This window comes from Phacochoerus africanus, chromosome 2, assembly GCF_016906955.1.
Source record: "Phacochoerus africanus isolate WHEZ1 chromosome 2, ROS_Pafr_v1, whole genome shotgun sequence".
In the NCBI taxonomy this organism is placed as follows: Eukaryota; Metazoa; Chordata; class Mammalia; order Artiodactyla; family Suidae; genus Phacochoerus; species Phacochoerus africanus.
Genome location: NC_062545.1, coordinates 276563394 through 276832884, shown reverse-complemented (window position 1 = coordinate 276832884; position 269491 = coordinate 276563394). Strand labels below are relative to the sequence as shown.

At 60.1% G+C, this 269491-nt stretch overlaps 15 protein-coding genes, 1 long non-coding RNA gene and 5 other non-coding genes across 36 annotated transcripts in view; 8 read left to right on the top strand and 13 right to left on the bottom strand.

The window, feature by feature from the left end:
- Positions 1-8171, bottom strand: part of DBH (dopamine beta-hydroxylase) — a 21829-nt gene extending 13658 nt beyond the window's left edge. The window contains exons 1-5 of the mRNA XM_047768845.1: positions 7616-8171; positions 4983-5129; positions 2924-3181; positions 1812-1988; positions 1136-1238 (exon numbers count right to left, since the gene is read on the bottom strand). Coding sequence (XP_047624801.1) covers positions 1136-1238; positions 1812-1988; positions 2924-3181; positions 4983-5129; positions 7616-7966 — 1036 coding nt within the window. The 5' untranslated portion in view covers positions 7967-8171. The remainder of the gene's footprint in view (positions 1-1135; positions 1239-1811; positions 1989-2923; positions 3182-4982; positions 5130-7615) is intronic.
- A 17536-nt stretch (positions 8172-25707) lies between these two features.
- Positions 25708-55542, top strand: FAM163B (family with sequence similarity 163 member B). The gene is made up of 3 exons (XM_047768844.1): positions 25708-25896; positions 52898-53013; positions 53723-55542. The coding sequence occupies exons 2-3, from the start codon at positions 52921-52923 to the stop codon at positions 54125-54127; spliced, it is 498 nt and encodes a 165-aa protein (XP_047624800.1). The 5' UTR covers positions 25708-25896; positions 52898-52920; the 3' UTR covers positions 54128-55542.
- A 1585-nt stretch (positions 55543-57127) lies between these two features.
- On the bottom strand, positions 57128-92663 carry ADAMTSL2 (ADAMTS like 2). 2 transcript variants are annotated; one of them, XM_047768842.1, is made up of 19 exons: positions 92414-92663; positions 90622-90712; positions 89949-90091; positions 89084-89159; positions 87896-87998; positions 87288-87433; positions 87030-87153; positions 84279-84359; positions 82160-82335; positions 75009-75366; positions 73379-73751; positions 68480-68577; positions 64053-64179; positions 62652-62865; positions 62327-62482; positions 61721-61891; positions 60849-61025; positions 58505-58649; positions 57128-57749 (listed from the first exon to the last, which is right to left on the bottom strand). In XM_047768842.1, exons 2-19 carry the CDS (start codon positions 90709-90711, stop codon positions 57631-57633), a joined length of 2877 nt encoding a protein of 958 aa, XP_047624798.1. In that variant the 5' UTR covers position 90712; positions 92414-92663; the 3' UTR covers positions 57128-57630. The 2 variants fall into 2 exon arrangements, with proteins under 2 accessions (XP_047624798.1, XP_047624799.1); XM_047768843.1 differs by having other exon boundaries at positions 73379-73677; positions 75070-75366.
- Positions 92664-100823: 8160 nt separating this feature from the next.
- Positions 100824-110130, top strand: MYMK (myomaker, myoblast fusion factor). The gene is made up of 5 exons (XM_047769643.1): positions 100824-101049; positions 104211-104325; positions 106201-106349; positions 109237-109353; positions 109967-110130. Exons 1-5 carry the CDS (start codon positions 100915-100917, stop codon positions 110114-110116), a joined length of 666 nt encoding a protein of 221 aa, XP_047625599.1. The 5' UTR covers positions 100824-100914; the 3' UTR covers positions 110117-110130.
- Positions 110131-131189: 21059 nt separating this feature from the next.
- On the bottom strand, positions 131190-132307 carry LOC125121418 (uncharacterized). The gene is made up of 2 exons (XR_007133455.1): positions 132023-132307; positions 131190-131759 (listed from the first exon to the last, which is right to left on the bottom strand). It is a non-coding gene; the product is annotated as an uncharacterized LOC125121418 (long non-coding RNA).
- A 3993-nt stretch (positions 132308-136300) lies between these two features.
- Positions 136301-144482, top strand: SLC2A6 (solute carrier family 2 member 6). Of its 2 annotated transcripts, XM_047768837.1 has the most exons (10): positions 136303-136482; positions 137011-137173; positions 138194-138400; positions 139029-139128; positions 139883-140094; positions 140500-140652; positions 141544-141652; positions 142281-142466; positions 142667-142812; positions 143728-144482. In XM_047768837.1, exons 1-10 carry the CDS (start codon positions 136391-136393, stop codon positions 143878-143880), a joined length of 1521 nt encoding a protein of 506 aa, XP_047624793.1. In that variant the 5' UTR covers positions 136303-136390; the 3' UTR covers positions 143881-144482. The 2 variants fall into 2 exon arrangements, with proteins under 2 accessions (XP_047624794.1, XP_047624793.1); XM_047768838.1 differs by lacking the exon at positions 142281-142466 and having other exon boundaries at positions 136301-136482.
- A 355-nt stretch (positions 144483-144837) lies between these two features.
- Positions 144838-155105, bottom strand: CACFD1 (calcium channel flower domain containing 1). The gene is made up of 5 exons (XM_047768840.1): positions 154894-155105; positions 152012-152084; positions 150953-151078; positions 147011-147118; positions 144838-146478 (listed from the first exon to the last, which is right to left on the bottom strand). The coding sequence occupies exons 1-5, from the start codon at positions 155012-155014 to the stop codon at positions 146388-146390; spliced, it is 519 nt and encodes a 172-aa protein (XP_047624796.1). The 5' UTR covers positions 155015-155105; the 3' UTR covers positions 144838-146387.
- A 477-nt stretch (positions 155106-155582) lies between these two features.
- On the bottom strand, positions 155583-189876 carry ADAMTS13 (ADAM metallopeptidase with thrombospondin type 1 motif 13). Of its 4 annotated transcripts, XM_047768825.1 has the most exons (32): positions 189788-189853; positions 189349-189414; positions 187554-187870; positions 187161-187227; positions 185322-185497; positions 183271-183354; positions 182885-183009; positions 182617-182763; positions 180448-180588; positions 179649-179811; positions 178481-178585; positions 177636-177787; positions 177478-177541; positions 175226-175352; positions 174616-174764; positions 174320-174440; positions 173153-173233; positions 172013-172194; positions 169830-169965; positions 169620-169749; positions 168727-168909; positions 167594-167774; positions 166820-166940; positions 165906-166035; positions 165614-165793; positions 164723-164905; positions 160542-160746; positions 159497-159788; positions 158846-158992; positions 158375-158551; positions 156674-156858; positions 155583-156043 (listed from the first exon to the last, which is right to left on the bottom strand). In XM_047768825.1, exons 3-32 carry the CDS (start codon positions 187650-187652, stop codon positions 155879-155881), a joined length of 4398 nt encoding a protein of 1465 aa, XP_047624781.1. In that variant the 5' UTR covers positions 187653-187870; positions 189349-189414; positions 189788-189853; the 3' UTR covers positions 155583-155878. The 4 variants fall into 4 exon arrangements, with proteins under 4 accessions (XP_047624781.1, XP_047624782.1, XP_047624783.1 ...); XM_047768826.1 differs by lacking the exon at positions 189349-189414 and having other exon boundaries at positions 189788-189851; XM_047768827.1 differs by lacking the exon at positions 189788-189853 and having other exon boundaries at positions 189349-189632.
- A 71-nt stretch (positions 189877-189947) lies between these two features.
- On the top strand, positions 189948-200443 carry REXO4 (REX4 homolog, 3'-5' exonuclease). Its single transcript, XM_047768839.1, has 8 exons — positions 189948-190332; positions 192176-192540; positions 195488-195625; positions 195759-195952; positions 197252-197340; positions 198105-198179; positions 198912-198986; positions 199448-200443. Exons 1-8 carry the CDS (start codon positions 190108-190110, stop codon positions 199565-199567), a joined length of 1281 nt encoding a protein of 426 aa, XP_047624795.1. The 5' UTR covers positions 189948-190107; the 3' UTR covers positions 199568-200443.
- STKLD1 (serine/threonine kinase like domain containing 1) lies at positions 199797-223760 on the bottom strand. 7 transcript variants are annotated; one of them, XM_047768836.1, is made up of 19 exons: positions 223513-223760; positions 221496-221582; positions 217790-217834; positions 215932-216006; positions 215013-215114; positions 212421-212491; positions 211443-211558; positions 209898-210016; positions 208848-209011; positions 207548-207678; positions 206403-206486; positions 204721-204837; positions 203572-203712; positions 202693-202821; positions 202032-202160; positions 201819-201947; positions 201058-201198; positions 200892-200971; positions 200212-200388 (listed from the first exon to the last, which is right to left on the bottom strand). In XM_047768836.1, the coding sequence occupies exons 1-19, from the start codon at positions 223525-223527 to the stop codon at positions 200212-200214; spliced, it is 2052 nt and encodes a 683-aa protein (XP_047624792.1). In that variant the 5' UTR covers positions 223528-223760. The 7 variants fall into 7 exon arrangements, with proteins under 7 accessions (XP_047624785.1, XP_047624787.1, XP_047624786.1 ...); XM_047768829.1 differs by having other exon boundaries at positions 199797-200388; positions 200892-201198; XM_047768831.1 differs by lacking the exons at positions 215013-215114; positions 215932-216006 and having other exon boundaries at positions 199797-200388; positions 200892-201198.
- A 146-nt stretch (positions 223761-223906) lies between these two features.
- SURF4 (surfeit 4) lies at positions 223907-236567 on the top strand. Its single transcript, XM_047768823.1, has 6 exons — positions 223907-224101; positions 232256-232442; positions 232979-233055; positions 233863-233906; positions 234333-234519; positions 235245-236567. The coding sequence occupies exons 1-6, from the start codon at positions 224054-224056 to the stop codon at positions 235509-235511; spliced, it is 810 nt and encodes a 269-aa protein (XP_047624779.1). The 5' UTR covers positions 223907-224053; the 3' UTR covers positions 235512-236567.
- Positions 236568-237416: 849 nt separating this feature from the next.
- Positions 237417-242132, bottom strand: SURF2 (surfeit 2). Its single transcript, XM_047768824.1, has 6 exons — positions 242002-242132; positions 241761-241915; positions 240845-240948; positions 238612-238800; positions 238336-238502; positions 237417-237881 (listed from the first exon to the last, which is right to left on the bottom strand). The coding sequence occupies exons 1-6, from the start codon at positions 242077-242079 to the stop codon at positions 237798-237800; spliced, it is 777 nt and encodes a 258-aa protein (XP_047624780.1). The 5' UTR covers positions 242080-242132; the 3' UTR covers positions 237417-237797.
- A 61-nt stretch (positions 242133-242193) lies between these two features.
- LOC125120492 (surfeit locus protein 1) lies at positions 242194-247064 on the top strand. The gene is made up of 9 exons (XM_047768815.1): positions 242194-242271; positions 242364-242415; positions 243276-243409; positions 243494-243576; positions 244749-244940; positions 245936-246008; positions 246093-246255; positions 246516-246597; positions 246673-247064. Exons 1-9 carry the CDS (start codon positions 242200-242202, stop codon positions 246740-246742), a joined length of 921 nt encoding a protein of 306 aa, XP_047624771.1. The 5' UTR covers positions 242194-242199; the 3' UTR covers positions 246743-247064.
- RPL7A (ribosomal protein L7a) lies at positions 247065-251012 on the bottom strand. Its single transcript, XM_047768816.1, has 8 exons — positions 250956-251012; positions 250301-250421; positions 248864-249013; positions 248304-248444; positions 248030-248109; positions 247670-247800; positions 247333-247402; positions 247065-247235 (listed from the first exon to the last, which is right to left on the bottom strand). The coding sequence occupies exons 1-8, from the start codon at positions 250956-250958 to the stop codon at positions 247131-247133; spliced, it is 801 nt and encodes a 266-aa protein (XP_047624772.1). The 5' UTR covers positions 250959-251012; the 3' UTR covers positions 247065-247130.
- Positions 247492-247558, bottom strand: LOC125121702 (small nucleolar RNA SNORD36). Its single transcript, XR_007133571.1, has one exon. It is a non-coding gene; the product is annotated as a small nucleolar RNA SNORD36 (small nucleolar RNA).
- Positions 247876-247946, bottom strand: LOC125121701 (small nucleolar RNA SNORD36). The gene has a single exon (XR_007133570.1). It is a non-coding gene; the product is annotated as a small nucleolar RNA SNORD36 (small nucleolar RNA).
- LOC125121700 (small nucleolar RNA SNORD36) lies at positions 248182-248257 on the bottom strand. Its single transcript, XR_007133569.1, has one exon. It is a non-coding gene; the product is annotated as a small nucleolar RNA SNORD36 (small nucleolar RNA).
- On the bottom strand, positions 249092-249166 carry LOC125121705 (small nucleolar RNA SNORD24). The gene has a single exon (XR_007133573.1). It is a non-coding gene; the product is annotated as a small nucleolar RNA SNORD24 (small nucleolar RNA).
- Positions 250531-250605, bottom strand: LOC125121706 (small nucleolar RNA SNORD24). The gene has a single exon (XR_007133574.1). It is a non-coding gene; the product is annotated as a small nucleolar RNA SNORD24 (small nucleolar RNA).
- A 61-nt stretch (positions 251013-251073) lies between the features above and the next one.
- MED22 (mediator complex subunit 22) lies at positions 251074-257335 on the top strand. 5 transcript variants are annotated; one of them, XM_047768821.1, is made up of 5 exons: positions 251074-251234; positions 251751-251900; positions 252444-252524; positions 253302-253510; positions 257270-257335. In XM_047768821.1, exons 2-5 carry the CDS (start codon positions 251778-251780, stop codon positions 257274-257276), a joined length of 420 nt encoding a protein of 139 aa, XP_047624777.1. In that variant the 5' UTR covers positions 251074-251234; positions 251751-251777; the 3' UTR covers positions 257277-257335. The 5 variants fall into 5 exon arrangements, with proteins under 5 accessions (XP_047624777.1, XP_047624773.1, XP_047624776.1 ...); XM_047768817.1 differs by lacking the exon at positions 257270-257335 and adding an exon at positions 255792-256517; XM_047768818.1 differs by lacking the exons at positions 251074-251234; positions 257270-257335 and adding exons at positions 251293-251513; positions 255792-256517.
- On the top strand, positions 257318-262976 carry SURF6 (surfeit 6). The gene is made up of 6 exons (XM_047768814.1): positions 257318-257464; positions 257591-257712; positions 260137-260325; positions 260731-260819; positions 261574-261777; positions 261851-262976. Exons 1-6 carry the CDS (start codon positions 257436-257438, stop codon positions 262328-262330), a joined length of 1113 nt encoding a protein of 370 aa, XP_047624770.1. The 5' UTR covers positions 257318-257435; the 3' UTR covers positions 262331-262976.
- Positions 262977-269491: the final 6515 nt, after the last annotated feature.

Sequence of the window (269491 nt, the reverse complement as noted above, 5' to 3'; positions counted from 1 at the left end):
TCAGATGCCTTTCCAGCAGGGAGGGGCAGCCACCACTAAGGGTCAGTTAGAGGGGCCCTCTTGCCAGGAGAACCTGTCTGCCGCCCTGACACAGAACATGTAATGCAGTCCCATTGGCACGCTCACACGCCAGACACACATTTGCCCTGTTGTGACATGTCTTGAGAAGCAGGAGGGACGCTCATAGCCAGAAACATTCCCTTACTGAGCCAGACACTCCCCCTGCCCGGACGACCCTCCCGGGGCCATGGCCACCAGCGGTCAGGCCATTGGAGGCTGGATCGTGGGCAGGGACCACGCAGCCAGGGTGTGCCCTGTCCTGGCCCAGCCCGTTCAGGGGACAGCAGAGCTACCTCCTGTGGGTGCTGGAGGGTCACCCCATCAGGACGGGGGGATGGGGGATGGGAATCCGCACAGCCTCATGGAGGTTAGATTTCTGGGGAAACGACACGCAGGACCGCTCCAGCCTGTGACCTCTCTCCTTTGTCTGTGACCTTGTTGGTTGGCGCACCCCGAGACAGCTTCCTGCTCTGGCTGGTGCCAGTGAGGGAGGGGTGTGGGGAGGAGGGCCGAGCCGTGTTGACTCAGATGGATCCGACACCTGAGTAACTGCTTACAGCCTCGGAGTCACACCAAGCTTGGCAGGTGCAAGTGTGGGCTCGGCCAGAGCAAGGCTGCACCCCAACAGCTTAGACAGACTCCCGGCTCTAAATCCCTACTCCCTTCATGGCTCTGGTGGCAACCTTTTACCGCTGGGCCTTAACTTCCTCATCTGCAAAATGGGCACCCAAGAAACCTCTGCCTGCCGTTCCCAGGTGGTACCCAGAACAGCGCCGTGTTTGTGAAGGAGGAGGAGTGAAGGGGCTAGGCCTCCCAGCATGTGGCTTCGCAGATGAGCCGGTCGATGAGGCCCTGCCTGGGGGGAAGCCCACCGCAGTCACGAGAGGTGGACGGTGCGGAGAGACACGAGAGGGATGCTGGCTGCCATGGGTCATGTGACAAGGAGGCCGGACTTGGGGGAGGGGATGCGGGGCTGACCTCTGCCAGCACAGCTGTCTTCCTGGCTGGCCGAGCCGAGCCCACGGGTCCCAGGGGAGGACGGGGGTGGGATGGAAATGCCTTGGGGGGTCCCTACCTGTTATCATCAGCGGGTTGTGGTAGTGAACTTCCAGGCGGAGAAATCGGGAGGACCCGGGGCCCCCAAAAGCAAGGCCAGCTTCCTCTGGGTAGTAGAAGGCCTGTCAGGAATGAGGTGGGGGCATTTAAGTACCACAGCCCAGGTAGATAGACTGGGGTGTCTTGAGAGGGTTCCAGGCCAGGGTCAGGGCAAACCCACCCAAGTGCCGGGGCCTGAGCTGCAGTGGGTGGAGCTGGCGGGGCGGTCGGTTTAGACAACGCTCTCCTGCTTACAGGAAGCTCATCCCCAGCCCAGCAGGGTCCCTATCAGGGCCAGGGATTGGAGAGGCGAGCCCACCGCCCAAGCCCCTCCTCTGAGCTGCTGGAAGACCCTGGACGCCGCCCGTGGAGGCCAGCCCCGGGACCACCCTGGGCACAAACCCCCCCAAGTCCAGCAGGCCTTGATCCGGGAAACAAGGTGGATGCCCACAAGTGACGTTAGCTTGTGGGGCTTTTGCATTTTTAGGGGAACATAAAGGAGGCTGGAGAAAGCCCTGGTGGCTCAAAAGATGCTTGGGATTGCAAGAGGTGCAGGCTGTCGGGGGAATTATTCGAGGCCGGCCTGGGGGCCTCATGAGCTCCCTCGGGTACCCCCTTCTCGGAGGCTCTGGTGCAGAAGTGGGGCACGCACGCACCTTGGCGCCCAGGGCCCAGGCGGCGAGCACGTGGCGGCAGTAGTTGAGGCGCTCCGGCTTCATCTTGGAGTCGCAGGGCCCGCTGAAGGCGGGGAAGCTCTCGAACTCCGCGGCGCACTGGAAGACCTCCATGTGATGCACCAGGGCCTCGTTGCCCGTGGTGACAATGGGCTCGTACTGTGGGGGAGGGGCGCCCGCTGAGCCTGGGGCAGCCGGCCACACCTACCCACCTGCCCACCCCCACTGGTGGGGCTCTGACCCAGCAGCTCCCCTCCGTGGGCCTCTGCTTGCCCATCTGTAAAATGGGAGTGTTGAGCCAGACAATTTCCAGGGAAGCTTCTGGGGTTCCGGGCTTTGGGTGGGGAGCCACCAACCTGGAGCCAGGCAGCATCTGCCGGAAGCTCAGGATGGGCTCTGAAGCAAAGGGAAGGGGACCCAGGCTAGTCGTCTCCCCATAAGGTGGGGCCAGGAAGACAGCAGTCCTCGTGTGAACGTGGCAGTGGCCAAACAAGGACAGGGAGGCTGCCCGCCCAAGGCTAAGCCTGAACCCAGGGCCAGGTGCAGCTGAGAGCCAGGCCCACTGCTTCCTGCTGTGTGACTTTGGGAACTCACACAACCTCTCTGGGCTGCACTTCCTTTACTGGAAACACTGATGATAGCATCTAGTACTGAGTGAGTATTGGAGGGGGGCGCCCACCGCTGCTTCCCCAGGGCCAGCTCTTGTCATGACCGTAACATCCCCGGGCTGGCGTTCAGAGCACGTGAACTCTGAGCTGAGCTGCTATTTCACAAAGGGAGAGAGACAGACAGACACACAGGTGGACAGCCTTCCTGTCCCAGGGGAAGATGTACAAACCAAGACATCAGGTGCCTTTGCTCCAGGCTGGGCAGCTGGGGCCCCACAGCCCAAGAAGGTGGGGAGTCAGCAGGTGACCGGGGACCAGAGCACACATGTGGCTGCAGGACGTCCAGGCGGTAGAGGTCACCTGGTCCAAGCAGGCCCACGGACAGCTCTCCAGGCCCCCGGGGGGGAAGCAGAGCTGGGAGGAGGACCTGGCCTGGAGCCGCACCCCTCCACCCACCCCCCACACCCCCGCTCCCACCGCACCTACCATGACGATGTGGTGCCGGGAGAAGCCCTCCGGGAGCTCGGTGATGTAGCACCAGTACGTGGTCTCCTGGCCGGGGACCAGGATGTCCGGGGCGCGGATCTCCATGGTCTGCAGGTCTGCGGGCAGCGCCGGGACAGAGATGTTGGGTTTCAGCAGCTGCACCCTCTGCAGCCCCGTCTGCAGGCCCGAGGCGTTGATGGCCTCCAGGGACCGGACCGGCTCCTCCAGGATCCCGTACACCAAGTGGACTGTGCCGTCCTGCAGCCAAGACAGGGCCCCAGGAGTTCCCACTGTGGCTCAGCAGTAATGAACCCAACTCGTATCCATGAGGATGTGGGTTCGATCCCTGGCCTCGCTCGGTGGGTTAAGGATCTGGGGTTGCCATGAGCGGCAGTGTAGGTGGCACACGCAGCTTGGCTCTGGCCTTGCTGTGGCTATGGGGTAGGCTGGGAGCTGCATCTCCAATTGGACCCCTCGCCTGGGAACCTCCGTATGCTGTGGGTGCAGCCCTGGAAAAAAAAAAAAAAAAGGAAAAAAAGGCAGGGCCTGATCATACCCCCAGAGCTGGGCTCCTGGTTCTCTCGGTGAAGGGTGGACCCAGCTGGGGTTAAATCCAAGGGTAACCACCCCCAGAGCCCATGGTTGGCACCAGACATTGATATATTTTGTCTTTCCGAACGCTTTCTTTTTTTTTTTCTTATAAATAAGTATCTCTGTTTTTATTTTTATTTTTATTTTGTTGTTGTTGTTGTTGTTGTTGCTATTTCTTGGGCCGCTCCTGCGGCATATGGAGGTTCCCAGGCTAGCGGTCGAATCGGAGCTGTAGCCACCGGCCTACGCCAGAGACACAGCAACGCGGGATCCAAGCCGCGTCTGCAACCTACACCACAGCTCACGGCAACGCCGGATCGTTAACCCACTGAGCAAGGGCAGGGACCGAACCCGCAACCTCATGGTTCCTAGTCGGATTCGTTAACCACTGCGCCACGATGGGAACTCCCCGAACGCTTTCTATCTGCATTCGTTTAGTGTCCATTCAACGGACCATGTCTGAGTCGCTGTGAACAAGGCTGGTGGGCCCACCCGAGGCCTTTTCTCCCTCCACCTCCCCCAGGTCACTGGGGGCAGCACTGTTCCCTGCACAGGTGTCTTCAAGCTCCCGACAGGAGTGTTCCCCCCCGCCCCACTCCCCCGCTGCCAGCCCGGAGGCTCGGAGCGGAGCGCACGTGGGCACCAGATGCCCTGCAATGTTCCGGGCAAGGGTCTTCCGCTTGCCTTTGCCTGATCCCTGGGGAACAGGGGCCAGGAGGGCGAACACTGAGATGGCCTTCGGGAAGGACACTTCTTCTGGCTCCAGTTCTGTCCCCACCGTGCCGCATGTCCCTGGGCAGGTCCCTCCCCCGACTCTGTCTGGCCTCAGGTTCCTCATTGGGCACACCACCAGCCCATGTCGCCGCCGTACCGTAAGGATTACGCAAAATGACAGGTATCAGAGTGCGCCGAGAAGTTCTAAGGATTTTGTCTTAAGAAAAAACTGGGTTTTTCCAGGTACGGGTCCTGCAGTGGCGTGAGAAGCCTCTGGATTTTTGGATCCTTGGTGGCTACGCATTCCTAGACAGAGCGAGTTGCGTCTTACAGGAGTTCTAGTTCCCTCTCTCCCTTTACAGACAGAGAAGCCGGGGTCCAGGGGAGGAGGGACCTGCTCGGAGCCTCACAGTGTGTTGGCCACAGGGCCGGGTTGGGACACCGGGTCTCCGAGCTCTTTCTGGTACCCGTGGAAGATGATGGACCAGGAGGAGAGAAACAGTCAGGAGCAAAGATCACTCAGACCCCCGTTTGAGAGGCTTTGGGGCGAGACCCACATCTAGAAACAAGTGGGCTCCATGTCAGCCAAGATCTGCTTATGGGCAGGATCGGAGGCTGGGAGCAGAGCTGCCTTCTCCGCGCCCAACTGCCTCTGGAATCCCTTCTGTCTGCATAACTGGCCCCGGGGACCGCCCCTCGGATGCAAGAGGGCTCCCCGCAGCCCAGGCTCCTGGGTGCACGGGCTGCCACCCACCTCGATGAAGTAATCCTTGGGGTCACAGGTGCCAAAGGGCCTCTTGAAAAGCAGGGACAGGCCTTCCGGGGTCCTCTGTGCCCGCAGCAGCTGGTAATCCTGCTGGGAATCCAGGTGGATCTGGCCTTTCTGGTCACTCCAGGCATCCTGCAGAGACAGCTGGGGCTCAGAGCACCAGGGCCGAGTCGGAAGCCGGAGCTCAGGGTTGGCCCCCTGCAGCGCAGCCCCTGGACACACCCCGCCCTGGGGTTCCCAGGGGTCCGCGCCCATGGGGCTCAGGCCCGCTTTCGGTGTCTGTCTCAGCTACCCTACTCTCTTCCTCTGCGGCCTTGACACCCGGCTTCAAACGCCAGCCGGAACACTCACAGGGGCTGGTTAGCCGTGCGGGTTCCACACTCCTGGGTGGGACCCAGGAACCCATTTTGCTAAGAAGGTACCAAGATTGGGAATGTGGAGGGAGGGGCTGTGACAGTAGGCGGAGCCTTGGAGGGGGAAACGCAGAAGACAGACAGAAAGAAGCCGGAGGTCCACCCTGAACCTGCACCCCCAACCCCACCCCACTCCCACGGAGAGTGAAACTGCCTGAAACGCTGCACGCTCAGCATCTTGCTCGCCTCACTGGTTCCCAGCCTTGCTTGGAGAGGGCTCACTGAGGCCCAGGAGGAAACAGACCCACCTCATTTCCCCAGGATGCTCTTGGCAGCGCTGGCCCCCCCTCCCTGCCAGCTGCTCTCCCTGTACCAGGCTCTAGGGCTCAGCCACCCAGGGGCTCCAGGCCAGAGCTGGAAAGACATTTGCCTGGCAAGGCAGGTGGGAGGGAAGACCTTGCCCACAAGCAGACCTCTGTTCTGGTTCGGGAACAGCACAGAACCACCGGTTCCTGGCCTTAGGATGTTTTTGTTTTGCCTTTTATTTTTAGCTACTCCTGCGGCACAAGGAAGGTCTCTGGCCAGGGATCAAATCCATGCCACAGCAGTGAATGGAGCCACCGCAGTGACAATACCAGATCCTTAAGTCACTAGGCCATCAGAGAACACTGGACTTAGCATTTTTTAAACCCTGCATTCAGGGCTAAAGCTTGTTTCCTTTATTTCCTTGCAAAAACAAATCAACGAAAAGAAACCTGCAAACGATTTTGCAAAATTTTCCCTAGAGAAAAGCACCTCCAGTGAAGCTCGTGCTGGGGGACACTGCTGATTTGCAGAAGGGCTAATTTTATATTTTTAATTTTTTTATTATCGTGATTATAATGTTCTGTCAATTTCTGCTGTACAGCAAAATGACCCAGTCATGCATACATATGTATACATACATTTTTTTCTCATATTACCTTCCATCCATTCCATCACGAGTGATTGGATATAAGATGGACTGGGAGTTGGGGGTTCGGGGTAAGTAGGTGCCAATTATTGCCTTTGGACTGGATAAGCAATGGGGTCCTGCTGTCTAGCAGAAGGACTAATTTTAAACAGAAGCTTAAGTTAGCATGTGCTCCTTCGGCTGGAAATCTGGAATACCTTTGTTGAACATATTTGCCAAAGGAGGGAAAACAAGTCTGACATTTGTTTGCACAGGAATTTGTTGGGCAAATGAATCCTCTGTGTGCAGGAGAGCGAAGTCACCCCAGCTCTCTTGGCAGCCTGGGAAAGCTGGTCCCGGGCCCTGGCTGCTCGTTTGCAGGGCCCTAACCAGGTGCCCACCCCCTGATCCTGCTGGTGGTTGGGCTCCCTCCCACCTGACCTGGGAAGTGGGTGAGGGTCCTGCCTGCAGAGTTATGATGGGGTCTGGACAGAGAACCATCAGGCTCCAGAAAGACCAGCCACCACTAGCTCAGGTGAAGTCCCGCAACCCTAGCAGGTGGGGAGGGGTTATTGTGCCCACTCTGCAGATGAGGAGATCGAGGCCCGGGGCCTCTCTTCATCCTGGCTTGGTGCTGCTGCCTGTTCCCACATTAACCTGGAGTAAGAGCCCTCTGCTCACAGATAAAGTGCCTCCTGGCTTCCAAGCTGTTTTAACCCTCCCGGGTCTGTTTCCGGGCGAGAACTGGATTTTGTCCTCAGGTGGGCCATGGTGGAGGAAGGTGGGCGGGTGGCTCAGGGTAGGGCGGCTGGGCTCCCCCCACCCCGGGGCCCTCCCTTCAGCTTGTCGAGGGCCCCTCGAACCTCTCTAGTTTGAAGGGCGAACTCCCCGCATCTCCACCCTTTCTGGCAAGAATGGGGTGAATTTGGGGTGTGGGTGAAGAGCTCGCCCTCGGCGTTTGGACTCAGCTCCACGGCTTCCTTCACTCCCGGGGTGGGGCTCGGGGTCTGCACCTGCCTCGTTTGTGTGGGTGGGGACGAGGGGGCTGCCCTCACGGGGGCGCGGGTGGTGGAGCTCGTGCCTTCTTCGCGCCGGGCTCTGCTCCTTGATGTGCTGGGCTGCTACTTGGGGCGTGCGGTCAGGGACCACAGAAGCCATCTAGTTCCCATCTGCTCCTCACACTGGCATCCCCACGATGCCCCAGCGTGGGATACAGGGATGCTCAGAGCAAACAGGACCAGAGAGACGAGAGGGAAACTGCCTCCTCGTGCGAAGGAGATCGAGTGCAGACGGAGCGGAAAGGTCAGGAACACTGGGGCGGGGGCAAGACTTACCCCAAAATAGGCGCTGTCCCCATCGGTCCAGAGCACGGCCAGGTCTGCGTTCTCCAGCTCGCCGCGGTCCGACATCCCGAACAGGATGCCGGCCTTGAGCTCCCGCACCAGGAGCTGGAAGTGGACCACCTCCTGCACGTAGCTAACATTCCAGGACAGCTCCAGGGTCCCCTCGGGGTCCAGGGGGATGTGGTAGGGGAAGGGGCTCTCGGGGGGTGTCGAGCCCTGCAGCGCGGCCACCAGGATGACCAGGAAGACGGCCACGGCCGTGCCGTACATGGAGGCTGCCTCGCGCAGGCTGGGGCCGGGGACCTGCATGGCTGCGTGAGCCTGGCCGCCCCACCTGGCCATTTATGTCCCAGCCCCTCAAGGGGTGGACCCAGGCTCCAGCCATAATCACATTTGTCTGGTGGGGAATTCAATTGTCCGGGTGACCCTCCCACCAGCCCAGGCCCCAGGCCACACGCTGTGTTGCCCTGGCTTCTCCTCCTTGGCGCTAACGACACGTGGACCTCATCAGCAGGAATTGAAGCAGACAGGCCAGTTTCACCCCCTCTGAACAGTCTCGAGAGCTGTCCGGAAAGACACTCCTCCCTGCAGCCAGGAGGCCATTCAGATGCCCTCCGGCCAGGCACCGCGCTGACCGCCAGCTGATGGATCAGGCCCCCGCCACCCCCTCCCTCGATGGGCAGCCTGAGGCCCCGAGGGGCTATTTCCAAGGTGACTAGTGAGTAATGAGACCTCAGGGGGCCGTTGCTGTAATGCTGGAGGGTGGACCGATTTCAAACTAAAAATAAAAGACAATCCCCAAATAGTCCCTGTGTTTAGACACTCTCTCCATGGCCTGCTGTTCCCACTTTTGTCTCCTCTCTGTTTCCCACAGGCTCCAGCTGGTGCCACAGCTGCTCCAGAAAGAGTGGGTGCCCTGCTGGGGGGCAGGGCAGATGGCACGGGGTGCACAGCTATGGGGGGGCGTAGGCTGCAGGTGGATTTCTGGGGGGCCAGGGCAGCGGGTACAGTGCTGGGGAGCAGACGTCTCGATGCCTTGCTGAGGAGGAGAGGCAGCGTGCCTTGTTTGGGGGGAAACAGACTTGGCAGAAGGCGGTAAGGAGGGTGGGGCTGCTTCGCTGTCTCCAAAGCTCCAAAATGTCTGCTGTCCTTTAGCCTGGAAGGGACCCGGCCTATTGCACTGTTTCTCCCACACACGCCACAGGGCCTTTGCACAGACCCACTGGGACTCACAGCCCTGCCAGCCTCACGTGTCAGTCCCTCTGCACCCCAGCTCACTCCTGTCCTTCTCCATGCAGAGTGGACTCGACCCGTGCTTCCACCTCCAGGAAGTTCTCCCCGATTGCCTTCTGGTCTGAATTCTGTTCCTTAGGAAGGAATGACCATGTCTTTGCACAAAGATGAAATTTGGAGCAAGTTCCCCGCCCTGGCACTGGCGGCCGGGCCACCCTGCAAAACCAATCAAGGCAGAAGAAGGAAAGATGCCCGTGAGGGGCAGGGGGAGGGGCTTACCAGGCGTGTCACTGTCGTGGAGCTGATACAATGGCTCCACTGCTGGGGCCTGTTCCCAAGGGCAGCACAGAGCTGGAGCAAGACGAAGAGCTGCTGAGGGAACCGGTGAATGAGCGAACGAATACAGGAATGAGGGGGTGCCACCCTGGGCACCATCCTGGGCCTGGAAGATGGAGCAGCATAAGGGGCCACCTGAGCAGACCTTCTCGGGACAGGGAGGCCGCAAACCTCTGCGCAAGTGATGACACGGAGCCCAGGGAGGCGCCAAGGTCCCAGGCTGCCAGTGCGCTTCCCAGGGGCTGGTCAGGGACTCGGGAAGCACGGGAAAGGATGGGCTTCCCGCGGTTGGGGACACCAGGGCTGTCAGGATACAGGCTCAATCCCAAAGGCCTTACATGGAAGACAGGAGGCCACAGGCCGGGGAGACCCCAGACCAGGCTCCAGAGCCCTCACCCCAATTCTCTGAAGTTTGCCAAACCCCCCTCATCTCTGCCGTGTAAGCAGGTGTATAGCATCTGAGATATGACACATCCTGGATATTAACTCCTGCACACGCGCACACACGCACACACACGCCCCACCCTGGGATCAGGGAGTAGCTACGGGGAGGGGGTGAGACAGGCCACTTGGGCAGCTGCCTGTTCCTGGAGGGTGCAATGACAAAAGCCAGCAGGTACAAGGAGAGGGTGACTCGGCTCCACAGCCTCTCCGGCTCCAGGGACCCTCCCGGCCAATCAGACGTGGCTCCAGCTCCAAGAAAGGCAGGTTGAATACCAGCTTTGCGCCTGGGCTGGCAGGACCCCAAGGACTCAGGCGACACCCCCCCAGGGGGCGGGCTCCAGGTCTGAATCCAGCTGGTGCCTGTCGGTCCCAGCTGGGCCTCCCTGCAGAGGCGTTTCCCCTCCCAGACCCCCACCCATCTGGAGAGACCAGGAGTTGATGGCACGGGTAATGTATCCTCCGTCTGCCTTCAACCCAGCAGTTCTGGGGATGGAGGGATGGGAGGCCTGGGGCCGGGGGCCCAGGATCGGGGTCCTGGGGTGGACCTCGGGCCTCCGTTCCTCTCTGGACGCGTGAGGTCAACAGATGCTCCGAGAGCCGAGGCGGGAAGGCCTGCGTGGCTCTTAGTAAACAGCAGAGTGCCACGTACACGTGGTGATTTTTAACAGGATTCAAAAGACGAGCTCTCTCTCCAGCTCAGAACCGGGCTGGAAGGCCGGCATCCGACAGCGCAGACTCTGCCGATTTCAGAAATGAAACTCGCCCCTTGCTTGTGCTAGAAACGGCATCTGCGCCCACTGCTTCACCTGCTGGCTTCCTGTCAGCACCCCCAGCCTTGGGTGCGGGGCTGTGACTGTCCCTCTGAGGACATGAAGCTTCCCGGGGGAAGTGATGCGCCATCAGGAGCAGGGCCACCCTGGCACCCAGGGCAAGGACCCCGAAGGGCACTCTCAGCCGGGGGGGCTGCCCTCGAAGGCAGCCAAGGTCAGGGAAAGTGCACTGGCATCAGGAGGAAGGGATGCTGGGAGGAGAAATGCAAGCAGGGAGAAAAGCTTCAGAGGTGGCTCTGGGCCCGGCCTGGGGGTGGGAGGGCGCCGGGCCAATCAAATGGCCTCTGCCACGATGTGGCATTCCTTGCATTAATGGATTTTTTAAAAAACAAGAAATCCGACCCCGGAATAAGGAAGCCGTGCTCAGCGGTCCTGCCCTGGACTGTGTCAGAGAGACCTGCCCACCCAGTGCCCTCGGGACACCCTGCTCTGTGTCGCCAGCCCCCACCGTGTGCTCTCGGGGTTTGGGGTTGGCATGCTGCCCCCCGGCCTCCCCCTCCCCCACCCGGCTCTGCTCTGGTGTTCGGGTGCAATTTGCCCTCCAGAAGCAGGGGGTGGTGGGTGGGGCGGCACCCGGGGCGTCACCATCACCCTGTCAGGAAATAAACGCTGTTCGCTGCTCAGCACCTGGCTTCCCTCCAAGGAGCTTCGACGGCTGACCTCATTTGCAACCAATTTCAGCGTTTTAATAAGCCCTTTGCTCTGCCGCTTCTCCCTGACACTGTCAGCCTTCGCTCGCTCTAATCCCCCATCCACTCTGCCACGTGAGGTCCCCCCCGGCCGGCTCCCCCCGAGCCGGATGCCAACAAGCGGGGTCACTGAGGCCAGGGGGGACACGAGCCAGACAGGCCAGGCCAGGCCGCTCCCCAGTGCCCCCCAGACCCAGCTTATCTCCGGATGGCAGCATAGGAACGTGGCTGAGAAGGGCTCACTGGGGGCTGCCAGAGACCCCCCCCCCCAGGGGGCTTGTCCTGAGCAGCGTCGGTGGTGATGTGCCCTGAGCTCGGGATCACACATCCAAGGCTCAAGGTACCACACCAAGGGGCCTGGGGCAGGCCCACCAGAGCTCGAGACCCCGGAGCCCACAGGCGCCCATGTGTCTCAGCTCCTCCCTCGCTGGCTACTGGGCCAGGGTCCCCAGGGTCTCTGCTTCCTCCACAGGGATGGCACAAGGTCCTCTTTCCTGGGTTTGGGACCCTGAGGGCAAGAGAAAGAACCCAATGTTTTTAGCTTTTCCCAAGGGGTCACTACCAGAAAGGTGGCCAGTCCTCAGGTGGTACCCAGACCACGCCCACCCCGGAGGGGCCTGTGCCCCGACTCTGCAGCTGCGTGACCAGGACAGGGCTGTGAGCGCTGAACCTCACTTCCCTCATCTGTACCATGGGGGGCGTCCCAGGCACAGGTGCTGACACTCAGGTGTGACACAGGAAGGGGGCCTGAGCCCGGCGCCAGCTCTGTGGCCCCTCTCGCCTCGGTCAGCCCGGCCCAGTCCTCTCCCATGTTGGCGAGCCCGGTCACCTCTGAGGACAGCCAACATGTCACCCGGAGGTCAGTCCACCTGCTGCTGACCCCAATCGGCCAACCCAGTTAGGTGACCACAGTTGTGCTGCTGCTAGAGTCTGGGTCCTGAGCTCCGTGCTTGGGCCCAGCCCGCCTGGCTCTGTGGCGTGTGCTGGGCCATTCTGAGCACTCGGCGCTCCCCCACGGCCCCTGCCCGACCACATGATGGCCTCAGCAAGGAGTCGGCACACAGCAGTGAACTCAGCTGCCTGGACAAGCTGCTCCTGGGATGACCAGCCTCCATGCCTGCCTCAGAGCTCAGGGACCACACTGTCCCACAGCCCAGAAGCTTGGGGATGCCACACCCCCGTGACACCATGACATGTGACAGCTCCTGCCAGATGCTGCCCAGCACTGAGGATCAGCTCGTGCCTCCCCGCCTGGGCCCCTCTGACCTGCCCCCACTCCTTAAGCAGCAGCCAAGAGATGGTAACTGGGTCCTGAAGGTCAGAGGGCCCCAGACCCCCGCCCTCCACGCCTTGAACCAGGCAGACTTGGAGGCCAGATCTGGGAGATGCTGCTGGCGAGGGGCTGGCCAGCCCGGAGGCCCCACTCGGGGCACAGACTGCAGAGAGAGACTAGGTCTGCCCCCGAGGGTGCTGGGCACACAGGCGGGAACGTCCTGCCACACCCTGGCATGCCGACCCTCGCAGACCCTTGCAGACCCGGATGCGGTTTTGAACGGTTTTGCCTCCGTGAGGGTGACAGCGGTGAAAACGGGGGTGGGGGAGGGTCACACACCTTCTCCTCTCTCTGTACCTGTTTTCGCATCTCCGAGGGGGGAGCAAGAGCAGGGGCTGGCGGCTGTGTTCCTTACCTCTGAGCCACAACGGGAATTCCTCAAGTCCCTATTTTCAGTTCTTGTGGGTTTGTCCCCAGAAGCGGCATTGCCAGATCATGTGGTAAGTCAGTGTTGAATTTCTAGAGGACCCATGCCTAGTGTTTAAATGGCTCACCTTATTTTCCCGCTTGCCTTTCCCCTTCTGTGGCTGACGCACGCTGGTGGCCGGCACACCCAGCGCTGCCCGGCCCCTCTCCTTTCCATAATTCTCCGCATTCCCTCCTCTGACTCTGCTGTCACTCACCAAACCCAGTCCCCAGTGGTAACTATTTGGACTATTTGTTTTTTCATTTAAATCCATCCTCCGGCACTTGAGCCTGCACTGTCTTTAGGGTCAGCCCCCCCAGAACGGGAACCGTGGGGCCCAAGTCGGCGGGGAGTCCTCGTGGGAATCTTTCCAAGGCTCCAAAGGCGTCTATCAAAGAGGACAGCCAGCCACCGGCTATTCACCATCCACCGGAGACACAACCCCGGCCCTGGAACAAATAGTTTCTTGCAGGGAAGTAGGTTTCAACCTTGTTGATGGGCCAGATTCGCTATTGGACAAGGCAGCCACCCTCCGGCTATAGTCAAATGCATCCCATATATATAAGCGCAAATTCAATAAAGCCCTTGGCTCGCCATCTGCTTTTCAAAGATGAGACTTTGGAAAGAGCAGGTCCCTGTGCCCGGGGGGCCTCTGCCATTCGCACGATGAGAGGGGGACAGCGATCGGCACACCCTGATCCAATTGTCCCTTAGCTGATCAAGTTACGGAGAGTCTTGCCCAATAACAGGACGGTGACAAGGCAAATTAAACGTCCAGGACAGAGGTAATTGCCACACGTAGGAGGGGAGGAGGTGGCGTGAGCCAGCATGGGTGCGGATGGGGACATCTTTCCAGGGGAGCGTGGCGGTTAATAGCTAGGATGACAGGATGTCTCGGTGGGGCTGGCTCCGTGCAGGTGTCACCCGCTCTGGACAGCTGGTCTGCCTTTGACAGTCCCTGCATGGTGGGACCAATGAGGTCACTACGTGGTCCCTCCTGGGGGTTCTACTTCCGCTCCTGGGACCTGCAGGGGAACTCGTCCTGCGGAGTCCCTGCTGCCAACGCCCTTTCCTGTCTGGGTGATATTCCTGCCTCCCTGGCTGAGATACTATGTCGCCGTGAACACCATCTCGGCACAGAGGGGAGCCTTTTCTTTTTTTTAAAAAAAAAAAAAAGGGTTTTATCATAGTTGATTTGCAATGTTCTGTCAATTTCTGCGGAACAGCAAAGTGGCCCAGTTATACATACACACATTCTTTGTCTCGGAGTATCTTGCATCATGTTCCATCACAAGTGATTGGATGCAGCGCGGCACAGAGGACAGCATTTTCAAAGCAAAACATCCACAGCCTTCCTTACACTCGGACAAACAGAAGCTCCAGGACGGCACCTTCAGAGGCAGTGGGGACCCCGGGGAAGCTAGCGTCTCCGCTGGAGATAGAGGTCACTGTCCCCAGCTTGGAGAAAGGCCCTGGAAGTCCTCAATTCTTTCGTGGTTTCAGCGTTTGTGTTATTTTCTGCCGTATGGTCTCAGGATGGCCAGCAGACCCCGTTTCTTTTCATTCCAAAACAAAAGGGAAGCTGCGGAACCTGGGAGTCGTGCCCGGTGCCCGGGACCTGCTGGAGCCTTGCCCACCCCGGAGGGAGGCCGTGGGGTCCGGGGGCAGACTTGCTCTCAGGCTTCAGTCAAACGGGAAACTCTGCATACTAACCTCCCAGCCCCCAAATCCTGCCAGGTGGCAGAGAGATGTTTTTAAACAAAAACATTTCGTAACAGAATTTTTTTTCAAATGAAGCCTTTTCGGAGGATTAGAATATTGTAGGAATCACAGAAAGACACAAAGACATAAAATTAGATGAAACCACATCCCCAAAATGTGCTCCAAGAAGATGACTGGAGCCGCTGAGGCCCCATATCCAAGAGCCATGGAGACAGGACACTGGGTTGGGGTGGGGAGGGGCCGATGGTCAGCAAGGTCCCTTGAGCCGTTGCCTGGGGACCAGCCACTTGCGGTGACCGGCAGAGAGCCCCTGCGTCCCCAGATTAAGGCAGAGAGTGGTCATCACTGCAGGACGGTGGCTGGGGAACTACTGTCCCCAGCGAAATACATGGACCCCTGCCTCCAAGGGAACGAATCCCCCCCCCACACCTGGAGGAACGTACTTCCCCCACCTTCCATCAGAGGCTCAGAAACAGATGCAGCAGCGGCAGAAAGAGGCCCAGGGAAGCCCGTGCAAAAGCAGGCATGTTGGCACAGGGACCTGCTGTAGAGCACAGCAGACTCTACCCAGTGTTCTGTGAGCCTCTACGTGGGAAAAGAATCGGAAGGAGAGCGGATGCGTTTACGTGAATAACTGAATCACTCTTGCAGACCGCAGAAAGGACCACAGCATTGTCAATCGCCTCGACTTCCATAAAGTGCTTTTTGAAATAAAACCAACCCAAACCCCCAAATAGCCCTGCTGCCCACGAGACTGAGCGTGTGGGGAAAAGCCCCCCCATAAAAGAGCCACCATCTCGGAAACAGCAGCTTCAACCCCCAGGGAAGTGCCACCGATTGAGTCAGCAGAGAGAGACTTTACAATAAGCATAATTACTATCTTCAGAGAGATAAGAGGGGTTATCGTCGTCATGAAACAAGAATGGGCTTTGGTAAAAAGAACTAATTAGAGGCCTTGGAAATTTAAAATAGACGGGCTGAAGCAGAAAGGAGACTTCTGAGCTGGAAGACCAGGCCAGGCGTCGTTCGTTCGAGGAATTAAAGGGCAGAGGGATGACAAAGGGCGGGGGGGGGGTGGAGCTGGGGCACCGCTTCGGATGCCCCAGCATCAGCTCACAGACATCCCAAAGTGGAGGAGCAAAGGCGGAAGGAAGAAAAGGCCAAGGGACCCAGAGCCTCAGAAAGTCATCCATCTTTGGGCTCAGAGCAAAAAGAACCCAGGCCTGCAGACACGGGGCTGGGGGGGGTGGGGGCAGGTGGGGGGGCGGGATGGGGAGCAGAGGTGGGGGGTGCGGAGGCATTTCCAGATTATCAGAAATAGATGGACGTTTCCTACACGTCCACAGAGAGCACGAAAGAGAGTGAGCCTCCTGCTTGAGAGTAAAAGTGAGAGGAAGAGCCAGGAGGGGATTCTTAGCTGTGGAGGCACCTGCTAGATGGCAATCAGGTTCCTAAGAGCAACACAAAGGGACAGGGACCCAGATCCCTCCTCCAAAGTTCTGAGAGACGTTATGACGTCCACGCTTACAGACACAGCACTCTGGGTTCAGGGCAAAATCAAAACATTCCAGCTTGCATGGACTCATACATTTTGCCACCACCCTCCTTCCTGAGAGAATTACTTAAGGGTATATTCTGACAAAACAAAAATATGAACCTAAGACAAAGGAGAACAGGGGACAGAAGCAAAGACAGGGAGATAAAAATCAGCACAGGGGAGTTCCCGTTGTGGCTCAGTGGTTAACGAATCCAACTAGACACTATGAGGTTGCAGGTTCGATCCCTGGCCTCACTCAGTGGGTTAAGGATCCAGCATTGCCGTGAGCTGTGGTGTAGGTGGCAGACGTGGCTCAGACTCCACGTTGCTGCGGCTATGGTGTAGGCCAGCGGGTACAGCTCCAATTAGACCCCTAGCCTGGGAACCTACGTATGCCATGGGTGCAGCCCTAAAAAAAGACAAAAGACAAAAAAAAAAAAAGCAATCAGCCTAGAGTGAAATATGGGGAATTCTGTTGCTGTCAGGAATGGGACCTGCTGTCATCTTTGTCTTCTGAAATATTTCAGACATAAGAAAAATACAGAGAAAGATCTTACAAATATTGGCACCTTACCACGCGGATCTTCTCTGTGCCTATCACGCGGTGTTTGCTTTATTTTTACAAACTAAAGAGATTCCACAGGTTCCGTTAAGCCCCTTGTACCTCTCCTCCGAATGAATCCATTTTTGATTACCTATCTACGTAATTTCTTTTTTAAATGTTTATTTTGTACCCGGCCCACTGGCTGAACGTGCAATTGCCCTGATCAGTCTTCATTGGGTTCCCTTGAATTTGTCAAGTGGAATTTTCCAGTGTCTGTGGGTAGTCACAGCTCAGCCTCTCCTGGTCCAATATTTGTGCCTTTTATTTCCGTCGGTCATGCAGACTCTCCGGGCCTCCGTGGCCACGGAGATGCAGAAGCTCCAGGTTCACAGCTCAGCTGTGTTCCCCGGAGCACTTCCTGCGTTTTCCTGTGTGCGGGATGCCTGCTGTGGATCGCTGGCAAACGCCCTGTCCCAGGGAGCGAGTTCCTCTCCGTTTCTTTCGAACCGCAGTGGGTGCGGCCTGGATGTGCTGCTTGGCCAGCATCTGTTAAGACGATCCTACCGTCCCTCTGCCCTTCGGTCAAGGCAGACCCGTGGTACCCAAAGCTTTTGGCTTCTGGGCCCCTTCACCCTCCTAAAAACGTCACAGCGTTCATCAGTCTATCAGTTTCCTCTGATAGAAGAGGAAGCGCTCAGTAAGTTCGGATCAGAACCAGGCTCCTGGACGGGAAGGCCAAGTGCAAAGACACCTACCCCTCGCCCGTCTGCCTCACTCACCTGCTGAGCCCCCACCCCAGCCCACACTGGGGGGAGACTGGAAGATGCCTGTCAGGGGCGTCCACACGGGCAGTGGCCGCAATCACTAGACACACACACACACACACACACACACACACGCCTTTCTCACCCACCCTCACAAGCAGCTCGTCACTGTCTGTAAAAGAGAGGGAACTGACCCACACGCCAAGCAGGGCCATCTCAGCCCCTGATGCCAGGCACACGGTGAGACACTCCCCCGCCGAGGGAGGGGCAGGCTCGGTGGCATCAGAGCATGCCCCCAGCTCCTCCAAGGGGAAACACGCATCTTACAAGTGAGGCAGCGTCTCGGGGCACAGGAGACCACCTGTGGGACACCAGAGCCACTGTCCTGTCTTCTGGGTGTGACCTCCGCAAACCTCTCTTTGGGACACGAAGGGCAGAGCAAGTAAGAGCAGGTCAGCTGTGGTGGGAGGGCAGCCGGTTCCTCATGGGGGACGAGGTGATCGTACTTTTATGACAAGGACCGTTTTACTGCAGGGTCCCTCCCCCCGCGGGGGCCACACTGTACCCCGCCTTTGAGAAGGGGGGCCTGGAGGGCATGTGGAAGCAGGAACCACCAACAGAGAGGGCTCCCTGCCCCAGACTGGCCCCATTTTGGGGTGACAGCAGGTCGGGGGGGACACCAAGGATGGGGTGGAGGCACGCGGAGGTCAGGGGCCTTGGGGGACCTTCCCTCCCGGCCGAGTCCTCTGCTGGCGCACCCCCTGCTAATGCGCGCTGGTGTTCACCCACTGCTCTCCGCCCGCAGCCTCCTGGCTGTGCCATCCTTGCTGAGGGGCAGACCAAGAATGTGAAGGCCTTTTCATGGCCTGGAGGAGGAGGGGAGGCCTGCAGGGGGCGCTGTGGAGGGGAGTACCCCCTTCCCAGGGAGGCCAGTGTCCAGGGCCACGGTCAGAAGACCAGAGGGGAACGCCAGCCCACCACCCCTAGTCGCCATCAGAGGCAAGGAAGCCGCCTGGCCCAGCCCACCCCTTACCAGGGTGGGAGAAGCCAACAGGTCAGAGGCTCCAGAGACCAACACCCGGGCCCAGGCCTGAACCCCGGGAGGAAGAGGTGGGATTTCATGCCCAGTGCTGCTCGGATGGCCACACCCTTTCCCTCCAGCTCCTGCTCACAGAGCACCTGTGCCAAACATGTCACCGCCCTGTCACCTGGCAGGTGAACAGATCCACGTGGCTCAGAACCACACATGGGGAAACCGAGGCTCAGAGAGCAAAGGGCCTGCATTCACCCACCTGGGAAGCAGGGGCCAGGAACAAGCCCAGCTCTGTCCACCCCAGGCCCTCGTCTTCCCCCGGCGCGGCCCCCAGGGAAGTGAGTGTGGGGTTTTGCTCTGTGGCCATATCTACATGTCCAGACTCAAATTTTGATGCAGCCCAGACTGCGAGTCAGACCCTGGGGGAGATTGTGAGAGGGCAAGGCTGGGCCTGCCCTGCTCACCCTGCATCCTAGCACCCAGCCCTTTGCCTGCACACAGTAGGTACTCAATAAAAGAGTCAGTCCGACTAGGCAAAGGTGCTCAAAACAGGGTTAACCAACTGCAGAAAAAGTGAAGATAGAATTCCGATCAAAGCATCACACGAGCACAGAAGGAATAAGGACTTTGACTTTCCTGGTATCCCAGTCGCTGCATCCTTCAAGTGGGGCCTTGCAGGGTGCATAGGAGTTTGTCAGCCAGTGATGAGTAAAGGAGCATCTGAGACAGAGGCACCAGCTTGGGCAATGGCTGTGAGGCATGAATACAAACAGTGCACTTGGGAACAGCCAAGCCTGAGGGTGGTGCTGGGCTGAAGGTTTGGGGTCGGCGGGGGGTGGTAGGGGGGCCGGCGTGCAACCCTGGGGTTTAGGGAAATAGCCTGGGACTTCCAGCTGGGGAGGGGCTCTGGATGTGTGTGGGATGGGTTGGGGGAGGAGGCTCCACTGAGGGGCCTCACAGGGGTCCGGTGTCCCTGGGAAGGCTAGTCGGGGAGGGGCTCAGGGCTGGGAGTCGCCCCCAAGCTCTGCGCATCAACCCTGATTGCAGCCTGTCGCTTGCCCTTCGCTGCCTGGGTTTCCCCTCAGTCCAACAGGAAGAATCATGATGGCCGGTGGTCTCAGTGGGGCAGCGGGAGCGAGGGGAGCTCTGCTTTGGGCCACACCTAGTCGGCATGGCTGAGAATCCAGAATCCAGGACCAGCACAGAGTCTCAGGCACACACTTCCTCACGCCAGTCTTTCATTCATTCAACAAACAGCTGCTGTGGCTGCTGCTGGGAGTCAGAGAACAGGAAAACAAGGCCCTCCTGGACCTTCCATCCCAGCACAGAGAGGAAGAGGGTGCAGGAACCACACAGGACACGGTGCCTGAGACTCGGGCCACGAAGAAAGCGAGTGGGCCCCAGGCAGAGGGACGGGCAGGTGAAATCTTCTCCAGGCTTCTTCGGTGGGATTCAAAAAGCCACGCATGCCTCCCCACTTGCCTGCGTGCACCCTGGCTCAGGCAGCAGTTTGCTTAAGCACAGAGCTGTAGCCGATGCTCTCTCAGCTGCTCCCAGCCACCCAGACGGTGGGGGGGTAGGGGCTGGGCCAGGGCAGGAGGGAGCCTGGGCTGGCACCGCCCAGCCTCAGCCTGCCCCCAGCGGAACCCGTGCTCGGCTCCGCCTCCCCACGTTTAACCCCGACGCTCCCCGCGGCACACGCACCCCTCCCCGTCGCCCCCCAGTCCTAATCCGCCATCGGGGGCCGGTGGCAGTGATGGATTCTGACGGGAGAACCAGGGCCAGGTCCCTGTTCTCAGCCTTCGTGCCCCAGAGAAGGTCAAGGGCTGCAGGGCTCGGGCGGTGCAGCTGCACGTGGCGCCTCGCAGAAGGTCCTGAGGAAGGGACACTCTCAAGCCACTGCAATTGAAGGCCTCCAACCCCACACGGAGCTCACTGTCACGTCATGGAGTTTTCAAGTGTCGCGCACAGAGGGGCCTCCGTCTCTTTCATGAGCATGAGTAGGGGTGGGCATCCTCTAATAGAGGCAGGCAGGTTACAGGAGACGGCTCTCCTTTTAGGTCCACATAGTGCAAACAGCCAATCTCTTGTTTTTAACCTTTTTTTTTCTTTTTTTTGGTCTTTTTGCCATTTCTTGGGCTGCTCCTGCGGCATATGGAGGTTCCCAGGCTAGGGGTCTAATTGGAGCTGTAGCCATCAAACTACGCCAGAGCCACAGCAATACGGGATCCGAGCTGCGTCTGCAACCGACACCATTGCTCACGGCAACGCTGGATCCTTAACCCACTGAGCCAGGCCAGGGATCGAACCCGCAATTTCATGGCTCCTAGTCGGATTCGTTAACCACTGTGCCACGAAGGGAAGTCCTTTTTTCTTTTTTTAAAGCAGGATAGACTAGGGCCCTGTGGTGGCATGGGGCATAGGCTCCGAGTGGACTTCGGAGCCAGCGGGGTCCTGGCTGCGTTGCAGCTGGACAGGCATTCCCTTCTCCAAGCGTCAGGCTCTTGACTGTCAAATGCATCAAATAAAAGGAGAGAGAGGTTTCACCTCCCGGGACTGTCAGGAGGGTTCACTGAGTGTGTTCGCCCACCGTAGGACGGCCCCAGGTCACGCTCCCCCTCAACCCCGGGACATGCTGGGATGCTCACCCGCCTCTGAGCTCCCAGACAACAGGCTTTCGCCCTTGACCCTGCGCCCCCAGGGTGCTGCATGTGAACGGATGGATTTATGAATGAACCCGCTGCCTGGATTTGCTCTTGCTGTGGGAAGCGGTTGGGCTGGGAACCTGGGGATCAAATCACAGGACCTCTCCTGAAGGCTTCTCAGCAAGGAAGAGATCCCTGCAGTGGAGGAAACACGAATTCTCCAGGGCCCCCCCTCACTCCCCCACCCTGGGCAGGACGTGACCTGTGATTCATACAAGGGACCCTGAGAGGCCCTGGCCTGTTCTAAGCACCTCACTCAGCACCATGGCTTCCTACCCAACAAGCTCGAAGATTCCTAAAGAATGAACGTATGCACTGCCCCGTCATCACATTTAAAAATGTTGCAGTAATTAAAAACCAGTCAGACAGACGAGGCTGTCTATTCCAGCCAGCACAAGTGGCATCACCCCACAAGCCACACGTGCCCGAACCCTACACGCACACCCCTGCCCGCCCACTCCCGGCCCCAGCTCGCCTGTGATCTAACCCTCTCACTCACACGCCTGCCTGCCTCGTTAGTCTTCCGGTCACGTCCAGAGGACACCCCGTCCAAAGCCCTTGATCGAGGACATGAGTGCGCTCTGCCAACATCACGCAATAATCACAGTGTCATGGTGTTGCCCAGCTTGCAATATTTTTTTTAAAAAATTCATCTCTTCTCTGAATGGGCTTGACCTGGAGACACAGATTTAGAGACATAAATGGTTCTTGCCACCAGCCCATTCAACCAGGCAGAACCCCTCAGGAGGGCCCACTGGGAAAAGGAAGCAATTCACAGACCCAACAAAGGTTAATTTAGCAATTGCCAGAAGGCACGGGCCCAACCCCTGTCAACATGGGGCCCCTTTGGCACCCTGAGCTCCACCAGGCAGCTGAAATGGAGGCTGGGGAAAGGGGGCGCCCCCTCTGAGCGGCCATCAGCTGCCCCTTCTGACAGCTCATGGTCTTCCAAGGCTGGAAGCGTCCCTTGGGATCAGCTTGGCCAGCCTGTCTCTGCTCTAAGTGATGGCCAGCCGTGTCTGGAGATGGCAAACTCACCTGCTCCTGAAGGTTCTCAGAAAGGAAGTCGGAAAGGCTCTCAGCCATTATTCTCTCTTCCTGCAGAAACTTCACACCCGAGCACTTCCCTCCTCTGCCTCTCTACAGGACAGCGCTCAGGTCAGGAGCAGCAGCTGGGGGAGTTCCCGTCATGGCTCAGCTGTTAATGAATCCGACTAGGATCCATGAGGACACAGGTTCGATCCCTGGCCTCGCTCAGTGGGTTAAGGATCCGGCATTGCCATGAGCTGTGGTGTAGGTCACAGATGCGGCTCAGATCCCACGTTGCTGAGGCTGTGGTGTAGGCCGGCGGCTACAGCTCCGATTCAACCGCTAGCCTGGAAACTTCCATATGCCGCAGGTGCAGCCCTAAAAAGACAAAAATAAATAAATAAATAAATAAATAAAAGAAGAGGCAGAAGCAGCTGGATAAATATTCTTTGCACCCAAGAACTTAATTGACTCCAACTGAACTTATATGTATGTGACCTTGTGCTGAGTGGCTGTGATGAGAAGGCTGAGTCCCCACAGCCTCTGGCTCAATGCGTGTGTATTGAGTACACACATCGGCGGAGCCCTAGAGAGACACAGAGGCCGGTCAGACATTGGTCCCGCGCCCTGCAGGCTTCCCACACTTGTCCCCGAGAATCATGCGGCCATAAAGGTCCCGCCTTTTTTGCATCGGGCTGATCTTACGAAAGCCCCGCTTGCTCTCAGTGGAAAACGAACCTTTGTAAATTGCCACGCCGTGCTGGGATTTTGTTCAAGCCACTTGGCCATCTGTTGGATCTGAGTTACATCCCTGAAGCGCCACACTGTGGAAAGACTCTGGTGCTGGGGACAGCGTAGCTGCCGCAGACTGAAGTTGCCACGCAACTGAAAAGGGGATTGCAGCGGAAGGCAAGCCAGTGGGGCGGCGCCACACCGTTCCTCCCGCCCCCAGGCCTGTTTTTGGCCAACGTGAAAGAACTGCGTGTAGCTCAAATCCTTTCTCTCATGCACAGGAGAGACTGCTCTTTAAAGAAAGCTGGTGGTGAATTGTTGCTATAAAGCCAGACCAGCAACTCCCCCTTCCCCCCACTTTTATTTTTGGAAACGGGGTTTCTGCTTAAAAATCAAACCATGTTTGGGTCATACAAGAACACTTAAGGTTAGGGTTAGGGTGGGTGGTAACCTTGGGGCATCATTATCCAAATGCAGGCCATTCGGTGCAGCCAACTCCTTGCTGGTTGTGTGGCCACTTCACCCCTGCACAGAGTCTAAGCTGTGGGGAATATCGAGTCTGATTTAAATAAATAAATCAGGCTCAGGCGACATCATCGCATGAACCCTGAGCCCCCCTCTCTGCACAGAAGAGGCAAGGAACCCGAGCTTCACAAGGTCAAGAGCACCAGCCCCACCCAGCTCCAGGGGTCTGCAGCTGCCCAGACCCGCGGCCACGAAATCCTGCAGAGCGTGAATGAAAGGCAGACATGGGAAGAAGTGGAAAAGCCGGGAAGCTGGTTGGTAAAGAGGGTTTGGCAGTGAAGTTCCTTTTAAAATTCTTGGCACACAATTGCTAGGATCCAAGAAATCTTGAAAAAAAAAAAACAAAAAACGTAGCTCCGTTGTCATAATGAGGATTTTGACTGGAAATGCAGATTTAAAGGATTCCTAAGCTGACACTTGGGGCGTCGATTGGCTGGCTGGTCTACGTCTCTCTCCTGGCTTTCTCCCTCCCTCTCTCTCTCCCTGACTCCTTATATGGAAGTTCTATTAATGTTTCCATCTTTCTTCCCAGTTTGGGGCCAACGTGGAAAATCTGGAAGGAGTGTATTAAGAGCACGGGCTTGAGAAGTGGTCCAGCTCAACTCGAGCCGGCTGCTCTTAAGCCCAAAGTCTTCAGCTGCAAGCCCAGGGTAACCAGAGCGTCTGTCTCATCAGATGCTGAGAGGACTAAATGACACCGTACAGGACAAGGGCTTAGCCTTGTGTCTGCAACATATTAAGCACATAACGAGTGATGTTTATCATGAGATAATTGCCTGGTGGAAGCAGGTACTACGCACAGTTAATTCATGAATCAAACACAGCCACTTGTCCCCTAGGAAATGAGGCAAGTGACACTTAATTATCCTGCTTGGAAGGGACAGAGAGGCAGGGACAGGCACCAGCTCTTCCCACTAGTTAAGAAGAATGAGGCGCTTGACTGGTTTGTTACAAGGAAATTCTCCAGGGTCGAAATGGGTTGAACAGCTCTGGGAAATTGGGCAGTGACCCTTGCCAGGGGACCTGGCAGGAGAAGCAGCAGCGTGCACATTCGCAATCTGTCTGGTGTGTAAGTACGCAGCTCTCGGCGCTGAGCGTGGTCTGAGCAATCGTTTACCCTCTGTCCTCAGCCCATCTGTGTGGTGGGAACCGACTCCCAACAGGTCGCTGTACCCCTTCTGTCTGTTGTCAGTATTCTCATCACTAGAATGGGCATGAAGTAACCAGTTCTTCCTACCAGGTTTAGTCTCTTAGAAAGAAATTAGGGTTCAGTTAAGCAAACATCTGTACAGCGCGTCTACTGTGTCTAATGTAAAGCCTTGCAAATTTCGGATCTTTCTCTGCTCAGGGTCCCCCGTGGCTGCAGCCTCTTCTTGAGTGTCTGAAGGGACAGAGGTCACTCGCGCCTCTTGCAGCACTCATTTCAGGTGGAAGGACCTTCTGTCAGAAAGTTCTGCCGGGTACCCAGCCCAACCCTGCCTCTCTTTAACTTCTGGCCCTTGGTCCTACCTCTGGGCTTTGAGGTCCCAAGGAAGAGGTCAACCCCTTTTCCCCAGTGGATGCCCTAAGAGGTCCAAAGGCCGCGACCACGCCTCCCAGAACCAGCAATGCCCTCTTCTCTCACTTGCTCCAGGGCTGCAATCCAAGAGAACGGACAAGATCACGATAAACGCAAGTGTTTACGGAGCGCTCACTGTGTGCCAGGCCCCTAGACGTCACTGAGTTTCATTCTCAGACCAGCCTCGCAGGCATTGCTATCAGGCCCATTCTGAAGATGGAGAACCCGGAGACTCCCTGAGGAAGGGACTTGTCCCAAGGTCGCACCGTTAGTAAACAGCAGCTTCGCCCTGACTCCAAATCCCAACCAACGCTGTGGAAACGGGGAGCGCCAGGAAAGCAGGCGAAGAGCCACTGGAGCCCCGCACGGTGCGGGGCGGGGCTGGGGTCGCCCCCAGGCCTCGGCCCCGAGCGGACAAGCCGTCAGCACCAGGGACAGCTCCCGGACCGCTCCCCGCAGCCCCCGACGGCGGCGCGCGCCGAGCCGGCGGCGCGCTCTCCGCCGGGTTCGGGCGCGCGCCCTCCCCGCCTGCGCGCGCCCCGCGCCCGGGACTGGGCTGGAGCCGCGCGCGTGCCGGGAGCCGGGAGCCGCCAGCCTGGGCGTCCGTCCGGAGCCGCGGCGCAGCGGCGCGGGCAGGGGGTCCCCGCCAGGGCACGCAGTCGCCTTCCGCGGGCCTCCCGGTCCTCTCCGGCGCCCTCCTTGCCGGCTGGGCCCCAGCAGGCGCCGCAGCCGTGGCCTGAGCCTGAGCAGCCGCTGCGAGCTGCGCCTGGCCTGGGACGGACACCGGACCGCCCCGTCACGTGCGCCCAAGTCCTCGGCCGGCCCGGGGCAGCGCGCTTCCCATGGTTCAAGGTAAGGGCCGAGCGGGCGCGCGGGTCACAGGGCGTGGGGACAGAGGATGCCGGCGGGGAACCCCGGCTCAGTGCCCACCTTGTCTGGAACCCCTACCGCAGCCTTCCTCTGGCTGCCTGGCTGCCAGGTCCCTGTCCCACGCAGCTGTTGGGGTTGGTGACACCCGTCTGATCTCCAGCAGTCCTCAAAGTACGTCTCTGTCGAGGAGGCTGCGGACAGAGAGGGAGGTGGGCAGGAGAGCCTGAGAGAGAAGCAGGGGCACCCCTGTGCCAAGGGGTGCCTCCTTTCTCTCCCTACCTGGGAAGGAGGGATATTGCAGAGGGAAAGTTTCCAAGAGGAGTCTGGCCCCCATTCTCTCTGCTACCAGGGGCCGAGACCTTTCTTAAGTGAAATTTGCCGTCTGCAAGACACCACGCTGGAACGGGCCCTGTGTTTTCTCCCCTTCAATTCGCCCAGCACCCAGGAGAAAGGGGGTATTGGCCCTGTTTGACTGAGGAGGAAACTGAGGCTCAGGGAAGTTTAGTCACTTGCCCAAGGTCACACAGCCAGGAAGTGGCAGAGCTGGCCTCAGACAAACCAGCCTCTGCCCCCTGCCACCCCCCTCCCACTCACCTTTGTCTAAAATCTCGGCTTGAGTGGGGGAGGAGGGAGGGTCACGTGGACGTGAATAATCCTGCCAGGGTGCAGCCCCCTGCAGCTCTGAGTCTAGAAGCTTGACGGTCAAGTTCCCTGACCCTGCTCGAGGGTGGAGGGGTGTCCCGGAGGCCATCGCCCTAGCATGCCCCCTTGCACGCTCCCCAGAAAGCTGGCTTTGGAAAGCAGGAAGGGGCAACCTGCCAGGCTTCCTCCAAGGTTCCCCTCCACCCAGGCCAGACTCTTGGGGGGCCTCAAGGAGCAATGAGAACTTGCAACCCCCCTCCCCAAAGTTTCGGCTTGCTGGGAAAGCACACACGTCCATCTTCCCACCCTCTTACCTAGGCAGATGGGTGCAAGCACCTGGGGGAGAGGCTGTTTAATCCTACGTGCACTGAATCTGAGATTTCTAAAGAGCTTGGGGGCTGGAAACTTGTGAAAACCCCGTCTCCCTCCTGACACTGGGGCTCCGGCCATGTGGGGTTTTCTTCATTCATTCTTTTATTTAGCAGTGGTTTGTTAAGTGCCTGCGGACAGGGTGATCCTTGAGCCCGGGGTCCTGCTGCATTCCGGTCTCCTATTGACTGCATTTCCGGGGGGATGCCTGGCCCCGATTCGCTTGGAAAGCCTGGCCATGGCCTCCCGAAAGGTTGGGGGTCTGGGAAGGACCCTCAGGTTCTCCCAGACTCAGTTCCCCCAGGATGCTTGAGGCTGGCGGGGAGAGCTCTGGGGAGCCTTGCTGGCCCTTCAGGAGCAAGCCGATGCTCTGCTCCAGGGGCTGACACGTGGAAGGGTCACCGCTTCTCCACCTTTGCCTCTTCTGTGGGGGGTGGGGAGAACCCCCACCCCGGGGCCCCCCCCTCCAGCCCCTGAGGCTTTGCATCCCCAGACACGCATTGTTTTTGCCTGCGCGACTGTCAAACATGAAAAAAGGGCCCTCGGGGAAAAGGTAGGCACAGCGGGAGGAGCCAGGACTCATCTGCCAGCTCTGTCCATCTTCCTGGGTGACCTCGGACAAGTCACTGTCCCTCTCTAGACCTCGGTTTCCCATCTGCGAAGTGATGGGTTGAGTCCCGTCATGTCCCCGTGGGCCACCGCAGCTCTGCTTGTCTAAGCCCCGTATGGAGCGGGTAAGGCTGGGAGGAACCACAACCCTGGGGAGGTTCGGAGGGATTTTGAAATCTCAGGGCTGACCTAGGCCCAAGCCCCCAATCCCACCAACCCCCCTAGTACCCCAGTCTTGCGTGTTTAAGGGCTGGTGCTAAGTCGCTGACTCCTGGCACGGGTTCTGGGGGAGTCCCACGGCCCGGCCGGCCTGGAGGCTACACAGCACTGGGACCCACTCTGGCAAAGAGGCCTCTGGGCTCCTGCCAGGTGGGCCTGTTCTACGAAGTGATGGCAGCGGGATGCGCGAGGAATAATTACAGCGCTCAGGAGGGGCGAGGGGGCCGGCGGAGCTGTCCAGAGATTTATTACATCTCAGTAAATCACATCTGACCCCCGGCTGGCCGGGCAGGTGGCAGCCGACCCTTGTCCTGTGCTCTGTGCAGCTCCCAGCCCTGCCACTCTCTCCAAAGTAGCAAGCCTATGTTTGTGCATCAGTAAAAAGGCATTTGCGGGGCAGAGAGCGTGGATTCCCAGCTTCCATGCGGCAGAGAGCGTGGATTCCGGACTACCATGGCAGATCACTCGGCCACCTTGTGTGCAAAAAGGGGGATGCTTCTGCTTTCCCCACGGGCCTTTGGGGGACAAGCAAGACCCCGGCCCTGGCCTTGGCACCCAGCATCCGTTCCCGGGTGTGCTCCACCGAGGCCACTGCTGCTGGGCTTCTCGGACCTGCTCTACTGCTCTTCTCAGCCTTGCCTTTCCTTGCAGCGCCTTCATCCCTTTGGACTTGCTCCAGAGGGGATTTGACAAGGCCGGCCTCCTCGGCTTTTGCCAGCTTCTTTCTTTCCACCGTGGAGCAGAGAGGCGCCTGGGTATGGGCCTGCTTGTTCCTCTTTGCAAAGCTCTTTGTTCCCTTTGGAAGCGGGTCCCCTCCCGAACAAACAGGATGGAGTTGGAGAGCCCTCCCCCAGGCCTTGGCCCCTCCCCATTGCTGGGGGCTTCCCGAGGATGGAGGGCCCTGCAAGGGGCAAGCTGAGTAGATGGACCAGCTTGTCCTGGGGTGGGCGGGGGTGGTAGCAAGAGCCCCAAACTCAGACTGAGGCTTGGCTTCCAAGCCTGGTGGTACCGCTTCCTGGCTGTGGGACCCTGGTCCTGGGCCATGAAGTGGACATCGTGGCCCTTACTTCCCTGGTGGCCTTGGAGGGGGGTTAAATAAACAATCCTCATGACAGCCCTGGCACCTTGGATGTGGGCAGCAAAGGGGGGTCAGATCAGGCAAGCCCGGCTCTGTGGGCGGGCTCTCTCCAAGGTCCACCAGAGCCACAGGCAGCGAGAACCTGGGAGGACCATGGCCAGATCTGGCCTTTCGAGAATGTTTTCAGGCTGTGGTGTGGGAGATACCTTGGAGAGGGTGAGGCTGGAGGCAGGGAGGCCTGAGAGGAGACCATCGCATCCAGCCGGATGGGAGACAGCGGAGGCTCAGCAAGGAGAGCAAGAAGTGGGCAGATGCCAGGCTCGGCTTTCCTGGGTGGCAGAGGTGGGAGTGGGCTGCACCAGTTGGGGGCCCAGGTGGAGACTGGCTGGGGGCCTGGGCAGTGGCCCCAGAACAAGCCAGGCTCCCGGAGCTGCAGCCTCACCTGACACATATCCTCCGACCACTGAAGACAGGTTGGCAGTATAGCCGGGTGGATAAGAGCACAGCCTTTGGGGCTGACCCGAGCTATGTTTGTGTCCTAGCTGTGTGTCCTTAGGGAGGTTACTCAGCCTCTCTGGACCTCAGGTTCTTCATTCTTAAAATGACAAGAATAACACCTACCTCACTGGATGTTCCAGCTGACCGGGGAGGCGAGTCCAGGCACTGCTGAGCTCTAACCTCTCTTCCGGGTCAGGTCGACCCCGGGGCAGCCTCCATGGTGCCCGCTTCCCGGCTCAGCCACAGGCTGGCCTCGGGACAGGCTGGCCTGGGTCTGCCCCGGACAAGCGGCAGGGCACTGCCCCTTGTCATTAGGTACCCCTCACGGGGACCACACTGGCTCCCTGACTGCTATTTGCATCTCAATTCTCCTGACCAAGTGCACCGATTCTGCACACAACAGCAGGGGCAGAGGTGGCCCCTCGGGACGCTGCCAGAGCTGGTCTTGTCTGGCGGCTGGGCCTGTGCTCAGGCCCCAGTTCCCTGGAAAACATCTTCTCTCTCATTGTTGTCGTTATTGGCCGTGTTTAATTGCACATCCATGCAAACCTCACCCTGGAGCAGTGGTCCTGCACAGGCCAGCAGCATCCACATCCCTGGGGGCGTAATGCAGATTCTCAGGCCCCCGCCTGACCGGCTTCAGAAGCACCCTGGGGGGCTCCCTGGTGGCACAGCAGGTTAAGGCTCCGGCGTTGTTGCTGCTGTGGTGTGGGTGTGATCCCTGTCCTGGGAACTGTCACATGTCGCGGGCGCACGGCCAAAAACACAAAAGCAAAACAAAGCAAAGCTAAGTGAAAAAATCCTCCCTAGGTAATTCTCGCGCTCAGGGACATTTGAGACACACTGTTCTCGAAAACACCTTGACCCTGCACCAAAGTAAGAAGAGGGCTCTACCCGCAGAAAGGGGACTCTCTCCATGCTGCTCACACTTTTAATTAATAGATATTCGTTTTACTCTACATTAAAGGGTTTTTATAAAACACAATGAATGCATGCTTGCTGTAAAAAAGAATAACCAACCAGAGTTCCCGTCGCGGTTCAGCGGTAATGAACCCAGCGAGCATCCATGAGGACGCAGGTTCAATCCCTGGCCGTGCTCAGTGGGTTAAAGGATCCAGCGTTGCCATGAGCTGCAGTGTAGGTCACAGATTCAGCTCGGATCTGGTGTTGCTGTGGCTGTGGTGTAGGCTGGCAGCAAAAAGAATAATCAAGCCACCCAGCTCTGCTGGTTTGTCACAAGGGAAGCGCCCCAGCTCCTGGCTGCAGCCCAGCCCGGTATTAGCTCTGGGTCATCCACTGTGGCCACACCGCGTGCCACTCAGGGCTTGTCTCTGTGTCATTGTCCCTTGTCCTTTTTTCAGCCAAAGTGGAGCATCCTTCCCCACCAGCACCCCACTTCCTCATTTCCCCAGACCCGAGTTAGTAAACAGGTGTGCCGGTCACCCCAGTTTTCATCTGTGTTGTGTAGTGTTCAGCAGCCTGACCCCCATGGGGAAGGATCTCATGGCTGGGGGCGGGGGTGGCAGCGGAGGGACAGACAGTTGTGAATAGAACAAAATCGCAGGGCAAGGGCAGTTCTGGGTAGATTGTAACTGGGGTGTGAGCTGGCAGGTGTCCCAGATTCAGAGGAAGGTACCCCATGGGCCGGAGCAGTCAGGGGCGGCTTCCTGGAGGTGGAAGCGAAGCCCTAAAGGATGAGGAAGGAGCAGGGGGCAGGGGTGGGGGAGAGCTGGGGCATTTCTGCCACCATGGGGATGCAGGGGCACCGTCTGCTGACGTTGGCTGGTATCAGCAGCCCAGGGAAGATGCCAGACTCCCCCTGCCACGCCCCCGCCCAGGGTGGAAGAGAGCCTGCTGGACCACTTCCCAGTGCTCATGTTGGCTTTGAGTGGTCAGACCTGCGCTGTGATGGAAGTCGGTGTCCCCAGTGTGGCCTCTGGTCTCTTTGCCAGGCTTAAAAAGGCTCCCCCCCGCCCCCACCCCCGCCCCCTGCGCTGGGAGGATTTTGCTGCCGAGCAGTGAGAGACCCCCTGCAAAGCCTCGCCCCTGCCTCTTGGCCCTGCTGAGCCAGATCGGCTTGTTGTTGCTATTGAAGCATCGCCTAGTATCAGCGGGACGACCTTGCCAAGCATGTGAGGGGCGGCCGTGGGGGCTGCGGGGGTGGGGGCTGCGTTTGACCCCTGCGGTGGGACGGGAAGCTTGGGGAGCTCACCAGTTCATCCGTAACACTGCTGAGGGCCTCTCCCGGACCTTGGAAAGGCGCTCAGCACACCTCATCTTCCCCTTGGCTTCGACAGAAGGCCCCCTCCCTCTGTACATTCCAGGGCTTTCCAAGACCAAATGAAAATGCTCATTTTTTCTGACCCAGACACCGTTTCGCCACGGGGGTCCTCCCTCCCCACCGGCCACTGCCCCAGAGCCCAGCAGAGCCGCTGGCTTAGGGGAGGACCCACGTTTAGAGTCCTGAGTCCTTTCCAGCCAGGGTCTCCCCTCAAAATGTTGGAGAACCTGCAGGGGCTTTGAGAGGGCTGATCCCGGCACGGGAGCATCCAATTCTGATTCGAAGGAAGACACTGAAAAACGTCTCCACGTTGCGCCAGAAAAGCAGCCGCCATCTCTTTTGTCAACGTGTGAGCTTCTGGTATTTACCTGTGTTGAGGGTTTGTTTGGTTAAAACACTCATTATGCAAAAGGCTCCGGGCTCTGTGCGAACCCATTTACAGAATTAAAAATACAGTCAGCTTCAATCTTACCTTCGCGGAACTTCCCACACGAGAGTTTCCTCTAATCACCAGATTTCCAGTTCCAAAAAATATTTTGTTTTAAGACACGGTGTCTTGAATAATCGCTTTGGCAATGGTGTTTATCACCCCTGGGCTGTGGCTTGGTTTTTGTCGTCTGCCCTTTTCTTCTGGGGATTATCCACATCGGAGACCCGGGCCGGAGGGGGGGGTGGGTGGCGCGGAGGCGTGGGGAGAGGAGGAGGGCGTCGGGGAGGTGGACTGGGGGCTGGCGGGGCTGCAGATGCAGCAGAAGGTCCTGAGCAGGCGAAAGGGTGAGGACAGGCAGCTCAGCCCCACCCCCGGCACCGCGACCTCAGGCTCAGGATTAAACCTCTCCGTGCCCTAGTTTCCGTACAAACAAGGATGGGTGCGCTCCCCTCACAGGGTGGTGGTGAGAATGCTTCGTGCCCCTTGGAAGAGCCCGCACACCCATGACAAAGGCAGCCTGGTGCTAGATGCTAGGGTCTCTGGGCATGGCGGGGAGGGGCTGTGGGCTGGCACTCGTGCTGGACTCAGGGTCCCCGCTTAAAAGCCATCTGCCTTGTGGCTACATCCCAGAGCCCTGGTAGGGTCCAGGGGACCCTGCGGGGAACAGACCCCGTGAGCCCCCACCCTCATCCTATGGTTTGCTTCTCTCTCCCCTGCCGTGCTTACTCCCCATTCTGGAACACTCGAGACCCTTCACTGCCACCCCCCCGGCAGGAGGGCCCCCTGTCTCCTTGCCTCCCAGCTTGAAAGACCCTTCCTGGCGGGTATAGGTCCCAGCTGCTTCCACATCCGCCCTTCGAGAAAGCACCCCTGCGCTCGCACCACGTCTCGGGGAGGTCAGGCCCAGGACAGGCTCTCTGCCTCATTAGCACTCAGCTCTGTGGCTTGTCATCCCCCCCACCCCCGCCACCCCCGCTGGCTTCCCTCTGCCCATGGCCTGGGAGCCAGTCGAGGATGGGGCATCTGTGGGTCTGGCTCATCCCTGAGCCCAGACCTGGCTCAGGGCCGCATGCGGGTCCAGGCGCTTGTAGATTTTTGCCGGGTGGCCGGATGCTTGCGTGTTGTTCTGAGGCCCGTGAGGCCCATCTCTTCCGCCGGGGAGGCTGGGTGGTCCCTGCCCGACCTCTTCCTGGACGGAGACACCCCCTAGTTCAAGCTGCAGGAGGCATCGGTTTTCCCGTTCGGGTCTCCCTTCCAAACCTGTTCAGGGAAAGAGCGGCTCGGAGTTCGCCAGAGACGGGGAGCCAGCCAGCATGGCAGGAGCGCAGCCCGAGCGGGGGTCCGGGCGTCCGCAGGGCCTGGTCCCCCTCGCGGCTGCAGGAATCTCCTCATCAGACAGGACGGTCGGTGGTCCCAGGGCAGGCGACCTCCCCTGGGGGGGCCTCGGCTCTTGGCCAGGCCTCGGGGGTTAATGCTGCCTTTCTTCACTGACAACGGCTAAGGGTTTAGAAAAAAAAATCGTTTAATCTGCAAGACGGGCCCTTTCGACAACACGCCCACATTCACCTAAAAATGGCTGAGCCCGATTTTTTTTCTGAAGGAAAATTGATGTAAACAGATGGCTTCGGGCAGGGTCTTTGCTGAAGCCTGGACCCCCAAAGGCTGCCCAGGGCAGCTGCGTGGCCCCCAGAGGTTTACGAGGGAGTGGCCGAGTCCGCCTGGCCGAGGGGCTGGAGGTGTGGGAGGAGGGCTGGATGCAGGTTTGCAGCCCCGGTGCCTGCAGGTCCAGCAGGGGGTCGAGCCCCACTAACTGTCCAATGAATGAAGAGGTGGTGAGTGGATGCGGGGTGAGCAATGGACCAGGGGGCCGCCGCTGCCCTTGGGGACCCCTGTCCCCAGGATGGCAGTGTGCGGGTTCCTCCTGGCTCGTTCTTGGAGAGGACCTGAGGGAGGAGGGAAAAGCTTGACGTGTGGCCAAGAGGCAGAGAAGGTTCCGCCCTCCCGAGTTCCCGAGGGAGACCAGGTCTTCTGAGCGCTGCGGTTGGCACTCTCGGGTGAATTGTGATGTCAGGAAGAAAGCAGGTCCCTTGCTGTTCACTGAGCAGGTGACTGGGTCAGGTAACAAAGTCTCTTCTGAATCTAAGAGAAAAGGTTTTGCGGGGGGCGGGGGGTTCGGATTCTAAGCATCTGTCACTCGGATGCTCTGATTTTCCCGACTTGAGGACATGGATGCTTAGATTCTGCGAGTCCCTGGTTCCACCCTCTTCCACTGACCTCGCCGCCCCCTCCAGCTCCATGGGTTCTCTCTCTGCATGCCCCCTCTCACCCCCCTCCCCCGCCTTCATCTGGCCTCACCCCCCACTATGGACCCTCCCACAGGGCAGAAGCTGGGTCTGCTTTGAAGGAGCCACACTGATCTCAGACAAAGGCAGGGGTCCTGGGGGAGAGAGGACGGCTCCCTGGCAGGTGCCAGGTCCTCTGGGGGCATCTGAATTTAAAGGCATGTCCAGACAGGGTGATGCTAGCAGAGCCCCCCCCCCCACCACGGTCCAGCCAGTGTCTTTGAAACAAACAGGCAGCTTGATTCACCTTTGCCCCCGATCACCTGCTCTCTAGTCACCATTAGCACCACACACAGACACACACACGCCTTTACACACACACATGACCCCACATACATATATACACATATGCATACGCAGATAGACACACAGACACACAAGAACACACATAGACACATGCGTATACACAGACAGGTACACACACACACACACACACACACACACACACAGCTCCGGGGCAGGGGCCGGCCCTGGCCCCTCCACCTGCCCTGGGCTGCCTCCAGCCAGGGTGGGAATTTCAGGGCCACCCAGCCTGTGCTGGGTGGGGTGTGCTGGGAGTTTTCAAGTTAACCAGCAGCCTGGGTGTTCGTTTCGAGGCCAGCTGTTTCCTGGGTGATCCCGGGTCCTGGTCCACAGTGGCCGTCCTCCTCACGCACAGAGCTGCAAGTGCCCGGAAGATGCTATGCCTGGAGACTCGGCCTACACGGTAGAGAACCACAAAGGGTCATTCTAATCAGGCCTGAAATCAGTGTTGGGGGGCCAGGGGGCGGGCAGCGACGCTCTGCTGCTCCCTGCCTCCCTTCCTCCAGTCCAGCAGCCAGGCGCCCAGTTCTTGGGCGGAAATTGTGCGGGTGCCCTCATCTGCTGGGTTAAAAGGAGTCCCACCTTCTCACCTCCGTGCACCCAGCTTACAGCTGTCTCCATGGAAACCGCTGTAACCCTGTGAACAGCGAACATTTATTTTTTTTGCGGTTTGTTGTTTTTAAAAAACATTATACGTTCTTTTGTCCTTTCACCCTCCTGGGGGGTTGAGTGGTGAATACCAAGCACAGGGGTTTTGCATGGAACGTGCCTCTCCCCCCTCCTCCTGTGTTCACTTGGCAGGGCCTGGGTCCAAGACATTGGGGTCCCCGGTGGGGAGGGCCCCTTAGGGTCCACAGCCTCCTCTACCTGGGCCTCCCTCAAGACAAGCCAGATTCCACCTAGTCCCCCACGAGAGGAGAACTTCCCCCAACTGCTCAGGTAGGACCATGGGAACCCAAACCCAATGAGAAAATAAGAATTCTCCATCATGGGTACCCTAGCAAGGAGCTGAGCTGTGGACCCCACCCTCCAGGAATTCATAGCTGGGAAGAAGGGACAGGCCCTAATACTGTTTTTATTTCACCTTAATTACAGAGAGGTTTTTGGTTTGGGGGGGTTGTTTTTGTTTGTTTGTTTTTGTTTGTTTTTGTTTTCGTTTTTTGCGGGAAGAACATTCTAGGTTGATGTGCTTTCAGGATTTTAAAAACGCTGCCCACTGTCTCCTGGCTTTCATTGCCACCCGTGCAAGTCAGCTGTCATTCTTTGTTCCTCTCCAGGGCATGTGCTTTTTTTCCTCTAAGATTCTCTCCTTACCCCTGGTTTTAAGGAATTTGATTGTAATGTTCCTGGGTGTTGTTTTCTTCATACGTTGTGTTTGTGCTTCCTTGAGCGTTTGGCTCTGTAAGCCCATACGTTTTCACCCACTCGGGAAATGTTTCACCCAGGACGTCGTCTCATAATTTTCCTGCATCCCCCTGCCTTTGTGGGCTCCAGTTCCACATGTATCGGGTCACGTAAGGTTTCTCGCCTCTCCCCAAAGCACTGTTCGCTTTTCTGTTTAGTCTTGGATTTCTGTGTGTTCACTCTGGGTCGTTTCTGTGGCTGTCTTTCGGTTCACCTGTCTTTGCATCTGCAATCTCTCATTTTACGTGACCCCCCCTCTGGTGCATTTTTCATCTTATACCTGCTTTTATCTCTGGAAGTTTGGTTTTGTTGTTTTTAACCTCTTCTATGTTTGTATTTAATGTGTCCCATTTTCTCTCTAGTGTTTGGAACATGTGGGTGACAGTTATAACTATTTTAATGTCCTTGTCTCCTAATTCTATCATCCGTGCCTTTTCTGGGTTAGTTTCAATGGATTTTTCTCTTCGTAGTGGATTGCGTTTGTTTGCGTCTTTGCATGCCAAGTAATTTTTTTTTACTGGATGCCATTGTGAGTCTTACCTTGTTGGGTGCTAGACCTCTCTACGTACGAGTGAGCTTTATTCTTGGATGTGGTTGCTACTTGTAAAGTTTCTTTTGAGCCCTACCTGTTATGTTTTAGGAGGCAAGACCAGGCACATTTAGCCAAAACCCTTCTAAGTGCTGTACCTAGTGCTCCAGGAATTATGGCATTTTCCTTGCTGATAGGAACAGGAACCATTCACAGACTGTGTGGGCTTTGAGTATAATTTCCTAGAATTCTTTCAAACTGTTCTTTCTCTGACCTCAGGGAGTTTCACTCACAGGCGTGTGCTGATCAGTACTCAGCCAATGACTCAAGGGGACCCTCTGCGGAGATTCATAGGTCTTTCTGTGCAGCTCCCCTCTCCAGGACCCTGCCCTGCAACCCCTGGCCACGTAGCATCCTTGGATCCTCCTCGACTCAAGGGGAGCAGCAGGGCTCACCTGGATTCCCCTGCCCCACAGACTGGAGACTCTCACCAGGCACAGAGCTGGGACAGTCCTGGACTCTCCTCATTCCTTGCCCATCTCTTGAGGACGGTCCTTCCTCATCTGATGTCAGTTTCATAGATTTCATCCTAAATTCTTAATCGTTTTAGGCTGTAGGGTAACTCTGGACCCTGCTCCTCCATCTTGGCCGGGACTCTGGTTAGCTTATGCTGCTCCTCCTGATGTGGGTTCGTGGTCCCAGTTAGGAGAGGCATCCCAGCCCCATTTTGTCAGTGAGCACACCGAGACACCGAGGAGCTAAGCGACCTATGCAGGGCGACCCAGAGCCTGGAGGCACAGGTGGTACTCCACTGCCCTGCCCCTCACAGGCAGGAGTATCGCTAACTCAGGGGCTCCGGTCACACAGCGGCCAGGACTCATCCTTGTCCCCCTCCCCATCCTGCCTTCACAGTCCTGCTCATGCTCCCTTCCGTCGCCCCCTCCCCTACCTTTCTCTCTGGCCCCACCCTCTCCTCTCACGGCCCTCAACAGCCTCTGGATGGCCGCTGCCCTCGCCATGCCTACCCATCCACCCCGCAGCCACAGAGGTGTTTTCGAAAAGCAGAACTGGTCCGATTACTGTCCTTATCACCCCCTCCCAGGCCTGCCCACTGGGCTCACTTATTCTCTCATCCCTCATCTGAGCGTTACTAGGTGCCTACTGTGGGTGCCTACTGTGGGCTGCCAGGATACAGCAAGGAGCAAAACAGATGGAGCCCCTGTCCTCGGGGACTCAAATGTTTGGCGGTGGGGGCGGGGAGAGACAATAAACAGCTGTGTAGTCTGTGAAAGGAGGAAGCCCGGAAGGATGAGCCCAGCCAGGAAAAGGGCAACCATGGCGGGGAAGGGGCTTATTTTGGACACTCGGTCAGAGCCGAGGGCCCGGAACCCCAGATGTTTGAGACCCGGCCTAGGAGAGTTGAGCTCAGCACCGTGTTCCAGAGGATGTGGAAAGCACTGCTGGGCTGTCTGCAGGGAGAGCCGTGGCCCAGACTGGCTGATGACGTGCAAGGAAGACAGACCTCAGCACAGCCTCCATGAAGTCGTCTTGTTTTGTTTAAAAAAAAAAAAAAAAAAAAAGGACTTCCCATTTTGGCGCAGTGGAAACGAATCCGACTAGGAACCATGAGGTTGCAGGTTCGATCCCTGGCCTCGCTCAGTGGGTTAGGGATCTGGCATTGCTGTGAGCTGTGGTGTAAGTCACAGATGCGGCTCAGATCTGGCGTTGCTGTGGCTGTGGTGTAGGCTGGCGGCTACAGCTCCGATTCGACCCCTAGCCTGGGAACCTCCATATGCCGTGGGTAAGGCCCTAAAAAGACCAAAGACGAAAATAGAGAGAAAAATCAAAATACGAAGAAGAGGAAGCCACAAGGGCTCTGTCAAGGCCACTGGTATGTCCAGGCCAGGCTCCCAGCAGGGTGTGCATCCAGGATGCCCTCAGTCCTCCCCGAAGGCCACGAGGAGGCAGGGACCCTGCTCCTGTTCATCACGGTGTCTGCCACAGGGCACAGTGCTGGCACACTGCCCATGCTCCACAGGCGCTCTTGGAAAAGGGGAAGGGGGCTGGGGAGTGACGTTAGCATCGCGTTCTAAAGATGAGAATGCCCATGGCCGGGGCCCCCCTGGCCCTAGGAGGAGAGCCTGGATTCACACCCAAGGCTCTCTGACTCCAAGGCAGGCCAGGGCTGGGAAGGAGAGCCGCACCCACAGGCACGAGCCCAGGCTGCCTGGAGGAGGAGGCATCGGAGCCAAACCTCTCGGTGGCAGGAATCCCTCGGGGGCTGCAGTGAAGGTCTCGCAAGAGCACGTATATAACAAACCACAGCTGCCCAGATGAGGTGGTTGAGGATGGCCTGAGCCGGGGGGTGGCATAGGGCATGAATGAGGTGGCCAGTTTCCTGGAGCTTGGCTGCAGCACCCTGCCTGGACTGCTGAGCGGGGCGAGCCTGAAATGGGAACCCTGCCCCCTGCCCCCTGCTCCCTGCTGGGCTCCCGCAAGGTGCATCCTGCTGCAGCCTCAACTGCAGACACGGGACAATCCCCCGGGGCTCCAAGGAGTCGCGAGGGCTAGAGGGTGACATCTGCATCAGGTCCCAACCCCCCCCCGCCCCGAGCCCTGTGAGGACTCACGGGGCCGCTCTGTGCTACCTGCCAGCACCGCCTCCACAGGCGTCTGTGTCCCCAACTCAGCGGCCTCAGCGGAGCCACCTGGGCCCCCTAGAGTCTCATGTACCTGTCCTGGGGTGGGCTGGGGTGGGGGGCGATGCTGAAGGGCAGCGGGGGCTCACAGGTGGGCCTTGCCAAAGCACAGCTGGCTGGGCCACTCCCAGGTTTCTGACTTGGTGGCTCTCTAACATAGAGTCCGCAGCTCATCAACTCTCTAGGTGTCTCTGTGGATGCTCTGAGCAAAGAAGCTGCAGGTGATTGTGGGCAATTGTGGGCGAGGCTGCCAAGTGGAGAGAGAGGTGGGCAGAGGCAGGTCCTGAGGCCAAAGAGGGGGCGTCTATGCTCTCGTAGGGCATTCCCTCCCCTACGTCCAGCCTTGCTCCTGCTCCAGGCTCTGAAGCCCCACTCCCTCCCCAAAGCCTGCGCTGGCTGTGCCCCCTGCCCTGAACCTCTGTCTCCCCAGCCCCATCCAGGTCTTGGAATGGAACTCAGCATGATGACTGGCCAACAGCCCCTGGCTGGGCAGTTGTCCAATTGCCGGGCACTGCCAGAGAAAGCGGCGTTTCTGAAGAAGGCCCCTGAGCCCCAGCCTGGCCCCAGTTCGGCCCCTCACTGACTGCGTGCCCTTGGGCACATGCCATTATCTCCTTGAGGCTCCATCTTCGCATCCATAAAATGGGATCAATAATTCCCACTCACAGGATGATGGTGAGGCTTAAAGGGGGGGACGGACGTGCTCTCGCCAGAGCAGCACCGGTGCAGACACAGTGCCCATCCGCTTTCCCGGCCGGTAGCCGGAGGTCCCCAGGGACAGTGGGGTTTGCCCAGGATCGCAGCAGGCAAGGAGCAGAAGCAGATGTGATCACGGGCTCCTGGGCTGCCGCCCCCTCCTCCTTCACTCTTCTCGCACGAGCCATCGCACGGCTCGATCTTCCCCTAAAGTCCTCAATGGCTCCACTGGGGTTAGTAGAGGCAAACTATTGCATTTGGAGTGGATTAGCCATGAGGCCTGCTGTACAGCACAGGGAGCTATGTCTCATCACTTATGATGGAACGTGATGGAGGATAATGTGAAAAAAAATGTATATAAATGTGTGACTGGGTCACCGTGCTGTACAGCAGAAATTGACAGAACATTGTAAATCAACTATAATAAAGACACATTTGGGGGGCATTCCTGTCGTGGCGCAGCAGTTAACGAACCCAACTAGTATCCATGAGGACGTTGGTTCGATCCCTGGCCTCGCTCAGTGGGTTAAGGATCTGGTGTTGCCGTGAGCCGTGGTGTAGGTCGCAAGACGCGGCTCGGATCCTGCGTTGCTACTGCGGTGAGGCCGGCAGCCGCAGCTCTGATTCGACGCCTAGCCTGGGAACCTCCACATGCCACAAATGCGGCCCTAAAAAGAAAAAAAAAATTTTTTTTAAGTGGTTCCAAAGCTCCCCCTTCCCCTCCCCCAGCGCTCAGCTCCCAGGGGCTCTGCTTTGGCCGCTGACTCAGTCCACGAGCATGTAGAGAGCGCCTGTTGTTTACTAGGGCCTGCGTGTCAAGGTGAGGCCAATGGTGGAGCCCGTGGGGCTCCCAGTCCAGAGGGGGAGGAGGCGGCTCCGGATGAACCTCAGGTGTGGAGCGACAGAGGGAGCCGTCTTCCTGCAGAGGAAGGACCCGAAGGAAGCAGCCACCAGAAGGCAGGGGCAGGGGTCCCCCCAAGCCAGGGCATGAGGGGACGTGGGGCGAGGACAGGCCTGAGGCCAGCGTGCGCATCCGCAGCTCAGACCCTACCTGAAGCAGAGGTGGGCGTCTGGGCAGGTCCAGAGGTGTGGACCTTCCTCAGAGCCAAATGGGAGCCCCTGCTGGTCAGGACTGCTGGAGGGCAGGGGGCGGGCATCCTTTAGGGCAATAGTTCTTCCAGCGAGGGCCGCGGTCCAGCAGATCAGAGACCCCAGGAAGTTGTGAGGTGGGTGTGTTCTCAGCCCACCTGGATCTCTGAGCAGAAACTTCCAGTGGGTCCCAGCCGCCCAGAGCCCCCAGAGGAGCCAGGGCAGCCCAGGTGAGACCTCCAATCTGATGCCCCCCACCCAGGGAGCTGGCCGATGGCTGGGGTGCCAACCCGGCCCAGGCCCCTGCAGGGAGGCAGGCCAGGAGTGAGGCAGGACAAGGTGGCAGTGCCATGGTGGTTTTGGTGGTTACTGCCCCCGACACACCCCCAGGTGGACAGCTCCCTGAGGTTAGGCCCGGGGGTCTCCCCAGCCCAGACCGGGACTGCGCTGCTGACCCTTCGGCACCATGGCCCTCACACGGGGAGGAGTTCTCAAAAGTTGGGGTCAGCACGAGGAGGACAATAGACGTGTCAGAGTGATGGGCAGGCAAGTGGCCAGGACAGGTGGCAGAATGGATGGGAGTGGCTGACCCACTGGGATGCTTTAGTATCTCGGGGCGGGGGGGGGTGTCACTGCTGTTCCCTCGGGCCTGAGCAGTGGCCAGTGCTCTGTGGACACAGGAAGGACCCCCAGCAGGCAGGCCCACCCATCTTGGACCCATGGTTATGCCTGGCCGGCCTGGAAAGCCTGCTCTCCCTGCTCGGGGCAGCCGTGCTGCTGAGGGATCCGGAGCATAGCCGCACTGGCCTGCAGGCTGTCGCCTGGAACGGGCGTGTCCCTGCTGAGTCTCTGAGCCGCCACCTGTCCCTCTAGGTCTGGCTCCGTCATAAGGGTTTTGCTAAACGTTGTTAGGCTTCCGTGGAGCTCAAGGCTGAGCCACAGTGATGGGCAGAGGCCAACTGAGGTCCTGACTATGCTTCCTCCCTCCTGCCCCGCCACACTGGACACCCTCCCACTCCACGCCTGATCCCCCGCCTTCGAGGAGAGCCTGTGTGAGCGCCAAGGGAGGAGCAGAGGGTGGAGCCCTGGCCCCGCGCAGGGACATAGTAGGTGCTTCATAAACGGAGCGCTGATGGCCCCAGCAGACCCTGGCCCGGAGCTCCCTCCTATGGACCTGCCACAATCTGAGCCGGTACCAGGGGCTGTGCCCAGGTCTTGGAAGAGGACATTAAAAAGAAAAAAGAAAAAAGTCAAGCAGCAAACAGGGTTTTGCAAACCCGGCTTCTTGCACATGGTTATTTTAAGGGAGAGGAAGTGCCAGCAGCGCTTGCAGCTGAGCTGGGGCTTCCTCGGGGTCTCAAACCCGCCCTCCCGTCCCCACTCCCTGACATGCTGCTTGGGGGGGGCACAGACAGCACAGCCCCAGAAAGGCCCTGAGTGGTACATCCCAGCTGCCCTTCGCCAGGAAACACAGGGGGGCAGGCCGTGTGGCAGGTGGGGAGCCACGGGGGCAAAACCCCGTCCCTCGCCTTCCCTATCCGGTGAGGGCTTCCTGCAGGGACCCCAACTCAGTTCAGAGCCCCTGAGCTTTGGAGTCAGGCCTGTGTCCTTGCGCTGCACTGCCCCCTGGTGGCAGACGACTATAAAAACGTGGCAAAGCAGGTCCTTGCCTTCACCGGGCTTACAGTCTGCTGAGGACAAGGAGACGCCTGCACCCCTGCCCTCCCCCCATGGGCAAGCCAGGGTGGGGCAGAAGTGGGGGGGGAGCATACAAGACCCTGGCTGGGTGGCGGCCCCAAGTCCAGCCCCTGCTCCCACCCCTAGTCGGTGGTCCGCGTGCCACTCTCTGGCCATCGCCCTGTCGGTGAAAGGGAGTCCTGAGGACCCTGCTCCGACTCTCGGGGTTAAGGGTGCTGGTGAAGGGGGTTGTGTCCTGCCCGGCCCAGAGGAGCGCTCAGGACAGGATGGTGTACTTATGCCTGTGGGGAGGCCCTGGGGAGCCATCCAGGGTGACCTGTCCAGCCGTCGGTTCGGGAGGCCCTGCGTGGCAGGAGGGCGGGGCATGAACCCCAGGTCCTGAGCTTCCTGTGGGCTGAAGGTCGGATTTCCCTGCCGTGTTGGGTCACCGGCGTCCATGGCCAGAGGGCCTGCCGGAGCCCCGGGGTGGACCAGGAGCTGCTCCCCAGCCGAGCCTGCTTTTTCCGACCACGGGGAGGCAGTCGGCAGAGGTCTGGGGGCTGCTGAGCCCCACGCCTGGCAGCTGGGGCCTCGCCCTCCTCCCACCACCACTGTGGGGCCCAGGGAGGCGGTTCAGGGTCTCTGGCCTGTGCCCAGCCCTCACTCTGAGGCAGATATTGGGGTGACCCTGAGCAAGACTCCATCTCTGGGGCCACAGCCTCCCGTACCACCCACCCGGCCCTGTGGAGCCAGGGACACAGCCTTGTGTGACCACACACCCCAGAGCAGCCGAGTTTCACTCCTCTGGGCAAATGGGCAGTAAGCAGAGGCGGGGGCTCCGGGGGGGACACACTTCGGAGCGGGTTCCAAGGGCCCACCTCAGAAGGGGCTCCCCGGGCCAGGCCTCCCCTGGGGTGACCCGGGGCCTCCCGGGTGCTGCCTGCTGCCCCAAGGACCAGGGAGAACCCGGGCGGCTGCAGCACAGCTCCCCGATGGAGGCCAGGCTGGGGACAGGAGGGGACAGAAAGGCCACCCTCCCTCTTTCCCCAGGGAGCAGGGAGGCTGAGCCCCCAGCCAGCCCAGTGGGGCAAAGCCCCACTCCCTCCAGCCTCCTGGCCGCAGTCCAGGTCCTGGGTCCTCTCTCTTTCTCAGCTCCGGCCGCACCCAGAGCAGGCTGAGCCGGGCCACCAAGACCTGACATCCATCCTACCCGGTTTTCCGCACGTTCGGTGGGTTGACTCACTCCTCCAGCCCATTCACCCCTAGGAACCATGAGTGGGTAACCTTGCAATGCTTCTGGGCACTGCTTCCCACGCGGCCTGGGAGCGTGGTGTGTCCACGCCAGGGGGACCCGGGGGGGGGGGGCATTGAGATCGAGGCGTCGGGCGCTGTCATCCTCTTGGTGTCATTAACCCTGACGCTGCTGAAGCGAGGCCCAGAGAAAGGAGGGACCCGCCACTCCCCGTGGCACCCCCAGATCTGCTGGGCTCCACAGAAGAAATTCCAGTACATTCTTCAGGAGCTCAAGGACCCCCTCAGGTCACTCCTTCACAGCTGGCACCGAGTCCCTACTGTGTACCCTGCTCTGGGGTGGACAGCAGGTGCCAAGCAGTGGGCCCCGGGCAGGACCTGCTGTTACCTGGCTGACTGTTACCTGCTGTTACCTCAGCAGAGCTCTGGGGAGAGCTTCTGGAAGTCTGAGAACCCCAGAGACACAGCCGCTGTGCTCTTTCTGGGGGTCCCTCAGGGGATCCTGGTCGCAAAACCGGCCAGCGTTTCCCGAGCACCAGCAGCCCAGCCCCAGCCCACCTGGCAGCACCAACCCACTGCTGCAGGCAGCCACCGGCCTTGGAGCCCAAAGTGGGCATGGGCCCCACCCACTCAGTCCCTGACACCTGGTCGGCCTGGGCGCTCTCAGGACCGGGCTGACCTGGACCGAGGATGGAGCTTAGAACAGGGTGGGGGTGTGGGGGTCCCTCCAGGTGCTATTGGGGGCTGCCTCTCCCGGCCCCAGGCCCCCACACCAGCACCACCACCGCCCCTGCCCCCACCCCAGCCAGGCTCTGGATAGTATCAGACAAGGCTCTGGATAAGACCAGCCGCCGCACTGGAATTTATCTAGTTATTATTACCAAACGCAGGAATCTGGGAGCCCGCGGAGCGTGAAATTAGGACCAAATGTGAAGGAGGCCCAGACGGGGCCTCTGCCGCTCCCGCTCAAGGCTGCGGGGGCCCTGGGGCTCCCAGGTAGCAGCCGTGCTCGGGTAACCAGACAGATGTTTGTGGAAGCAGAGTGCACTGGTGCTCCATCCGCTCCCGACGCCAGGGTGAGGAACGGCCGGGCGGGAGGGCAGGCCCAGCCCTGCCTGCTGCGCCCAGCCTCTGATTCCCCATCGCCGCTCGGTTGAAAGGGCTGCGTGTGAAGCAAGCCGATTCCAGGGGCCCCGCTCAGACCCACTGAGGCCTGGGCCTCTGCATGTTTTCCAACGCCTGGCGGGTTTAGAAATGGCTGGACTGGTTGAGCCGGAGGCCCAGCCAGTGTGGAGGGTGCAGGGCTGGGCTTCTCCTTGGCTCCTGAGCGGAGCACTGGGCATCTCAGGTGAAGGCGGCGGACAGAAGCCTTCATTCAGCACCGCTGTGCACCCTGCGCCCCACGCGGCCTGGGCGGGGCAGTGGGGACAAGATGAACCCAGGAGACCACAGAGGCTCAGTCCTGAGTCTTCAAGGCCGGAGCAGGGGAGATGGAGCAAGAGGAAAGAGAAAAATGGGAGAGACTGAAACGAAGAGCCTGACACGTGGTCCAGATGGCAGCCACGTGGGGGTCTTCTGCCGGGGGAGGGGCTGGAGGGGAAGGCAGGTGGGCCGGCGTCTGGCTCTGCTGCCAGGTGCTTCCTGACCACCCCCCACACACACACACACACACTTGGTCCTCACGCCGCAGAAGACAACTGCAACTAGTAAAGCAGTAGCTGCCCCGCAGACGTGGGGCTATCAGAAGGGGCTGGTGCCTGCCCAGCCCCTCCCCCACAGACCCTGGGCGGGGCGCACAGAGGGGCCCCATCCCACAGCCTGTCTCTGGAAGAGTCAGGGGTGGGGACAGGGAAGCAAAGCTGTTTATAAAGCTTTAAACCCTTTTATGGTCCCAGGGGGCAGATTAACAATTCAGCGCAGTCTTCCATGGCCAGATTGTCTTGGCTGGCAGTGGGGCAGCGGAGGCTTCGGGGAGCAGGAGAAGGGAGTCTCCCCCAGGCTGTCCCTGTGCCTGCCGGCACCTCTCTGCCTCCCGCCTCTTCTCCCCACAGCCCTCCCTGTCGCCGTCCTTCTCCCCACAGCCCTCCCTGTCCGCTCCCAGCCCAGCCTGTCAGTTGGCCCTCCTTCCAGGACGGCTCAGAGCCCTCTCCTCCAGGAAGCCCCCTGTGGTTCCTCCCATGCAGTGCCGCCCCCTGAGCCCCACTGCCTGACATTGTTCTCCAGGGGACGTGGGTCAGCCCGATTTCCCTCCAAACTCCCAGGCGAGCGGGCATCAGCGTGTTTGCAGCCCTTTCCCGCTCTGTCCCCGTGGGGACGCCATCCTGATGTATTGCTCGGACCAGTAGCCGGCACTTTTTGACATTCGTGATTCTGAAGCTTTGTCATGCATCTCAGTTATCTGGACCCGTCACAGGCAAGGCTGGTGAAAGAAACAAATTTAGACCCTTCAAGCCCAGAGCTGGCAGGAATTGGTTTTCTAAATCCTAGCATACCCATGTCACAGAGAGGGAAACTGAGGCCCAGAAAGTGGCCATGACCCAGGGTTACCAGCAAGTGTATGGCAGGAGCCCCCCACACACACCTGCCCGTCCTCACAGGCAGGACAAGGGCCCCTTGAGTTTGTCACCGTGGTGTCCAGCTGGGCAGGGTCCCCAGGCACGGGAGGGTCTGAAGAGTGACAGGTTGGCGAGGGCAGCAAGGGATGGGACTTGCAAGGGGCCTCTGGCTGCTGTTCTTGCTGTTCCTGAGGTCTTGAATGCCCCCGCCCCCCGCCCCCGACTGCTTTAGCCTCTCCCACGCACCGCACCCCCAGCGCTGGCACTTCAGGGTTCTGCGGGGTGCTTCACTACGTCCAGGAGGGCTTCTTGGAGGGGAAGCTCTGTTCTGGGCACTGATGGCCGGGTAACCTCTGGAGAGGCAGAGGGAAGGGCACAGTGAGAGCAGAGGGGTGGCTGGAGGGCGGTGGTGAGCGACAGATACATGGCACTCTCAGGGGCTGTTCGGAATTAACCGTGGACTGGTGTCAGGCTGGGGCGCAAGCAGAGCTGCCAGCGGTGTGTGTGTCTGCTGGCCGGGCCTGGCCCTGGGACCAGCGCCCGGTGCGGGCGTTGCCGCCCCTCGGCGTGCATGTATCTGCACGGTGTGAGGTGCAGCCGCTCCAGCTGGATGGGGCAAGGGTGTTGGAGCCACGGCTGCTGACAGCCCTGGGCGCCTGGCCTGTGCCTGCACCCCTCCCATCACGCCGCCAGGCTGCCTGCCGCTGGGGTCCCCCCCGCCACCCCGAGCCAGGCAGAGCCAGGAGCCATCTGCATCTCAGAGCGGGGAGGGGGCTCTGCAGCCACATCCTTGGAGGGCCTGCGAAGGATCTAGACCCAGAGAGGGAAACAAATATTAACAACAGCAATGGAAGCACAGCACACCTGCAGTCTGGTGGGGAACTCCGCCTCCTCCCATTTTCCAGAGAAGGAAACGGAGGCAGAGAAAAACAGAGGCGTTTGAAGGCCCACTCTCACAGCTAACGGGAGACAGAGCCTGGCTGGCTCTCAGGGGGTCTAAGTGGGATATTTCGGGGCGGGGGGGCATCGAGTTTCATTTCTGCATGTCTTCCTTGGCCTTGCCCAGGCTTCGTGATGTCCTTCACTGATGAGTAAGACGGCGATGATGTTTTGGGGTGCAAACGGCAGACGCACGCTGCAGGTGACATGCTCACAGGAGTCACTCTGTGGTTCTCAGGGAGGGAGTTGAGATGCTGTCAACTTGGACCGCGGCCTGGCTTTCCCTGGGCCCCTGTGTCCTTCCTCTCCTCCCCCTGGACCGGCCCGTCTGGCGCTACACACGTGCCACCCTGGCTGCAGCCTGTGCTCCCACGGCTCCACCCAAGGTCAAGGGAGAGCAGGGACCGGCCAGTGTCCACGTCCCACCTGCACTTCCTGGGAGAAGAGAAGAGCGCTGGCCCAGCTGGGGGGCCCTCCCTCCCGACCTCAGCAAGCTGTGGCCAGAGGGGCAGCAGCAGGGGGCACAAACCGGTGCAAACCAGCTCCTCCAGACCAGTAGCTTGGGGGCAGGGTGTCACCCCCAAACCTGACCAGTAGCTTGGGGCCAGGGTGGCAACCCCCCAAACCTGACCAATAGCTTGGGGGCAGGGCGGCACCCCAAAACCTGTCGTCCTGTTGCCGTGTCCTCAGAAAGAGGACAATGAGACCTGGGACTCCGCCGGGGGCAGGGGAGGTGGGGGCACATCTCGCCCTGGAACAGGATGGTCACAGCAGATCTGGCCTGGTACGGACCCCAAAACCACTGGTGCACGTGGCCTCTGCTGGCCTCAGGTGGCTCGTCTCCCGAAGTGGGGGAGACACTCTGTGGTTAGCGTGGGGTCTCAGAGAGGGGGTCGGGGGGCCAGGACAGGATGGGAGGGGCTGTCCGGGAGGCCCAGGACCCCCCGGGACAGGCAGTGGCCCACACATGGCTTTTGACTGCGATGGGCCCGTTGGCAGGAATGACACACGTGGACCAGTGGCCCTGACGCTGTAGCGGGATGACCAGAGTGACCCTGGCCTTCTCTGAACCTTGGTCTCATCACCTGCAAATTTGGGGTCCCCGTGCCTGCTCTGCCCTCCCACGGCCGCTGTGAAGACCGGGGGCGCTGCCAGAGGGCCATCCCACCGCCTGCTTTCTGGCCACTCCAGGGCCCAGGCTGAGACAAGCCGGGGTGTCCCCGTGAGGCCCCAGGAGGGAAGGGTGTGGGGGCGTCGGGCCCGGCACTCCGTCAGCAGCTGCCTGCTCTGCTTTGCCTCACCTCCGCGAAGAGCGTGAAATGCATCTGGACAGCAGGCCTGGCCCCTGCCCAGCAATCCCCCGCTGGCCGCCTCCTCTGCACAGCCAGCTCCCTGGATCCGGCCCCAGTCGGCCTGCACCCTCGGCAGGGCTGGCGGGCCAGCTGGCCTCAGCCACCCCAGGGGCTGAGGAAGGCCGGGGCTGCCCGGCAGGGTGCCCAGAAATGCTGGGGTCCCTGGGAGCTCTGGCTCTGTCTGTGTGGCCTGGGCTGCGTCTTCCTGACCGGGCCCTGTTGGTCCAGCTGTCTGGATCTGCTTGTCTGCACCTCTGTCTGAATTTGGAGCCGTCTGTGAGTCTGTGTCTGGCTGTCTCGTTGCTTTGGGCCTGTCTGGAGGGACCTTTCCGTCCATCTAGCTCTCTGCTCGGGGCCTGAGCTCCCTTCACAGTTTGCCTCTGATGCACATGCGGCCTGGGCGAGCCCCTCCTGGTCACATCCGTGTCCTCCTCCATCTGTGGACTGGCGTCCCCAGCGTCCCTGCCCAGACGCTCCCTCCCAGGCCACATGCCCCTGCAGACAAGCCTCCGGGGAACCACTGAGCCTCCAACCTCGCCACGCGGGACTCAGCTCCCTCGCTTCTGCCTCAGCAACCTCCCAGACCCCGCGTCTCCACGTGCAAAGCCCGTCTCTCACTTATTCTCACCCATTCCTGGAAGAGGAAACATCGGGCCCAGTTCCAGCAAGTCTTTGGCAAGAGGCTTATCAAAATCTTTAGAAACGTGCACGCCGCAAATCTCCTCACTGCACAGTCCTGTAATTGCAGAACGTGGGAACTGGTGCAAGCCCCTCGGTGCAGTGGGGTGTGGTGCAGCTGTGAAAAGGAGCCGCGAGCTCTGGGGTTCCCTGGAAGAATCAGGCATCCAGGGAAACGTGGGATTTCTGGGGATACTCAGTGAAAAGGGAAGTTGCAGAGGGTAAACGCGGCTCACCGCTTGGCTTAGACGTTTAGAAGGAAGCTGTGGAAGAATAAACCCGGAACTAAGTGAAATTGCCCTTCTGGGCAGAGCAGGGCACAGACGGGAGGGGGAGCAAAACCTCTCTGAACGCACCTGATTCTGTGCTTTAGACTTTGGAACCAGATGGTTTCTGCAATTAAAAAGCAAAGGTAGGCGTTCCCGTCATGGTGCAGTGGAAATGAACCTGACTAGGAACCATGAGGTTGTGGGTTCGATCCCTGGCCTCGCTCAGTGGGTTAAGGATCTGGCGTTGCCATGAGCTGTGGTGCAGGTCAAAGATGCGGCTCGGATCTGGCGTTGCTGTGGCTGTGGTGGAGGCCAGCAGCTGTAGCTCCCATTCAACCCCTAGCCTGGGAACCTCCATATGCCGCAGGTGCAGCCATAAAAAGCAAAAAAAAAAAAAAAAACTAAGAATTATCTCAGTTGAAACAGTTGTTTTACTACACATCCCTAAGGGCACAAGAACAAGAAGAATAACACATATCGAATGCCCTTCAGTAGACTTGTTAGTAAAAATGCTGGTAATGCTGCTTTTAAATTATCGTGTCTAATGGGGAAAGCAAATTAGTAATGACGTGTATGTGATTAGAAAGTAAAATTTTCATTGTAAAGACGTACAGACGTCACATTTTCATGAGCAAAAACCCTCTCATCTCCAACATTAGGTGGAAATATCAGGACAAACTCATCTTCATTTTTTTTTGTCTTTTTTCTTTTTTGTCTTTTTGTCTTTTAGAGCCACAGCCTGTGGCATATGGAGGTTCCCAGGCTAGGGGTCCAATCGGAGCTGTAGCTGCCGGCCTCCACCACAGCCACAGCAACACGGGATCCGAGCCACATCTGTGACCTACACCACAGCTCACGGCAATGCCGGATCCTGAACCCCCTGAGCAAAGCCAGGAGTCAAACCCGCGTCGTCAGGATGCTAGTCAGGTTTGCTCGCCACTGAGCCACAACGGGAACTCCCCATTTTTTTCTTAAAAACAAAAACAAAATGTTTAAAAAGGTTTCCTAGCTCTGGTCACTGAAACAGCCTGGGAACAAGGGACCCCGGGAGCAGCCAGCACCCCTCGTGCCCAGACTGAGTCCTCTAAAACCACGTCCCACCAAGAGAACCAGGGTGTCCCAGAGAACCCTGCAGCAAGAAGAGCTGGGCAATCTCAGCCTAAAAGCAACATGCCTCGAAGGACTACTGGAGTCTCCTCAAAATGACGCCAGCGTCACCTTGGCATGGGGGTGGGGGGAGCTCTAAACCCACGGACCCAGAAAGAATAATGACTGCAGTGGCTGGAAACACACTGGCGATACAAAAATCAGTGAGATCACGGAGTTCCTGTCATGGCTCAGCGGAAACGAATCCAACTAGTATCCACGAGGATGTGGGTTTGATCCCTGGCCTCGCTCAGTGGGTCGGGGATCTGGCGTTGCCCTGAGCTGTGGTCTAGGTCGCAGCCGTGGCTCGGATCCCGCGTTGGCTGTGGCTGTGGTGGAGGCCGGCAGCTGTAGCTCCAACTCGACCCCCAGCCTGGGAACGTCCATAGGCCGCAGGTGCAGCCCTAAAAAGAAAAAGCAAAAAAAATCAGTTTGATCACAGAGATACTCTAGAACCACCACCAACCTCCTGGGTGCCAACTTATTTTGAAAATCGAAGAGATTAAGCACTGAGCAGCTACGCCTTTCCTCTGCAGACTGCTTCATATTACGGTAGAGGTAATAGGGAAAGTTCTTGAGAAAAGAACCAGAGCACATACAGGCAGAGGAATGATGGCTTTGGAAAAGTCGCTGGTCGCAACCCCGATGCAATAAGAGATCTCGGCAGCAACTCCCAGGAGCTGCTGCGAGGCTGAGCGGGAAGGCAGATGGGGAGCTTTTTTAGTGGGAGGATTGGGGTGACAGCAGCTGAACCCGCTGGTTAATCCCAACGTCACGATGAGACAGACAGCCGTCTCGGGGCCCTGAGAGTGATGTGACAGGAAGCCAGCTTAGAGGACAAACGGTGACCGGGGAACACTGGAAATGCAGCTGGAGGAAAAGCAGCCAGTGCTGGTACATGGAAAATTCTGTGAGATAGATGACCCACTTTCTCCTGTAAACAGCGTGGGGCAGGGAGGGGCGAAGTCTGAACGGGAACCGAACCTTTCTGCCGTCAAAGGAGCCAAACACAACTGCATCCTGATTGGAACCATCCAACAGTAAAAAGACATTCTGGAAATGATGAGAGGTTTTCTTTTTTTTAAGAAAAAAGATCCTCACGGTCAGATTCTGCACTGAAGCATTTATGAATAAACTGATATGCTCTGGGTTCCTGTTTCGGCTCAGCGGTAACAAACCCGACTAGTATCCACGAGGATGCAGGTTCAAACCCTGGCCGCGGTCAGTGGGTTAAGGATCCAGTGTTGCCGTGAGCTGTGGTGGAGGTCGCAGATGCAGCTGGGCTCCCGTGTTGTAGTGGCCGTGGTGCAGACCGGCAGCTATTGCTCCGAATGGACCCCTAGCCTGGGAATTCCCATATGCTGCAGATGCGGCTCTAAAAAGACAAAAAAAAAAAAAAAAAAAAAGATGGCGAATTTTATGTGATGTGTATTTTACTGACAATTAACATTGTTCAAGAAAGGTATCCGTTATGCTATAAAAGGGACTATGGTTCAAAATTACATTGCAGAAGAAGGTTTAATAAGGAAAAATCAGGATGATACTGTTAGTTGAAAAAGCAGGTTTCAAAACCGTAAGTTCAGGCTGACTGCACTGGGGTACATTTTAAAATGCGTGAGCTTGTCGCCCAGGCTGAAAGTGTGCTGGGCTGAGGCCCTCCCTTACAGGCTCATGAACCCTTCACAGGGCCCCGGGGGAAGGGGTCTGTGCCTTGGCGTCTCCTCCTGCAGATGTGGAAAAGTGCTGGGGGAGGCAGAGCCTGCGGGGCTTGATCTCCTGCCGCATCTGCGGGCCCAGCCCCTGCCTCCAGCATCCGGGCCCCGGGAATTTTGTTTTCCTTTCCCCCCACTTTCCTCGACTTCCTAAACGAGAAGCGCTCCCTCTTGCAATGGGAGGAGATGCGGAGAAGCTGGTGGCGTGTGTTGCAGGCTGTTGATGGAGAAGGGGGCGGATGACAGCCGGGACAGTGGTTATCACCGGGGGCATCTTGGCGACAGTGATTCTGCTCTGCATCATCGCGGTTCTGTGCTACTGCCGCCTCCAGGTACTCGGGGGGCTGAGGGAGCCCAGGGAGGGGAGCCCAGGGTGGGCCCTGCAGGGCCGGGGCGGGGGAGCCCCCCAGAGGGCTGGGGCCCAGCTGCAGGAAGAGTCAGGTCCCGAAGAAGGGGCAAACAGGCAGCCCCGCCCCCTGGACTCCACCTGTGATGACAGTTTCCCAGACACCCTGCGAGGTGAGGCCGCTGAGGCTCAGAGAGGGTGAGGGTCTTAGCCAATGGCACACAGCTGCCAAGCAGGGAGCGAGGGAGCTCTTGAGCTGTGCACTCCCTGCCCCACCCCCCGGGCTCCAGGGCTGTCCTAGGCTCCCCGAGAGAGGATGGGGGAAGCCTTGGGTGCTGAGCAACGTAGCACAGCCTGGTGCCCTTGAACTAGACCGGGGCCAGACTGCCTGGGCTCGAATCCCAGCTCTGCTGCCTCCAGGCTGCCTGACTGCCCCCCAGCCCCCACCCCACCGGTGCCTCCGTTTCCCCACCTGCAGAACGGAGGGGAACCAGTCATGGCACCTGCCTTGAGTTGCTGTGGTTGGAAATGAGCACAGCCCTCATTTAGGGGTCCCAGGAATCCAGGGTGCCTGGCCCGAGCGAGCTCCCGCAAGTGCCAGCGGCGCCAGGGACTCGGGTGTTTGAGCTGGGTGCCGCGTGCCCGTGCAGAGGGTGGGCGGGGGGCTGGGGGTCACAGCGGCTCTCTGCCCACAGTACTACTGCTGCAAGAAGGACGAGTCGGAGGAGGACGAGGAGGAGCCCGACTTCGCCGTGCACGCGCACGTGCCCCCGCTGCACTCCAATCGCAACCTCGTGCTGACCAACGGCCCGGCGCTCTACCCGGCCGCCTCCACCTCCTTCAGCCAGAAGTCCCCGCAGGCCCGCACCCTCTGCCGCAGCTGCTCCCACTACGAGCCGCCCACCTTCTTCCTGCAGGAGCCCGAGGACGAGGGCGTGCGCAACGGCGGGGAGCGCGTGGCTTACAGGAGCATCAGCCAGGAGGACGTGGAGCTGGCACCGCCCGGGAGCTTCGGGGCCCTGCAGGCGCTCAACCCCAACCGCCTCTCAGCCATGCGGGAGGCCTTCTCCCGGAGCCGCAGCATCAGCACCGACGTCTGACCGCGCCCCCCGCCGCCCACTGGTCCTGAGACCATGGGAGGGTCCCCGCGGCACACGGGCCTGGCCCCAGGCCCGGACCGGGGCTTGGCCCAGCCTTCCTCGCATCCTCATCAGCAGGGGGGCCGGTCGGGCAGCTCGGGGGCTCAGTGCAGGGATCAGAGCCGGTGAGCGCTAGAGTGGCCGCATCGGGGGCGTAGGGGTCGCTGGGGCCTGGGCGGGGAAGGGAGGCGGGCATGACGCAGGCTCAGGTGAGCAGTGGCCTCCAGGTGACAGGCTGCAGAGCAAGGTAGGGCTCTGGAGCATTGACGCCAAGCTCCTGATACCAACGCTGCCATTCGGTAGGGGTATGTAACGTGGCTGCCATCCCAGCCCCAGGAACGTGGCCATCACTGCCGGCATGGCCCGGCTGTGCCACTCCCTCCCTGGGCCTTTGTCTACCTACTTGCTCCAGGAGGGGTGGCAGCTGCCATGCTAGGGGCCCTGCAGCACAGGCCTTGCCTGGTGACTGGGGATCAAGGATTCTGTTCCAGGATGGGACCTCTGAACCCCCCCCCCCGACCCCCCCCCCCGCCACACACACACACAGAGACACTGGGCGAGCCGGCCTCCCTGCAGTCCCCTGGGATGCCAGCCCCAACTGGCTTCTTGGTGAAAATTGAGGGGGGAGGGGCCCAATGCCGAGGTCCCCCTGCCTTGGGAGTGTCCACGTTAAATACACAGCCCAGTGCTCAGCCCTGGCGGGGACCCAGAGCCGTGGACCCCGGGCTAAAAGGCCCATTGACTCCCATGAGCCTCCAGGAATCCTGGTCTGGGTCCCACCTGCCCGGATTCTCAGGAGGATCTGAGAGCAAGGCCTTAGGCCGCCCCTTCCCAGCTCCAGCGCCGTGTGAAGCCCTCAGCTGAGCCCACGTGCCACCAAGCTTCCCACAGGGCCAGAGGCTCCTCCATCCGGCCAGAGGCATGCCCCAAACCCGGGAACAAAGCTCCCCTCCCCGACTCAGAGGCACTGTTTCCCCCAGAGCCCCCTGCCTTCTCCCAGGCTCTCTCTGCCTCTGGACCCAGCCATGGAGCCCCCCACCCGTACAGGGTGGCCCCCAGCTGCTCAGGAAGATGGACCAGGCCCCCCAGCTAAGCCACCTTCCTGAAAGACAAACCTTTGGGGCAGGTGGCCATCCCCAAACCGTGGGCAGCACGAGCGCCACGCGTCTTGCTGTTTCTCAAACGTGCTCCTGAGCTGTGGCTCTGGACGTGAGTAGAATTAGCAAGACTTACTATTTTGGGCATTCTCGAATTTTCTTTCCCCTCTTTTTCCTTGCTCCTCCTGCTTCAGTTTGGACTTGCTCATGGAATTGAACCCCAAACCCCAGCATCCCCTTTCTTTGTCAAACCCCAGGAGTTCGTTTCTGATGCATCAGCTTGGGGGGTGGGCGGGGGCGGGGGTGGGGGGCGAGGGCCAGGAGGTGGCACGTCCTCTGGCTGTTCTGTCCGATGTCCTCTTTCCTTTTCTGGTCTCCAGCCTCTGTCTAGATTCCTGGGTCATTTTGACACGAACACGCACCCGTCCATCAAGTTCACTCAGCTCCCCGGTGGGGACCTGCGGGGAGCTGCCCTCTCCCTGACAAAAATCAAGAGCCAATAAAACTCCTCTCCAACCGCCCGAGCTGTCTTCCCTCTGCCTGGGATTCCGGGCCAGCCCAGCCCCCTCTCGGGAACTTGCTGGGAGGGGCTCTGTCCAGCCCCAGCACCAGGCAGAGCTGGCCTGTCCTGTCGCATCCCGCAGCCACATGAGGTTTTGAGTTTCCCAGGATAGCCTGTCGATCTTCCAAGATTGCAAATCGCCAGCCTCAACCCTGAGCTCCTGGGGAGCGGGCTGGGGGTGACGACAGGCTGATCCACCTGGGGCACATGACTGACCTCTCTGGGCCTCAGTCTTAGCATCAACACAGTGGGCGACAGAGATACCGAGCTCATAGGGCTCTTAGGGAGACCAGCGGAGGCAGTGCTGATAAAGCACCGGACCCGGGTCCAGCACGCAGTGTCTGCACAGTCAGCGCCAGTGGAAAGAAGGATGCGAGGAAGGTCAGGGGCAGAGGAGGTGGGGGAGGGGACGGGAGAGGAGCAGGGGGGATGACAGAACAGGGCCCAATGGTGGGGGGTCAGGGAGCCCCCGACCCCTGCCCCACCCTCGAGGGTGCCCCTTCCACAGGCCTCCATGAACCCTCAGTGCCACTCACCCGCCACAGCCACACACCCCCATGCCATCCTAAACACTGGCGAACCCTGTCTTGGTCTCAGCTGGGGACAGGCTGGCCCTGCATCCCGAGGAAGCAGCCACTCGCCTCCCTGCTCCCTGTCCCCAAAGGAGACCCTCCCCATGGCGTCCCCAGCCCTGCACGCTCGCTGTCCCATGGTGGGTGGACAGCCACACTCTCTTTCCTGGAGCAGCCTAAACGTCACCTCCCCCAGGAAGCCCTCCTGGTCCTTACACACACAGGTCCAGATCAAGAAGCCCTTCGAAGAGGCCCAGGGAGCGGGGCGATGGGTGTTTCCTGAGCACCAATGTGGGTCCCCCTCCATGCCCCCCACCCAGCCGGCCCCACCTCTTCTGTGCCTCCCACCACGCCCCGAGGTAGGAGCTCTTCTCTGCCGAGGTTCAGCGGACGGAGCTGGCTCAGGCCCCACCATGTTCTGCCAGGTCCCCCAGCCACCCCGCTGCCCGCGTTGAGAGGTGGGAGATTGGCTCCGTTCTGATGGCAGCACCCGAGTCCGGATGTCCCCGAGCCCCCTCACCGCAGGCTGCCCACTCCTTCTGTCGCCTTCTGCCTGCTCTCCCATGACTGTCATTTCCTCAGGAGATGCTGCAGCCCGGCCCCCAGCCCCACGCAGCCCTGGACCCGACGCCGCAGCAAGTCCTCCCGAGTGGGTGAGTGGCACCGGCACCCTGGCTCTCGCAGCCCCACAGCCACCCTGCCCCTCCTGGCAGGGCTCTAGTGCCCAGGATGCCGCCAGAAGTACAACCACTTTATTAACATACAGAGCTGACGGCTCCACGCAGCCACGGGCCGTAAGAAAGACGCCTCTTCCGGGCGTAAAGTGCGGTGGGCCCCTCCGTGCCAAGAGCTTCAAATCCGTATCAGGGAGGCCAAGGAGGCCAAGTTGTGAGATTAAAATCCCTCCGGAAGGAGACACCAAAACAGGATCAGGATCCCAGGCTGCCGCAGCCCCTCTCCTCCAACCCCGCAGCCCCGGAGGGACAGAGGACGTCCCAGGCCCCCGGGTGGGGCTGGGTGCCAGGCTGGGGACCGCAAATGCACCGTCCTTGAGGCTCTATCCCGGGAGGGCCGACGGGCGCTGGGGGGGGCTCTCCGGCCCCGGGACAGCAGGGGCTCAGTGTCATGTCTTCACAGCCGGGTGCCCTGCACGAAGGGTGTCCGTGGAGCGGCCCCAGAAGTGGCTGTGGCCCCCAGGATGGGGTGCTCGGTCTCTGGGGGCGGCCGCCGGGCCTAGGAGTGGGGGGGCCTGCAGGAGCGGCAGCACGCCTTACTGTAATACCAGTGGCCGCAGAGGTTCACCTTGATGGCCAGGGCGCAGTTGGTGCCCGGCTGGTCCTGGCAGCTGTCATCTGGGGAAGGGACGCGGTGGGCAGCACAGGGGATCAGGAGTCGGTCATGGGGTAACAACTTGACAGGACGCACCCCCCACCACCACCACTGGAGAGGAGGCTGGAGCTCTACCTCCTTTCCTGCCCCCTCCCTCTCCAGGGATGGCACAGACCCCACCACGGGGTATGAAGGGTGCCCAGGGAAGGGTATATGCCCAGAGCCCGGGATTTAGAGGAGACACTGATCTCAACCCTGGGAGGCCCACAGGTGCCCCCTACACCCAGCGGGTCCAAAGCAGAGCTCATCACCTACCCCCAGTGCCCCTCAGAGCTGAGGACCCGCGCGCATCTTCCAGGTGCCCGGGAGACCTGGCTGCAGCCCCCCGCCTCCCTGCCTCCCACAGGCCAGCTCCAAGACGCTCAGGTGGACGTCCTGGATCCCCGGTCTCCTGCCCCGCAGAGGCCCCCCCACCTCTGGAAAAGATGCTCTTTCCAAAGTGCGGGTCTCAGGGTGGCTCCCAGGGCCCCCCAGCCCCAGGCAGACCCCACCTGCTGCCCTTCCCGCCCTCCCCACCCCGCCCGGCCAGGTTCAGCCATCAGCCCTTCCAGGAGGGAGCCTGCGCTCCGCCCCAGGCCTTGGTCTCTGTGGCCGTCAGAGCCTCCCGGTTCTCTCACCCCCCCCTCCCCGTGCCTTCTTGTCCTTCCGGCCCTGGCTCAGCCTCAGGCTCTGTTCTCCCTGGAAAGCCCCTCCCTGCCCCCAGGCCCTCGCTTCTCACCTGGGGGCTCCGTGGGGCAAGGCTGCAGGTCGCAGGCCTGTCTGCCAACCGGCTTCACCAGTGGGTCGCAGCCCCGGACGATGTCGGTGCCCTGGTAGCACTTCACGTCTCGCATCCGCACGCCCACCCCGCAGGTCTTGGTGCACTGACGGGGGAGAGACGGCGTGGCCGAAGCCCTGCTGGCACGGCAGGGGTTCTGGCCACGGAAGCAAACCCCCCCCGCCCCCGCCTGGCGGCTGAGTCCCCACCGACAGGGGACACACGGGAGCTGGAGGTGACGAGCAGAGGAAGAGCACCGGCTGGCAACCAGGAGACACCGATACTGGTCCCGCCCAGAGCCGCCCGGTCTCCCCATCTGCAGTGGGGGGTGGCTCTCCTCTCTGCACTCTTGCGCCCCCCTCCAGCCGTGGGTCCTTCGACTCCAGCTTTCCTGGGGCCTGGATCGCTGAGGACACACAGGGCCATGGCCAAGGGAGCACGCCAGTTCCCCACGCCAGTGAAAAGCTACTTGCTGTGGGCCAATGTAATGCATCTTCCAAAGCCACCCCACCCCCACGGCGCCCTGTTCCAGATGTTCCCCTTGGAAAGCCCCACTGGACTGCCAGACCACCAGGGACATCTGCTGACCCCAAGTACCCCGCCGTCCTCCCGCCAGCATCGTACAGGCGGTGGCTCCCTCTGTCTCCGCTCCCCCCCCCCCCCGCCCCAGTGTGGGTGACCCCACATCACCCAGGCACAGCTGGGACTTGAGCTCTCGGTTTCCTTGCCAGGGGGAGGGGAGCTGCCCCAGGCCCCCCCTCCAGGTCTCTGTGCAGAGCCACAGTGAGAACGATCCAGGCTTGGCAGGAAGGGCCAGCCTGATGCCTACGCCCAGTGGGGCAGGGGGCGGCAGGGGGTGCTGGCTGGGCACCCAGCACGGATGACAATCAGTCTTGGTGGATGTGCCCCGAGGAGCCTCCCAGAAAGAACGCACATCAGGGAGCCCTGGCCTCCACCCCTCTGCCCCCAGGGGGATGGGAGCTGAGAGGAAGCACTCTCACTGAGCCCCCACCCTGGAAAGTGGCAGCCACAGGGGAAAAAGACACCATCCAACCACGGTCCCCCGTCATCCCTGGCCCACGCACCGTCTGGGGCAGCACGGGGGATGCCCTTCCCCACCCCAACCAGGCTCCTGCGCAAAGACCCCTCTGAGCCTCCCCCCCCACCTCCACCCTGCATCGTGCTCCCTCCTGGAAGCCATGGCATCGCTACGGGGAGGGGTCCCTCAGGCGCAGGAGTGGCGATGCTGCAAAGGAGATGCCGAGGAGTCGGTGTGAATCAGTAAAAACCGGAGTCTAGACGTGACCCCGCCCCCCAGGCTGTAAGAAAGGCTGGGGTGGGTGCGAACAAGCCCCCCGGGGCCTTCCACGGGATCTCACCAGGAGGCCTCCACAGGAAAGGCCCCGGAAGAGAAAAACAGCAGAAGTTAAACTCAGCCCCTTGGCTGGGCCAGTGGATCCCCCTCCACGGGCCGACCCCACGCACCCACCCTAGCCTCCTTGGGATGTTCATTGCAGATCCCTTGCCCCCCCGCCCCAGACAGACTGACCTCTGCCACATCCCCCACTAGCCATGGGTAAGCTCGTTCTGACCTTGGGGGCTCCTCCCCTGCGGGATGGGAAGGGGACCCCTCTCTCCACTGGTGCTGCCTGGAAGAGCAGCGGTGGGGGGGGGGGTCAAAGGGCTGGGCCCCGCCCACCCACAGTGGTTTGGCCAGAAGGTGGGAGCCCTGCTCTCTGCTAGAGAGGCCAGATCTCGGCTCCACGCCACCTGCCAGCCTGAGGCCAAGGAGCCCACAGAACCGTGGAGGGACCAGGCCTGTTTCAGGACAGGGGCTGCCATTCCTCCTGGCTTCCCTCTGCCCACGCCGGCACATGCCTTGTCTTCTCTGTGCATCTCTAATCCCGTGTCTCTGCCTTGACTCTGGCTCCCAGGGCCTAAGCTGTATCTGAGTCAGCCCCCCACACCCCCAGTACCCACCTGGCATCTGTCTACCCCATGGTGGGTGTCAAATGTACGACTGAAAGGCTACAATGCAAGGCCAGAAGTGACCTGGGCCAATGAAGGCCCAGGATAAGCACCGCAGGGATCCCAGAGGCGAGATCCCAGGGGGGCTTCCTGGAGGAGGTGGCTCTCACACCAGCTGACTTAATAGAGCTGAAACTCTTTCCAGGGACGGAAAGCCCTGACGGAGGCTGAGAGGGAAGATGCGAGGGGCCCTGGGGTCGGGGAGGAGGTACTCCAGCAGGAGGAGAACTCAGGCCTGGCCTCAGGGGGCCTCAGAGGCAGCCAGCGAGGCGCTTACCTCAGACCAGGGGCTGGTGTACCACTTGAAGCAGGGCCTCTCGAAGCAGGTGCTCTCCTCGGCGGGCTTCTTGGCCAGGCCGCACTCGGGGCCGCTGCGGGTCTGCGGCTTCCCATTGGCCAGCTCCATGCACAGCACCAGCCTCTTTTTCACCCCTCGGCCGCAGGTGGTATTGCACTGGGGCCAGGGGACAGAGGGGCACGGTCAGAGGTCAGGACAGCCAGAGCGCAGAGCCCACAGTCCCTCCGGGGACAAAGGCTTGGTCACTAGCAAGTGGGTGAAAATGCTTAGATCGATGGCAAACCGGCTGAGAATCTTGGTGGCTATAACCATTCAGCCTCAGGTTGGACCCAAGCAGTTTAGCAGAACACCAGCTGCTCTGAAACCAAATGGTTAATGACAATTTGAGTCAAGATGACTTAGCTAAGAGTGATCTGCCTGGAACAAATGGATGAAAGCAATGTGGCTGAGAACAACTTGCCTTAAAGCTTGACAGGTGACCTTGACAGGTCGGGTGGTCATGAGAACAAAAGAATGCACAGCCCCCGGGCCAGCCCGCAAGCCTGGGTGTCCACCCATTGGGAGTGCGGGGTTGGGGGGAATAATACTGGCCTCGCATGCCTCACTGAACATCCGCTATTTCGATTTGGGAAGATTTTCACAGTTTTCTCACCTGTGGGGGTTTCTGCTATTTCAAATTAATGTTTAGTGAATGGTACCATCATAATTTCCAATTCAATCCCTGTTGGACCCATCTGCCATTCTGGCCACTTGGCTCTCAGCCAAAGGCTGGCTCTCCCAGAGCATCGGCCAAATTGGGGGTGGAGGGGCGGTGGTGGGGGGGGGACTGCTGCCGGGCTTGGGGCACTCACCCGCTCCCAGTCCTGGGCCAGCCAGTGGGCAGGGCAGTTCTTGTCCCCACAGGGGTGGATGGCCAGAGGCTTGGTCTCCATCTGGCACTGAGACTCAGGCACCACCCGCCCGTCGCTGGTCTTGCAGTACACGTGTCTGATCATGCGGCCCTGCCCACAGCTTCCACTGCACTGCAGGGGGACACCCGGGTTAGAGGCAGAGCCCCCTCCCCAGTCCCCCAGATGTGTCATTCCCAAGAGAGAACAGTGGGGGGAGGGGAAGGGGTCGCTATGGTCACCACTTTTAAAAGAACATTTTCTGTTCTAATTACAGAAATACTGCACAGCCGGTGAGGAGCACAGAGCAAAGCACACCTAAAACACCAGAAAAGGTCACCTGTGCGCCCAGCACCCAGGGGGACCCCAGTGAGCCCCTGAATGTCTCATGCAGAGGAGAGAGGAGAGAGACAGAAACAGGGAGCTTATCAGAGGGGTTCCGGACATGGCCAGTGTTTGGGGATCAAACTTTTGATTCCTTCTAATAACGCGGGGGAAGGCCAGTGAGGTGCTCGCCAGAAAAATAGGGAAACCGAGGCACCGCCAAGCGAAACCAGGACCCGCCCTCACCGGCCCCCAGTCGGAGACGGTCCACTGGCGGTCGCAGGGGGGCCCTGTGCAGTCTTTCTCCCCCACTGGCCTGGTGTTGGGGTCACACAGCTTCTCGTCCTCCGAGCAGCGGATGTCCCTGGTCACCACGCTGCGCTCTCCACACTTGGCGGTGCACTGAGAGGGAGGCAGGGTGAGGGTGGGGCCGCGACTGCCCCAGATGTGCGCAGAGGCTGCGCACACGGGGCGTGCACACGTGGTGCACGTAGGACCGCCCCCCCCCACACCCCGGCCCGGCCCGGCCCGGCCCGTCCAGTCCCAACCGGCTCGCTCTGCGCAAGCGCACCTCGGACCACTCCGACATCTCCCACTGCGGCCCGCAGGCCGGGTTCCGGCACGTCTTGCGCTCCTCCGGCCGCACGGCCTCTGCCGCCTCGCACAGGTCGCTGTACACGGAGCTGTCGAAGCCGGGCGAGAGCATCTTCCAGCAGCGCACGATGCGGAACTGGTAGCCCTCGCCGCAGGTGCGCGAGCACTCGCTCCAGCTGCTCGTCTCCCACCTGCCTCGGGAGGGGGCACGGCCTTCAGTGACCCCCACCCTCCACCCCGCTGGGACCCCGGTCCCCAGCTCCTCCTTCCCCCGGGGTCCCAGAGTCACAACAGGCAGGAAGCTCGTCAGGCCCCATGGCGGAAGCTGTTGCCGTGACGACCCCCAATGCCCTAGGAAACATCCCGGAGGGTGGTGAGTGGGCTCCTGGAAAATGCCCTCGGCTGGCAGCCTGCCCAGGAGCCCACATAACCCCCACCTGCTCTCACCTCCAGGCCACCCACCTGGCTGTCAAGCCACTGCACTGAGCCAGGTCCCTGCCTTGTTTCTTGGCTGAGGCTGTTCCCTCCTCCCAGAGTGCTTTCCCCTCCTGCTCCTGCCCCCCTTCTTCCTCCAACGGGGTGCACGCGTCAGTGTCCTGGACCCATGAGCCCCACTGTGTGGGTTCTGAGCTCACAAGCAGACCCCCATGGCCACACCCTGCTTCTCACAAGGTGCAGGTGCACAGGAAGTAGAAGCCTGGGTTAGAGCGGAGGCCGGGGTTGGAGCAGAGGCCCCAGTTTGGGGTGGAGGCCCGGGTGGAGGAGAGGCTGCAGGATGAAGGAGAGGCCTCAGAAGGGGGGGAGGCCCCAGATGGAGCACAGGCCCTGGTGGAGCAGAGGCCCCCCCAGTGGAACAAACCAGAAGAAAAGAGGTGTGCAGAACATGCTCAGCCTCCAAGGAGGGTTTGCTTTTCCTCTGGAGACACGGCCACAATCATGACCAGAAAGAGGACACGTCTAGGGCTTAGTCTCTGACCATCGGGGAGGCAGGACGGGAGGCCTGGGGATAGAGAATGGTCCCGGTCCCTCCACCCACGTCCCAGGGACACTCATCCACTTGGGATTTCAGAAATAATCCCTTTTAGCTTTTTAAAATTCTAGCTGTCCCCTGGGGGCAGCAGGGACAAAGCGTCGGGCTCCGAGGGGTTCTCAGTCTGCAGTGGAAGACATTGACTGAGCACCTGCTGTGTGCAAGGTGCAGCGACAGGCTGTCCTAAGAGACCCGGGAAGTCACAGAAGGACCTGACAGGCAGGTTGGGGTTGAACGGCCCACCTGGTTGAAGGAGCAGGATGCAAACCCCTGCTGCTCCCCCGTGCGGGGGTAAAGCAGAGCCCCCGCTCCCCACACACCCTGCCCCGCGCACGGGGCGACAGTTACCTGGGCTGGCACTCCCTCCCTGCACAGAACTCCTGGACGGGCTCCGGCCGGGTCAGGGCATCACAGTAGCTGTCGTCCACCTCGATGCCATCGTAGCGGACGCACATGGCATAGGTTGACATGACCCCTGGGTTCGGGACAAGGGAAGGGCCTGGTGAGCCAACTGTGAGCGCCCTGGAGCGCAGCCGGCCGGCAGGGTGACCGTAACTAAGTCAGCTGACCTCGCAGCCCTTCCAGGTTTCAATGGAAGATAATGGCAGTGCCCGGCTTGTGGAGCTGCGGGCGGAGTCCGGGGAGGACGTCTTTGGGGATCTGAACTCTCTCCTCGCCCGGGTCCCCGGTCCGACCTCTTCTCTTTGTACCCCACCCCAACACCATCCAGTCCAGGCTGGGCACCCAGTTAATACGTCCCAAACCCTGGGCTTCAAATAAACTCAGATTGGCCCGTACAGAGGCACAGAGGCAAATCCAGGCAGGCACCACTCATTTTCATTCTTTCAACAGCCACCCATCTCTGGGTGGGCGGACAGGAGGGAAGGTAGATGGCTGGATGGGTACATGGATGGGTTGGTGGGTGCATGGATGGGTTGGTGGGTGGGGGGATGGGTTGGTGGGTGGGGGGATGGGTTGGTGGGTGTGTGGATGGGTTGGTGGGTGTGTGGATATGGGTTGGTGGGTGTGTGGATATGGGTTGGTGGGTGGGTGGATGGGTTGGTGGGTGTGTGGATGGGTTGGTGGGTGGGGGGATGGGTTGGTGGGTGGGGGGATGGGTTGGTCGGTGTGTGGATATGGTTTGGTGGGTGTGTGGATATGGGTTGGTGGGTGGGTGGATGGGTTGGTGGGGGTGTGGATATGGGTTGGTGGGTGGGTGGATGGGTTGGTGGGTGGGGGATGGGTTGGTGGGTGGGGGGATGGGTTGGTGGGTGGGGGGATGGGTTGGTATGGAAGGAAAATCTAACCATTCCAACCCTTTCCAGACCCCCTGATGTTATAGCAAATTTTCAGATCCTCCCACCCTCCCATGACATGCCCTAGTCCTTATCCAACTGCCTCTGGAACTTTCTTTAATATTGTGATTAAATACCCAATACTCTAAATCCCATCAAGGGACAGTATATCAAGGGCCAGCCCTCAACTAAAAGCGTTAATGCCTTGACCTGCACCTCCACCTTCTAGTTCTCAGCTCGTTTTTCCTCTGCGGCCCTGTGCCTGGCACCAAGCTGGCACATGGGCCAAACTCACCACGCAGTGGGTGGGTCCCTGCCAAGGAGCCAGGCTGACTCAGGGAGAGTGTTAACGCTGGTGAAGAGTGTAACCCATCAGGGTTAGGGTCGTTGCTGTTGTTATTGGGTGTGGGGGGGGTGTATGAGAGAGACAGACAGAGAGACAGAAAGGGGTGGGGGGAACCCATCCTTCTTGAATGATGGAGAGAATGGACCCTCCTCATTGGAGCTGCCCTTCCCCCAGGAGGAAATCAATTTCTCTGCAAAGGAAGAGCCCCACCACCTCAAGCTCCCTTCCCAGCGGTGCACGTCTGAGATAGGGTGCCTCCTCCTACCCCTCCGAGCCCCAGCCCCGGGTTGGAGTGAAACAGCCTGGGAAGCAGCCACACGGGGATTTTTCCCTTTTTCCAGAAGGGATGAGCCAGGCTGCAATCACTGGTTCCTCTCTGCCAGTGCTGGGCCGCCTCTTGGGAGGGGGGTGGGGGGTGGGGCTGGCTTCCTGGCCAGGTCTGCTCAGAATGTTCCAGGCCTCAGAGACACCAGCTCAGGGGCCCAGGGAGGTCCAAGTTTGGGGACTCGCAGACCCCACCAAATGCCCGATTATTCATTCTCTTCTCGTCATCAAGTGGAAACACAGCAGGTCCTGATCAAGAGAGACAGGAATGCTGGTCCCAGCCCAGCCTCGCCTCTCGCTGCCAGGGTGACCTGAGGACTGTCAGCCTCCCCGGGTCTCGCGCTCACTCATCCCCAAGGTGGGAAGCCCGCCCCCAGGGATGCTGCAGAGTCAGAGCACCAGTTTTCCGGACACCCATTTCATTATATCAGTCTTGAATGTGGCGCTTTTCCAACTTTCTTGGACACAGAGGTGTCCTCTAAATAAAAGGAGCAGGAAGCTCTGATACTGGAGTAGCTGGGCTCTGCCTGCAGTGCGCCACTCCTCACCCTGTGCCCAGGAGCTGCCAAGAACAGCTGGAAATCATGGCCTCAGGCTCCAGCTAAGAGTCCGAACCAGGGAGTTCCCTGGTGGTCCAGTGGTTAGGACTCAGTGCTTTCGCCGCTGTGGCCCGAGTTCAATCCCTGATCTGGGAACTGAGATCCTGTGTTAAGCCGTTGCACACCGTGGCCGAAAAGAGAAGAGCCCAAATCAGTGCACCTGCATTTCTACTGCTCTCAGAAGCATCTTTAAGGAAAAGAAAGGATGCTTGCTGTACCTGCTGAGGCTCAGGAGGCCTGCCACGTTGAACCCATAGCCCTTCACGCGAGTTCTCTGCAAGGCCCGGGGCAGGGAGGGGGCCCTGGCAGCAGCATGCCATGACACTGCAGACGTTGGCACAGATAGCGTCTGCCACTTAAGGTCTGTGACTGAGCCCCCCTCCAATGCTGGCCTGGCCTCAGCGCCCCGTCTAACGGGATTCTGAGAGGAGCTGGCCACAGAGGGTTCAGAGGTGGCCACAGGGAGCCATCCAATAAGAACCAGACTCCACCACTTCTGCTGAGTGCTGTGCGGGCCCAGCTTGGTGCCTCTGCAGTGACGGGGAGCTCACTCTCTCTCGTTCTAGCCCTGAGTGGGCTCTTCTTTTTAGCAGAGCTCGAATTGGCCTTCCTCCCTTCCTTCGTCTCGTCTGTTCTACTCTGCACCTTGGGCCACCCGGGGAAGGTCAGCCCACCCCCCTGCCCGACCCCTCTGTGGGTGTCAAGAAATGATGCTGTGACCTCCCTGGGGACCGCCTTCCACCCAGGGCCAGGCACAGGCCCCCCCGCCTGGAGGGATCTCAAGTGACGTCATCTCCCAAGGCAGGGATGTGTCTCACGTGTTCTGGGACAGTCCTGGCGCGCATGGAGCCCCAGCGAGGACATCAGGGCTCCGGATTCAGGACAGGTCTGCGCCCCTCAAGAACAGGCTCTCGCTCACAGCAGGCCACGCCAGCACCCACCCCGGGGCCCAGCCTGCAGCCACCCCCGAGCCCAGTGGCTTAGCTGCTCCTGGGCAGCAGCCATCCTGGTAACAGTGGCCCCTTCTTGAGCTTTGGCCATATTTCTCAGTCCGCATCCACCCCATAACCACGTTTGCATAGGCGCATTCCCATTTTACAGCTAGAAAGTTGAGGCTTGGAGAGATGAAGCCGTTTGCCAAGGGCACACGGGGCAGCCAAGCAAATAGTGTATCCCAGGCACTCACCATGCACCCACTAAGCCCAGCTCCTGCCCCGCCAGAACATCGGAGGCAAGTTCAGCCTGCCCCGTGCCCTGCCCAGGGGAGGGGGCATGTGACAGGAGGGGCCCCAGCTGCCTGCCCGAGACAGAGAGCCCATGGTCCACTCAGAGCCCTGCAGGCCCACCTTCCCAGCTCCTCCCTCCTGCCCATCTCCTGAGATGCCAACCAGGGCTGCAGGAGGTGTGACCACGTCCAGACTGCCAGCTGCCCAGGGCCTAGTCTGTGGTTTGCTCCATCCTCCACACTGGCCAAGCACACAGGGGGCATCCAGAACTCTGGCCGGTTGGGATGGGAGGACAGGGCATCCTACATTTTGAGTGGCAGCAACCTGCATCCTACCCAAACCCAAGCATGAACCCCCAGTATAGATAAGCTGGCATTCAGGGTCTCGCTACGTTTTGCCACAGGTCCTGGACCTGAGTCTGACATCTGACCTTGCTGCAGCCCCCAGAGGGGGGGACCAGGGCTGGCAGCAGATGGAACCCCGGTCCTGGGCTGCAAGCCAGCATCCTGGGGCACTGGTGGCTGGCCACATGAGCAGACATAGGTTCGAATTCCCACTCGCCCCACGGGGCTGTCTAGCCAGGGCGCCCCCAGGGGGTCTCGTTTCCCCTCCCGCTTCCTCCCCAACAATCTGACCCATTTCCTCTGTCAGAGGCCACGTGGGTCTGATTCCCTCTCCTGTGTCGGCTGCAAAACTAAAATCACCACCACCTGGGATCCCTTCCTTTGACCCTCAAGGACACCTGCTCGAACAAGACAGGAAATGAAGACTGAGAGACACGGGAGCGGTTAGGGCTGCCTAACGCCCGGGCGGCCAGACCTTACTGGAGTCCAACACGAGGACCCCCAAACTCCTGCCGCATCGCACTGCCTCGAGGGTCAGGAAACACCAGACCCGCTCCCCTGGGCGGTGGGCAACCGTGGACGTGCACGCACCACGGGGGCGGGCTTGGCAGGTGCCGCCGCGGGCAGCCTGTCACGGGTACCTGTGGTACAGGTGGCGCTGCAGGGCTCGTGGGACGAGAGTTTCCATCGGTACATGTCCGCGGGGCTCACGCCTGGCTTGCGTGCCTTGGGCCTGGTCCTGAAAGCGGGTCAAGCAGAGAAGGGGTGAGTATTCGTGGGAGGGTGTGTTCTCATCCACAGAGGGAAGTCATGCTTTTGGCAAAACTGCTCACCTATCCTGGGTCCCAGGCAGAATCCCCACCTGTTAGGGCCCCGGCGCCCAGTGGGAGAACAGAGAGAAGGGGAGGAGCCCCCTAGCCCCAGAGGCAGGTTTTCAGATGGAATGGACTTTGCATGTTCCATCTCGAGGACTCAGTCTAAACAGGCGTTGCAGCCGTCCAAGCGCCTGGAGGGGAGTTCCCGCTGCAGCTCAATGGGATTGGCAGCATCTTGGGAGCCCTGGGATGCAGGTTCGATCCCTGGCCCAGCACTGTGGGTTAAGGGTCTGGCGTGTCCGCAGCTGTGACATAGGCGGCAACTGCAGCTCAGATCTGATCCCTGGCCTGGGAACTCCGTATGCCGTGGGGCAGGCAAAAAAGAAAAACAAAACATCTCGAGGGGCTGGGGTGAAGAATTTGGAGTTCAGCAACAAGAAAGCTTCTCCTGACACACACACACACACACACACACACAGCCTCTCGCCATCCCCTTCTCGCAGCAGCACGTAGATTCCACCTCCCCCTCCCCAGGAAGGGGCCTCCAAAGGCCCCTCGTGTGCTGAGAACCTGCCAGAATTCTCTCCCCTGCCCTCCCTCAGCCAGGACTGCGACTGAATGGGGACACTGGCCACTGGGCCTCCAGTGACCAAAATAGAAAGACTCTCCCGCAGACGGGGGCGTGGCCGCATCCCCTCCAGACGCCTCTGCCCAGGTCTGCGATGGCTGCCGTTCGAGGAAAGCCATGCTGGGTCCCCGCCAGCGACAGGCTATGATTCTTGGCTGGAACTCCGGCGGCCGGGCCAACTATTGTTAGGATCGCTCGCTTCTTTGAACCGGGCGGTGCGCTGGGGCCCAGCCTCGTCTCGGTGTGCAGGCTGGTCTGGGACTCGGCAGGGACAGAGGGACGCGCAGCAGCTCCCAGAGCCAGGCATCGGCCCTGAGATGCAGCCCACGGGGTCAGCAAAAGGGACTCACTGGAGTGGCCTGGAGGCCCCCACATCATTCAGGCCTCACCACCCAGCTCCACTTGCCTTCGTACCCAGAGCAGCTGGCTGAAGGCCACCTGGAGCCACCCCTCTCCTGGGCACAGGTGGACATCTCTTCCTTGGGACCTTCTGTGTCCCCCCCCCCCAGGTCAGGCTTAGATGAGGGTTGCAAGGTGTGCATTCTAAAAGGCTTTCCAGTAGATTCTGTGATAGAGACACTGGTTTGGATTTGACTGGGAGTTGACCGTTTGCCTTCCAACTTCTGGAATTTCACAAAAGGGTGAGAACAGCTCGTGTCCTGAAGGCACATCATGCTCTGAGGTCCAGGACCTCATCTACCCATGGACCTTGAGTGATGAGTTTACTGATGTGGCCACAGATGCCCGGGGAGAGGGGACAGAGGCAAGGAGACAAGAGAAAGCCCAGGGCAGCCACCTTGTGAGCCGCTGGCTGGTTCACAGCCACCGGGAACCCCCCACCCCCACCTGGTGGCTTCAAAACCATAGCCTGGCCCCGCCTTCCCACAGGTGCAGAGGGAAGGGGAAGGTGCCCCCCCCCCCCGCTTTAAACGTCAGCCGGCACTTAAAACCCACCACCCACCCGAGACCCAAGCATCTCAGAACAAAGATCCTCCTTTGGGGAGGAAAAGCGGGACTACCCCTCCATAACGCCCAATTCTCTACACCCTGAGACGTGCAGGGGGGTGCGTCCCCACCCTCCTTTCAACGGCTTTGAATTCACCCCAAGAGCCCAAAGGGATGAAAAGATGCAACCCCTGCCTGGCCACCCCACCCACGGAGAAGCCCCGCCATCTCTATCTAATTACACACTCCGCCCGCGGGCCAGCCGCATGCGTGACTCATTCTGGAGCGAGAGCAGCGGTTCAAAATAACCCTTCGTGTTTGAAGCACCCAGGGTATTTCTGGAGGGGCCGCCCACACAGCAGTGTCGGTAGGAGCATAGCCCCGGAGCCTCTCAGACAGCCCTGCATGTGTCTGCACAACCACGCGACACCTAACAGGCTCTGATCTCAGAAGTCACGTCCTGGGGGGCAGAGCACCCAGGAAGTCGCTGAACCACCTTCAGTGCTGAATGCTTCGCCACCTCCATCTGGAAGGAAGTCAGCTCCCTCAGATCCCAGTACATCAGAACCGCCTGGAGCCCGGGGGCCTGGGAGCTGGGACGGCCCCCACCCCACGTCCTGGGTGCCTTCTCCAGGGAGCTCAGGCCGTCCAGGCCGTGACAGCCACGCTTGTTTAGAAAAGACGCAGAGAAGCGCTTTGCTTTTCTTCCGTCCAGGCTGGGAGAGGAGCCCTGTGTCTCAGACGCTTGTTCCCAACGTCTGTGTCTGGGGACGGGGCCTCCCTTGATTGTTTGGGGCTGTTCTGGAAGGTGACAATAACCTTTCCTTTCCGGCCGCCTGGGCTTTGATTTCGCCTCTGGAGCAGACGCGACTTCCTGTGTTTGGACAGCTCGCCCGCCGCAGGGGATATTTTGGCCGGCGGTTCCCCCCAGGCCTCTCGCAGTCCTTTATCTCCAAAAACCATCTTTGGTCCCTGCTCCCGAGGGGTCCTTTGATGCCGCAGGGTTGGGGGGGCGCGCCCCCTCTTACCAGCCGGGACTTGCTAAGTGTTGACAGGCTTTGTATTGGTCCCCGTCCCTGACAGGCCCTGGAAACCCAGGAAGTCCCTTAAGGCTGACAGAGGGGGCGGGGGTGGGGGGGGGGGGGATGATCCAGCTGGAGCTGGACAGGAGAGAGTCTCCAACACGTGGCTCAGGGATCCAACTGCTGGTGCCAGGCCCTGGCCTAGGAATCCTTGAATGCCTGAGCCGGGGACCCTGTGGTGCCCTGCGATAAGCCCCTCAACTCAGGACGGCAATCCGAGGGCCAGAGAGGGGGGGGGACCCGTCCGGATGCTGTGGGGAAGCCGGGGGCAGGGTGGGGATGGGGACAAGCTATCCACGGCCACTTTCCACGCCTAAGGCAAGTTAAACAGCAGCCTGCCGGCCCCCTAGAGAAAGCCATTCTGAGAGGGACTCTGACGGCCTTTACCCGGGGTCAGCATCCTGGCCGGGCCCTCCCCCACCCGGGAGGCCCAGTGTGTTAATGACCCTTTCTGTTTGCTGGGTCCTCACAAGGTGCTTTGGTGCTTCCCAGACAGGGTAGAATTAGATCCTCTGGCCACCCCCCCACCCCCCACTGGGCTGAAAGACCCCCCACCCAAGGCTCAGAGCCCTCACTGGCCCTGGGTCACATGGGCAGGTGCTGGCTGATTCTGAACCCCCTCTCAGGCTCAGAGCCTGTCTCACCCTCCTGGCGGCCGGATCGCACGCGCACACAGCCCGAGGCCCCCCTCCCTGCACACTTCCAAACCCGGGTTGGCCTCCACGGGCCCCCGTGGGGCAGCACAGAAGCCCTGGAACCCCCTCAGTCCGCATTTGCCAAGGATTGCACCCAGAGCCTCAGAAGAGCCCCGGATGTGCCCCAGAGATCTCCTGGGGATGGGGGTGTCAGAGAGCAGCTTGAGAAGGGGGAAGACCCCTCCGGCGGGTCCCTGGGGGCCAGCTTCCCTGCTCTTGCCCCCTGGGGAAGGTGAGAGAGTCACGTCCAACCGCCTTGCCTCAAGCATATGCCCCAGATCTTCCGTCACACCGGCCCCCCTAGGCTCCCACGGACGCCCACCTCTGCACCCTCAGCCCCACCAGGCCTCCCTGGGCTTGGTCCTCAAGTCAAGGGGGTTGGGGGGGGTCCTCTGATAACAGGACAAAACAACACCCTCTGGGCCGGCCCCTGCCTCTGTCCCCGCCACCACCAGTGGCTGCCAGCTCCACCCAGGCTGTGTCAACCAGCCTTTCTGTCCCACAACCTTCTGGAGAACAGCACTGGGACCTTTCAGCGTGGTCCTTATCAGCCACAGGGCTCGTCACCCGATTGTCCTCTAGTAGGGACAGTGGCTGGCCTTGAGCCACCCTGCTCCCAGCTGCCCCACACCCAGGGAAGCTCCTGGCCTCAGACACCTCCAGGACCAGCCAGGACCAAGTGTCCCCAGGTGTAACTGTCCAGGCACCCCCAGTATGTCACTGGCTCTGGGGGCCTGGCCCCCTGCGGACTCTCTCACATGGCACATTCCAGAAGCAGCTCCAGCCCCCACAGCAGAAGGCCTTGTTCCCAGTGCCCCGGAGGCTCTGGGCCCTGGCCGAGGACCCCACAGGAGCCTCCTCAGGCTCCTCCCTGGCCCGCAAGGAGGGCTGTACTGAGCCACCCCTCATTCGGGGAGCACCCGCCTCACGCCCGACGGCCGCGTGTGTGTGCAATGACCGGCCGGCCGAGACCCTGAGCGTGCCTCGCCTGCAGGCTGAGACCCGAGGGCATTCCTTAACCTGCCACTCTGAGCCCAGCAGCAGGACCCACAGCTACGGACGGCTGTGACAAGTACATGTCTCTGTGCACACGCTTAGCCCCGAGCTGGGCTTGTGACAAGCAAGCACTGGAACCCTCGGCCTCCTCCCCCTCGGCTCCCCTCCGCCCACCCCACATGACCCGTGGGTGCCCCACACGGGGCCCTGACCCATGCGCCTGCATGGGAAGGATGCAGAAGCCCAGGCCTCTGACCTCCTGCTCAGATCTGCAGCGCGGGCAGGGGTCCCTGATGGGGGGGTGGGGGCGGGCGGCTCTCTCTCCTGCTCACCTCAGGCACCCCCCCACCCCCAGCCCAGGCAGGGAGGCGCTTCTTACCTGGCCTTCTGCGTCCTGTTCCCCGCTAAGGCCGGGAGGCTGGCGCTGGCGTTGGGGAACGGGGCCTCGGCGGACGTGTTGGTCACTCTGTCGCTGCTCAGCTGCAGGTAGGACCCATTGAGCAGGTAAGTCCCGGCTCCCTCGTTCTCCTCGTAGTCCAGGTAGAGGCTCTCGGCTGGGGAGCTCCTGGGGCCGCCCTGGGCAAAGATGCTGTTGACCGTCTCATTGGGGGCGAGCTCCTTGGAGGCCGAGCCTGTGCCCAGGAGCTGGTCGGAGATGGCGTTGGCCGAGAGGCGCTCCTGAGAGGCAAAACGGGCGTCGGCCTCTGGGTCGTGCTGGTCTCCCTCGAGAGCCGTCCCGGTGGTGTTGCTGTCTACGGGGGGAGACGGGAGGCTCGACCTCAGGCGCCCCCTCGTGTGGGGCCAGGGCTGCCCTGGGGGTGAGGGTGGGCCGAGGGAGGGGCGCTGCGGCGAAGACGCGAACCGGGAAGCCATCCGGTGGCCAACCTCTAGCTGGGCAACCTGCTCGACCTCTGCAGTGGGTTGAATACAGCCTTCCCCAAATTCAGGTCGGCCCCGAGCCTCAGGAGGGGAGCTTATTTGGAACTAGGCTCTTCAGAGACAGCCAGATCTCGGATGAGATGGTGGTGGGTTTAGAGCAGGCCCTGATCTCAGTGCCCGCCGTCCTGATGAGAAGGAAATTCCCCGAGACGCAGAGATAGGAGGCCTGAGAAGGCAGAGCAGAGACTGCCCCAGCCGAGGCCGGAGGGGCCCTCCCAGAGGGAGCACAGCCCCGGGATGCCTTGATCTCAGACCGCTGGCCTCCAGAACAGGGACAGAATAGTTTCTGGGTGTTAAGGTCCCCAGGGCAGGGCTACAGCAGAGCAAGGGAACTAATGCAGCCTCTGACTTGGACTTGAAGACTCTGAGACTCCGGGAACTTGCCCCTTACCCCCGGCAAGTTATCGAGGGGTTTCTTCCCAAGTCTGGTCCACCCTCCAGCCCTCACCGCCTCCAAGGCCCTCAGGCGCGCGGCCACCCTGCCAGCCTTGGGGCTCAGGGGTCCTGGCCCTCCCACTGCGCCTCCAGCTCCCCCTCCAGCCCCTCCCCTGGGAGCCCGCCCCGTGCGGGTCCCCCACCCACCCCACCAGGCTGGCCCTCCCCGGTCCTCTCCCCCCTCCCAACCCCTTTCCCACGCCCTCCCTGTCTAACCCATCCTTGGCTCTGAGCCCTCAGGTCAGGGGTCACCCTCTCCAGGAACACTAAGTCCTTCCTGTGGCCCTTGGCTTCTGGGGACGCCCTGCCGGACATGTGCCATCTGTCTGTCTGTCTCTCTGTCTGTCTGTCCCCAATGAACAAGGAAGGGCTCAGGCTCCAGGGTCAGACCGTGCTGGATTTGACCCCAGCTCCTCCTCAGTGGTGTGGCTCGGGCCAGACCTCTCTGTCTGAGCCTCAGTCTCCCCATCCGTCCAGTGGGAGACTCAGAGAAGGGATCTGAAGAGTCTGCAAAGGGCCGGCCCTGAGCCTGCCCGCCAGCCTGCCCGTAACCCGCACCTCTGTCTACCTCTTCCGCAGGCTGCCGGGGACCCCCGCCCCAGGACCCCCGCCCACCCGCCCCCCCTCCTGGTTACCTCGGAAGCCCTTGCCCCTGGGGGGCCCCTCGCAGGCCCTGCCGCTGGCCTGCACGCACACCTCGTTGGTCTCCTGGCCTTTGCTCAGACCCAGCTCGATCCCCGGGCCCCGGTGGCCGAACAGACGGTTGTCCAGGCCCAGCCGCTCCGAGGAGGCCTGGCCATAGAGGGAGCCGTTGTGCCGCAGGAAGCCCAGCAGCCCGGCCCCGTCCAGCTCTGCGCTGTCCATGCTCTCGGCGCTCTGGGCCACTGGCTCCGAGAAGCTGTAGTAAAGCGGCTGGAGGCGATGGGCGTGTGGCGGCTGCAGCAACGTGTACTCAAAGGTGATGGAGGGACTCTTGCCATTCTGGTTCCACACCTGGGGGAGGAGGAGACATGGGACCCCCGGCCCTCCTCCCCCCAGCGCCTCCCCCACAGCCTGCAGCGGGCCCTGCAGCACAGAAGACTCTTGGACCCCAGCTGCAGGAGGCCTCCGAGCGGCGGCCCGCAGCCAGACTCGCCCTTGACCGGAAGGCATGGCCTTGGCCGAGCGGGGTTCGCCCGGGGAGAGGCAGGGGGCGGCCCACCCTGGCAGAGGCAGTGCCCCGGGTGGAGAGAACTCTTTCAAGCTGTCAAAGCCTGACCTGCTTTTTGCTGTCACCGCTCACCAGCAATCTCAAACAATAAGAGTGTACCGGTGGCCCCCAGCCACCACCACCCCCCCGCCCCCCGCTGTGGCCATCCGCGTGGAAACCTCCCTGAGGGCCATCCCAGCATCGGGGCTGGCCGTGGGCCAGCCGCGGCCTCTGCCGAGACTGCATTCTGCCCAGCTTCTCCCCCGCCGTCCGCCCCCAGCCCCGAGTGCTTGCGGGCTCTCTCCAGGGACTCCAGCCTGGGTCCAGCAGACTCTCAAATGGGGGTTCAGAGCAGGACCCCCCCAGCAGCAAGGCTGATGCAAGCCCTCCCTGGTGGGGCCGAGACCACGGGGCTCCCCCCTTGCGGCGGCGGGATGGGATCTGGTGGAAGAAAGCGTGCTTTGGGTGCATGTCCTGAGGGTGGGGTCGGCTGGGGCTGGAGGGGCCTTAAGAGAGGATAAGCGTCCGGGACCTTGGAGAGGGACAGCGAAAGGCTAGGGCAGGCCACCACCTAACCTCCTGTTCACGGCCAAGCCGGAGGGTCTCCTTAGTGTTACATAGAGATGCTCACGTGTCCTCGAGCGGGCCCCGGGAAGGCCCTGGAGCACGAGGGAACTGGGGAAGGTCGGCCTCTCTGCCCCGCCAGGAGCCCCCCTGGGGACGGGGCCTGGTGGTCCGAGTCACTCTGGCTCGGCGGCTGGTCACTGCAGCGGCCCGGATCGCTGCTGTGGCGTGGGTTCCATCCCTGGCCCCGGGAACTTCCCCACACCTTGGGCACAGCCAAAAAAATTTTTTTCAAAATCTCAGATTCCCCTGAATGTTGGGCCTGAAGCGTGGCCATGCCTCCCTGTCAGGGCCAGCACCTGAGCCTTCCCTGAAGATGGTACGGAGACCTCTGCCTCCGAGGCACCGCCGGCCTCCCTCAGGACCTCGCCCAGCTGGTGGCTCTCATCAAGTCCCATCATCACCTAGTCGGGGGGAGCCCTGGCGCTGCCCAGGGGAGAAGGACAAGCCACGACGGACCCGCGGTGCCAGCAAAAGAGGAGCCTGCAAGAGGGAGGGGGTGTCCCGGGGGAGCCCTGGCTCAGAACGGGGGACGGACACCACCTGCAGACGCTCTGGGAGAAAGCGAAGCCGGTGGTAAGGAGGGATCGGTGCCGGCACCGCCACAGCCGATGCCAGAAGCGGGAGGGAAAAGCTGGAGAAGCCTGGAGAACGTTCTGCTCGCCAGAGAAAAAAGAAACCTCACCTAGAGGGATGCCTAGGGGGCACTGTTGAGTGTCCTCAAAGGCCAGGGCTGGTAGCAGGAGAGGCTATCACAGAGCTGGGCGCTCCGCGGTCCTCAGAACAGGAGGCTCAAATGTTGTAATTAGCAACAAGCTGCCATGGAAGCCAGGGGCCCTGACCCACAGAGACCACGGGACCCAGGAGATAGAACACAGGACTCCCAGGGGACAGACGGACGGGGCCCAGGAGAGGAACTTCTCCTTCTGCGCCACCAGAAGACATCAAGGCTGGAGACCAAGCAGAGGCCGGCCGCCATACATATCATGGTCCCTGCCCCACGTCCCGGGCCAGTTTTTCAGCCCAGAATCCAAGGGAGGATGGAAGAGCCAGGTCCCTGGGAAGAAGGATCCCCGCCTGGAATACACGGCAAGGATTCCCCCCAGTTCTCCTCCCAAAGAGCCCCCCGCTTTTTACTGGGTAGCTGTTCAGTGGAGAAATGGGCAGACGTTCTGGAACCTGGGTCCAAGCTGTCACTGTTACACAGGGACCCAAAGCATCAAGACCGCCCCCGTTACTGGCAGAGTACATGGGTGACAAGTAGGGGCCCAGACGTGGCCCAGGTCTGGCTCACCATCTATCCACTGGAGGCAAGGCTTGCCCCGTCCCCAGACTATGCCTCACCGGGAGTTGGCAGAGCTCTCACACTGGCTCCTTCACCTGCAGGGTCAGGGCTATACCATCGTTGCGAAGTCTGTGAACCTGAGCCCCACACACCTCCAAGAGAGAAAATCAGAAACCCTGCATCCTGGGGGCAAACACAGAGATCCCTGGCACCCTGAGAGACCCGAAGGACGCACGGGTGGTCATCCCATCACAGCCCCCATTTAATTCAACAGTCTGGCCCCTGCAAAACCCAGCTAGATCCAGGAGGGTGGCAGCGGGCTCCAAACTCAACCAAGCCATCATCCCAGTGGCAGCTTTGGGACCGATGTGTCTTTTCAGAGCAGATCGACACAGCCTCAAGTGATCACGTGTGGCCAACCACCTGCCAACATGTTTTATCCTACCCCTGGGGGAGGGGGAAGAGAAGCAGATCTGTTGCCCTCGGATGGACAAGAAGACGCATTTATAGCTGTGACCCAGGACTCTGGCGACGCTCTCCCTCCCGGTCACGGGGCAGGCAAAGGGGTCCGGACCTTCCCACACGTCCGCCACGTGGCTGACATCATGGCTTCAGACCAGATGAGGCCTCCGGACTGGAGGCCTCGGTAAAACGTACGTGTTCCAGAAGGATCGGAGAGGGACCCCCGGGAAGGCTCGGGGGCCCCACATCAGCGAGAAACCTCAGGGTCCAGGACGGAACCTCTCCTCGGACATAAAGGGGAAATGACTGCGTCTCGCACCCTCCCCCACCCCATCGGGAAGAATTTTAGACGTGACACATGCAGAGCTGGGGATATTGGTCTAATCCATATCCTGGGGTTTTGCTTAGAGGCAGGGCAGGGGGGGGGTTCCTGAGGGAAACGGGCTCTGCCCGAGGTCCAGGATGTGGTGCAAGCAGCCTGCCGCCTGGACCCCGATACCTGGCAGCCCCTGCAGGAGTAGAGGTACCTGTGGTGGGGACGATTGCGGCGTGGGGGTTCTGGCAAGATTTGAGAGGCAAATGCTAACAGAGAGTCCTAGCGCCTGGAGTAAGGCCAGACCACCTAAAATAAATACACACTAATTGAAAAAACTCCTGGGAGTTCCCGTCATGGCTTGGCCGTTAACGAACCTAACTAGGATCCATGAAGATGCAGGTTTAATCCCTGGCCTCGCTCAGTGGGTTAAGGATCCAGTGTTGCCATGAGCTGTGGTGTAGGTCACAGATGCGGCTCGGACCTGGCGTTGCTGTGGCTGTGGTGTAGGCTGGCGGCTACAGCTCCGATAGGACCCTTAGCCCGGGAACCTCCATATGCTGCGAATGCGGCCCCCCAAAAAACGAAAAAAAAGACAAGAAAAAAGCTCCTGACATGCTACCAGGCCCTACTGGGAATGACCCTTTGCGCTCAGGACACCAAGTGACCCATGTAATCAGAGCTGAACGTTATACCATGAGGCCTCTCAGCTCCACTCAGTGATGGGGTTGGGAGGTCCCAGCAGGAATCCAGGGCCAGAGGGCCAGGAAGCAAGTCAGCAGGTGTCCCCAACTCCCACCTTCCAAGAGTCTTGTGCCAGCACCCCTCTCTCAGCTCCCGCTACAGTTGCGTGGGGTAGCTCGTGGTGACATCACAGAGGAGGAAAACGGCCAACCCCGACTCCGAGCTGGGTCGGCTTGATCTGGGGGGTGTAAGCTGAAAACGTGACCTGCTTCAGCGTGGCCCCAGAAGGTTGCTGGGAAGGAAAATCCTTCCCATGGGCTTCAGGCAGTGCATGTACGGGAGTTTGTACACAGAGCAGAGCGGCCCTAGGTCAGTATAAATACGGACTCGGGAGTTCCCGTCGTGGCGCAGTGGTTAACGAATCCGACTAGGAACCATGAGGTTGCGGGTTCGGTCCCTGCCCTTGCTCAGGGGGTTAACGATCCAGCGTTGCTGTGAGCTGTGGCGTGGGTTGCAGACGCGGCTCGGATCCCGCGTTGCTGTGGCTCTGGCATAGGCCGGTGGCTACAGCTCCGATTGGACCCCTATACTGGGAGAATCCATATGTCTCAGGAGTGGCCCAAGAAATAGCAAAAAGACACACACACACACACACAAAAAAAAAAAAAAAAAAAGCACGGACTCGTGGGCAGCCCCACTGGTTTGGCTGCTTGGTCAGGAGCCTGGATGGAGCAGAATTTAAGATCAGGCATGAGGAGTTCCCGTTGTGGCTCAGTGCTTAATGAACCCTACTAGTATCCATGAGGATGCAGGTTTGATCCCTGACCTCGCTCATTGGGTTAAGGATCCAGTGTTGCCATGAGCCGTGGTGTAGGTCGCAGACACAGCTCGGATCCTGTGTTGCTGAGGCTGTGGCGTAAGCAGGCAGCTACAGCTCCAATTCGACCCCTAGCCTGGGAACCCCTGTATGCCGTGGGTATGGCTCTAAAAAGACAACCGAAAAAAAAAAAAAAAAGACTGGGCAGGAGGAGGGCTGGGAAAATTATGTGCATGGATTAGCAGAGTAGGCATAAAACCTGAAGGTCCCTAGATCATTTGCTCATACCCGCTAGGGAGCACCCACCAGTAGGGTAAAAAACAACCTGGGTTCAGATGGACCAGCTTTGCCAGTTGACATGAGCCAGCCTCTGGGTTGCTCGACCCCCTGAGGGCACAACAGGTGCGAATGGAATCGCAGGGTGGCAGGGAGGGAAATTACGCATCAGCATAAGAACTCCGGTTCTCACTCAGCCAGGCTGCTCGGGCAACTTCCACCCCTGACAGACAGCCTTCCAGGATGAGCATGGAGCCTGGGACACAGCACCTTCCCTCGCAGGGACTGTCAGCTGCTTCACAACAGTGGGTTACAATCCGACCCCTTCTAGAACAGACGTGACTCACCTTGTTCTGTCTTTGTGTTTTGCTTTTTAGGGCCTCACCTGCAATGTATGGAGGTTCCCAGGCTAGGGGTTGATTGGAGCTGCAGCTGCTGGCCTCCACCACAGCCACCGCAACACCAGATCTGTGCCGCATCTGCCACCTACACCACAGCTCATAGTAACGTCAGATCCTTAACCCACTGAGGGAGGCCAGGCATCGAACCCAAATCCTCATGGATTCTAGTTGGATTCGTTACCACTGCACCACAACGGGAACTCCAATTCACCTTATTCTGGATACGAGGATGCCTTTCCAGCCCCCAGGGCCCCCACCATCCTGATACCCAAGAGCGCACTGAGCAGTTGAGCCACGGAGACAGGACACCACATGACACTGCACTGGACAAAGGGGCTCGCTTTCTAGCAACAGAGGTGCCACAGCGGGCACACAACCACGAGATCCCCTGGGCCTATCAGATGCCATGTCACAGAGACTGCCGGCCTAAGTGAGCATGGGAGGTGAAGCCAGATGCAGCTTAGAAACGACAGGACCCTGTGAACATGGGGCCTGGGTGCCTCCCCAGTGCGACACACACCCGAAATCAATGCCCGTGCTGTGTCCCCAGTGGGTGGACCACATGGATCTGGGAGCCAAGAGATGCCCTGCGGTCGTCCCCAGGGACCCCCTTGGGGGTGGGGTTTCCTGTGCCTGCAGCTCTTGGGACCCCAAAAGGAAAACACTTCCTCCAGGAGACACAGCAAGAGTTTCCTTAAACAGCAAGCTACCTTGTGCTGGAGGGCAGGGCAGGAAAGGAGTCGCCACCCTGGCAGTGTAACTGAAATGACCCCCAGGGCGGGGGTGGGGAGTTTTGACTCTGGGGGCAGAGAATACATTTGGTCCCCTGCTGGTCCCCTGGCCAGCTCCTGGCCACCCCCTGCCCAGTTTTGATGGCAACAGGCAAGAGCAGCCACCTTTGATGCAAAAGGGCCTGGAGCCTGGAAGCCCAGACCCCACAGGAAGACGGACTGGGACACCTGGCCAGGTGTGCCACCCAGACTGGCTGAGGTGCTGGCAGGGGATCAGAGGAAACTAGGAGGGGTAGTAGACGAGGAAGGGGAGGGGATTCCGGTGCGGCCCCCAGACTTGCTACCGTTACTCCCCCTTCCCCTGCGGCTCCCCGGGAAAGAAACCAAGAGGAATTCAGAGCAGCCGTTCCTGCCAGAGGCCGAGAGCATCCTGGGGGCAGCATGGGGTGGGGAGCAGGCGGCATGATGAGCACGGGCCGCAGCCCCTCGGCAAGAGGACCTGGTGTGAACGCCACCGTGTCCATGGCGCCAGAGGGCAGGGAACTCCCCCGGGCGCTCAGACTCCCCACTGTGGAGTTGGGGTGGGTCCTGTGTCCCCATCCCCATCCCCCCACCCAGCCTTCTGTCCTCATCTCCCCGGGCCATTCTGATGCCCCGCATAGAACCTGCGTGTCCATCCTCTGGGGTGAGGACAGCAGGAAGAGGGAGGAGCCTCAGCAGGGGGTGGGATGGACAGAGGAGGGAGGGGAGGAAGGATGGAAGGAAGGAAAGAGGGGAGGCGGGGGGCGCAGGAGGGGGAGGGACAGATGGCCGGGTGACACTGAGCAGATGAACAGGTAGACAAGTTCAGGCGTGAGCGGAGGACCCAGCAGAGGAGTTACAGTCTGAGGGAGGGCTGGGAGGAGGGGGTGGAGCCGAGAAGGGGAGAGGGAGGGAGGGCGACCTGGAAGCCCCGCCCCGGAAGCAGCGCCCGCCGCCCCCAGCCGAGAGCCCAACCCACGCACCATGACGTTGAGGCCCTGGTTGGTGGGCCCCTGAGCCACGATGTACTCGATGCCCGTCTCGAACACGTCCATGGGCCGCCGGTACTTGACCACCGTGCCGGCGATGTTGAAGTTCTTGGGGCTGTCCACCTTGAAGTTGCCGTTGAAGAAGAAGTAGCCCGCCTCGTCTGCAAGAGCTGAAAGGGCCCCGCGGCCCTGTCACGTGAGCTGGATCGGCCAGAGGGGGACGGCGGGGCCGGTGGGGACCCCAGCCAGCCTGTCTCTGTGACCGTCCCCAAACACCCAGGACAGGAACTCCGCGTCCCCGTCCCCGGGGAGCGGATGGCTCTGTCTGCACACAGCACGTGCCCTGGCCGGTGGGGGGACGTGAGTTCTCTTTCCCATCAGCCTAAAATAAACCCAGGCTTGTCTAGACAACCGAAGGTGTCTGGCCCGCGGCCACTTGGTCCTGTCATTCCAGCCGCCTGGAGGGGCGGAGCCTCGAGGTGATAAGGAGCAGTGGGCCAGACGCAGCTGGACAAGAGGTGTCGGCCAGGTTGGGGCTGGGCCACCCAGCCTGGCTCTGCTGCAGCCTCCCTGTGCCACCCTGGGTGGCCCACACAAGGGACCACAGCGCCCGCCCCTCCAGGGCCCACACGCAGCGACGCTGCAGCCCCCACCCCAGCAGCCCCAGCAGGCCCTGCCGGCCACCCCGGGCTGACGGGTCCCACGCTCTCACTGGGAGCGTGACACACTGCTGCCCAGACTAGGGGACCCCACTGACTAGTGGCCTGATGGGCCCCTTCTCCCGGGCGTGGCTCCCAGGCCCCCTGTCTCTGAGGCAGATGCACGGGGACACGTGGAGCCAAGGGCCTCCGCTCGTCCACACCCAGCGCTGGTGTCTGATGATGCCCAGATGGGGGAACGGACGCACCGCCCAGAGGGGGGTCTCGAGGGAGCCTTGGGGACCCGGGCGGGCGTCAGGGAGGCTCCACCTCAGGGATAGTGTGTCTTCAGAGGGGGTCCTGAGAGCCCGAGCAGGACGCGCCTGCTGGAAAAATACCCGCCGCGCCGCGATGTTGAAAACAAGGGGAACGAGCGAGCGAGCTGGGCGAGGCGGCCGCGTGCGGGCGCGTTTGTGCACTGGGTTAGATCCCCGGCCCGCGTCCAAAACCTGTTTCCTGACAGTAATGACCTTCCTTCCTGCGGCTTTCCCCGTGCTCCCAGGCCGCCCTTGGAATTTCCACGCGGCTGTTTCAAGAACGACGGCTTTGCAGCCAGCTCTGGGAACACGGTGTTTCCTGGCCTCACCGCCCTCCCAGGGGGCCACAGAGCAGCTGGCCTGGCAGAGGCCTGGCTCCCGCACCCCGGCCGCGGAGCTGGAGCCTGGAGCATGCGGGCCTGCTGGGTGGGGGGGCTGGGGCCCCAGGGCCTGAAGGGAGCCCCAGCCGGTCATCCTTGAGGGCCTTTAGCGAAGACGCCGTCCCCAGCCCAGCGGCCCCTTAGAAGGGTGGTTTTCACCCCGGCAGCCCTGGTCCCTGAGACGCTGCCCACGGAGGCAGGGAGGGGGGCCAGATGATGGGAACAGCTCCCTACCTGGGTCCCCCGCCCGCCCTGCTGCCCACCTCGGCCAGGGAGGCTTCAGGCCTCTCGTCCAGCAGCAAGAATGCCACTCGAGGGCCCCAGACCTGAGTCTGAATTCCACGCCTGCTTCTCAGCCCTGGCCTCGGACTGGCCACCCACTTCCTCTCGATCTGCTTCACTGACTCAGAGTCTCCCTCCTTATACCTGGGGGATGGGGCGGGGGAGGCAGAGGTTCTGACTCCAGCACCTCCAGCTTCCGCCTGGCCTGGCTCTCCAGGGACGGGGAGCTCACTACCTGAGTCGTGACACCTCTGGTGTCCAGCAGCTCTGAGTACAAAAGGCTTTCCACACATGGGGGTGTGATCGGCTTCCCTGTGACCACACACACACACACCCACACACACACACACCCGGGTCACGTCCTGGGCCCTGGGGCCATCCCTCTCCTGCCAGAAGGGACCCAGGATCAAGCGCACCTGTCCACCCAAGACCAATACGTTTCCCCGCCTGCAAGGCACCAGCCCCAAGAGGCCCAGCCCGGGGCCCACCTACACACCCAGGACGTCAGCCGACTTCTTCCGCTCCACAATCTGGATGTCTCGGGCGCCGGCTGGGATGTGGGTCACCAGAGAGTAACCTGGGGGAGAGGGGACCACGGTGGAGCAGCGGGTCTGGCTGTGGCCACCGCCTCCGACTGGAAAGGCAGCTCTGGAGAGCGGCCACTGCCCTCCCACCCTCCTGGTGGGTGAGGGGCACTTGTCTAAGGACCGCCCCTCCCAGCCGCTGCACCCAGGCCCAAGAGGCAAGTCCAAGGCCCTGCCGGACCCCCTCCCACACACCCCGTGCCATCAGAGGGCTGACCCGCCACCCAGGCACCGGATCAGCATCGCCAGCTCTGGAGCCATGTGCCTCCCAGGGCCGTGGGTGATGCCCCTGGTACCTGCCCTGCTCTTCCCGAGAGCCACCACGGGCCACAGTGACCATAAATCTGCTGAAGTCAAACAGACGGGTCCTGCTCTGCCCCTGCCACCAAAGTGACCGTGAGCAGACCGCTGGAGCCTTGGGCCTCAGTTTTCTGTCTCTGCACAGGGACGACAGGCCTGCTCCAAGGGGTGGGAAGATTCTGCAAAGCACCGCACACTGCCCTGCCTGAGCATGTTGTCACTGTCATTTTAAAACCCCACATTGTCGCAATATCATGTGGATTTTAAAGGCTCAATACGTTCAAAGATGAGGATGAGAGGAGTTCCCACCATGGCGCAGCGGAAACGAATCCCACTAGGAACCATGAGGTTGCAGGTTCGATCCCTGGCTTCACTCAGGGGGTTAAGGATCCGGCGTTGCCATGAGCTGTGGTGAAGGTTGCAGATGCAGCTCAGATCTGGCGTTGCTGTGGCTGTGGTGCAGGCCACAGCTCATGGCAACACCAGATCCTTAACCCACTAGGCGAGGCCAGGGATCGAACCCGGGACCTCACGGTTCCTTGTTGGATTCGCCATCGCTGCGCCATGACGGGAACTCCAACTTTCAAAATTATCCGCCAGCTCACGAGATTTTTCACTGTGGCAACCACACACATCTACCAGGGAACCGTGTGGGTAAGTGGGTAGGACCTCAGACCCGGGAGCAGGCTGTCTAGGTTCAGACCCAGCTCTGCCTCATCTGGCTGTGTGACCTCAAACTAGTTTCTTTTCTTTCTTTCTTTCTTTCTTTTTTTTTTTTTTTCTCGGTCTTTTTAGGGCCGCACTCGCAGCATATGGAAGTTCCCAGGCTAGGGATCCAATCGGAGCTGCAGCTGCCAGCCTATACTACAGCCACAGCAACGCAGGATCCCAGCCTCGCCTGCAACCTACACCCACAGCTCACCGCAATGCCAGATCCTTAACCCACTGAGTTAAGCCAGGGACCAAACCTTCGTCCTCATGGATGCCAGTCAGGTTCGTTAACCGCTGAGCCACAACTAGTTTGAACTCCTCAAACTAGTTTCTTAACCTCTCTGTTTTCACAACTGAAAAATGACAATAGCGGTAGCACCAGCCTGACCGTGCTGCACGTGGCCGTGGCCGTGCAGAGAAAGAACGTGGACGGTCAGATGGGACCATTCAAGCATCAGCCTCCCGCAGCCCCTCGCAAGCGAGAGTCCCATGAGGACACACGCCCTGTCTGTCACTGCTTACTGCAGCCTCCAGGCCCTGGCACACAGGGTTGCTCAGAAAGAGACACACCGCCTGAGCGCCGGCTCTGCCTTCTTCATGCCCAGGGATCTGGCAGAAGGTCCAGCAAGCAGGTTTGTGTGAGCGGGGGAGGAAATGAGACACTTTGCCTGCCCCCTCCCGTAGCGAGGCCCCCCAAGGAAGCAGCCTCTGGCCCTGTACCCGCCATGCCTTATTCAGACCCTTGTCCAGCTCTGCCCTGGGCCTCCCTCCGCTAAAGACGGCCCTCCCTGCCCCTCCCAGGCGGCAGATCCATCCCTGGGTCCCATGTCCAAGCCCGAACCCTAACTCTGAAGTTATCTGTGCCTTCCGCCTCCAGGACTCCCAGGGTCCCGACAGCCAGGTCCTCGGGGGTTCTCAAGGGGTGGCTTCTAGTCCAGACACACCTGGCCTCGCTGAGGGACCTGGCGCCAGCAGCTCCCACTCCAGGCCTCAGTTTCCCCATCTGAGAAGCAGATTTCAAGCTGCCCTACCTTTCCCAGTCCAGAGGCTGGGATAACCCCGTTTAACCCCACAAGCATTTACTGAGAGCCAGGAAGGCCTTCAGTTCAGCGCTGTTAAAGGCGACATCCTTCTTACAACACAAAGTCCTGTCTCATGCACAGACCCCCACCCACCCCTCCTCCAGCCCCCGGGAGCGTGGGTCAGAGCCAGACCCAGACATGAGGCTGAACGGGCACGGCCGTAAAAATGGACAAGCCGCTGCCCAGGGGGAGAGAGGGCCTGGCGGGAGCCTCTGCACCCTTCAGCCCTTGAGACTCTGGTTCCAGACCTTAGGCCCCGGAATCCGTGGATGCCCAGACTCCAATCTCACATCAGGGGTGAGGGCAGAAGCTGCGGCTCACTTTCCCCCTTTTAAAGAGAGCCTGAGCATCTCCCTGCAGGCTGCACAAAGGTTAAGGTGGACGCCGAGCCACGTGCACCCTGGGAAACCTCGCATCCAGCAGGTGCTCAGGGAAGAGCTGGTCCTTACCCCAGCTAGAGGGGCCTTACAGAGCCGCCGGCTGCTCTCCCGGCGGGAGCGGAGGATCAGGGCCCAGGAGGGGAAGGGTAGTCCTCAGTGGACGCTGGACCGGAGCCAAGGGGGCGCTTACCCAGGTGGGCGTTCCCCTTGCGGTAGTTGCCTGTCACGTGGGTGCAGCTGCTACCATCGCCCCGGCAGACGCCGCACTTGTCCAGCGTGTGGGTGGAGAAGAGCACGCCGTCACAGCCGATGGGCTGCAGGGAGGGAGGCGGAGAGGCTGCTGGGAGGGCGCCGAGGCCCGGGCCCCGGGGGCCCCCACCGCCTGGGTGCACCGGTGGGCGGCCGGCGCAAGGACGCCCGCGGGACCTCTGCTACAACGTTTAACAACCTCACATTTTCCAGACACGCAGACCCCTCGCAGGTCGGCGAGCTTGCAGGACGTGCCGTCGTGGGCGGGGACCATGAGCTGCCGCTGGCCGTCCACGGTGGTGCAGTGCAGGTCACACGGCTTGCTGGAGATGTGCACGTAGTCGTCTGCAGGGCAGACGGGGCCTCAGGGCGGTGGGCAGGGGGCAGCGTCGGGGACACCGCTCTCCTCTCACTGCGCAGATGGGGACACTGAGGCTTGGTGAGGAAAGGGCCTTGGCCGGGGTCTCGGTGGCCAAAACAGACCAAGACGCAGGTGGACTGGCCTGGCCCGGGCTCTGTGAGTTCCCGCCTCTGCCGCCCCGTGAAGGTCCCAGCGACCTGACGGCCCTGGGCTGCACGTTCTAGAGACCCTGCCCTTTGCCCGAGAGCCGGGAGAAGCCACGTCACATACACTGACGCCAGAACTGTTCGTGACCTGGGACAAGACCCCTCCCTCTGGGCCTTTTTTCCCATCTGCCCGCCCCCCGCCCCGGGTGTGGACATTCCCTCCCCTGCCCCCAGGAGGTGATTCATCAGGTAGGGATCCTTCCAGAGTGTTCCCCGCTGGGTGGCCCAGGGCCGCAGTACCGGGATACAGCGGCTTCCACTGGTGCGTCCGCCCGTTGTACACGCGGGAATTGAAGGAGATGCACTGCTCCTCGCGGAAGCTCCTCCCGTCCGCCGGGCACTCCTGGGACGCGGGAAGATGGGAGGGACGCTGCTGGAGGAACTCGGCCCGACAAAGGCATTTTTGTGCCGGCTGAGCAGGAAGTGGCTGCAGCCGGCCGGCAGCGCCGGGGCCGCGGCCCACAGGGTGGCCTCTGCTCGCTCAGTCCCTCGGGCTCTCCGGAAGGAGGGACAGGACCCTGCCTCCAACGCCCACGTGGGTGGCCTGCCTCGTGCTCTGGGCGGGGTCCTTCCCCCCCCCACCCCCCTCACCCACCCGCCTGCTCCCCAGCTGCACGTGGAGGGGCGGGGATGCTGGCCTTGGCTCCCCGCTCGGCCTGCATCCTCGGGCAGAAGCCTGTCTGCGTGTCCGCGGCTGTAGCCACAGTGCCTGGGACCCGTGCATGGACTGAATGGGCTCCACTTCGTGGAAGAGGAGCCCACGGTGGGAGGGGCCCGTGCGGGGCCGGGCCGGGCCGGTCATCCCCCGGCTCCCAGCAGCGGGCAGGTCTCCCTCTGGAGCTCCCCTCGGGAGAGCAGCTGACCCGTGAGGCCAACACAGAAGCCCTCAGCTCCCTCCAGCCCCTAACTCCCCACACGGGCATGCACAGAGACACACGGACACCGGGTCGTGGGGACCCACACCACCAGGAGGTCCGGTTCAGACTGGTTTCGGCCCCATTGAGAGTGGGCACCTGTGGCCCAGCCCGGCCACCTCCGTGCAGCGTGGGGTTAACAGGAGGCTTAGCTGCTGAGGGCGGGGAGGGCTGAGGCGGGTGCATGGTGGCTGCAGCTGGGACGGGGACCCCAGCGGACTTCAGTCTCCTGGCGAGCACCTGGCTCAGACCCATCGTGAGCACCAGGGGCCACAGCCTGAGACCCCAAACTTGAGGCTGGGTTCGAGTCCCCCAGCCAGAGTGGGTGCTTCTCCCTGGGGTGCCTGTAGCCCACAGCGGGCACCCAGATTGGATCTGAGGCAGGAGAGGGGGTTCTGAGCCCAGGAGCCTCACCACTCTCTCTCCATCAGGATGTGAGGAGCAGGCCCAGGATGGCGTGTCCACCAAGACGGCACCCTGAGCCCTGCCTGGGGTAGGGGGCCTGGGGCCTCACCTGCACTCTGCACAGCTGGTACCGCTTGGAAGTGCCCGTGCAGGTCCTGTTCCCGGCACCTGTGACAGACGTCCTCCTGGTGCGAGGACGTGGGCTCTGAGCTCGGGCCAGGAGGGGCCAGCTGCAGTCCGGACCCTGCTCCTGCTCCGGGGTGACCTCTGGGCTGCCCCCCAACCCCGAGCCCCCTCCAACTCCTCTGACCACCACCCGCCCACCCACCACGCCATCGGAGCCCTCCTGCCGGCTCCAGAGTCCAGGTAGTTTGAGGATGTTTCTTAGCCCTTTTCTCCCGGAGGGACGAGATCCCGCTTGTCTCCATGTCCCCGGCACACAGCACAGGGTCTTGGGGCACAAAATTAGTAACAATACAACCTCTGCCATGGGCCAGGCCCTGTGCCGAATGGCCACACAGCGTCTCTTGCATTCTCAGAAATGTCAGGTGGGCTCTAGCATGATCTGCATTCCAGAGATAAGGAAACAGATGTCCAGAGAGGTGAAGTGACTGGCCCGAGGTCACACAGCTAGGAAGTAGCAGGGGGAAGATTTGAACCCACATCTGGCCAACGGTAACCGCTGCACCGTACGATTTCCTCATGTTTATTCAACTCAGGTCTTCAGAAGCGAAGGCCAGGGAGGGCCTGACCCCTCACTGAATGAGCCTCGGAAATGGATCCCTCTCTGCCCAGCGTCCTAGAGCAGGATGGACCCCAGGAGACCCCTGCCTGGAACCCCGCAGGAGCGACGTTCCCCGCCTCATCAGCCGCTGCCCTGGGTGGAAGGCCGTGCACCTCCCAGGCCTTCCTTCCGTGTCCAGGCGGCCCCACTCTCACGCCAGGCCCGCGGGGCCGCACGCTCAACCCCGCACCTCTGCTGCAGGCAGTGCCGCTCCTGCGACGTCACGCCGGCCCCACAGCTGCGGGAGCACGCGGTCCACTTGGTCCACTCTCCCCACCAGGAGGCCGTGGCGTCGGCGCCCGCCTCCAGGCTGTTGGATGTTGGGCTGTTGTCCTGGGTGAGAGGCCCCACGGCGGTTAGAAGGAGGCTGGAGCACCTGGCCGGACGGGCCTGCCGTCCCCGTGCCCTGCACAGGAGGACAGAGCCCCCTGGGTGGGTTGCTCCAAGCCCGGCTCAGATCTCCAGCGTGGCCTCTGAGGGGGCTCCCACGGAGCTGTGGGCCTCAGGTCCTGCCTGACCCCGAGCTCTGGGACGTCCTGAGAGCCGGGTGGGATCCTGAGGCCAAACCTGACGGCCCTTTCTTCCCCCGATCAGCCTGCTGCTGGCCTGGGCTCTGCAGGACACACACCCACCCCGTCCACACACCACACTCCGGGCCTTCGCTCAGAAGGGGAGCCCAAGGCCCCTGAGGCCCCTGTCCTGTCAGACTGGCCAGTGGCCAGAAGCCCCTGCTCACGGGCTGGTCTGATTGGCTGAGGGGGCTCTGGGAAGGTGCCCCGGGACCCAGGGACACATGCCCCGCCTCTGTCACCCAGCCCCTCTCCATCAGCCCATCTGGGTGAGAGACCACGTCCCCCACTCACCGTGGCCCCCGTGGATGACGCACCCCCAGCCACAAGTGCCATAGTCAGCAGGGACCAGGCCCAGCGTGAAGGCTGCCATCTGCCATCCATCCTAGGAAGCAAGACCACTGTCACTGCCATGCCAGGCCCAGCTCCTCTTCCAGCTGGTGAGGGTCTGCTTTGGGGAAAAGCTCCGGGCGCCCACCCATTGCTGAGGCCTGAGGTTATCTGGGATCGATTAGTAGTGGCTGCCTGGAGGCCCTGGCAGCAGGGCCCGGTGAGCGATTAGAGATGCCTGCTGCAAGCCTGAGACCCTAGGGTGGTGGTGTGCGTGCTAAGCCTGTACCACCTGATCTGAGGGCATTTGGGGACATCGGCCCTACTTTGCCTCTAAATACCTGAGCTCCCTGAAGAATGCCTGGGGAGAGACCCAGGGCCACCTAGAGACCCAGGCTGCATCCATTGGACGAAGGAGCTGGGGTTCAGTCCTTCACACTGGCCCGCAGAAAGAGCACCTTGGGATGGCTATCTGCCCAGCACTGCCTGGCCGCTGGGAGAATGACCCTCCCACCGGCCATGTGGCGTTGCTGGGGGTCTGTGGATGCCATGGGCTCTGCCAAGCCCTTCCCCCCGAGCCACAGCTCCCCCTGCCCCTGAGGGACAGACAGCATCTGCACCCCTTCTCTCCCGAGAAAAGATGCACAGCCTCCATCTCCAGAGTGCTGGATGGTGGGGGCCCAGGACCACAGGGCTGTCTTCTTCCCGAGAAGTCAGCACCCCTGGCCCAAACACCACTTGACCTCCCTGCCAGGGGTCCCATCAAGGGGTGCCTCCAGCCTCCCAGGCCGTCAGCCTCCCCTCTCTGCCCCTGAAAAAGGAAGAGCCTATGGTGGCCTCTGTCCAGGGTTTATGTCCGCTGCCAAGTGTCACATGCCAGCGGGTCGAAAAAGGATTTCAGAAACCACCCACGCCATCCCCTTATAGCCTGGAACCAGAGAGGGCAGTCATTTTGCCCAAAGCCACCCAGCCAGGTGGTCGACTGTCCCCCAGCCCACAGAGTGAACTGGGGGACTAGTCCCCTGCACCCAGCTAACTCCAGGGAAAGAAGGACAGGAGTCCCCACAAGCCCACGTCTGCCAGCCCTGAAACCAACTCCACATCTGTCCTCCTCCTTCCTCCACCAAACCCTCATTTCCTCACAGCTCAACCTCCTGCAAATTTTCAGGAGGTACCCCAAGGACCCCCCTTGCACCCCAAAAATGAGGGAGGTGAGGGAGCAGTGCACTGTGATCCCCACCTCCCCCCAGTGCCTGCCAGCCACCACCCCACCTGGAGGCTGCCCCTCCCCCACAGGCCTCCATCTGCACCCCCCCACCAGCCTCCCGAGAGCACGGAGCCCCCTCGGCGGTCCCATTGGCTAGCTGGTGCCCCGGCTCCTGCCTGCAGGCTGAAGACAGGTGCTGAGCCGGCCGCACACTTGGTTTTCATTAAGGCTCCCAGACGCCGCTGGCGGCAGGCCAGGCGCGGCTCACGCGGGATCCATCCCTCCCTGGGGTCCAAAAACAGCCACCAGCCAGCAGGAGAGGCTTGCCGCGCAAACGAGGGCTGCAGGCACCCCACGGGCTGGGAGCCGAGGGGCCCCGCCCTCACGGTGCCCGGAGGGTCTGGACCCCTTCGGCGAGCCCTGCTCTTGTTACATAACGGCTCCCCCCCCCCCAGGGGGCCGGGGGATCCTCGGCCCGCCCTTGGGACTGCAGCCCCGGGGGCCCTGGGAGCGCTGCGGCGGGAGGCGGGATGGGTGGAGGTGGCCTACCTGGCCCGAAGCGAGATGGGTCGGCAGGTGGTCCTCCCGGAGCTGGGGCCGAGCGGCGGCGCCAGGTGCGCGCGGGGCAGGGGGAGGCTCGGCGGAGCGCAGAGAGCTGCGGGCGCTGCTTCTCTCCCTTCCTCCTCCTCCCCTCGCCGCCTCCCTCCTCCACTTCAAAGAGCACCCACGAGAGGGGGTTCCCAGGGAGGCGCGCAGCCCAGTGGCGGCTCTGCCGCGCGGCGGCCTTTATAGCTGTCAGGCAGACAGGGAGGAACTCACACTTCCCACCAGGCGGCTCCCCCGCCCGCCGCCGGCCGGCCTGGCGCGCACGTTAACCCGCTCCGCGCCTCTGGAGCCCGGCCAGGCCGGCCCAGCTGCCTGCTGACGGCCGCCGCGGCGGCGAGCGGGGAGGCCGCCTTCCCGGGTCCAGACCTCGCGGCCGCATGTCCAGGAGTCCAGGCGGAGCAGCCGCTGGCCTGGGGGAGCCCCGGGCTTGGTCTGTTGGACGTCTGCCTCCGGAGGGGGCCCAGGCTCGGACGCTCCCCAGAATGGAGTCCGAGACGGATGAGGCATCCAACAGGGCAGGTCCGTTGCACAGATGGAAAGCCTGAGGCTGAGAGGCGAGGCGGCGCTCTGAGCCAGCCTGGGAAAAGCTCTCCCGGGCAGCGGGGGCCTAAGCAGGCGGAGGGGCTGAGGGAGACACAGCAGGGCTCGGCCAAGGGTTCCGGGGGAGAGACACAAGGGCCCAGGGCCTGCTGACCAGACAGCCAGAATGGCCAGAGCCAGCGGAGGGGGAGGCGCAGGCAACTCTGCAGAGGTTCAGCACCAGCTTGGCAGGGCACAGCGGCCCAGCAGGGCCTGAGCCAGCTGGGCAGCCCCTGGCAGGCCGGCGTGGGGCTCCAGGCCTGTGTTCCCGCTGGGTCAGAGCGTGGAGCCGAGCACGGAGCAAGCAGCACGTGCTCAGGGCCCCCCCAGCAGACCCCCAGACTTTGCAAGCTGCACGCGAAGCGAGGCCAGGCACCCAGGCCCACACGGCAGGCTCCCCGGACGCACAGAGGCACCTCCAAACGGTGGGCCATTTCATCCATTCCCCTGCCTCCGCGCTGCAGATGTCGGAGGCTCCCAGTGGTGCCCGGAAAGCCCTCCCCCTGCCTGCATCCTCCCTGCCGGAAGGAACTGGGGCGAGCTCCTTCGGTTGCTTCCTTGGGCGGCTGAGAATCACTCCACCCCTGGGGAAACTCTGCCACCAGCAGGAAAAGTTCTGGCAGAAAGAGAAAAGCTAACGCCTGCTGCCCTGTACCCAGCTCCTCCTCGGTGCCTTCAGCTACGGGGCAGCATCCTCGCTGTCCCCATGCTGCAGACAAAGGCTCTGCGACCACTGAGTGACACCTGAGGTCACACATCCAGTAAGCAGCACATCAGGGACCCCAGAGCCCTGATCAATTGCACCGTCTCCACCTGGCGGGTCCTTCCATCACGTTCATCCTCCACGGAACCCTCTGGGGTGGCGCGGAGTCTTCTCCACCTCGGTTTCCCCCTGGGGCCTCTGGGACGTCCAGCGGCACCAAGACTCGAACCCGGGTCCACGCTGCCCCCTGCGGTTGGCGTGGTGAAGCGCAGGCATGATGGAGCCTGGCATGCTGCACTGGTACACACTCTCCCAGGCACACTGACCCACCGACCCCCTCACGGGCACACACTCACTCTGGGGGCCAGCGCCAGGGCCCAGCATCCCTGGCATGGCCTCCAGCTCTCCCAGCAGCGCTGGCTCCACGTCCAGCCAGCGCCAGGGTGGCTCACGGTTTCCCCAGCCAGCCGACGCAAACACTCCAGCGCCTTCGCTTAGCTCGGCAGGACAGTGCACAGGCCCTGGCACCTCCAGGAGTGGGTGACCCGGACCCGCCACCCATCCACCCCACCTGCTACCTCCAGGAGTCGGCTGGGGCTTCCCCTCCCCGACGGACACCAGCAAGCCCCCAAACTGCAAAGCCATAGGGAGCTGTGACACTGCTGGGTCCACTGGTGGCGGCAGGCTTCAGAGGCAGCCAGTGGGAGACAGGGAGGGGTCTCTGAGGCCCCTGGAGACCCTAGGAATCGGGCCCAGGCAGGAGGCACCCCTAAGACCCCGTCGCATGCCAAGGCCAGAGCTGCTGTCCCTTCCGGAGACCTGGTCAGGGTGGGCCCCCTGGGGGAGGCTTAGAGGCCACGGGGACCCACTCACGGGGTCGCCGCCAGGCCTGGAGGTCAGAACCCAGAGCACATAAGGGGCCTCCAGCCGGCTGCCCAGTGAGTGACCCGAACAGCAGCCCAGGACCACTCGGAAGAGGCCATGCCTGGGCCAGGCTCTGCCGTCACCACGTTGAAGGTCTGATCATGTTATCTTGGAATTCGCGTTCTGGAGGCGACGTGAGATGGGGCTTCTGCTGGAGGACTCCCAGCCCCCTCACCTCTCAGGACTGCCCTCTGCACGCCTGGGGACCCGGGGTCAGCATCTCAGGTGGGACCCCGGGCACTCACCCCAAGACCTGCTGCACCCAAGCAAGCACAACGGTAAGAGTGACTAAAAACGCGCCTGTTGTTCGGGAGGTGTCCCGGAGGAAGGAGAGAGCTCTGTCCTGCTTGTAAACAAGGAGCTCCCCATTTTGCACTGAGCCCCACAGGTCACCCGGGGACACTGGGAATTGCCACCTCCCAACCCCGACAATGCCCGGGGCTCCCTGGAGAAGTCCCTAAAAGAAATGGTTGGAGCCCGCATTTTGTTCCTGTTCCCCCCTCTCTGCAGTCTTTCTCTCACAGCCATCTGGACATGCATAGGCCTCCAGATGCTCTTCTGAGGCCGCCACCTCCAGGAAGCCCGCCAGGAGACCCAGCACGTTGATTTGGCTTCTCACACTGGGTGGCCTCTCCAAGGGCCGCTGCAGGTTCTCCCTGCATCCTCAGCACCTGCCAGGGCCCAGCACCGAGAAGGCAATCAGTACACGGCCGGGTGGATCTGTCTGGCTGCTCCTTGTCCTTCAGGATGAGGGTGAGGTGTCCCCTCTACCATCTGTGCGGTCCCGACAGGGCGCACAGAAGACCCCTGGGATTTGTAGGAGACTGTCTTTCCACCGGCGCTTTCCGGGTGTCCGAGGAGGAGCTCGGAATCAGGAAAACGGGAACAGTTCTTCAGACAGGTGGGGAGAGGCGTGGGAAACGGGGTGGGGGAGGGAGCCAGCTTGGGGAAGGGAAGATAGCTGTGCGGGGGAGGGGCACGGTGGGCCATGGGACGACCGGTGTGGAGGATAGCAACGGACGGCCCAGTGTCCGAAACGGAGCTCAGAAGGACGGGGACCATAGCCAGAGCCCATGTGAGGTGGGTCCTCAGCCATGGCACCCAGAGGCTAACCACCTGGACCCGGAGAGCAGCACACGTCTCCCCTCTCCCTGATGACCTGCTGCCCACCCAGAGCCTCGGGCATCCTGGGCAATGACAGCACAGCCTTCGCCCCTAACAGGGACAGGACCACCGAGGGACTTTGTGGCCAGTCTGGAGGCGGTAGGCCAGGACTGCAGGAAGGCCAGGCCCCAGAGGGGGGCCCAGCAGCCCATCTGCCCCCAGGAGCTCCCTGCCCAGCTTTCTTGACTCTGGGCCCAGGCTGGCCATTCAGAAAAACCCTCCCCCACAGAGCCCTGGGGGTCAGCAGGCTGGAGGCTGGACCACAAAACAGAGTTCTCTCCCTCCCTCTTTCTGAGCAGCGGCTTTTATCTATTAGGGAAAAAAAGCCAAGTCTTCCAGTTCAAAGGGGGGACTTGTGGGGGTTAAGCCTCTTTGCTCTCAAAATCCGTAAGAGAGAGGCCCCTTTGTCCCCAGATCAGGAGCAAGGACAGGCCCTGGGAAGCCGTGGCATGGCCAGGAAGTGAGCGCCAGTGACAGACCGCGGTGGGACAAGGGGCAGGGGGGCAGAGCTGGTGGGGGCTGTGTCCTTAAGCGCCTGGATTTCCCTGCCTGCCCAGGTGCTCAGGCCAAGCGCAGGGGAAGAGGGTCAGCCCCTGCAGGGACGGCGGATGTTGGTACCTACCCAGCAGCCCCTCCGCTGCCACAGGGCCTGTGCCCGAGGAAGACCGGGTGCCCAGGAGCCTGGTCCCCTCTCGGCTTCACTCTCCCCTCTGCGCAGAGAGGTGGGCTCGGTGAACAGCAGCACAGTGGCAGCAGTAGGAGAGCAGGGGAGAGCCCGGCTCTGCGATGCAAGCAAGCCTGGCTTCCCTCCCAGCCCCACGCCCAGCTCCTGGTCCTTCAGGCGGCCATCGCTCCGGGAATGGATGGCAAGGCCCACCTTTCAGGGGCTAATTGCCCCGGGCTCCCCAGGTTTGCTTTATTCCAGACACACCGCGCTTCCTGGGCCGGCCCCTCTCACGGCTCCATGCGCCCGCCGGCGCTCGCAGCCACCCTATGAGACAGACACAGGGAGCCCCACTTTGCAGATGAGGGGATGGGCTCACGAGGGCCAAGGACTCGCCAGGGACCCCACGCTGGGGAGGGGCAGAGCCCTCGCCCGGCTCAGGCAGGTGTTCAGGAGCCGGGGGTAGCCTGAGATGCCACTTTTCAGCCATTAGCTGAAGACACACGAATGTTGTCACAGAGGCCACAGATGGTTCTCTGGCCATGGGACCCCAAGGGAGAAGTCAGGAGCATCAGTATCCAGCCCCCCTCCCACCAGGTACAGGGGCCAAGGCGCGAGGGCTGCTGTGCTCTGGTCTGACCTGGAGCTGTGGGTCGGGTGTTCAAAACTTGGAGGCTGCGAAGCAGCAGCTGGCCCTGCTATCCTGGGCCACTGAGCAGACAGACAGCTGTCCGGGAGGCGGGAGCTGTGTGGCATTCCAGGCATTTCAGCACCTCTATAAAACCGGCCTGCTCCTGGCCGGCCAGGGGAGGGGGGCGAGGGAAGGGGTGGGCAGGGAAGTCAGCTCCCCCTCCCGCTCCCCAGGCTGGGGCTGTCCTGCCAGGGCCACCCCCGACCCCCAGGAACCGGCCCCTCCCGGGTGTCATTGGGACCAGCGCCATCTGCTGGGAGAGGAGAGATGCCGCCTGGGGCTGGGAGGGGCGGCCAGGGCGGCCTGCGAGGCTGGCCAGCGCAGGGGGTCCTGCGCTAGGAGCACGTGCCAGGAACCCATCTCCACGCCCCTCGGGGCCTCAGTGCCCCCCTCCATAAAATGGACAGAGAGACGTCTATCCCCTGTGCAGCTGCTGACAGGGCCCAAAGGGACAAAGTGGAAGAGCGCTTGGCACAGGCTGGCACCGAGTGGATATCTGTGTGCACAAGTGGTTTTCAAGACACTCGGGTGTGGTGGGGGTTAGAAGGGAGAGGCCACACCCCACCAGGCCAAGGGCTATAATACCGCCAGGGCGTCCTGGCCCAAGGAGGGAGGGCGGGCTGCCTGGGGGGTCTGGTTTGGCCCAAGCACCAGCAGGTGAGGGGTGCGGGGTGGGGAGTGCTGGAGGCGGGCTGGCAGGCGGAGGCCACCGGAGGCGGGAAGGCTCGGGGACGCCAGCGCACGTCTCTGCTGGCTCAGAGCCCGCCCGGCCTGATCCTGTCCCCCCCAGCCCTGTACCTCCAGAGGCAGCAACACCCCCAAAGCAACTAGCCTGTTTCTCCTCTGCCTCCCCGCTCCCAGCTTCTCGGGCCAATGGCTTCCCTGGCTGCAGTGAGAACCGAGGGTCATTTCAGTCCTGTTCAGAGCTGGACGCCTTCCCCTGAGCCAGCTGGTCTGTCTCCAGGCGGCCAGGTCTGGGACGGGAGCCACACGCAGGCTGTACCCCCACCTCCAGCCTGCACTCCACCCCCGGCCTCAGAGGGCCGCTCGAGTTCCAGCCTTTCTGCAGGGGGCTCCTCGGGCGGCCCCCCGGCCTGGCCACCTGTCTCCAGGCTTTGGGGCAGCCCCTCCTCGGCCCCCCTCCTCCTTAATTGCTATCACACATGTGTGCCTCCTCTCCTGTCTTCCCTGTCACCCCTCCCCCTTTTCCCTTCCCCAAGCTTGCAGCCCTGGCCCTGGGAGTTTACGGCTGCGCGCACACACACACACACACACACACACACACACACACACAAAACCAACTGTGGAATGTTTGCCTGCTCCTGAGTGGGGTTTATGGCTCCAAAGAGTTCTCTCCTAGCACCTGATATCAAGTCCATTTCCTCAATATACAATCTCCACTCCTCCTGGAAGCTGGGGCTGGGGACCCAAGGGGCTGGGGCTGGGCAGGAGCTGAAAAGGAGAGGTGGGCTGGTATGGCCAGGGCGCCTGCGACCAGCTGGCAGGGGGTCGCCTGCCTCTTTCCCGAAGCCGCACACACAGCAGGATCTGGTTTTCCCATTTGGAGAGGGACTGGGGCTCCCGACGCCAGACCGAAGTGCGCCACGGCCACGCCTCCTGCACGCTCATTCATTCTTTAACAAAGTCATTCATTCAGCCAGTGTCTGCAGAATGCCCCCCACGTGCCAGGCTCTGGCCCTGGGTATGGGCAGCGAGCCGGCCAGCCAAGCGGAGGGCACATCACCCAAGCAGCCCCAGGCCCAAGGCACCGCAGAGATGCGGGGACAGGAATGGGGGGCGTATTGGGGCCCAGGGCAGAGCCACAGGTGTCAGAGGAGGAGACTGTGTGTTCTTTGAAGAGGAGGCGGGGAGGCTGGGCTGTGCAGTGTGCAGGGGGCCGGGCAGGGATGGGCAGTGGTCTCCCCGAGAGCTTGGGCATCACACTGAGAGCTGTGGGTACCTCGGAAGGCGCTTGGGCAGAAGAACGAGGCGCCCAAATATACAGAGTAGGACCTTTCACTGCAGACAGCAGAGTTGGGCTCTGGCCAACACTGGACAAAAAAGAGAGTTCTGGAAAGGTGTGAGGGGGGTTCCGCACCAAAGGAAGGTAGAGCAGCGGGCCCAGGGCGGGAACAAGCCAGCAGCCTCGCCTTGAGGCTCCGACAGGCATGGGCGGCCCTTGCTGTTGCTCCAGATCCCAAATGCCAGAGCAGAAGTCCGGCCTAGCCGTACAGTGGACGACCTCCCCACGGAGACCAAAAGGACAAGCCACTTGTCACAATGTGGGCGTATCTCAGGAACATTCCAGGGCAGGGAAAGAAGCCGGCCCCTAAAGGATGCAGAGCACATGAGTCCGTGTCTGCTGTACAAGTAAAGTCAGGTACGAGAACCACGAACCATGAACCATGAACCATGGCTGCCTCTGCTGGGGGCTCGCGGCCAAGGGCACGGGGCACCCCCAGGAGAGATCACAGAGCATGCGTCAAAAACTCATCTGACCATGGAGTTCCCATCATGGCTCAGCTGTTAATGAACCCAACTGGCATCCATGAGGATGTGGGCTCCATCCCTGGCCTCACTCAGTGGTGCAGGCCGTGAGCTGTGGTGTAGGTCACAGACGCGGCTCGGACCCTGCCTTTGCTGTGGCTGTGGTGTAGGCCGGCGGCCACAGTTCCGATGAGACCCCTCGCCTGGGAACCTCCATGTGCCACAGGTGCAGCCCTAAAAGACAAAAAAAGACGAGACAAGACAAGAAAAAAGAAAAGAAAGAGCTCATCCCACCGTACGTTTTAAATCCGTGCCTTTTATCGTGGGCGGCATCATTCGATCACGATGAAAAACACAACGGGAGAAATGCTGTTCTTTTACTGACAGCAAATCAAGGGATGAACTCATGAAGCCAGCAATGATTCCGTCAGTCCCTGTAGGGAGAGAGGGTCGCCTGCGTAGCTCATACGCTCGGCCCATCCCTTGGCCAGAGGATGATGGCGGGGGGAGCATCCTGCCAGGCTGCTCCCTCGAGAGCTGTTCAGCAAGAGAAGGAATGTCTCCAAGGCCAAGGAAGGCCGAGAGCACCAGCATCCGCCTTGCCTTGGGGACACTGATAGAGGTGGTCCTGGCTTGCGTCCTTCAGGTTCAAAGCTCTGTGACCGCAGAGAAAAGACAGTGAGTTTCGCGTGTTCAGGCACCAAGGAAGCCTGCTTGGAGCAGGAGCAGGTGAGCGGGAAGGGCATGGGCGCTGGTAGGGTGGCTTCTTCTAGTGACTGGAACGGGCTCAGCCTTGGCCTCTCTCTCGCCCCCACCCCCGGGCCCTGTGCACACGTGACTCCAGCAGCAGGGTCTGCTTTCCTCTCGTGTCCTGGGCTCCTGAGCGCCCTGGAGAGGGGCGAGGATGGAGAGTGGCTGAACATCAGGGGTGCGGATGGGGACTTGGCTCCATCGAAGCTGTAGCCTCCAAAAAGTGGGGACTCCTTGAATCAACTGCTCTGATCACTCCAAAACAAAGGAGAGAGAGCTGGTGAGGCAAGGGCCGACCACATGCGGGATCAGCTGTTGGCCCTCCCCCCGGGCAGTGGACATGTGCACTCCCCTCCCCGCCTCGCAGGTTATTTAAACCGCAGCTGCCATCGGAGCCCCCGCTGGCAGGAGCGACCCTTCTCCCTGCCTTCTCCCTGCCCTGGGGACCCGGGAGGCCCGCACCCTCCCTTCCTCCCCAGCCCATGGGGACCGTCATGGCCAAACTGCTGCTGCCCACGCTGAGCAGCCTGGCCTTCCTCCCCACGGTCAGCGTCGCTGCCAAGCGGCGGTTCCACATGGAGGCCATGGTCTATCTCTTCACCACGTTCTTCGTGGCGGTAAGTCCGGGGGCCGGGCGAGGACCCGGCCGGGCCCCCCTCCGGGGCCGGAGGGCAGGGGCCGTCTTTCCCCCACTTCCCTGCGTTGGGTGATGCAGAGCAGGGACGGGAAGGAGAAAGAAAGGGCCCAGAGACAAGGAGAGGGGGTGGGGGGACCCCCTGGGCCTCCCTGGACCTCAGTGTCCCCAGCGGTACTGGCACGTTTCTCTGGGCTGGACCAAACCCCCGAGGCTGCTCACGGCTCCGGCTCCCCTCTCCCACCCGCCCTCCCGATACAGGCCCGGAGGGGGCTCGCAGGGTGGAGGGCACGTGTGGGGCCGGTGAGTCTGGTTCCAGGATTCTGGAGCTGGCCTCGGACTCTGGGTCCTTCTCTCTCTTTCTATTTTTATGTCTGTGGCTCTCGCTCGCTCACTCGCTCTCTGCCTCCCGCCTCCCTCCGTGGCTCCCTTTCCCTCTGTGTTTCTCTGACTGGTTTTCTCTGTGTCTGTTTTCTTGTTTCCCTTTCTCTCGGTCTGTGTCTGGTTCTCTTGATTTCTGGACCAATATCCCCATAGAATTTACCCTCTTCCTAAATCTCTTGGTCTCTCTCTCTCTAGCTTTGCTCCCTTTCCCTCCGCGAGCCTCCCCGGATCTGTCTATCCACCTCTGCGGCTTCGGTCTGTCTGTCTGTCTGTCTAGCTACCTTCCCATGCACTAACCAGTCACCTGCACGTCTGTATCTTACTAATCACCTCTTCTCCTGCCTGGTCAACCAGCCAGGCAGCCATCATCTCTCCACGGGTCGGTGCCTTCCTGCCTCCTGTCACCGTCCCTCTGAGGCTCCTCCCCCTCCCCCTCACCGCTGGACCCCGAGAGGGCCCCCCTCTCTTTCTCCATCTTCTCTGCGGGTCCAAGGAGCAAGGGCGGGGGACGGGAGCCAGGGCCCTGTCCTCTGAGCCCGTGTTAGACCCTGCCCTGGGAACCACAGTCACCACCAGGCCAGGCCCTCCTGCCGGGCTGAGCTGGCCCCACAGCTGCCTCCGCAGCCCACCCAGCCCTGCCCCGCCCAGCCAGAGCAGCAGGGGCAGCTGCCTCCTGTGACAAATGTCCCCTGGCCTCCAAGACACACCCGGCCCTTTTCTCCCAGAGCCCCCATGGCCAGTTCTGAGCCCCACATGGCGTCTTCTGTGTTCCAGCAGGACCGTGCTGTGACAATTGTAGTTTCTGTGCTGGACGCCCATGCTGTGTGCTTTGTCACGTGAGGTCCCCTAGCCCACCCCACAGAGTGGATGATCTTGTCCCCACTGGACAGAAGGCCATGCCCACTCCCTGGAACCATCAGCCACTTGTCTGAGCTCACGGGCCAGAGCCTGCTAGGTCAGCCTCCAGGGGCTCTGCTCTCTCCTGCCAGGCCCTTGGCCCCGCTGCCTCCTCAGCCAGTACCACCAGGCCTCATCAGTTGGAAAAGGAAGGGACACCTCGCAGGCAGAGAGGCCGCGTGTCCACAGCTACCCGGCCCTTCTCCTTGGCAGGTGGTCCCCCTGAATCTCACCTCCCCCACCTGTCCAGCAGAGGTGAACCCTGGCCCTCCTGGGCAAGCTCTCCTCCAAACCTCTATAAACACTGCCTCCTCGACCCTGCATTCACAGGCAAACTTGCTGAGCACCATCTGTGAGTCAGCTCTTCCCTGGGAACTGGGGTGACCGCTGGCACAAGGCAGATGGGGGGCAGGGCCCAGCGTCCAGCATCTCTCAGGGTTAAGCCTTTAATCACATGCGGGGATCTGTGCTACATAAGAGGCACAGGGGTCAGAGTCGGCAGATGGTGGGGCTCAGGTGGGGGTCAGGAGATGGAGTTCTGGAAGGAGGAGGAGGGCAGAAGAACATCTATGTCACTCACAGGGCCTGGTTCTGCCTGCCAGAGCCATGGGGCGCAAGTGCTTTCCTCCCTCTATTCCGGAAGTGTGAGCACCTTGATCAGGCCCTACCTGAAGCTTCTTTTTCCTGCACTAAATAGTCATATTCAACTGCCTGGTTCCCCTCTTCTAACCTCGTCTTTACCAGTGTCACGTCAAAGGGTGCAGCATCCAAAGCTCAACACAGTTCCCTAGGTGGGTCCGACCAGACAAAGGGGAGCAGTGCCGTCTCCTCCCCTGTTCTGGACACTCTACCTCTATTAATACTGCCTAGGTGCACCTTAGCTTTAGGTAAGGTAAAGTTGCAGTCGGGAGAAGCTCTAAATTGACCTCAACTTGCTCTGCTCACCAGGTGGCCCAGGGCTCCTGCTCTCCCACCCCCCACCTCCACCCCCACACCCGTAGCATCTCTGGCACCTCCAGAGGCGGCTGCTCTCCTGCACGCCTCCTCATCCTGCTGAGCTGGGCTAACCAAGAGTTGATTGTGCTGGTCCCCAAGCTTGTTTATGCCCTTGAACTTGTCAAAATAATTACCTCATGTAATTAAATATTACTTAAAATGATGAAATGCGTAAGCAAAAGGAGAGGGTTATTTTCTGTGAGAAATAAGTTGACTGCTTTGAAAAATACAGGCATTTTGCTTTAAAAATAGCTATTCAGTTAGGTATGGGGGAGAACCGGAGGAGTTGGGGGGAAGGAGGCCTGAGATGAAGATGCCAGGTCCAGCACCAGCACCGGGATCTCTGCCATCTTCCCGTGTAGAGAAATGGGAACTGAGAGCTGCAGGCCAGTGGTTCTCAAAGTAGGTTCCCTCTGGCAGCATCCACCTCAGCCCCAGAGCCTCTTACAAAAGCAAATCTCTGACCCCAACCCAGACCTGCACAGGGGGAGCTCGAAGGGCGGGCTCAGCACGTGCGTCTTGGGTGAGAAGTCCCCATGGGCCTGGGCGGAGCCAACGGGCACCCAAGGGGAAAGGCTTGGCCTCGGCAGACCCAGGGGTTGAGGGGATGTGTGGATCCGTTTGTGGGGTCCCCACTTTGGTAGGCTCTGTCCACAGGACCCTATGGGCAAACGGTGCACGGCACCCCCCGCCACCTTTTTTAAATGGAAAAACCAAGCCACTGGGCCACTCAGTGACTTGCCTGAGGTCCCGCAGCCAGCAGGTGCACTGGCTCACGGGCAGTGGCTCAGGGCCCAGCCCTGGCCCTGGGGCCCCGGTGCGCTCCTGGCCCCCTGACTGACTCACCGTCTGTGGGTTTCCTGGCAGTTTTACCACGCCTGCCACGGGCCGGGCCTGGCCATGATCTGCTTTCTGCGCCTTGACATCCTGGAGTATTTCAGCGTCTACGGAACCGCCCTGAGCATGTGGGTCTCGCTGATGGGTGAGTGCACCCCCCTCCCCACCTGTGCGCCCAGCCCTGCGCACAGGGTCCGGCTCCCCCGCTGCCTGCCGTCTCCTCAGCCAAAGCCAGGGACGGTCCCCGGACCCCTCGTCTCTGAGAACACCCCTCCTTACCTGGGGCTCTGGGCAATGCCTCGGCTATGGAAATACATGCAGCCTGGACTCCCATCTTTCATAAGCTTTTCAAATTGCTCACTTAGGGAGTTCCCATGGTGGCGCAGCAGAAACGAGTCCGACTAGGAACCATGGAGTTGCAGGTTCGATCCCTAGCCTTGCTCAGTGGGTTGAGGATCCAGCATTGCCGTGAGCTGTGGTGTAATTGCAGACATGGCTCAGATCCTGCATTGCTGTGGCTGTGGTGTAGGCCGGCAGCTGTGGCTCCAATTGGATCCCTCGCCTGGGAACCTCCGTATGCCACAGGTGTGGCCCTAAAAGGACAAAAGACAAAAAAATAAAATAATTAAAACATAAAATAAAATTGCTCACTTAGTAAACCCACTGCTCAGAGTGCAGGGTCCCCCCCGAAGCCCCCCAAGACTGTTCCTAAGAGTTACACAAACACTCACACACAGTTTCCAGCTCCATTTTTTTATGTAAATGGGATCATTCAAAAGTACGTTGTTCTGCAACCGTTTTTGTTTTTGATTTTGTTTTTTGGTCTTCTGTCTTTTTAGGGCCACACCCAGGGCATGTGGAGGCTCTGAGGCTAAGGGTCGAATAGGAGCTGTAGCCGCCGACCTACCCCACAGCCACAGCAACACCAGGTTGGAGCCACGTCTGTGACCTCCACCACAGCTCACGGCAGCACCGGATCCTTAACCCACTGAGCAAGGCCAGGGATTGAGCCTGGGTCCTCATGGATCCTAGTCAGGTTCGTTAACCGCTGAGCCACGATGGGAACCCCTATTCTGCAACTTTCTTCCTCCTACGTGCACCTGGGGTGGTGTCAGGACACTTGGTCTGTGTGCAGGCCTGTAAGGACCCAGGCCTCTCCCCTCCCTCACCCACGGTCTTTGTGTCTGCATCTGAGTGGTCCTCCCGGAGAGACTCGTTCTTGGTCACAAGCACATTGGCCTGGGTGTTAGGCCATCTTCCGGAGTTCCCGCTGTGGCTCCGCGGTAGTGAGCCCAACTCGCATCCATGAGGATGCAAGTTTGATCCCTGGTCCTGCTCGGTGGGTTAAGGACCAGGCATTGCCCTGAGCTGCAGCACAGGTCACAGACGCGGCTCAGATCTCGCGTTGCTGTGGTCGAGGTGTAGGCCCGCAGCTCCGATTAGACCCCTAGGGTGAGCGCTTCCATATACCGTGGGTGCAGCCCTAAAAAGAAAACATTTTTAAATTATTTTCAGGATAAATAAAATAGACTAGCTTCCTGCCGCCCTCACCCCAGCCGCTCTGCCTGCCGGAAGGCAGCCAACCGCCTATGCTTTAAAACCGTCTGCAGGGACTTCTAGCAGGTTACAAACCCCACTAGTATCCATGAGGTCGTGGGTTCGATCCCTGGCCTCGCTCAGTGGGTTAAGGATCCGGCATTGCCCTGAGCTGTGGTGTAGGTCGCAGACACAGCTCAGATCACACGTTGCTGTGGCAGTGACATAGGCCAGCAGCTGCAGCTCTGATTCGACCCCTAGCCTGGGGACCTCCGTATGCCTCAGGTGTGGCCCTAAAAAGCAGGGAAAAAAAAAAAAAAAAACCTATCTGTGATTCAGACCTTGGGGGACCAGGCTGGACCCTGGAGTCTCCCTGGCTGAGGGCACACGCCACACCCCGCTGCCTAACGGGGGGCCTCCTGGGGAGCAGTGGAGGGAGGGGTGGCCTCGGGAAGCCCCTCACTCACCCGCTCTCTCCTGGCAGCGCTGGCTGACTTCGACGAGCCCAAGAGGTCGACTTTCGTGATGTTTGGCGTCCTGACCATCGCCGTGCGGATCTACCACGACCGCTGGGGCTACGGGGTGTACTCGGGCCCCATCGGCACGGCCGCCCTCATCATCGCGGCCAAGTGGGTGGGTACCATCCCGAGCGAGCCCGCCCGCGGGGGGCACCCTCCCCCAGCGACGACTCCTCCCCGGGGAGTCCCCCCCACCCCCGCCTCGGGGGTTGGCAGGCTGGACACATGGCCTCTGCCAACCCACAGAAAATGACTCTCGGGCGCCCAGCCACACAGACCCAGTTTGTACCGTGGCTGCTCCCGCTAACCCAAGCCAACCCCTCCGCCTCAGTTTCCATAGCTATAGAGTGGGTATTACAGATTAATTGAAAGAATGCATCGTAAGGGTTAGTACAGGTTTAAAAAAAAAAAAAAAAAAAGGAGTTCCTGCTATGGCGCTGTGGGTTAAGAACCTGATGGCGACAGCTTGGGTTGCTGCAGAGGTGTGGGTTCGATCCCTGGCCCAGGGCAGTGGGTTAAAGGATCCCACATAGCCGCAGCTGCAGCAGAGGTCACAGCTGCAGCTCGGATTCAACCCCTGGCCTGGGAACATCCATATGCTCTGGGTGAGGCCATTTAAAAAAAAAAAAAAAAAAGGCCTGACACAGAACTTAGCTTCTGAGGTGCCCAAAAAATAGGAGCTATTATTATTGTGGTGGTGGTTATTGACGATAATGGCTGGTTTGGATACGCCATATCAATCGGAAGTGGCCTGGGGTATCTGGGAAGACTTCCTGGAGGGGGTGAACACCGAGCTTGGTTCACATGAGGAGGGAGGAAGGGACATGAGGCCGACAGGAAGCCGGAACTGCCCGTGAGCATGGACGCAGCCTGAGCAGGAGTTTCCAACACAGCTGGCCCTTGGCCGGGCACCCAGGGGCCTTTCGCATGTGGTCCTCGGGCCTCCCTGGACCCTCTGTTGTGCCAAGGCCCTCCTGGCTTTAGGGACTGCAACCCCCTCAAACCTGCCCCAGTGAAAAGGAATACTCAGCAGGATGGAGGCCCTGCTGGGCACCTCCTGGGAAGGAGCAGAGCCTTGCAGGGACCAGAAAGACCAGGAGAGCGGGCAGCTCTCGGGGGAGGGAGGGTGGGCTGGGCAGGTGGTGCAAAATGGGCCCACCAAGCCACTGCCTTGGGGCGGGGGGGGTGGTGGTGGCGGGGGGCGGAACAAAGCTCTGGGGGCCGAGCTTTCCAAACGCCCCCGCTGGTCTCGGCCCCGAGGGCGGAGGGCCGGGTCTGCCCTTTGGTGAGGGAAGAAGCCAGGCTCACGCGGTCAGCCACCTCCCAAGAAGTCACGGCAGGACAAGCGCAAGGCCAGACCCCAGCTCCCTGCAGAGGCACAGAGGGAAGGAGCGGCTTTCTCACCGCATCTTGGGGAAGCCGGGCTCGCCCTGCGCTGACCCGGGAGGCCCCTCGGAGGGGAGAGGAAGTGTGCTGGGGTCTGACTTGTCCGGGCCCCCAGGAAGAGCCATGTTAATGAACATTCTGGAATGCGTAAACACAGAGCGCTCTGATAACGCCCCCCCTCCCTGGCAGGAAGTGGGACAAAGACTCCTCCTTCTGCCCTGGAGACTGCTCCTCCAGCAGAGCTTGGCCAGTCCGAGCTGGGCCTGGATTCTCATTAGCCAGGATAAGCAGCCACTTGCCAGGGTCCCCACAAAGCCCCGCAGGAACCAGGAGGGCCGCCTGGCTCCCTGCTGCCGGGGCTCAAATTGTGTTTTCTAGGCCATTTCATGCGGAGTTTATTTTGGATGTTTAAGGGCAGCTGTTTCCTGGAATGAGGGTGGATTTTTCTCCCGGAGGCTCTTCCCTGTAGGAGCCGGGCCTGGGAGCAACAGCTCTCAGGGGAGGAGCTGGGAGGAGATGGGTGATGGGGGCTGCGGGGCAGGGCCAGGCCAGGGCGCCACCTGGGCTGGTGCCTGGTGTCCAAAGGGGCAGGGCTGGCCGGAGGGGGGCTTCTGGGCCTCGGCCGCCTGCACACAGGGTCGCACACTCTGGCTGTACCCACGCTCCACCCTCGCCACTGAAGGTCCCGATTCCTGTGTGATGGGCTTGTCAGGCAGGGTGAGGGGAGGTGAAGGTGGGCGCAGCAGCCCCACCCACCCGCCAGGAGCATCCACCATCCAGGTGCATGCGCCATGGACCTTGATGAAACGCAAACCACCCCGCACGCTGAAACACCCTGGCCCCTCAGGTTTGGGTTTTCAGGATGTGCACCCCAATTTTCATCCTTTCAGTGAACCTGAGCTTTTAAAAAATTCCTACTTGGGTCTTACTGTAGCGTCAACATCTGAGGAATGGCAGGGTTAACATGCTGGTCACGTGTGTCTAATAAGTTCTATAAGAAGTGCGTTGAGAAGTTCCCATCGTGGCGCAGTGGTTGACGAATCCGACTAGGAACCATGAGGTTGCGGGTTCGACCCCTGGCCTCGCTCAGTGGGTTAAGGAGCCGGCGTTGCTGTGAGCGGTGGTGTAGGTCGCAGACGCAGCTCGGATCCCGCGTTGCTGTGGCTCTGGCGTAGGCCGGTGGCTACAGCTCCGATTGGACCCCTATACTGGGAGAATCCGTATGCCACGGGAGCGGCCCCAGAAAAGGCAAAAAGACAAAAAAAAAAAAGTGCATGGACTCAAAGCCACTGGAGTCTCGCAGGGACGGCCACACGCCCCCTCCACGCCAGGGTCCCTCCCCCGCCAGCTCCCACACCGCCAATACCCCTTTGCTATAAATAACCACGTGTCTGGCCCCCAGGCCCCCCTCTGGCTGGAAATGTGCAAGTGTGTCCTTGCTTCACGCCAAGAGGCAGGCGGGCAGGGGGTCCTTGAGGACCAGGCGGGGGTCTCCCGGGATTCTGCAGCTGTAGGGCCGGATGCGTCAGCGCATCTCCCACCTGAGGGTGCCCAGGGCGCCAGTGCAGGGGGGCCAGCTCCCCAGCCGGCTCAGGACACTGTCCCCTCCCCCGCAGCTGCAGCAGATGAAGGACCAACGGCGACTGTATCCAGACAAGAGCGTGTACACACAGCAGATAGGCCCCGGCCTCTGCTTCGGGGCGCTGGCCCTCATGCTGCGCTTTTTCTTCGAGGTACCCTGGGGGGGGAGGGGGGAACAGCCCACCCGCAAGGGCTCCTGCCGCTCCAGCCCGCTGGGATGGGGGCTGACCGGGGGGCGCCCTCAGGAGGGTCGTCTCTCCTATTCCGCCTCCCTCTAACCCCGGCCCTTCCCCAGCACCATGGGCAGCCCCGTGAGGAGCTGGGGGATACAGAGCTTGCATCTGAGATGCGGGGCACATCCTAAGGGGCCTGGGGCCTGAGTCACACCCAGAGGCGAGGAAGGGAGGGAAAGGGGGGAGGGTGCCGCTCCAGCCCGTTGCCCGAGGTCCGGTGAGCTGGCACAGACCTTCTGTGTCCTGGGAGTTTGCTGGGCCTTGGGCAATGCCCCGGGGCCCTTCCGTGCCCTGCCAGAGTGAAAGATCACAGAGGGCAGGTCAGCGGGGGAACCTCCCCGGCCGGACTCCAGAGGACAGCAAGGGGCAGCGAGGAGCCCGCTGTAACCTCAGGGGCCATGTCAGGCCAGGCCCGCAGCCGGGCGGATCCGAGGGCCGGTGGGGAGGTGGGGGGCTGCTGGAGAAGAGATGGACTTGGGGGTGGGGGGTGGCTGAGGTCTCGCTCTCTGAGATCGGCCCTCTGCTCCTGCAGGAGTGGGATTATACCTACGTCCACAGCTTCTACCACTGCGCCCTGGCCATGTCCTTCGTCCTGCTGCTGCCCAAGGCCAACAAGAAGGCTGGAAGCGCAGGGCCGCCCGCCAAGCTGGACTGCTCCACCCTCTGCTGTGCTTGTATCTGACCGCGTGGCCCAAAGCTCCCAGCCCCCCCCCCCCCCCCCCCGCCCTGCCTGGTCCTTCCGGACTGGAGAAACGCCCCTTCTCAGAGCCTGCGGGCTCTCTGGGATCTGCGGAGCATCCCGCCAAGTGCTTTTTAAGAACCCACTTCTTCTGTGTCCCCCGGGTGCCAAGGAGGGTGCTGGAAAGAAATGAACATCCTGACGGACGGGTGTGTCTGCAGAAGCCCGGAGCCAGACGCTGCCCCCCCTCCACGTCCCCTCCCCACTTCCCCGGACAGCCCAAGCCCCGTCCCAGCCACCAAGGGGCCCTGCCTGCCACCCTGGTCCCACACGCTCCCCACACCCTCTGTTTCCTGCTCTTGACCCATGCCCTCAGGTTCAGCGAGCCAGGGCCAGCAGGGCCACTTGGTCCCTGCCCCAGGCCTGGCTGCCCCTTGGCTGTCCCTCCAGCCAGGTCGCTAAATCAAACCATTTCCACTCACTGCCTGCCCGAACTCTTCTCATTCGTCATTTCATCTAATTCTCAAAATAAGTCGGGAGAAACGGCGTGTTCAAGGCCCAGGGCTGGTGAGCACAGAGCCGGGCCCAGACGGCAACCCACTCTCCCGACCCCCAGTCGGCCACCTCGCTCTGGGTCCAACCCGAGCGCAAGGTCCTTTGAGCTCCGGCCCTGCCCGCGGCTGCCCAGCAGGGGAAGGTGGGCCCAGGTGGAGGGACCTTGAGCAGAGGCCAACGGGCCCCCAGGCCGGCCTCCCGGGGCAGGGCTCGCCGTGTGCTGGAGGGCAGCCTGCTCGCATCCAGGGCCTGTCTGCACCAGCCCCGGGGGCTGGGGGGCCGGAAGCCAGCCGCCCAGACATCACCTCACAAAGCTGAGCCTCCCCAGTGATCCGGGCACATCCGTCGGGCAGGAAGTTACCTACACCTGTCTGGGGCCTGTTTGTGTTTCCAGACGGTGCAGCTACCCACGTCCACGTCCGCCACGGGACGGCCTGCTATTTGTCCTAAAGTCACCTCATCCAAGCCTCGGGGGCTGGGAGACAGCTGGCTGCAGGCCTGGGGACAAGGCGGACCCTCCGGCCAGGCTCCCGTCTGTCTGTCAGCCTCCCTGACGGCCAGGCAGTCCCACATCTTGGGGATCTGGGCACGTGCAGCCTCGTCCCGCCGCAGCCCCTTGGTCCCCACAGCCCCGTTGACAATAGGGTGGCCTTCTTGGCCCTTCACACCCGAGCTCAGGGTCCTCGCCGTGTGCTGGGGGGCTTCAGGGCCAGCCACCCCGACCAGTCCCCACAGGAGGGTGCATTCTGCCTCGATTGGCTTTCTGTCCAGTCGTGGGATGTGAGTGCACATGGCACACACACACACACACACACACACACACACGTGAACACGTGAAGGGGCAGGGTCTGCTGGAGCCAGGGTCTGCTCCTCCGGCCCCGTCCCCCACCTCTGCAAGGGGAGACTCAGCATCACAGCACCAGGCGGACAGGCCAGACTCTGGGGGCCACGTGGGGGGAGCCAGGGGCCATTGCTCCAGAAGCAGCATCTGCAAGGTGGCCGGCCTCCGCCCTCGCCTCCCTCCCCCAACCCTCCCCCTCCAGCCCATTACCTCCCCCAGACCCCTCCCCCCAGCTCCCAGCTCTGCGGCAGCACATGGAAAATTGGAGGCAGCGGGGTGCTCCCGGGCAGGGAGGAGGCAAGGGGCCCGCCGTGCGTGTAAGGGCTGCGCTAACAGGCTGCTCGCTGTGGCCTCGCTGATTTATGAGGCTGTCTGGGAGCCCCGCCAGGTCTGTAAGTCATGGACGCCTGCCTCTCGGGCTCCAGGCCCGACTGCGCCCCCACCCCCACCGAGCAGGGTCGGCCCCCACGGAGACCCCTCTAAGGGCCCGGGTGCGGGTCCTGAGCCCACTCTGCAGATAAGGACACTGAGGCCGGGGATGCTGACAGCTGACCCGTCCCTAGGACATTGGCTGCTGAGTTGGTGGCCGTGCCCCAAGGCTTGCCGGTTGTCCCAGAGGCCTCTTCCTCTGGCTCAGAGGTCCACTGGGGGCCGGGGGGGGAGCGCCCAGGAAGGGGGACAGAAAGGGAGGCAGCCACCCCCAGTGGCCACCCCGACACACCAAGACCAACAAGGACCAGGAGTCATGGCCTTCGGACCCAAGCCCCTCTGAATTCCAGTGTCATCCAGCCCTGGTGTCCTCATGTCCCTGGCCTCTGAGAATCAGGTCACGATGTCCTGATGTCCCTCTGAGGCCTGCCCAGGCCACCTCACCTCCAGACAGGGGTGCCCCTCCCACCCAGCCCCACTGGAGGCCTCGGCATCCCTGGGTCCTGAGATTTCCACAACCATGTGCCTGAAAGCATGGTCCTAGAAGTTACTAGAAGCCTTAGAACAGCGCTGAGCTGCAGAGCTGGCTTTCATGGAGGAGAGGCTCACCCAGCTGGTCCAGCAGCCGCCAGCCACACAGGCTCCTGAGCGTCTGAGGTGTGGCTGGCGCCACAGAGGAGCTAAGCCTTTAAATGTCACTTAAGTTTAATTAACGTTAATGTAATAGGTACATGTATAGGGTTGCAGATAAGATACAGGAGCCTGGGGACGTGATTTTCAGATAAACAGTGGATAATTATTTTGCCTCAGTACGTCTTATATTTGGGACCCACTTGCATGACACATGCTAAAAACTGACTCACTGGTCCTCTGAAATGTACGTGTAAATTAAATCCTACATGTCACCGGGCCGGGCATCTCGTCCCTGTGGCTGGCACTCCCACGGGGCAGCATGTCCGTAGGAAACAAGTGAAACCAGCAGAGGGGCTGCAGAACCCACTCTTGGCTGTGGCCTCGCCCGTGGTGGGATGGGGTGGGGGATGGGCGTGCTCGGGGAGGGGGTCTGGGAGGTTGGGCAACAGCCACCCACCCCCTATGCCAGGGGGGCCTGGGTCTGGCTTCCAGACCCTGCAGAACAAGAAGCAGAAGCCGCTGAGGGTCTGCCCAGCACACATGAGCCCCGGGCCCAGGCACATGCCCTGTACCCCATCCCTACCCCCACCCCCACCCCCACGCGCATGCACGGGGACACACACACACACACACACACTCAGAGCTCAGCCAGAGGAGGGGGAGGGCGCCACACCTCCGGCGGCCCAAACGGAGAAGCATGTTCTAAACATTTACAGTAACGTAGACAAAACAGTCTATTGTAGCAGCCCCTCTGCCTCCCCCCACCCCCGCCCCCAGAGTTGGAGTAAGGTTGGCACAGCCCGGGAGTGCCTGGGCCCCCCGCCAGGACGTCCTCTGTTTGCACAAGCAGAGGAGGGCAGCCTGCATGCCGTGGCCTTTGTCATGTCTGCTACTGAAATTTCCTGTCTCTGCTATTCGCTTCCCCGGTAGGACCATCTGAAACCCAAAACTTTTATTGCCCCTTTAAAAAGGCTTTACAGTTCCCCATCTGCTGCATCGGAACCCTGCTCTCGGGCTGCAATTGTATTTAGGAGACGCTCGCTGGGTGCTGGGCGCTGCTGCAGGCATGGGCCGCGGTCCCAGCCGCAGGGGCTTGGCGGGAGGAGCCGCAGGGAGGAGGGTCAGATCTACGGGCAAGACCGAGTCTGCAGAGTCAGCAGGAAGCCCCGGTATAAAACTCGGGGGTCTTGCTGCTTAGGTGGTTAAAAACGCCAGCCGAGCAATGTGGTTCACAGAGGCACAGGGCACGTGCCACCTGGGGGCCTCGCTGCCGTCCTGGCAGCTCCTCGCGGCTCTGTGCCCAGGGGCCTGGCCTGGAAGCCGGCTCTGCACCCGCTTTCCCCACCTTTGACTGGCAGCGCCAGCCTCTCCCCGCCAGCCACTTAGGCCCGTTCGTTCTGGTGAATTAAGGCAGAGCTGGCTGCCCTGGAAAAATCTTGGGAAGGTGAAAAAGGCAGGAGGAGGCAGGAGCCCAGGGCTGGGAGGGCGGAGGTCAGGTGTAGCGGGGAGGTGACACCTGGGACGCCAACCTTCCCCGCTCGCTGCTCGCTGCTCGCTGTGCTAATTCTCTCTGCCTCCGGCCCTCTATTTGTAGCAGTGTCCACTTCACATGTGTTATGTCAAGATTAAATGAGATGATTGGTGCAAAGCCCTTAGAAGACTATTTTTTATTTTTTATTTCCTGCCTTTTTAAATTTTTTTTTTTCTTTTTAGGGTAGTACCCACAGCCTATAGAAGTTCCCAGGCTAGGCTCTGATCAGAACTGCAGCTGCTGACCTACACCCCAGCCACAAAAACCCGGGATCCTTAACCTACCGAGTGAGGCCAGGGATCAAACCTGCATCCTCATGGATACTGGTCAGGTTTGTTTCCACTGAGCCACAGTGGGAACTTCTAGCGGAGTATTTTTTAAATGGCGTTATTTTAACGGCGTCACTATTTCTTTCCTCACCAGTGGTCAAGGGCAGGCAAAAACGTAACAGAGGAGTCCTGATCTGCAGGGACATTAACCCCCAAAGACCACCATTTGAAAGGAAGCAAATGCTTCAGAGCAGGTGTTTATTATAGATTAAGGGATTAAGCAAGGCAGGCTGCCTGGAAGAGGCAGGTTTGAGACGGAACCTGGAAAAGCCCTGTGGACTGAGCCGCGTGAGCCTGCAGACACCTGGTTGTCCATGGTCCGAGTGACCCTCCCCCACGCCCTGACCGTCTCCCTCTCCCCCACACCCTTCTCGATGGCAGCAAGAAAACCACTGCTGCCCGGGGGGAGAGACGGGTGCCCACGGCTGGGCTGTCCCTGCCTCCGTTGCCGGCATGCGTGCCAGGACAAGAGAGACGGTTTGGCCTCGTGAAGTCAAGGTCCCCGGGTGGACGAGGAGGAAGATGCCGGGGGCAATGGGCCCGGGTTGAAGGTCGGCTCCCACCTGTGTAGCCACCGTGAGCCAAGCGGCTTTCCCACCCGCTCAGATTCACGGCAAACCAGCCAGCCCTTCCAACTCTGAAGTCTAGGGCTGAGGGGGGAGGGCTGGGCATCGGGAAAGTCTGCAGAGGCCGTGACCTGGGGGGTCTCCTTCGCCAACCCCAAGGGGAGGGAGGCCGTGGTCCAGGGAGAGGGCGAAAGATAAAGCAGCATCCCTCTGGGAACCGCAGGGGGTGGTGCGGCCGTGAAGGCCGTGGGCTGGGTCCCGAGGGTCTGAAACGCTGCCACTGCTGTGGGAGGATTTCAGGGGGGTGGCCTCACGGTCTGGTCCCCACTGGGGGGAGAAGGGGAGCCACGTGTGAGAAGGAGACCAGAGGCTGCTGCCCAGTGGGAGGCAGCAGGGAGCTGGCCGGGGCAGCGGAAGGGAGAGTGACAGGGGAGAGGGTGGCCCCAAAAGGGGGCGGTGGCGACCACAGGGCCAGCACACCCTCCCCGGCTCCCCCCCCCAGCAGGAGGGGCATCCAGGTCGAGGCCAAAGCTTCCAAATGGCCCGCTGGCTTTGCGGATGCGTGAGCCATCGAGGCCACCCCCATTTCCTCTGCCCCTTGTACTTCGGCATGCTGTGTGGACGGGGGAGAGAGGTGAGGGCCGTGGGTACCACGCACGCCAAGGGCACGCCCAGAGGACCCAGGAGGCGTCTGAGGCCCTCTGGGGTCTGGAAGCTCAGCGCTGGCTGGAACCTTCGGTCCACACCGGCTCCCCGCCCTCACTCGGCACATGTGTGCTGGACAACAAACGGGTACGTTTTCCCGTTTTCTGTGTCTGTCTTGGAGAGGGCAGGCTCGCGGCTCCCTGAAGAGCCCACACTGGAGAAATGTCTCGCCTGCGACCTGAGAGGTTTTAGCCCTCACCCCTTGCTGGCCTGTCCCCCAGGAGAGGACAGTGGAGCCCACGGGCTGAAAAGGGACCAGCTCTGGATCGCCCACTCCCCAGGGGCCAGGCGATCTCGGGTGAGCTTCAGCTCCCAATGCTTCCAGATGCAGGGATGCCCTGCTTACCCTGCTGGGGCGGCCCAATGGGACGATGCGGTAACAGCACCTCCGCCGTGGGAGACCACCCCTCCGGGCCCCAGAGGAGCAGGGGACCCTCCGTTCCACCAGCAAACAGGTACCATATTGTCCAGCCGCCAGGAGCCTCGGCCTAAGTCATCCCCCAGTGGAGAGTGACGGCTCCATCCAGCCCCCAAGGGAGTCCCTTGAGCCCAGGAGACTGAGGTGAGGTCCCCAGCCTGGAGGCAGCCAGCAGATGGCTGTGACCACCCCCTGTTCAGGGCACCGCAGGGCAGGGGTGGGCACGCAGGGATGCGTGAGGCCAGCCTCCACCTGGACCTGCGTATGCAGCCTCGTGGGCCCCTTCTCTCCCTTTGGGGAGGCTGGGCCTCGCGTACCTTTGCTGGGTTTTGTTTTCCCAGCAGCTCGGCCGACAGGAGCCTGCTGGCTGAGAGCCCCAGTCGGAGCCAGGCTCTGGGGTCGCTGCGGCTGCATCTGGAAGCTGTTTGGCAGAGCGTCCGCCCCCCCCCCCCCGCCCCCCAGCGGCGGCCACCAGCCTCAAAGCAGCAGCTGATAAGTGCCTACTGCCGGCTGGGTCTCCGGGAAACTGCCGGCCTCAGACCAACAGCCCTGACGTCCGGGGGTGGGAGAGGAAGGGCAGAGGGGACCGGGGTGCCCGCTGGCCTCAAGCCTCCAGCCAGTTCCAGAAATCACATCTCAGCAGGAGCCAAAAGGCACAAAAGAGGACCTCAGAAGCCGGGGAGGCCTGGCCCACGCCCCTGCCAACGCCTGCTCTTGCTTCTGCAGTGGCCTCGGGACGCTGTCACCCTCATGTCGGACCTTACAAGCCTGGAAGTAAAGGCTTTACACCTGTGATCACTTCCTCGTCCTCGTGGCGTCTCGGCCACGGCCCCGCACAGATTGGAAGACAGGGGATGGAAGAGCATGGGTGAGGCCAGGGGGGCACACCGAGAGACTTCTCAGTCCTGCGTGCTGTCCACAGGCCCCTTGGCCCTGCTTTCTGATGGGACCACAAGAACCTCCCTGGGGACCAGCCCAGCCTGTGGGAACCTGACGGGTGGGCTCATGGCCCCAACCGTGCAGTGGTGCCCCACCCCAACCCCCCAGTCGCTGCCCCGGGCAGTGCCCACCAAGCCTGGTGCATGACCGATCACGCAGGCAGCACCTGGTGATCAGAAAAGGAGCCCGGAGGATAGGAGGCAAAGGGAACCAAAGACCCACCACCGGCTTCCAGACACTTCCACGCGCTGCTTTGTGTATCATGCCTCCCAGGCCTCCCAGCCGCCTCTAAGACAAGCTCTCCGATTGCCCTGTTGCGGTGATACATTCTTGCTTGGTTTGTGGATAAGGAGATCCTCAAGCCATTTTACCATTGTAATTATTCCTGATTTCTGACTGGCTCTGAATTCAGCCAATGCTTCGAAACGTGCCTTGGTCACGGTATGACCCCGTGTGGGGTCCGTGGTCCTGGCTGCCCGTATTTGGAGAAGACCATCAGACCCGGCTGGTTGGGGGTGCTGCTTAAACCTCCTGCATCCTTACTGAGTAGTTTCGGCCACTCCCAGAGAGAGGGGCGAGAAATCTCACCTTCTTAAAAGGCCAGCCCATAAAACAAGGGATGCTAGAACAAACAGACAGCCACAGGGGAAAAAAAAAATCTCAAGCCTTACCTCACACCCTATCCCCCAAAATTAACTCAAAAAACCAGAAAGCTTCTAGAGAAATCATAAGAGAACGTGTTTGTGACCTTGGATAAGGCAGAGATTTCTTAGCTAAGACACCAAACACGTGACCTAGCCCCCGAAAAATCAATAAGCTAGACTTCATCAAAATTTAAAACCGGAGTTCATGGCGCAGCGGGAACGAATCCAACTAAGAACCACGAGGTTACAGGTTCGATCCCTGGCCTCGATCAGTGGGTTAAGGATCCAGCATTGCCGTGAGCTGTGGTGAAGCTCGCAGACGTGGCTTGGATCTGGCGTTGCTGTGGCTGTGGTGTAGGCCGGTGGCTACAGCTCTGATTCGACACCTAGCCTAGGAAACTCCATGTGCCACACATGAGCCTCTAAAAAAGACGAAAGACCAAAAAAAAAAAAAATTTTAAACCTTTCGAGTTCCCGTTGTGGCTCAGTGGTAACAAACCCAACTCATATCTATAAGGACATGGGTTTGATCCCTGGCCTCGCTCAGTGGGTTAAGGATCCGGTGTTGCCGTGAGCTGTGGTGTAGGTCACAGATGTGGCTCGGATCTGGTGTTTTGCATGCAGCTGTAAAAAGAAAAAAGAAAAGAAAAAAGAAAAGACAAGAAACAGACTGGGAGGAAATATTTGCTGAACATATGTACATAGTAAAGGATTTGTGTCCAGAACATACAAATATAAATAAACGTGGCATTCAAAACTCAATGCTGAGAACACAGACGACTTAAGAAAAAATGGCCCGAAGCTTCCAATAGACCCTTCACCAAAGATTTACGAATGGCCTATAATCTTTTGAAAAGATGCTCAACCCCATTAGTCACCAGGAAAATGCAAATCAAACCACAAGATACCCCTTCACGCCCACCCACTAGGAGGGCTGTGATCAAAATGGCAACATTTCATGTAAAGCCAGCATCATCTGGTTTCTCAAAGAGGTAAATCTAGGGAGGCTGAAACAGGTGAGTGGCTGCCTAGGACTCAGGGCAGAGAAGCAGGACTTGGCTGCACGTGGGCACAGAAGAACGGGGGTGGGGGGCTGACGGAAGCATCGGAAAACTAAAGTGTAGGCATTCCTGTCATGGCTCGGCAGTAACCAACCCAGCTAGTATCCATGAGGATGTGGGGGTTTTTTGTTGGGGTTTTTTTTTTTTTTTTGTCTTTTTGCCTTTTCTAGGGCCGCTCCTGCGGCATATGGAGGTTCCCAGGCTAGGGGTCGAATCGGAGCTGTAGCCACCGGCCTACACCAGAGCCACAGCAACTCGGGATCCAAGCCACGTCTGCAACCTACACCACAGCTCACGGCAACACCGGATCCTTAACCCACTGAGCAAGGGCAGGGACCAAACCCGAAACCTCATGATTCTTAGTCAGATTCATTAACCACTGCGCCACAATGGGAACTCCACGAGGACGTGGTTTTGATCAGAGGCGGCTCAGATCCCGCATTGCTGTGGCTGTGGTGTAGGCTGGCAGCTACAGCTCTGATTCGAACCCCAGCCTAGGAACTTCCATATGCCGCGGGTGTGGCCCCAAAAAGACCCCAAAAAAACAAAAAACAAAAAAAAACCTAGATTGTAGCGAGAGTCACAGAACAGTCCAAATCTACTAAACCTCTTTCAGTTTAACACGGGGTGGGGGTGGGGGTGGAGACTTAACGGTGTGTAAATTACACGTCTACACCTGTTTTTCAAAAAAAAATCTCCCACTCCAATAGTGGATTTGTTTTTCTCCTTGTAGTTCTGCCAAATTGTGCTTTATGTATCATGAGGGTTTTTTGTACATTCAAAGGTACATTGAAAGGAAGAAGAGTTATATCTTTGCAAAAAATCCATTTTTTATTATCAAGCACTAAGGAGCTACTCTATCTAGCAGTTCTTGACCTAAAGGGTGTTCCTCCAGCATTAAGTCCTTCCAAGGCTCTCTGGCTTTGTGTTTGCATAAATACTTCCTTTTCTACCTTTTTGTATCATTAGTTTTCAATATGTTTCTTACAAACATCAGTTGGACTTTGTCCTTTTCACCTGGCCTGGAACTGCTGTTCTTTTAACTGTAACTCTCAACTATTCTACTAGTTTCTATGTATCTAACGGCCAACAGGGTTGGGCTAATTTCTACCACCTGACTTTGTCTTTTTGTGTGTTTGTCTTATTTTGTCTTTTTTGTTTTCTCTCTTTTCTTGCCTTCTTTTGGATCCTTGAGTTTTTTCATTGTAATTTCCTTTCCATTGGAGGAGAATGGATGTGCTCTAGTTCCATTCTTTTAGCAGTTGCTTATCAAAGTCGATGCTAAGTTAATGCTTCTTCTTGGACAACCCAAGGTGTTTAGAATCTTTTCATTCCAATTACCCGCCCCCCAACTTTAAGGCCAGCGTTCCCTTGTGTTTGGGGCACTGTCTTCATTTAAACCCTACGCGGTGTTTTATTATCCATATTTTTTGCCACCTGCCCACACCTGTGACAGTGTCTGGCTTCCGTCCTTTCCAATGGTCCTATTGTCCATCGGAGGTTACTTTCCTCCGGCCTCAAACGTGTCCCGCAGCACCTCCTCAAGTGCAAATTGTGGGACACCATCTTGATTTTTGATTGCCTATCATCATTTTCATTTTGCCCATTTTCACTGGCTATTTGATAGTTTAATTTTCGTTTTACATCGGAGTAGAGTTGATTTAGTGTTATTTTCCGCTGTACCGCGCAGAGATTCAATTATACGTATATACATGTATCCATTCTTTTTCAGATCCCTTTCCCATATAGGTTATTACAGAATATTGAGTAGTTTCCTGTGCTATTCAATAGGTCCTTGGTTTTTACCTATTTTATTTATAGTAGGGTGGAGATGTTAATCCCAAATTCCTAATTTACACCCTCCCCCATGTTTTCCCTTTGGTAACCGTAAGTTTGTTTTCAAGGTCTAGGAATCTGTTTCTGATTTGTAAATAAGTTCGTTTTGTATCTTTTTTTTTTAGATTCCACATATAAGTGATATCATATATTTTGTCTTTCTCTGTTGGACTTAGGCCCATCCATGTTGCTGCAAATGGCATTCTTTCGTTCTTTTTGATGGCTAAGTAATATTCCATTGTATGTATGTACTGCATCTTCTTTATCCATTCCTCCGTCAAAAGACATTTAACGTGCTTCTATGTCTTGGCTCTTGTGAATAGTGCTGCAAAGAACATTGGGGTGCATGTATCTTTATGAATTGTGGTTTTCTCGGAATAGATGCCCAGGAGTGGGATTGCTCGATCATATGATAGTTCTATCTTTAGTTATTAGAGGACTCTCGCTACTGTTTTCCGTAATCGTTGTACCAATATGCATTCCCACCAACAATGTAGGAGGGTCCCCTTTCCTCCGCACTCACTCCAGCATTTATTATCTGTAGACTTCTTGCTGATATCCTTTCTGACCGCTGTGGCGTGGTACCTCATTATGGTTTTCATTCCTTTTCAGTGCATGTGACGTCTAAGCTTGGAAGTCTTTCAACATTTTGAAATGCTCAGCATTTTGAAGATACCGTTTCTCTATTTTAAAGTTCCCATTATTGCTGCTAGTGCCCAAGGACACGAACAGTGCCCTGAGGTCCCAGAGCCGGTCATCTCTGATCTGCCCTCCAAGCCGGACAGCCTGCCCCCGGGGTCCGTGCGCTTAGCCCTGCCTTTCTCAGCAAACTGGCGAATTCGTGCCTTCATCAAATATGTATTGGGCTGCTTCTGTTTGGCGCCCTGTCTGAGACACTTAAGAGGCAGCCGTGAGTGAGGCAGGTGGCTCCCTCTAAGGGGCTGGGACCCCCCCCCCAAGTGTCCGTGCCTCTGGGAGGCAGCTGCAGGGCTGAGCCCTCTATCCCCTGGTAACCCTGAGGCCCAGGCAGGCTCTGTGACCTCCCAGGCTCCAAGGCTGAGCTGGCCTGGAACACGGAGCCCTCAGCATCCCCCTCCCGGTGGAACTAAGTCTTCCAACCAGGACTCAGGTGAGAGCCTCTGGGCTCTCTGAGCCTGGACCTCAGGGTCCAGGGAGGGCAGAGGTCACAGCAGGGGACTGGCCTCCCTCTGCCAGTGACCCTGGTGGTGATGCTGAGGGGTTAACGAGCTGGCCCATGGGAATCTGGCACCACCACTCACTTGACAAACCTGAGCACCGCTGCCTCTGAGCAAAGTGCACCTGCGCTCGGGCGTAGACAAAGCTCGGCGCCGTGGTTCCCGAGGGACATAGCGCATCAGTGCTTTCCCACGACGCCGTGAGCCAAGCCGGCCCTGGCCTCTGTCCTGTTACCCCCCAGGGTCTTGGGTCCCCAGGCGGGTCCTGACACCTGCATCCACTGGTCAGCCGAGCTGCTGGGGAGGGGGTGACGATGACACTCGGGGACCAGCTGGGCACAGCTGTATCCTGAAGACGCTGGCCCGGCCGCGCCTGGAACACAGGGTCAGACACCGATCCCAGCACTGGCCCCGCTCCAGAAGGCCAGGCCAAGGGACGGCGTGTCCTGGGGGCCGGTTGGCCCCCGTCCCAGGCTGACAAAGCAGTGGAGGAAGGACAGAGCCGGAAGTGGGGAGACGTCCAGCTTCCTCTCCAGAGCCCCCGCCCCAAGTGGACGCTCCCCGTGGGGTAGGCGGGGGTGGCCCAGGGTGGCTGGGGGCAGGAGAGTGCCTTGAGCTTCTGGCACCCCGTCTGTGATTGCCCTCCAGCTGCTCCGAAGCCACCCCTGGGATCTGAGAACGTGGTGAAGCCTGTCCCCAGAATTCTGCATGTGGGCCCACAGGGACTAACCCGCAGCTAAAAAGCCCTGCTCTCTGGCTCCCGCCAGCAAGGCGCTGGGGACCAGGTCGCCACCCAGCCCAGCCGGAGTCCCTGCTTCACAGCTTCCCCTGGTACCTGCCACCTGCCTGTCAAAGCTGCCACCCCCAGCGGGCTGGACTCACCTGCTCTGTGGCTTTGTCCCCTGTCACAACTCCAACACCCACACCTACTTAATGGCTCCACGGCGGGGGGCGGTGGGGGGTAAGCGGGCAGATGTGGGAGTGGGGGTGAGTGGGAGGGTGGGTGGATGTGGGTAGTAAGTGGGGGGGTGTCATTGAGGTGGGGGGGTGAGTGAGTGTGGGGGGGGTGAGTGGGGGGGGCTGAGTGGGGGTGAGCAGTTGGGGGGTGGAGGGCTGTGTGCTCGGTCTTCCCAGCACCTGGCCCCTCCGTGTGCTCCCTGCTCCCTGTCTGTTAAAATCACGCCCATCCTCCTAGACCTGCTCAAGGCCCCCCCCCCCAAATCCATAGCCCCGACAGCCCCTCAAACTGCCCGCCATGGTCCCCTCGCTGGGTTTGTCACTCGTTGCCAAGGCGTATCCTGCATCCACATGCATCCCCCACAGACCCCACCCGCCCCACAGACTCGGCCTCCCCTCCGGCTCCGAGCCGTCAGCCTGCAATGGATGAAGAGCTGTCTAGTGTTTTTATTAATTTCGACTTTACTTTTTACCCCCATAGGCAACAATTCTAGGTTCATTCAAAGCAACCATTTAGCTTTTTTTTTTTAGGGCTGCACCTGCAGCATATGGAAGATCCTAGGCTAGGGGTTGAATTAGAGCTGCAGCTGCTGGCCTACACCACAGCCACAGCAGCGTGGGATCCAAAACCCACTGAGCAAGACCAGGGATTGAACCCACATCCTCGTGGTTACTAGTCGGACTCGTTTCCTCTAAGCCACAGAGGAAAACACTTAGCTTTTTATAAAAGGGCCCCAGTCATTCATCCATACACTGTAGAAAAATTCAGATGCACTGGTGAACCAAAAGAAGCTCATTGAAATCTCCTGAAATCTCCAAGGCCGCTCCCGTGTGAGCTCCCCGAGAGGAGGTGACGCTGGCATCCGTGTCACAGCAGAGGGCAGAGGGCGGAAGGTCTGCTGCAGCTTAGCCTCCCAGACGCCGGGGCCTGCTCCAGGCTCTCCGCGGTCCAGGGCAGCCAGCTTCCGGGGGAGCGAAGGGGGGCCCCCGGAGGTGAGGGTCCTGCCCCGACCTTATGTCCAGACCATAGAGGGCTCTGATCATGAGAAAACCTCCCCCCCACCCCCCGCCGCCCCCGTCCCCAGGAGCGCGAGGCCCTCGGGACTGATGGGAGGAAGCGCTGGGTCCTGGGATTCTCAGATCTGGACGGTTTCCCTTGCTTCTAAAGGGCCTCCCGGGATGCGGGTGCCCTCCTGCCACCGAGGGGGCCCCCCGCCATCACCACGGAGCTGCCCACAGAGAGGGGTGGGGCTGGCGCCACCCAGATCTGGGGGGGGCCTCGTGCCAGGAGTGTCTGGGAGCATCTGAACTGCAGACCATCGGTGGCCTTTCCGGGCCCAGGCCCTGTGCGTGGAGTCCCCAACTCAAGCACGTGTCTGGACTTTGAAAAAAAACAGAGGGAAAAAGACAGGCTGGAGGGGCCGTCTGGGGGGCTCGTTTCTAAGCAACAGCAGAGGAGCCGAGTGGACGCAGGGGAGTCCTCCGGGGGGCCCAGAGCCCATGACGTCAAGCTGGTTAGAGCTGTGTCCAGCCAGGGGTCAGGATCCCAGAGGCCGTCCAGCCCACTCTCAGCCCCGCCCACAGCCAGGCCAGCTCCCAGGAACGTTCCAGACAAAGGGAGGTCTGACCCCAGCAGCCCCTCCCCCCACACCACTTCCAGCGCATCCCCCCCAGCTCCGTCCACCCAAGCCTGCCAGCCAGTCCCTCTGAGAACTGCGGGGACCTAGTCTCCATCCTTCGGGCCCAAGAAAGCAAATCCTTCTCCTCCTCTGCTCAAGGAGCCGGGCTTTGTCCGCAGGGCCATTTCCTTGGCCAGCTAATCTGTCAGCTCCCAGACCGCGAGGTCTTTGCAGAGCGCGGAGCCGCTGAGACCCCGTGGCCTTTACTGGCTGCCGGGCCTTGGTATTGCTGTGGGCCGAGCGCCCCAGACAGAGATTCTGCATATTCCGAGACGAAGCCTTCAACGTCTAACCTTTTCCCCCGGAATTGCAGCCATAATTCCAAACACAGAGCAGCTGGAAGCCAGGCCCAGGCCGTGGAGACCCAGGGACGTAAGACACACACGTGGCGCACACGTGGCCTCTGCGAGGGTCGCCCCACACCCAGGCCAGCCTGCTGCCCCCTCCCAGAGCCCGATGCTCCAGACACATCTGCTGGATGCAGCCCCCACCACCCCGTCCCCAGCCACCCCCCCACCCTGGGCCTCTGGGACCCCCCTCACCCCTTCCCCTCCCACCCCCAGCCCCTGGCCAACTGCGCACGACCGACCGCTTCTACTCAGCTCAGGTGCCCTCCACCTGCCGCCCCCACTCCAGGCTGCGTCCGGGGCCCTCTCCCTGTGCCCTCCTGCCCCGCTTTTGTCTCCCCGACCAGAACCCGGGCTCCCTCGGGGCAGGGCCATCCCGATCCCACCACCGGGCAGCATTCGAGGACAGTGTAGACGCTGCAACGAAGCTCAGGGGACCAAACCAGGCTGTCCAACAGGGAGTGGGTCCCTCCGTTAACGCGTGCGTATGCACACACACATGCCCGTGTGCACATATATACACGCACACGTGTGTCTGCTCCCCTGTGCACGTGGAGTGGGCTCGACCCCCTGCTGGCACAGCCGTGGGCCAGGCAGCGATAGTGAGGCAGAGAGCCTTCTGCACCCCAAGGAGAAGGGCTGGTGGGAAAACAGTGTGCCCCGTTTCCTGCAGGACGGGGAGCCCTGCCCTGGAGGCTGCTGTCCAAGGTGTGCAGACAACCAGGCTCCCCGAGGCTGGGGGGGGGCCCCAGACTCGGCCAGCCCCCAGCCCGGAGACCCCCATTCCCACGCTCCCTCCTGGAAGCTCCCTGTGATGGGCCTTGGGGCCGGCAGAGGGGGCGGGCCTGAAGCTCCTCTCGCCCCCCAGGCAGTGATCTGCCACCCCCCACCTGCCTCTTCCCAGAGCAGGATTAGGAACCCCCCCACCCCCCGGGCACCGAGGGCTGGGGCCTGAGGCTGGGGCTCCGGCTGCTCTGCGCCTGAGGTCAGCAGATGTCCCCCCAGGCTGGGAGGGAGGGGTGGCCTGGGCCCTGGACGAAGCCCACCAGGCAGACCCCAGCCTGCCTCCTCAGGCAACCTTGAGCCATAATTCTGGGCGGAAGGCGTGGTGGTTCCCGCCTGAGACACTGGAGTCAAAGGGCCCATGCAGATTCCAGGGCCACCACCACAGAGACCCTAGAAGGAGATGGCCAGAGCTGGTCTGGTTCTTCTAGCTCTGAGCACAGACCCCTGGGGTGACGTGGAGGCCCCTGGAGCAGGTTCTGCCTGTTCCTCTAGCCCCCCACCCCCAGCCTGGCCCACCTTCGTGGCTGGAAGGGTGGCTGCCCACATCAGGGACCCGGAGCATGGGCACAGTCCCCCCTCCGCTGCCCGCCGTGAGGCTTGGGGGAGAGAGATACCCCCATGTTACAAGGAGGGGGCGCTTCTCCGGGTCGGCTCACGGACGGACTCCTGCTCCAGAAGCGTCGACAAAGAACAGCTGCAAGAAAGAGCCCCCGAGGGCGCCCTCCTCCTCCAGCCCGCCAGGAACCCCAAAGGTCTAGTCCCAGGGGACTGGCCATGTCTGGGGGCCCAAGCCCCCGCTCCCCACCCCCACCCCCCAGGTCTCCCAGTGGAACATTTTTGACATATTCTAAGCCGTCAGCAAAACAAGATTAAAATTCAGTAATTGCTTTTGGCAGGGAGTCCACAGGCTGCGCAGGGGCCAAAAATAACTGAAGGCAGGGTTCCTGGGCCACCTGCGGCCCCCAGGGCTCTGTGTGGGCTCCGTCTGAGCCCGGGGCCCAAGTGGTCCCGGCCTGACCCTGCCGCCGTCTGGGCCAGGACGTCGGGGGAGACGGGGACGGGGTGAGGCTGGAGGGAGCGGCCGGACAGAGAGAGGCTGTCGCTTACGCACGGCCAACCAGGAAGGGTCCAGCCATCCGAAAAAATGAAATGTCACACTTGAGCAAGAAAAGCAGCTGGTCTGCTACTTAGCCGGCCACAAACACTTGGCCGAGACCTGGGAGAGGGTGTTGGCCGAGGCTGTTCAAAGCAGACACGCCAGCCTGGCCGCGCTCACCCGGCCCCCCCACCTCCCCTGCAGTCTCCGTAGGCCTGGCCGGCCCAACAGCAGAAGCAGGGCTCTGAACCCCAGGGGGTTCGAACCGGGGTCACCGGCTCAGCTGGCTGGGGCGGGGGACTGGGTCTGACCTTTCCCGGCACAAAGGCCAGAGCGGGAGGGAACTCACTTTCTCCCCAGGCCCTGGGTGTCTATCTGCCAAACCAGGGCTGAAAGCAGGAGGTCCAGGCCACAGGCGTCTGGCTCAGGCTGGGCCTCTGAATGAAGGCTGGGCAGCCCCATGATGCAGACGAAGAGACAGGCTTGCTGGGGCAGGGCGGGGGGTGTTGCCGAGTTCACACAGCAAGGACTTAAGCCCCGGTGGCCTGGCCCCCCTGCCAGGACCCAAGGAGGGGCTGACACCCAGCACAGGGAGCAGGCAGTCTCATCCTGGCCTTTTCCTGGTCCCTCTTCAGGCCCCAAGCAGGATGCACCTGTTACACAAGGCGTGCAGGGCTGAAACCCTGAGAAGGCTCCAGAAGTGTCTATGAAGGGGTGACTGGCCAGGTCTTTGGTGAGAAGAAGACAGAGGGGTCCAGGCAAGGCCAGGCTCTCAGGACCGGCTGCCCCACGTCATGAAGAAAGATGGCTGCCCCATCGGCCACCTGTCCACCTGCTGTCTGTGCGAGCCCCTCAGTACGCTCTCCGTGGGTGGAGCAGGGGGCTTCCACCTGTCACTCCATTCCTGTCCCTCTTACCTTCGCCTTGTGGAGGACAGAGAATGGAGCAGGCCCCGGAGCCCCAGGCTGTGCTTGGTCTCCAATGAGGGCCCTGGAGGTGCCCACCTCCCAGGGGGAGGCCAGGCCGGGCTGTCCTCATCCCTTCAGGTGACAAGGGGGTTGCTGGCCTGAACCAGTTAGGAAGGCGAGAGGCCACAACACACGGAAAACCAGCTCGCACAAGGTGCCCAGGCTCCCCTCACAGAAGAACCAGCTCCTGCTTCGTCCCCACCCACCATCCGGGTGGGGGCTCCTACCTCCTGGTGGCAAGAGGGCTGCTGTGCCCCCAGGCAGCACCATTGGATTCCAGGCAGGAAGGAGGGGGAAGAACCCCAACCTCTCTGATCAAGAAGAGAGCCCTCGCTGGACACTCCTACCTACTCCTCCAGCCAGAATGGACTCACGTGCCACCCAGTGCAGGGAGGCGGGGGAACCTGTGTTTTCAGGCAGGCACGCCACCACCCCAGACAAACACAACTAGGGGCATTTTAGGAAGGAGGTGGAAAGGCGTGGGGGTAGCAGTGTGGCCCCACCGCACAGTGCACTGATGACAAAGCAGACTCAGGCTGCAGAGTTTTCCCAAGGCCTCAGCCAGAAAGAGGTGGACAGAGAGGAAAGGACGCAAGCCTCTTCCCAAGGAGATGCCCCCCGGGGGCCACTGGAATGCGGACTTGCAGACCCCGCAAGCCCGGGCCCAGGCTGGTAGGAAAGAGGCCAGCGCCACTTGTCCCCAGGCTCCTGGAGAGAGGCCACGTGGATTAAACACATGTGCGCGTGCACACACGCACGCCTGCATGTACACACACACCCCTACATATAGACACGCACACACACACAAGCACATGTACACAGACTTCTGCCCCCACATGCGTGTGTAACGTGCCTATGTGGTACATGTGTTTGCAGCACATGGGCACACATGTGTGTGCAGACATGCATGTACACATACACCCCGGCACGTGCGTATGCATGCACGCACACACACACACACACCTGCAAGAGGCCAGCTCCCTGCAACTCCCGGCTGGGGCTCGCCCACCCCAGGCCCAGCCCACCCGCTCACCCTCGGGTGACATCCAGCTCCCCCTCCCCGCCCCAAAGCACAGACCTTCCTAACTTCAGGCAGCCGTGGAAGAGGGGGGCAGATGGGGCAGGAAAGGGAAGCTCGGCATTTACCAGGCGGGCACCGAATTACACAGAAGGCTATTCCCTGGCCGTGTAATCCCTTCCCTGACAAGCTTTGCACAGATCCCCGCGCCGGCCTCAGGCCCTACAGAGGGGCCTCGGCGCCTGCGGAACCACGGCGAAGTGCGTTGGAAGCCACAGGGCATTTTCTTGGGCGCTGGGCTGAGGTGCAAACACGGGCGCATCCCGCAAGGGCTGCAGGCAAGGCTGAGGCCTCAGGCCCCCCGATGGGGCTTCTCCTTCCTACACTGCTCCCCAGGAGGCCGGGGGATGCCCCCTCCGCTCACCAGGGTGCCCCCTCCCTGCACCCCCCAGACCAGAAGCCGCCTGGGGGCGTGGTCTCACAGCGGGAGGGTGGGGCCAAGGGGCACATGGACCTACTTCCCAGGGTATGAGAAAGCCCGGGGCTTGTGCCTCTGGGGGCTTGTGACCCCCAGAGGCCTCGGCCCAGGGAGGAGACAGGGAAGGGAGCAGGAAGGAGGGAGGAGGAGGAGGACAGAGCAGAAAGCCCCCCAGCTCCCTGGGGCCCATTCACCCCACTTCCTCTCAGTGCCTGACGTGCAGGAAGGGTCTCCACCGGTGTTGCTCATTGAGAGACAGAGGGATCCTGGGGCCTCCAGTCGCGACCTGAAGGTCCCCATGGCCCTCCCACCCCCAGAAATGTGTGTCTTCCTTTGTCAAGATCCAGGAAGGGGCTGAGGTGGGACAGGAGGTCACCGATGACCTTGGGCGGACCACCCCTCCCCGGCCCCTGCCGCCCTGCACACAGCTCTCCCCACCTCCTCTGCCTCTGCTCTGACAACTTTTCCATAAGGAGGTTATAGATGCAGAAATAGAGGGAAAGAAAAAAATCATACCTTGAAAAGATACATGCGCCCTGATGTGCATTGCAGCCCTGTTCCCAATAGCCAGGACAGGGAAGCAACCTCAATGTCCCCCAACAGAGGAGTGGATAAAGAGCATGTGATATGTACATCCCGTGGAATATTACGCAGCCATAAAAAGAACAAGAGAGTTCCCTGGTGGTCTAGTGGTTAGGATTCATCCCTCACACTGCCGTGGCCCAGGTTCAATCCCTGGTCGGGAAAACTGAAATCCCACATCAAGCCCCTGCATGCTGTGGGGGAAGGAGGGACGGAAGGGAAAGGGAAAGAAAGAAGGAAAGAAAGGAAGAAGGAAGGCAGGCAGGCCATTTGCAGCAACATTAATGCCCCCAGAGATTATCATACTAAGTGAACTAAACTCGGCAGAGACAAACATCATGTCACTTATATGTTGAAGCTAAAAAAAAAAGATACAAATGAACTTATTTACGAAACACAAACAGACTCAGACTTTGAGAACAAGCTGTTGTTACCACGGCAGCGGAGGGAGGGACGGGGGACCTGAGATCAGCGTACCCCACACACCATCGTGCACAGAACGGACGGTCGATGGGCACCTGCCGTGCAGCAGGGACCTCCACCCGAGATTCTGTGATAACCCTTGTGGGGAAAGAACCTGAGAAAGAGTGGATGCGTGTCCATGTATAACCGAATCACTTTGTTACACAGCAGAAGTTATCACAACCTTGCGAATCAACTCTACGTCAATAATAACTTCGAAAGAAGAAAAAAGAAGTGGAGGGAAAGAAGATAAATAGCAAATGATGAAAGAGGTTCTCCCTGGGTAATGAGGTTTGTGCGTATTCACAGGCTCAAAAGTCCCACCTTAAAAAGAGAAAACACCTTTCACCTCCATGGCCCTGAAAGGAACCCCAAAGGGCTCTCGCAGCAGATTGTGATTCTAAATTCAGCCAGCAGGTGGCGGTCAAGACCACGGCATCCCCCCTCTGATGGGCCTCAGCCCTGGCTGCCAGCGGGGATCGGGACCGGCGTTGGGGGGCCGGGTCCTGGGCTTCCCCTAAGGGTTTTCTGGGTCCGGAAAGAGGGAGAGGGGTGGACGCAAAAGGAGACTGCTGCAGAGGTGACCACAGAATGCCTAGCCACGGGTGGACCCTCCCAACAACGCCCAGGACTAGGTATGGCCACCCTCCTTCAATGACTGGGGAGGAGTTCCTGTCTGCAGCAGAGATGACTCTGACAAGGAACCATAAGGTTGCAGGTTCAATCCCTGGCCTCGCTTAGAGGGTTAAGGCTCCAGCATTGCCATGAGCTGTGGTGTAGGTCGCAGACGCAGCTTGGATCTGGCACGGCTGTGGCTGTGGCGTAGGCCGGCAGCTGCAGCTCCAATTAGACCCCTAGCCTGGAAACCTCTACAGGCAGCGAGTGTGGCCCTACAAAGAAAAAAAAATGACCAGGAAAACCGAGGTTTAGAAGAGAGAGGGGCCTTGTCTGCTGTCACACGGCCCAGCCTGGGTGGAGCCTGGGCTGGAACTCTCATTTTTGACTCAGTTCACAAATACCCTGGGTCACCAAGCTTTATTTGCAGCAGTCAGGATGGGGACCGGGCAGCAAACGGGGAGAAGTGATTTCAAGCGGCTCTGCCATGCTCTTTCACTGCCCCGGGTTCTCAGCCCACCTCCTGTGGCCCCTGTGAGGCTCCAGCAGCAGCATTCTGAAGCGCAGTCCGGGGCTCATCCAGGTTCCTGCCCTCCAGTGGGGAGGACTCGAGGGTCTCCCAGGGTCTCCTGGGGTCGCATGGGCAAGGGCTAGCTGGTCACAGGGTTTGGCTGCAATGCCCAGCCAGCCCCATCCCTGGTTCCGCTCCTGCCACTCCTGACCCTGGGCCATGCCCCCTCGAGCCCCTGCTCGGGACCCACGTTAGCAGGAGGGTTGGAGGGACCTGTCCCACACCAGCCAGGTGGAGAGCAGGAGGAACAACAGGACCAGGGCTGCGGCCAAGGTCAGGGAGGGCACCAGGTCCAAGTCCTCGGGGCCAAGGATGGCATCGGCTGGGGCGCGGTGGGGGGCGGCGGGGGCGCTGGAGAGCTGGGTGGCAGAGACCTTCTCCCTGGGGGGCCCTGGCCGGCCCATCTACAAGAAAGAGGTAAGGGACGGGATTTCCCCTGGGAAGGACCCACCACCCGCCCTCTGCCTGTTGCGCCCATCTCCCCAAGCCTCCCCGACACAGCAGGAGTGAGGAGCCAAGAGGCGCCCCCAGAGGGATGCGGGGCAGTGACTCCCTGAGCCTCAGCTTTTCCCTCGGGAAGTGGGGATGCTGAAAACCACGGCGGCAGGAGGCTCAGGACCGGACGAAACAGCCCCTGGGCTCCTGGTGTTCCCTCCAGCCTCCTCACCTTCTCCCTGGAGATGAGTGCGCTGGTAAGTCAGGTTCAGCCCCCTTGGAGACCTCTTCCCCCCATGCCAGGGAGTCTGGAATGCAGCTGGGCCAGTTTTCTGGCCAGTTGGAAGCCAGCAGGCTCCTCTGGGGGACCTCTGTCAAACTGCAGGAGAGGCTTCTCAAGGCTGCCAGCTGCTCTCAACCCCCAGGGGCTACAGTAACATCCTTCTTAGAGATGAGAAAGGTGAGGCTCGGAGTTCCCGCTGTGGCTCAACAGTTAGTGAACCCCACTCGTATCCATGAGGATGCGGGTTCGATCCCTGGCCTCGCTCAGTGGGTTAAGGATCTGGCGTTGCCGTGAGCTGTGGTGTAGATGGCAGACACAGCTCAGATCCGGTGTTGCTGTGGCTGTGGTGTAGGCCGGCGGCTGCAGCTCCAATTCAACCCCTCATCTGGGAACCTCCATGTGGCAAAAGAAAAGAAAAATGAGACTCAGAAAAGGAAGCGCCTCCTTGGAGCAAGGCTCCCTGAGCCCCAGAGTCGGGCGGAGGGGCTCATGGCAGTGAGATCCGCTTCTCTTCAGGGACGGAGTTGAGACCAGATCGCTTATTAAGCCCCAGTGCCCTAGATCAGCCAGGGACGTCCAGGATTCGGGTGGTCTCTGCTCAGAACCCCCCAAGCCCTGGCACTTCTGCATAACATTTACCTTCCAGCCATCGGGTCACCCACGTCCTGGGAGAGGCGGTCCTGGGAGCTGCCACGTTCCCGGGGGAACAGGCCCCCGTGAGTGGCAGGCTGAGTGGATCCACTAAGGGTCCTTTCCTCTAAAGAAACCACCCCGTCTGGGGCTTCCTCCAGGGAGGGGCTGGCACTGGGGGGCGGGGGCGGGGACTTGAGGGCCCCAGCCCCCAGTAGGTGTGTCCAGGCTGAGAAAGGAAGCAGCTCTGCCCCAGGCCCAGTGGACCAGTGCTTTCTGCTGCCCCTAAGCTGAGACCTACTGCCTGGGGGCCAAGGGAGGCTAAGATAGAGGGTAAGGGACCTTGGGGCATTGGCTGTGTGCCCAGGCTGTGCCGGGCATGGGCTGGGCAGAAGAGGTGGAAAATCCCATCGCACACCCGGAGGCCAGGTAGGGAGGCTAAGATAGAGGGTAAGGGACCTTGGGGCATTGGCTGTGTGCCCAGGCTGTGCCGGGCATGGGCTGGGCGGAAGAGGTGGAAAATCCCATCGCACACCCGGAGGCCAGGTTCCTGAGCAGCCTGTCTGGGTGGCCCCAGGTGAGAGCCTTCAGAGGCATGATCTTTGCTGAAGGAAACAGGCCTTTCAGGGCAAAGCTGTCCATTTGTATTGCTGATTTTCGAAGCGTCTGTGACCTAAACCACTGTTCATGGCAACGCTGGATCCTTAACCCACTGAGTGAGGCCAGGGATCGAATCTGCGTCATGGATATTAGTCAGTTCCATTACTGCTGAGCCACATCGGGAACTCCCAGTGTCTTTTGTGCAACCACTGTTTCTCCGATTAGACCCCTAGCCTGGAAATCTCCATATGCCTCCGGTGTGGCCCTAAAAAGACAAAAAGACCAAAGTGACAGAAATCAGAGTGGTGGGCCCTCAGGAGGGTGGGGTAACTGGGAGAGGGTCCTCAGGAATTGCTGAGATAATCAGAAGTTTCCTTCTGGATCTGAGGTATTTCCTGGGGTGCACACAGGTTTATTTCTTGAGCTGTACCTTTAAGACGATGCTAGCAACAGGTCGGGCTGCTTGCCGTTATTGCAGAGACAAATGTTGGTGGAAAGAAAAGATTGCCTGGAGTTCCCTTTGTGGCTCGGAGTAACGAACCCGACTCATATCCAGGAGGATGCGGGTTCAATCCCTGGCCTCGCTCAGTGGGTTAAGGATCTGGGCTTGCCGCGAGCTGTGGTGTAGGTTGCGGATGCGGCTTGGATCCCGCGTTGCTGTGGCTGTGGCTGGCAGCTGCAGCTCCGACTGGACCCCTAGCCTGGGGATTTTTATATGCCTCGGGTGCGGCCAGAGAGAGAGAAGAGGGAGGGAGGAAGAGAAAAGGGAAGGAAGGAAAAAAAAGGGTTGCTTTATTCAGGAGGCCAGCAGCTTAGGGAGAAGGCAGCCTGGTGATCAAAATGCAGCTCCCAAGTGCCAACTGGGGCGAGCATTTTTAAAGGGGAATTTCAGGGCTGCACAGGCTGGAGGAGGGGCCACATGCGGAACAGCGTGATAAGCTCTGACGGTCACCTTGAGACTGGTCCCGCGGCGGTCTCATCAGCATCACCGGATTGTTTTAAGGCGAGTTCATCTTCAGATCCAGGGCTGGTTTGTTCCCATTTCTTTGAGGCCATTCTTGGAATCGTGTGCAGTGGAGCAGCTTGTGTCTTGGCCACAGTCTGGCCATCATGTCGTTAACTCCTTTCACCTGGTGGGGGGTGTCAGTATCTATAAAACAGTTCAAAGGGTGTGACTCAGAATGTTATCTATAGCCTTGGAGGAGGAACTAAAATTCCTCAACTTTATTTAATGACTGTACTTTACTGTTTTATCCTGCTTGCTTTTCTCTGCCTCTGCATTTTTTTTTTTTCATTTATCTGATTAAATGTATTCTTTGGCTGAAGTTTTTCTACAGGCGAAAGGCAAGTGGAGGAGATGGTGGGGGTGGGGTGGGGGTGGGGTCTGTCCCCGGAAGACCCCATAGGTTTCTTCCCAGTTTCAATGGGTTATGTCTCAATTTTCAAAAGTCATGAGGGCTACGACATTATAGCAAGAGTCACTGGTTAGGGGGCATGCCTGTATCCAAAGTCCCTGATGGCAAGAAAATGCACAAAATACAGTGTCAAGGAGCTCCCGCTGTGGCCCAGTGGGTTAAGAACCTGACTGCAGTGGCTCAGACCCCTGCAGAGGCAAGCGTTCGATCCCGGGCCCAGCGCAGTGGGTTAAAGGATCAGCTGTTGACACAGCTGGGATTCAACCCCTGGCCCAGGAACTTCCGTATGCCACAGGTGCAGCCATGAAAAAATAAATAAATAAATAAAAACAAAAAGCAGTGTGAGGTGGTCACACGATTGGACACACACTCAATGGGCAAATGTGCAGAATAACATGGGATGAGAAGGACCAGACACTACACTGACGCAGGGTGAGGCTCTTCTCTGAAAACGTCCAAGGAGAGAGTGGGAACTAGTGATTCAGTTATTTTTTGAGGCTGGGCTTCCAGGGAATTTTCACCTTCTGTTTTTCTTTCTTTTCTTTTTTTGTCTTTTTAGGGCCACACCCGAGGCTTATGGAAGTTCCCAGTCTAGGGGTGGAATCAGAGCTGTAGCCGCCGGTCTGTGCCACACACGTGCAGCAACATAGGATCCAAGTCACATCTTCAACCTACACCATGGCTCATGGCAATGCCAGATCCTTAACCCACAGAGCGAGGCCAGGGATCAAACCTGCATCCTCATGGATGCTAGACAGATTCGTTTCTACTAAGCCACAATGGAAACGCCCCGCTTTTCCTATTTTTAAACGTTATCTTATTACTTGAATGATTTGCTATAAGCCCAAGTTATTTCTGTGGTCATAAACGTGAGAAACCCAAGTCTCGGCCACTGGCACGGTCACCCCTGGCTCCCTCTCCTTTACGCCACACCCTCGGCTGTGGCTGTCCTGGATACTCTGGAGCCTGATTTCATCACATCAAGGGCGACGCGAGTTGGCAGGCAGAGAGGGAGTCGAGCGCAAGGCGGAGGCCACAGCCTACTTTTGGAGGGAGACGAGTGTTCGCTGTGTGGCCTTTGCGAGTCACAGCGCTTCTCTGAGCCTCAGCTTCCTTCCTGCCCAGTAGCAGCCGGGACCCGGTGGGAGGCTGTCTGCGCCACAGTGCTGGTACCCAGCTCGGACCCCCACGTGGACACAGACGAACAGGGAAGGCCTCTGCCTCCAGGCCCCGCACGACCTTCAAACGGCTTCCTCCCTGATGGGTTCCCATCTTCTCGGCGAGCCCCGGGGCCTCCAAGGGCGCAGGAAGGGCCTGCGACTTCCAGGGAAAACCCCTGCCGCCCCGCCTGGGTTACTCCGCCCGGCGCGGGAGGCCGCGCCCCGGCAAAGTCCGACCACCCCGCCCCGGCGCCATGCTCAGCACCGGCGCCTGCCCGGGGAAAGCCCGGCGGCCCCACCCCAGCTCCGCGCCTGCATCCTCAGCATCCGCACGGCTCGCGGCCGCCCCATTGGCCCGCGCCCGCTCTGCAGGGCCGCCCCACAGCCAATCGCCTTCGGGGGGCGGAGCTGTGGGCCTGGCCCTGAGCTCCGAGCCGCTGCAGCCCGAGGCGCCTCCGGCCAGAACAGCCCGGCCCCTCGGCGGCGGCACACCTTGACAGGAGAGGCGGGCCATGCAGGAGCCGCTGCTGGGAGCCGAGGGCCCGGACTATGACACCTTCCCCGAGAAGCCGCCCCCGTCACCAGGGGAGAGGACGCGGATCGGGTGAGAGGCGCTCGGCATGGGGGCTGCGGGTGGAGGCTGGGGATGGCCCTCCTGGTACCCTCCAGTCGGCGGCTGGCGCCCACCTTGGGCCTTCACTGACCTTCAGTGAGTGGCTGGGCCCTCTGGTCCCTTCCTGCCCCAGACACTCTAGTCCTGTTTAAGGAGCTGGTCTCCCGAGTACTGGGCCTGGCCCCCAGTTGGCAGAAACAGGGCGAATGAGGCCCAGAGAGGGCGAGGGGCTTGCCTAAGGTCACACAGCAAGCCTTGGATAGCGACGCTGGGAGGAGAAACCAAGCCTCCTCTTCTGGGAAACAGCACTCCAGCACCGGGGTCTCGGCCACGGCGATGGGGACTGTCCTCCCTCTCCGGCGACTTCCCAAGGAAGCCGGTGCTTGGGCTTGAGAGGTGGCCGTCTGACCGTCTGGGCTCAGCCCTCCCCAGCACTGCCCTTGGAGTGGGTAGCCGTTGTGCTCTGTTAGCTGAGAAGGGACTCCAAAATCCTCATCCCTCTACACCCCCCCTCCCCAGGGCCCTGCAGAGCAAGAGGGTGTTGCTGGCAGCCTTCGCCGCTGTGCTGGGCAACTTCAGTTTCGGGTACTCCCTGGTCTACGCGTCCCCTGTCATCCCCGCCCTGGAGCACTCCTTGGATCCAAACCTGAGTCTGACCAAAACCCAGGCATCCTGGTTTGGGGTAAGAGCCATGCTGCGAGCTGGGGAGGGGGAGGGCAGGGGGCCCACTGAGCTCTGTCCCCAGCTGGGAACCCCCTAAAAGCTCAGCCTTGGGACCCCCTCCGGGGCCCCGGTGTGCCCCTCCCCCACCCATCCCAGGCTTGGGGGGCAGGGCCAGAGAATGGCCCTGAAATAAAAAGAGGAAGTGGAAGATGACGGAGGAGAAGGGGTGGGAAGGAGCAGGTGGGGAGACGTCCTCAAGGTCTCGGCTGGGTCAGGTTGAGTGGAGACCCCCGCCCCACGCACACCGGGAGCCTGGCTGTCTCAGCAGAGCAGACGCCTCCCTGGATGAGGAGAGGCAGGGCCATCAGGTACCAATGGAAAGAGCGCAGCTGGGCCAAGGGGGGATCCCAGGACACCTGGTTAGGACGAGCAGAGGTCCCCAGAGTCCCAGGATTCTGGAATTGCAATCTTAGCAGCCTCAGATTTACAACTACGACCAATTAGCTGAGATCTAACACCCAACGTGAACTGTGCATTCAGTATGTGCCAGGCCTGTGCTGGGCACTTTCCATGTGAGCCAGTTCACTGCAGGGCCAGCCCTACGTAATGGGTGCTACTGCTCTCCCCATTATGCAGCCGAAGAAACTGAGGCTGGGGCAGGCTAAGCAACATGCCCAAGCGGATCATACTCACTACCCTCGACAGGGAATTTGAGGCCCCCCAGACCGCAAAATCCCGGGGGCCTCAAGTCACACGCATCTCCCGCCTGCTGCATTACAGTGTTCAACGTTTAAACATCAGGCTGGACAGACCCACTGTGCACACTCATGTGGATTCCTACTGGGGCAACCCTAACGAAGAATTGTCCACACACTGCTTGTATACCTCTGGGGACAGGAGGCTCACCACCATTCGGTCCCGAGTCCTGCAGCGCGGGCTCTCGGGACAGCCTGGAAAAGCAGCTCTAGGCTCCGATGGGATGCAAGGGGAGGGGGTGCTGGGTGCCCAGACATATCTGCCCTGCACCCTTTCTCTGCAGTCCGTGTTCACCTTGGGTGCGGCGGCCGGAGGCCTCAGTGCCATGGTCCTCAATGACCTCCTGGGCCGGAAGCTCAGCATCATGTTCTCGGCCCTACCCTCGGTAGCCGGCTACGCGTTCATGGCTGGTGCCCATGGCCTCTGGATGTTGCTCCTCGGGCGGATGCTGACGGGCTTTGCTGGGGGTCTCACGGCTGCCTGCATCCCGGTAAGGCCAGGACACCCTCCCAGGGCCCTCGCTGCCACAGTACTCAGCTGAAGCCCCCTGGTCAATGGGCCTATGTTTACCAGGAAGTCTCAGTTCACCCCCACCCAGGCAGCTCATTTGGGGGAAATCTGTCCCTGTAGCCCCAGCTGTCCCCACTCCGGACTCCCCAAACTTCCTGCCCTGAGTCCTAACAGACAGATTGCTCAATCGGAGAAATTTCACATTGGGCAACACAACAGGCCCCAAAAGGAAGTCCCTGCCCTGCACCCTCCGTGGGACCCCTCGTCTCAGCCACCACTCCTCACACCCATTCAGGGGCTGGGGAGCCCAGCAGGGCACGAAAACCCCTGGGAGAAGCAGAGGCCAGAGTGTGTGGGTTAGCCCCTGGGCCCCCCTGATTCCAGCTTTGCATCCCCGCTTCAGAGCTAAAGGCTTCTACCCACTGGACAGACAGGGCAACTAAGGCCCAAGGGAGGTCATGCAGAGTCACGATTGAGACGAGAGCTCACCAGGAGTCCCCACTTCCTGCTTCCCAAGCCCCCCCAGAGCCACCTGTGCCATCACGGCCAGGCCCAGGCACCTGTGTTACCTGTGTTCTCAGCACAGGTGTGGCCGGGATATCTTGCAGGTGTACGTGTCTGAGATCGCTCCCCCTGGTGTTCGTGGGGCCCTAGGTGCCACACCCCAGCTCATGGCGGTGTTCGGATCACTGTCCCTCTACGCCCTTGGCAAGTAGCACCCAGGTGCACACCAGGCACCTCCTGTGGGTAGGCTCAGGGGTGCCACGGTGCCGCTGAGCAGATGTGGGTAGAAAGGGAAGAATATGCCCCCAATGACCTCCACGCTCAGAGGCAAGAGATATGGCTTCCCTGGTGCTGTGTGCCTCCAGGCAATTTCCCGCACCTCTCTGGTCACGAGGCCCCATCCCTAACTGAGCAGTGAGGGCTTCTCTTTGGCTGGCAGTCTTTAAACTGTCTTCTAACAGCAGAGTATTTTCTGTCAGTCTTTGGTGGAAGTCCATAGAGAAAAGTGATCAGAGGGAGTTCCCTGGTGGCTCGGGGGGTTAAGGATCTGGTGTCACTGCTGTGGCTCTGGTTATACCTATGACTCGGGTTCAGTCCTTGGCCTTGGAATTTCTGCATGCTGGAGGCCCGGCTCCACCCCCCTAAAATGAACTGATAAAATGATCAGAGTGTAGCTGGTTGTGGTGAGGGGTGGGGTGGGGTGGGGAAAGGTTGGTGGTGGAGGCCCCAAGGCCTTGCTACTCAGACTGCTCCTCCATCACCCTGCCATGGCCCCCGAGACCCACGGGCCAGGGCAATCCCTGTGACCCCTCTTGATCTAGATCACAGAGGCCTGGAGCAGTCAGGGTGGGCTTCCTGTAGGAGGCGGCCCCAGAACCAACCCTGGAGGGCGGGTGAGGTTGCTCAGAGGCTCCATGTCCAGCCCAGCCCCAGCGCCTCATCCCCTCCTCACCCCCAGGCCTGCTGCTGCCCTGGCGCTGGCTGGCTGTGGCAGGGGAGGGACCCGTGCTCGTCATGATCCTGCTGCTCAGCTTCATGCCCAACTCGCCTCGCTTCCTGCTCTCGAGGGGCAGGGACTCGGAGGCACTGCAGGCGCTGACCTGGCTGCGAGGGGCTGATGCCGACATCCGCTGGGAATTCGAGCAGATCCAGGACAACGTCCGGAAACAGGTCAGGAGGGGTGGGTGCCCATAGCTCCATGGGGTGACGGCCAGTATGAGCCTCAGTTGCTTTTCCTGGAAAACGGGGATAACTGCAGTGTCCACCTCCAGGAACGGGGGTCCGGGGTGGGGGATGTTGCAGCACCTACCCCGGGGCACACACACCGCACAGTGGCTGCCTGGGGACCGGGTGATATTGCCAAGCAGGATCTGCCTTGGGCTGACCTGCTAATCCAAGAGCCTGGTCCAGGTGGGGTGTCCCCGGGCCTGTCCCCAGAGCCAGGGTCGCCTCCGTGCACAGGCTCTTTCTTGGAGGCGGGGAGAAGGGCGTCCCCCATGGGTCCCATGCAGCCCAGGGCAGGGCAGCTAGGCTGGAGGGCGGCACAGCCCCTCAGCGGCAGCCTCATGTCTCCAGAGCAGCCGCATGTCGTGGGCCGAGGCCCGGGACCCCCACATGTACCGACCCATCACCATCGCCTTGGTGATGCGCTTCCTGCAGCAGCTGACAGGCATCACGCCCATCCTGGTCTACCTGCAGTCCATCTTCGACAGCACCGCCGTCCTGCTGGTGAGAGCCCCGCCCCCGCGCCGCCCGACTCCGCCCCCAGCATCCAGGGAGGCCGCCCCTCGCTGAGCACCTGCTCCTCCGGGTCAGGGTCAGGGTGGTGCCCGTGTGAGGACACCAGCACCTCTCATCCAGGTGTTTCTGTGCCACACACCTGTTCTCAGAATGATGTTTGTAAGTAAAGCTTGCATGTTTTAAAAATGAAACATGCAGGAGTTCCCACTGTGGCAAAACGGGACTGGCACAGTCTCTGCAGCGCCAGGACGCAGGTTCCATCCCCAGCCAGGCACAGTGGGTTAAAGGATCTGGCATTGCCACAGCTGCATTGCGTAGGTCACAGCTGTGGCTCGGATCTGATCCCTGGCCGGGGAATTCCGTATGCCACAGGGAGGCCAAAAAAGAGAAAAAGAAAGAAAAAAAAAAACGAAAGTAAAAACACACAAAACAAAGCTTGCAGAATGACAAGGGAAGCCAGTTTTGCAGAAGCCTAGGCCCCGGGAGGCACAGATCCCAGATTCAGAACATCAGCCGCTCGCTGAGAAAAGCCGCTTCCCCCACAGACCTCAGCTTCCTCCTCTGTGAGCCGGAGATAGTGGGGAGCATGGCTCATCGGCCCGTCCCGGGGCTCAGAGGGAGATGAGATTTGAAGATTAGTGACAGCACAACACCGCAGCCGTCATCGTTATGCCTGGATTCTGTGCCAGCCCCAGGCTTAGCAGCGAGCATAGCAGTTGTGCCCCTTGCCCAAGAGGCCCCTGGGCTGGGCTCGGTGACCAGCGGAAGGACCTGGCACAGAGCAGCTGAGCCCGGGGTGTGAGCCTGCAGCCCCCCCGGGGGGTGGGTGGAGAAGAGGGCAGGCTGGGGTCCCACAGCACCATGGCTTCCTCCCTGCAGCCCCCCAAGGATGATGCAGCCATCGTGGGGGCCGTGAGGCTCCTGTCCGTGCTGATCGCCGCGGTCACCATGGACCTGGCCGGCCGCAAGGCCCTGCTCTTCGTCTCAGGTGAGCACTGGAGGTCATCTGCGTGCGCTCATTCTCGGCTTCAGCAGCTGCTGCAACACGCCAGCCCTCGTGGTGAGAGTGCCCGGGGCCCTCAACCTCCCCAGCACCTGGCGCAGGGCCCAGCATCCAAGTTCTGCCGGGGAGTTCCCGTCGTGGCGCAGTGGTTAACGAATCCGACTAGGAACCATGAGGTTGCGGGTTCGGTCCTTGCCCTTGCTCAGTGGGTTAACGATCCGGCGTTGCTGTGAGCTGTGGTGTAGGTTGCAGGCGCGGCTCGGATCCCGCATTGCTGTGGCTCTGGGATTATGCCGGTGGCTACAGCTCCGATTGGACCCCTAGCCTGGGAACCTCCATATGCCGCGGGAGCGGCCCAAGAAATAGCAAAAAAAAGACAAAAAAAAATCTGTCAAAGTTCTGCCGGGACTCGTGGGAGCAAATGAGCCAAGACAGAGGCTGGGTGTGACGGGAGCCCACACTTGGGCTGGGCAGAAGCTTGCTGCCTGCTGGCGGCCTCCAGTCACAGGCGACCAGGATGGCAGCCTGATGGGGCCTGGGGCCCGTGGGGTGCCAAGGGGCTCCCCCTCAGAGGGTCCTTCCCGTCCTCTGAGGGCCGTCTGTCTGTGCACAGGAGCCACCATGTTTGCTGCCAACCTGACACTGGGGCTGTACGTCCACTTTGGTCCAAAGGCTCTGACCCCTAATAGCACCATGGGCATGGAGAGTGTGCCCACGGCGGGCACAGAGCAGCCCCTGGTCACGCCCACCAGCTACCTCACCCTGGTCCCCCTGCTGGCCACCATGCTCTTCATCATGGGTAGGTGTGCCAGTGCCCCCGGGGGCCGAGGGCGGGCGTGGGAGGTGTGGGGACGCGCCGTGTCTCATGCGCTGGGCCCATGCCATCCTGGTGGTTGGGGAGGGGTCCCTTAGCAGCTCAAAGGAGACAAGAGACCTCCCCCGGCCACTGGGCAGGGCCACTGGGCAGGGCCTAAGCCCGCCCCTCGCTCCCTTCCGCAGGCTACGCCATGGGCTGGGGGCCCATCACCTGGCTCCTGATGGCGGAGATTCTGCCCCTGCGAGCCCGCGGCGTGGCCTCGGGGCTCTGCGTGCTGGTCAGCTGGCTCACCGCCTTTGCCCTCACCAAGTCCTTCCTGCCGGTGGTGGTAAGGGAACAGCGCTGGGACCATGGGGACCTGGAACCCTCTCTGGCTAGTGCCAGGGGCTGTGCCCAGGACTCTCTGCATCCTTTCAGCCTTGGCACACACCCCCTTCACAGTGAGGCCAGGGGCCTTCAAGGCACAATGTAGCAAAGACTCCTTATGACAGACACGGCTCAGGAAGCGGTCAGGAGCAGTCGGGTGGCTGACCTCCCAGGCCAGTGTGGGGCCCAAGCCCAGAGAGCCCTCCTGTCACACACACCCCCCCGGAGGAAGCTGGGCCTTCTGTCCGGTTTGGGCCTTTGCTGAGCATCCCACGAGCGGCATGTGCGCGTCCTTGCCCCAACGCGCACACACAGCCCCTGCCTGGCCTCACCAGCCTTTGGCTCAAACTCCCTCGGCCCTGACGCCCACCAGAATCTCCAAGTCCCGGTTCTCTGACGGGACAGCCCAGGCAGTGTCCCCCCCCCACCCCCCCGCCACTGCAGCCAGTGGGGCCACGACAGGGCTGGGGGCACCCAGAGTGGGTAGGCCAGCTGGAAGGCACAGCGTGCGGTGTGGGTGGGGAGGGAGGATGGGGCCCAGCATGTGGGTGCTCCCAGCCAGGCTACGGGCAGGCCTCCTGCAAGGGGGCGCAGAACAGCTGGAGATTAAAGGTGGCCACGGGGACAAGGCAGAGGTGGTTGCCCAGCCAGGGTGGGTGCCAGCCGAGGAGGAAGAAGGCTATCACAGCCCCAGCACTGGAGCAAGGCTGTGTGCAGGCTTCGAGGACCTCGAGTGCCTGGCTAAAGCATTCGGCTTTCATGCTGGGGGCAGTGGGCGCTCCGGGCAAGGGTCTCCAGGCGGGGCCCTGATGCTGGCTTGTGCTGGGGCGGGGGAGGACGCCGGGCTCCCTCGTGACCCGGCCCTCTCCACCCCCAGAACGCCTTCGGCCTGCAGGCCCCTTTCTTCTTCTTCGCTGCCGTCTGCTTGGTGAACCTGGCGTTCACCGGCTGCTGTGTGCCCGAGACCAAGGGCCGGTCGCTGGAGCAGATCGAGTCCTTCTTCCACTCGGGGAGGTCCGTCCTGCACTAGGGCAGGGCTGCCGCCCAGAGGGCCCAACCACTGGGCAGCCGAGCTGTGCGCTCGCCCCATATCCGCACTCCGAGTCCAGGAGGCAGCGCAGCGTGTCGTCAGCCGGGGCGCAGGAGGACCCGCCAGAGGCCTGACGGCCCGCAGCACACGCGCCAGCTCCGGGCAGCACCGTTGTCCAGCCTCGGCCCCAGCTCAGGTAGCCTGCGAGCCACGCTCTTCAGCCGAGGCCCACCAGCGGAGGGGGCAGCCACTCGGCCTGAGGGTCTGCCGGGCGACCTCAGGCCTAGCTTCCACTTCAACGGAGGGCTGGCCTTGCTGAGGACAGGGACAGGGCTGGAGGTGGCAGAGCAGTGCCACACAGGGACATCCTGTTCTCATCACTTAGCGGCCATCGGGCCTCTTGGCTTTGGGGAGGGAACTGCACCTGTGAGAGCCTGTGGCCACCCCAGGGAATGTTCTGGACTCCCACAGGCCAGGGCACAAGACCCAGCATGGCCACTTCCTCCTGCACCCGCCCCACTGCTGGCAACAGGGGGCGCTCAAGTGCAAGCTGTGCTCACCCTATTTATAGAAATAAATCAGGCCACGGCCTGGGAGAGGAAGGAGTGGGGTTTACTCAGGTGGGGGAGCCCTCCAGCAGCCAGGCTAGACCAAATCCTCAGCCAAGGTCAGCAGGGCCTGCTGCTGCCCTCAGGCCACCTCTCTGACCACAGTGAGGCAGAGAAAAGGGGCCAGGCAGCCCAGGAGGGAGGGCCGGGCCGAGGGGCTCCAGCTCCTCCTGGCTGGTGGGCTCCAGAGAGCCACCTTCCCCTGAGGCGCTGTGAGCTGGCAGGGACAGGGCCTGCAGCCCAGCGGGGCCTAGATGCCCAGCAGTCCCTCCCAGGGCCCCTGCTCGACCCGTGTGGGGGTGGGGTGTCCCCACCACTCAGGACACCAGAGGGAGCACACGAGCAGGCATGCAAGCCACCACCAGGCTTTATTGCTGAAAATGCGACCTGATGCTGAGAGTGAACACAGACCACAGAGGACGGAGCCTGGACCCAAAGGTGGGCGTACCCCCCCACCCTCCGCCACCCCGCATGGTGGCCCCCCGCCCCCTCTGGGAGACAGGATCACAGCTCCGGGAACCTCCGCAAGCGACCTGCCCACCCAGGCCAGCGGCCAAGGGGGTAGAGAGCCCGCCCAATGCCCACCCAGCTTCCCAGAAACACAGCCAGCCCTTCTGCAGCAAGGAGAGCCCTGCCAGCAAGGCCCCGAAGGCAGGGGCAGGAGCGACCCCAGAGGGCCGCTTCCTGGGGAAGAATGAGCCAAGAGGGGCGGGCAGGGCCCTCGCTCCTCCGGCGAGGTAGACAGGTCTTATTCACAGCACACGCAGGAGAAGACGCACACGCACGCACACGCCCCGCTGGCCTGGAGAGGCCTGTGGCCCACAGCCCTTTCATCACAGCACTGGCCTGAGGAAGGTGGGCCCGGAGGACCCCTGAAGGCACGTGCCCCGCCCCCACCACCCAGGGCTCAGCCTGCTCGGGCTCCCTGGAGAGCCGCTGGGGGACGCTGCTGTCCCCTGGCCAGCGCCTGCCTTCCCAGCCCCAACACTGACACACGCCAGAGATGCGAAGTCCATCCAGGAGCCAAGTGAGCAGGCCCAGCCTGCGGGCCTGGGAGGAGCAGCGGCTAAGACCCAGACCAAGCATCTCCACGTGGGCTCACCTCTGCCCCGGGCTGCCCGGGCCCCTCTGAAGTCCAGTCTGGCCAGAGTGGCTGGTGGGCAGAGGCGGGAGGAAGGGATGGCAGGGCAGCTCCAGGCTCTGCCCGGCTCCTGAAAGACAGGCAGGTCCCTGCGGGCAGCCCTGCCCTGCCCACTTCCTCAGCACCAGGTCTGGGGTGGGGAGACGCTGGGGACAGTGGGCCCACGGGAAGTGCTCCGGTTCTGCGCTGGTCCAAGGCCCCAGGGAAGCGGGGGGATGCCCCCACCAGCAGTTGCGTCACTGCCAAGGCTGCCGTCGTGGGCACTTGAGGGGCCTGTGGGGAGCACCGTGGCTCGCACGGAGGACAGTGGCGGGGGCCCTGGGCAGCAGGGCGGGGGGGCCTGAGGACAGGAGGACAGAGGCGGCCCAGCTTCCAGGATGCCCACGGGCCTGAGAGCTGAGTGGAGGCCCCTGTGGCCGATGCCCAGGCCTGGGCTGCCGGGCCTCTCACCTCGAGACAGGACCAGAAGCAGCTCCTTCCTGGCGCTCAGCAGGACTCCAGTGGTCCTGCCAGCATGTACGTCTGACACCCATCCAGGCGGCTGGGAAGACGGGGTCAGGTGAGCTGTCCGCAGGGCCGCGCAGGCTCTGCTCTGGGTCACCCGAGGCCCCGGCTGCCGGCCCCACCGCCCCAGAGCCCTCACCCAGGGGGCGAAGCAGACAGAAGAGGACTCCGGGGTGGGGACAGGTGAGGGGGACTGCGAGCCAGGCACAGGCTCCTCTTCCGGGCTGTCCCTCAGGGTCGTGCCCCTACCCACATCACAGCTCCCCCTCCAGCGCGGCCGTGAGCTTCTCCTCGTCAGCCTGCTGCTTCTGCTGCTGGATCCTGGCGTAGGAGATTGCGTCGCCCCTGGGGAGAGTGAGTCCATGTCACACAGGGCCCAGACCCCAGACACACAGCCTTCCCGCCTCCACCCCACCCTTGACCTGTGCCCCAGGTGGGACCTGCACACAGAGCCCAGTGGGCCTGCTGGTTTCCCCAGAGAGCCTGTTGCTAGGCTGGCAGAGACACGTCTTGTCACCGCTAAGAGCGGTACAGGCTGCCTGGGATGCTGAGTCGACAAGGATTCGGACTCTCAGCCTGGGCTCTGCAGGCGGCAGCTGACTGCCGCGGAGCCAGGTGTGGGCCCTGCAGGGATGCGGCTCTTGGGAGCTGAGCATCTGCCATCCCTGCTGTGGGCCATGGCGAGGCGGGCTGGCCCCCAGAAAGTCCCCTGACCTCTCATGCCCGACAGCCGGGATGCCCTGGAGACACTACGAGAGCCTCTGCCAGCCTCGGTGCCTCAGCTTCCACACTGGGTATCAGGGGCCACCCCAGCCCTTCCTCCCCAAGACGCCTTGGGAGGCAGAAGAGCCCCCAGGGCCGGGACTGGCAGACGCACTTTTTGCCCAGAGCAGAGAGTCCGTAGAGCACTCCGGTGGCGAAGGCGATGGCGTTGCCCAGCAGCGTGGTCAGGGTGAGGCTGATGACGACGGGAACCACAGCCATCCTGGGGGAGAGGCAGGGGTCAGGGGGCGCTGTCTCTCTGCAGGCACGCGCGCATGCGCGCGGCAGCCCTCAGCTCCCCACGTCTGCACAGGCCCCCCTCACAGCCAGCCGGGCGCAGGCAGGGCCCCAGAACTCAGATGAGACAGGGGCTCAGGGCCAGGCCTCGTGAAGTCCTCAACGTCCGTGACCTCACCTGCAAAAGTCTCTGCATTTTCTGGGGAGAGAACCCAAAGCTTTCATAAGATTGTTTTGTTTTGGTCTTTTTAGGGTCACACTCACGGCATATGGAGGTTCCCAGGCCAGGGGTCGAATTGGAGCCGTAGCCACCGGCCTACACCACAGCCACAGCCATGCCAGATCGGAGCTGCATCTGTGAGCTACACCACAGCTCACGGCAATGCCGGATCCTTAACCCACTGAGCAAGGCCAGGGATCAAACCTTGCATCCTCATGGATACTAGTCAGGTTCATTCCTGCTGCGCCACGACAGGAACGCCCCCATCGGATTTTTGAAAGGGCCTGTGGTCCCAAAAGGGTTACCAGCGAGGAGCTGGTCCAAGTCCCGGGCAGACTGGAAACCCAGTGTCAGCTCCGTCCTGACTGGTTTTGCGACTGTGGGCAAGTTACTTATCTGAGGCTCAGTCTCTCCCCTGAGGTTTCGAGACTGAACGAGGTAAGGCGTGTTACTACCCCACACGAGGCGAAGCAGCATTAGCACGAGCGAAGTCTTGGCTCCTGTGGGCGCAGTAAAACCGGCCACATCTCAGCGAGAAGATCCCAAAGGTTAAAAGGCAGGAGACTCGGAGCTTCCGCGTTGCAAGGCTCCCACCAGGAGCCGCCAACTGGCTGAGGAGGCAGCCCCGGCTCTGTCTGGTGTCCCCTCCGGCTGAAGCGTCCGCGGGGCCGACCCCTGGTCCTGGCTGGGATTTCTAGGCCAGCGGCAGCGGTTCGAGTTAACGCACACACGCTGTGTACAAGAAGACAAGGCTGGAGCCTCTTTTCAGACTCGTAGACACTCGGACTCGCCCGACTGAGTTCTACCTGAATTTCCATTCTGGCAGGACAGGTGATCATGAGGTTTTACTGCAGTTATAACATTTCGAAGTAATAAAAGAAAAATGGAAATTGCAGAGGGTGGAGTCCCCGTCGTGGCTCAGAGCTAACGGTGGTAACGAACCCGACCAGCACCCATGAGGACACGGGTTTGATTCCTGGGAGTTAAAGGATCCCGTGTGGCCGTGAGCTGCGACACAGGTCGCAGATGTAGCTCAGGTCCCGCGTTGCTGTGGCCGTGGTGTAGGTGGGCACTGTAGCTCCGACCGGACCTCTAGCCTGGAAACCTTCATATGCCACCGGTGCGGCCCTAAAAAGACCAGAAAAGAAAAAAAAAAATTGCAAAGGAGAAAAAAAGGACCACAGTGGGGGAAAGTCTGTCAAAACAGAGTTAAAAGTGAACACCAGGCTGGAAATACATTTGCAGGAAATACCACAAAGGAGTAAGAAAAAGCTTTAATACAGAACACATCTCACCTACGAAGTACAACATTTTGATGTCAATAGGTAAAAATAAACTAGATTTTAGGAAATGCAGTGAGTGAAAAGCACACGGGAAAAGACTTCGCCTCTTGGATAACAAACACCAACGTGAAAATAGCACTCAGCCGCCGTCCAGGCGGGAGGAGGAGAGACTCAGGCAACCTCTTTGCAAAGCAGTTTGGCCCCACGTTGGATCCTTTGGATGACTGAAATCTCTGACCTAATAATTCCACCCCTGGAAATATCTCCTACGAAAACCATCACGAACAGAAGTTTTCAGCACTCAAATGTGCATCGCAGCCTCATGGGCACTACAGGTTACGCATTTAAGAAAGCAGGATGCATCCCACTGAATACATACTCCCAGCACTAAAAGTCATCTTATGGGAGTTTCCTGGTGGCTCAGCGAGTTAAGGATCGGGCGTTATAGCTGCGGCAGCTTGGGTCGCTGCTATGGCACAAGTTCAATCCCTGGCCTGGGAACTTCTACATGCTGGGGACGCAGCCAAAAATAAAGTCATCTGGAGTTGCCGTCGTGACGCATCGGAAACGAATCCAACGAGGAACCATGAGGTTGCGGGTTTGATCCCTGGCCTTGCTCAGTGGGTTAAGGATCCAGTGTTGCCGTGAACTGTGGTGTAGGTCGCAGACGCAGCTTCGATCCCACATTGTTGTGGCTGTATGTAGGCCGGCAGCCATAGCTCCAATGGGACCCCTAGCCTGGGAACTTCCATATGCCTCGGGGGTGGCCCTAAAAAGCAAAAAAATAAATAAATTAAAAAAATAAAGTCATCTTATGAAGTATTTGTGGTAATACTAAAAACGTTTCTACCATTTAGTGATAGATAGTAAGTGAAAAACAAAGCAGGATAAAAATTTACTTATGGTTGTTAAAACTGTGTAAGAAGCAGGTTTTAAAAAGATGCCTGAGGACTAAAAGGACCCACATCAAAATGCTCACAGGTGGTGGAGCTTCGGGTCACAGCTTCCTCTTTTCCACGTTACCTTTGATGGGTGTGTGCTGCGGTCACACAGTTACATGTTACTGTATGTTTCTCGGCATGTGGAGTTCCAGGGCCAGGGATCAACCCCACGTCACAGCAGCGATAGGAGCCATAGCAGTGACAATGCCAGATCCTTAATCCACTGAGCCACCAGGGAACTCCCACTGTGAACACTTTAAAATACATTCAGAAAAATAAAGATCAAGGCAAGGGACATGCCGAGGCACAGTATTTGGTGTTCTGCTGTGATTCAGACAGAGGGCGATGGCTCTAGAACTGAGCACGCACCTTGGGCTCTGTCAAAATTACTGGGCCTCCAGGAAGGAAGAAACGTTCAAAATAAAAAGCTCCATTTTCTTGCTAAGGATAATCCAGATAACAATAAGCACCGCTGCTGCCAGAAGCTGCTGCGAGCCTCCTAGGCACCAGGCGCTGTTCTAGCAGCTGCGCGAAACCCATCCTGAAATAGCTCCATCTCATGACTCGGTTGTAAAATACTACAGCTGAACCTATGGTTAGAAGTAGGAGGAGACAGAAGCTTATTTGGAAGTTTCTGTTCTGCAGCTTGATTCTTTCCCCTTTCATGATGAGACAGCTAGACCACAATCTTCTTGTCCATTTTTTTTTTTTTTTTTTTAATGGCCACAGCACATAGCTGCTTGATGTGGAAACTCAGTTCCCAGATCAGGGACTGAACCCAGGTCACAAAAGTGAAAGCACCGAATCCTAACTACTGGACCACCAGGGAACTCCCACAGGTCAACCACCCTCTTGAAAGGCTGCACATGGAGTTCCCGTCGCGGCGCAACAGAAACAAATCTGACTAGGAACCATGAGGTTGCAGGTTGGATCCCTGGCCTCACTCAGTGGGTTAAGGATCTGGCGTTGCCATGAGCTGTGGTGTAGGTCGCAGACGCACTTGGATCCCGCACTGCTGTGGCTGTGGTGTAGGCTGGCAGCTACAGCTCCGATTCGACCGCTAGCCTGGGAACCTCCATATGCCACGGGAGTGGCCCTAAAAAGCAAAAAAAAAAAAATGCAAAAAACAGCAGAAAGGCTGCACAGAGGGACGTGTGCATCTATCTACCAGAACCTGCTCCACGGCTCTGCACCGACGGGCCCAATCCCAGGCATTCTCCCTTTGTCTACTACCCGCAACGCACCAAGGCGAGCGTGTCTCACGCCGGAGTCCCCCATAGCTGGAGCGGGGTGGGGGGTGGGGGCAGCTGAGAGCCCCGCCAACACCGTCACCTGCGGAAGCAGGGCTTGGGGAGCCGCGGCCTGGGGCCCCTCACCCGCAGTAGAAGACGGCCTTCTGCCAGGAGCGCAGCCGGTCCACCTTCTCCGCCACCGCGTTTGCGAACTCAACGAACTGGCAGCAGAAGGGCGCCTCGCAGAGCAGCAGGATGAAAGCGTTCATGCTGGGGGTAAGGGAGAGAAGGCCGACACCCGCTGGGTCCCCTCGCCTCCTCCCGGGGCCCCCTCCCCCCCCAGAGCCACTCCTGCTACTCCCCACGCACGGTCTCCCTCCCTGAGCTGGGCTCCCGGAGGGAGGGAAAAAGCTGGGTGACCAGACACGGCGTGCCAGGCCCCTCCACCTGCCCCCAAGCCTGGAGGGACAGAGGGACAGAGGGACAGAGCCCTCGCTCCGCCACATCACCCCCTCCACATCCCAGCCGGGCCCTGCCCTGCCCCCTGAAGCCTGGGTCCAGCACCTCTCCCCGCCAACCTGCCGTCCCTACTGCCTCTGGCCAGAGGCCCCGTGCCCTCCCCACGGCAAGACCTCAGCCTCGCCACCAGCCTGAGGTCTCTGAGGGCAGGGATGCGTCTTGCTCACCTCTGCGCCCCTCCCAGCGGCAGTCTCATGGGGCACCGACAAGGCATGGAGCCCAGTGCCACCTCTCCTGTGCCTCGGGTGGGGCACAGGCAGCCAGAGCTGCACGGCCAGTCCTCACCCCGCCCTTCCCTCCAACGGCACCCAGAGACCCTGGCAGGAGGTGGGCAGAGAACCCAGCTAGGGCACCCTAGCCCCTAATCCTGCACCAACTCTGATCTGCCCTGTGGGGCCGGCACTGCTCGCCCACTGAGCTGGCTCTTCTGATCCCAGCTCCGTCGGAAGCTGTCCCTCCAGCCCAGCCCTCAGCCACCCCTTATGGCCCCAGGAGGCCAGGCCCATGGCAGTGACCTTGGTGCCGGGACAGTCTGACCGAGTGGATGCTGGGGAAATGGTGGTGGCCCCGGCCCTGACGAGCATTAAGGAAGCAGAACACAGCGAGGTGAGCCTCGGCAGGGCGCCCAGAAATCTGCATGCCCCCCCCCCGACGCCGGGGCAGGACAGCCATGTGGCTACTCACATCATCCACACACCGGCCGCGATGTTCAGCGGGTGGACGGTGATGCAGTTGAAGAGGCCGGAGACGGCACAAGCTTGGAAGCAAGAGACACGGAGCACGAGTGAGCAGGGAAGAGGGGCAGAGCCCTCGGGGGGGAGGGCGGCCTGGGGAGAAATCCCAAGAAGCTGTGCCCATCCCAGCGCCTGGACGTCTCTGCGCTGCCATCGGAGACAAGTGAGGCCAACATAGCAGATCCACGCCCCCGGCGAGGACAGAGTCAGGTAAAGCAGCCTGGACCTCAGGGCTGGCTCGCTCGCGGGGCTCGGCGAGGCTGCACCCCATCCTCTCCCAGTTCTGCTCAGAGGTACATCCTCTTCTACCCCTGAAAGCTGCTTCTCTGACACCCCGAATGTGGAACCTTGCTCACCCTCCCAGCTGCGCCCCACGGCAGGGTCTGCACACTCGCCCCCCTCTCCCCACAGTCCGGCTTCACCAAGGGTTCCAAGAGCCCGCCAGACAGTGCCAGGAAGCCAGCCCAGGTGGTAGCTGGGACGGGACAGGGAGCTGGGCGCTCTGAGGCAGCAATTAGCAACCAGTTCATTAAACTTGCAGCAGCTCCTTCTGCACCTGATCCCTGACAAGGGCCTGGAATTCTCCTGCCGTCTTCCCACGTAACCCTATGCAGACAGCAGGCGATGGAACAGAAAACCAGACGACGTGAACCCAAGCTGCACTGGGACTGCCCTCCTGGGCCCCCCAAGGTCTCCCACAGTGACAGACATACTTCCGGCCTTCTAGAAGGGCAGCTGCTGTCCTGGACATGTCGCACGCGTGCAGGCGGCAGGGTTCCCCAGATGTGGGTGCAGATTTGAGCAGCATGATAGGATGCTGCCTCTGCCTGACAGCCAGCCACGCCTGGTCTCACCCGCCAGCAGCTACTCTACCTGCCGCCGTTAGCCCTTCACCTCTAGCTCCAACCCTACCCCCACCGTCCTACCAATGCCAACCTTGGGGGAGGACCAGGTTTCAACTCAGACCAACAGGCTCCAGCCAGGCGCCCTTTAACAACCAAGGGCTGGATGACGTCCCCTGGGGGCCTCCGATGCTCTTGCCAAGTAAGGGAGGTGTCCAGTGCCAGCCTATCTCGTCCCAAGCTTTTGCCTCCAGAGGAGGAGCAGGACCTGAGCAAAGGCCTCTCCAAAAACCCCACCGTAGAGGACGGTGACGCTACCCCAAAGTGACCAGCCGGAAGCACAAGGCTTTTTTGAATTCCCAGCATCTCTAAAACTCCTGTGGGCTCTGGACTCTGCCCTGCATCATACTCTATGCAGCGTGCACGTGACAATCGCTTCCCCTAAATCTGCAGGGAGAAACGGACATTTCAGGTGATGCCACAGGCCTCTCCTGAAGCTTCCTCTGTGGCCCCAACACCATGAACTCCTGGGGAGGCCCAGGTTTCTCACCTTGGGAAGCACAGGACTGGGGAGGGGGGGTGCCAGGGTTAACGAGGGAGTTAGCAGGGTCGTGCTGCCTCCAAGATGGAGGGAGGAGGGTGATGACCCACAGGCCACTGTGGGGCGCTCCCCCCAACCAACCCCCCCCCCCGACACTGTCACTCCCACAGCAGCCTCACTCTGCCCACAGCAGCCGCACTCTGATGTGGCAGGGAAACAGCTACCCAAACCCGAGAGGGTCTCTCCTTCCAAGTCAAAATAGACTTCCTCTGAACAGCAGTGACGGGGACTGGGGCGGGGGCTGGCCTGTCCCCTCATGGCCTCTGATAAGGGCATACCAGGAGGGTGGGGGTGGGGGCAGCACCCTCCTAACGGAACTCCTGAGCCTCCTTCCAGCCTCTACCACCCCGGAGGACTGTGCCACTGGAAAGGTGTTCCTTCTGGCGTAGCGGATGGGGATCTGTCCGGCCCTGGCCCTTGCCCTCGATGCCAGGCAGGCACTGCTCAAGTCCTGAGGATCCCCGGACAGACACCCTTCCCAGACCTCGCGATGTGCCCATCCTCCTCCAGTAACTCACAGGGGTAGGGCAGCAGCCCCATTCAAAGAGACCTGCATCTGCCTGTGGACCCCCTGCCCAACGACTTATTTACTTCTGCAGATCCGCCCTCCTACTTAAGTTCTTTGGGGGCTTGTGCTAAAGCGCCTGGCTTCCCAGGAAGCTTGAGGTCGAGGTGTGTGTCCAGGATGGGGCTGGGGAAAAGAAGGCTGAGAGATGAGGAGGTGGCCGTGGCCAGCAGAAGCAGGGCACTGGCCTCCAAGGAGACGGTGAGGGGTCAGAGGAAAGGCCACCTCCTTTAGCTCACAGCCCGACCCTCCCTTGGGAACTTGCCCTCAGGGAAGCTGCACCCGCCCCACTTACAAACAACCTTCGCCCAAAAGTTAAGGCGGCCGCGGCCCACATCGGCGTCAACAGGTGGGGTGGCCTCCAGGCCGGGCTGAGCCGGAGCTTTATAACGAGCATCTGGGCAATCTCAGAAGGCCTCCGGAGGAGGTGCCGCCCTGCCCTCACGCTCGCAGAAGCCGTAGAGAGGCAGTGACTTGGCCGCGTGGAGTCCACCGCTCCCCGCCGGGGGGGGGGGGTGTCACCCCCCATTCCCCCCATCCCCCGCCTCCGGAGAACGACTCTAGCGCTACCAGGCAGCCCCGGACCCGGGAGCCCAGGCTGCGGGCCGGTAACTATGGCAACCGTAGAAGCGTGCACCTCCCGCCACCCCAGCCTCTCCCCTGCCCAGCGCGTGGCAGCAGCGCCTGACCCCAACCAGAACCACTTTCGGGAAGGGGCGGGGCGGGGCGGGGCGGGGCGGGGAGGGGTGGGGGGAAGCCGGCGCGCATGCGCAGCTTGCGGTGGGGCCTGCCCCCTCGGCCCCTCCCCCGGGCCGGATACTCACAGACAGCCCCTAACACCCCCGACAGGCGACACAGCCAGCGGTACCACCATGTCATGCCCTCCTCCTGTGCGGGCGGCGCCGAGTTCACGGACGCTACCGCCGCTCCGCTTGAGCCGCTCATGGTGCCGCCGTCCGGCGATGCCCGCCGCCCTCACAAAGGGCTCCGGAGCCGGCCGCGTCGTCCCGGCGCGCTGCCTTGTGGGAGAGGCGGCCGCTTATTAGCATAGGGGGCGGGGCTCTCGGGGGTCGGGCGAAGTTCGCCCCGAGGCTCGGGCTCATTAGCATAGAGGTGGGGCCGCGGCTAGGTGTGCCCGAAGGAGCCCCAGTTCTCAGCTTGGGCGGGGCCCACAGGGCCTCGGACATGGTGCGCCCGAGGGGCTCGTGCTTATTAGCATAGGGGGCGGGCCCTGGCGCCGCGAGACTCCGGGGCAGTCAAATACTCCCACCCGGACTAGCGTAAGGGCGGGACCCCGCCGAGAATTAACAGGTGCGCCAGCCTCAGGGCCCGGTTGTGACTCCGACAACCTCGCCTCCCCTCGCTGAGTAGGAAGTCGATCGCTAGGGGCGGCCAGGGGTTTGCTCAGATGTGGACTAGGTCTGGAGCCCAGCCGCGGCCAGGGAATCCCCGCCCTGCCATGGGGGTGGGTTTTCTAGCCACACTTGGACAGGTTAAGTAAGGAAAACGCCACTCAGACCGCACCTTCTGTTTATTGGTACCGAGGGCCTGGGGGCTGCCTTTCTGGAGCCCCCCCTCCCACCCCGCAGCATTTTGCACGTTGGAGGAGGCCATAAAGGAAATACTTAAGATTGGAGGGAATTCGAATTGGAAAGGGCTCAGACACCAGAGTTACCCCTCCAGGGCTGGCCAGGCACCTAACAGGGGATGATCACAGATGTCGGGCTCCTCCCCTTCCTTCCAGGACTGTGCCCACTGGTCAACTGTGGGATGGGCTTTTGGAGGGCGCTAAGGCAGGGCACTGCTGGGCTAATGAGCTCCTTTCTGGAGGGTCCAGTACTGGCCCCGCAGGCTGGTGTGGGCGTCCAGGAAGCCCTGACTAAACTCCATCTCTGCCTGGCTGCCCTCTGACTCCCAGTAGAGCGTCTGCTGCCCATGAAATGCCGTTGTCCTCAGGCTGTGGATGTCCCGGATCTGGGAGGAACACACACGACAATTAGCTATAGCAATCAGGAGCCCTTAATGAACCAGGTATCATCCATCCAGGGTCACATTTAATCCTCACACAACAGCCCTACCAGGAAGACACTATCATTCTACCTAGGAAGCTGAGGCTCAGAGAAGGTGTCTTCTTCCCCCAAAGACACACAGCCAGGATGCCAGCCTTGGAGTCTGAGCCCAGATTTGTCTGGTTCCAGAGACCAGGCTGCCTCCTGCAGGGAGCTGATACCTTCCAGAGGCCAGTTCTCCCAGAACATAGGAAACCAGGGGCGGGGTCAGGGGCGAGGCCAGGGGGAGGGCTGGGCCCACTGTTCTAGTAAAATTATAATGGGGTCTTGAAAGATGCTTCAGTCCTGGGTGAACTGGCAGTCTACGTCAGAAAAGGTACTTTCTATTTCACCCCAGTAGGGAGCTCAATAAACATTTGCTGGTGAATAAGTGGAAGAATCTCTCATTCTCTCACTAGTGATTTTGAAGGTTCTCGTCTGAAGGAAAGTCAGTGGGTCCTCTAGCCCAGCCCCCTCAGTCCTTGTCCCCAGGGATGCCTGTCCAGACTCATAGCAAAAGTCAGCCCATTCCTGTCCCCACCCAGGTAAGCCTCACCAAGACGTAGCTGGCATCGGTGCCATCGGTTCCGGTGGCCGCGTCCGTGACCAGGGCGTGGATGGCGATGCGGGCCCGGGGAGCCACGCTAATGAAGATGCGGCAGCCCCCCACGTGCCTTCCATCTGGGCTCGTTGATGGGCTCACGATTTCACCCCTGGGTCCAAAGAGCTGCATGTCACACTCTGCAGGGGAGAGCAGGAGGACAGACTGGGTGTAGGCTCCTTCAGGGACATGGGGGCCGGGCAGAGGCCAGGACAGCTCATAGCCTGGGAGCAGTGGGGGGAGGGCGCCGTGTGCCCTGTGACCAAGATCCGGGCTCCCAGGTCGCAGGTGGAACCTCTGAACAGCAAAGCAGCCATCAAAGTATCCCCACGAGCTACAGGTCTGCTCCAGCCTGGATTCGTCGCCACCTCAGAACACCGTCAGACTTTTCTGCCTGTTTAAGCGTTGGCCAGCTAAGGATTAAACCTACCGCCTGGACCAGACCCCACCACCATCCCACGACTATGTGACTCAACCCACGAGCCCTGCCCTATAAAACTTAACTCTCCCTAAATGATGGGGGGGGGGGGCTGCGTTCTCCTTTCTCAGTGCTCCGGGCCAGCTCTCTGGTCCATAAAACCTGCCTGGGACCCCACTGCTCCAGTGGACTGTCATGTCGTCTCTCCTGGGCGCTCACACCAGGCACAAGTCCCCTCTGAACCCCACTGTTCCACCTCCCGGCTGGGTGGTGGCCCTGGGTGAAGGCTGTAACCGCTCTGACCTCCAGCCCCCTCTTCTGGAAAGTGAGGGAACAGCAGCGCACGCTGGGCGGGTCGGTTTTTAAGAGGACTCAACAGAGCCACTAGTGCAGAAGTGCTTCGCCCTGAACCTGGTGCAGCCACGATAGCCCCTCCTGCCCACGCCTGCTGGGCCTTCCTCGACGCCCACTCCTGAGCGTGGGGAGGCTGACAGGTGAGGGCGACAGGCAGGCAGCTGGTGCCTGTGCTCCACGCAGAGGGGCGGGGAGTGGGACGTCAACTCTCTGCAGAGGAAGAAGCCCCCCAAGGCCTCTCTTCTCACCTGAGACCTGGCGAGGGTTGGGGGGAAGAAACCTCTCGAACTACTGGGGCAGCCCCCTTCAGCCAGGTTGGACTGTCAGAGGAGGGCAAGCCCCCTGAAGCAACCTAGAAGGCTACCCGTGGGGCCGCGGGCGAGTGGAGGTCTTGGGCGGGGGGGGGGTCACTATCCTCCGCATGCGCGGTGTGCGAGCACGCACATGCCCCACTCTGGGGGGGGGGGCAAGAGGCCGGTGCCCTGGGCGGGGCTGGGGAAGGCGGTTCAAGGGAGGACTGTAAAGGCTCTGGAAGGACCGGAGCCAGAGGGTGGGGCCATGGTGGCCTGAGGGAGGGAGTGAGGATGTGGCCGGAGTTCCGTGCCCACCCATCTCGCCACAGGGCCCCGGAGAGGAAGGGACAGAGCATATCCCGCCCCCGCCCCCCCCCCCGCCCCTTTTCCTGAGCGCAGGCGCAGGGGCGGAGGCGTAGGCAATAGGGGGCGGCGGGGGTGGGGGGCCGTTTCCAGGAAGGCACTGCTTTTCATGGTCAGTCTGCTCAGCTCCCTGTCTGCCTCGCCTGGCCACCGACCCTTCGGAACTGGCCCCGTTGGCAGCAGCTCCCCCCAGCCAGCCTCTGGGGACGCGGGGCAGGCTCGCTGTACCTCGGTGGAAGGTTCCAGGGGCAGGCTGGCTTGAATATCGCAGCAGCACCCCGCCTCCCGGCTGCACGAGACGCTGCCTCACCACCAGCGTGTTGGCTTTGGTGCTGAAAGTCATGCCAGACAGTCTCTCGCACTTCTTCCTCCATGTGAGCCTGCCCCAAAGCAGCAGCATCTCCCCTGGGAAAATGGGGGTGCAGTGAGGATCCGCCCCCGCCACCCCTACAGGTCAGCAGCTCAGGGGTCTGGGGTCAACTGAGCTGAGTTCAAGTCCTGACCCTCCCACTTACTGGCTAAGTGATGCTAAGTAACGGCTCTCCTAGCCTCAGTATCCTCATCTGTGAAATGGGCAGTCACACCCGTCGTGAGATGGCTGTGATGGTTACAAGTGGGGACGCACTTAGAGGCCCCCCCCATGGGGCGCCCTGGAGTCATGCTCGCTGGCAACAGCTGCTCACATGGCCCTGGACGTACCAGCGCTGCAGTTGAGGGAGCTCTCAAGGACTCGCAGAGTCACCACCTCCCCCAGGGGCCGCCCGATGACTACTGCACAGTCAGCCTGTTCCGGGCCTCGCATGTCAATGGTTCCTGTCGGTTCAAGGTACTGCTGGCCACAGGCACCTGGAAAGGGTGCGGGAGGGCAGGTGAGCAAGAGTGTCCCCCCAGCAAGGCAGTGTGGGGGGCTTTCCAAGCTGGGCAAGAAGAATTCAAGGCTGGGGTGGCTAGGGGGTCCTCCTATAGCCCCCCCCAGACCCTGCCGGAAGCCTCAGGCAAGGAGAAGGCTGCGTGGGTCCCAGCATCATCACCTAAGGCACAGAGCCGCCCCTGATGCTCCAGCAAGAGGGAGGCGGTGTGGACAGTGGGTCACAGAGGCCAGGATTCCGACTCTGTGAAACCTTCAAGCTACCTTCCCATGATGAAATCAAAGTGACCAGGCAGTCTCCCCATGAGGAAGAGGGCCTGCCCCGAGCCCAGCCCCACGCATCCCAGCATCCCGAGAGCCGCAGCCACTCTCAGAAGACCCCCGGGAGGAGTACATCCCAGATCTCCCAGGGATCGGTGCCTCGGCCCACCCCCCCTCAAAGCCAGCCACCCGCCCGGACAGAAAGGAGGGAGAAGCATAACTGGACTCCGCTGGGCCCTCCTGGGGATGCAGGGAGAGGAGGCGGTCCCCACGCTGGGGCCACGCCGGGGAAGCACCAGCAGTGGCAGCTGTGGTCTGGCTGGGAGCAGTGGCTTCCTCGAGAGATGCGGGGCTGGGCGTCCTTTGGCCTGCACAGGGCCCGGCCCAGCAGCCCTGCACGGTCACTGGCTTGGGCAAGTGCTGGCAGAAGACGGCTGGCACAGGCACCTGGCCCTGGGGTCCGAGGCAGGCGTCGTGCCGGCGCTGGATGCCATCCCCACAGGAAACAGAACACTGCCAGGGAAGAGGGGAGGGAGATGGGGCTGGCCCTGCCACAGGGTGACAAGGACAGCGGTGACCACAGGCCAGGCAGGATCTGATATAATCTTTGCACAACATGGGAGGCAGGCAGTGTGTCCATTCTACAGGCGAGGAGACTGAGGTTCAGAGATGTCACCTTGCAAGGGTCACAGAGGGAAGAGGAGCAGGGGTTCCAGCCCGGGTCTGACTGTCGCCCTCAAGCCTCTCTGCCCTCCAGACCTGGAGCAGGGACCAGGCAGCGTGGCTTCCTCCTCCTGCCCTCTGGCACTCACTGCAGCCCGGTGTCCGCCCTCCTGCCCTCCTGCTCTCCTGCCCATCACTGCCCTGTCTGAGCATCCTCTCCCCCAACCCAGATGCCCAGGCGACAGCGGCTGTCTGCTCTGCCTCTTCTCCCCTCCACACTGTGAGCGAACCCCCTCTGGGGGGACCCAGCTCTATTTACCTGTGTCTCCCCAGTGCCTTGGGAGGTGCTGGGTGTGGGGTGGCATTGGCCGGTCTGGGTGGGGTTACCTGTGCTCCATCTCTGGGGGCTTCAGGCCCCAGGACCTCTTAAGGCTTAGCTGCCCCCCAGTTCTGTCTTTTACCCCAAGATGCCCTGACTGCCCCCTCAACAGACCCAACTCTCCCCCTCCTTTCTGGGAATCACAATGACCCAAAGCCTCCCATGGTTCCCATGTGGGAGGATGCCCCAAGGATGCTCTTGCCAGGCCCAGCGGCCGCGCTTACCTGCATCCAGGCGCCGACATGCCACCGGAAGGCGCAGTCGGCAACGACACAGGGGATGCTGGCCTGCGGCCGCACCAGACCCACACAAGCCGCCCCATCCACCTCCGTGTCCTGGCCTTGGTCCAGCTGCACACAGGCTACCGAGCGTGTGGCAGTGCCCAGACCACAGCTGGCCGAACACGGGCCAAGGGATGTGACTTTCCACCTGCGGGAGGAGAAGACCCCAGAGAGAGGCTGAGTATCCCGCAAGATGGCACTGCTCCCTCAGGCTCCTCGGACGGCCAGCCAGGATGGGTTCCAGGGCCACTGAGACCCAGCAGGACGGCCCCTGAACCCCTCCTGTCTGGTCACAGGGCTCACTGGTGAGGGAGAGGCTCCCCCTTTCGTCCCCTCTGTCACAGAACACCGTGGACACCTGGCTGCTTGCTGGTCCACACAACAGGGAAGGGACGTGGGAGCGATGCCCTGGGATGAGGGGTAACAGAGCTCTGTATCGGTTAGTCAGTCAACTAGCAATAATCATCACAATAGACTAATAATAATGGCCCACGTGTTTCAGAGCCAGGCCCGGACCCGGGCAGGCTGCACCAGGCCTGGAGTCCCAACCACTACATGATGCAGCCCTCATGGCCCTGAGATGCCCCCTCTCAAATGCGTGCCTTCTACGGGCCTGGTGCCATCGCAGAGGCTGGGATACAGCCATGAGCCAGACCAAGTCTCCCCTGCCCGCTCCCTGGAGCATCTGTGCTCCTCCACCTCAGCACCTGTGACCTGTGGGGGCGGGTGGGTATCTCTACAGGGTGAAAAGTCCAGGTGCGCCCCTGGCCTCGACCTGCTAGCTGCCCACCACCCCCAACTGTGACAATTGAAACATCTCCAGACATTGCCACCTGTCCCCTGAGGGGACAGAATTGCCTGTGTCAGAAAGCACTGCCCTAGAAGGAAGAGAGAGGTAATGAGCAGAGAAATAAATGCTAGGCAGTGGCTGTAAAACAGAAAGCAGAGCCGAGAGCCTTGGGGTGGGACATGTGTGCCACCGGGAGCTCAGGGGGGACCCCACCTCTCCATCCCAGAGCTTCAAGCAGAGCCTAGGAAGGAACATCCAGAGGAGACACATTCAGGCAGCGGGAAGGTAGGTGCATACCCTGGAATCTTCTAGAACGTCAGAGACCAGGGTGGCTCTGGAGACATTGGGAGGGTAACCAGAGCTCCCGGGTGTGCAAAATTCCCATAAAAGTCCCAGGTTATCTCAAGGAAAATAAATGGGGTGCACATTTGAGCATAAGCGAAGAAATCAAGAGATACGGGTAGGGATGGCAAAGGGACCACAGAGCTACAGTGTCCAAAATGATTTGATGTGTCAGAAAGGGAAATCAGGGAAACAATCCCATTTACCATGGCATCAAAAAGAATGAAATACTTAGGAATAAACCTACCTAGTGAGACAGAAGATCTGTACTCTGAAAACTATAAGACTGATGAAAGAAATTAAAGATGACACAAACAGATAGAAAGACATACATGCTCGTGGACTGGAAGAATCAATATCGTCAAAATGACTATACTACCAAAGGCCATCTACAGATGCAATGCAATCCCTATCAAATTACCAAGGACATTTTTCACAGAGCTAGAAGAAAATATTTTAAAGTTTACTTGCAAGTACAAAAGATCCAGAATAGCCAAAGCCGTCCTGAGAAAGCAAAATGAAGCTGGAGGAATCAGGCTGTCTGGCTTCAGACTATACTACAAAGCTAGAGTCATCAAAACTGTATGGTACTGGCACAAAGACAGAAATATAGATCAGTGGAACAGGATAGAAAGTCCAGACTTAAACCCATGCACCTACAGCCAACTAGTCTATGACAAAGAAGGCAAGAATATACAATGGAAAAAAGACAGCCTGTTCAGTAAGTGGTGCTGGGAAAACTGCACAACCACATGGAGAAGAATGAAATTAGAACACTTCCTGATACCATACACAAAAATAAACTCAAAATGGATTAAAGATCTAAATATAAGACCAGATACTATAAAACTCTTAGAGGAAAACTTAGGCCAAACACTCTCTGACATAAACCACAGCAACATCTTCTCAGATCCACCTCCTAGAGAAATGACAATAAAAACAAAAATAAACAAATGGGACTTAGTTAAACTTAAAAGTTTCTGCACGGCAAAGGAAACCCTAAACTAAACAAAAAGAGGACCCCACAGAATGGGAGAAAATATTTGCCAATGAAGCAACTGACAAGGAATTAATCTCCAAAATTTATAAACACTTCTTGCAGCTCCATACCAAAAAAACAACCCCATCCAAAAATGGGCAGGAGATCTAAACAGAGAATTCTCCAAAGAAGACATGCGGATGGCCAAAACACACACGAAAGGATGTTCAACATCGCTCATCATTAGAGACATGCAAACCAGATCCGCTATGAGGTCCCACCCTGCACCAGCCAGAATGGCCATCATCCAAAAGTCTACAAACAAGAAGTGCTGGAGCGGGTGTGGAGAAAAAAGAACCCTATGACACTGTGGGTGGGATTGTAAACTGGTGCAACCACTGTGGAAAACAGTATGGAGAGTCCTCAGAAAACTCAACATAGAACTGCCATTGGATCCAGCAATCCCACTCCTGGGCATCTATCCAGAGAAAACCACGACTCGCAAAGACACATGTACTCCCATGTTCATTGCAGCACTATTTGCAGAAGCCAAGACATGGAAACAACCTAAATGTCCATCGACAGAGGCGTGGATCAAGAAGAGGTGGTGCATATACACAATGGAATATTACTCAGCCATTAAAAGGAATGAAATACTGGCATTTTTAGCAACATGGATGGACCTAAAAATTATCATGCTAAGTGAAGTCAGTCAGACAGTGAGATACCAACATCAAATCTTTCACTAACATATGGAATCTAAAAGAAGGACAGACTGAACTTCTTTGCAGAACAGATACTGACTCACAGACTTTGAAAAATGTATGGTTTCCAAAGGAAACCGGTTGGGCAGTGGGGGGATGTGCTGGGGGTTTGGGTTGGAGATGCTATAGAATTTGGTGGTGATGATTGCTGTATGACTATAAATGTAATTGAGTAATAAAAAATGCTATATAAAAATAAAATAAAATCTACCGGAATGAAACAAAAGTGATTTGATGGGGAGGGAATGATTTGAATGGGAGGGGGGACAAAAAAAACAAAAACAAAACAGCAGACCTGGTAAAAAGCCTTGACACAGACCCAACACCCAGGAGAATTTCGGGTGTGATGAAGGGGTGCCTGGGGAGCTACAGCCTATGCTGCTGCTAATGATGGGGAAAATCTAGTTTGCTCCCCTACTTTGCAGCAGACCCCAGAAAGCACAGGCAATTAAAGGTTCTCATGTAAATGATGTCTCATCCGTAAGGTGTATTTCTTTAAAACCCAGGTAACGTAGGCAGGACACATGGCAATATGGTGGTTAAATCTGTTAAATCTCCAGGTGGGACAGGGGTGATTGGTTTTGGGGGTTGTTTTGTTTTTTGTTTTGGCTGCACCCGAGGCCAAACCCGAGGAAGTTCCCAGGCCGGGGATGGGGTCTGGGTCACAGCTGCAACTTACACCACAACACTGGGTCCTTGACCTGCTGCAGGGGCCAGGGATCAAACCCACACCCCCACAGAGACAACACGGGATCTTAACCCGCTGCCCCACAGCGGGAACTCCGGGACACGTGTGGTTATGTTTTTTTCTGGACGTTTACTGGGTGATACAGAAAAGCATTCTCCCCTATTTAAAATGCAGAATTACAAAGAAAGCTCGGAGAACCATGAACAAGGCAGCTGACTGCTTGCCCTTCCCCACTGAGCCAAGATCCCTCTCCGGACCCCATTGGTTTGGGCCGCTCTGTCCCTTGTGGCTTTGGCAGGGCCATGCCCCAGCTAGGCTGCCCTCAGCCTCCACTCAGAAGCTGCCTCCTCTACCGGGAAGACCCCCAGCCCTCCCCACACCCACACCTCCATTAAAACCCACAGCACTGCCTGGGTTTTGCTGGGACGTCACTGGGCACCACCTGCCGGGTAGTCCTGTTACCCGTGCCACTGCCCGGCCCTTTACCCCCCACAGCCCTAGCCCAGCGTGGACACACACGAGGAGCTCAGGCTGACCACTGTGCCTCTGGGGGCTGCTGACCTGGGCGGGCAGGGCTCCGGGCTGCAGGCCTCCTGCTGCTCTGGGCGAGGCAGCCCCTCGCACTGGGTATCCGGCAGGATCTCCTCGTCCTTGTCCTCTCCGTGGGCCCGGGCACAATACAGGATCCTCTGCACCACGCCCCCGCCACAGCTCACGCTGCAGGCCGCCAGCTTGTACCGCCACCTGGGGCAAACTGGAGTCAGGGGGTCCCCAGGAGCGGGGCTTCCCCTTACTTCCCCGGCCTGAGAAGGAAGGGTCTGGAAAGGTTCTCTCAGGGTGGAGGGGGTCGCTGTTACATCTCCACTGAGGGCCTCAGGGCGGTGGACAGAGACTGCGCAGAAGACTCCATTCTACAGAAGGGGAAGCTGAGGCCTGATGTGTCCACAAGGCCCTGGGGGCAGGGGCAGGGCCCCGGAGGGAAGCTGCAAAGACGTCTGTCTCCAATGGGAGTCCCAGCCGCCCGCCACTGGACCTGCCCCTGCCGGGACGCCAAGGCTCCCTGCTGCTGCTGGCCACGCGGCATCAACAGCATCCATTAAACGATACGTGTCCCCCCCTTGATCATATTTATCACCCGTGGCCCCCAGCATCTGCTCCAGGAGGGCAGGGGAGCTTGTCCACCTCGTTCTCTGCTGGGTCCCCTGGTGCCAGGCCAGTGGGTGCCCAGTGAAGAGCAGGTGAGGAAGAAAGGGACCATCCACCACATGAGGCCACAGCGTCTCTGATCCTGCGTGAGGCACGTCACAGCCGCTAACACCCCCCACAGCCTTCGGGGCACCAGCGGGACCCACTCCAGAGGGTGAGGATGCCAGGGGTCAGGAGCCGGAGGTGATGGTGCCACTTCCAAGGACGCCCGCCTGGGACCCCCTGTCTCCTTGGGAAGAGGCCCACCTGGCAGGGCAGGGCTCGGGGCTGCAGTCCTCAAAGGGCCTGGGCCGGGGCAGCGGCCAGCACTTGGCGTGAGGCAGGGGGACAAGGCGGCCGCGGTCCATCCGCACACAGCGAACAGCCAGCGGCACCTGCCCACCTCCGCAGGTCACCGGGCACGGGGCCAGGGCTCGGGTCTCCCACCTGCGGGAGGGAAAGGCCAGTGCGCTCGAGGGAGCCACACCCAGGGTCCGACTCCTTCCTCCCTGGGGGCCCAGACTGCTGCCCCTCTGCACAGCCTCCCTCCGCGACTCACCATGCCGGGCACGGGGCAGCCTGGCAGACCTCCTGCCGCCTTCCAGGCCTGGCTGCCGGGTCACACATCTCTTCCTGGACTGGGGTCCCGAGGGCAGAGTCCACGCACATGAAATACAGCTCCATCAGGCCTGCCGGGGGGTAGGAGGGACCGCGTGCCCCAAGAAGAGGGCTCAGCCAGGACCACGGGTGCCGGGCTCTCTGGAGAGCCCTAGCAGAGGAGGCCCGCGTGGGTTCGAGTCTTGGTTCTGCCACTCACAGCCGAGTGACCTTGCACGAGTGACTTAACTTCTCTGAGCCTCAGGTTTTTCCTCTAATGGTGCCACCCTTGGAGGGATTTTATAAGGTTGTTTTTTGTGGGATTTTTTTTTTTTTTGTCTTTTTAGGGCCACACCTGTAACATACAGAAGATCCCAGGCTAGGGGTCAAATTGGAGCTCCAGCTGCTGGCCACAGCCACAGCCACAGCCACACCAGATCCAAGCCGCATCTGCAACCTACACCACAGCTCATGGCAACACCAGCTCCTTCACCCACTGAGCGAGGCCCGGGATTGAACCTGCATCCTTCACAGATACTAGTCAGGTTTGTTACCGCTGAGACACAATGGGAACTCCCAAGAACACTGTGTATCTTAAAACTCACTTTGTTTCTCTGGTTTGGCCGCCAGGAAGCTCAGAGCTAAGTTTGGGGCCCATCTTAGACCTTAAGAACGTGCTCTTAGGTGCCAATTTGGCCACTTTGATGACAATTTCCTATCTTCCAGCCAATCAATGAGCACATTCATTTGGCTTGACCATACTTGGCCCCAAGCTCCTTGCATTTAAAGGCATGTTCTGATGCAGCTGGATATTCCGGAAGCCGCCTCATATGGTTTTTAGAGTTAGTGGGCGCTTAGGAGAGCGGGGGGCCTCACCTTGACCACAGGAGACGGAGCACGGCCCCGTGAGGGGAGTCCACACGTGTGCGGCCTGAACCTCCAGCCTGGCACTGCCCTCTGGGGACACAGCCTCTTCGCCTGGAGACTGGGCCTCCAGCTGCGGGGCCACAAACAAGCTGGTGGGTCTGGGCTTCCTGCCTCCAGCCCCCCGGGCACCTGGCTCTCCACCCCCTCCCACCCTAGCCTGTGCAGGAGAGAATATCAGTGTCACCAGCTCCCCAGAGGCTGCCCGGCCCCGCTGCCCCTTTCCCGGGAGCCTTGCTTTCTGGCCCCCAGCGGATGCCCTCGCCGCACGCCCTGCCTCGGCCTCTGCAGCCACGTGAGCAGTCACCGTGTGGCGGGGGTGACTGAGCGGGGGGTTCAGGAGCCAGGTTTGCAGGCATGCTTGGCCCTGAAAGCCCCACCAGCTCCCGAGGGCCCCGGTTGGCCAGCACCCTTGTCTGAAGCAAGCCCACCCAGCCTGAGCCCATGGACGCCGGCAGGAGCGTGGCCGCGTTTCTCCACGTAGCAGAGAACCGACAGCAGCTACCAGGGTCTGGAGTCCTGGGCCTGCGAGCCTTCGGGAAGGAGCCTTCCTAGAAGCCCTGACTCTAAGTCCATCCTCTGACCCAGGGAACCCCAAGGACCGCAGCCCTGAAGATGGGCAGTCTTCCGGCTCCGGCCAGGAGGCCAGTGGGAACCAGTGCTCCCCGTTCTCCTGGCCAGAAAAGGACCCACAAGCCCCAGCCCTCTGGTGCCCAGGACACTCACATGGCCCCAGCCTGGAGGACATGTCACCTCGATACACGGCTCTAGGGCAGATGGCTTCTGGTCTGTGGGGCAGGGCCCAGCAGTGGCCAGCGCCCCCATGCCCTCTGCCCCCTGCACACACGTCACATTCTGCACGGCCAGTTCTGCTCCACAGGCTGACGGGCAGGTGTCCGATGTCTCTCTGAGGATGGCACGGGATCGCCATCAGGCCTTGCCCGTGCCATCGAGCTGCTGGAGCAGCCCGGCTCCCGGGGCAGGGAGGCAGTGAGCCTACTCCCCAATATCCAAGAGCCCAAAGAGGAGTCCCCACAAAGAGGCCAAGACCAGGGGCCCTTCCCTGAAGACTGGGGAGCTGCCACTGGCCCCTGACTTGACACCCAGGGTGCAGGGACACAAGCCCCAACCCACCAGCCTCCCAGAAGCAGAGGCGGGGCCCCCGACCAGCCAAGGGCGTTGCTCCACACAACCTAGAGGGTGCCAAGGAACAAGTGCCAGGCACAATCAGATCACCAGGTTGGGGAAAGTCAATGCGTCCCCTGTGCCACCGCTGAGAGGTGGTGGCTGCTTAGAGTGCTGTGTTAAGGAGTCTGCGGCAGGATCAGCCCTCAGCAGAAAAGAGTGGTGACTGGCTGTGACATGTGCCACGGATGCAAGGTGGTGGAAGGTGCCCAGAGCCGTGTATGGACCGCCAGTGACCTAGGCCCACCCCCACCCCCCACCAGACAGGTAACAAAACGGGCCCAGAGAGGGAGGGGACTTGCTCAGGTCACCCAAGTCAGTGGCCAATTGGAACGGCAAGTTTCTGCCAGCTAGGGCACAGTGGGGGGACAATATGGTGACATGACAATAGCAATGACAACGTGACATTTATGGCTTTACCTTCGTGTCCTCACAGACCCTCCACGAGGAAGTGCCAAGGGAAATAGCCAACCCAGGGCCTCCTGGGTAGCTGGTAATTTGGAAGCTGACACTCCCCTGCAGCGGGGGCGGGGGTGGGAAGGGTGGGGAGGTGCAGCCAGAGGCCTTGGGAAGCGGGGACACTCAGAAGGGGCTCAGCACAGGGCCAAGCCCTGCTGGGGAGACCCTGCCTGGATCTGGCCTTGGGGGGGACCCGGCCCCACCCTGGGGCTCACCTCGTGGGGCAGGGCTGTGAGTTGCAGGTCTCCACAGCCGCCGGTTGCTGGGCCAGCGCTCTGCACCGCGAGCGGGGCAACGTCCTTAGGAGGCCACCCTGGGCCTCCACACAGCGCACCGCCCGCTCCTGCAGGCCTCCCCCGCAGGAAGCGCTGCACGGGCCGAAGTCTCCAACTGCCCAGCTGAGGAGAGGAGCAGAGCATGGGGCCTGGCCAGGACGCAGCCCAGGATGCGGCCCGGGCTGGCCCAGGACTCGGGCGCAGGGCAGGAGGCCAGCTGATCTGCAAGGTGACTCATGTCCCTGCTCTGGGCTGGACCCCTGCTCTGGGCTGCAGCGCCCCAACCTTCAGCTCTCCAGGCCCCAAGCTGCACCCGAGCCTGAGGACATCTGTATAAAAGTGTCCCAGGAGTTCCCTGGTGGCTCAGCAGGTTAAGGACCTGGCATTATCACTGCTATGGCTCGGGTGGCAGCCATGACACAAGTTCAATCCCTGGCCCAGAAACCTCTGCTTGCTGCGGGCACGGCCAAAAAACTTAAAACTGCCCCTGCCCTGCACCCAACAGACAGCCTTGTCCCTCGTGTTCCGTTCTTGCCAGCAGCACCCGCCAGCTCCCTGATCTCCCCCACCCTCCCCCACAGGGCGATCATCTCCATCGTGCGGGGAACTGCCCGCAGACAAGGTACAGTGGGTGCAGGTCATACCAGGCTGACACTGTCACTCGTGTCTGCCTGTCTCACTGTCCTCACCTCCTACACGGGGACAATGACAGAATCCACCCCACAGGGAAATCTCCAGAACTGGAGGAGAACACTGTTGGCCCAGGCCATGCTAGAGGGCCCACGAGCCAGGAGAGAGCCCAGCGGCCCTGGTGAGCCCGCTACGACACTCACAACGGGGGGCAGGGAGCAGGGGTGCAGGACTCGGACCACGCCGCCGGCCGCCGGCTCCCTGCACACAGGGCAGCCTCCACCCATGCATTCCGGGCCTGGTCCCAACAGCTGTAGGTCACCTGACGCAGCCCTGGGAGGGAAGAGGGAGGCTAGGCCACCTCCAGGCAGGGGGCAAACCGGGCTCCGGGCCAGCCCTGCCCCGGGCCTCACCTGCCCCACAGCTCACCGAGCAGGCCCCCCGCACAGGAGCCCACGCCCAGGCCTGCTGCTGCTCAGGCTGGAAGTAGGTGAAGGTGATGTCTGGGCGGGCGAGGCGGCCGTACTCCTGGCCGTAGCGCCTGTAAACCTGCACGAGACACACGGAGAGGGCCACTGTCACAGCCACCTCCCCGGGAGGCCTTCAGCTGTTCTGCCCTCCATGCCCTGGCTCCTTTCCCTCAGCAAGCAATCACCTGCCCCCATGCCACACTCTGGGGACAGCACAGCAACCAGGACACTGTCCCAGGCTCCAGGAGCTCACGGTGGGATGGGGTCAGGTGGGTTGGTGGTGACAGATGGTGACAAAGTACATGGAAGTTTCGGGGATCGGGGAGCACAGAGAAGGGCCCCTAGGGTGGGGGGGCAGGTCAGGAGGGCCTCCTGGGGGAGGCGGGGAGGCCGGTGAAGGGGACGTTCCAGCAGCCAAGAGTCTGGGCCCGGCCTGGGGTGAGACCAGCACAGCACGGGGGCAGGAAGGGGGTTGGACAGGGGTCTGGGCTCGACCCCGAGGACACGGGGGCTATAAGGAAGAGTGACCACAGGGGGCCGGCCTGCCTGTACTTGAAAAGGGTCACCGGGTCCTGTGAGGGGCCAGCCTGGAGGGCAGGAGGGGCCCCCGAGATCCCAGCACCTGCCCCCACCCTGGACACCTCATCTGGCTGCCTGGCACAGCCCAGCCGTCCTCCCCCACTCCCAACAGGTCCTGGCTTAGTGGCTCCAAGAGGGGCTCAGGAATCTGTGTTTTCACCCTCACTGCAAGGAGGCCGCCAGAACTGCTTGGCAGTTGGCGTCGGGAACATTCCCAATGAACTGGGCCACATGGGGAGGCAGGGAAGGGGTTAACCGCTCCCCTCGGGGCTCACCTGGCCTGGCCTTCTGGGGATCCCCTGCCGTCTCCCCCAGCGGTGGGAGCAGAGGGTGGGGCTGCTAGACCGATGTCGGGGGCCATCAAGACTCGGACCCTCCCCACCCCCCCAAGGTGCTCAAGGACTATTTCAGGCCACACTGCCTTCTGTCCACACAGGGGGCCACGTGCAGACAGGCTCACAGTGCAGAGGACACATCTGAACCCAGCCTGGAACCAACATCTATGCAGAGCTGCCTCTGGGCCCGGGGCCTGCGGCCAGCACTGCCCGGCCCACGCATCAGGCCGGCCCATAACCCCAGGCCGTGGGACGGCCATCTCGTCCCCACTGGGCAGGGAGGACCTGGGCCACCCAGCATCCTCACAGGAGGAGAGCAAAGCGGGAGGGGGACATCAGGTTCCAGTTCTGCCCTCACACCACCCGCCCCTTTGACCCAGAACTTCCGACGTCTCATCCCACCGTCGGGATGGGGCAGGCCAGGCCTCTGGGCCCTTTGAGATCCGAGTCAGCATGCAGCCTGCGGCACATAGCATGCAGCTCGCAGCGTGTACCATGCAGCGTGGCTACCTTCCAATGCTCGTGGGGTGGGGGGCAGACACTCTGCCAGAACCTTTACCGTGTGTTATTTTGAAAAAAAAAAAAAAAATGCACCTTCACAATAGCTTTTCATAGGCATGCTTAGTCTCATTTTGCAGATAGGGAAACAGAGACTCAGAAATGCTGTCTTTGTCCCTTCCGAGCTGGGATTTGACCTCTGGGCTGAGTCCCTAGCCTGGGTCCTTGAGCCCTGAGTCACCCTGCTTCCAGTTCCTGGGCCACTTCGCCTGCTGGAGGGCTGCCCCCACCCTGGCTCCCTATCCTGAGCCTGGGACCAACCAGTCTCCCCGCTGTCTCGCTCTCCACGCCCCACCCCCCACCGCAGCTCCCCAGACCCCCAAGAGAAAGTGGGAGCTCCTCCCATGACCAGCAAGGATTCCAGCCACCTGGAGGGAACCCTTTCCTTCCCCCGTCCTAATCCCCATTCCTGCGCACACACTGTTCCCTCAAGATGCCACCCCCACCCCCTACCCCTGCTCGGCCTGGCAGCGGTCGCCCATCTCAGACCTCGGAAGCCCCCAGACCTCCGCGCAGGGTTCTCCCTCTGTCCGGCTCAGAGCTGGGGGCTCCCCGTGGGCTCCGAGCACAGGGACCTCACGCCCCCCAGTGGCCGCTGAGACAATGAGCGGTGTGTGTCCGCGGCATCGGGGAGGGAGCCCCCGGAGGCCCCACCTGGATCTCCAGGTCCTCCTGGGTGGGTCCCCGGATGCGGAGCTCCTCCCGGTGGGGCAGCCGGTCCTCAGTCAGGGCCACTCTGTACTCGACACGGCTGTCCTCCAGGAGGGAGGGGTAGGTGACGCTGGGAGAGATGCTGGCATTTCCAGCCACGACGTAGCGCCCGCGGATCCGCACGGCTGTGGGGGGAGGGATAGTCAGCACCCAGGGCGGCCCCCCCTCCCACCGCGGGAGATGGTACCGCCCCCTTCACAGACGAGGTGCTGTTTAAGGAGCAAGGTGGAGGTGACGTCAGGGCCAAGGGGAGGCCAACTTCTCAGTGGCCGAACCTGCCACTCCCATACCAGAGTCCCCAGCCCTCCCGCATTTGGGTGGTCTCTGAAGAGGGCACGCCCTGCTCCGCCACCAAGCGCACTCAGACCTCCCTCCATGGGGGCGGGGGTGGGGGGGTGAGGAAGAGGTTGGTTCAAGGACCCAGGGTAAACGCTCCCACCCCAGATCCAAAGGTCAGGTGAGAGCACCCCCTAGAAATAAAGACCCATGGGCAGGGAAGAGGGGCTTGAGCAGTCAAGAGATGGGCCTTGCCCAGGGACAGATCTGACCTTCACCCTGTGTCACACCTGAGCCTCTGTGCTTAGGGTAGGGACTGGCTGCACCAGAAAGGCCACCCACGTGACTGAGGGCGGAGGGGGGGGAGGGGGGGACGGGGTGGGGGGAGGGACGGAGGGGGGCCTTCAAGTCACAGAGCAGCAGCCAAGCTGGAGACTGGGGGGGGGGGAATGGACCAGGCCCTCAATCAATCTACTGTAATGGAGCCCCACTAAGACCGGGACTCGGGACTCAGGGGAGCTCGCTGGGTAGGCAGTGCCCCGCGCGTGGTGGCACGACTGGGTGCCTGACTCTGCCCCAGGCGTCTCTTCCTGTGTCTGGTTTGGTCATCTCCCCTTGTGCCAAGCCATAACTGGGAGTGTAACAGCTCTAGGTTCCGGGATCCTCCTGGTGAGTCACGCAACTGAGGGTGGTTTGGGGGCCCCTCCCCCAGCTTGCAGCTGGCATCAGAAGCGAAGGCATCTTGGGGCTGTGCCCTCTGCCTTCACAGCCTGGCTAAGCCTGGAGGGCATCCTCCAGCCAGCTCACCCAGGTGCGTGAAGAGAGGCCTGTGGTTGATGACATGGATGTTGGTCAGGTTGGGGGTGACAGTCAGGAAGGTGACATACTCTAGGAGGAAGCAGAAGGGGGGGCACTCAGGTGGCTTACATCACAGTCCGAGGGGGCAGATGCCAGCCGGGCAGATAAAAGGGCCTCAGCACCGAACGCTACCAACGCAATGGGACTGCCTCAGGCAGCAGTGAGCCCCCTGTCACAGGAGGCAATCAAAGCCAGGCTGGAGGCCATCAGTGGGGACACTGCCCCACCCAGGAGGGACTAGATGCCAGGTTCTGGGCACAGTGTGGGGCCTGCCACAGGGCGTGGGACTCAACTCCTCGACTGACTCTGCAAAGGACCTGACCTCTTTTTTCTTTTTTTTTTGTCTTTTGTTGTTGTTGCTATCTCTTGGGCCGCTCCCGTGGCATATGGAGGTTCCCAGGCTAGGGGTTGAATCAGAGCTGTAGCCACCGGCCTACGCCAGAGCCACAGCAACGCGGGATCCGAGCCGCGTCTGCAACCTACACCACAGCTCACGGCAACGCCGGATCCTTAACCCACTGAGCAAGGGCAGGGACCGAACCCGCAACCTCATGGTTCCTAGTTGGATTCGTTAACCACTGCGCCACAACGGGAACTCCTTTTTTCTTTTTTTTTTTGGTTTTTTGGGTTTTTTTGGCCACCCTGTAGCATATGGAGTTCCCGGGCCAGGGATCAGACCCGAGCCGCAGCTGCGGTAATGCCAGATCCTTAATCCACTGTGCCAGGGATTGAACCTGCGTCCCCGCACTCCAGAGATGCCACCCACCCCACTGCACCACGGCGGGAATTCCCTGACCTCTTTTACAAATAGATCAAAGTCAAAGATTTTCCAGTATCGCATCTCTCCAGCTCAGATTCCTCGAGCAGGAGAGGAGAGGCCAGCCCACCGCAGATTTCCCAAGGTCCATAGTTTTTCTGATTCGCAGCTACAGGGGGCATCCGGGAGTGATGGGCAGCAGCCTCACCACCCAAATCCGAGCCTCGTGGGAGGCTGGCTCACAGGGTTCAAGGTGAGGATGTGGGTCCCGCCACTGCGGCAGCTGGCACTCTGGCTCTGGGCTGCAGGGTTCCCTGGAGGCTGGAGCCCCGGCCCTTCACCCCCAGGGAGGCCCCTACCTCTGGCCCTTCCAGCCGTGAAAGAGCCGTTCTGTGGCCTGCACGTGCTGTTGTCCCCGCCGCACACCTGGCACATGTCTGGCACCTGCCCGGAATCCATCCTGCCGTCACAGCCAAACATCTGTGCCAAGGAGAGTGGCAGGTGAGATCCTGGGGATGCCACAGCCAAATGAGGCATTTATGCGGCTTCTGACGCCACTCAGGAGGTAAGCTTAAGTGACTTGTCCAAGATCACAGTGAGGCACTTGACCCTTGGCTGACTCCCAGGTCCACCCTGTATCCCCAGCATCACCTACCCTGCAGCTGCCTGACACGCACAGGCTCAGGGTCCCGTCCTGTCGGGGGCCGCCGGGCACACACCGAGTCCCGTCCAGGAACCTGTCCCCACGCTGCACAATGAAGCTCTCGCCAACCGCCCAGCACATGTGTCTGCACAGAGCGTCCCCTGGGAAAGCAGAAGGACGAGGACTCAGGATGGGAGGGGGCGGGGAGGCCAGTCGCCCTGAAGCGTGATCAAGTGGGCCCTCCCCACGCGCCCCCCATCTCGCTTCACCCTTTGCATCTGAGCCAAGGGTTTTATTCTCCACCTGTCCCACTCCAGAGGCAGTAATCACATCACGACGTGATAACAGTTACGGAACTCTGAGCACGCGCAGTGCTTCCCTGCACCATCGCTCCTTCCGACAACCCGAGCTGGAACTAGCCCTCTTAGCTCCATTTACAGATGCAGAGACGGAGACCCAGGCCGGCCAGCAAGGGGTCCAGCTGGCGTGGGAGGCATGGCGGGTATGACACAAGTCTGAGCCCGCTCTCAACAGCTTCAGAGTGATGGTGGCCGGCCCCCAGTGACTGCCCCCAGCCCGAGGGTCTCATGCCTGGCTCCCCAGGCCCCACCCCCCGCCCCACCTTGGCTGTACTGCGCGGCGGCGCCCCAGTGATAGAAGGAGGTGCTGCCCGGGGAGAGGCGCAGGGGCTCCCCGTTGGTCTGTGCGCACTGCTGGGACATGAACTCCAGCTGGGTCTTCTCGCAGGCCTGGCAGGAGGAGGCAGAGGACAGGCACAGGAGGGGCAGGGGCAGGGGGCATGGGGGGCGGGTCTAGGGTAGAGGGTCCTTGCCCCTGGGAGACAGCAAGGCCCCCTACAGCTCGAGGGCGGAGACGGGGGGCGGGGATTGGGAGCTCCCCCCCAGTGGGCTAAGAATCTGACTGCAGGGAGTTCCCGCCTTGGCTCAGTGGCTAATGAATCCGACTAGGAACCATGAGGTTGCCAGTGCCATCCCTGGCCTTGCTCAGTGGGTTAAGGATCCGGCGTTGCTGTGAGCTGTGGTGTAGGTTGCAGACGCAGCTCGGATCCCGCCTTGCTGTGCCTCTGGCGTAGGCCGGTGGCTACAGCTCCGATTGGGCCCCTAGCCTGGGAACCTCCACATGCCACGGAGCGGCCCAAGAAATGTCAAAAAGACAAAAAAAAAAAAAAAAGACTCTGACTGCAGTGAGTAGGTCAGGTCACTGCAGAGGCACAGGTGTTATCCTGGCCCCGTGCTGATGATTAAAGGATGTGGCATTGCTGCAGCTGTAGTGTAGGTGGCAGCTATGGCTCAGGTTCAGTCGCTGGCCCGGGAACTCCATATGCCCAGGTGTGGCCATAAAAAAAAAAGTGGGATTTCCACAGAATGGGGGAACATATTTGCAAATGAAGCAACTGACAAGGAATTAATCTCCAAAATTTATAAACACTTCTTGCAGCTCCATACCAAAAAAACAACCCCATCAAAAAATGGGCAGAAGATCTAAACAGAGAATTCTCCAAAGAAGACATGCGGATGGCCAAAACACACACGAAAAGATGTTCAACATCGCTCATCATTAGAGACATGCAAACCAAATCCGCTATGAGGTCCCACCCTGCACCAGCCAGAATGGCCATCACCCAAAAGTCTACAAACAAGAAGTGCTGGAGAGGGTGTGGAGAAAAAAGAACCCTATGACACTGTGGGTGGGATTGTAAACTGGTGCAACCACTGTGGAAAACAGTATGGAGAGTCCTCAGAAAACTCAACATAGAACTGCCATTTGATCCAGCAATCCCACTCCTGGGCATCTATCCAGAGAAAACCACGACTCGCAAAGATACATGTACTCCCATGTTCATTGCAGCACTATTTGCAGAAGCCAAGACATGGAAACAACCTAAATGTCCATCGACAGAGGCGTGGATCAAGAAGAGGTGGTGCATATACACAATGGAATATTACTCAGCCATTAAAAGGAATGAAATACTGGCATTTTTAGCAACATGGATGGACCTAGAAATTATCATGCTAAGTGAAGTCAGTCAGACAGTGACACCCCAACATCAAATGCTTTCACTGACATGTGGAATCCGAAAAAAAGGACAGACTGAACTTCTTTGCAGAACAGATCCTGACTCACAGACTTTGAAAAACTGTTTGGTTTCCAAAGGAGACAGTTCGGGGGGTGGGGGGATGCACCGGGGGTGTGGGATGGAAATCCTATAAAATTGGATTGTGATGATCATTGTACAACTAGAAATGTAACAAATTCATTGAGTAATTAAAAAAAAAGTGGGTTTTTTGTTTGTCTTTTTAGGGCTACACCGTGGCATTTGGAAGTTCCCAGGCCAGTGATCGAATCAGAGCTGCAGCTGCCAGCCTACACCACAGCCACAGCAACTCGGGATCCAGGCCGCGTCTGTGACCTACACCACAGCTCATGGCAACACCAGATCCTTAACCCACTGAGCGGGGCCAGGGATCGAACCTGCATCCTCACAGAGACTATGTCAGGTTTGTTACTGCTGAGCCACCACGGGAACTCCCAAAGAAGAGGGTTTGGGCCCAGCTCCAGGCTTCACCTGACGTTCCTGCTTGTACAGTGGGGTGCCTTCCTCTGCTGATGGGAGAACTCCACGAGAGTATGTAAAGGGCACAGGGCAGGGCCTACCCCAGCAACAAGAAGCAAAGCCAGGCTGCTGGTGGGAGGCCCCAACTTCAGAAAACAAGGCTGATTATAAACACTGACTATGTCCGTGCCTTTTGAAAAAATTGTGTGAACCGCAAATCACAGGTGCCCTTGTCCTTGGGCTCCTCCAGGCCGTTGCTGTGACCTCACCCCCTCCCCAGCCCGAGAGAGCAGGCCTACCTGGGTGTTGCACATCTCAGCCTGGAGGTCAGCACCTACGCACGAGCGCCCCCCAAAGGCAGGTCTGAAAATGCCCGCAAGGCACAGGGGTGAGAGACCGCCACCAACGCGACCACGGAATGCGAAGCTGGCTGCCTCCAGTGCCCGCTGCCGAGTACCTGGGGTTGTTGCACTGGCGCCTCCTGGTGACCACGCCTCCTCCGCAGGAGCGGGAGCAAGGACTGGCGGGCCCCCAGCTAGACCAGCCCCCGTGCACTGCCCCCACGGGGGCCAGCTCCGCCAGGGAGCGGCAGTGACCCTTGGAGCACCACTGCAAGAGAAGGACAGCGCCATGTCCTGCTCCCAGGGCACCCCGCACCCGCAGGCACCCCAGTACCCAAAGTACCCCCAACACACACACGCAGCCACGCACCCCATCCTGCTCGGGAGCCAATGCTAAACAGAGGAGGGCAGGCCACCAGCCCGTCGGACAGAGGAAGGGTCTGGCCACGCAAGGCAGAGGGGAAGGGCAGAGGCCCAGAGGGTGCACGGTAGCAGGAAGCCAGGTGAACAGCGCAGGCTATGAGGGAGCGGAGCCATGTGGTCACGTGACACCTCCACCTGCTCTGGGAGGTGGGAGGGTGACCCCACCATTCCAGTCTCCAGGGAGGAGGAAACGAGACTCCACACGGTGCCTGGGGGTGGGTGCTCGAAACACCTGGTCAAGAGGGGGGCCCTGGATCCCCCCATCGCCCGCCCTCGCAGAGTCCTGAGCAAGCCTTTCAATGTTACTGTCCGCTGCATGAATCTAGAAAAACCACCTGTAGGGGGCAGGGAAAGTATTGGGTGCCCTCTGTATCTTGCTGCCCTCAGCTCCTGGCCAGGTGGTCCGAGACCTCCAGCTCCTGAGGTCCTCCTGTCCCCTGTCCCAGGACGAGGGCTCCCAGGCTGCAGGTCTGCCAGAGCACATGTGAACACGCCCACGCACACACACGCACACGCGCTCCTTCACTCCAGCTCTGACCTTCCCCACGCCACACTCTGTCCCATCCAGGAGAGGAATGAGGAGGCGGCTACAGCTGCTCTGGTCCAGGGGGTCTGTGTGACAGGAGAGAGCCTGGCACATGTCCTAAGAGGGGAGACAAAGGGCCAGCTCAGGGCCACTGCCCAGTCGTACTGTCCCTCTCAGACCCCAGGACACAGTGACACAGCCAGCGCACTGGGCACTGGTAGGTGGAGAGAGTGGCCACAGCCAACTCCTGCATCAGGAATGGGGACAGTGACCAGGACCCACAAAAATGTGTTCATTTCTTCGACAATTGGGAGAAAAACTTGATCTTCTAAATCAAAGAAAATATTCTAATACATAAGTTAACATACTTGTATTCCTAACAACACACGTAAAACAGATATTTCATAAAAACGCTAAGATGGGAGTTCCCATTGTAGCGCAGCAGAAATGAATCCGACCAGGAAACATGAGGTCGCTGGTTCAATCCCTGGCCTCGCTCAGTGGGTTAAGGATCCGGCATTGCCATGAGCTCTGGTGCAGGTCTCAGAGGCAGCTCGGATCTGATGTTGCTGTGGCTGTGGTGTAGCCGGCAGCTGTAGCTCTGACTGCACCCCTAGCCTGGGAACCTCCATATGCCACGGATGTGGCCCTAAAAAGAAAACAAACAAACAAACAAAAACCCCAAAGATGTAATTCTAGTAATTTGTATGGTGGAAGGGGTCAGCAAGGCAAAAGTGCCTGAAAGTCGGGTCCGGCCCTGGAGGAAGTGTGTCTTTGGGGTGCCTACCCCCGTCAGCATCTTCCGGGTTTCCACTCCTTCTGTAGGGTTCAGCTTGGAGGTTACTTCCTCCAGGAAGCCCTCCAGCTCCCCCTGGGCGGGAAGACCTCAGTAATTGCCTATTTAGGATCAAGGTCCATAGGCTCAAGGGCCCTGCCAGGGCCAGCTCTACAAAATTTGTGGAGCTAGTATAAAGGAAAACATGCGCTCAAAAACTGAGAATGTCAGAGGCAGAGAGGCACCGGTGGCCTGGCCAGTCGGGGGGGGGGGGGGGGGATGGCGGAGGGGGAGGTGTTCCGAAGGCACTGGAGGGCGGAGGGGGGGGGGGGGAGACCGGCAGGCCGAGGGCGCCCCCCGTGTGGATGGCGGGGCGCTGTAAACACTATCCCCGCCTAGACTCACCAGCTGCTCCCTGGCGAAGGTGCAGGCCACCGCCGTAGGGCCGAAGGCGACGCGGCACTGCTCGTCGGCGCCGTAGTAGAGGCCAGGGTGCGCTTCGGGAGGGCGGCCCGCGGCCCAGGACTGCGGCCCCGGCGGGTCCCACACGCAGCGCGGGCGTCCTGCGCTGAGACGAAGAAGCCAAGGCTCAGGCCCGGGGTGGGCACCGGGTGGCAGAGCGGAGGCGGGAGGAGAGGGCGTTTGGAGCATCAGGGTCGGTGAGCGGGTTGGGGATTCTCCGGCGGTGACCCCCCACCCCACCCGCCTTGTCTAGGCGACCCTGGGGTAGGACAAGGCTCAAGCCTGGGCGCCGGGGCGGGGGTGGCGGGGGGCGATGAAGGGGTTGGAGAAGTGAGTCTGGGATGGGGTGGGAGTGTAGAGGGGACAACTGAGCGGCAGGTGCAGGAATGGGATGGGAGGGAAAGGAGGGAGGTGGCCCCGGGGCGGGAAGGGAGTGGACCGTGGGCTGGGTGGGCAGGTTGGGGGGAGGGCCGAGATGGAGAAGTGGATGTTGAAAGGATGGCGCGGTCAAGGCCAGAGGCGATGGGGGCTGGAGGTGGGGGGGCGGCATGGAGGAGTGCTTCCCGAGACACAGTGGGGCTCCGTGGAGAGGTGGGCGCAAGGATGCGATGGGAGCGGACAAGGAATGGACCGGGCGGGGGGCGCGGGGTAAATGGAGGGGTGGGTCCAGGGACGGGAAGTAGGGGGGCGCGCAAAGGGGAGGTGGGGACGTAGGGAGGGCCGGGGTCAGGGGTGCAGGTACCTGAGCATGCGCTGCAGCTGCCGGCGGCTGCAGGGGGACCACGTGGGGCCCCCGCGGGCTGGCGCAGCGCCGTCGGACGCCATCACGTGGCCGCTGGCCTCGCAGTCGCTGCCGGGCGCGCCGTCGTGCTCCAGGCCAAAGCTGCGGAGGCGGGGCGCTAAGGGCGGCAGGCTGGCCACGGTCCCCTCCCTCTGGGCCCGGTTGCCAGGCCGGGTCGCCTAGGGCCCGCCACCACCTAACCCAGGCATGGGGCGCGTCGCGCGGCCACCCAGCCTGTTTCCCGCCCGAAAGAGCTCTGGGCCGGCCAGGTGGCTCCTGACTCTTTCGGCTAATACATATCAAAAAGGCTTTTAGGGAGAAACGAATCTGACTGGCATCCATGAGGACGCAGGTTCGATCCCTGGCCTCATGCAGTGGGCTAAGGATCCGGTGTTGCCAGTGAGCTGTGGTGTATGTCACAGTCTAGGCTCAGATCCCTGTTGCTGCGGCGTAGACCAGCGGCTACAGCTCAGATTCAACCCCTAGCTTGGGAACCTCCATATGCTGCCGATGCAGTCCTAAAAAAAAGACCAAAAAAAAGGCATTAAAAATGTGCAAGCCAAAGTCATCCACGATGTTCGAGGTCTGGGAATCTGGGAAGACAGCGTTCGAGGGAGCGCCTTGGGACTTTCTTGTCCTGGGGGGGCTCCCTGTGAAGATATTGAATGTGCTACAGTGAAAGGGTGGGACCTCAGACGAATATCTCTGCTCCGCAATGGAAGGCAGTTGTTTTCAATTCCCCTTTGTTTTTCTCTCCAAACAAGAAAGATGGAGGAGTTGTGGTGCCTGGAGCACTGTGGGGGTGGGAGCCCCAGCGTGGCCCGTGGGGGTGGGGGGTGGGGGTGGGGGTGGGGTGGGTGGGAGAGAGGGCTGGCACACAGGGAAGTCAGACACTAAGTTTTCACTTTACCAGTCTCTGTGCTATTTGAATTTTTCCAGCAAGCAGGTGTTACTTTCATAATTCAAAGACTAAAAATCAAAACGGAAAGAAACCCACCACTAGGTAAATAAAGGGAGCACAGGTTTGCCCACTGAAGTAGAGCATTTACATACCAGGAAAAGGCTGGAAACAAACTATATATTTATTAAGCAAACTGCCATGTGTAGCAAAACCTACTATAGGAGTTCCCACTGTGGCACAATGGGATCGGTGTCACTGCAGCACCAGGATGAAGGTTCGATGCTCAGCACAGTGGCTTGCTGCCGCTGCGGCATAGGGTGCAACTGCAGCTTTGGCCCAGGAACTCCATATGCCGTAAGGTGGCCAAAAATTTTTAAAAAGAGAGAGAGAAGAAGAAAAAAAAATACTCTGTAAAAGACCTGGGGGAGATATTTGGGATATAATATTACATTAAAAGGCAGGAACCACGAGTTCCCACTGTGGCGAGAAATCGGCCATCGTGTGGCTCAGATCTGATCCCTGGCCGGGGAATTCCATTGCTTCGGGGCAGCCAAAAAGAAAAAAAAAAAAGGGCTGTTAACTACTGTACAGCATAATCCCAAGTTCACAAATAAAAAATTACGTATGTGCGTGTAAAGAAGAGAGAGACGGTATATGTCTAAGTGCTGGGATTTGGGATAATTTTTAGGCCTATCTTTTCTTCACCTGGATTTCCTACAAAAACTACTTTTCTTTTTTTTTTTTTTGGTCTTTTTGCCATTTCTTGGGCCGCTCCCGCGGCATATGGAGGTTCCCAGGATAGGGGTCCAATCGGAGCTGTAGCCGCCGGCCTACGCCAGAGCCACAGCAACACTGGATCCGAGTCGAGTCTGCAAGCTACACCACAGCTCACGGCAACGCCGGATCGTTAACCCACTGAGCAAGGGCAGGGATCGAACCCGCAACCTCATGGTTCCTCGTCGGATTCGTTAACCACTGCGCCACGATGGGAACTCCCTGAAAACTGCTTTTTAACTCCTGGGTGTGCTTTGCTTATTTTTTGAAAAAAAAATTTTTTTTCATTTAATCATTCAGGAATGAGGAAGTGTCAGTCCCTAGTCCCTTGGGGTTGAGGGTATGGCCTCCTTCTAGCAGGTTCTTCCAGGGACCACTGCCAACCACACCCTCCCCTCCCAGGGCCCAGGTCAGGTCCTTGCCCAGAGCCTGGGGATGGGGGCGGGGCCTCGTACCTGTGCCCAATTTCGTGGGCGATGGTGACCCCCAGGTCGAAGCCAGTATCCTCTGTGATAAGGCAGCTCCAAGAAGAGGAGCAGGCGCCCCCCAGCTGGGTGACCCCCCGAACCTGCCGGTTACCGTCGGGCAATTCCAGGTCAAACCTCAGAAAGAAGGAACAGACACCTGGGCAGTGCTGAGGTGCCTGCCCGCCGCCGGGCCACCTTTGCAGAGAGTGGGAGTGGCTCCCGGGGCGGCTGGGGCACCGGCGGGGAGCTTGGGTACCTGGTGACGTAAAGCACGAGGTCGGCGTGGCTGGGATCTGCGTCATCCTCGGGGTTGACCGTCCTGCTCCAGTCACAGACGCTCCGCAGGGATGCGGTGATGTTGGCTGTGATATTCGGAGCATCCTGGAGGACCAGCCACAGAGCGCACCCTCAGGGCACCCACGCCGAGCAGGGTGCTCCCGCTGCCAGCATCTCGGTCAGCCCCGTAACAGCCCGATTCCTGTCCCACGTTACAGATGAGGAGACAGAGGCTGAGTGCCAGGGCAGAGCTGGAAGAGGGGAGCCCTGCCCTCACCCCTGCTGCTCTGTGGGCACCCACAGGCACAGGTTCAAGTGGGCGGAAGCAGGTTCCCCAGGGGGCTGGGTGCCCAGCCCAGCGCCTACCTGAGGCTGTGTCAGAATAACCATCTTCACCAGGTGCACGCGGAACTGAGCCCCCAGGGACGGGTCCCTCAGCAGCTCTGACCCCTGTGCAAAGGCAGGCAGAGAGGTGGGCCGGGGTCCACCGTGGCCGGGGTGGGGGGGGCGGCGGAGGGGGAAGCCTGGAGACTCTATCAGCTGAGGGGAGGGGTACCCAAAATGCCACTGCTGGGACTGGGAGCCACCACAGAGACAGTCGCATCTGCTGGGGGCCCCCCTTTGCTCACAGCTCGAGAAGGCCAGCCAACACCCAGAACCTCGAAACAACGGACTGCGTATAATTCTCATGAGTCTAGAAGGCGCTTTGACTCCAACACGGCTTCTCTTCAACTGCACGCACCCTGTCCTCTCTCATCTCCGCCCACCTCCCCAAAACACCTCTCTCACTTCTGCCCACTTCACCTGAGGGCCTCCTCCTGCTCCGTGGGCCCCTTCCCAGGCACCTGGATGAGAACGCCCCCCCACTCGCCCCCAGCCAGGCTCTCGTGGTCCGTCTGCCAAGGTGCCAACTCTGGTCGACTTGTACCGCGGTTGTTTGCACCAGTCTGTCGGCAGACTTAAGAACAATGCAGCGGGCACAGGGTGGGTGCCCCGTCGTGACACTGGCCGTGACCATGCCTGGCATCATGTAGGCAGGCGCCCGTCTACAGTCTACCACCTGGCCACCCTTGGTCCTCATAAAACATGTCGAATGACCAGAGGGAGTGTGGTTTGATTACCAAATTCCAGCACATTTGAGGTGGGGGAGGGCCTCCCAAAGCTTGAAAACCACAGCTTTCAAATGACTTTGAATATGTGCCATTTCTGGGCCTGCAGGTGGAGACCCAAGCAGGCTGACCCGGGCCTTGAACCAGCTTTCCCAGGGTTTGGGAGCCCGTGGGTGTAGCATCTGGGACACAGCCTCCCTTTGGGGCGGGAGGCCCAGAGAACACCTGGGAAAGGAGAGGGGTCAGAGTGCCCGGGGCTCTGTGTTTGGGGGATATTTTCCTTTTATCCGAGAGGGGTGGGCAGGGAGTTCCCATCCTGACTCAGGGGTAACAGACCCGGCTAGGATCCATGAGGATGCAGGTTCAATCCCCGGCCTCACTCAGTGGGTTAAGGATCCTGCGTTGCTGTGGCTGTGGTGTAGGTCGCAGACGTGGCTCAGATCTGGCGTTGCTGTGGCTGTGGCCTAGGCGGGCAGCTACAGCTCTGATTAGACCCCGAGCCTGGGAACCTCCATATGCCTTGGGTGCGGCCCTAAAGAGACGAAAACAAAAACAAAAAACCCCAAAGAGATGGGCATTCATGAGGCTGGGGACAAGGACCCCATATTCTAGGACAGTTGCCCAGCCCTCCAAGGCCAACGTACCAGGGGAGCAACTCTGGCCCTGCCTGCCGCCAGTGGTCGTATTAATCTCCTGATGTTTGCGGACACTGACCTGGTGGCCTGGAACATGTGTGTCTGTGTGTTTCATGTGTGAACATACGTGTGGCCGGGCACAGCCCATCAGGGAAACGGGGTCATCAGGTGCCTTGCGGTCACCTGTTTCTGGGCTGCCTCTTGGTCTCTGAGATGATGGATGATGGAAGCTGGGCTTCCTACCCCACTGTTACCCCTAAAAGCTAAGTGCAGAGGAGGCCTGCAGACATGCGGGCACTGAGAAAGCCCAGCGGGGTGCAGCCCTGCTGGGCACTCGGGCAGGGCCAGCCAAGGTGCCCACAGATCGATGAGGGGCGAGGCTGGGTGAAGAGACGAAAGCAGAAAGAGGCTGTGGGGGGCACTGCCCAGTGTGTAGGGGGCAGATAAGAACAGGCCACGCCTCTCCCACCCCAGGCCCTGAGCCCCACATGTGACCCCAGGCTCAGGTCCATACCCACCAGAGAAGCCAGCCCACTGACTCTTTTTGCACAAGCCCCGGGTATGGGGCACTGTGTCCACAGGCTCCTGAGGGTGGCCACAGTGCCACCAGCGTCCCAAGCCCTCTCCTGGGTCAGCGTCGCCCACAGAGCCTGTGCCCCACGCCAGCACTGACCATGTTGAGGTTGGTGAGCACGTAGCGCTCCGTGTCCTCCTGGTGAGCCTGCTGGACATCGGGACCCACGGCCACCAGCAGCTCCAGGTGCAGGACGCTCCCAGCAGCCCGTCTCCAAAGGCGCCGGGCAGGAGGGCGGCCTGGCGAGGTGGGTGGCAGGGCTGACAGCGAGGGTCCTGGAAAGCAGGCCAGAGGTGGGGCCCGGCCCCTCCATCAGCCTTGGCTCCTGAGCCTGGAATCACAGTGGCCCAACCCCCAGCTTTCTCACAGGGGAGGTGAGGAGCCTGAGGGGGCCTGCCCTGCCCCCCACCCCACACACAGGGGAGCCGGGTGGGCACTTCCGCCCTGGCCCACTTGGAGCTGGGCTCTCGGTGCCCGCAGATCCTCAGACACCCACGAACGGATGCAGGGTGGTCCTCCTGACTCCTTGGGCAACCAGGCTCTCAGAGGGCGAGCGGTCCCCAGCTCTGGCATGTCACCCACGGGGTGACTGATATGACTGATGGCCCGGCCAGCTTCCTGGGAGGACAGCCACCTTGGGCGGGGCAGGGGTGAGGGGGGACATGTCATCCTACCCCTCGGCCCAGGTCCCAGTGCTGACTCGGTGCTTCAGAGCAGCACAAGGCCCGGGAGGGAGCTATTGCGTGGCTTTATGTCCTTCTGGTCGCACCAAAGCCCCATCCAGCCCAGCCCCGGAGCCATCCTGCAGGCCCGTGGCAGCCAGTTCTCACCTTTGGGGCTCCAGGTTCCCACCCAGAGTGCGGGAACCATCAGTGACCCCCTACCTAGGGCCAAGGTTCAAGCCACGGGACGGTGAATGAGCTTGCAAACTGTGCAGGGCCGCTCAGAGGCGGGAGGTCTACCTGCCCCCGAAGCAGACACGTTCCCCTTTGGGGAGAATCAGTGGGGAGGAGGCCTGGCCTAGAGCCCGGAGTCTGGGTTTAGGTCCACCTCCTCCCAGCTTGATGCTGGGGAGCCCGACCAGAGCTCGGCACAGCAGCCTCGCCTTGCAACACCTGTTACACGGGGGAACGTCTTGAACCCCGACAGGTGAGGCAGGTGCAAGCCTCAGTGGAAAGCAGGAGCCCAGGGCCGACCCCGCCCTCCTCCCCTCACCCCAAGGTGGCCCCCAGAGACTTGGGGACCCCAGGCTGTGGTCTCCTAGCGCTTCAGGGACCTGGAAGATGAGATAGACACGTTCCCAGCCCCCAGACCCCACGATCAGCCACCGGGCCTCCAGCACTGCCCGCCCCATTACGGCCCCCGGCATCGGTCAGTGTGTATCTGACGCGGACCACAAAGAAACCAGCCACCAGTGGGACATCCCCGATTTTCTCGACCCGGACCACTAGCCCGCCCTGCTCCCGTCCCCACCAGCCTTTGGATCAAGTTCACCAATGGCCCTGCTGGGAAAGGGGGCTGGCGCCACGGAAGAGTCCACAGACATGGCCCACGAGTGACAGGAAAAGGCTTTGGCTGGAGCTGGACCCGAGCGCCCATCTCGTCGCTCACAGAAGAGATAAATATTTACAGCCCCGGCCAGAAACCGCAAGAGTTCCTGAAAATCAGTCAGCCCAAAGGAGGCCCAGCTAATTAGTGACTGTTCCTTCGAGATACTGAGCAGAACCCCGGGGTCAGAGCCCCAGCTCAGCCCAGAACACCCAGACCAAGTCTTATCGACTTGGCAGGAAGTAATGGAATTCATTAGCGGGGCAAAGACGACGCCAGCGACGGCTCTGACCTCCTCCCAACAGAGCCACCCAGGAGCCAAGCCCCCTGACCCAGTGGTGAGATGCCCCAGGCGCTGAGACACTCCCTTTGCGATGCCAGGACAGGTACCTTCCAAGGCGGCAGCAGGGCCAAGGTAAGCAGTCACTTCCTCCGGCTCCAAAGCCTGAAGAAATAGCTGGAAGCCAGAGCAGATGAGCAGGGGAGGTGAGGGAGAGGGGGAGGTGGGAGTGGGACAAGGCCAGGAGGGGGCAGAGGGGAGTGGGGAGAGATGCGCCCCAGGATGGGAAGGCAGGCCGGCCACTCGCGTCTTTGTCCGCATAGACCACAGACAGTGTCTGCCCTTCGCCGGCCCAGGGGACGGCGCTAGGCCAACCCCCTGTCCAGTGAGCCCACTCAGTCCCCTGAAGTCCAAGTTCAGCTTTGCTCCCCCTCCACCCAAGGGTTGTTGGGCAGCCCCCTCCTCTCCCAGGGGCCCGGCACCGCATCCGTGGATCCACCCACCTGCGGGAAACAGGAGAGCCCCCAGCAGCCCAGGAGGAAGAGAGACGTGAGGATTCCTCGCACGCATCGGCCCCGGAGGCCAAGGTCTCTCACCCTCATCCTCAGAAAGCCTGCTGGCCCGGCGGGGGGCGGGAGAGCCTGGCGGCTGAGACTGAGATCTGGTCGGCGGCGGCGGGAGTGTGACAGACCCGCTGCGCTGGACGATTAGGCAGTGTTTATTCACGGCACTTCCTCCCAGGGCAGGGGCCACGGGGCTGGGCGGCCTGCAGGCTCCTCCTGCCGCAACCTGGCCTTGGCTCAGAGCTGCAGTCCCGCGCCTGGGAGCCGGGAGCGGGGGAGGGGATTCATCACCCATCTGGGAGTCCCCCGGCTCCGGTCTGAGGCACTGCCCCGCCTGCTCTCTGGGAACCCTGCTCCCCGTGATCTGTGTCTCCAGTCTCCTGTCCTCACTCCCTCCCGCTCCGCGATTGCCTGGTCTGTGCCAGTCACAGAACCCGGCTGGGGGCATCCACTGCGCTCAGCATCACAGGCCACCGAGGTCCGCTCCACTTGTAAGATTCATACAACTCTCCCCCACCTTCGGGATGCCTCTCCCATCTTAGTGGATGGCTAATGGGGTGGGGGTGAGAATCGGCCTTGGTCCCTGCCTGCCTCAGCCCCCTTCTCAGGCTGGGTACCAGGGAAGACGCACCTGCCCATCCACCTGGGCCGGCCCACTTTGCAGCCTCAGGGTCAGTAGGTGTGAGGCACTCCCTGCCCCGCCCTTTACCTCCCGCAGGCATTCCACCCCCAACTAAAGGCGTGCCTTCCCAACTCCATCCCTGGAACCGCTTCCCACAGACCCAAACCGACACGTGGCCCCAATCCAGGCTGCTCATCGCTGGCCTGGGCAACTGGAATGGGCTCCCAACAGGGCTGCCTGCTCTCCCTCTCTCCCACCCCCCCAACGCATTTCATCACTCCCCCTCTTCAAAACAATCCGTAGCTCCCCTTTGTCCTTAGAATAAAAGGTCCAAACTCCATCCTGAGCCTCAGAGGCCCTATAATCCAAGGTTTGGCCCCTGTCCGGCCCTCTGCCTGCCTCCCCATCCCTCCCCCCTGTGCCCAAAGACCTGTAGCCCCACCAGCCTGCCTTTCATGCCTCAAATACATCCAATGCTTTGCTGTTCCCTCTGGCCGCTGGTCTGCTCAATCGAGTTTCAGCTCAAATGGCACCTCCTTCTAGGCACCATCTAAGTGCCCCACCCATTCCAGGGAGAGGAGGTACCACATTTAGAAGACAAAAATCAGGACAGTAATGAAATTTGAATTTCAGATAAACAATGGATTTTTTTTTTTCCTTTTTAGAGCCGCACCTGCAGCATGTGGAAGTTCCCAGGCTATGGGTCCAATTGGAGCTACAGCTGCCAGCCTCCACCACAGCCACAGCAACACGAGATTCAAGCTGCATCTGTGACCTACACCACAGCTCACGGCAGTGCTGGATCCTTATCCCACAGAGCAAGGCCAGGGATCAAACCCATATCCTCATGTATACTAGCGGATTCGTTTCCTCTGTGCCACAACAGGAACTCTCCGGATTTTGTGTGTGTGTGTGTGTGTGTGTGTGTGTGTGTGTGTAAGTATGCCCCCAATACTGCAGCTATTATATGAAACATATTTATAAAAAGTAGACTTTATCTGAAATTCCTATTTTTCTGGGCATCTTGCATCTTGCTTGGGGGCCTCATAACCCAGCACCTCATTTTATCATCTTGATTGTAGTTACTGCTCTCCAAGATTGTTGACTTAGTACCTGTATTTCCCCGGAGGCTCCCAGGCACATACAGAGACCAGAACCGAAGCTTCGGGGTGCAGAGGTCTAATGTAGATTATTTACGAGGTACAGTCAGGGCCAGGCAGGTGTGCTCGTGAGTTAAAATAACAGAGAACGCTAAATGCAATGCTTCGTTTTTGTTATGGGAAATGGCAGCCCTATGGCTTTGGTAAAGCAGGCTGGGCGACCTGGGGACCCCCTTTCATCCCTGAGCCTCCGTCTCCCGTCGCAAAGCCGGGGGAGTCTGGGCTTCGCCTCCGGCGCTCCAGGCCCAGCCGCTCAGCGCCCCCTGGCGGCCGCCTGCGCCTGTGCTGCGCCGGCCCAGCAGCGGCGCTACAACGACGGCGGCCCCCTCGGTCCCTTCCGGAGCTCGCGTTTCTCTGCCCCGCGTGGGCTCTCGGTGGGATCCCGCGCTTACCCCAACCTGATCCCGGGCCGCCGACCGGGCTGGCGGCCGTTTTCCTCAGGGGGACCGAGAGCTCCGCCCCGCTCCCGGCCGCGCGGAACCAGCGGCGAGGGCCGGGTTTCCAGCCGGCCTCGGAGGGACGAGCGCTTCCGGGGACCGGGACGCACGTGCGGAGACGCGCGCGGGGCGGCTTCCGGGGTCTCGAGCGCTGGTGTTTTTCCCCCGGGCCGGCGAGTCAGGGGCGGCGGGGCCCGTGCTCGGCGGGCAGAGCCCGGCTCCGGGGCCGCGGCGGCGCCGCCGTGGATGGGCGCGGGGGCCGGGTCGGTGCCGCGATGGCGAAGGCGAGGATGCTGGCCCCCGAGCGCGCCCCGGGCGACCCGGCGCCTGAGCCCGGGCTCGTCAAGAAGCCGAGTCGGAAGAAAAACAGAAAGAAAAGGTTCTGGAAGAACAAAGCTCGAGAAGCGAGCAGGAAGCCGGGGAACGACCCCAGAGGGGTCGCGGTGCGGCCTCCAAAGGCACCAGAGGACTTTTCCCAAAACTGGAAGGTTCTGCGGGAGGTAAGGGCAGGGCCTCCCCGAGTGGAAAGAAGGAGAAGGGCTTGCGGGGCCCCGGGAGCTGCGGAGGCAGGCTGGAGGGAACGCTGTGTCGGTGGTCGGAGTCTTTCACAGGCGGTGGCGGACTCGGGGGAGAGCAGAGCAGGAACCTGGGCCGGAGGATTCTAGCAACACTCCGGGTCTTTAATAGATGGCAGCTGCCTCCAGGTGCTGAGCTCTTAAAACGTGCAGTCGCTGCTGGGTGATCCACGTGTGTCCTTATTTCACCAGGCGCAGGGACACTGAGAGGTAGAGGCCTTGGTCGTTCCTCTCCATCTTACAGATGAGAGAGCCAGAAACGTTAAGTAAATTGTCCAGGACTGCAGCTGGGCCAGTGGAGCCAGGAGTCAGATGCCCAAGTCCCTGTTCTGAATGTCACGTGGTACTTGCTGCCTTTCTCCACATCAGTGGCCCAAAGTTAGGGCCAGGTTTCTGTCTGCTAAATGCTGCTCCCTGTGCCTCCCTCCTGCATTCTCTCCACCTCCCTCGGAGGTAGCCGCTGTTATCACCTCTGTTTTCTAGAAAAGGGAGCGGAGGCAGCGTTTAAGAACTTGGCCCAGTGTCACAGCTAGCGGATGGCAGACTGAGGGATGCAGTCACTGGGTCAGATGTGCATTTCTGCCCTTTGCTGCTGCTGACCCTCAAAGTCTCAGAGTCAGAACAGAGAAGAGCTGTCCAGATAATAATTCTCCTGTCTTGACACACAGGATGATGAAATTCCATCTGGCAACCCCTGGGTTCCCTGATTTCTTGAACTGTAGTCTTAGGTCTTTCTCTCAAGAAAGTAAAGCAAAGTTAAGCAGGCAGAAGGATGTTTCTTGTGGGAAAAACCTTGCGTTTTCTCCGTTTATACAAGAAAGTAAATTTCTCTTCTTTTTAATTTTTTTGTCTTTTGCTTTTTAGGGCCGCACCTGCGGCATATGGAGGTTCCCAGTCTAGGGGTTGAATCGGAGCTGTAGCTGCCGGCCTACAGCAGAGCCACAGCAAGACCAGATCTGAACCACGTCTGCCACCTACACCATAGCTCATGGCAGTGCCAGATCCTTAATCCAATGAGCAAGGCCAGGGATCGAACCTGCGTCCTCGTGGTTGCTAGTCGGATTCGTTCCCCCTGCGCCACAACGGGAACTCCGCATTTCTCTTCTTTAAACATTAGAGAAACGGGTGAGTAGAAAGCAGCCTCATCCCTCATCTCAGCTGGTTGCTGTGTGGCAGGACCTTAAGCGTGTTGAGAATGGCCATGCTGAGGGCACAGAAGAAGGTCGGGCTGGGAGACCCCAGCCCTTCTTCAGCCATGTCTTGTGGGCACAGCCTGCCTTCCCGAGACCTTCACAGCAGTAGCAAACCAGGAAGTCTGATCAAGAAAGCGGCTTCAGGAGTTCCCGTCGTGGCGCAGTGGTTAACGAATCCGACTAGGAACCATGAGGTTGCGGGTTCGGTCCCTGCCCTTGCTCAGTGGGTTAACGATCCGGCGTTGCCGTGAGCTGTGGTGTAGGTGGCAGACGCGGCTCGGATCCCGCGTTGCTGTGGCTCTGGCGTAGGCCGGTGGCTGCAGCTCCGATTGGACCCCTAGCCTGGGAACCTCCATATGCCGTGGGAGCGGCCCAAGAAATAGCAAAAAGACAAAAAAAAAAAAAAAAGAAAGCGGCTTCAGCGGCCCAGCTTGTTGGCTGATCTGTGAGGGAACTGACTCTAACTGTGAATGTGAAAACAGGTCGGTTTTACACACATACATATGAGTTTTTCAATCTCTTGTGTGTGATGTTTGAATTAAAATGTGTCCCGTGTTTTCTTTGGGTTCCATCAGCTGCTGAAACCAAAGTCACAGGCCCTGGAGGAGTCTCTCGTTCCCTCTCGGCTGAGTTCCAGAAAGCAGCCCCAAAGGGCCCAGCCCAGCAGAAAAGCGGTGCCAGACAGAGCAGAGAGGAGCCAGGTGGGGACAGAAAACACAGCTCCCGAGGCCAGCGGAGGCGCTGCGCCCTCACCGCGACTTCCGACACAGAGGAAGAGGCCCGCCCCTCGCACACAGGCCGGCGGGCAGGCTCAGCACAGGGAGAAGGAAGCCAAGACAAGGACCAGTGGCGACATTTCTCCAAAGCGAGGAGACATCAAGCATAAGAAGCGGAAAGCTGAGGAGGTGACTGCCCCCTTGCCGCCAGCCCCGCCCACCGAGTAAGTGCCCGTGGGCCAGTGCGGCTGTGGGGACTGCCTCAGCCCCTCATCCTGCACAAGGTCCCAGCCGCTGAGGCCTTTCTCCTCATTTCTCATTTTCTTGATGTCGTTGCGGCCTTTTGTCCTAGAGAGGTTCCTTTCGCGTTTGTCATGGAGCTGGTCTAGTGCTGCTGAATTCTCTTAGCTGTGGCTTGTCTGTAAAGCTTGCAATTTTTCCTTCACATCTGAAACGGAAGCCTTGCTGGGTAGAGTGATCTTGGCTGGAGGTTTTTTCATCACTTTAAGTATGCTGTGCCACTCCCTTCTGGCCTGCGGGGTTTCTGCCGAAAGATGGGCTGATAACCTTATCGGGGTTCCTTTGTGTGTCACCTGTTTCTTTTCCCTGGCTGCTTTTAATGTTTTCTCTTTGCCTTTCGTTTGGGTCAGTTTGATTAACATGTGCCTCGGGGTGTCCCTCCTTGGGTTCGTTTTATAGGGTGCTTCCTTTACGGCTTCCTGGATTTGAGGGAGAGGTTCCTTTCCCGTGTTAGGGAAGTTTTTGGCTAGTATCTTTTCGCATATTCTTTCTGCCCCTTTCTCCCTCTGCTCCTTCTGGCGCCCCCATAACACGGTGCACTCAACGCCGTCCCAGTCTCCCGGGCCGTCCTCAGTTCTCTTCAGTCGTCTTTCTCTCTTCTGCTCCAGGTCAGTGATGCCCCCCGCCTGTCCGCCACCTCGCGTATTCGTTCTCCTGCCGCCTGTGTTCTGCCGTCGGTTCCTTCTAGCGCGTGTCTTATCTTGGTTACCGTATTCCGCGTCTCTGCTTGCTTAGTGGGTGCATCTTCCATCTCATCAATGTTTCTTGTAACTCTTCAGTCTGCCTCCAGGTTACCCCCAAGTCTTTAATGTCACTAGTTTAAAGTCTTTGTCATGGAGGTTGTAACCTCTAGACCACATAGTTGTTTTTCTGGGGTTCTTTCTTATTCTTTTATCTGAGTCATAATTCTCTACCTTTTCATTTTGTATAGGTTTTTGGTGTGGTTTCCTTTCTGCAGACCATAGAGTTATAGCCTCTCTCCCTTCTGGCGTCTGCCCCCCTTGTGGCTGAAGGGGGGGGCTTGCTGTAGGCTTCCTGATGGGAGGGACGGGTGCCTGCCCACTGGTGGGTGGAGCTAATTCTTACCCTCTGGCGAGTGGGGCTTTGTCTCTGGGTGAGATTGGAGGAGACTGCGCCTGGGGGTCTTTAGGAAGTCTGTTTGCTGAAGGTGGGACTGTGATCCCACCTGGATTGTTGTTTGGCCTGGGGCTTCTCAGCCCTGATGGGTGGGGCCAGACTTTCCCAAAATGGCCACCTCCAGAGGAACGCATGCCACCGACGAATATTCCAGAGAACTTTGCCTCCAGTGTCCTTCTCCCACAACGAGCCACTGTCACCCCTGCTTTCCTCCTTCCCCAGGAGATCGTCCAAGAAACGCAGGCCAATCTCACCCAGATTCCTGCGGAGCCTCTGCTTTGCCCTGGGACCCGGTGCACATGAAAGCCTGTGTGCGCCTTTCAGGAGCGGGGTCTCCGTTTGCCCCACTCCCACGGAGCTCCTGAGCACAAGTGCCCCTGGGCTTCTTCTCCCAGTGCCGGATCTCCAGGCCTGGGAGCCTGACGTGGGGCTCAGAACTCTCCCTGCCATGGGGGAGCCTCTGCGATACAGTCACTTTCCAGTCTGTGGGCTGCACGCCCCGGAGGTATGGGGTTGCTCATGTCGCGTAGGCTCCCCTCCGACCGTCTCCATGTGGCCTCCCCTTCGTCTTCTGGAGTAGGATATCTTTTTTAGCAGTTCTCAGTCTTTTTGGTTGAGGCTTGTTCAGCACTCGGTTGTAGTTTCGTTATCTCCATGAGACAAGGCGAGCCCCAGCCCTTCCACTCTGCCATTTGCAGGCCTCTCTTAAGGAGGCCGAGGCTGGTGGCGCCTCCGTCCCCTCGCCCTGGCGCTGTCTGTTCTCTGTCGTTCCTTTCCCCTGGGATGTCGGCATAAAGAAGCCAAAGCCCGCTTCAGACCTGCTGTGTCTCCAAGGCCAGAACAGGGCTTGGAGCATCGAAGGCCCCTGGCGGCCACTGTGGGATGCAGGAACGCCGGAGTCAGGGAGACCCCACTTTGGACCGGATCCCCCGTCTTGCTAGCTGGGCGGTTTGGGACGGGCAGGCGCCTGACCTTCCCTGAGGCTGTGTGGTCATTGCTGCTGGTCTGTGAGGTGCTGCCCTGGGCTGGGCACTCAGGGCAGGGCCAGAGGGCAGTGCGGCCCTGGGAGGGCTCGGCCGGGCATGGCGTGTCTGTCAGTCCGCCCGTCTGTGCGGCTCTAGGTTCCGGGAAAGAGTGGTTGGCTGCCTGCTGTGTACACGTCAGTGTGCCAGTCCCTCCCTCTCGAGGGGTCAGGCGGTGCCCTGGGTCGTGTCTGTACCTCCCTGCGTGTGGTCCGCACAAACCCAGCAAGGGAGACCTGGGAGCAGATGCGGGGGAGGGGGGGGGCGAGCTCTCAGGAAGTGACGTTGAAGCTCAGCCAGAAAGACACCTCCCCCAGGAAGCGGTGTCCTCGGACGTGGGCGGGCAGGGAGGGGGTCTGTTGACCTTCCCCAGTCACCCTGTTTACCCGCGTTGTAAATAAGAGAAACGTCCGCAGCCGTTACACCTGTGTCCTGTTCCCTGGGTTGCCCTGCGGTCCTGAGTTTTGACCGAACCTGGTCACTTAAAAAGGACGCAGTGGCGTTCCTGCTGGCACAGGGGGCTCGCGAGCTGGCTGTCGCTGTGGTGGTGCGAGTTCGGTCCCCAGGGCCCAGCGGGTTAAAGGATCTGGCGTTGCTCGGATTCGGTCCGGCCCGGGACCTTCCGTCTGCCACGGGTGCGGCCATCAAAGAAAAGGGAGCGCAGGCCGGGGCCTGACGGTGCTCGTTCCGGCTGCTCTCCCCGCCCCCCCAGAGCAGACATCTGGTTTGATGACGTGGACCCTGCGGACATCGAAGCGGCCCTCGGCCCCGAGGCGGCCGAGGTGGCCCGCAAGCAGCTGGGCCAGAGCGAGAGCGGTGTCACGCTGGTCAAGGAGCGGGCCTTCGACGGGTACGTGGGGCCGGGGGTCTTCAGGAAGGAGCTACTTCCCCTTCCCCCGCTGGGCCGGGCAGCCCCTCTCGGCATCCTGCTGAGACCCGGGTCCCTTGGCCTGGATTCAGCCGGACCCTTGGTTCCCCTGCAGCCTGACGAGAGCCCTGGCCCTGGACTGTGAGATGGTGGGCGTGGGCCCCCAGGGGGACGAGAGCATGCTGGCCCGCGTGTCTCTGGTGAACCAGTTCGGGAAGTGTGTTTATGACAAGTACGTGAAGCCGACCCAGCCGGTGACCGACTACAGGACGGCGGTCAGTGGGATCCGGCCCGAGAACCTGGCGCAGGGTGGGTTCCCAGCCCGTCTCCGAGGCAGGGGGGCCCCTGCCTGCTTCCCTCCCCCTCCGGCCATGGGGCCTCCCCCGCGGGCGCATGGGTTCTGCTGGCTCTGCGCCCGTCCCACCCGTCTGCCTCGCTGTCTCTTGGCCCCTCGACCTTAAGACAGGGTTCCCGAGCTGCTCTGAGTCCCCTGGCCGTGGGGACAGAGGAAGGAGGTGGGGTGGGGTGGGGAGGGGGCTGGGGAGGCGGAACAGGCTGGAGGGTCTGGGGCCTGTGCGAAGACTTGGGAGGTGGTGAGCCATGAGGCCGGTCTGGCCCGGCTTCTAGCAGGTTCCTTCTGGTGGTGGTCTCGGGAGTAGATTGTAGGGGTTGGGAGAGGGGAGCAGGTGTGAGCTGGAGGTGACCCTAAAAGGCGAGGAGCATGGCCCGCCTCTGGACCGGGCCAAGTCTGCAGGCTTTGCCAGGGGACAGGCTGGGCCCAGGGACCAAGAAGCACCTGGGAGGCCATGAGATTTGGGGCCAGGAGACCCTGGAGGCCAAGGCTAAAGGCCCCCTGTCCTTGGCTCTGCTCCCCGCACCTTCAGGTGCTCCCCGCACTTGGCCCACAGGCAGCCCAGCCTTGGCCATGTCTCCATCCAGGCTCTGCCGGGCCTGCTTGATCAGGGGCGGGCAGCCACTGGGCATGAGTGCTGTGCTGCAGCCCTTGCCTTTGGGGGCCCCGAGGGGTCCGCTCCGAGAGAGTAGGCAGGGCCACCCGGAGCCCAGGGTCTGGAGCCAGGCTTCTCAACATCTGCGGCAGGGGACTCCCACTCCTTGTTTGCATTTCCAGTTGAAAAGACACCAAACATGAGTCTGGGTTCCTCCCTCCCTCCCTCTTTTTAATGGCCGCACCTGCAGCATATGGAAATATGGAAGTTGTCAGGCTAGGGGTCAAACTGGAGCTTCAGCCGCCGGCCCCCACCACAGCCACTCCAGATCTGAGCTGTGCCTGTGACCTACACCACAGCACATAACAACACCAGATCCTTAACCCACTGAGTGGGGCCAGGGATCGAGCCCCCATCCTCATGGATACTGGTCAGGTTCATTAATCACTGAGCCCCAAGGGGAACTCTGAGCCCTGGTTTATTATTGTAGATTCAGCATTGGTCTGCCTGGGGGCAGTAAGCGTGCTCCCTCCACTTCTCCCCACCTTTGGGGGGCTGGGACAGCCCCCCGGCCTTGGCATCACCCCCCCTGCTGGCCTCTTGGGTCCAACCAGGGGCAGGGGCCTCCCTCTCAGAAGTGGTCGACTTGTCTGTTTTTCAGGAGAGGAATTTGAAATCGTGCAGAAGGAGGTGGCAGCCTTGCTGAAGGGCCGCATCCTGGTGGGACACGCGCTGCACAATGACCTCAAGGTACAGGCTCTTGGCGCTGCCGGCCTTTCTCGAAACTCAGTGACCGGGGTGGCCCTGCCTGCTGTGTCAGCCTGGCAGAGCTGGGATCTGAGTCCCTGCCCACCCATGAGGGCAGCCAGGCACTGCATCTGCTGCCCGTGGGCCAGCTGGGAGGGTCCCCCTCCTGTGCCCCAGACAATGTGGCCTCAACCTTTGCTCTGTAGGGTCCCGGCTGTGGGCAGTGGAGACGCCTCCCTGGGCCCAGGGTTTCTCAGTGGTCTGTGGAAACCGATGTTTCAGGGACTCACGCGAACTGGTCTTAGTGCCTTTTAAAAGTAAACTTCGAACTGATAAAACCTAGCCGGCCCTCTGCCCGCTGAGATGCGTTTCATCAAGGACAGCCTCACCTCGGAGGCCCCCGTGGCTCAGGCTCCCTCCTTGCGCCCCCTCCGCCCCTGGTGACTTCAGCACGTCCTGTATAAATAGCCTCTCCTGGGGCCTGTCCTGAGGTCACCAGGTGACCTTTCATGTCTGACTTCCTGAACGTGCAACAACTCAAACCACGGAACCAGTTGGCGGCTGGCTCCTTGGCGGCTTAGTCACCGGCCTCCCCCGTGTCAAGGCTGTGGTTGTATCCCCTTGGTTCTTCCCAGGGATTTTCCCTCGGAAGCTCAGGCCCGAATCAGCACCTGGTTTTAGGTGTGTGTGTGTTGGAGTTGGCGGGGGGGGGGGGGGGAATCACTGTAGACAAACGGTGAAACGCCCGTCGCATTTTTGGCCTCCAGGTGCTGTTTCTGGGTCACCCGAAGAAGAAGGTCCGGGACACGCAGAAGTACAGGCCCTTCAGGAGCCAAGTGAAGGTACTGGAATCAGCCGCTCTGCCGGGAGTGGCCGCAGGCCTGACCTGCCGGTCTGGTCCTGGAGGCCAGCTCGGCGGCTACAGGTGTTTTGGCTTGGTCTTTCCTTTTAACCTTTAAAACTGAAAGGAACCTTAAAAGAGAGTTTGGCTGGAGTTCCCGTTGTGGCTCAGTGATAATGAACCCAACTAGTGTCCATGAGGACGTGGGTTCGATCCCTGGCCTCGCTCAGTGGGTTAAGGATCTTGCATTGCTGTGGCTGTGGGGTAGGCTGTCAGGTGCGGCTCCAATGTAATCCCTAGTCTGGGAACCTCCATATGCCGTGGGTGCGGCCCTAAAAAAAGACAGACAGATAGAAAGACAGACAGCATCCGGCTAAACGCCGTCTTTCAGGTTAGCGTCTCCGAGGGCAGGTGAGTTCCGCTGTCTGATAGCTGATTAGGCCCCCGGCGGAGGGTAAGAGGCCGCTGTCGTCTCTGTTCCAGAGGCAGAGTCCCCCTTTGGAATGAGCACCGGAGCCCGAGGCTGGACGGCAGAGGGGCGGTGTCCGTCCCTGCTCCTCTGCGGGCTGACCGGGTGTCCGCTGCCTTCAGGGCTGTGGGCACTTATCCATGGAAGGCGCACTGAAGGTCCCTGGGGTCGGGGCTCTGCGGGTGCCCCCCTGCCCCCGCCCCGAGCTCCAGCTGCAGAGGCCACACCGCAGCGGGGCTGTGTCTGCTCTCTCGCCCCCTGCAGAGTGCACGGCCGTCTCTGAAGCTGCTCGCCGAGAAGATCCTGGGGCTCCCGGTGCAGCAGGCGGAGCACTGTTCTGTAAGTGTGTCCCGGTGACAGTCCTCGGGTGGGCGCAGTGTCACCTGATGGCGAACACTGGGCCTGGGGTGCCTGCTGCTGTGGGAGAAGCTGCTGCGCGGGTCCCTGCAAAGTGGCCCGGCTCAGCAGGCCTGCGCAGCCCTAGATGCTGGACGGCTGCCTTTAACTAACACGGAGCAGACGAGACCTGCTGGCACATTCGACCTGGGGCCAGGGCCCCTGCTCTGGATCGAAGGCGTGGGCTCCAGCCTCAAGCTCCGAGCCCCCCCCCCCGCCACCGTCCCTCCGCCTAGGGCGAGGGCGTGCGGCGAGGGCCGCCTCACTGGACCGCTGCCCTCATGGGTTCTCCGCTCCATTCGCCCCATGTCCGGCACCAGGACGCAGTAGCTGGGGTCTTGACGGGCGCCTGGCCATGTTTGTCGCCAGCGGGGCCATCACAGCAACCTCCGTGTCCTCTATAGGTTGAGGATGCGCAGGCGGCCATGCGACTCTACATCTCGGTGAAGCGGGAGTGGGAGAGCCTTGCCCGGGACAGGCACCCCTCGGCCCCCGCCCTGGATGCCCGCAGCCACCGCACCTAGCAGGAGCCCTGCCCTGGGCCGCCCCACACCCCCGGCAGCTGTGACGGGACAGATCGAGTCGCAGGACAGGGACGCTGTCAAAAATCTCGGAATCATGGTGGCTGAGACATGCGTGCTGCTGAGCGGACATCTGCCCCCTGGCTTTGTGACCTGAGACCTTCCCCCCGCCGGCGGAGGGGGAGCCTGTTCCCGGGGGTTGCCTGGTCCCCGAGCTGGAAGCACCCAGTTCTCATCTGGGCTTTGGGCGCCTTCCTGATGAGGCCCCTGTCCCTTGTTGCCGTGGGCGATGGGAAGAACTCTCCGGCCTGGGGCAGCCCATGGACTTGGTTTCTGAGGGCAAAAACCTCACCCCCCACCCCCACACACCCCTGCCAAGTTCAGACCCCGGGTCAGAGCGCACGGCTGGCCCAGCATGGTGACAGCAGTTGTCCCCGGAGGACACGCAGACCGTGGGCGGCCTGTAGCTTTTCCTGCCTGGCCCCCGGCTGAGGGTCCGAGAACAGGAGCAGCCAGTGGCACCAAGTGGAGCGCGTGATGCCCTAGGCTGTCCTGGGCCACCTGAGAGCAGGACGACAGTCTGCACCCACGGAGGGCGTTCCGTGACGTGAACACAGGCTTTTACTTGAGCTGGAGCGCGTGGAGGCTCAGCGGCCGAGAGGACCACCGTGTCCCGCTGCTGCCACGTGTCCCAGCCCAGCCAGGCTGCGGGAGGAAGGAGAGGGAGGCCTGGGCCGGGACAAAGCCTGCGGGTCTCCCTCGGGGCAGGGCTGCGGGGCCGCCACCAGCCTCTGGAGCCCACTCTCTGCATAAGAAACCAGCTCCTGGAAGGACAAGAGTGGGCCGGCTTTTTCACAGGCCTTCTCAGGCGCCACAGTCGTCTCGTCTGTCTTTTTGTCTTTTTGCCATTTCTTTGAGCCGTTCCCGGGGCACATGGAGGTTCCCAGGCTGGGGGTTGAATCGGAGCTGCAGCCACCGGCCTACGCCAGAGCCACAGCAACGCGGGATCCGAGCCGCATCTGCAACCTACACCACAGCTCACGGCAACGCCGGATCCTTAACCCATTGAGCAAGGCCAGGGATTGAACCCGCAACCTCATGGTTCCTAGTCGGATTCGTTAACCACTGCGCCACGACAGGAACTCCTCATCTGTCCTTTAATCTTGTTCTTCTATGTCTTCCTGCCCCTGCCCCTGCCCCTGCCCCTGCCCCTCAGGTTCACTTGGGTCCAGGCGGGAGGTGGGGTGACCCGCGGGAAAAGCCACTTGAGACCAGACGTGCCGTGACTCGGGCCTCCCGGGTCTGGCCGAGGCAGCCCAATGCTCACCAGGCTGGAGGTGAAGCGCCCGTGGATCTCCTCCACCAGGGGCTGGATGCCGCTGGCCGCCAGCTCCAATAGGACCTCCTCTGTGGGCAGAGCAGAGGGACCTGAGGCCAGGGCACTTCCGAGGAGGGCAGCAGGCCAGGAGGGCGCCTCCGGGAGGGGTCCTCACTGTGGGAAGCCAGCTGGGCCAGCAGCATGCACAGGCTCTCCACCACCTCCGGGTCGTCCCTGTGGAGCTGGTAGGTCTCCTGGATGAGGGCGAGGCCGTTGCTGCTCTCCTCGGGTGTCACCACCTGCAGCGCCGCCAGCTCTGGGGGCGCGGGGGTGGGCTTTGCTCAGAGTCATCCAGGGGCTGGGTCCCGGGCTTGTTGAGAGCCCAGAATGCTCTGGCGGCAAATGCCTCGGGAGATGCCCTGGGGCCTGCAGCCTGGGGCCCACCGAGGTCGGGGTTTTGCTGTCGCATCCGCGTGGGTCGTCCAGCGAGACTGCAGACCCACTTCCTCCACCCCGTCGGCTGGTGGGGGCACTGGGGACCTGTGTGACCAGCGACCCAGCAGCCACATGGTTTATCCTCCTGGGGTCCAGGGGAAGCCAACTCCAGGGAGTCACCCAGCAGAACCAGCAGGCAGCGAAACCAAGGTTCTTGCCCAGACTGCCTCTGGGGTCCTGCGCACTGGGTCCCTTTTGCCCTCGGGGCTTCAGAACCCCCTCCCCCTGGAACCTGCACAGACAAGGTGTGTTGATGGCGAGGAAGACACGAGACAGTGATACAGATACAGCCTGTGAATGGTCTCCATGGCAACATCTGGATGATGGGAGAACACGTGCTTTTCCCTGTTTTGACTTTGTGTTTGGTTTGTGGGCAGCTGGCAAACATGACCGGTTGTTTGCCCCCGCTTCCTGGCGCCCACCCCCACCCCCCAGGCTCACCGGACGCCTTTGCAAGGCTGGCCAGCCCCCTGTAGGCATTGGTCACCAGCAGCACTCGGTCCTGGCACAGCCGGATGCTCTGCAGGAACAGCACCACCACCTTCTCCAGCTGCTGCTCCTTTACGCAGCCTGCGGGGGCGGGGGGGTGGTGGCTCAGGCTTCGTCTCAAGGCTCCAAGTCCCCCCTCCAGCCTGAGAGCCCCAGGCGACTCACCTAGCAGGGACAGCAACCACAGGGCCGCACAGCCAGCCTCAGCCATCTCTGTGTCCGTGGGGTGTGTGGCCAGCACCTCAGCGATGAGAGCCGGGGCTTTCTCCAAGGGGCCCTTGTCCACGGCAACAGCTGGCACAGGACAGGGTGGTAGCAGGTCACCTGCCCCTTGGTGTGTGGCACGACCCCCACTGGCCACCAGGGACAAGGTGGGGGTGGGGCAGCTCCTGCCCCAGAAAGTCTCTGGGGTGGGGGGTGGGACCCTCTGTTCCCGGAGGCCTGGTGTGGGCAGGGCTCTCCATGATTGGGAGTGGCTGCCAGGACGCCAGAAGGCAAGTGGGACCTGGAGGGAGCAGCAGGCTGGTTTGCCCGGTGCTGAGGCCAACTTCTGAAACCAGGGTCTGCGTGTGGGAGCTGGAGGGTCCCCTAGGCTGGGCACCAGGGGCCAGAACACGAGCCCCGCCCTACACCCAGGACAGCACGTCCTGCCTCTGTAGGTCCAGCTCCCCTGTCACCTCCCCACTCCCTCTGCTTCCCAGCTCGGAAGTGCCCTTCCCGGGCCAAGGTGTGGCCTGAAGTGTCCGAGGGCCGGGATGTGGAGGATCTGGGGTGGGCGGGGTGGGGGTGGGGGCGGAGAGAGGGACACCAGCCCCCGGCCCCTCACCGTCCACCAGCAGGGCCCAGAGCAGGATCAGGCCATTGATGCAAAGGTCCCTGTTCCTGGGGAAGGTGTCCAGGTGCTCCAGGATCTGCTCCAACAGCCCGGCCTTGTGCAGCTCGTCTGTGGCCAGGTCTGTGGAGGGGCCCTGGAATTAGGACCCAGAGACCCCCTCCAGGAAGCCCTCCTGGGGGCCACTGCAGGCCTGTGCATCCCACAGCCCTGAGTGCCTGCTCTGGGGCGGTCTCACCCCAGCGTGGGAGCTGGCAACAGAAGGGTGTGGCCCACCCCCTGGGCCGCCACTCCGGCATCTCCCATAGTCCACCTCCTTGGCCGCCACTCCGGCATCTCCGTCCCAGGCCGTGGCCACACGGCAGGCCTGAGCCTTCCCGGATGGACCCACCCTGGGCCCTCTGGGTGTGAGGACCTGACAGCCAGTTTGCCAGATGATGCTGACTGGCACCCGTGGCCCCAGCATGGCTCTGCACGGTGGCCCTTCTCACGCCCCAGTGTGGGGTCGACCAAGTGTGGTGGACTGTATCCAGTCAGTGTGTGTGAGCCTGGGCCGCGGGGCTTTGGGCGGGGGTCCTGGGCTCCCTTGGGCCCCAGCTTCCCTTTGGGGAGAACAACGCCCACCCAATTAGTGGCTGGAACAGTGTGAGCAGAGCCCTCCGGGTGGGCCTCCTCCATAGTGCCCTTCGTCTGGCCGCCTGCTGGTGGCCTCGGGAGCAGGGTGCCCTGTGAAGCGGAGGTGAGCAACAAGGGTTGACCTGGATCACGTGGACGGGAAGCCTGCACTCGTTTGTGGAGGGACATCGGGCTATGAGGGTGGGAGCTGGGACCCACCCACCCCTGCCTCCGCGCCCGAGGGGGTCCAACACCCACCCTGGCTGGCGACAATGCAGAGCAGACTGTACACCATGACCAGGAGCTGCTGCTCCTCAGGGTGGCTGCGCAGGACGCCCAGCAGCACAGGGGTGACGGCGCTGTCGCTGGGCACTGTGGCCTCCGGGTCCTGTGCCAGCGCTGCACGGGCCAAAAGGAGAGGCCCAGGTCAACCCAGAGCAGGGGGCCACTGGCGGGTATGCTCCCTCCCTGGTTGGACTTGGCGTGGAGGCCGAGGTCAGGGCACACTGCAGGTCCCCCTGAGTGCTCATCGTGTGACCCAATAAAGGACCAGGACCAGGGAGCCTGCCAGGCCAGGAGCGCGCGGTGGCCAGGGCCCAGTTTCCCAGACGGCCTGGCCGGCGACCTTGTTCCAGAGTAGACATTTATCACGTGCAGAGCAAAGTGTAGAAATTCAGCCGAGATAGTAAAGGCAGGACGGTAGCGGAGTTCCCATTGCGCCTCAGCAGTAACAAACATGACTAGCATCCATGAGGATGCGGGTTCGACCCCTGGCCTTTCCCAGTGGGTTAAGGATCTGGGGTTATCGTGAGCTGTGGTGTAGGTCACAGACATGGCTCAGATCCTGCATGGCTGTGGCTGTGGCGTAGACTGGAAGCTGCAGCTCCTGTTCAACTCCTAGCCTGGGAATCTCCATAAGGCACACCTGCAGCCTCCCCCCCGCCCCCGAAAAAAAAGCAAAAATAAAGTTAGGAAGGTAGTGAAAGACGTCCAGTTAAAAGTCAGAAATAGTTAAACTTTTGTTAATGACCCAAAGACTGGGAGAAGCCTGGGCCTGGGCTCTCAGCTCCAGGCCCTCCCTCTGCAGCTACAAGCTCAGCGCTGCCCAGATGGCCTCCTCAGCTGCCCACCCGTAAACTCACCCCTGGGACGCCACCCAGCCTGCTGGAGGGTCACGGGACCCCGCATATCCAACTCCTCGTGTCATGCTTGCAAACCAGCGGATGGGGGAGGGCTTGTCCAGAGCCACAAAGCAGGTCAAAGGCCAGCCTTGGGCAGTGCCCAGCCTGTCATCCCGGGAAGGGGTGGGCTGGGCAGGACAGGGCACCGCCTCCAGAGAGTGAGACCCTGAGGCAAGAGTGGGTGTGAGATGGGGGGAGGCGTGTCTCCCTGGCCGGCCGAGCCCACCTTGGCCCAGGGTGCGCAGCAGCAGGGAGCAGGCGTGCAGCTGGATTTCCAGGACGCTCTCATGTCGCTTCATGATGGCAACCAGCACCTCCACCAGCTCCGCTGGCCACGGCAGACCTGGCAGGGCAAGCGACAGGACGACACAGGAGCAGGTGGCGGGAGGGGCGTATGGACCGGACCCTGCTGGGAGTCTGCTTGGCTCCGCACGGACAAGCAGACAGGTGACCAGAGGGTCTGTCAGCATCCGAGGGCCACAGGGATTGTCTTACTCCAACAGCTCTACCAGGTCAACCCCTGTTGCCACCCTCGCTTCACAGATGAGGAAACTGAGGGTCAGTGAGATGAAGTCACTTGCTTTGAACGCGGCCTGTCCGACTCCGGAGCCCTTGGTTGTTCCTGTCCTGCAGGGGACATCTGTGGGCCCCGTCAACTCTCCCCCGGGGCCAGGGCCTGCGCTGCACACTCGGAGGGTGGGGGCAGTGGCGGGCCGCCGAGGGTCCAGGCCAGCCAAGCCCCCTCCCCGCTGCTGCCTCACCTCTCTCTGTCTCCTTGTGAGCATGACAAGGACAAAAGTGCTGGCACAGAGAAGCCAAGCCACAGCTAGCCTGGCTCCAAACGAGGCTGGCTGAGGCAGGTGCGGCTCTGGGATGGCAGTCAAGGCCACCCATAAAGGGGCCCAGCAGCCCCTCCCTTCCTCCTGGGAGGCAGAACCTCTCTTCCCATGGACTCTATCCCAGCCACAGCCTCGCTCCAGAAGGGGCCACTGGGAAGGAGGAGGAGAGGACAAAGGCAAGCGGCCAGCCTGAGGTCTCTGGTGCCCTGTTAAGACGGCCGGCCCCGGGCCTCAGCAGTCCCTGCTGCCCCGCCGCTGGGACCACCTTTGGGGAAGGATGGGTGGTGGACAAGTGGACAGATGCTTGATGGATGGGTGGGTGGATGGGTAGATGGATGGATGGGTGGGCGGGTGGATGGGTGTAATGTTTAGGCTAGTGAGATGGGCTGAGTGCACAGTTTTAGGAAGCAATGTTTTGGCAAAATTAAAAGCATTTTTGGAGTTGTTCTGTGGCTCCGTGGGTTAAGGATCAGGCACTGTCACTGCAGCAGTCCAGGTCACTTCTGTGGCGCAGGTTCGATCCCTGACCAAGGAACTTGCGCATGCCAAGGGCACTGCCAAAAGACCAAACCATTATTAACACTCCTTGATGGAGAATGTTGCGGGAAGTGCCCTGGTGGTTGGCGCATCTGTGGAGGACAGTGTGCAGTGTGCATCAAAGCGGGAAGCACACCCCACACATCCAGGCGCCCGACCTACAGAGACGCGCACTCCCGGGCGCATGCGCACGTGCTCCAGGGGTGGGGGGGCGGTGTGATATTGTTTATGATACCAGGAAGTCAGCAACAACTCAAATACCCATCGAGAGGGAAGGCGGAAGGGGGTGGGTCTCAGTCGCATCTTTGACAGTCACGTGAAGGGAGGCCACCCTCTCGCCCACTTCTCTGCCCCGGAAAACTGGCGGCACAGGAAGGACTCTGCGTGGGCGGGAGCGCCGGGGAGCCTTACAGGAAGAGGCACGGGCCTCGGGAGTAAGAAAGCACCAACTAGGAGCGCAGCAGTGAGGGCCAGGGCTCTCTTGGTGGAGGGTCTGCCCTGGAGGCCAGAGCTGGGGGCCAGGCGTCTCTACCTAGCTGGTCTTCCGGCATCCTCAGCAGCCTCTTCATGGCCCTGTGCTGGACTTCGGGTCGGCTGGAGAAGTTCTGCATGACCTCTGCGGGAGAGAGGGGGTGTGAGGAAGTGCCATGGCTGGCCCAGGGACCCTTCTGAGAGCAGGGGCACCTGGGGCCCATCTGTGGGCACCCCATGGGCCTGGCTGCCCCCGGGCACTGTGACTCTGATGCTGATCCCCACGACCGGGCGATAAGTCCTCTCCACCTCCGGCTGAGCCGCCTGTCCAAAGTCAACCGAGTCCGCCTCCGAGCCCACCCAGGGGGTGTACCGCCCCTCCTGCCTCATGCGGGTGACTCAGGGTACTCCCTCCAGGCCACTCAGCTAGCAGGTGATGGGCTTCAACTGGGCCCAGTGTCCGCCCCATGACCATGGGACAGGGACACTGAGCAGCTCGGGCCCCACAGGTGCCCCTTACCCTGAAAGGGGGCAGAGGTGGCAGACGGGGGTAGTGGGAAGGAGCCCCTGGTCACAGAGAGCCACTGGGGTTGGGAGAGGAGTGAGCTGCCCACCCATACCAGGGACACAGAGGTCTGGGAGGGTGGAGGCAGCCCTGAACTTGAATTTGCCCTCCAGCTCCGCTGTTGACCCAAGACCCTGGGGGTAGCTTGGCACTGCGCGTTGGGTTGCACACGGCATCCGGGGCCACATCCCCTTCCTGCAGGGACAAGCCTGCAGAATGAGGTCACTGCTGGGCCCGCTCCATTCAGCAGCACTTCCCTGGGCACATAGCAACCACCCAGGAAGGGCCGCTGAGTGGGAACGACACTCCAGGCCCTGCGCCACCGTGTGCCAGGGCCAACAAGCCCAAAGCGGGGAGTTGGTGGGGGCGCGGCGTGGGGGGGTTCAGCTCTACAGGGGTCTGCGTAGTAGGAACAGAGACAGGTGGGGCTCAGCCAAGGAGACGAACTCTCACCGGTACCCGAGTGGGGCTGTCCCCTGAGCAAGCTGGGGGTGCTGGGGAAGGGTGAGGGGCGAGCCCTCCGGTCTACCCACTGGCTACTGTGGGATGGTAAAGAGTCAATGGCCGCTGAGCTAAGGACAACAGGGTGCCAGGGCCACAGCAGCCTCTGGCGCCCGCCCACTCCGGGTTCCCATCGTCACCCAGGATGCTGGCGACACTGCTTTCGAGCAGCATGTCGATGACGGAGGCGGGTACTGCCTGCTGGTACAGCATCATGGCCTCGCTGGAGGACCTGAAGTTGTTGCTGACGAAGGTGATATCAATCACGTCCCTGGGGAGAAGCAGAGAGCTGCACCCGGCGCTGTGCCCTCCTCGGCCCGCAGCCGCTGGGCCGCCACTTCTCTGGGAACCCGCTTGGAGCACCTCCCATAGCGTCAGTGTGTCCAGCGGGCGCCCCAGCAAGTCCCCCGTAGGAGGGGCGGGGGCGGGGTGGTGCTGAGCCTGGCATTTGCACCTGCCTGGGCCCTTCCTCCATAACATAGACGGAAAAATCTGTTGTTGTTTTGGTTTTTTTTGTCTTTTTGTCTTTTCTAGGGCCGGCCACACGTGCGGCATGTGGAGGTTCCCAGGCTAGGGGTTCAAGCGGAGCTGTGGCTGTAGCAACGCGGGATGCAAGCCACATCTGTGACCTAAACCACAGCTCACGGCAACACTGGATCCTTAACCCACGGAGCGAGGCCAAGGATCGAACCTGCAACCTCGTCATTCCTAGTCAGATTCATTAACCACTGAGCCATGACGGGAACTCCCCATAGACCACAAAATCTGAATCTATGGCTGTGTTGCTATAAAGGTGAACATAACCCAGGATGGGTTCATTTTGTTCTTCTGACTTTATATTAGAATTGTAGTTCTCCATGGCTCAGCGGATTAAGGATCCAGCATCATCACTTCTGTGGCATGGGTTTGATCCCTGGCCCAGGAATTTCCACATGCCATGGGCACAGCCAAAAACGACAAACAGAAACCAAATAAAATACATTGGAATTAATCCAGTGTATTAATTATAATTGTAATATAATTCACTGAGTAATTTTTTAAATACTGGAAAAAATATATTGGAAGTAAAACCTTTCAGAGTTTCCTGGTGGCTCAGTGGGTTAAGGACCTGGCATTGTCACTGCTGTGTCTCGGGTTCAATCCCTGGCCCGGGGAACTTCTACATGCTGTGGGTGGCGGACCCCCCCCCCTCAATTTTTTCCTGGTCCCCAGGCCTGTGCCTCTTTCACCTGATGGGGAACCAGCCCTGTTAAGCCAGGGCTGAGAGACGTGGCCACAGTTTGGGACGGCCCAACTTGGAGGAGCCACTGACTGGGAGCGACAGGGTGCAGGTGGGGGAGCGACTGTGGCATTAAAACCCCCAGCGGCCATGGAGAGATTGAAGTGGAAAGATGCTGAGAGACTGACAGAGTGAGATGCGACCCCAGAACCTGAGCTCACCTGACGGTTATTCGCTCCGAGGGGTCTGTCTGGAGCATGAGAGGCAAAAGGGAACCGAAGATTCTCGCATCAGGGATCTTCCTCTCCCCTATGGTCTTCAGGACACCCCTCAGGCCGTCGGGGAAACTCCGGATGGACTTTCGCAGACGCATGGCTTCCCTCGTCTAGGAGGAGACGGGGAGCCCCGCTTGTGCCTTTCCTCAGCTAAACCAAGACGGCCTGACCTCGGGCAGCGGCGGCACGGGGGCCAGAGGGCAGACGACGTGGCTGTCACCGTCAGGAACACCCAGAGGCCACCTGCGCCCAGGCTTCCTCTACAAAGAAGTGGAAGCAGAGAGAGAAGCAAACGGCTGTCTCTGGGCTGGCAGGGGTGGGGGAGATCAACCCTCCCTCTACAGACAGAAGCTCCTGGGCCTCAGCTGTCTCTGATGGGCACCCCGAGCCTGGAGGCCTGGGGGAAGAGGGGAGTCGCGGGGCCCACCGAGGGCTGCACTTTCTGGCGCCCCGGGGCTTGCGCGGGGCCCTGGGAGGCAGGGGAGATTGCTCTTGGGAATGGCAGGCGCTGAGCCCTGGCCGTCTCCTCTGCTCTCTCTTCTGTATCAAGAGGGTCTGCAGCCTCCCTGCCCCAAAGTCTGGCCTCCCTGCTGCCAGGGGACCAGGACTCCCAAGAGGCTCCCCACTCGTCCCTCCTCCTTCTGCCCACAGGTGGTGGCCACGGTGCAGGGGGCCTTCAGCAGCGCCCCACACCGGGGAGTGCAGGAACAGAGGCATCAAGGCCCATGTGGGCTCCGGGTCCCATTGCTTGCAGCTAAATGCATGGCTGGAATCCCACCTGTTCTCACCCCAGGGCCCATGACGTCACCCTGTGTGGGGGCGCGTCTGAATGTATTGTCATTCTCACCACGGAGCAAGGGCTGAGTGTGGAGGGTGGGGGCAGGGTGGGGGGACGAGGGGCTCCTCCTGCAGCTGGGCATGCGCCAGGGCAGGCTCCCCGGGGCTGTGGGGAAGGGCTGGGCTGTGGCAGGGAGGGGCGGAGGGGAGGCTGCTCACGTCCATGAAGGAGCAGCTGGCCATGTCGAGAATGATGCAGCCCAGGGACCAGACGTCCGACTTCTGGCTGAAGGAGAAGTTGAGGGTCTCGGGGGCCATCCAGGACTTCTGAAGGGGGTCTGTGGACAGGAGCAAAGCGGGGGTGCATGAGTCCGGTGCTCCTTGGGGAAGCAGGCAGCTTGAAAAATGAGCCCTTCATCACCCCTTCTTGAGGGGGAGGTGGCACGCTGAGGGGGGAGTGGAGGAGGAAGGCCCTGGTCAGTAAAACCTTGGATTTGCTCTCCAGCCGGCGAGGCTGCCCATCTCAGCAGGGGTCCCCCCCCGCCCCCGCTGGCTGCGGCTGCAGAAATAGTCAGATAAGGAGCACGCCAACAAGGCTAAAATTTGCTTCCTCTCTAAATGTCTTGCCCCCTAAATGTCAGGATCTGAGGCAAAGTTCTAGTTGTCCTGCCCTAGTTTCCAAACCTGAGCCCCAGTCAGGGAACCAAAAGAGCACGGTCCCCAGTCCAGCTCTGAGAGCCCCTGACAGGCCCCTGACGGGCCTCAGGCAGCCCCTCCCTCTCTGGACCTCCATCCCCAGACAAAGGGCAAAGGGGTGGACGCCAAGGACCCCTGCCATCTACACCGCCGGCAGATCCACCCATCCACTCACCTACCCTCCCACTGTCCACCCACCCATCCATCCACCCATCCATCTGCCTGGCCACCCACCTACCCGTCCATCCGTCCGTCCACCCACCCACCCATCCACCCATCTACCAAGGACAGCACACCGCCAGTACTGGCCAGCCCAGGGCTCATGTTCTCCTGGGGAGAGGTGCTCTCTCCATCCCCGATGGCGGCCACAGGCTTGAAGCCCGGCTCCCTTTGCCCTGTTGTCTTGTCTTTCTTCTTCTTTTAGGGAGGTTCCCAGGATAGGGGGCGAATCAGAGCTGTGGCCACCAGCCTACACCACAGCAACACTGGATCCAAGCCACATCTGCGACCTACACCACAGCTCACGGCAATGCAGCATCCCCGACCCACTGAGTGAGGCCAGGGATCAAACCCGCATCCTGATGGAGAGTAGTCAGATTCGTTTCCACTGAGCCATGATGGGAACTCCTGCCATGCTGTCTCTGCAAAGGAAGGAGAACCTCTCTCCCCTGACTCCTCACCGCTCCACCATCTCTGGGTCATTTCGAGACTCAGTAGAGGATCCAGCCCTCACCAGGGGGTCCAGCAGCCCTCCGTCTGTGCAACAGCCCTTCCTTCCTTCTGAAGCCTTTCTTCCCCTTCCATGATGGTCACTATTTTCTGAGGGTCCTTTGGACCCTGCATGCCCCCGAAGGTGGTACCCCTGCTCAGTTACAACCCAGGCAAGGGGGTCTCTTTGGAGTCCACATAAACCGTGGGGTGGGGGGGGGGGTCAGGTTTGATGTTGCCATGTTCCAGCACCTAGAGCGGCCACTGCCCTTGGACTCCAGGCGTGACCCCCTCGACTGAATGGCCCCTCCCCCACTGTTGCAGCCACAGCCGTCCCCTGGCCGGGAGGACACCGGCCACCTTCTTCCGCACGGATGTTCCACTTGGCCTCGTCGGTCATTAGCGCGTCGGAGCTCAGGTCCTGCAGTTTGCAGTGGTCGTGGCTCACCAGGGAGATGTTGGAGGGCTTGAGGTTCCTGAAACCAAGAGGCAACCTTTCCGCCCGTGGCTGGCGGGGGCCATGTCTGCGAACCCTCCAGTCCCGCCACACCCGGTACGGCCGCCGCAGCAGCAGCAGCCCACACCCCTCCTCTCTCCTGAGTTAATGCCTGAGCTTTTATTTATGTATTTATTTATTTTTTTGTCCTCCGGACGCGCCTGCGGCACGTGGAAGTTCCAGGGCCAGGGATCAAACCCAGGCCAGAGCAGTGACAATGTCAGATCCTTAACCCACTGCTCCGCAAAAGAACTCCTGAGCCTGCATCTTAAAGATCACCTCCTATAAATATAAACACACTCAGTTATTGCTAATGGGAAAAACCCGCCACCCACAAAGAGAGAGACACCCCGTCCGTCCACAGCCCCTGCGCCGACGTCTGTCCAGCCCTCAGCTGAGTTTGCTTGGGGGCTGGCTCAGCACCCTTTCCTAAGGGCCGAGGACATTGACACGGATCCTCGCGCATTTCCTCCCACGTTGGGTTCCCACAGCTTTCTCTCTTCCTTGAAACAGGGCGCTGATACTTCAGGTCGTGGTTCTGTCCTGCTGGCAGGCGCTCAGCCCGGGAGCGCCCCGAGGTCGGTGGCGGGCAGCCTAATCTCTTCCTGGGCCTTATCTGGGTCTCACTCTGCACTTTAGAACCGCCCTGCCCGGCTGTGCTTGGGGAGGGTCTGGAGGAGGTGACACTCTCCTTAAGCCTGGGAGGTGCTCTGGAAAGGGGCCTGCCCTTCTCGCAGCTGGGCTGAGCCCACCCCGTCTCTCCCTTGGGCCTGTGGCCCCCCCACCCCGTGCTGCCACTGGAGGAGACACTGGAGCAGCCTGCCCCACACCTCAGTTTTCACCTGTGGATGACGTCCTGCTGGTGTAGGTATTCCAGCGCGTCCAGCACCTGGCCCAGAATGTTCTGCACCCACTGGGGAAAAAACAAGAGACGCCAGGATTTAGGGCTCCAAAGGCTCCGGGCTGGGGCTCCCTCCTGCTGCTCTTGGGCAGGTTGGTGGCCACTCAGCAGCCAGTGGGGAGTTCCCGTTGTGGCTCAGCGGTAATGAGCCCGACTAGTATCCATCAGGTTGCGGCTTCCATCCCTGGCCCCACTCAGGAAGTTAAGGATCCAGAGTTACTGTGAGCTGTGGTGTAGGCCACAGATGCAGCTCGGATCCCTGTTGCTGTGGCTGTAGTGTACACAGGCAGCTGTAGCTCTGATTCGACCCCTCGCCTGGGAACCGCCATAGGTCGCAGGCAAGGCCCTAAATTTAAAAACAAACAAACAAACAAAAACCAGAGCAGCCACCGAGTCACAATCTGTTCTCACCCAACAGCTCAGAGCCAGGGCAGGGGCTTCTGCTGCAGGCTTCTTCCTCCGGAGATCCTCCAGACAGAAACACCCCGTCATCCAGCAACGTCATCCAGCAACGCCCAGGTTTCCAGACCCAGCTTTCCTGCCCTGGGGCCCCAGCCCTGCCCAGACCCTACCCCTCCTGGGTATCAAAGATGCTGAAAGTCTCCTTGGGGCTTGCCTCTCTATGTCACTAAAACGAAAAGAGTCCAGACAGAGAACACTCTGGAAACATTTTTTGCTTTTATTTTTTAGCGCCACATCCACAGCATATGGAGGTTCCCAGGCTAGGGGTCATCTTAGAGCTACAGCTGCCGACCTATGCCACAGCCACAGCAACGCCAAATCCGAGCCATGTCTGTGACCTACACCCCAGCTCACGGCAACGCCGGCTCCTTAACCCACTGAGCGAGGCCAGGGATCAAACCTGTGTCCTCATGGATGCCAGTCAGGTCCATTACCGCAGAGCCACAGGGGGAACCCTGGAAGCATTTTGTACCAGAAACAAGATCCATCTTGTTTCCAGGGCAGGGATTTTCAAACCACGTTCCTAGGAGCCCTGCATTCCCCCCAGGGTGTCAGAGAGGGGCTGGAAGGCAGGACCCTGGGCTTCCTCCACCATCTACTGCCCCTCACCCCAACACACTCCCTGATCCCAGATCAGATCTTCTTTCCTTACTGGGTTTCTGACAATATGTTGGGCTTGAAAGGATTCGACTACAGGGAGGTCCCTTCCTGGCTCAGTGGTTAATGAACCTGACTAGGATCCATGAGGGTTCGATCCCTGGCCTCGCTCAGTGGGTTAAGGATCTGGCATTGCTGTGAGCTGTGGTGTAGGTCGCAGATACAGCTCGGATCTCGTGTTGCTGTGGCTGTGGCTGGCAGCTGTAGCTCTGATTTGACCCCTAGTCTGGGAACCTCCATGTGCTGCGGATGCGGACCTGAAAAGCAAAAAACATAAATAAATAAAAATTAAAAAGTTAAATGAATAAATACAAGGATTCAACTACAAACAGAAAGTCTGAAACCCACTCAGATCCTGTCTCAGGGGCCCATGTTGAGCAGGGAGATGCGTTCCCCCCGCCCCAACCCATCACCAGTGGGAAGACAGTGCACAGAGGCGTTATTCATGGCAAAAGCAGGCAAAAGTCATTGGGTGTGGGCGGGAGACCTGAATGAGAAAGCGAAATGGCAAGAGGAAAAATACAGTCATGACCTTGGGGCGGGACAGGCTTCTCTAACGGCTCAGAGGGTACCAAGCACAGAGGAAACACTGAGGGACCAACTCTATCACAGTCAAGAAAGTGACCTGCAAGTGACAGGCCAGGGGAATACGTGTGCACCCCAGGCCCACCATATATAAAGAGCTCCCATGAATCAATAGGAAGAGAGAGACAACCCCTTTGCTTACATGGGCCAGGGACCTGAACACACACAAAAGAGGCTAATCCAAACGGCCCCAAAGTGCTCGCTATAACTGCTCAAAATTACCAAAACTAAAATAGAATTTCCTTCTTTTTTTTTTTTGGCCACACCCATAGCACATGGAATTTCCTAGGCCAGGGATCGAATCTGTGCTGCCACAGAGATAACATCGGATTCTTAACCTACTAAGCCATAACTCCTAAAGTGTAATTTCTTTTTCTTTTAAATAAAAACTATATATATATATATATATATATATATATATATATATATATATATATATAGACCTATATATATATATAGGTCTCTTTAGGGCCACACCCACGGCATATGGAAGTTCCCAGGCTAGGTGTCAAATCGTAGCTGCTGGCCTACATCAACAGCCACAGCAACTCGGGATCTGAGCCACATCTGTGATCTACACCACAGCTCGTGGCAACGCCAGATCCTTGACCCACTGAGAGGGGCCAGGGATCAAACTTGTGTCCTCGTGGTTACCAGTCAGGTTTGTTATAGTGAGCCACAACGGGAATTCCCAGTCTTTTTAAAGTTAACTAGAAATTACATTATAGGGAGTTCCCACTGTGGCTCACGTGATAACAAAGCCAACTAGTATCCATGAGGACTTGGGCTGGATCCCTGGCTCTGCTCAGTGGGTTAAGGCCCGTCTCACCTGGGATTCCAGGGCTGCCCTGGCCGCCCTCTTCTTCTCAATGACATTCTGGAGGGTGTCCTTGCTGTGCTCCATCACCAGGCACAGGAAGAGAGAGGAGACCTGCGGGACGCGGCCCTTAGTTGGGTGCCGAGGTCTGGCCCCAGCCCCAGGCCTGTGCTTCTGCGCCATCAATTGCCCCGGACTCTCCTGCACTGGGCCACCTCCCACAGTGGCTATGGAAGTGCTGCTCCCTGCTCCCCAGCAGCTCCCCGGCGCCCCCTCTACACCAAGCCCCTTGAACTTCTCCAAAGGTGCTTGGGTCTCTGGGCTGTTGCACACACAGACCACCATGCCTGGGACCTGCCCCCACCCCCCGCCCCTGCCTTCCCTCCTGCAGAAGCATGTCCTCTTGGCTTCTCTGAGAGTGTGACGGGGTGCCCAGAAAACACCTGGGGACCCTGAGGCAAGGGTTCCTTCCCAAGGCCCTCCTCAGGGCCCGGCTGGTGGGCGGAGGGGGAGGGGGACACCTACGTGGGGCCTGACTGTGGCCTCACCTTTCAGCTGCCACCCCCCCCACCCCCCTTGCATGACCTCACCCCCCATCCCCCCAAAGCTCTGTAAACATGAAGAGTCACGGGGCCGACCGGGTGAAGCCCAGGGCTCGGGGGCTGCCAGACCGAGATCTGAGCCCCACTCCGCTGTCACCAGCTGGTTGGCACGGCCTCTCTGCCTTCTCTGTAAAGCGGGAAAGGAACCCTTCCACGCAGAGGCCGCGGGAGATGATGCCCAGGGAGGCCCCGCGTGGCCCCGTGAGTGCTGAGTCAGGGGTGGCCACGCTTAGGGGGACCGGCATTGACCCTCGAGGGGTTAGGAGGGTGTGCGGGGGCCCCGTAGCGCCCCAGTGCCCGCTGAGCCCGCAGGGGCTGCTTGGACCCACCTTGCTGTTCCACAGGATGAACAGCTCCCGGTAGACGGAGATGTGGACGTGCTGGAGCTTCAACAGCGGCATCAGCTGCCGGACAGAGCAGGGGACATGGCGGCAAGAGGGACCCGCCACTTCGCAGCTAGCGCTCCTCTGTCCCACAGCCCAGCAAAAACGCCAGCCGCCAGCTCCCAGCAGGGCAGGGGCGCCGGCCCAGGGAGGGCAGCTCTCCTGGAGGTTAGGCGCCAGATGGCCCAGCCTGGTCCTGTCTCTGGCAGGTGCTGGCTGCGCTGTGCGACGGAGGAGAGGCTCCTCAACCTCTCGAGCCTCCGAGCCTCACCCGGAAACGGCTGTAGCCGTGGTCTCTGCCTCACAGGGGGGTGTCGTGAGGACTAGGGGAGCCGATGCGGGCAGAGTGCCTGGCCCAGTGGAACCAAGCACAGTGGGGGTTGGCTGGAGAAGGTGCTGTGGCCGAGGGGAGCAGGGCCACAGCCGAACCCCGGCCACCCTCCCTCCAGTGCCTGCCCCCCCGCAAGAGAAGGAGAACCAATACAATTAGGGGGCAGGAGTGGCTCCCTCAGTGACTAAGAGCAGGCGGACAACTGCTCACGATGGCAGGGGGGGTGTGAAAGAGGGTCGCCAGCGGGGCTGGAGGGGAGCGGGGCTGTGACAGTGTGGGGGCCGCAGGATGGCCTCCCATGGTCTTTCTTTCATGAGTGTGGCCTGGAGCCACGGCTGCACATCAGACATAGTGTGAACCAAATAGCCGTTCGCTGGCAAAGCTCAAAAGCTGGTGATTCCAGAAAGCAAACGGAGGGACTGTTAGATAGACATTTAACCTCCTGATAGTCAAGAAACACCGAGAAAAATGACCCAGAGCCTTTGCCCAGCAAATTGAAGTGCATGCAGTGGTTCTTTTTCTTTTTTTCTGGTCTTTTGTCTTTTAGGGCCACACCTGTGGCACATGGAGGTTCCCAGGCCAGGGGTCGAATCAGAGCTGTAGCTGCCAGCCTACACCACAGCCACAGCCACGCCAGATCCGAGCTGCGAGCTGCGTCTGCAACCTACACCACAGCTCACAGCAACGCCGGATCCTTAACCCACTGAGCGAGGCCAGCCAGGGATCGAACCCACATCCTCATGGATCCTAATCGGGTTCATTAACTAGTGAGCCACGATGGGAGCTCCCAGCTGTTCTTGTTGTTACCATAAACCAGGATATTACTGTCAGTCCCGACTGGCAGATTTAAGGAATGTGAAAGAGTTTACATTTTCCTTGTTAAATAATTCACTATTTCCCAATTTTTCAATTGTAATTGAAGAAAAAGATCTTTTAAAAGAAGGTTATGGTAGGAGTTCTTGTTGTGGTGCAGCAAAAATGAATCTGACTAGAATCTGGGAAGATGTGAGTTCAATCCTTGGCCTTGCTTAGTGGGTCGGGGATCCAGCGTTGCCGTGGGCTGTGGTGTAGGTCACAGATATGGCTCGGATTCTGCTTTGCTGTGGCTGTGGTGTAGGCCGGCAGCTGTAGCTCTGATTCGACCCCCTAGCCTGGAAATGTCCACGTGCCTCGGGTGCAGCTCTAAAGATGGTTACGGTAGATTAGCCCAGGGACCTGGCCATCATTTCAAGCTTATCTCCTCCGAGAACACGTCGTCTAAGGGGTCAGTACCTGGATTCAGAAGTGCGTGTTTGGGGCACAGACTCCCCTCATGACCGGGGGGCTTCTGGCTGCACAGGACCGGGAAAGAGCTGGTTCTGAGCTCCCTGCCTCTGCCAGGCTTCCTTCCCCCCACCACTCCACAGGAGGGGGCAGAACAGTCTGTGGGTCCTGCAGCACGCCCTCTAGAGAGGGAACCGCCCAGAACGTTACCTCCTCCAGGGCTTTGGTGGCCTGATGCTCATCGATGCACTCCACCTGCAGGGGCCCAGGAGCACGAGCTCAGTAACCACGCAGGAAACCACCCTCGCCAGCATCAGCCCCCCCCCCGCCCCCCCCATCATATCCAGCAGCGGTGCCAGACTCCTCTCATTTGTGCCCCATCGCATGGTACCAGATGGGCCTGGAGGGGCTCCTTAGGGAGGGATCCCAAAATACTTTGAGCAGTGAGAACATCTTTGCTCCTGCTGCAAGGGTAAGTTTAGGAGAGCACAGCATCAACTCCGAGGACTCTTGAGAGGATCCGTTTTCAGACCATCTTAAGAGTGGGGAAGAGAGTAACATGTGTCCCCCCCCCCCCCCCCCCCCCCCCGAGCCAAACAGCTCTGCTCCGGCTGGCAGAGCATCAGCACCACATCGCTCATCCCACCGGGGAGGAGCGTGCCCGACGCCGAATGTGGACGGCGGGGAACCAGTGGAGAGGGACAGAGAGAGGGTGGTGGCCAGGGCAGCTCCCAGCTTTTTGTTTGGTTTGGTTTTGTTTGGTTTGTCTTTTTAGGGTCGCATCCACGGGCACATGGAGGTTCCCAGGCTAGGGGTCGAGTCGACGTTGCAGCCGCCAGCCTACACCACAGCTGCAGAGACGCCAGATCCGAGCTGAGTCTTCGAGCGACACTACAGCTCACGGCAACACCGGATCCCTAACCCACTGAGCGAGGCCAGGGATGGAACGCGTGTCCTTGTGGGTATTAGCTGAGTTCGTTTCTGCGGAGCCACAGTGGGAGCTCCAGGGCTGCACCAAGCTTTGAGTTTGCAGCATACCCGGTGGCAAAGACTGGGCACATACCTGATATCACTGCATCTTACCAAATCCTTACCCAGGGCTCTTGCTCACAAGATTTATTTATAAATAAGGATCTCTCTCTCTCTCTTTTTTTTTTTTTTTTGCTTCTTGGGGCTGCTCCTGAGGCTTATGGAATTTCCCAGGCTAGGGGTCAAATCAGAGCTGTAGACGCCAGCCTATAGCACAGCCACAGCAACGAGGGATCCAGGCCATGTCTGCAACCTACACCATAGCTCAAGGCAACGCCCAATCCCCAACCCACTGAGTGAGGCCGGGGATTGAACCCGCATCCTTGTGGATCCTAGTGGGGTTCATTAACCACTGAGTCACAAAGGGATCTCCCTCTCTCTCTCTTTTTTAAATTACTTCTGGCATCTTTTTTTTTTTGTCCTTTTGTCTTTTAGGGCCATGTCGGTGGCATATGGAGGGTCCTAGGCTAGGGGTCCAATCAGAGCTGTAGCCACCGGCCTATACCACAGCCACAGTGAGGCCAGGGATCGAACCCGCATCCTCATGGATACTAGTTGGATTCGTTTCGGCTGTGCCACAAGAGAACTCTGCTTTTTTTCAATGACCATGGCAGGTGGAAGTTCCTGGGCCAGGGCTCAAAGCCATGCCACAGCAGTGACAACCCCGGATCCTTACCCTTCTGAGCCACCAGGGAACTCCCACAAATGAAGACCTCTTGTAATCGGGAGTGATCGTAGGTGAAAGTGCTGTTAGTGGGTGATTCCCAGATCCATGCAAGGGCCCCAGGCGCTGTGAACAGTGCAGCCCTTCCTTCTGTGCTGGGGCTCATGCATAAGTCATTTTGGCCAAAACACACTGAAAAGCCTTACAATGATCACCTCTCTTAAGTTAGAAAACCCACCCCTAGGAATTTATCCCAAGGACATCAGGGGGCCTCAAAGAAATGAACTATAAGGTGGTTTATCAGAGTTGCACATACAGAGTGAAAAATTGAGAGCAAGCTAAGCGCTCCTCACCCCGACTTGGGGGTGGAGGTGGGGGATCAGTCAGAGCACATCACGCAGGGGTCCACACAGCCAGCAGAGCCAGGAGAGGAGGGGGAGGCAGCAGCATGAACGACGCTGGCAGTACAATGAGTGGGAAGAAGCGCGTTATCAAATTCAACCACATTCTCTGAGTTCCTGTCATGGCTCAGAGGTAATGAACCAGACCAGTATCCATGAGGATTCGGGTTCAATCCCTGGCCTCGCTCAGTGGATTACGGATCCGGCATTGCCGTGAGCTGTGGTGTAGGCTGCAGATGTGGCTCGGATCCTGCACTGCTGTGGCTGTGGTGTAGGTCGGCCGCTGTAGCTTCAATTCCACCCCTAGCCCGGGAACTTCTATATGCTGCAGGTGTGGCCCTGAAAAGAAAGAAAGAAAAAATTGAACACCATTCTTTTTTTTTTTTTTTGTCGTTTTTGCCATTTCTTGGGCTGCTCCCGAGACATATGGAGGTTCCCAGGCTAGGGGTCGAATCGGAGCTGTAGCTGCCCGCCTACACCACAGCTCGCGGCAACGCCGGATCCTTAACCCACTGAGCAAGGCCAGGGATTGAACCCGAAACCTCAGGGTTCCTAGTTGGATTCGTTAACCACTGAGCCACGACGGGAACTCCATGAACACCATTCTTATAAAAACACTTATAAATGCTTTTACCAAAAAGCCCCGAAAAGGATACACAACCGCCTTCCTGCATCCCACCCCCATTGTGTTTAGAAAGATTGGCTGACTTTACAAAAAGCTTCTTGATGGAGTTCCCTGGTGGCTCAGTGGGTTAAGGATCAGGCAGTTGTCACTGCTGTGGTGCAGGTTTAATCCCTGGCCTGGGAACTTCCACATGCTGCAAGCACAGCCCCCCCCCCCCAAAAGACCCTGAAACAAAACACAAAAATTAAAAAATAAATAAAAGTTTCCTTGATTGCAAGGGCAATTAGCTGTCCTGCCCCACTGGCCCAAGAGACTAAAGCGCGACCCCACAGCCAGCCAGCAATGGAGCAGGAGGCCAGCAAGGACTCGGGGCCTGGCTGTTCCCTGGATGAAGCTGCTGAGCTGCTGCACAAACAGAAGGCCTGGCAGAGCAGAAGGGCTCCAGCAGCAGCCACCAGCAAGGCTCTTCCTTAGCTTGTCTGTTCATCTTGGCTGGTCCTCCTGCAGGGATACACCCCACCCTGCTATGCCAGCCCCGGTGAGGAGGTGGCAGAAGGGCCCAGGGTCTGTGTCCTGCCCTTAAACCAGTGTGACTGGAGCAAGTCTCCGGCTGGCCCCGCCCCCGGGCTCCCTATCTGTGGCTATAAATCGGGGTCACGGGTCCCACCTTGCTGATTTGTGGGAGATGAAGGGTTGACGGTGAAGGCTGGCACGGGGTATGTGCTTAGTAAACAGTGGGGCGGATGGAGTTCCTACTGTGGCACAGGGGAGATGAATCCGACTAGAATCTATGAGGATGCGGGCTTGATCCCTGGCCTTGCTCAGTGGGTCTGGGATCCAGGGCTGGCTGGCAGCTGCAGCTCCAATTCGACCCCTAGCCTGGGAACGCCCATATGCCGCAGGTGTGGTCCTAAAAAAAAGCAACCCCCCCCCAAAACAAATAAACAAAAACCAGCGGGATGGTTTCGGCGGTAGTTGGGAGTGAAAGTGAGCATTTCTTCGCCATCGCACCGAAAGAGGTGATTGCGACCCCTGTCACCCCCCCACATACACATCTGCCCCCGGCTGGATTCGCCTCTGTGACCGCCGGTGGAGAGGAATCCGGCTGTCACGTCAGGAAGCCTTTTGCCGGCATGGGGACGGATGACGAGTGTATATTTGGGGCCGGGGGTGTCTGCCACGGGCACGGCCGCTCACCTGCTTTATCACATGCTTCTCTTTGGTTTCCGTCTCCACCACCACCAGGTTCGTCCCCAAGGCCCCCGGAGTCAGCCAGTCCAAAATCTACCAGCGAAAGGGAAGCTTTCAGGACATGTCCCCACCTTTTCACTTTCCTAACTGGGCCCACCTCAAATGTCTTTGCTCAGCCTCCTAATTTCCCCTGGCGGCTGGCAAAGAAGGAAATGGCCCAGGGGCGGAGGGGCTGTGTGAAGGCAGAAACCGAGGGACCCATATCTTTGGGGCTGATTCTCAAGCTCTGCTCACCACCCCAAGGCCCCTTCTCCCATCTGTGGTAAGGACCAGCAGGCATCCAAGAGCCAGAGGGCAGAGGGTTCCTTCACTTTCTCCAGCCCCCTCGATCCCAGCTCCCAGCATCCACCTCCACACGGGGCATGCAACCATGAAAGTTATGCAACCACAAACACTGCAGTCCTAGTCCCAGCAGTGCACTCTACAGCTACTGCTAGTTCCTTGTTTGTGCTGGAGGCAACTGAGGCGCCTGGAGGTAGGTCCTTGCCTGAGGCTACAGCGCTAATAACTGAGAGGGCCTGGATTGGACCGGAACTCTGGGGTCTGACTCCAGAGCCCGTGCATTGAGCCACACCTGCAGAGAGACAGCTGCTGTGCCAGAATTCTTTGCAGGGAGGCCAAGGGATAGGTGAGGGTGGTGATGGGATAAATATTCGCCAGAGGATGGAGGAAAGGGGGCGGGATACAGAGGAAGGCATCAGAGTCCAGGAAAGTTGTAGGATTCTGTAATCCAGCCCCTGTGGTGGCCTAACTCCAGCTCAGGACAATGTCCTATGCAGAATGCACACACCTGGGCACTCTTAGGGACAAATTAAACAGTAAAATGCTCCCAGGGCTTAGATCAAGTCTTTATTTCTCCTTGAAAAAGTAACTTTGCTTTTCAAAATCTCTGGCCATCAGAAACTCATTTGTTTTACCACTGGCTGACTCCCTCTACAACAAAAGGAACCTTCACAAAGTGAGAAATATCTAACATACAAATTATTTTCAAATTAATGAATTTTTTTTTTTTTTTTTTGCCAAACCTGCAACACGTGGAGGTTCCCGGGCCAGGGACTGAACCTGCACCATAGCAGTGATCTGAGCCACAGCAGTGACAATGCCAGGTCCTTAACCTGATGAGCCACCAGGGAACTCCATCACGTTAATGAACTTTTTTTTTTTAAGGCCACACCCATGGCATATGGAGGTTCCCAGGCTAGGGGTCTAATCGGAGCTGTAGCTGCTGGCCTACATCACAGCCACAGCCACGCCGGATCCTTAACCCACTGAGTGAGGCCAGGAATCGAACCCACATCCTCATGGATCCTAGATGGGTTCGTTAACCGCTGAGCTGCGAAGGGAACTCCTAATGAACTTTTCTACAGACTGAATCTAACATTTAACACAGTTGACATGTCATGCCTTTTAGTTAAACAGTCACTTGTATTTTGCAGCTTTCCTTTTGTTTTGTGAATTTTTTTAGGTCCTAAACATTTTTACAGGTCCACGAAAAGACCCAAGTCCCCTCACTAGGGACTACTGACCAGGTGTTTCAGGAGTTTGGGGGCTTCCAGTTATGAATTCTGAACGTTCTAGGGAGTTCAGTGTCCCTGGTCCAAAGCACATGGACCCAAGGGGGAAAAGGATGATGTCTGCCGTCCTCAAATATTCAGACTGAAGAGGCCTTAACTTCATCCATCAGAGAGGGGGAAACACCCAGGCCCAGAGGGGCAAAGGGCACACAGGAGGTCACCTCTGGAGGAACCCGAGGTCCCCCTATGAGCTAGAGGCAGACACTGGCCATAACAAGGGTCCCTTGCCTCCCTGGGTTCGGACCTGGTCCCTGGCTGCCTCTCCAGGGACTGTGACCGTTAAACCGGCCAGGGACCGGGAGTGGTGGCAGGAGATCCAGGTCCTGGGCTCGCCCCTGACCATCGACCCCTCGTTGCCCCTGCTTCCCCGCTAGGGGACAGCTCGGCACCTGGTACTTTTCCATGGTGTCTTGGGGGGGGAGACTCCTGGCTTCTCTCTCCCTCCGCTGGGCGTTGGCGTGCACCTTCAGTCCGCGCCGCAGTCGGACCCTCGACTGAGCATGCTCAGTCGGGACCGCCTCCCGGGAGCGCCCATCCCCCGCCCGGGGACCCTCTCTGCCCAAACGGTGTCCGCTGGGGCGCCCGCGCGTCCCTCCAGCAAGGGGGCCCTCGCGGCCTGGCTGCCCTTAAAGGGGCCGCCCGGGCCAGAGCGCGGCGGGCGGGGCCTGGAGCGCGGCGGGCGGGGCCGAAGCGCGGTGGGCGGGGCCAGAGCACGGCGGGCGGTGCGCGGCCCCTTTAAGGCGCGGCCGGGGCGGGCCCTGCGGCGCGGCCCCTTTAAGGCTTGGCCTACGTGGCAGCCGCTGGAGCAGCGGACGGGGAGCGAGGCCGGCCGCCGGGCACTTCCTGTGGAGGCCGCAGCGGGCGCGGGCGCCGACGGGCCGAGCGCCGAGGGAGCGAGCGAGCGAGCGAGCCGAGCCTCCCGCCGCCGCCATGGGCCAGAACGACCTGATGGGCACGGCCGAGGACTTCGCCGACCAGGTGCGGCCTGCGGGCTCGGCCGCCCCTCCCCCGGCCGCCCGCCCGCCCGGAGCCCCCTCCCCCGAGTCCCTCGGCCCCCTCTCCTGAACTACCTCCGGGGCCCCCGCCCGGCCCGCCTGCCGCCCCCGGGCCCGGCCCCGGGCCCCCGGCCGCCCCCAGAGCCGTTCCCCAGCCCGCAGGGCCGCCCCGAGGCCTGGGCCGGGCCCTCCCCGCTCCCGACCCCACCGGACGGATCGCGCCCCCTCCCCCAGCCGGGGCCCTCCCTCCTGGGCTCGCCGCCCGTCCCGGCCTGGGACACCCTCAAGCCCGGCCTCCGGGCCCGGCCTGCCCTTGCGCCGCCTCCCCACCGGGGCTCTGGGTGTGTTCCCGGGCTCCTGCCTGGGCGCCCGGCTCGGTGCCCGGGCCGGCCCCTGCTAGAAAGTGAGGGGTGCGAGTGGCTGCCTCCTGAGAAGGGGCCCGCGGGCCGGGGTGGGGGGTGCTTGCGGAGCGCCCTCTCCATTCTGCACCGTTGAGTGGTCTCTGCGCGCTTTTCCCTTTTTCTGGGCAGTCTTGGGGGGCCGGGCGGGGAGCCGATCCCCAGTAGAGGGTGGTCAGACCGGAGGCCTGGGCGTCCTCCCCGAGGAAGGGGGCTCCCTGTTGTGCATGCCTCCTCCCGAAAGCCCCGGGGCTTTTTCTTTCCTCTTTCCCAGATGTGTCGGAGTGGCGGGGTCCCTTTGACCACTGCCTGCGTTTCCTTCCCGGCTTGGACTCTGCCCTGGGGCTGAAATGAATGGGTATCTAGATGTACACCAGCCGGGGAGGAGGGGAGGCCTGTCTTCCTGCCTGCCCCCTTCCCAGAGTGTACAGGTGGCATTCCGAGCAACAGGGAAGCCCGCGAAGCAGGCGGTTGAGTCAGTGGAAAAGGTGTTTAAAACACGGGTGCGCAGAACCAGGTCTTGCAAGGCGGGAGGAAGGACGGAGCTTCCGTTCTCTTTTTGAATTAAGTTGAGCCCAAAGAACACGGTGGTGTGATTAAGTCCCGCGCCTTTTACTTCTCAGCGTCCGTTTTGTCTACAGACCTTCTACACCCTTATCCCAGGAAGGTCCGGGTCCGGCCCGACTGCCGTGCTCTATCTAACCGGCTCCTTTAATGTGTTTGTGGCTTTGCCAGAGTTAAAAGTAGTGAGGTTACATCTCTAATTTTTTGGAGGGTGCTACCGATTAATCATACTCTGAGGCCGGGCTTATTGGAAGGTAGGTGTGTATATCTGTGTGTGAGATTTTTAAAAAGTGAGTGGATGGAGTTCCCTTGGTGGCACAGTGGTTAACGAATCCAGCTAGGAACCATGAGGTTGTGGGTTCGATCCCTGTCCTCGCTCAGTGAGTTCAGGATCTGGTGTGGTGTAGGCTAGCAGCTACAGCTCCGATTAGACCCCTAGTCTGGGAACCTCCATATGCCGCGGGTGCGGCCCTAGAAAAGACAAAAAAAAAAAAGTGAGTGAAGTTCCCTTGTGCCGCAGTGGGTTAAGGAGTCAGCCTTGTGACTGCTGTGGCTTGGTTTCGATTCCTGGCCTGGGAACTTCTGCATGCTGTCAGCATGCCCCCCCCCCCCCCGCCCCGCCAAAAGTAAGTGGGTTTTCCGAACAGTTATTGGTGAAGAAGATTAAGGGGGGATGTCTCTTTAGTGTGGCCTGCTTGTTGGGTTTTCTGGGCACCGCTTTGCTGCGAGCTGATACTGTAGAGCCAGTTTGGGAGTGAAAACCCGTCTGTCAACATGAAGAAGTAGCTCTTCCTCAGGTCACAGGCGCAGTCCGAAAATTGTATCCTTCGAAAAAACAGTTCACATCGAGAGCTCTCCAAAACCAAAGAGCCTTGCTTTGTTCGTCAGTTTTCATTGACATAATTTTGGTGACCCAGTTTTATTTCCCCAAGTAGCAACTACCTAAGAAGATGGCTCCTTTTAGCCACGGGAGCCATGAGAGTGCTGTACACTCACTCTCCAGCCCGGAAAAACCGTGGTTTTGCAAGTGAATTTCATAACCAAATCTAGATAAAATGTCTCCGATCAAGTTGTTGCCAACTATCAAGTGATAACCGCTCCCACTGCAAAAAAAAAAAAAAAAGGGCTCTTTACATAATCCTTTCTTCTTCTTTCCCTCCATATGTTTTTGTTTGCTTTAAATGAGAGGAGCAGAATCTTGGAACCGGAAAGGCCCTGGGGGCACAGGGTGGGCCGGTTCCAGGTTTACTGTGGGCCAGGGGGCCAGGCTCGCAGGGGCTCTTGGGCTGGCCCCCAGGGAAGCCAGCCTCCCACCTGAGGCTAGGGCCCCGCACAGCATGCTCGGAAGGCCTGGCCTTCCCCTGGTCCAGAGGGAGAGAAAAGCACTAGCACTGCAAGAGGGCTCACTGTCAAAAACCGGGAAAGCACAGGGGACCCAGGCTCTGTCTGCGGGCAGTGCTGGCTCCTGCTGCGAGGTTTTCAGCCCCAGAGCCACCTTGGTGGTAGCAGATGTCGGCAGACACCTCTCTGGAGACTCAGGGAGGCAGGGCCCCGTTCCCTCTACACCCAAAATCAGGAGCCTCTTCTGCCAAACAAAGCAATGGCTGTGGCTGTGGAAGAACTCTGGCCAGCCTGGGGTGGCGCTTTGTGTTTCAACGTGGTATTAAGACAAAGCAGCCGAGAGCACAGGTGCCGGGAGGTTCCCGCTGGTAACGAACCCAACTAGCATCCGTGAGGATACGCGTTTGATCCCTGGCCCTGCTCAGTGGGTTAAGGAGCCAGCGTGGCCGTGAGCTGTGGTGTAGGTTGCAGATGCGGCTTGGATCCAGCGGTGCTGTGGCTGTAGCCGGCAGCTGCAGCTCCAAGACCCCTGGCCTGGGAACTTCCATATGCCACAGGTATGGCCCTTTTTAGACCAAAAAAAAAAAAGTGCTGGGAGCCCAGGCCTTTAAGATGAAAATGACAGTTTGCAGGGGCTGGGAAAATGTCACTGAAGTCACTGATCGCGTAACATGACCGATCCCTTCCAGCCTTGTCCTCAGAAAATAAAAGCAAAAACGAAGGGACAGGGTTTGGCCTGAAACGTCTAGGCCGGGTGAGCGGGACCTCAGGAGGGCCGCATGTCCTCAGCATCAAGGCCAGACCTCCGATGCACCAGCATGGGGCAGGTCCCCCGCACAAACCGCTTGTGTCCCCCGGATCCCCGCGCTCTGGGCTGTGGTGGTTCCATTTTCAGAAGCAGGGAGGGAGGTTGACGCCTCGCGCGGCGCGCGGTGGGCTGAAGTTTGCGGCCCCGAGCTGCCGGGCCGCAGCGTCTCCCCTGTGGGCCTGCAGAGGCGTGGGCCCGGGAGGGTGGTCTGCTTACTTCCTGCTGCTGGCTCTGCCCTGTCACGTCTCTGGCATCAAGCTTCTTGCTCTGGGCAGCCAGGGACAGTGTCCTGCTGCTGGAGAATCTGCTGAGTGCTCTCTACGGGAGCTGGGCATTCGGAAGCCACCTGAGACGGGGGGGGGGGGGGGGGGGGGGGGGAACGGGACTAATGAAGTCAGCAGCCCAAGATCATGTCTGTGCCCTGCAGCTGCCCTCGCTGCCCGTCTGCAGGATATGACTTCCAGGCACATTTGCACCAGTAAATAGGACTATTAGCACTTAATGGCTTCTGCCTGGTGGCTTGTCACCAAGGTGACAGATAAGCTACGTTTGGGGCGCTGCTTTCCAGTGTGGCCTTTGGTATCTGTACCTGTCCTTTGGCAGGACAAAGCCAGTCCCAGGAGCCCTTGCCAGGAACCCCCCTTGGCCTCTGGTCAAGTGTCGGTTGCTAGGATGGCCCTGATAGGATGGCCCCTACGGGACCCTGAACTGGGCTCCCGTAGCCCCAGGAGGTGGAGCGGTGGGCAGGGCTGCGGTTTGTGAGGCTTCTGCAAGGTCAGGTGCAGCCTGGCGCTGCTCTCCTGTGGGTGGGTGCTTTGCCCCATGTGGGCTTTTAGTAAAGAAAGCCAGGCCACCTCTGCAGCTTCAGGCCAGCTGTCACCCCTTTGTGGGCCTTGAGGTGCAGTGCAGACCTCCAGAGCAGCCCTAGGCCACTCTCCGGGGGCTTTGGGCTCACGGACACACAGGTGTGAGTCACCGCGCTCTGGTACCAGCCCTGACTCAGCCTGATGTGCGGGAAGCCTGCCGCCAGGCCCAGGGTCCTAACCTTCCAGGATGGGCGGCCCAGTCCGGCCCTGGAGGAGGGCGGCCCCAGCCCTCGGTGACCCAGGAAGTCTGACCCGGCTTTTTCCTTTGGCTCCACGTTCTCATGAACCAAGAATTGCAGGCTGCTCTCCTCAGGTCCTCTGTCCTGAACACTGAGATGTTCTGAGGTTTGCCAGTGTTTTCTGGGAGCTGCAGGGGCTGTGTGCCATGGTCTCTGTGTCCCAGGGTTGTCTCAGGTGGGGCAGAGCCAAGGGCTCGCCCGTCCCTTTCAGTCCTCAGAAACAGCCGGCGCTGGTGAAGAGCCCCAGCTTTCTGTGGGGACGTCACTCAGGCTGGTGCTGCTCATGTCAGACCCCCGGGCTTGGCGGTGAGGTCCCTGTGGTTCCTGGGAAAGGCCTGCCTGTCCCTGGGATGACAGAGTGTCTGCTCCTCCTCCAGCCCCCCTGGGCGCACGGCCGTGGTGAATTTGGGGCCTGGCGTGCCTGCTGGGTGCCGGCTCGGCCCGGGCCAGGGGCCTGCTTCGGCTCTTCCGCTGCGCCGAGGGGACACTGTCTAAAGCAGCGCGACGTGGGTTCGGGCACCAGGTCTGCACAGCTGAGACCAAGATGCATGCGGGGAAGAAGGTTAAAATTGGGTCTGGTCTCATGTCGCCAAATGAGAGAGGCTCTGGGTCGGCTTGACTTAGGAACTAGCCCTAAACCTGGACCACATGGGACTTCGAAAATCAGATACGTGCTAATTCAGGGCACAGATACCTGAATTTTTGCAGTTTTCCTCCAGAGCAGGGAGGCGTCTGTCTCCTCGGCACGTCTGCACTTGAAGGGCGGCGGGAATTACCTGTCCAAAGGGAACGTTCGCCGCCGCTCTTTAATCCTCTTGACCCAGACACTCGAATTAAGAGTGCAGACGCATCACGGGGGCTTTCAACACCGCGAGTGCCTGGGGAGGCAAGTCGGGACCCCGCCCGGGCGGCGCGCCCTCTCTTGGGGGCCTCGCCATGGCTTCTCCCAGTTCTGGCGTCAAGGTGAGGCCTGTGTCACCACCAGGGCTTCTGCTGGGCCTGGACCTGAGGGTGGCACAGGAGAGCGGAGGGGGCAGTCTTTGTCTCCTGGCAGACTGGGTGGTGACACCGTGGCTGGGCCTTTGGAAATCATTCAGGCCGTGAGGCAGAAAAGGGAGAGCATGTGGACTCAGCTGTCCCTGGGCCTCCTGATCTGCTATGTCTACACCCGTAGTCCACCTGTGCGCCTGCGTCTCTTCTCTGCAGGAGTCCAGGATTCACAGAGGAGGCTCTGGGATGGCCTTTTTTGTCTTTTTAGGGCCGCGCCTGGGGCAGGCACATGAAGGTTCCCAGGATAGGGGTTGAAATGGAGCTACAGCTGCCGGCCACCGCCACAGCCACACCAGATCCAAGCCGTGTCTGTGACCTACACCATAGCCCATAGCAATGCCAGATCGTTAACCCACTGAGCAAAGCCAGAGATTGAACCTGCGTCCTCATGGATACTAGTCAAATTCACTTCCGCCGAGCCACGATGGGAACTCCTTTTTTTTTTTTTTTTTTTTTGTGAAGGCGAAACAAGGTCTCTCTTGTCCTTCTCTCGCCTGCTTGTTAAAGTTGGACAGACTCTTCACAACCGTTAGCCCCGCTGTCCTTGCTTTGTGGAAGGAACGTAGAGACCCCCTTGCCCCGCCAGAAGTCACTCGGCCCATCCGCCCTCCCTGGGGTCGGAGCCTGTGCTGCCGCCCCTGCTACCCGCGTGCTTGATCGGCCAGGTGTCTGTCTCACACTGTGACTGTGGCCCCGCTTCCGTGGGGGTCAAGGGCTGAGCAGACTCAGGCTCCAGGCTGTGAGGGGAGTGGACACCCGGCTGGTAGCCGCTCCCTCTGTGCCTCCTGCAGGCAGCCGGGCCGGGCTGTGCTGACCGAGCCGGAGCGGACCAGCGCCTGCTTGGTCTGGACAGCCAGAGAGAGGCTCCTTTACCGTGTCCACAGCTCGAGTACTTGCTAGGACTTTTAAGCAGCTTGTCAAATGCCAGAAATTAAGCAATGCTTTCGGAGTTGCAGCAGGTGAAGGATCCAGCACTGTCAGCGCCGTGGCTGGAGTTGAGTCCCTGCCCTGGCGCTTTTCATGCCGTGGGTGCAGCTTAACAAAAAGTGCTCCTTTATATACATTTATTCCAACAACGGGTTTAACCTACCTCTGAGGGGTTGCGGCATTCATTCGCCTGTCCCTTGAGGGGTCAGGCTCCCAGGTGCCCTTTAGACTCTGGCTCCTGACACCTTGGTCATGTGGGTGGGTCCCGATCTTTCTCCTGAGTCCTGCTGTGTTATCGTGTGGCAGAGGGTTTCGTTCCCTTTGTACCTCAGCTTCGAATGCTTGGTCAGATCGAGTGCATGTGGCTCACCGGGCTGACGTCTGTACCTCAGTGGTGACTTGTGTATTTGTGCCCTAATCACCCATCATAAATGGCGTCACTCGCACGGAGCAGGAGGAAGTGACGTGCCTTCTCTCTGACATTTGCAGTGACTTTACACGCCTAAATGTCGTGGCTGTTGAAGCAGTTGTTAGTGTGATTTTTTTTTCCTTCTTTTTAGGGCCGCACCCACGGCACAGGAGGTTCCCAGGCCAGGGGTCACATCGGAGCTACAGCTGCCGGCCTACGCCACAGCCACAGCAGCAGCAACGCGGGATCTGAGCCACGTCTGTGACCTACACCACAGCTCGCGGCAACGCTGGATCCTTAACCCACCGAGCGAGGCCAGGGATCGCGTCCATGTCCTCACGGACACCACGATGGGTTCTTAACCTGCTGAACCTCAATGTGATCTATCGTGATCTTCATTTGATTTGCTCTGGGCTCCACGGGCTCTTTTTTTTTTTTGCCATTTCTTGGGCCGCTCCCGCGGCATATGGAGGTTCCCCAGGCTAGGGGTCGAATCGGAGCTGCAGCCACCGGCCTACACCAGAGCCACAGCAGCGCGGGATCCGAGCCGCATCTGCAACCTACACCACAGCTCACGGCAACGCCGGATCCTTAACCCACTGGGCAAGGGCAGGGACCGAACCCGCAACCTCACGGTTCCTGGTCGGATTCGTTAACCACTGCGCCACGACGGGAACTCCTCCACGGGCTCTTAAAAGAACCCAGAACTTTGTAGCCTCGGTGGCCCCGACTAGCCCTTTATCACAGTGCCACACATGCAGCCCAGGCCGGTCTTGCGCTTCCTCCCCCGACCTCGGGGCTGGGAGCGGCTCTTCCCGGCTTCATGCACACATGGGGCTAGAAGCTGGCATCTCTGCTCACGGCCCAGAGATTTTGGATGTGCAAACGTGTGAGCTTGTCGCCTGGGCACCATGAGGCCCTCTGGTCCTGGGAGCCTGGCTGTCACCTGAGCGGACCCTTGTCCCAGGAGCACGCTCAGCTCAAGTCGGAGGGGCTCAGGACAACTCTACGGTGGCCCGGAGGCCAGGGCTCAGCCCAGTGTGACCACTAGGCCAGGCCCCGCCTTGAAGGGGGGTGGGGGTTGGTCAGTGCAGCTCCGTCTGTCTGTCGAAGGAGAGGCTGCGCTCGAGGGCGTGGGCGCTCTTTCCCAGGGGACATGTGGCCAGGTCTGGAGGCGGTTTTGGTGGTCACGCTTAAGCGAGGCTGCTCCCAGCCTTCACGCAGGACGCCCCCCCAGCAAAGACCGAGCTGGTGCAAAAAGCAGTAGGGCTGCGGGGGAGCTGTTCTGGGCCAGGTGGTCTCCGAGGGTCGACTCCGTCTCTCGTTCATTGGTTCTGATTTGCCCATGCCCTTGGCAGGGGGTAGGAGCCTTGGCCCGTGGCAGCTGCATGTGTGATGAATTGTAGTTGCCACTCACACAGGTTGCTGAGGTGACAGAGGGTCATCGGGCCCCGACCCGGGGCAGGGTGGGGGGCAGAGGCCAGGCAGGGCTCCGGAGCCTGCGGCGCCCCCTCACGCTGCTCCCCGGCCCGCAGTTCCTGCGCGTCACCAAGCAGTACCTGCCGCACGTGGCTCGCCTGTGCCTGATCAGCACTTTCCTGGAGGACGGCATCCGCATGTGGTTCCAGTGGAGCGAGCAGCGCGACTACATCGACACCACCTGGAACTGCGGCTACCTGCTGGCCTCCTCCTTCGTGTTCCTCAACCTGCTGGGACAGCTGAGTGAGTGCTCCCCGCGCCAGGGGGGCAGCTGGGCCCCCCCCGGGGGGGGGGGCGGCGGCTGGGCGGTGGCGGGGGGCTCTGAGGGTTGCCGTGCGCTCTGGGTTTGGGGGCCCAGAGCAGGAGCTGCTGGAGTCAGGGACCTGGGTGGGCCCGCGAGGAGCCAAGGCCCCTGGAGCCCAGGCGGTCTGCGAAGGAGAAACAGGTAAATGGAGACGCGCACTGCTCCCTTGGCCTCAGGTCTCACCCCGTCCCTGACCTCCGCCCCCGGGGCCGGAAAGGGACCTGTTCCTTCTGGTCCCTCCTGAAGTCCCACAGTAGAGCTTCCTCTGGTGGACGGCCGCCTCTGGGACACAGCCGCTCTCTGTGGCAAGGGACCCACTTTCGGGACCAGAGGTTTTGATAAGTAGAGGCCCGTAGCTCTGCCGATCACGATTCTCCCAGAAGTCGCTTTCTGCCCAGGGAAGGCGGTTGGGGCGCTGCCGCACCAGAGGGCCAGGTGGGGGGCCGCAGCCTGACCCCGGCCTCCCCCTCCACAGCTGGCTGCATCCTGGTGCTGAGCAGGAACTTCGTGCAGTACGCCTGCTTTGGGCTCTTCGGGATCATAGCGCTGCAGGTAAGCGGTGCGGGGCCGGGCTCCCACGTGGCCTTGCTCTGGCTGGCAGAGCTGCTGGTGAAAAGGCCCGTCTGAGGATTCAGTATCACTCCCTATCCAGCCCTGTGTCTGCCCAGAACACCTTCCCGAGAAATTGCTAGACGGTCCCCAGGAAGCTCAGGAAGGGCGGACAGCTGGGTGCCACCTTTTGCCACTTTCCTGAGTTTCCTGTGACAAGGGGACAAAACGCGAGGCTGCTGCAGCCAGAACACTGTTTTGTTATTGTTTTGCTTCAGCAGGAAGAGCATTAGGAGTTCCCTTTGTGGCATAGTGGATACTCTGACGAGCATCCACGAGGGTGCAGGTTCGATCCCTGGCCCCGCTCAGTGGGTTAAGGATCTGGCGTTGCCGTGAGCTGTGGTGTGGGTTGCAGACGCGGCTTGGATCCCGCGTTGCTGTGGCTCTGGTGTAGGCCGGTGGTTACAGCTCCAATTCGACCCCTAGCCTGGGAACCTCCATATGCCGTCATGGGTGCTGCCCTAAAAAGCAAAAAGAAGAGGAAGAAGAGGAGCATCTAGGTCCTCAGCCAGAGTGTGAACACACACCTACCCCTTGGGCACAGCTCTCAGGAAGCAGGTGCTTGTGAAACAGGTCCGGGGCCACCCGCACGCCCCAGAAACGCTGAGCTTGGAGCCGTCGGCGTCCCGCGGGCTGCGTGTCCTCTGGGTTTCCGTTCTCCGACGTTGGAAGACCTGCCTGGTGGCGGTCATGCTCTAGAAACGCTGCTTTGTTGTGACTCCTGTGTCTGTCTCTTCTCTGTGTCCGCAGACGATTGCCTACAGCATTTTGTGGGACTTGAAGTTTCTGATGAGGTAGGTGCGTCCTGCCCGTCAGCTTAGTGCGCGTTCCTCCCCCTCCTGAGCCCAGAAACCACTGCGTGGAATACGTGTCTTTGGGTCCAGACGGTGCTTCTTAGAATCTGTAGTGGACTTTGCTGAAGGCTTTTCCTCCCCCACCGGGGGCCCCAGGGGACAACGAGGTCCCCTCCTGACCCTGGACGTCATGAGGGGGCTTGAGGGACACACTTGCTCCCAGGGACCCAGCTGGTCAGCAGGAGAGCCCAGGCCAGGCCCGGGTCCCCAGAGAGGGGCACGGACGTACCCGTGTCTAGCGTGCGGCTTTCCTGTCCACCCGTGTAAGCAAGTGTGTGCTCCCGCCGGGGCCTCCCGCCCTGGCCTGAGGGGCACTCGCCGGGCCCCAGGAGCCTTGGCGACCAGCGCGGCCTTTCTGTTCCGCAGGAACCTGGCCCTGGGAGGCGGCTTGCTGCTGCTCCTGGCGGAGTCGCGTTCCGAAGGGAAGAGCATGTTCGCGGGCGTGCCCACCATGCGCGAGAGCTCCCCCAAGCAGTACATGCAGCTGGGGGGCAGGGTCTTGCTGGTCCTGATGTTCATGACGCTGCTTCACTTTGACGCCAGCTTCTTCTCGGTGAGCCTTCCTGCCTAGCCGGGCCCTGTCCTTCCCGAAGGGGCGCTGCCCTCCCTGCTTGTCTCCAGGCAGAACAGCTGGGGGGCCCTGGAATGACCCTGTTAGAGGAAGCATCGCCGTCGGGCTCTTGTGTGCCAGGAGGCTGGCTTTCGGACAGAGCGCGCCCCAGCTCTCCCCGACCTCGCCGAGGGGTCGTGGTGAGCCAGCCTGCCGCTGCCGGTTCACTACGCCGACTCGGGTTTTCTTGCCTCCTCTCCCCTCGTGCCTTTAGCGTGGACTGTTTGCATGCCAGGCGTTGGGGCTGCAGCGCCGAAGGCCCTGTCCTTGTCCCCCAGGAGCATACAGAGCAGGTCTTCACAGCCCCTGGCCCGGCGAGGTGCCCAGGAGGGCTCCTGGCGCTGGGTTGGTTCTGAGAAGCGCCGGGAACACGGTTTCGGCTCAGAGGTCCCCCAGGCTCAGACTTGAGTGGGTCTCGGGAACTCACAGCCCGTTCGTTGGAGACTTTGACTCTCCGCAAAGCCCTCAGCGTCGCAGCCTTGCTTGTCGGCTGCCCCAGCGCGGCAGCTGTCGTCTTTCTTCCCTGCTCGGGACGCCGGCGCTCAGCCCGGCCTGTTCCTCGCCGCTGCGGAGACTCCGACGCGGGCGGGCGGACCGTGCCTGTGTATGAGACGGGACGCGGCGCCTCCCCCGCGTCTGTGTTGACATCTCCCCTCCCGCCTGTGCAGATTCTCCAGAACATCGTGGGCACAGCTCTGATGATTTTGGTGGCCATTGGCTTTAAAACCAAGCTGGCTGCTTTGACTCTTGTGGTCTGGCTGTTCGCGATCAACGTCTACTTCAACGCCTTCTGGACCATTCCTGTCTACAAGCCCATGCACGACTTCCTGAAGTACGACTTCTTCCAGACCATGTCGGTGATCGGCGGCTTGCTCCTGGTGGTGGCCCTGGGCCCTGGGGGCGTGTCCATGGACGAGAAGAAGAAAGAGTGGTAACAGACCCCCCTCCCTGCCTGGCTGGGACCCGTGGCCGTCGGACTGGTCCAGGGTGGATTCGGCGTACCTGCCGGCGTTTGTCCCCTCCTCCCCCCCTCCCTGGGTAAAGGCACAGATGTTGTGAGAACTTTATTTGCAGACACCTGATAGTGATGGCTAAATCTGCTCTGGACCCACGACCTGGCATCTGACCACTCGGAGCTGCTGGTCCTCGGTCAGCGCCTCCCTCCCCAGGGCAGAGCCGCAGCCTCCAGGAGCGAGTGGCTGCTTGGCTGGGGCCTCTCAGTCCTGGTTTTTGTTTCTTTCTTGGGGTGGAGGACCTTCAAGCTGTACTGTGAGCAGATACACTTGTGTATCATTCAAAGCAGTCTCCCTCTTATTATTTTTTAAAAGTTTACGTTTTTAGCTAAAACTACTCAATGATTTGGGATGGCCCAGCCAAACAACACACTGGTTCAAAATCACACCGGTGGCTTCCACGTTGTTTCTGCCCTGCATTCTGATACTTTATAGGGACAGTGAGGACATTTAGAAAACCCCCAAACCCAAAGAATAAGGCAGTATTAGAGGGTGACCGAGGCTGCTCTTAATGGTAACCGGTATTGATCAGAAAATTGGCTCCGATTGGTGGTCTTTATGGGTGATACTCTGGGAGCAGTAGTGGCTCAAGGGGGGACGGTGACCCTGGGGAAGCCGCCTGGAGCCCACGGGGACCCGCCGCCCTGGCCTGGCAGCACGTCTGCACGTGGGCCTCGACTCCCGTGGGACCAGCCTGGGAGCAGCTGTCACCGAGGGGCCGGGCGGGCTCTCAGACCAGTTACCTCACGCTGACCTTGTCCCAGAGCCACGGCTGCAGCTGGGCCGGTGCTGCCCGGCCGTCTCCACCGCGGGGCTCCCCGAGGCCGCGCAGCCACCTCTCCCCATTTTCGCCAGGCTCCTGCTTGCTCAGATTGCATATTTGCTATGCTGAATGCAGCCCAAATTACTTTTCACGATTTGTGATGCCTTACCGATTGGATCTCGATCCTGTATTTAAAGTTTTCTAACATTGCCTTACACTGTGTTTCTCTTCTTGGGGGGGGTGGGCGCTGCTGTCCGCTCCTCTGCCTCGTAGCGGGTGCCACGAGCAGGGGGAACACATGTGCCTCCCACTGTCCTCTCCCAGGTCCCTCTGGGGGTCAGGCCGACCCGGTGAGGCCGGCCCCACTCGGAACGAGGCCCGCCTTGGAGCGCCCGTACCCTCTCTGGTCTGTCAGCTGGGGCGCAAGCCCGAGGGCCCCCACCCTGGGGCTAATGGGCTGGGCCTGAGCCAGGCCCCACGTCTGCCTTCCAGACCAGCGGTGTGGTGGGGAGCGCCGCCACCCCTGCCCAGGGCGGCTCACGGGGCGGGGGAGGCCAGCTCTTGCCCCCTAGTGCTCTTAGAGCCTCCCTGGCTCAGCAGCCGGGACCGAAATGAGGTCAGGGGAGTGGTGGCCACCTGGCCAGCACCCGCCGGTGCCCTAGCCCCTGTGGAGGGCTGCCCCAGGATGCTTCTCACCCCCCCCAGGGCCCACTCCCCTGGCCTGCGTGTTGACTTCCCCCCAGTCACTGGGGTGCTCCCACACGAGGGGTGGTCTCAACCTGGGTGGGTGGGGGTCTCTTCCTCATTCCCACAGCGCCACAGCCCCAGGGAGCACCCCCTCAGCCAGGTCGCAGTTACTGCGTGGCTCTGTTTTTGGTGTAGCTCCCTCCCCCCAGGCCACCCTCACGTGGGGGGGTTGTTCCTGCCCCCCACCCCCACCGAGCTCAGGGGGCTAGTGCATAGTGGGGGGGGTACACGCCTCTGCTGGGAGGCGGGAGAGCCAGGACCCACCAATTGGTTTTGGCAAACCAATTTCTGAAAAAGTTTTGGCTTTATGTGGGAAATAGATATGAATCTCATTTTATGCTGTATTTTATATCTTAGTTGTGTTTGAAAACATTTTGATTTTTGGAGACACGACAAAATAATAAATAATGGCATTTGTTGTATGCAGTGTGAGCCTCTGGTGTTGTCCAGCCAGGGGGAGCCTGTCCAGGGCGCTGCTCTGGTGCCCCGCCCGGCTTCACCGAAGGCCACGTCCAGGCAGAATTCTTCCCTCGGGGCCCCTGCTGCCTCCTGGGTGTGGGTGTGAGACCCGCAGAGGAGGAGTGGATGGAGCAGGCCTTGGCCATCCCACCAGTTCAGAGATGCTGGCGGGTGGCTGGGACACGGGGTGGACGCCCAGGGGGTTCTCGAAAGGCTCTCGGGGTCTTCTCCAGCCTTTATTAACCCGACTGCTTAAAAGAGCTGAAGGTCTTTGGTTTGCAGTGATGACTCTTGAACTTCTTTTTCACCGAGCTGGACTGCTTCTGTGGCACGAACAGAATTCCCGTCAGCAGAGGTGTCCCAGCCTGCCGGAGGGTTGGGGAGGGGGGGCCCAGCCCGCAGAGAGGGAGGGGCTGCCGTGGACACTGCTGAGCAGCTCCCTGCCCGCGGCCTCCACGACCCCTGCACCCCGGGTGCTGCCTCACTACTGAAGGGCCCAGAGCCTCTATTCCCACCCCAGCCTCGGGGTGAAGGCCCCTCCCTCGATCGAAGTGCCAGTGCCGCGCTCGGGCACCTGTGCCCTGGATCAGCGGTCTTGGACCCGCCTGGGCACCCGCTTCCCAGCGCGTGCAGGCAGCCCCGGCGCTGGCCTGCCTTGTGTGTGTGGTTGGCTTGGCGTTTCACTTGGGAGGAAGGGTTTTAGCTTTTCTCGAGTTGAAAACCAGCACTTCAGGGAGCCGGCGCCGTGGCCGTGCGGGCGGCCTGGGGAGCACCCACCTGCCGGCGCTTGAGGACCCGCTCCCGGCCCACGGCCGTGTGCTCGCCGTGTCCGGGGCCCGTCGCTCTGGGGCGCCGTGGCTTCTCGTCCTCCTCGTCGGTCAGGAGGTCGTCGTTGCCGTCCCCGTGCTCGGTCCCTCCCAGGTCCTTTCTAGTGAACAGCTCGGCTGGAAGGGGCAGGATGCTGGGCTGTTGCAGGTTGCGCGGGGACCGAGCCGAGCCCAGGCCGGGAGGCCCCCAGCTGCTGACACGGGCAGGGGACGCGTTCCAACTTACGTGGGTACAGGTCTGTCATGCTGTCGTCACTGTCACTTGGGGCTGTGCCATCGTCGCTGGACACGGGTTCCCAGAAGGCTTGTCCGGGGCGAGCTGGCCCGTCGCTTTCTGGCCGGTCCTCCCTCCTCTTCCTCTTGTGCAGGAGGCCGGCGGGCACGAAGGCCACACCCTGCTCCTGACACGCCTCATCTGGGAGACACACCAGCTCGCCGTCTGCTTTCTCTCCACGTCACCCTGGGGCTCAGGGCTGAGCTGGGGGGTGGGGGAGGCAGGGCCCCCCCCACCCCCCAGCAACATGGGTAAAACAGTGTGGAAGCTGGCAGCGCCTGTTGGCCCAGTTCCTACTGGGACGGGAGGGCAGTGTGGGGCGCGGGCCAGGGGGCAGGACGACGGCAGAGGGCTGTGGGCCTGCAGCACCTGCTCCTCTGGCTCCAGTCAGGCTCCGGGAGGTAGCGGCTGGAGGGCACTGAGCAGGCCCAGTGGCCGGGACCACCCCCCCCCCCACACCCCGGATGGTGGGGCTCAGTGGAAGTTGGTGCTTGGCTCTTACTGACCCTTGGCTCAGAGCAGAGAGCGGGGATGAGGCTGCTCTGGGAAGGCCTCGCTGCAGCCACTGTCCCCTCCCGCATGGAGAACTAAGAGGTGGGTTTCTGCAGTGCACCCTCCAAAGTCAGCAGAGGCCAGGCCAGTGCAGCTCCCTTGGGGGAGGGGCTCTCCCTGCCCCCCCCCACCCTCCTGCCATCGTCACTCATGGCGCAGACAAGCCCTGCCAGGCCCTGGCCCCGTGTCACTGCCCATTTCTGCCCACCTCCAGGGTCCTACCCCCTGCTTCATCGCTGCCATCTGCCCCCTGGCCCACAGCAGCCTTGTCACCACCGGAACGCACACGTGACCAGGTGTCCCTGCTGCCTCCTCATCCTGCATCATAACTACTCTTCCTGGAGAGGAAACGGCCCCGTCCTGCTGGCCCAGCGTCCCTACCTTCCTCACCTGGGCTGTCAAACCCACTGACCCTGCTCCACCCGGACCGCTGCCCCCCACCTCACGCCTGGCTCTGTCCCCACCGTGCCACCTCCATCAAATCTCAGGTCACTCTCCCATCCTCATCGTCCCTTCGGTGGCGTTGCTGAGTCCACCGCTTCCGTCCTGGAACTCCCGTCTGCCCCCAACACGGCTCCACCGGGCTCCTCTGCCCCTTCCCGGGCCCCTGCTCCTTTCTCAGCTCGCCACGGACACAAACGCCACCTCTGTGGCAGTGACCTGCCCATGATCTCATGGCCGCCCTCCCGGATACACCTCAACTTGTAAAGCTGAAGGGAATGTTTCTTCTGGCCACGGCCCGCAGCGGCTTGACGTGGGCTCTCAGCTCCCAGGCCAGGGGTTGGACCTGAGCCATAGTAGTGAAAGCACCGTGTCCTAACCACTGGACCACCAGGGAGCTCCCCACGGGAACTTTCAATTTTCCTGGGAAAGCCGTGAGACTCCAGCCTCCCAACTTCCTGATGCTGTCACCTGCTGGGTCCCAAGCCAGGAATTCGGGGATCACGGCTGATTCCTTCCTCTCCCTGCCTTCCCGCATCTGCTGATTACCCACAAAACCGTAAAAAGCTGTTCATGCCTCTCCACCTTCCCCACCAGCACCTGGAGACCCAGCCAAGAGCATCTTCGCCTGAACGACTGCCCTGCTGCTGGGAGGCTGCTCTCCTCTCAGAGCCACGGGTGATCCTGAGACACAAACTGCAGGCTGGGGCCTCCTTTAATGCCCTCAGGGCGTCCCACTCCAGGGCTGGTCCCCGCCTGCCCCTCTAACACGCCCCCTTGCCTGGTGGCGCCATGGCCGTCCTGCAGAACCTCCCACAGCCAAGCGATTTTCTAGACTTTGCACAGACTCTCCTGTACCTGGAGCCCTCTCCACGCCCGTGGCACGTCCCTTCATCTCAGTCCAAAGAGAAAGGCTCAGAGCCTTTAGCAGACTGCCTGTGTGAGGCAGGCCCACCCCACGTTGCTCTGCGCCATTCTCTTCACAGGGCTTTGCACGACCCACGTTCCTCTGGAGTCGGCTTCTGGCTCTACCCCGTCTCTACTGTTGCCCACCTCTTCCTGGTGCTGCAACCCAGCCCGGTGCATCTACCAACTACCACTGAAGGATGACCATGCTGCTGCCGCCGCCGCCTTCTAGGGAGCTGGTCCAGCGGGAAGGCTGGCGGGCTGCGTCCCCCCTTCGGCTACTTACATTTCTGCAGCGCCCTCTGGTACCGACGGCCCCGGGTGTGCCTCAGCACATGCTCTGGGGACTTGTTGATGTGTCGCAGGGTGAGTTTGCAGAACAGCTGGTGCCTGAGGGGACAGTTCACAAGCGATGTTCCAGACCAGTGGCTGTCCACTGTGGCTGCTCTTAGAATCACCCCGGAGAGTCTGAGCGGGGGAGGTCTACCATGTGGCTTGGGCAGTGGGAGTCTTTTTTTTTCGGCTGCACCCACGGCATGGCGAAATCCCTGAGCTAGGGATTGCAGCCATGCCACAGCAGTGACAATGCCAGAGCCTTAACCGTGAGGCCACCAGGGAACTTTGGGATTCTTAAGAGCTTCCAAGCACTTGTACTCTGAGCTGGGGGGGAAACCCCTCCCCAGACAGTGGCGTCTCAATAGGCGGAGCCAGCCTCTCCAGACTGCTCCAGCGCTGGTGACAGCCTGGGAAGGTGTGCGACAGTGGGAGCATCTGCCAGCGCCCTCTTCATTAAGACTAGTATTGTCCAGCGGGTGCTCTCAGCTAAATCAAAGTTCTTTTCAACTAAAGATAAAATGCCAGCGTTCGAACCTCAGGTGACAAAGCACAAGCGCTCCAACCCTCTATGAAGCAAAGAGGCCCAGGAGACAAACCTCACCTTTACAAAAAAGCAAACATGCACGGGGACCGGGCCTCGCCTGAGGTCCCAGGTGACGCCCAGCTCCAGGATTCCCACCTGGATCTCGGGGGCCCTAACTCAAGGGAGGGTGGGCGCCGCGGAACTGGTGGCGTCTTAGAGGAGCGCCCACCTAGCGGGGAGGGGTCGGGGCTGCGGAGTCTACCCGGCCATAGCCAGACTCAGCACGAGGAACTGTCCCACCCCGGGCCTCCCCGGCAGTGCCCGCCCCGCCTCCGGCTCGTACGGGTTCTTGGTGCTGGGCACGATGTGCGGCTCGAACTCGGCGTAGTCGAAGGCCGGGGAGGCGCGCACCAGCCGCTGGTACTTCTTGCCGCGGGTGTAGACTTGGAGCTCGGGCAGGCGGCAAGGCAGCTCATGACCCGTCAGAGCGCACCTCACCTGCCGGCGGGAGAGCGGGGCGGTCAGGGAGGCCGGGCAGCCGGGGTCCCGGGGGGCGGTCTGGGGGTCCCGATCCCGCCGCCCACCTTGAGGGCGCCGGGCTCCAGACGCAGACTCGGGTGCTCGCGCAGGAAGGCGAGCACTTCGGCCGGCGGCTCGCTCATGGTCCCACGCGCCCGGGACCCGCAGCTGAGCGCCGCTGGACCACGTGGGCCGGGGGCGGGGCCGGGCGGTGCCCCGGAAGCAGACGCCTCCGGGCGCCGGAAGCGCGCGCGCGCGGGGCGATGGCGGCGCGGTGGCTGGGGCTGCGTGCGGCGGGGCTGGCGCAGGTGCTCCGCGCCGCGGGCGCGGGGCGGGTGAGCGGGGCGGGGAGCCCGGGCGGGGGGCGGCCCGGCTGGGGGGCGCGCCCGGACTGGACGAGCTCAGCCGGCCCCTCGCGTCTCCGCAGGCCCCGGCCCGCGCCGTCGGGAGGAGCGTCCTTGGGGTCATCCCGCGCCCAGGTGAGGAGTCGTTTGGCACCTGGGAAAGCTGCCCTGCACTTTGCCAGGGGTCATGGGGTCACGATGAACCCCGGAACTGCCTCCTGAGCCTCGGGGACAGGCCCTGGCCACGCGCCGGCCCGTCCCTTGCGGCAGTCCGACGCCCTCGGCGGAAGACGTGCGGTAGTTGCCCAGACACCTCCTCGGGCTAATGCGGGGCCAACCCAAGGCTGAAACCGTCCGGGCTCCTGAAGAAAAGCATACATAACCAGTCGCGACGGTTTGCACGTTGCCTCCCGGGTACAGGAAAGGGCAATCGTGTGTGTGGAGTGCGGTGCACATTTAAAGGTCGCAAGCCTGCTCCAGGCCAGCTTGTTTAGCGGCCCCAAGACCCATGATGCTTTCCGTTGACGGCACTCGCCCGCTGAGTGTCTAAAGGCACTTTCTGTGTACCTTTTTCGAGCTTTAAATGCTGAGAGCTCTGTAAACCACTGTCCTGGGTGTTTCACGCTCTCTTCAGAGCACTGCAGCTGGTGGACCCGTGTGGTCGGCGTGGTAGGATGCATCTTAGCGGGTTCTTGTGCGAAAGGCACGGGTTGGTTAGGTGAATTGGTCAGGGTCATGGTTGGTGGCAGAGCCAGGACCGAATGCTAGATCTCCTAGTCAGTGAACGTCCGCTGAGTGGGGGTCAAGGCCCGGGTACTGGGTAGGGGCAGGGCTGGGCACAGGTGCTGCTGGTTGGCTCCTGACGGCACACGGTGGCCTGTGCCCTCCTCCCGGCCCACGTTCTCTTTGGCAATAGTGGCAGTTTTGAGAACTCGGAGCCTTCACTTCTTTGTCCCAGGCCCCTAGCCCCATGCCCGTGTTGTGACATCTCCTAGGGCTGGCCTGGAGGCCTAGCAGGAGTGGCAGCTCTTCAGCTGAAGCGACTGCCGCAAAAGCGCATGATGACGCCTTTCTCCAGTGGTTTCTACTCCTCATTCCTGGGACTGCCTTTGGCCTGGGGACATGGCAGGTAAAGCCTGACCTCTGGCTCTCCTGGCCCTGAGCCCTTGACCCTGCTGCCACCCGCTCGAGCTAATGCTCTGTGTCTGTGTAGGTCCAGCGTCGGAAGTGGAAGCTAAAGCTGATCGCAGAACTGGAGTCCAGGATCATGGCCGAGCCCATCCCGCTGCCCGCAGAGTGAGTGTATGTGGCTGCCCACCAGGGCTGCGCTGGCCGGAGGTCACAGTGGAGCCTGGCTCTGCATGCCTTCCTGACCCCGATGGGAGCTCTCACGTCAGTGGGCCTGCTAGGCTTCCTGTTGTCACTCGACCGCCCTTGTGACACTACCTGACATACACAGGAAAATTTTTGAACCTGGGATGCACCTTTTTTTCCATGCCCTGTGCAGCCAGGGGTCCCCCGAGGATGGCCCCTGTAGCAGTCATTCTTAGCCGGCACTAGGGCACACGTATCTCTTGACAGGAGAAGTACTTTGAAAAAGTGCCCAGTGAGTCTACAGCCCTGTCCCCTCATTTTAATTTTTTTAATTTTTATTTTTTGTTTTTTTGCTATTTCTAGGGCCACTCCCGCGGCACATGGAGGTTCCCAGGCTAGGGGTCTAATAGGATCTGTAGCTGCTGGCCTACACCAGAGCCACGGCAACGCGGGATCTGAGCCGCGTCTGCAAGCTACACCACAGCTCACGGCAATGCCAGATCCTTAACCCACTGAGCAAGGGCAGGGATCAAACCCGCAACCTCATGGTTCTTAGATTCGTTAACCACTGAGCCACAACAGGAACTCCTCTGTCCCCTCATTTAAAAGCACCATCCAGAGTTCCTGTTGTGCCGCAGCAGCGAGTCCCACTAGTAACCTTGAGGATGTGGGTTCCATCCCTGGCCTTGCTTGGTGGGTTAAGGATCCGGCATTGCCGCGAGGTGTGATTTAGGTCACAGGAGAGGCTTGGATCCCACGTGGCTGTGGCTCTGATACGACCACTAGCCTGGGAACTTACATATGCCACGGGTGCGGCCCTAAAAAACAAAAAATAAAAGCCCCATCCTAGAGGAACAGCTGTAATCAGAATGCTTTCTGCTCAGGACAGCAAACGAGTGGGTCCCACTTGGCTTGCGGATGCAGCTTTGGCTCACGTGTTTTATCCCGTTCATGCGGGAGTCCATCTCTAAGCTTTTCCTGAACACTTGCTCCGTTGGGCAGCCCAGACCCACATTCCCATGTGGCATCAAAGGCCCCGGCTTCCTCCTTCAGAGGGCACCCCAGTCACCGTGGGCTTCGTGGCAGATCCAAGAGGGTTCGTCTTCCTGCCGAACCTTGCGCGGCCCCAGTTCCGTTTCTCCTCCCCCCTGTAGCCCACTGGAACTGCGAAACCTGGAGTACAGGCCGGTGAAGGTCAGGGGGCACTTTGACCACTCCAAGGAGCTGCACCTGATGCCAAGGACCATGGTGGACCCGGCCCGGGAGGCCCGGGACGCCGGCCGGCTCTCGTCACCCGCCGAGAGTGGCGCCCACGTTGTCACTCCCTTCCACTGCACTGACCTGGGGTGAGCGGGGCTCAGGGTCCGACTGGCCTGGTGAGGCGTTCATTTCCTTGGCTTTGCTTCTCAGCCCCCAACCCCAGGGCACCCAGGATACTCAGACAAGTCAGTTGCTTTTTGAGAGTTTGAAATGTGTAATTCTAGCATTAAAGCCATTAATTTACTGCTGAACAGATCCCGCATGTTGGGCTCTGAAGGGGAGCAAAGGAGAGGCGGGGCCCGCCAGAGCGACTGAGGGGGAGCCCCCAGCTCTGCCTCAGGGGTGGTCAGGGGAGGCTTCCGGGGCGAGTTAGGCCAGAGTGAAGAGATGGGAGGAGGGTTTCGGGAAAGGACACGAACAGGATGTGGACACCAGGTTGGTAACTAGAGTAACTTCCAAATGTTGACAGGTCAACCCCAGAGCCCTGGTCAGCCCGCAGCTTTCTGCTTTGAGGTCTGGGAAGGGCTCCTGTGCAGGTGTTGGTGGGAGATGGGAGGCAGGGCGAGGGCGGGGTCACTGTTCATGTGGCAGGGGGTGGGGGTGTCGAGCCAGGGCACTCACCCCACAGCCAGCTCTTAGCTTTTGAGCCCTTTCTGTGGCGTTCCCACTGTGCCACAGAGGTTTAGGATTCTGACTGCAGGGGTTCCCGCGGTGGCAAAACAGCACGGGTAGCATCTCCAACGTGCCAGGTTGCAGGTTCAATCCCCAGCCCAGCACCGTAGATTAAGGATGTGGCATTGTCCCAGCTGTGGCATAGGTCACAAGTGCAGCTGGGATCTGATTCCTGGTGCCACTGAGAGACAAAAAACCGAGGGTGCTGTGATGGCCCAGAGCAGTGGGTCAAAGGCTCTGGCACTGCCACCACTGTGCAGTCAGCCAGCTGTGGCTTGGAAGAGCATTGACCCCCCCCCACCCAACCAAAAACCCTTTTCTTGCACTGTTGTCCCTGGAGGTACCTGAATGACCACTGGTGACACACACCTTTATTCAGAGCCCTCCGCACCTGCTCTTATTACTCTAGAATCACCATCCTGGTAAATAGAGGGTTTGTGCCCAGGAAGAAATTGAATCCTGAGACGCGTCGTAAAGGCCAGGTAACGGACGGGCAACAGCGCCCCCTTCAGCAGCCAGCCAGCCCTTGCAGGCCGGAGACAGCATCTCCTGCTTTCTTTTCACAGATTGAGGGAGAGGTGGACCTTGTGGGGATGGTGAGGCTGACAGAGACCCGGAAGCCCTTTGTCCCGGAGAATAATCCAGAGAGGAATCACTGGCATTATCGGGACCTGGAGGCCATGGCCAGGCTCACGGGGGCAGAGCCCATTTTCATAGACGCCGACTTCAGTACGTGGTGCCCAGCCTGCCCCCTAAGACCCAGGAGCTGGTGTAAATGCCCGGTTCTCTCTTGTTCCTAACCCTGGGCGCCTCCCAGTTACTCCCCGCCATTCACATGCTACCCTGTGCTGTGCTGGCGTGGGAGGGAGTTAGGCCTGACCTTGCTCAGCAGATGCTGAGAAAAGAGAGCAGCACCAGGGGGCTGGCTGATGCCAGGACAGCTCTGGGAGAGGCTGCCCATGTGGACACCCAGCGCCCCGTCTCCGCAGAGAGCACGGTTCCTGGAGGCCCCGTTGGAGGACAGACCAGAGTCACTCTGAGGAACGAGCACCTGCAGTACATCATTACCTGGTGAGGGGGCCTGGCCACACCCCACTCCTCCCCCACCCCCCAGACCCTGACGGCCCACCTTTCTTTCAACCCAAGGTACGGACTCTGCGCGGCCACGTCGTATCTGTGGTGTAAGAAATTCCTGAGGCGGCCTCCTGCGATGTGAGGGCCGGCTGGACAAGCGAAGCGCGGTTTCAGGAGAGATCCGATTCTGTGCTGGTTGCGTGCTGCAGGTGTTTTATCATCCTCTGTACCTCTCTCCCCAGATGAGCCAGGTAAACTGGCGTCCTGAGCCCAGAGTGTGAGGTGGATACGCGAGGTGTTTAGGGACAGCTTTTTCAGAATTTGAGTGGCACACAACTGCACACCAAGTCTGACACAAAAGCTGCCTGCCCGGTGAGGGAAAGGGATGAGGACCCTGGGTTTTTGCCGCCATCCCAATCTACTTACGGGTAGTTCATTGGTAATAAAATCACTTAACGCAAAAATGCCTGGTAACTGGCTGAAGGGTTTTATTAATAACTTTTATGTACAGAAACCTCCACGGTGTACACTTAGCCCAGTTTGGTGGCCAGTTCTTTGGCCTTCGCCTTCTCCAGCTTGGCAATGCGAGCCACTGACTTCGGACCCAGGACGTTGCCTCCCCAGTGACGCCGGATCTGTAAAGAGTGTGGCATGTCACTCTCAGTTGCTCTAAGTAGCTGAGCAAATGCAACTACTGAGAAGGAGCGGGGAGCCCACGTGCTGGCTGCTTACCTCGTCGTATCTGTCGTTGTAATTGGTCCGGATGGCTTCCACCAGCTTAGCCAGAGCGCCCTTGTCTTCCCTGCCAAGGCAGAGGGAAAAATGGGTCACTGGCCTCACTTATCCCTCCAGAGAGCAGAATAATTCATCTTTAGCTCCCAGCACAGGCTTTTTGCCTCAGATACACCATGACCACATAGTTTATTCAGGTGAAGAAATTCGTAACCATCATTGGCAAAAGTTCAGAAAAACGCCTTCTTTGAGAGCAAGAGCCCAAGGAGTTAAGTACAGTCGAGGGAGGCGCTGTGTCCTGTGATTCTCGGGAGATGGGGCCACAGGGCGCACTTACGAGTTGACTTGCGTGAAGGCCACGGTGGTGCAGGTCTTCCTGTGGACCAGCCGCCCCAGCCTGGCCTTGCCCTTGATGATGCAGTAGGGGACCCCCATCTTCCGACACAGGGCCGGCAGGAAGACCACCAGCTGCAAGACAACGTCAGCTCGGGAGTGTCTGTCTCCGGAGCACAAGCAGGGCTTTCAAAAGCTAAGCTGGTAGCATTTGCTCAGGGTTAAAAAGCTCATGTATTTGCACTTCAGGGTGATTCAGTGAGGAATTCACATCATCGCAAGCGCCTGGGAGCCCTTGTCAGCACTTCCGCCCGCCCGCCCTGCCCTGGGACAGGGTGGCCGGCTTGAGACCGCCCGGGCGTACCTCAATGGGATCCACATCGTGTGCGATCACCACCAGCTGAGCCTTCTTGTTCTCCACCAAGGTGGTGACGGTATTCACCCCTACAACACACGAGAGCACGCATCAGTGCTAGGGGCTGCTGTGCGCAAAAGCAGCTCTACGTGGACCCAGCTGCGGCTCAGGGTTAAAAAGCTCGGATTTTTACTCTTCACAGTGACTCCAGGTGAAGAAATTCATGCATCACTGCCAGCAGCCTGTCCCACCACTCACTCTCTTCAAGGAGGGACCCACTCACCTGCTCGAAGGACAGGCGGCCTCTTGGTGGGGACATCGCCTTTGCCCGCAGCCTTCTTCTCAGCTCGGGCCAGCAACCTCTGCTTCTTCTCTTGCTTTGTCTCTGGTCTGTACTTGTGGGCCAGCTTAAGCAGCTGAGTAGCTGCGGGAAGATCGTCAGTTCAGGATTGCTGCCTGAATACGGTTACAGCTCAAGAGATCTCAGACCTTGCTTGCAATCTTAAATCTCCTCAGCACATCATGTTCTGAATCCTAGGATTTTTTTCCTTTTTCAGAGTTCCTGGGTCAGGGATCAGATCCAAGCCTTAGCTACAACCTAAGCCGCTGGAACACAAGATCCTTTAACCCACCGTGCAAGGACCAGGGATCAAACCTGTGTCCTGGCGTCACAGAGACGCCTCTGATCCCCTTATGTTGTGTGGGAACTCCCGGATCCTAAGTTTTTACATACCCACCGCCCCTTCAAAGATCTCAAGCCCAGCATGGTCCAAGTGAAGATGGCAACCAGGCCTTGCCTGGGAAATCCTTTCCCAATGTTGGTTTTCTGCCACAAAACCTCACCTGTTTGGCGGTCCAAGGCCTGGGTAAACTGGTTAATTGCAGGAGGCACCTTCAGCCGCTTATAGAGAATGGCCCTTTGCCGCTGCAGCCGGATGTAGCGGGGCCATTTGACAAAACGGGTGAGGTCCCTCTTGGGCTGGATGTCCTGTCCTGAGAAGGAAAGGGCAGCGCCGTGAGGCTCAGAGTCCTCGTCAAGTCCCCATCTGGGGCCACTCGCAGAGGTGTAGGTGCATCAGCGATCTTGGTGGTTTAAGATGTCATCACCGCCTCTCAGATAGCAAATATTCTCTTACATCATCTGCACACCAACACCCGGGACCACAGGGGAGGCCCTCCTCGTCCGGCCACAGCCAGGCGAACGTCAGCCCTGCCCTCCAAGTGCCTCTGCTCTGGGAGAGCCCGACCATCAAGCTGAATCCCAAAGGCCAGGATCTGGGCCCCAAGCTGACGCAGACGCAGGGGCTTCCAGGGAGGCCACGAAGGATGCAGCACCGCTGCCCCATCTCAAAGTTCAGAGGTAGAAATTTAAGAACCGATTCCCATTCATGGGTAAAACCCGGCAGAACGTGAGAAACCCAGTGCAAGGAGCCACGACTCCAAGCCCACTGAAATCCAGGAAGGACGCGTGAACGGAGGCCTGGCCCTTGCCACCAGCCTCCACACGTGAAGTGAGACACGAGCCACTGCAGCTGCTGACCCGCAGCCCCTCCAGCAGAGCTCAGGGTGGAGACCAGGAGGGATGCACTCAGAGCTCTGGGAAAACTGGTAGAACGGGCCTCCAGATAGATCTTTTTAGGAGATTGAGCCCAATTCTTCCATCTCCTCGTGCCCAGAAAAACACTGTAATCCTTCAACCCTGCCGGACGTCTGTGACCAGCAGTGACCTCCACGAGACCAGCAGCACATCCTGTAGAAACGCGCCCCGGCCTGCAGCCCTGCCCCCCGCCCCGGACTAAGATCTTACGATTTGAGAGCTCTCTGAAATCCTGCCTCCCGAGCGGCAGGCAGTGGACAAAAGACGTCACGGTCACATCTCCCGAGTGCCAACAGCCAGCGAGCCCCGAGGGAACTCGGGGAAGAAACGCAGACGGGCCGCAGCTGAGGTGCAAACCAAAGCAGTGGTTCCAGGAAGCCCAGACCCTCACCCCTTCCCTGACAAACCGCTTTTCCGTAAGTGCCTCGTTCCCACCACCTTCCCTTCACTGTAAAACTCAGGCATCCTGCACCCCCGCCTCCCCTGCTCCGGGCGGTTTCCGGGGCTTCCTGAGATGCTGTCCCTCAGGCTCAAGTCCTCATTCCACCCCAAATAAAACTCAACCCACAACTTTCAGGCTGTATCTCCTTCGTCGACCGACATAACGTAACCTGCTCAACAAGCTGCTTTTCGCGGGGAGCGCCGTTTAAAAAGCCGATCGACACCGCCCGTCTTCCACTCACCGATGCCAAAATTCTTCGGCCTTTTCTCAAACAGGGGGTTCACCACCTTCTTGGCCTCCTGCTTCTTCACGACGGCAGGGGCCGGGGCCACCTTCTTGCCCTTGGCCTTCTTCCCCTTGGGCTGGGCACAAGGAGACACGGTTACCCCGCCCCCCCCCCGCACGGTGCCCTCAGAGCGCGGGGCTCCCCGCAGACCCGGCCGTCTCCGCAGCCAGCCCGCGCCCCGCCCGTGCATCAGCGATCTTGGTGGTTTGGGTCGTCCTCACCGCCACTCGGACAGCAACTATTCCTTCACATCATCTGCACGAGCCCCGACGCCCCGTCCCTCCCTCTCCGCCACCGGGACAGGGGCCCTCTTCCGAGGCCGGCGTTCGGCAGGCCCCACACGGAATCAGCGGACTCAGCCCCCCCGGCCCAAGGCCCCTCGGCCGGGCCCGCCCCGAGCCCCGCAATGCGGCGCTGCGCTCCTCGGATCCCCTTCCGCCGGCTCAGCCGCCGGGGGCTCTAACCGGCCCCAGTGACTCTAGACCAGGCCCCCCAGGCCTCTTCTCGCGCCAGGCGGTGTAGGGACCCCCGCGCGCCCCCGCCCCGAGAAGGATGGCAGCGGATAGAACCCAAACCCGAAGCTTGCACCGCGGAGCGCGGGCTCACTCACCATCTTGGACAACAGGCGGAGAGAGAAAGGAAAGGGAATTGTGGGTAATATGTAGGCAACCTCGGAGATCGCGAGAGCTGACGACTGCGCGGGATTTCGAATTTAAAGTGACAGGACTCCTTTCTCCCGTCCAGTAGCCGAAGATTAGTGCCTCCCGGTGGGAGCTGCCGGGAAGGGGCTCGTAAAGGCGCGGGGAAGCCAGGACTTCCCGTGAGGGGCTAGCACTTGTCCTCCACTCGGCCCCGGCCAGGCCCTCCGGGTCCCGGCTTTGCGGACCAGGTGTGGGCTTTGGGGCGGCGCGGCCGGGTCGGCGTCCTTCTCTGGTGATTTACCCCAAAATGGCTTAAAAGCCGCGAGTGCAGTCGGTGGGCCGTGCACCAGGGCCCGGGCCGGGGGCCACCCTGCCAGGAGCGTGCAGCCTGGAGGGGCATGGCGGGGGGCCGTTCTGGCAGGGACCCCGGAGCGAGCCGCCCAGAGGTGGCCCTCGCTCGGGGGTCCTGCGTGGAGCCGGGGGGCAGCGGAGTGGAGTGAAGGCCAAGGGCGTTTGGAGGGGTTGAGGTAGGGTCCCGAACGGCTCCTCCTGCAGGGGTGGTGGCGGGGGAGCCGTTGGCAGGAGCCGGTGGGGACGCGCGGGGGCCTGGCAAGGCCGCCCCGGATCCGGGGAGGGTGCACCTGTATCCGGACGCCTGAACGGGTGTGTTTGGCAGACAGGGACTCTCCGGAGGGCTGCTGAAGTCAGGGGCTGGAGGGTGGGTGGCTGGGGTCTGCCGCGCTCACACAGACTCTGGGTTCCAGGTGACCTGCCCTGCCTGAGGCGCCGCCATGGCCCAGCAGAGAGCCCTGCCCCAGAGCAAGGAGACGCTGTTGCAGTCTTACAACAAGCGGCTCAAGGACGACGTCAAGTCCATCATGGACAACTTCACCGAGATCATCAAGACCGCCAAGGTGGGTGCGCTGCTGTCTCCTGCCGCTGCTGAGACCAAGAGAAGCAGCGGGGGTGCGGAGATCGCGGACGGCTGTGGGTGGAGAGGGCTCGGGCCCCTGCTTTCAACCCACCCACTGAACATGGGTGCTCCATGCCAGGCGGTGGGGACACAGCAGTGACTCCACAGGGAAAACCCTTGTCCCACGGGGAGGACACTTGGGACGGGATTGACAATAACCAACAAGTCAACAGATAAATAAACCAGCCAGCTTCTCACAGGCTCTGGGGAGGCAGTTGTGGGGACTCCAGTCAAAGTGCCAGGATCCAGCATCCAGCATTGCTTCCTTCTCCGCGCACATGGCCCAGCAGCTGGCATCCTTAGGGGTCCATTACCCCTGATGAGGGTACCTGTTATCTCTTTCGAACAGGACGAGACGGGGTGAGGGCGAACGCTGCCTGAGGTCTGGTTAGCAGGACCCCGTGCAGAGGGCAAGACAGGCTGCTGCCAGGTACCTGTGGGCGGGGGCACCTGCTAGCTCTCGGCTTGCTTGTTTGCCTTCCAGATTGAGGACGAGACCCAGGTGTCGAGGGCCACTCAAGGCGAACAGGACAATTACGAGATGCACGTGCGAGCCGCCAACATCGTGAGTCACCAGGCGGAAGGGACAGCCAGAGTTGCAGGAGCCTCTGGTCCCTACTGGGCTCTCCTGGGTGGGGGGGGAACCACTTCTCAGGAGACTCCCCTCCAGAGGAGGGCTGTCCAGGGCAGCTGTGTAAGGAGCTGGCAGGCAGCTGGCCACACGCATCCTGCAGGGTGCTGTGGGGGGCGGGGGTTGGGGTTGGGGTTGGTTAGAAAGGGGTTGAGTCTTGTGGGAGCTTCTCTGTAAATGGGGGAAGCAAATTACCAAATGAAACAGGATGTGCGTTTGGATGTCACAGAACAAGTGCAGCAACCAAATCTTTCCAAAGGCATGAGCCCGTGACTGGAAATACCCAGGACAGGGTCCCAAAGGAAGCCCCTCCACCTGCAGGGGGACTGCCCCTGAGGAAGAGCAGGGACAGGACGGTGGCTTTATGTGGGGTTTAAGGTTTTGAGAAGCAGAAGGTATGCTCGAATAACACATGCAACCGGAGGTCACAGCAGCACGGGCAGAAGCCAGAGGCCCGGAGAGGGGAGGCACTGGGAAGCCGACGGCCCCTGCCTTGGAAGCATTTCACACAGCAGCCGTGGGTGCCTGCGACCCTGCCCCCCGTAGCTTACCTTCTAGATGCCTCACGTCTCGCAGCGCCCCTGTGGCGGTCCGTGCGGCGGTCCCACTTGGGAGATGGGAAAACCGAGGCCGCTGCTTACCCAGAGTCGGGTGCGCCGAGGCGGGCCGCCGCCGCCCCCTCACCAGGTCTCCCGGTTCCGACGGCTGCAGGTCCGAGCTGGCGAGTCTCTGATGAAGCTGGTGTCCGACCTCAAGCAGTTCCTCATCCTCAACGACTTCCCGTCGGTGAACGAGGCCGTCGACCAGCGCAACCAGCAGCTGCGGGCTCTGCAGGAGGAGTGTGACCGGAAGCTCATCGCCCTGCGGGATGAGGTGTCCATCGACCTCTACGAGCTGGAGGAGGAGTACTACTCGTCCAGGTACCGATAGGGCCGGACCCCGCGCAGAGCGCACCTGCGGACCCGGGCCCGCCGCGCAGCCCAGAGGCCCGGTCTTCCCACACCTTCCCCGTCTTGGCAGCAGAGCCCTCCGCCCAGGTGTCAGAGCAGGCCTCGCGGGCAGAGCTTTCGATCGACAGACAGTGGGCGCCGTCACCGGGCCGGGGCATCGAGATGAAAGTCACAGAACCGCAAGGGTTGGGGGCGCCACGCCAGCGTTTCTGCCTGGGGGCCTGTCTGGTCCTCTTAGCTGTCTGATCGGCATCGAAGCTTTCCAGCCCAGGTCGGCCTAGCTCTCTTGGCCGCCCAGGCCCGTGTCCAGGACACCAGTGCCTGCCCAGGGGTGCAGTTCCACGTGGGCACAACCGAAACCCTTTGCGTGTGTGTGTGTGTGTGTGTGTGTGTGTGTGTGTGTGTGTAAGAGAGGGTGAGGGGCGGGCCCCAGGGAGGAGGGTGGCCTGGAGAGCCAGGCCTGGGATCCCTGGACCCCTGAGTTCCCATTCAGCTCAGCCTCATTCACAGTCAGGAGCCCTCCTATGTGCCAGGCCCAGGCCGGGCCCCAGGGGTACAGCAGCAGGCAAGGCCTGTCGCCCCAGCCCTCATGTGGCCACGTGGAGTCCTGAAACCAGAGGCGGTCTGAGCTGGAGGAGTCAGCTCAAACCCCCAGGAGCCCGAGTCCACATGTGATTCTCGCACCAGGAATCAGGCTGCAGAGGCCCCGCCCCTCTGTCCCCTTAGCTGGGAAAACCAGGTCACACCTGCCTCACCCTCACCGGACAAATGTGTTCTTCCTGTCATGGATTTTCAACACTCCTTTCTGTCCTGCGGTGGCCGTGCTGGCCAGCAAGTCTGTGGTCTGGGGCTTGGTTTCCCTGCTCTGGACTCAGTGCCACTCCTTGTGGTCTCTGCCCATCTGGGGCCATTGTGGGAAGGGACAGAGGGTCACTGCCCAGCTGGAGTGGTTTAGACTCTTCCAGAAGGTTCCTGACACCCACGGGCTCAGCAGAGATGAGGCGAGTGCCTCTGTCCTCGGCCTTCAGAGAGGGTCCTGAGTGGGTCCCTGGGGGGTTTCAGACCCTGCTGGGGACGCTGCTCCCGGCCCTACTTGGTTTTGTAGAGTGCCTTATGCCCCTGTGTTTGTCCTCCCTGCTGCCGCCAGGGCCAGGCGCCTGGACTGAGCAGTTGCAGGATAGTTCAGCCCTGCCTCTTGAGGTTGAGGGCCCGGGGGCACCAGGGGTCTGAGTCAGCCTCTGGTTCACCCAGTGGGGTTTCTGGTGGCTCCTGGGGTCCCTTCCCCCTGCTCCGGGTGGCTCCAGAGGCTGGGCTCCTCCCTCGCCTGTGAATGCCTGTTAGCGGCCCGGGTTCAGCAGAGTGCCGGTGGCTGGCAGGCTCTAACCCTCCCAGCTGGTCGCTCAACACAGGGTGCGTGTGCCCACCCCCTGGCCACCAGCACTCAGCTTGTCCCTGTGTGTCCCCGCCGCCCACCCCCCTTCACGCTCACTTCCCCGCTTTCCGCTCACGACCTGCTCGCTCTTTGCCTCTCGCCCTCCGCTCTCCTTGGGACTCTGCTCTGTGTCTGTGTCCATGATGGCTTCAGAGCCTGAAGGCTGAGGGCAGGGCCGGGTTCGGGAGAAAGCCGGCCCGACGAGTGTGGGGCTGCACCCACTCCAGTCGCCCCCCTGACAGCCTTCACGAGCCCTGCTCTTCGCCCGCCTCCTCACTGAGAGGCTGGCCTTGCTGTCCCCGTATGAGATGGGACCCTGAGATCAAGGGGACAAGGGGCCTGCTGGAGGCGCACAGCTGGCGCAGTGCCGCAGGACCGGAGGCCAGGGTCCCTGCCCTCAGAGGCCTTGCATAGTGTGGGGACCAGGAGAGACCATAGCGAGCTCTGGACACTGGTTCCTGCCGCTGGTGAGTGGAGCGTGGAGCCAGGCTGGCAGCTGGAGCCAGGACAGGAGGTGGCAGCGGGGCTAGGAAGGACGTGGGTCAGTCAGGGGAAGGGACCTGCTGAGGTCCCACAGCCTGCTGGTGCCTGGACCCAGTAGGCTCCCTTTCGGACTCTGGAGGGCCCTGAAGCCGGGGCACCTCCCCCCCAACCCCAAGGGTCAGGCCTGCTTGCCGGAGGGACCAGCACAGAGGAGAGGAGGGGAAGGCAGGTCTGTCTGTGGTCTGTTTTCTTAACTCGGCTTCTATCTCGCTTTCCCTCCCTGGCTTCCACCTCTGCCTGCTCCTGTCTCTCCCTGGGTTTCTGGTGGTGGAAAAGCTCAAGTCTTTGCGAAGCTAACGATCTGCCTCTGTGCGAAGCTTACTGGAGGCTGGACCTCGACACAGACTCTGCTGATGGCCTCTCAGCCCCTCCGCTGATGTCCCCGGAGCCCAGTGCTGGGCCCCTGCAGGCGGCAGCCCCTGCCCACACCCACACTGGCGGCCCCGGCCCCACAGAGCACTCCTGAGCCTCCCAGGGCTCCCCTCCCTGGGCCTCTAGGATCTTAGAATGAATTCCAGGGCTCCACTCTGGGCCCATCACAGCCTCAGCTCCCTTCAGCCTGGGTTCTCACTTGGGGAGCGTCTGTGGCCTCTTTCTTTGGGAACTTGGTGGCCCATCTCTCAGCGTTGGGGAAAAGTAGTGCTCCCATCCATTCCGGGGTGGCCTGTCCTTCAATTTGTCACCTCTTGTTCACTAGCTTCCTGGCCAGAAGGAGTCTTCTGGGATAGCTTGTCCTGTTGAGGCCCTAACAGGACAAGGAGGATGGCCAGTGTTGGGAATCCTGCCATGAGCATGCTGTTTACAATGTGGGGAAGGGGGGCGTGCTCCCTGCGGAGGTCTGCCTGCTGCCTCACCCTGAGGTTCACTGCTGGGCTGTGGGGGGACAGGGGGCCGCCCATTCGCCCAGAGGTCAGGCAGGGTCCTTCCTAATTCCGCTGCTGCACAAATGTTGGTTATTTTTCTAATGAAACTGTTGAATAAAACCAGCTCTGCCCTTTTGCATTGATTGTTTCCTTTCCTTGCTCAGCCGGGATCAGCTTTGGACCACTCTTGGTCTCCTAGTGTCTGTTGGAAAACAGCCCCTGGGCTCTGCCTGGACAGTCTTGGGCTCCAGTTCAGCTTCTACCCACCAAGGCTCTGGGCAAGAGGAGCTCTGTCAGTGTGAGGTCATGGCTGCATTTCCACTGCCTAGAAAGAGCTGTCTAGGATCAAGAAAGGCCTTAACATTTGCTGAATGTGTCGAAAACTGCTGCCATTGCACGTCACGTGGACCAGGCACCTGTCCCTCAAGTCAGTGACGTTATTGGCATCCTGCGCGGTCACGGGCTCGGAAGGGGATGAAGTGGTGTGCCCGAATGGGGCTGGAAAGTGAAGTGGAAGGAATCAGGACCCAACCCAGATGGGACGCCAGGCCCAGTGCCTGGTGTTAAGCTCACCTGGGGAAGGGGCGGGGTCCCTTGCAGAACAGTCTGGATTTCAACCCTGCGCCCTCCATCACCTTGCCTCGAGGTGTACGGATGTGCTAACCCACGACCCGCCACATCATACATTGGCCTGGTTTATTAGCAGTCACCACTGAGATAGACACTCGATAAGGACATGGTTGTGTGTGTTTTCTTTGCCGTTTGGAACCCGCACTGCAACTGCTAGGCGCGCAGTCCTTTCTGAACGAATGCGGTCTCACCAGCTTCCCCTTGGGAGGTGAGCCCGCAAAAGACTGAGTCGCTGCGCGTCTATTCCCTTCGCCCCGACAGGTACTGAGCGCCCACCTCGCACCTAGCGCAGCCTGCGAGCCACGCCCCCGCCGAAAGCCCACAATGCTTTGCGCCCCCGCCCCTTGCGTCTCTTCCGGCGGAGGCAGTCCTGGCTAATCGAGCATCGCGTGCTGGAGGCTCGGCGCTCGGCCGGCCGCGCCTGCCCATGTGGTGGTTTCCGGGGAGTGAGGCGCGGTAGGTGAGGGTATCCCGGGTCGAGTGGTGTGTGTGTGTATGTGTGTGTGTGTGTCTGGTGGCCGCTGGTGCCGGCCCGGGACGCCCTACATCTCCGCCCTCGCCCCTACCTCCTGCCCGGACTAGGACCCCGAGTGAACCCGAGCCTCTAGCTATGGCCTCTCTGCTCGCGAAGGACACCTACCTGCAGAGCCTAGCCCGGAAGATCTGCGCGCAGCCCAGCCCCGAGCCGCAGAAGCGCACGTCGGGTAAAGAGCAGCCCCGGGCCGGGACTGGGAGGGCTTCGAGAGGGGCGCCCCTCCGCCGCCAGCACTCGCGTCTCTATTCCCCACCGCAGCGATGGTCGGTGTCTACCCTACACCGCACCTACTTCAGGTGGAATGGACAGGTAGATGCGTGCAACAAGCCTGTGAAACATCAGGAGGAAATATTGCAAGGGATGCTTAAAGGCAGCGCGTTGCTCCTGCTCGTTGGGGCACCGGTCAAACGGTCCGACGCATTCAGCTGTGCGCCCAGCGGGCAGGAAGCTCCGCCGGGGTTTGGAGGAGGTAGCCCAGTGGAATGGGTGCTCTTCCGGTGGGCATCGTGAACAGGCTTGGCCAGATCTCCACACCTGGCGGGAAGACAAGTCTGAGCAATGATGAAAAAATTCATTTTTCAGCCCATTACGATGGGCCTGATGCAGTTGTGGGGAGAAGGAAGGAAGAAGATGGCTCCTGCTAGTGGGGGTTTACATGGCAGGGGTGACAGGGCCACCCTCAGGAGGCAGATACACACGTAAGCAAAACAGAGAAAAACTGGCCGGCAGGGTGCTGGGCTTTGTAAGTACTTCCTGCCCCCGCCCAGAAGAGGGGGAGAGCAGCCCGACCACAGGGAAAAAGATCTTAGCTTTTTTCCGCGGCCCTCATACCCACCCCCACCCTGCAGGTGGAAGTTTCCTGGCCAGGGACAGAACCCGCACCTGCAGTTGTAGCAAGGCCAGGTCCTTAACCTGCTGTGCCCCATAGGAACTTTCGACTTTCTAAGAAAATTTTATTGAAGTACAGTTGACTTAAAAGGTCGCAATAATTTCTTCTGTACAACAAAGTGATGCAGTTGTAGATGGACGCACATCCGTTCTCTTTGGGATTCTTTTCCCTCCGAGCTCATCACAGGTTATCGGGTGGCGATCTCTGCTTTACAACAGGTCCCCGTTGGCCAATCCTTCCATGTATCTCTGTGTGCAGTGCATTTGCCAATTCCAAACCCCTACCATCCTTCCCCCACCTGTCCCTTTTGGTAACCATAAGTTTTTCAAAGTCTGTGAGTCTGTTTCTGTTCTGCAGATAAGTTCGTCTGTGTCCTTTTTAAATTTTTAAAAAATTTTTATTTATTTGTTTATCTTTTTGTCTTTTTTAGGGCCGCACCCAAAATAAATTTTTATTTATTCGTTTATTTGTCTTTTTGTTTTTTTAGGGCTGCATCCTGGCATGTGGAAGTTCCCAGGCTAGGGGTCAAATTGGAGCCTCACCTGCCGGTCTTCACCACAGCCACAGCAACGCCAGATCCGAGCCAAGTCTGTGTCCCACACCACGGTTCACAGCAACACCAGATCCTTAACCCACTGAGTGAGGCCAGGGACCGAACTCACATCCTCGTGGATGCTAGTCGGGTTTGTTACCGCTGAGCCACAGTGGCCACTCCGCATACACCACATCTTCTTAATCCACTCCTCTGCTGATGGGACATTTAGGATGCTTCCATGTCTTGGCTCTCGGTAAGGTGTGCTGCAGTTAGCATTGGGGTTGTCTTTGGATAGATGCCCAGGAGTGGGATTGCTGGATCATATGGTAGTTCTATTTTTAGTTTAGTTTTTTTTTTGTCTTTTTGCCTCTTCTAGGGCTGCTTCCCACAGCATATGGAGGTTCCCAGGCTAGGGGTCCAATCAGAGCTGTAGCCACCGGCCTACGCCAGAGCCACAGCAACGCAGGATCCGAGCCGCATCTGCGACCTACACCACAGCTCACGGCAACGCCGGATCCTTAACCTACTGAGCAAGGCCAGGGATTGAACCCGCAACCTCATGGTTCCTAGTTGGATTCGTTAACCACTGACCCAGGATGGGAACTCCAGAAATAAGTGAATTTTCTTAACAGTCAGTTATAAATTAGTCCAATGTCTTCCTAGTGCTTTTCCTGAGTGTTTCTTACTGAAACAATTTGGTTCCTACGTGGTATACTCAATTTTTTTTTTTTTTGTTAAGATGTAAACATTTCTCCACCAGTTACAATGAAATTCTGTGCCATTATTTTTTGGTTTTGTTTTGTTTTTTTGTCTTTCGTCTTTTTAGGGCTGCAGCCACGGCATATGAATGTTCCCAGGCTAGGGGTCTAATCGGAGCTGCAGCTGCTGGTCTACACCACAGCCACAGTAACCCTGTGGGATCCGAGCCGCATCTGCGACCTACACCACAGCTCAGGGCAATGCCAGATCCTTAACCCACTGAGTGAGGCCAGGGATCGAACCCTCAACCTCATGGATACTAGCCGGGTTTGTTACCGCTGAGCCACAACGGGAACTCCCCTGACTGGCTTTTGGCATCCTTCGGGGACCAAAGCCTCTGTGGGGCCTTCCTGCCTGTTGACTGGGTCACAGAAGTTGAGACAGCCGCCTTTTCTCATTTTGTGTTTCAGCTGGCAAAACTCGAGTCTCAGAAGGACCCCCCAAAAAGAAGAAGAAGAAAGCACAGAAGAAGTCTCAGGAACGAAAGGCCAAGGCTGCAGAACCGAAGGCCCAGGCCCCTGTGGAGCAGTCGCGAGCCAGGAAGCCAGCGGTGGCCAAGGAGGCGGGGGAGGCCTCCGGTTCCAGTGGGGCCCCTTCGGGTGAGGGGCAGGGGCGGGACCGCCTGGGCGCTGGGATCCGGGTCTGAGTGGTCCCCTCTGGTCAGAGCAGCACCGCCAGGCCCCCTGGGGTAGTGAGACTTCCCAGAGAGCCGTTTCCAGAGGTCCAGCCCCCGAGGGGCGGCTGCAGAGGTTGGCAGAGGTGGAAGCTGGGTTCGGCCTGCTCTGTGGGGAGTGTTTCATCGTGACCCCTGAGCATGTCCTGTCCTGGAGAATGTCCTGGGGGCCAGGCCGGGAGGCAGAGAATTCACCGGGACTGCCCTGCCCATCCAGGAGCAGCACTGGAAGGGGAGCTGTGAGCAGGGGCTCTGGCGGGAGGTGGCCCTGGGGAGGGCCCAGCAGAGTGGGCACAGGCCTCCCTTCAGCCTTCTGATGCCTTCCCTGCAGGAGGCCTGGCCAGAGGGCCTGACTCTCTCTTTGCCTTGGACGTTCTGCGGCAGCGCCTGCACGAGAAGATACAGGAGGCCCGGGGGCAGGTGGGTCGGGGAGGCCTCCCGGTGCTGCTGGAGGAGACGGGTGCTGTCCCCTAGGGCCCGGTGGGCGTGCCAGGGAAATGAGGACAGGGCTGATACAGGAGGGCCTCGCTGGACGGGCAGAGGTCAGGTGTAGTTCCTGTCGTCTGGGGGCGCTCTGTCCCGGGGTCACCTGCCTTCTGCTGCCGGCCCCGCTCTTCTGCAGCCTCTTCCCTCAGGGAAGCTGCCGTCACCAAGATACCCTCGCTGGGTGGCTCTTCCTGCACGTTAGTCCATTCCGTGTCACGACGGCCTGCGAGGTCGGAGAGGGCCCGAGGCGAGGTGACGGCCGCCAGACCTGAAGCTGCCTCAGCGCTCTGTGCTAAATGGCTCCCCCACGTTGCTTCCCCCAGGTCTCTTGGTGCGTGGGGACGGCCCCCCAGCTTCTGTGCACGGTGCTGGGACGGGCCGGAGCGCCCAGTGCCTGGGTGAGCTCAGGACCCGGCCATGGTGCACACAGGCGGGGGGCTGTTGTGACCCAGCGTCCAGATCTGGGTGGTGGCCTCGGCTGAGCCCCTGCTCTTCTCTCTGAAGGGAGGGAGGACGACAGGTCCCTAATTGGGTCACCGGGGAGGTTTTGTGGCACGGTGTCTGTGAAGTGCCCTGGCTCTCCTGGGTCCCCTGGTCCTTCCACTGGGCCAGCCCCAGAGACCGGCGCCAGCGGGCCTTGACCCCGCGGGTGGGAGACCCTCTGGCCGAGCCCCGGCTCTCCCCCCAGGGCGGCGCCAAGGAGCTGTCCCCCGCCGCTTTGGAGAAAAGACGCCGGAGGAAGCAGGAGCGGGACCGCAAGAAGAGGAAGCGCCAGGAGCTGCGAGCCAAGGAGAAGGCGGCCCAGGCGGCCCAGGAGGTGGCGGCCCCTGCGCCGCCCCCGGAGGCACCCCGGCCGGAGGCGCAGGGCCGGGGGGCGCTGCTCTTCAACAAGGTGAGGGCGCCCGGGGCTGGGCCGCGGGGCGGGCGGGCGGCGGCCGGCAGCTGATGCGGCCCTGTCCCCCGAGGTGGAGGTGACCGAGGAGCCGCCGGCCAGCAAGGCCCAGCGCAGGAGGGAGAAGAGGCAGAAGCTGAAGGGGAACCTGACGCCGCTGACGGGCAGGAACTACCGGCAGCTGCTCGAGCGCCTGCGGGCGCGGCAGGCGCGGCTGGAGGAGCTGCGGGAGCAGGACGCGGGCGCCGCCCGGGAGCTCGAGGCCAAGATGCAGTGGACCAACCTGCTCTACAAGGCCGAGGGCGTGAAGATCCGCGACGACGAGCGCCTGCTGCAGGAGGCCCTGAAGCGCAAGGAGCAGCGGCGGGCGCAGCGGCAGCGCAAGTGGGAGAAGCGCACGGCGCACGTGGTGGAGAAGATGCAGCAGCGGCAGGACCGGCGGCGGCAGAACCTGCGCAGGAAGAAGGCGGCCAAGGCCGAGCGGCGCCTGGAGAAGGCCCGCAGGAAGGGCCGCATCCTGCCCCAGGACCTGGAGCGCGCCGGCCTGGCCTGAGGGCCCCCGCGCAGGCCCCGCGGCCACCCTCCCCTCTTCCCCACTTGTTGGGGGAGCTCAGGCCGCCCGCGCACAAGGGCCTTCCGATCCCGGCTCCGGCCACCTCTTGTGAGCCCGGGGTGCTCTGAACGGTCGTGGGCTGGGGGACCAGGGAGTGGCCTCTGGCCGGCGCTTCACTGGCCCCCTCTCCTCCCCTGTTCATGGCAGCAGGAGCGGGATGCCGTGTGGGTCCTAGACTCGGTGGGGAAGGACAAAAGTCAGCTCCTGAGGCCAGAGCTGAAGGTGATAATTGCCCGGCTCCGTTCCTGGGAGAAGGCGGGCCGTCCTCAGGCTGCCTGGAATTGGATTCCACGTTTATCTGTAAGATGGGTGAAGACTAGAGTTTAAGGTGAGCAGGCAAATCCCAAGATGACCCTAAAAGATGGAAACTTACTAAACCAGCAGGAAGAAAAATAGATGGGGTCCCCGACATCAAGATTTCAAGAGAAAGAGCAAAACCTAGCACTAAGCGGGGTGAACGGAGGCTGCAGAGTCAGAGACAGTGAGGCCCAGCCCCCGGGCAGCCAGAACGAACACGCTTTATCAAAACTCACATGAATTTGATATGTGGATTGTATTTCAATAAAAGTTGATAAAATTCTTCAGACTAGGAGTTCCCATCGTGGCTCAGTTGTTAACGAATCCGACCAGGAACTGTGAGGTTGCGGGTTCGATCCCTGGCCTTGCTCAGTGGGTTAAGGATCCGGCGTTGCCGTGAGCTGTGGTGTAGGGCACAGATGTGGCTCGGATCCCGCATTGCTGTGGCTCTGGTGTAGGCCAGTGGACCCCTAGCCTGGGAACCTCCATATGCCTTGGGAGCGGCCCTAGAAAAGGCAAAAGACCAAGAAAAAAAAAAATTCAGACTAAATTCCAGTTAAGAAACACATGGCAGGGTGGAGGAAGGAGGCTGGTACGGCTGCGTTAGATGAAGCGGACCTGAAGATAAGAGCCACTGCCGGAGAGCGAGCGGAGCGCCACGTGATGCCGAGGGGTTCGGATCACCTGCACCCGGCACAGCTTCAAATCTGTCGGCAGAAACTGACGCAACCACACGGAGAAATGGGTTCACAAACACAAGTGGGAGGTTTTATTTATTTGTTTTTAATTAATTTATTTTTGTCTTTTTAGGGCTGCACCTGCGCCATATGGAGGTTCCCAGGCTAGGGGTCCAATCGGAACTGTAGCCACCCGCCTACACCACAGCCACAGCCACATGGGATCCTAGCTGTGTCTGCGACCGACACCCCAGCTCACGGCAATGCCGGATCCTTAACCCACTGAGTGGGCCCAGGGATGGAACCTGCAACCTCATGGATGCTCGTCAGATTTGCTAACCACTGCGCCACAACAGGAACTCCACAAGTGGGAGGTTTTAAATATCTCTGTTAGGAGCTGAGAGACCAAGCGGACGAGAATCCGATGGCCGTGGCTGAGTGGGATGACGGTGTTTCTAAGCTTCGTGCGAGGGACACAGAGCAGTGTCTCTGGGAACTGCACGTTGAGCCCACGAGGGACAGTGGTGGTGACCGTCTCCCAGTCTGTGAGGCAGCTCGTGTTTCCAAGCGTCACCGTCACACAAAGTGATTCATGTAGGAGTTCTCCCGAGGCTCAGCCGGTTAAGGATCTGGTGTCACTCCACTCGCTTGGGCCACTGCCGTGTTGCAGGTTTGATCCCGGGCCAGGAAACATCTGCATGCAGCAGGTGCAGCCCCCCCCCCCAAAAAAAAAGTGTATTGTCTGGCCATAGAACAATTCTAAACCTTGGAGGTCATTGTTAAAGTTGCACATTTGGAAGTTGAAAAACACACTTCTAAATTGTCTGAGTCAGAATCTAAAGGATGTTAGGGAATATTTAGGGCTGAAAGGTAATGAAAACGCGGTGCATTAAAATCTGTGGGACCCAGTGCAGAAGCGCTTAGAGCCTTATTAGTGTGCTCACGTGTATTCTTGGCTGTGTACCTTAGAAAGAGACGGTGTTTGCAATGCAAGTGCAGCAGCTTCCTGCCGCCGGCCCTGACTTAGAACCTTGTTCCGGGATCCTGTTGTCCCACTCCCTCTGTGCCAGCGGTCACTCCCGAGTTATTTTCCATATGTTGCGGTCAGGAGATTGGGAGAGCAGAAAGCCTGGGGGGTGCGTACCCTGCAGATGGTAAGGCTGGGAAGCCCAGAGTCTGCTGCCAGGTCCCCAGCTTCATGCAGCTGAGGTACAGGGAGCGCTGATGTTGCATTTGGTGGCAGGTGGTATCAGGAACGCCCCGTTTCTAGAAGCAGCCGTGGACAATGGGAGACTGAAGGAAGAAAGAATGAGGAAATAGAATTCTTCACGTGCTGACACGTGGTGGGAGAGCCCAACTCCAAGTTTAATTGCTGAAACTGTCCATCAGCCTCCCTGGGCTTGGCCGCTATCCAGCCACCCGCCCCAGGGCCCTGGCGCCTCAGCCCTGGAGCTGATGTGCTGAAGGAAGGACAGCATGCGATGCGGTGTATTTCTGTGGCAACGGGAGCATCTCGGTCCAGAGGCAGAAGTGGACAATGGGTTGTGAGCTGCAGGGAAGAAAAGGTTAAGAACCTGGGAGAGTGAGTCTAGGCCGCCCCAGGCACACCCGGGTGTTATGTGTCTCAGCTGCAGCGGGCGCGATGCAGCGGGGGTGGGGGGACCTTCCAAGGGCCTAAGGATGGAATCTGTCAGAACCAGATCAAGTCGGAAGGTCCCCCTCCTGGTGTCCAGGGAATTGGATGGAAATAGCCCTCGCCAGGACACATGCCCAGGCCCTGGGAGTCACCAGTAACTCAGATCCAATAGTCCTGCAAGGCTGGGGAGCCTCCTTTGCCGCGGGCCCTTCGGGCGAGGCTGCGAAAAAGGCTCCCACCGAGCTTCTCTTGCCTCGAGGCTCAGGACCTGAGCTCTCACGGTTGGGAATTCAGTGAGGGGCTGTGAGCAACAGAGGAGCTCGACGGAAGCCTGTTCCCGGGCCCAGCAGGCGGCGCCAAGGGCAGAGAAAGAGCCGGGTCCCAGCACCAACCTGGCCGACAGTGGCGGGAAGCTCGCAGAGACGGCTGTGGAAGTTGTCAGGGTGTGTCCCTGCCACCCTGGGTGCTGGCATCTGCACTGGCCCCGGGGCTCAGCTCTGCCGCCGCGTCTCCCATGGCCTCCATCCAGCCCCTGGAGCAGGACCACCTCGGTGCTCATCCTTGGCACCCGGCGAGCCCCCGGTACCCGCCCCAGACGACGTGCGGGGTGGAGGAGCAGGCCCAGTGGTGAAGACCCCCCTCCCCCCGCCGGGGAGCCTCCTTCTTTCCGGAGGGGTCTTCCCTGTACGGCATTCTGGGGGATTTCTGGAAGCGTCACCTCCCCTCGTGTGGGTCGGGTTTTGGTCGAGCCTCAAAGGCCGTCCTCGCCCCCGGTTCCCTGGCGAGCCCGCCCAGGCACCGCGCTTCTAGACGGAGGGCGCGCCGTTGGAAACCGCGCTCCTCCTTCCTTGGCCCCGCGCGTCCAGATTCAGGTCCCACGTGTTTCCCACATCATCTCCCCACGCGTGAAACACCACCTTCTCGTTCCTTCAGTCGCAACTCTGCCTGACTTCGATCTTGTCCTTGGCCACTTGGGACCTGCGGAGAGCTGAGTACTTGGGGACCTAGAGATGAGACGGGGGTGAGGTTGAGACTGGCTTCTCCTTGGAAGAAACTTCCTTGGATGAGGGTCTTCGAGCCAGACCCACAGGCCTCGTCGGTCAGGTGGTTGGTAGAAAGGCAGTGCTGGGCTTTGGTGGGCCTTGGCCAGTTGGGGTATTTGGGGTACCTGGGCCAGCCAAGGTTCCCAAATACCCTAATTCTTTTTTTTCCTTTTTTCTTTCTAGGGCCACACCTGTGGCATATGGAAGTTCCCGGGCTAGGGGTTGAATTGGAGCCGCAGCTGCCGGCCTACACCACAGTCACAGCAACGCCAGATCTGAGCCACATCTGTGACCTACACCACAGCTCAGGGCAACGCCGGATCCTTAATCCACTGGGCAAGGCCAGGGATCGACCCCACAACCTCATGGTTTATAGTCAGATTTGTTTCAGCCACAACGGGAACTCCCATTCTGGTTTTAAACTACTGGTTTTAGTCATTAAACAGTACTTTTGTTAATGCAGCATAACATGACCTGTTGTGACTGATTTAAGGAAAATCTAGGATTTCTTATCTGGCTGGACTTTAGCTGAGAATAGTAGAAATCTAGCTAATAGCTTGAAAGGATAGGACCCTGGATTCACCTGTCACACAGCTGCAGAACCACTTCTCTTGGAGATGGGGTCCCCTGAGACAAATGTCTTTTTTTCCCTCTCATTTTATTTTCAATTTTCTCATCTTTTAAAACAATTTTTGTTGCAGTATAGTTGACTTACAATGAGACACATGTCTTCGAAGGCAAGACTTTGAGAGACACGCTGAACACGACCTGAAAACAAGGGGAAGGCGTGAGAAACTCAAGGCTGCCGGGGACGTGGCTCCTACAACAGTGTGTGTGTGTGTGGGGGGCGGTGTTGAGGGAAAGACACTGACAGGCTCAGAGTCTTGAGTTTTTAGCTCAAGACGTGGACTGAGAATCAGGGACTTTCTATCACTCTGTAGAAACTCTCTCAGATGGTCTGCAGCTACAAGCCTGAGTTAACTGCAAAGAAAAGTTTTTGCCAGCCCATCAGCAAATCATAGCGGGAGGTGAATTCACGGCCTTGCCAGATCTCTCATGATCAGTCCTCAGAACTGAAGTGGGGATATTTGGGAGTTCCCGTTGTGGCTCAGTGGCAATGAACCTGACTAGGATCCATGAGGATGCAGGTTCGATCCCTGGCCCAGGAGTCCTCTCAGCCTCGTCCAAAGGGCCCTAAAAAATGCAGGAAAAAATAAATAAAACTATGATTAGCAACTAGAAGAGGGCAATTTCCTTAACTGGACAGAGAATATTTACCAGAAGTGTAAATGCCGCTAAATTAATACTGAAAAACCAAGGCAAGACTATTCCTTCTCTCTCTCTCTCTCTTCTCCCTTCTTTTTATGGCCACACCCACGGCACACGGAGGTTCCCAGGCTAGGGGTTGAAACGGAGCTGCAGCTGAGGCCTATGCCACAGCCACAGCAACACCAGATCTGAGCCGCATCTGGGACCTACGCTGCAGCTTGTGGCAATGTGGGATCCTTAACCCACCGAGCGAGGCCAGGGATTGAACCCGCATCCTCACAGATACATCAGCTTCTTTTTTTTTTTGTCTTTTTTTGTTGCTATTTCTTTGGGCCACTCCTGCAGCATATGGAGGTTCCCAGGCTAGGGGTCGAATCGGAGCTGTAGCCACCGGCCTACGCCAGAGCCACAGCAACGCAGAATCCGAGCCGCGTCTGTAACCTACACCACAGCTCACGGCAACGCCGGATCGTTAACCCACTGAGCAAGGGCAGGGACTGAACCCGCAACCTCATGGTTCCTAGTCGGATTCGTTAACCACTGCGCCACGACGGGAACTCCACGTCAGCTTCTTAACCCACTTATCCACAATGGAAAACCCCAAGAATGTTCCCGCTTCCCTGCTTTTCAGTATCATACTAGAAGCCCTAGTACATGCAATGAGACAAGAGAAAAACGTGCAGTTTGGGAAGGAAGAAGTCAAACTGTCTTTGGAAATGACACTATCATTCACGTAAGCAAAAGAACTGACAAAAAGCTGAAATTAATGATTTTATCAAGGTTGCAGGGTACAAGGTAAACATGCAAAATCTGTTGCTTTCCGCACACCAGCAATGAACGAGGGGACTTTGAAATTAAAAATATGCTACCATTTACACTGAAAACTAACAGACACACTTCAGGGATATTGCGGGTTTGCTTCCAGAACCTCACAGTAAAGTGAATATTGCAATAAAGCAAGTCACACACATTTTTTTTTTAGTGCATGTAAAAGTTACATGTAGGAGTTCTCGGGTGGCTGATGAGAGTAATATGGCATTGTCACTGCTGTAGCGTGGGTCACTGCTATGGCGTGTTTGATCCATGGTCTGGGAACCTATGCATGCCATAGGCATGCCCCCCGCAAAAGTTACATTTACACTACATTGTAGCCAATTATTAAGTGTGCAATATCATTATGCCCCAAAAAAGTACATACCTTAATTGAAGAATACTGCCCCAAAATGGTAAGCACCATCTGAGCTTTCAGTGAGTTGTAACATCGAAACTGACCACAGATCACCGTAACAAATATAACAATAGCAAAAAAATTGAAATATTGTGAGAATTAGCAAAAATGTGACACAGACATACGAGCAGATTCTGTTGGAAAAATGGTACCAATAGACTCGTTTGATGCAGGATTACCACAAACTCTCAATTAAAAAATTTTTTAATTTTAATTTAAATAAATTAAAAAAAATTTTTTAAATAAATTTTTAAAAAGGCATCCCCAAAGTTGAATGAAGCAAAGGACAGTAAAAGGAGGTCAGCCTATAAAGGGAAGCCTCACACAGATGGAGCTGGGAGGCCAGAAGGGGGAGCTCTTGTGCACGCACTACCCTATGTGCAGACGGATGCCTGCAGAAAGATGAGCTCTGCGTCTCCACCAGCAGGGGGTGGAAGAATTTCACCTTGCCCGGCCTCAGCTCGATGGCTGACTGCCACAACTCAGCCAATGAAAAGCCACTATACCTCAAACTCAGCTTCCTCCAATGAACTTTTTGTTGCTAATAGCCCTTTCCAACTTTGCCTTCTGCTATAGGAGAGAGTTTCCTCTTGGAGTTCCCACTGTGGCTCAGCAGGTTAAGAACCCGACACAGTATCCCTGAGGATGCAGGGTCAATCCCTGGCCTCGCTCAGTGGGTTAAGGATCTGGCATTGCCGTGAGCTGTGGTGTAGTTTGCAGAGGCGGCTAGGATCTCCTGTTGCCGTGGCTGTGGTGTAGGCCAGCAGCTGCAGGTCTGATCGACCCCTAGCTGGGAACTTCCGTATGCCACGGGTACAGCCCTAAAAAGACAAAATAAATAAATAAATAAATAAATAAATAAATAAATAAATAAATAAATAAATAAATAAAGTATCTGGCATTGCCACAAGCTGCAGCATAGGTCACGGATGTGGCTTGGAATCCAAGTTG

Coding starts and splice junctions, on each gene's coding strand:
- SLC2A6 (XM_047768837.1), top strand. CDS start 136,391: ATGCAGGAGCCGCTGCTGGGAGCCGAGGGCCCGGACTATGACACCTTC. Junction 138,401..139,028: donor TCACGGCTGCCTGCATCCCG/GTAAGGCCAGGA, acceptor GATATCTTGCAG/GTGTACGTGTCTGAGATCGC. Junction 141,653..142,280: donor GGCCCTGCTCTTCGTCTCAG/GTGAGCACTGGA, acceptor GTCTGTGCACAG/GAGCCACCATGTTTGCTGCC.
- ADAMTSL2 (XM_047768842.1), bottom strand. CDS start 90,711: ATGGATGGCAGATGGCAGCCTTCACGCTGGGCCTGGTCCCTGCTGACT. Junction 82,336..84,278: donor GAAGTCGGCTGACGTCCTGG/GTGTGTAGGTGG, acceptor GGGCCCTTTCAG/CTCTTGCAGACGAGGCGGGC. Junction 68,578..73,378: donor AACAGGACGCAGAAGGCCAG/GTAAGAAGCGCC, acceptor ACCCGCTTTCAG/GACCAGGCCCAAGGCACGCA.
- CACFD1 (XM_047768840.1), bottom strand. CDS start 155,014: ATGAGCGGCTCAAGCGGAGCGGCGGTAGCGTCCGTGAACTCGGCGCCG. Junction 151,079..152,011: donor GCGGCCGGTGTGTGGATGAT/GTGAGTAGCCAC, acceptor CCTTACCCCCAG/CATGAACGCTTTCATCCTGC. Junction 147,119..150,952: donor AAGGCCGTCTTCTACTGCGG/GTGAGGGGCCCC, acceptor CCTCTCCCCCAG/GATGGCTGTGGTTCCCGTCG.
- MED22 (XM_047768817.1), top strand. CDS start 251,778: ATGGCCCAGCAGAGAGCCCTGCCCCAGAGCAAGGAGACGCTGTTGCAG. Junction 252,525..253,301: donor ACGTGCGAGCCGCCAACATC/GTGAGTCACCAG, acceptor CGACGGCTGCAG/GTCCGAGCTGGCGAGTCTCT. Junction 253,511..255,791: donor GAGGAGTACTACTCGTCCAG/GTACCGATAGGG, acceptor GTGGTGGAAAAG/CTCAAGTCTTTGCGAAGCTA.
- REXO4 (XM_047768839.1), top strand. CDS start 190,108: ATGGCGAAGGCGAGGATGCTGGCCCCCGAGCGCGCCCCGGGCGACCCG. Junction 192,541..195,487: donor CCGCCAGCCCCGCCCACCGA/GTAAGTGCCCGT, acceptor CCGCCCCCCCAG/AGCAGACATCTGGTTTGATG. Junction 198,180..198,911: donor CCTTCAGGAGCCAAGTGAAG/GTACTGGAATCA, acceptor CGCCCCCTGCAG/AGTGCACGGCCGTCTCTGAA.
- LOC125120492 (XM_047768815.1), top strand. CDS start 242,200: ATGGCGGCGCGGTGGCTGGGGCTGCGTGCGGCGGGGCTGGCGCAGGTG. Junction 242,416..243,275: donor TGGGGTCATCCCGCGCCCAG/GTGAGGAGTCGT, acceptor GACATCTCCTAG/GGCTGGCCTGGAGGCCTAGC. Junction 246,256..246,515: donor TTTCATAGACGCCGACTTCA/GTACGTGGTGCC, acceptor CCGTCTCCGCAG/AGAGCACGGTTCCTGGAGGC.
- FAM163B (XM_047768844.1), top strand. CDS start 52,921: ATGACAGCCGGGACAGTGGTTATCACCGGGGGCATCTTGGCGACAGTG. Junction 53,014..53,722: donor TGTGCTACTGCCGCCTCCAG/GTACTCGGGGGG, acceptor CTCTGCCCACAG/TACTACTGCTGCAAGAAGGA.
- SURF2 (XM_047768824.1), bottom strand. CDS start 242,079: ATGAGCGAGCCGCCGGCCGAAGTGCTCGCCTTCCTGCGCGAGCACCCG. Junction 241,916..242,001: donor TGGAGCCCGGCGCCCTCAAG/GTGGGCGGCGGG, acceptor TCCCGCCGGCAG/GTGAGGTGCGCTCTGACGGG. Junction 238,801..240,844: donor CCAGAGGGCGCTGCAGAAAT/GTAAGTAGCCGA, acceptor TGTGTCTCCCAG/ATGAGGCGTGTCAGGAGCAG.
- SURF4 (XM_047768823.1), top strand. CDS start 224,054: ATGGGCCAGAACGACCTGATGGGCACGGCCGAGGACTTCGCCGACCAG. Junction 224,102..232,255: donor CCGAGGACTTCGCCGACCAG/GTGCGGCCTGCG, acceptor CCCGGCCCGCAG/TTCCTGCGCGTCACCAAGCA. Junction 232,443..232,978: donor CAACCTGCTGGGACAGCTGA/GTGAGTGCTCCC, acceptor CCCCCTCCACAG/CTGGCTGCATCCTGGTGCTG.
- MYMK (XM_047769643.1), top strand. CDS start 100,915: ATGGGGACCGTCATGGCCAAACTGCTGCTGCCCACGCTGAGCAGCCTG. Junction 104,326..106,200: donor CATGTGGGTCTCGCTGATGG/GTGAGTGCACCC, acceptor CTCTCCTGGCAG/CGCTGGCTGACTTCGACGAG. Junction 106,350..109,236: donor TCATCATCGCGGCCAAGTGG/GTGGGTACCATC, acceptor CCTCCCCCGCAG/CTGCAGCAGATGAAGGACCA.
- RPL7A (XM_047768816.1), bottom strand. Junction 249,014..250,300: donor GCCGAAGAATTTTGGCATCG/GTGAGTGGAAGA, acceptor TTTCCTTCTCAG/GACAGGACATCCAGCCCAAG. Junction 248,445..248,863: donor GGCCTTGGACCGCCAAACAG/GTGAGGTTTTGT, acceptor ATCTTCCCGCAG/CTACTCAGCTGCTTAAGCTG.
- SURF6 (XM_047768814.1), top strand. CDS start 257,436: ATGTGGTGGTTTCCGGGGAGTGAGGCGCG. Junction 257,465..257,590: donor TTTCCGGGGAGTGAGGCGCG/GTAGGTGAGGGT, acceptor TGCCCGGACTAG/GACCCCGAGTGAACCCGAGC. Junction 261,778..261,850: donor GGGCGCTGCTCTTCAACAAG/GTGAGGGCGCCC, acceptor CTGTCCCCCGAG/GTGGAGGTGACCGAGGAGCC.
- STKLD1 (XM_047768829.1), bottom strand. Junction 206,487..207,547: donor CAGTGTCGCCAGCATCCTGG/GTGACGATGGGA, acceptor TCTCTCCCGCAG/AGGTCATGCAGAACTTCTCC. Junction 203,713..204,720: donor GCTGCGCACCCTGGGCCAAG/GTGGGCTCGGCC, acceptor TGGCCCGTGCAG/CGCTGGCACAGGACCCGGAG.
- ADAMTS13 (XM_047768825.1), bottom strand. CDS start 187,652: ATGAGGGTGAGAGACCTTGGCCTCCGGGGCCGATGCGTGCGAGGAATC. Junction 177,788..178,480: donor CAGAGTGTGGCGTGGGGAAG/GTCAGAGCTGGA, acceptor CTTCTCTTGCAG/TGGTGCTCCAAGGGTCACTG. Junction 158,993..159,496: donor GGAGGGCCCAGCGGAGTCCA/GTTATGCTTCTC, acceptor CACCCTTTCCAG/GTGCCTGTGGCCAGCAGTAC.